The sequence below is a fragment of the Lissotriton vulgaris genome, chromosome 7 (assembly GCF_964263255.1).
Source record: "Lissotriton vulgaris chromosome 7, aLisVul1.2, whole genome shotgun sequence".
NCBI classification, from domain to species: Eukaryota; Metazoa; Chordata; class Amphibia; order Caudata; family Salamandridae; genus Lissotriton; species Lissotriton vulgaris.
In genome coordinates this window covers 1301657419-1301945776 of record NC_141695.1, presented here as the reverse complement: position 1 = coordinate 1301945776, position 288358 = coordinate 1301657419, and the positions used below count along the sequence as shown (strand labels likewise).

General features: G+C 44.0%; 1 protein-coding gene across 1 annotated transcript; it reads left to right on the top strand.

Moving 5' to 3' along the window:
- The first annotated feature begins 101697 nt into the window (after window positions 1-101697).
- LOC147703542 (vomeronasal type-2 receptor 26-like) lies at window positions 101698-237433 on the top strand. The gene is made up of 3 exons (XM_086928929.1): window positions 101698-101826; window positions 162516-162639; window positions 236134-237433. Exons 1-3 carry the CDS (start codon window positions 101707-101709, stop codon window positions 237051-237053), a joined length of 1164 nt encoding a protein of 387 aa, XP_086785055.1. The 5' UTR covers window positions 101698-101706; the 3' UTR covers window positions 237054-237433.
- The last annotated feature ends 50925 nt before the right edge of the window (window positions 237434-288358 follow it).

Here is a 288358-nt window from a genome sequence, read left to right as displayed (position 1 = left end):
TTTCATAAAATATCAGTTAAGCGTGGCTATATACTTATTTTTTGTGCTACAGTTTGTGAAAAGTGTTGCCCCACATTCTTGTTGATGTAAGAGGGCATCAGTTACTTTTAGATAAAGTAGAATAGAAGTGCTACAACAAACACTCCCACACTACATTATCTCAGATCAAGAGAACAAGCAAAACAGTTAAATATAAATTATTTCATATTACATAGAAATGCATGCATTATTATTTTTCAAATTTGTATTCTGTACAATTCAGAAACATGCTGTCGTAGTGTTTACAGGTTGCAGACTGTTCCGCTAATAAATCACGTACTCACAAACGAATACATAGAATGGTACTCTTATAATATATAGTACAGGTCCTATATATTCTTTAGGGAGAAGGTGAATAGGAATCGTAAATAAGAATAGAAATTAGAAAATAACATTCAGAAATGTAGGGTTTATTAAATATTTAAAGAAACAAAGTATGCATGATAGCTATATTTTAAAATATATAAAAATATCTGATCAAGTACTTCTTAATATTCGATAATTATATTACAGATGGCGCTAAAAAATCTCCCATTCCTCTTCTGTAGCAATAGGACAATCTATTATAATATAACGATTGATACCACTGTTACAGTAAAAAGAAAAGGAAAATAAAGTTATGTATTTAACAGAACATCCATAATGAAATACTGTTGAGCGGTAATTATTTACTGAACCTCTTTTCTCCGGGAGGTGAAAAAGTTTGATCTTCGTGGCGATGGGTCATAAACTCCTCTGAGATCATGACGGTGAGAATAATAATATGTATATATCCTCACAGCATATGATCACCAGGGAAAAATAGACTGAAAGCCGCAAGCCGATAACGTTGCTTACTTATCGTTACTGTTTGTGATGACGGATTGTGAATTCCACTAAGATCACCAAGACTGTTAATGTTATAATATACATATTAACAGTATGTGATCTCTAGGGGAAAACACAATAACAAGTGTAAGATTGTGACGTTGATTGTAAATGTTTAGGGTTTGCATCAACGTGTCAGCAACACCTCTCGAGCGAAGTACAGTATCGATATTATAATATAAAAAGTCACTATATATAAGGTGAAAGGAGCCAGAAAAGGAGCAATATTTGTAATAATCTATCTGTTTCTAAAAACAAGCTGCTGACGTTACAGAGAAAAAGCAAAAAACACGCAATAAATTTTTTTTCTACATATAAATGTTTAAATATTGACCAATAGCCACAAATTATGACTAAGTACTATGCCTATGCCATATTGAAACAAGTTACAACTCCGGAATATGTTTGTTGATGCCAAAAGAGAATCCGATGCTAGAAAACGGAACCTGCAAGAGATTGGCGATTCAGAACTAACTTGCGAAAACGAAACTAATTGCATAGTGGTTGTGGTTTGTATAGTTTTTGGTTGTTTAGTAGTCTATGGAAGGAAGATGTGGCTCCGCCTATTTGGATGGCACGTTTTGCAGTTTACACGTGCGCACGTTTTAACTGTTTTTCTTCTGCACGTGTTCGGAAAAGTTACAAACTGTGAAGCTGTAAAGGTTTCGATTTCAATAGTAACACGTATAAGGTATTATTATCTACATACGTTGGAGAGTTTAAAAAGTGTTAGTCGGTAAACTGTGTTCTTTGGATTTTCATGTTTAAAAGCATCTAAATAGAAGACACATAAAAAAATATTGTTATCATTAGAAGAAAAACAAAAGGATTAATATTTATTATTTTTATGGTTCTTAATTTAAAAAATGCTAGCATTTGTAAATCGTAATCCTAGCCCCGGAAAGGTGTGCTGACGCTTGGGGCTTTGGGGAAGGTTATTAAATAATAAATGCCCTTTTCTATGCACCTGCAAACTTGGCTTTTAAACTTTTAATTGCCCAGTCTGTATCTTTACACTTCCTCCAAACATTTTGGTACTGCTATTTTAGTATTGTAGTGAGCCATTCAGCAGTATGTGTTTATGTATACACTGTTCTAAAAGTGAAACTGCTATACATTCTGCCAGACACTCTCCTTTCAGAATTGTAATAATTCTGCCAGTACCCAAGTAGTCACGGTGCAAAGTGGGCCTTAGGGCATTGACTGCTTCAAACTCCTATACACTATGCATGCACTTTTCTATGCACGGGAAAACTTGTCTTTTATAGCTTTTATTATCCAGTCTATAATCTTACACTTCCAGCAAACTCTTTGTGATTGCTGATTCAGTATTGTTGTGAGCTATTCAGCAGAATGTCCTTATGTATGCACTGTGCTAAAAATGAAGCTCTTTTAAATTCAGACAGACACTCTCCTTGCAGAACTGTAATTATACAGTCAGTACTCAAGTAATCATGGTGCAAAGTAGGCCTTAGGCCATGTACTGCTTTAAACCTGTATAGACTATGCATGCAGTCTTCTATGTAGCTGCACATTTGTTTTTTATACATTCAATTCCCTAGTCTGTATCATTAGACTTTCACAATCACTCTCACTCTACTGTTTCAATATAGTAGTGAGCCATGCAGCAGTATTTCCTTATATATGTACTGTGGTAAAACTGAAGCTGTTATAAAATCAGTCAGGCACTTTCTTTGCAGAACTGTAATCATCCACTCACTATGTCAGTCAGTCAGATTAGCTTTATTCGATTTTTCAGTATAAAAATCATAAAAGCAACAACAATACATAAATATACACCAATACATTTCATTTCATAATAAATAACATCTGTTAAAATGGGATTAAATCAATAGAATAAATCAGCTAATCATTGAAGAACGATTGCTTAAAACATTTTTTAAAAACCAATCATAACCATGACGCATGTAGTATTACCTAGTTGCTGCAAACTAAGGTACGCAGGTCTACATTGCCGCCAGGCACCTTGCCTCAAATACTGTCAAATCCATCTTTTCGGTTCTTTCACGTAGAATTTACAAAACAGCACTACGTGAAAGGTGGATTGCGACGTGATATTGTCACATGGGCAACAAACAAGCGTTCTAGACCAGTCATTTTTAATCGGATATGTGACCAGCTGGTGAAATAGGTTAAACCTAAATCTGGTCAGAATGAACCGGTCAAAGCCCAGGTTACACACAGTTAAATATGGCTGTATTTTCAAAGTGCTCAATGACAGTTGATGTTTGATTACCGTTTTCTTGGTAATTTCCCCTGAGCATCTAAGTAGATTAAAATGGGCCATACATAAATTCTTAAGTTCTTTTTTCGAGACAGTCCTGATTGAGATAAGGTTTGTAAAAAGAACAAGGCGTTGTAGGTCATTTAGGGTTTTCCTAACATATTCTAGCCATACGATACGCTTGGCTTTATCTAAACCCATGACGTCCTTTATTATGTCCTGGTTTAAACCCAGAGCTTCTGAGACCCACACTCTTCCCCAGAGCAATATCGGCTGCAGTTTAATCAGGTCTGCAATATGGTCCATCCCTAGTTCCTCATGGCAATTAAAGACTGAGGTACCCTTCGGAAGTGCTAAAAGGTATCTAAAAAATGTATTTTCTTCAATTTGTAATTCTATAGTGTCCTGATATCCCCATAGCCCTGCCCCGTAGAGTGCAATGCTCCGGCATTTGGCTACATAGATCTTTAACATAATTTCCGGGCGTCGTTTGCCCAACTTGGAGGAGACATTTTTCAGCGCTCCAATAGAGCGTGTGAAAGATAGGGTCCTATTCTTAACTTCAGGACCCCAGGAGCCAGAGCCATCAATTAAGACCCCCAGGTATGGGAAAGTTTTAGTATGTTCAATTTCTAGGCCGGGAACTTTAAGAGTTTTACACGTACCCCGGCCTTTACCACACTGCATCACATATTATTTCTTGGCATTGATGCTAAGGCCCCTAACTTTCATAAAATCAAGATATTTAGTTAGGGCCTTCTTAGCTCCCAACTTCGTTCTTGCCATCAATACCACGTCATTCGCGTACAGTAGTGAAACTATTTGCTTATTACCATACCTCGGGGAGTCGATTTTACTGGCCCCCAATTCTGCCTCAAGGTTGTTTGTATAGAGGGAAAAAAGAAAGAGGGCCAACACGCAACCCTGTCTTACGCCTTTTTCTAGACTAAAGGATCCAGTACACTCTCCCCTCAGCCCGTATCCTACTTTGGCCGTAGCCCCAGAATAGAGTTGCCTTAAAAATAAGATAATGGCAGGCTCGACTTTCATCGCCTCTAGAACTTGCCATAATTTAGAATGTATTACAGAATCAAAGGCGGCAGATACATCGACGAAGATTGCATAAAAATAGCCTTCTTTAGCCCTGGTGTATTTAGCTTGGAGTAGGACGAAATTCAGCACCTGCTTAACGGTGCCCATCCCTTCCCTGAAGCCATACTGAACATGACTTAAGATGCCATGTTCCTCCGCCCATAATTGCATTTTATTTAAGACCACTCTCCCTACCATTTTCATGACGGAGTCTAGGAATGATATGGGTCTATTATTGGATGGACTCTCCCTATCCCCCTTTTTATATATCGGTATAATAACCGATTCTGCCCATGTACCAATAAAGCCTTTTGCACAACATGCCCGAAGGATGCATGTGCAAATTGTTGCCCATAGGTCAGTGTTTAGTTTATAGATGTCATTGGGGATCCCATCCGGCCCCGGAGCTTTATTATTTTTGCTAGCCTGCAAAGCTACATATACTTCTTCCAAAGTAATATCCATTTTTATTTGCTGATGGTCACCCCTTCTTTGTAAGAGACCAGTTTCACCATCCTCAAGCGCAGGAACCTCTTGCGAATTACTGTATACCTTTGAGCAGAAGTCGAACCAGGTTTTATAATCTTTTGCTATTTCTAGCCTTGCTGCTTCCCTTTTGCAGAAAAAGGTACATTGACTGCTTGCCAAAAAGACCTGGAGTCTCTGCACTGGAATGCACTCAGCAGGTTCTGCCATGCTAATTCCTTTATATCCTTTTTCCTTTGGTTCCTGGCCAGGGTGTACTCCTTCCTGCACTTTTTTATTACCTCATGATCCCTTGGTTTGTTGCCTAGGGCAGCCTTAAGGGCTGTGTATGCCTTTGTACACCGTGTATTAAACCAACCCCCCCCCCCTGGTTTGACTTATTTTGCTGGACCCTTGATAACTTATTTTGAATAATATTGGTGATTTTACTATATGCCTCCAGAATTTTTTCATCAGAAGAGTTCTCGCCCAGACATACCATAATATACGTAAGAGCAGTAGTTACGATATCTTTAGACTTTTTCAATGGGTCTACTATGCTCCATTTTAAAGCCAATCCGTTTGGTGTGTTATGGCAATATTCTGTGTCCAGGTCAGGCACTCAATAGTAGAAGCGCTAGTACACTCAGTGGTACTTATATTCAAACTAAGTGGGAGGTGGTCACTTAATACAATATTGGATATCTCGAAATCTCGATGCAATAGGAATATCTATTTGGTATAATAACAAAGTCTATAACAGAATGGAGCCCCCTAGCTAAAAAGGTAGCACTAAATTCAATCTTTGGTGAGCAAAGCAGATTAGCAAAGCCAAGATCGAAATCGGCCATCATGCTATTTATTATATCTCCTCTTTCAGATTGTGTGAAATGACGCCTATCCACATTCTCTCCCCATCCATTATCCTCGAACCCACACGTTACTCGGTCACAAATAGTCATGTTAAAGTCCCCTAACCATATCAGGATTTTATTTCCCCCCTTTAGTGAGTTATACCCATCTAATTCAACTTGCAATTTGGCTAGGACCTCCTTGAAATCCTCCTTCTTTATATTATTGTAAAAGTTAACAATTAGTAATTCCACCTGGTGTTTTAAAGTAACGGAGACCATTTGAAAGTAGAGCGTGCAATTTCTGATGGTAATCTTGACAACTTTTAACAGATTGGACACATATATGCATAACCCTCCTTTGTGCCAACAAACATAGAGCGCACTACCAGGACATGGTAAGCTTTAAAACCATCAAGAGGTTTCTCTTTGATAAGCCAAATTTCCTATATGCACAAAATGTCAATGTTCTGCACAAACTCCCCCCAAATTATATTCTGTAGTTTGCTCTCTAACCCACACACATTCCAGGTAGTAACCCTCACTTGGCCACCCCGCTGCCTGGAAGAGTTTCGGTTTGTACATAAGTTCTCCTTGACCGCGATCATCTGCGGTAAGTTGGTCGTTAACACAGGCCCCATAACAACTTGGTCATCATTATATTCGTTGTTCCCAGCCATCATGGACGCCATGCCCTTACCATCCCCTCCAGTGGGTGTGCCCGTGATTACTTTATTATTTAAAGGGTTTACAGTATTAATGTCTTTTTCCTTTCTGATAGTATAAGGCTGTGAGTGCAAGACCCCTGTTACTTCATTACACTCGGTTTCATGCTCACAGGGGGAAAGTTAGATAGGATGCTTCCCCATCTGCACTACATTAGTGGGTACCTGAGTTTCTATATCTTCTTTATCACCCAGTCAGTCGCAGTCATTTAGACCAGAGAGGACTGCAAACCGGTTCGGTCCTTCAAGGTTTCACTCAAAACCCAGACATCCCCGGTGTGTCCAATGTGGGTAACCTTGGTAACTTCTTCTTGGATATTCCCATCCCTGACTTGCTTGTGGGTGCAGTATCCTATTGTGCCCCCATCCTTTACCTCTATTAGAATTTACTCTATTCAAATCTCTATAGAAGTACTCAAGAGGGAGAATTTCAATGCCCTGCCTCCGGGGCCCTATTTGGGAATTTACATCACCAAGGATTCTCTTTACTGGTTCTGGGGTATTAAAATTGACTATCACACAATCCCCATTTCTGTTCTTTCTTGTCTTACCCACCCATGACACCCTTCGTACCATTATAATGGAGTGCCATGTATTGCTACCTGCTGTGGTGTTATTAGCAATCCAATGGGCCACCCTATTTTTGAGTTGACCATGGTTCTCCCTCAATCCTTGTTTAATGCTGGTACATTCCCCAAAACTAGTACTAAGGATGAAGACTCAGGGGGTAGATTAATTACTGGCAGAGGATCCCGATCTTCCTGTCGAGCAGTTCCAACATCAGCCCCCCATCTTTAATTACGTTATCTAGAATTTTCGAAAGCGTGCCAGCATTATTTTGCTTTGTTGTTACAGATTTGCTAGTTGGGCAAGTAGGTAACTTTGGTTTAATTGTTGCCATATTGCTACCCTCGGGCACACGATCCTTACTAGGTATCGGGGGAACTAAGGTGTCCAGCCTGCGTGTGTTTTCAATGGTTACCTCGCACAAAGCATCCAATTTTCCATTAATCACTATGAGTCTTTCAATCAAGGGAATGGTAAAGGATCTTAGGAGATGTGTCATATTGGAGAAGGACATTTATAGCTCCTTTTCTTTCACCAGTGCACATTTTTGTTCTGGGCCCAGGGTAACTGGAGTAGTCAAGCTTTTTGATGGTAAGTTATGCTTCTTGGGTCTGCCAGTGGCTTTTCTAGTAGTGGTTTTGCATACTTTAGTTACCAATTTAGCAATTTTTGGTTTCCTGCCCATTTGGCGCCTCCTCCCCTCTTTCTTTTACCTACTTGCTTAGGACAGGGGGGTTCAATGACTTGTAAATCAGTAGCCTGTATGCTTTTCCTAGCTACTATCGGGTGGAAACCCTTTGAGGAAAGACTACTACATGAAGAAACATCCAGAGTTAGTGAATCAGCGTCCATATCGCTCTCACCAGGGTTTACCACTACTAAACTACGCGGTTCGTCATGGACCGGTGTCACTGCATTTTTAAGGTCACCTAGCGTGGAGCGTTTAGCAAAAATGAGTTCCTGTGAGAGGCGTTTTTCTGTCAAGGCAATCTCTCTTTCAACTACTCCAGTAGCTCTTATAAAAAAGTCATCCAGCGTTTCGTTAAGACTTCCCTTAGGTACAGAAGCAGTACGTTTCCTCCCTCTTGCTGGGGTTTGAGCCATATTTAGTCACTTCCCACAATACAATAACCAGATAGAAATACAAGTCTTACCCCAGTTTGTCAGAAGGTGGGGATGTCAGAGCCGTGGCTCAGCCCGGCCTTAGCCGACCTTGAACGGCCGTAAACGGCCCGCCCTTTTCCCGGGCTTCGCCCGGGGTCCCGCTCGCGTCCCGCGCAGCGGTATTCTCTGTCCTAAATGTAGAGCGCGTAGGGCAGGGGGCGGGGCTCGCTCCAAATGCCGGACCAGGTGTTGTCAATCGGTCGGTGCAGGGACTCTTGGGAGATTGAGTCCCTACCGCATTTGTGCCTCCCCCACAACACTCCAAGGCAATGCTGCAATGTCCTCAGTAAAGTCACCACCTCCCGATCAGGTGTGACAATTTCCCCGCTGAGTACACACACGCAGCGGCACCTGCGAAGCGGGTGCGGCAAGTCGCTGCCGGAAGGCTCAGGCTGCTGGAAGGCTCAGGGAGGCTCAATACCAGGAAGGCTCAATACCACAAGGCTCCTCTTTCCTCGTGGCCACAGTATAACACAAAAACGGTACCTCACTATGTAAAAACTCATGCATTTAAATAGGGATTAGGTCATAGACTGCTTCAAACTCCTCTAGACTTTGTATGGAGTCTTTTATGCATCGGTAAACTTAGCTTTTATACCTTCAAATCCCCAGTCTATATCCTTACACTTCCAGCAAACACTATCACACTACTGTTTCAGTATTATATTGAGCCATACAGGACTAAGTGCTTATCTATACACTGTTCCAAAAGTGAAGCTGCTATACATTCAGCCAGACAGTTTCCTTGCAGAATTGTAATCATTCAGCCAGTACTGAAGTACTCATGGGGTAAAGTGGGCCTTAGAACATGGATTGCTTAAATCTCCTTTTGACTATGCATGCACTGTTCTATGCACCTGCAAACTTGTGTTGTATACCTTCAAGGCCCCAATCTCTATCCATACACTTCCAGCAAACACTATGTGATTACTGATTCAGTATTGTACTGAGGTATTCAGCAGAATGTCCTTATCTATGCAGTGTGCTAAAAATGAAGCTCTTATAAATTCAGTCATGCACTCTCCTTGCAGAACTGTAATCATGCAGTCAGTACCCAAGTAATTATGGAGCAAAGTAGGCCTTAGTATATGGCCTGCTTCAAACTCCTATGTACTATGCATGTACTGTTCTATGCACCTGCAAATTTACCTTTTATATTTTGAATTCATCAGTCTTTATCTTTACACTTCCACCAAGCACTCTGTCATTCCTGTTATAGTTTTGTAGTGACTCATTGATCAGTGTGTAGTAATCCATTCACTACATTCAAACAGTAATCAGGAGATGTATAGTAAGTGGTACATCCCCAGAGATATGCCAGTTTTTGTGCACTGTGAGATCACCACAATGGATGCACCGTATTTACAATGTGATGTATTATGGAGCAAAATCGGCACAGATATGTGATGTATTTGTGTTGTGAAGGTGGTGCATTGCTTGACTTGTGTTCCAAGCGCAACGCAGCTCCAGCAATGCTCTTGGGGTTCTATGCTCACAATGCTGTGTCAATCCTTACTCCTGTTTCAAGCAGGTGCAGGGTTTTGACGTAGCATAGGCCTAAAAGTGACTGAATGAAAAATTATAGATTTCACTCAGTCACTTTTAGGAGATGTTCCTATGCCAGAACACCTCCACTCCCCCCTTCTGCGCAGGAAAGCCTCTTTCTGGAACAGGGCTTTAGAATGTGATGCACCTTCCATATGCATCACATTGTAAATATCAGACACCATAGCACATCTTTTGAACCACCGCTGCATCACAAAAGCGACGGAAAAGATGTGTAAAAGAGGCACAAGGGGGTTGTAAATCCGCTCCTAACACATACAAATTCATCCAGGCAGTTTCACTAGCAGTGCAAATTGAAGCATAGACTTGTGACATTTATATGGATATGTTACATTGAAGTGCTTAGGAGGTACTACAAAATACTATAGGTAAACACCTGTACACCTTATACATTTATATATATATAGTTCTATCTTAAGCCAGTGGAGGTAGTTCTGAAAAGAACAGTTTTTTTTTCTTTTTAGTTTTCTATTTTTTTGTATTTTGTCAACAAGTTTTTAGTTTTTTTTTAACCCAAAAAATTAAACTGAAAACAAAAAAACTGTGGAACAGGAACAAAAAAGAAAAAAAAATATTATTGTTTTGGGCAACGGTGCTCTTCTTTCCTCTTCACAATGAGGTCAATAGACTGCTCACCGTAACAAGGAGTTCTCTGCAAAATGTACAATGAATTGTAAGATCCGCAAACTGAGGCACAATAATAGGATGCGGACTGCTCGGAGGAGGTGGTGGTGCAGTTGAGGTAGAAGGAACTGCAGGTGGAGGGTTCTCCTGGAACCTTTGTGTTGCCATCCTTGCATAATTATTTGGATGCAAATTTTTGACATTGCGAACCATTGAGGCTGTCCCGAAAGAGTACTTTTTAGTGGGGTCACCCCTGGAAAGTGTAACCTCACAGATCTTGCACGTTACTTTCAGCGCATTCACCTTTTTCTGTCCCTCCGGATATGAAAAAAACTTCCAAATGAAAGCTTCTTTTCTCTTTTTCTGAGGTGGCTCAGCAACAAAATCTTCCTCAGAGGAATGTACTGATGAAGTCTCAAAAAGAGCAGCCATTGTAGAGTTTGGTTCTAAAAGACTACAGCTCCACAGAATAGATGTTTCTCCGGGGAAATTCCAAATAGGATGATCAAAATGAGAGGGGTCTTTTGACAGTTGGAATAGGAAGTATTATGAACCAATCAAAACTCTCCTTTTGTGGTCACATGACTTTTCGTATGCTTACTGCACTCTTACGGTGCTCTTACGGTTCTCTTAAGATGCGAGTACGTACGACGTACCTCTGCAATTTGCGTAATTGCTTTTAAAAGTAATAATCGCTTATTAAAAGTTTTAAAAAACTATTTTCATGATTGTCCCAGATAATGTCTTCCCTTAATATGTACATTAAATACATTAAGGGTGGGCGTATTTCGCGAAGTAGCGCTACGCGAAGCTACGCGAAGTGCACTTCGCACTACGCGAACTTCACATAGCACTACGCGAGCTGCGTAGTAGCATGTTCGCACTGTGCAAGATGTGTTTTCAATGATTGCACAGTGTGGACAAGCATCCGGCACTGTGCAATAATTGAAAACGGCATCTTGCACAGTGCGAGCTGTAGTTTTCTGCTGCTCGAGTAGATTATTACTCGAGCTGCAGCTTTCTCAACGCGAACTGGTAGTTTCTCATTGAGAGCGGTCGCGAGCATTCGCAACCACTCACAATGAGAAACCTTACCTCCCCGCATTGAGAATCTCGCCGGGATGTCATTTTGCTTGCTCACGGTCGTGAACATGATGTTCAGGACCGCAAACAAGCAAAAAATGACTGCTGCACTACGCTACGCTGCACTACGCGTGTTCGCACTGTGCTACGTGCAGCTCGCGTAGTGCGAAGTTGCACAAACTTCGCAAACTCCGCGAGCATAGCGTAGTGCTTCACCAAGGGTTAAAATACATAAATATATGTTTTTGAACAATTAGAAACTTTCGCGCCGTACGTATATGGGGCACCGTACATGACGTCACGCAGAAGCATTGATGCGACGCGCAAGTCAAAGCATATCCGTAATGAGTGCGCGGCTATGCGCAGAGGACGATTTACCGTACAAAGTGTGGTGCGATCAACGTACGGTGCAATTACCCAAAAAAATAAAAAGGAGTTATACGGAAGTTAACTGTAATATATTGAAAAAAAAAAAAATTATGACAAAATACATTGGATTTAATTTTGTTAATATTTTACATTAAGAATATAAAATATAATTAAAAAAATAAAATAAATATAAATATTTATAATAAAAATGTAAGAAATTATTATAAAAAGAAAAAAATATAATAATTTATACATTTAAAAATTAGCATTTAAAAAACCTTAGAAATTCACTGAAAAAAACATAGGTTTCACACATGTTATAGTTAGATGGACATTTCACTCATACAAAACCATTGAAATTCCCCCAGTATAGTTAGTTCAGCTAACTATAACTCGCGCGCCTGCAATGCACTGCTGATGACGTCACATACTACATCACTCATGACATGGTCAGTGACATCACTCATGACACCTCAAATGACATCACTGATGACATCCCTGATTACATCATTCTTGTGAAAGAGTGGCAGACCTCCTCTTACCCTAATATAACCTTTGATTTACACATTCAAAAATAGAAAGTACAATTTTCAAAACAATGGAGATACCAATACTAGTTCGAAAAACCTATTCAGTAATTCCAAAATCTAAATACATATCCACGCATTCACCAACAGTTCTAAATAGTGACTCATACATGTACTCACTCATCATATGTACTCATACATCTATACATCCTGTTACACACCTACACTCATACATAGAGTTATTCAAACACATACTCACACATGCAAATAAACTTTCAAATATCCATTTGCTTACATATATAGCTATACACACACCACTACATTTATTTGTACAGAAATGTACACAAACTTACTCCCTTAAACAATCACTTATAGAGGCACATAGTTAGTTATACAGGAACTCTTCCAATCTATCACTCTCATATAAACTCACTTATATACACTAATACTCACATATAGTAGTTTAAAACATATGGACTTAGTCATAAAGACAGTATTGAGACAGTCATTTACTCACTAACACACCTATACACACACTCCTCCCCCATACAGTCCTGCACACATGCTGTCTTTGAAACACATACATTCAGTGAGTCACTCATTCATGCATCTATGCGCTAAGTAATATCCCCCATCGAACCATATATACACTCAGACACTTATACTGGTACTCGAAAAAACAACTAATAACCTATATAGACACTCATGTAGCTACTCAGCAACTCATGCAGCCACTTATTCAAAAAATGTGTGAGACTAATACAGATATTTACATATTTAAACATTACTCGCTAACCCATGTATTCACTAAGATACAATTAATCAGTCAGGTATACAATTAATTTTACAAATAAATCATCCATTTAGACACTTATATACCCATTTATTCTTCCATCAACCTTGAGATATACATATATAAAACATATTTAAATTTCAGAAAAACACACATTCACTGGATGATGTAAACAGGGATGTCATCAGTGATGTCATTTGAGATGACATCAGTGATGTCATGAGTGATGTCACTGACCATGTCATGAGTGATGAAGTATGTGACATCATCAGCAGTGCATTGCGGGCCCGCAAGTTATAGTTAGCTGAACTAACTATAACGGGGGAATTTCAATGGTTTTGTATGAGTGAAATGTCCAGCTAACTATAAGATGTGTGAAACCGATGTTTTTTTCAGTGAATTTCTAAGGTTTTTTAACCCCTCCCATGCTGGTGACGAACCCCAGCCGTCACGCCCCGCGGTGGGCGTGTTCTGATGACGGCTGGGGTTCGTCACGGCCCAACCCTGTTCTTTTGTTTACCGCACAACAGTAAAATCGCGGCCGCAGCGAAAGCGTTAAATGCTAATTCCTAACTATGACGTAGCTGAAACCTACGTTTTTTTCAGTGAAAATATATATATATATATATTATTTTTTTTGTTACAAATTGCACCGCACACAGGAACTTCGTTTTTCTCAGTTTATTTGTACAGATACAAGTATATCACACCAATGCGTTTTGGCCTTGCGGCCTTTCTCGTGGTAGGTGGCACTACTTTAACATCTGTATTTAAAAGAGTCACATGACATTACAAAGTCAAAGTCAAGTCAAAAAGTTTTATTTGCTTTGGTACTCAGCTGAGGACCACAAATTTAAAACAGTTTACAAAATATATGCATATTCAATACAATTTTAAAAAGGATTTTAAAAATTTATAGAAAATATAGCAAACCCATTCGTCAGTCGGTCGTTTACATAATGCTAGTAAATTATTAACTGTTGTAATATTGCATTTCTGGTATATCGGCTTAAGATATCTTGCGCGTGCTTGAACTACGGTTGCATGAGGACAAACAAATAAAATATGCACAATATCTTGATCACCGCCAAAACAGAGTTTACAGATGGGGGAATCTCCCGGAGACCATTTAGATGTAACAGTGGAGACTGGGAGAATGCCTAGGCGCAACATAGTTATGGACCTTCTTGCTCCATGTGAAAGGGAGAGCCCCAGGTATGGCCGTAATTGCTTATATTCCAACGACTCTATGTAAGTTTTGTACGTGGATAACTTACTACAGTGCGTGAGGTCAAGATCATAACTTAGTCTTGGAATAGAGCATTTCAAGAAGAGCTTTAATTGGAGTTTTGTCCATGATGACAGAATATTTTCAGTCAGGTTCGCTATTTTAAATGCTTCAGACATGTTTTTAGAGAAGATCAGTTGCCGAGAATCTGTTTTAAATATCTCAGTCTTTAACAAAAATCTTAGCGTTCCTTCCTTAGCGTGCAGAATGTTGTACGCCCATCGAATAACGTTTGCCATAGCTGTTGCATATGAGCTTGTCAAAGAAAATTCCAATCTCAGAGCCTGTACAGATGTAGATGTAGAAACCTTTAGTAGTCTTTTCAAGATCTTTCCTTCAGTAATGTCCATAAAGGACCATTGTTTTGTAGGTAAATGTTCAGTTGCATAAGACAGGACCGAGGGTATTTTTACTTTATACACCTTGAGTAGTGAGGAGAAGTGCCTACTTCCTGTGGCAGTATACATTCTAGAGAGTGCCCCGGCATGGATTTCAGATTTTTTCTTTAAATTGTTTATGTGTTTAAAATTTTGTAAGTTCTTAGTGAAGATCCTGCCAAGGTAAGTGTACTCATCTACTTCCTCTACTCTTTTCCCGTCAAGGTTCCAGTGATATTTAGCGCTTTTTTTCCGGCCAGAAAACGCCACTACTTTTGTTTTTGTTAGGTTAGGGATTAAAAAATGATCCTTCGAATAAATATTTAAAGAATCCAGTAAATTTTGGAGACCAAAAGGAGTGAGGTCTAACAGAACTATGTCGTCTGCATAGAGTAGCGCGTGTATGCTCTGAAGGGCAATCTTTGGTGGCAGGCTCGAGCATTTTTGTAAATATGATGGTAGGTCGCTCAGATACAGTGAGAAAAGAATTGGTGCAAGAAGACATCCTTGTTTAAGACCATTCGACGTATTAATTGATTGCGTCAGACCTTTTTCACTTCCCATTTGTACCTGGGACCAGGTATTCGTGTGTAATTGGATTATGATTTGCAACAAATTTTCAGAGATCCCCAGTCTTCTCAGTTTTTTCCACAGCGTTGGTCTATCCACGCGATCAAACGCTGTGGAATAATCTATAAAGGCAGCATACACTGATTGTGATTTATTCCCAACGTATTTATCGAGGATAGTCTGAAGTACGGAGATGTTGTCTGTTACCGAGTGATTAGGACGAAAGCCAGCCTGATACTTCGGTATTATTTCATTCGAGAAGCACCAGGCTTTTAATCTGTCCAGTACCTCTGCTGCAAATATTTTACCTGCCGCATCCATTAATGCGATCTGGCGATAATTACTGCAACATTTCGATTCCCTTTTTTGTATATAGGGATTATTGTACTTCCTTGCCACGATTTAGGAATTCTCCTAGTACAAAAGATAAGGTTAAAAAGTGATGTTAACATCTGACTCCATTCCTTAGGATTAGACTGCAGAACTTTAATCGGTATCAGGTCAGGGCCTGACGCTGAAGTGCTCCTGGCATTTCTGATATGAATTTCAATAGAATGTGCTGTACTTTTTTCTATTAAGTTGCTTTCCAGATAAGTTTCAGCAACATTACTGTCGGTCTCAGTTGGGTTCGCTTTATAAAGATCAGTTAAATAGTCTTTCCACTCTTGGGGTGGTACTGGAATGGCAGATAGTTTCTTTTTACTTCCAGTTATTTTGGCTATCAAAGACCAGTATTTTCTTTGATTGTACTGTTTCGCCGCCTCTTGAATGTCCACCCAATTTTTGTCTTGTTGCATTCTTTTTTTGCTTATTTTCTCCCTTCTGAGTTGATTTTTTAACTTGTTTATCTCTTGCTGTATAACAGGTGAGTAATCTAGAAATTGCCCTCGTATAAGTTTATTTAATTTCCTCCTGTGTATATTCTCATTAGAGTTATTATAGACTTTGTTTTTGCGTGGTTTCTCCCCATTAAGAAGAAGTCTTTTAAGGATTGTCATAATACATTCGAAGTTTATTATTTGATCTTCAGAGTGTATTTTAGTTAGAATGTTATTTTGTAGAATCTTTCCATTTATGTAGTCTAGTTTCCCTGAGTTCCAAAAGATTCGTCTCTGCTTTTTATCAATTTCAATTTTTCCCTTAAGGTACATAATTGGGTTAGACGGAGCTGCTTTTAGTGACCAACCAGTGTTTAGGCATAAGAGCGCATGGTCGCTTTCTTCTGTAAAATTTACTTTCAGGCAATGGAATGTGTCCGATATCTCTATGCTACATATTAGGTAGTCGATGATAGAAGAGGATCCATTTCCCCGCCTTGTGTCAGATGCTGGTCTGTCGCCTTCTACGTTACCATTCAGGATTAATCCGTTTATATTTGGGAGTGAAGCTAATAACATTTTCCCTCTTTTATCGGCAACTTTTCCTGACATTACATTCTCCAATAGAATTCTGGGAGTTGTAGTTTTCCAATTAACAACATACAGAGCACCTTTGTGATAGATATTTTGTTGTGTCCATCTTGGGTTTTACATAACTGAGATGCCATTAGTAAGATACATTGTATTGCATGCTGTCAGATGTATATAACAGTTAATTATATAGTATATATCATTATTAAATATTGTGCAACCAGATTTCCATTTTGCTTTTTGGAATTTTTTTCTCGGTTTCTGAAAGTCCAGGGTATAGTACCCGAGTATATTAACCTAACAGTTTACACAATCATGTTTACACACACCAATGTATCGTCTTTACTACCTAGAGGCAAAATGATTCTTGATTTTTGTTACCAGATTTGGTAGGCAATGTCAGTTTCTATAGTTAGTTCCTTTCAATCACCTTTCTCTTGTTCATAGCTGGACATAACGTTCCTCATCCAGATTGATCCCTTTCGGGTGTTTTGTCCTCATGCGGATGATGTATTTGGATTCTAGTTGCCGCAATTTCTTTTTGCGATCTATCATTCTTTCATTTGGTTCAACAGTATCGATGGTAAAGAAACTCATTTTACGCCAGTCACCACTTTGACAGTTTAGGATGTGTTTTGCTGTTACGTATGATAGGTCTTTGTTTTTTACTGCTCTTATATGCTCTAAAATGCGCTTTTTTAGCATACAGATGGGGCTGCCTATATACATCATCTTGCAGTTGCATTGTATCACATATACCACAAACTGGGTGGTGCAGGTTATTTTTGAGTTGATTTCAATCATCCTTCCTTCCGGATCTCTTATGCATTGTTTGTTCACCCGGATTTTACAAGCTTTACAGCTGTCACATTTGTTAAAGCCCGCTTTTTGTTTTTCGAGCCAATTTGTTGTTTTTTTCTTTTTTGATTGAAAATGACTCTTGACTAGTGAGTCTTTGATTGATGGTACTTTCCTAAACGTGATTTTTAGTTCTGGACTGATTATGTTCCTTAAGTCATGATCCTGTTGTAATAGCGGCCAGTATTTTTGTACACTTTGTTTGATTTTGGGGGCTTCTTTACTGTAAGATAGTATTAATCTTGGTGCATGTGGATTTATCTCATTTTGACTTGTAACTTCGAGCTTCTTTACCAAGATTTCCTGTCTGGTTTTGTTCTAAATTTTTCCATGCTTGCCTTCAAATCTCTTTCTATGTATCCTTTTCTCCTCAATCTGTCCGCACTTTTGAGGATTTCTTTAGTTGCCTCTTCTTCCTTGGAGCAGTTTCTTTTCATTCTGGTGAATTCTCCAAAGGGGATACTCCTTATTAGTGACGGGATGAAAGCTTTCGGCATGTAAAATGCTGTTGGTGGCTGTATTTTTTCTGTATAGTGAAGTTTGAATTTGTCCGTCGTTAATATATACTGAGATATCTAAGAAGCCTATTTTTGGTGACTCATAGTACAGGTAAAAGACAAGCCAATCTCATTATTGTTGAGCATACTGAAGTACTCCATGAACTCCTGTTTGGTGCCATTCCAAATCAGGAACAGATCATTGATGTATCTCGACCATAAGATTATTTTCTCCAATGCCATGCTGTTTTGTGGTCCCCACGCTATCTCCTTCTGGGTGATAGTCCACCAGGATGATGGAGGTAATGACACACTGGCAGACAAAGGACTGCATGCCAGACTGCAAAACAGGGTCTTGATTTTTATTGCCTTCACTATCAATGTGAAGTTTGGGGAAAATTGTTTGTTCAAATAATGCCTTCTCTGGCATACTTGCATGTATATAACTGCTGACTACACTCTGTATATATATGAGATAGGCTTGAAGTATAACCCACTGGAGGGTGACACAATTGTATAGAAAATGAGGAACTACATAGACCATAAAACCTTGCGACGGAGCGTGACACCCATTGGGGGCGAGCAGCTGATAAATCAACAAAAATGTGCAGTTCCTTTCATGCCTAACTGGATGATAGCGGCGCAACCCTTTGAAAAAGTTCAGGACAATCGAACGAAACATGTTAGGATAGCCGATTACCTCCAAATAAAGAAATGCAAACTCCGTTGTGGTGTAAGGCTACGACTTTCCTTTTCCAAGGAGGGTGTTTGAGGAATATATATATACGAAATGAGAACTTTATTGCTCATCGCTGTCACTTTAATTGAGTTGTATTATGTTATAATTTGTTAGCAACCTTTTTGAAAAGTCAATGGTGCCATTAATTGATAAGCCTATACTTAAATGTCATGGATGGCTGCAAGCATTGGGGACGTAGGGCACTCAGCCCTCTATTGTCAGATGGAGTGTCTCCATGTTAGTTACGCATTAATAAATCAACTCTCAGATAAATAGAGAGTAGATTTAACACGCGCGTGTGTTCACGTGCGACAAAAAGCGACATTGCCCTAGTTAACTGAGGGCCCGCTTTTAGATGCAGTAACGCTAAACTTGCCCCAATGCAGCAAAAACCCATGACATGCACTTAAAAGTGACGGCCAAAAAATTGTGATAACTACATGTCCCAGCATGCCTCACAAACAGGGGCGTGCTTAACAGGCCTAATTGTATTGAAATAATGAAGGGACTACACACTCTAGCTACCGTGAACACGAACTACGGTTCGAAACGCGTAGGTGTTTTGTCACGTTTTGAAAAATAAAGAAACTGCAACAGAACCAAGGCGAGTGCGGCGAGTTTTTGGTATTTTATGCAAATTGGGACACTGCCCTGGTCCCGTCGCTGGCACCGGCTGAGAAGCGCTCCCGCTGCGACAGGACAACTCGTATGCGGTATTCACATACAGCGGAGAGCCCGCCTTCCTTCTTACCGCGGATCAAGCAACAAGCGGCAAGCTCTGCCCTGAGACTGAATCCGGCAGACCAAACAACACCGTGCACTACCAGGTTGAGCGCCGAACGCGCCGAGTCGGAGGACCCAGTGCGATCCGGGAGTCTCCCAGGTAAGAGACACGTAATTGACATACTTTGGTTTGGAAGACGCAGCGATACGAGTCACATGTCAAAGGTTATGAAAGCTCAACAAGACCAAATTGATACCTTTTACTAGCACATTGACTCCGTCCCTTGGCTGCAATACTCGACAGTGACAAGGGGTATACTACAATTTACCCACCTTCTTGAAAAACGAACATTAAGCTGGCAGTGAAACGATCCCGCAAACGCCTGTACTAACAGTTACAACTCACCACAGTGTGATAGTGAAAACGAGCACAAATATGGAGGAGAGGAGAGTCCAAGGCAGAGAGCATTTTCCAAACAGATGCAGCTCGTAAAAATAAAGATGAAACAGTTACAGCACCACAATCGATTCCAACTAATTGTAAAGTGCTATTCACCCAACTAGAAAAATTAATGAGAAAAGAAATCTCAAGAGAATGGGAAATTTTAACTTTAGAGAAATATGTGGAACTCAAGATGGTACCTAGGGGTCTTCGTATCTTCACTTTGCCAAACCACCCAGACACCAAGCCCGAAATGCTTGAAGAATGGGGCAATAACAACATGGGGTGCTCCAACAATATGATGCTCATAATCATAAAATATGCGAGAATTGAAGTCGAAGAATTACACAAAAAAATTGCAGATATTGAGTCTAAAATAACAGCTCTAAATGAAGAAACTGGCACAATCAAAAAACTTAGAAGCGAAATGGAAAAAAACTTAGATAACCACGAAGAGGATGTACAAAACCGCAAACAACGCAAATTTTGTAGAGACCAAGATGACTACAAATATGGTACAATTTTAACGTTTGCCAGAAAATACGACATCTATAAACAACAATGGGCAACGGGAACATTGACACCCGGCGATCAAACCAGCGGTTCGGAATCTGATTTCAGCGAAGGTGAACAAAGACGCCCGGGTCTGCGCAAAATGTCTTTTTTAGACGAAATTCAGCTGCTCTACCACGTGCAGCAAACTCCGCAAAGCAACAGCAGGGGCAGAGGGCAATATCGCAACCGATCCAGAGGGAGAAGAACACAAGCTCCAGGAAACGCAAGCGCAAAACAAGACGCGGCAAACGCGGATGGAAGCAGATACAACCTCAGAGCCCGCACGAACAAGAGGAAGTAGGACCACAATCAAACAACACCCCCAACTTAGTAATAAATCTTTCGAAATACAATCTAACAGTAACAGAAACCAAATTACTAAACAAGGGGCTTTCCTATTGTCCTGAAACTCATCACGACCCAACGGAAACAAAAATAGACCTGTACAAATACACAAGAAAGCTGAAATTGAAAAAATTCTTCGCTAAACGAACAGACAACAAAACCAATGTGCCGCAAGACAACATTCTGAGTGAGACAAACGCTGAATATCGAACTTCGGAAGTTCCACAACTAAGAGTGGCCTATGAATTGGCTAATGAAATAGAACAAACAGAAATCACAGACACCCAAGTACTAGAAGAAATGAACATCCAATCCAATAAAAGACAACCAACGGATTTCAAACCTAAATCCAAATTTTGCCCGATCCTATATCCCGGCAATAAAATCGACATCTTTTACGAACTTGTGACAAATGAGATTGAAGAAATGCCCAAAAACTTCAACAAAAAAAGAAAAGAGAACCTAACCATCGGAGAACGTCAAGCAATCTCAAGTCTCAAAAACAATGTCCAAATAGAAATAAAACCTGCGGACAAAGGCGGGAATATAGTGATCATGGATAAAGAACACTATGTAGAGGAAGCATTGCGACAGTTGAACAACATCCAAAACTATACAGTACTTAAGCAAAATCCAACTGAAGATATGAAACATGAACTACAACTGAAGTTGAATGGCTGGTCTTCAAGTGGTCTCATTCCAGACACAGAAAGGAAATATCTAATGGTTGAGAATCCAATCCTCCCAACCATCTACTTTTTGCCAAAAGTACACAAGACTCTTAATAAGCCCCCTGGGAGGCCCATAATATCCAGCTGCGGAGGTCTGTATGAGAACTTATCCAGCTATGTAGATTATTTCATAGTCCCATTGGTACCAACTCTCAGTTCCTACATAAAAGATACGGGCGATTTTCTTCGCATACTAATGGAAACGGAATGGCAACCAGACTATCAACTAGTGGCGATCGACGTGGTGTCACTGTACACGTCAATAGACCATGACATCGGTCTAACAGCAATAAAATACTTCTTGGATCAACAACCCATAACCCGAAGAGAACATTCAAAGATGATCATGGAAATGATAGCGCTGTGCCTATACAATAATATCTTTTTATTCAACAAAATCATCTACAAACAATGCTGTGGAACAGCTATGGGAGTTTCTTTCTCTCCAAGCTACGCGAATCTCACCATGGGATGGTGGGAGAAGAGCGTGGCTTGGGGAGAGGAAAATGATCATCATATGGCCAAAGTAGCCCTTTGGCTACGATTTATAGACGATTTGTTCCTCCTGTGGAAAGGTACTGAAAATGAATTTCTTGTATTCTTTAACATCCTCAATCAGAATTCAGTGGGACTGAAGTTCACATACACTATTAACCCCAAAGAAATCGTGTTTCTAGACACCAAAGTGTATATAGCAGATGGCAAAATTCAAACAACTGTCCATAGAAAAGAAACAGCGACAAACAGCATTCTGCACGGACTGAGCTTCCACCCACAGAAATTGGTGAAAAGTATTCCGTATGGAGAGCTCCTACAGATGAAAAGAAACTGTTCTGAGGAAAAAGAGATGGAACTTAAGTTTAAAGAAACAAAAGAATGTTTCAAACAGAGAGGATACAAACAAGCTGATCTGCGTATCTGCGAAACAAGGACAAGACGTAAAACAAGAGCAGAGACCCTGATCAGCAAGAAAAATCCCACTTCCACGCAACAAGTTGAAGACAAAACATCCAACCAACCCAGGATGATAATGACTTTCAGTAAGGAAAGCTATAAAATTCAAAAAGCAATGAAGAAGTACTGGCATGTACTACGCAAAGACCCAGACATTGGAACATTGATAGGAGACTATCCTCTCGTCTCCTACAGAAGGGCACGCAACCTAGCGGATGAACTAACTCAAAGTCATTTTGAATATAAGAAAACAGCATCCTGGCTGGACATTAGAAAACAAGGATTCAACAAATGCGCCATCTGCAAAGCGTGCAAAATAGGACGCAATATGAAAAGTCTAAAAGATGCAGGTGGAAAAAACTTCATAATCAACAGCAATATCAACTGCGACTCATCCTTTGTAGTGTACATGATTCAATGTTACTGTGGAAAATCCTATATCGGCAGTACCACATGTTCCTTAAAAACACGGATTCTCCAACACATTCGAGCCATGCAGAATCATGACAACTCGTATGCCATTGCGAAACATCTTGCCAACCATGAAAACAAAACGTGGCAGGACGTGAGATACTTTGGACTTGCCATGATCCCACAACATGAAAGAGGTGGCAACCGAATTCAAAGACTAAGAAGACTTGAATCTAAATTAATTATGAGGTTTAAGACCAAACAACCCGCTGGCCTCAATGGCGATGAGGAACTTTATGTACACTTATGAGGGAAACTGCTTGAACTAAACTGATACCCAGCATAGCATTGTCGTCTTAAAATTCTCCTTTGACCAAGAAAAACCATTAAGTATCACTCTTATGATGCACGAAATGAGAACTTTATTGCTCATCGCTGTCACTTTAATTGAGTTGTATTATGTTATAATTTGTTACCAACCTTTTTGAAAAGTCAATGGTGCCATTAATTGATAAGCCTATACTTAAATGTCATGGATGGCTGCAAGCATTGGGGACGTAGGGCACTCAGCCCTCTATTGTCAGATGGAGTGTCCCCATGTTAGTTACGCATTAATAAATCAACTCTCAGGTAAATAGAGAGTAGATTTAACACGCGCGTGTGTTCACGTGCGTCAAAAAGCGACATTGCCCTAGTTAACTGAGGGCCCGCTTTTAGATGCAGTAACGCTAAACTTGCCCCAATGCAGCAAAAACCCATGACATGCACTTAAAAGTGACGGCCAAAAAATTGTGATAACTACATGTCCCAGCATGCCTCACAAACAGGGGCGTGCTTAACAGGCCTAATTGTATTGAAATAATGAAGGGACTACACACTCTAGCTACTGTGAACACGAACTACGGTTCGAAACGCGTAGGTGTTTTGTCACGTTTTGAAAAATAAAGAAACTGCAACAGAACCAAGGCGAGTGCGGCGAGTTTTTGGTATTTTATGCAAATTGGGACACTGCCCTGGTCCCGTCGCTGGCACCGGCTGAGAAGCGCTCCCGCTGCGACAGGACAACTCTTATGCGATATATATATATATATATATATATATATTCACTGAAAAAAACATAGGTTATAGACCATATATAGTTAGGAATTAGCATTTACAAAACCTTGACAATTCACTGAAAAAACCATAGGTTATAGACCATATATAGTTAGGAATTCGCATTTAAAAAACCTTATTTTACTCACACAAAACCATTGAAATTCCATATATAGTTAGTTGCACTAACTATATATCGCGCACCCGCAATCCACTGCTGATGATGTCACATATTACATCATTCATGACATGGTCAGTGACATCACTGATGACATCACTGATGACATCTCAAATGACATCACTGACGACATCTCAAATGACATCACTGATGACATCACTGATGACATCTCATTTGACATTACTGATCACATCACTGATGATATCATTCATGTGATAATACGATGAACCTCTTCAGACTCTAATATAACCTTAGATACAATCAGTGTAAACAGACACTCACAGACTGTCACTCATCCATGGAGTTACTCACACAACTAGTCAGTCATGCAAAGAATCAATCATACCTCCATTTCCTCAACTATACAGTTATACAAACTTTACTTATTCAAACATATACTAACACATATTTACTCTCCTATACAATCCCTGATACAAGTTCACAATGATCCATACAGCCACTCACACATTCACTGGCTCTTATGCACAGTTATTTATATATGTCAACTCTCACATGTACTGTGTTTTACATATGTACTTACTTTGACATGTAGCACTGAGATATCCATTCACTCACCAATACACTCATGCACACAGTCAACCGCCCATACAGCTGTTTCCACATGCACTTTTGAAACCATACATCTAGTGAATCAACTGCTCACACATCTATGCACAGAGTCATACACCTCCCAGCCACCCACACACACACTCAGTCTCCCATACAAATACTTGGGCAACCAATCAATAACCCATATAGTTACTCATATAGCTACTTATCAACACATGCAACAGTTTACAGAACAACAGACATAATGATGCACAAATTAAGACAGTTTAGTCACTAACCCATGCACTCAGTGAGACACATTTAATCACTCACTCATACAGTCAGTCATGCACCTACTAAATCCTTCATCCAGACACTTATACATCCACTCATTCTTCAATATGTAAGACATATTTTAACTTTACAGAAACATACAGTCACTGGATGTTGTCATCAGTGATGTCATCAGTGATGTCATTTGAGATGTCATCAGTGATGTCATCAGTGATGTCACTGACCATGTCATGAATGATGTAATATGTGACATCATCAGCAGTGGATTGCGGGTGCGCGATATATAGTTAGTGCAACTAACTATATATGGAATTTCAATGGTTTTGTGTGAGTAAAATAAGGTTTTATAAATGCGAATTCCTAACTATATATGGTCTATAACCTATGGTTTTTTCAGTGAATTGTCAAGGTTTTGTAAATGCTAATTCCTAACTGTATATGGTCTATAACCTATGTTTTTTTCAGTGAATTTTCAAGGTTTTGTAAATGCTAATTCCTAACTATATATGGTCTATAACCTATGGTTTTTTCAGTGAATATATATATATACATACATATATAAACATATATCATCTGTATATCTATATAAATACAAACATAAATGCATGCATACATATACTTATATGCATACAGATGCATGTTATTTACATGAAAGTTGAAAAAACACTAATAAAAGCAAAGCTAAAAAGCCACCTCATTACAAACAGAATGGCTTTAACTTAAACGAGGGCGAGATCTATTGCATTTTCAATGCTTGTTTACTTTGGTTCCATCAAGAAGGCATTCAGATGTGTCACACATTTGCCATAAATTCTGAATGTTAGCACTCTAGTTGCACATTAGATCACTGTAGTAAAGCTACTGCTCACCAGGGACGTCTGCTGCTGGTATTCAAAGTGCATGTTTCAGTCTGCATGTCAGAATTTTTTTAATGAAATAGAAGAGGATTTGAGAAGTCACTCAAAATGATCCCTAATTTTTCTTTCTGAAGCACTAATCATACTTTCTATGGCAAAATTAACCCCCTCATGTTGTTCCTTTTTAAATTGAGTGTTTTCAGACTTACCACTTCATTCCAATCAAGATGGCTTCTTGTGTGCCATACTTTTGTCATAATTAAGACTGTTAGCGCTCTAGTTGTTCTTTAGAACACTCTGGGACATTCTGTCATTGGGCTATACTTGGGGTACATCTGGGTGATATTTGGGCTACATTTTGGCTCTTTTGTCTCTGGTGGCCATCTTGGGAGACTGTATGTCAGAATTTTTTAATGAAATTGAAGAGGGTTTGAGAAGTCACTCAAAATGTGCCCTAATTTTTCTTTCTGCAGCACTAATCATAATTCATATGGCAAAATATACCCCCTCATTTTGTACCTTTTTAAATTAAATGTTTTAAGAGTTACCACTTTATTCCAATCAAGATGGCTTCAGGTGTGCCATACCTTTGTAATAAGTAGGACTGTTAGCGCTCTAGTTGTTCTTTAGAACACTCTGGGACATTCTGTTATTGGGCTATACTTGGGCTACATCTGGGTGATATTTGGGCTACATTTGGGCTCTTTTGTCTCTGGTGGCCATTTTGGGAGGCTGCATGTCAGAATGTTTTAATGAAATAGAAGAGGATTTGAAAAGTCACTCAAAATGTGCCCTAATTTTTCTTTCTGCAGCACTAATAATACCTTCTATTGCATAATATACCCCCTCATTTTGTTCCTTTTTAAATTAAATGTTTTAAGAGTTACCACTTTATTCCCATCACGATGGCTCCAGGTGTGCTATACCTTTGTAATAAGTAGGACTGTTAGCGCTCTAGTTGTTCTTTAGAACACTCTGGGACATTCTGTCATTGGGCTATACTTGGGCTACATCTGGGTGATATTTGAGCTACATTTGGGCTCTTTTGTCTCTGGTGGCCATTTTGGGAGACTGCATGTCATAATGTTTTAATGAAATAGAAAAGGATTTGAGAAGTCACTCAAAATGTGCCCTAATTTTTCATTCTGCAGCACTAATCATACTTTCTATGGCAAAATATACCCCCTCATGTTGTTTCTTTTTAAATTAAATGTTTTAAGAGTTACCACTTTATTCCAATCAAGATGGCTTCAGGTGTGCCATACCTTTGTAATAAGTAGGACTGTTAGCGCTCTAGTTGTCCTTTAGAACACTCTAGGAGGCTGCAGTAGAACACAAAGGAATCAACTGACAGTCTCTGTCCTTGTTGGATGTACATGTTTTACTGAGAATGTCAGACTTCATTTTCCCATGACTGAGAAAGATAATGTGAATTTACAGAAAATATGCTTTCAGTTTAGCTTATAGATCCCCTTCCAAACCACTGTGGGAAAATCATGAGATATTAGTTTTCTTTCAAACAATATTCATGATATCACAGCAGAAGGTTTTTTCACATGGTAAAATCACCTTAGAACCCACCACAATTCCTAAAACGAGTATGGTACCATCAACAAATGATTTATAATGTAACTAAAGTCCTAAAACCCTCTATTAACTACAATGCTTTTTAATGAGGTGCTATCATGTATATTGGTCCCAAGATGGCTGCCAACACTTCTTGGATGAAGTGCTGACAGCCAATCAGATCAGATGTGTGGTTAGGCTCCGCCCAGATATATATCTTTTTTTGAACCTAAATTACTCAAAATCCACTGGAGCACATATATTGAGACCTAGCAAAGGCACATCGGGCTAACAGTCCCTACAATTTTGCCAAGTTTCGTGCAAATCCATTCAGCCGTTCGAGCTAAAAGTGAGGCCAACCGCCCTATGGAAATTAACATGGGAATAACGCGTTTTGGGACCCCCCTTTTTTCTCGGCCCCCCCTTGATGAAACCCCCTCAAATTGTCAGGGGCTGCTCAGAAACAAAATGTTCCATTTTCCTGAAAATTTCAGCCAATTCCGTCCACAAACGCCAAAGTTATTAGACATAGAATTTTCAAAAATCCCATAGAGAAAAAATCCTAACTATATATACCTACTGGCGACCGCCAGTAGGTAATATATATATATATATATATATATATATATATATATATATATATATATATATATATATATATATATATATATATATATATATCAAACACACGAGTTTGTCCCTGACTCGAAGGAGCCCACAAGCAGGTAGGTATAAATTACGTTTTAATAGGCAGATGACATCGTCAACAGGGAAAGCAGAGTCCTGAAAAGATTTATAACTGCAGCCTGACGCGTTTCATGCTCTCCTGAGCATTTCTTCAGAGGCTAATGAAAACTCTGTATGGAGCATAGGTCGCTTTTAATGAATTGCACCTGCCCCAATGGGCGTTGGCTCCACGGAGCCTGCTGGTACTTGGAGTTCTGTTTGGCGCTAGTGCGCTGCTCCCAGAGTTGATTAAAAGTCATTTTAAATGAACACCCCAGTGGGTCCAGAAATTCACTTCCTTAATGTTCACGAAGCCATTATTCATCTGCACAACGCCCCATCTGCTTATTTCGCACTGTGTGCCCTCTGGCTCCAGCACACTCCACGCATTCCGTGGCAGGACTCCTCCCCGACCGGGACCGGCCGGCAAAACATTAAACACACGAGTTTGTCCCTGACTCGAAGGAGCCCACAAGCAGGTAGGTATAAATTCCGTTTTAATAAGCAGATGACATCGTCAACAGGGAAAGCAGAGTCCTGAAAAGATTTATAACTGCAGCCTGACGCGTTTCATGCTCTCCTGAGCATTTCTTCAGAGGCTAATGAAAACTCTGTATGGAGCATAGGTCGCTTTTAATGAATTGCAGGAGAGCATGAAACGCGTCAGGCTGCAGTTATAAATCTTTTCAGGACTCTGCTTTCCCTGTTGACGATGTCATCTGCCTATTAAAACGGAATTTATACCTACCTGCTTGTGGGCTCCTTCGAGTCAGGGACAAACTCGTGTGTTTGATGTTTTGCCGGCCGGTCCCGGTCGGGGAGGAGTCCTGCCACGGAATGCGTGGAGTGTGCTGGAGCCAGAGGGCACACAGTGCGAAATAAGCAGATGGGGCGTTGTGCAGATGAATAATGGCTTCGTGAACATTAAGGAAGTGAATTTCTAGACCCACTGGGGTGTTCATTTAAAATGACTTTTAATCAACTCTGGGAGCAGCGCACTAGCGCCAAACAGAACTCCAAGTACCAGCAGGCTCCGTGGAGCCAACGCCCATTGGGGCAGGTGCAATTCATTAAAAGCGATCTATGCTCCATACAGAGTTTTCATTAGCCTCTGAAGAAATGCTCAGGAGAGCATGAAACGCGTCAGGCTGCAGTTATAAATCTTTTCAGGACTCTGCTTTCCCTGTTGACGATGTCATCTGCCTATTAAAACGGAATTTATACCTACCTGCTTGTGGGCTCCTTCGAGTCAGGGACAAACTCGTGTGTTTGATGTTTTGCCGGCCGGTCCCGGTCGGGGAGGAGTCCTGCCACGGAATGCGTGGAGTGTGCTGGAGCCAGAGGGCACACAGTGCGAAATAAGCAGATGGGGCGTTGTGCAGATGAATAATGGCTTCGTGAACATTAAGGAAGTGAATTTCTGGACCCACTGGGGTGTTCATTTAAAATGACTTTTAATCAACTCTGGGAGCAGCGCACTAGCGCCAAACAGAACTCCAAGTACCAGCAGGCTCCGTGGAGCCAACGCCCATTGGGGCAGGTGCAATTCATTAAAAGCGACCTATGCTCCATACAGAGTTTTCATTAGCCTCTGAAGAAATGCTCAGGAGAGCATGAAACGCGTCAGGCTGCAGTTATAAATCTTTTCAGGACTCTGCTTTCCCTGTTGACGATGTCATCTGCCTATTAAAACGGAATTTATACCTACCTGCTTGTGAGCTCCTTCGAGTCAGGGACAAACTCGTGTGTTTGATATATATATATATATATATATATATATATATATATATATATATATATATATATATCACCTACTGGCCGTTGCCAGTAGGTAGTTATAGTTAGGAACTATTTTTCATAGGAAATCCGGAAAATTCTGTTCCCAATAACTTTGGCGACGGTTGACAAATCTTCACAAAATTTTCAAAACCTTTGGCCAGCTCCAGTCCGCTCCTATCCTGGAAGTCTTGGGGTGATTCGTCAAGTGGGGGCTGAGAAAAAAGGGGGTTACAAAATGTGTTTTCCCCATGCAATTTTCTATAGGAACCTTTAGTCGCAGCTACAGCCCAAACTGCTGAACGGAATTACACCGAACTTGGCAAAGAGGTAGTCCTTGATTCAGACTCGTGCCTTTTTGTGAAATGGCGTAAGTCTGATCAGTAGTTTTTTAGATATTGAAGGAATAAAACTATATATATCTGGGCGGAGCCTAACCACACATCTCATTGTGAGATCTGATTGGCGGTCAGCACTTAATCCAAGAAGTGTTGGTAGCCATCTTGGGACCAATATACATGATAGCACCTCATTCAAAAGCACTGCAGTTAATAGAAGGTTTTAAGACTTTCATTTGTTGATGGTACCATAATCATTTTAGGAATTGTGGTATGTTCTAAAGTGATTTTATCATGTGAAAAAGCCTTTTGCTAGGATAGCATGAATCATGTTTGAGAGAAAAATATGTTCTCATGCTTTTCCCACAGAGGTTTAGAAGGTGATCAATAAGCTAAACTGAGAGCATATTTTCTGTAAATTCACATTATCGGTCTCAGGCATTTGAGAATGAAGTCTGACATTTTCAGTAAAACACGTACATCCAACAAGGGCAGAGACTGTCAGTTGATTCCTTTGTGTTCTACTGCAGCTTCCCAGAGTGTTCTAAAGAACAACTAGAGTGCTAACAGCCTTACTTATGACAAACGTATAGTACACCTGAAGCCATTGTGACTGGAATAAAGTGGTAACTCTTAAAACAGTTAATTTGCCTAAAGGAACACAATGGGGGCTTCATTTTGCCGTAGAAATTATGATTAGTGCTGCAGAAAGAAAAATTAGGGCACATTTTGACTTCTCAAATCCTCTTCTATTTCATTAAAAAAATTCTAAGATGCAGACTGAAACATGCACTTTGAATACCAGCAGCAGACTTCCCTGGTGAGCACTAGATTTACTACAGTGATCTAATTAGCAACTAGAGTGCTAACATTCAGAATTCATGGCAAATGTGTGACACATCTGAATGCCTTCTTGATGGAAACAAAGTAAAAAACTGAAAGCATTTCCTACTGAGGAGACTGTAGTAAATGAGGAAAGTAGGAAACTTCATAACAAACAAGTCTCCTAGGATGGCCGCCAGAGACAAAATAGCCCAAATGTAGCACAAACATCCCCCAGATGTAGCCCAAGTATAGCCCAATGACAGAATGTCCCAGGGAGCAAATATATTTTACTGAGGTATTTGCTGCAGAGGTCCTTGAGCGGTTTAGGAAGCATTCTGAGGAATTAGAGCCCATTGATGTAGCAAATGACTGTAAGCAAATGCGTGAAGGTCTTTTTGTCTTTTCTCAGGTGGCTGACTCAATCAGACGTTTGGTTAAACTGCGTGCTGATTGAAGCAGTCCGTTTGCGAGATTAGAAAAATGCAGCAGAGGCAGCTGCACAAACATCTCAGACCAGCGTGACACAGGCTTCTGCTTCTGGAACAGATAAGATTATGATTTATATGATTTATACTCCTTGGAATAAAGCGGATGTCATGACTCCTAAAGCTGCATTACCTGATCCGAGGAAAATTCCAGCTGCCTTTTATGAGGAAGTTGAGGGTGCCATTAGCTCTTGTACTATGACTCTGCCCGATATAGACATGTTTTTTGGATTGATATAACCCCCTGATATGTGGGGGACTATTTGTGAAGTTGATGATCATGCGACTTTTGGGTCGCTATGGAAGGATATTGAATTAGAGTACACAGAAAGGGAACCCGCACAAAAGCTATGTCGACTAATTTTAGATCTCCCCGCAGCTATATTAGTTAAGTTAAAGACGATTATCCCCCAAAAAAGATAGAGTGGACTGTCTTAGCGTCTTGCAAGCAAAAAGTAGATGAATCGGTTTCTGACTTCTTTACATGCTTTGAGGAGGTATTCCATGATTTTAGTGGCCAGTCATTGACAGATGACATGGACAGGCATCTGTTTGTCGATTAATATGTTGCAAACCTGTTGCCAGGAATAGCTAAAGGCCAGTGAGAGTTCATGGACTTTCTCTTCTCCGGTTTCTCTTATAACTATGGCTCAGTATCACGAGCAACAGGAATTAGAAGCAAAGGGCAATGAGGATAAGAAGACTAAAGAGTTAAAACCGAAGGTTATGTTTGCTCAGGCTTATGGTCCGCCTACTAGAGGCAATGATAGATGTGGACGTGGGTCTTATGGTTCGTCTTTTCCTTCTTACACTCGTTCAAATTTGTCTGTTGACCAGTGTGCGTACTGCAGGAAACTAGCACATTGGATTTCTGACTGTCCGACATTGCGTGCTCAGCAGTATCCAGGTGGACGGGGACAAATGAGAAATCGTTCAGGATATTCAGGGCCTAGAGGAAGCATTGATGATCGTGCTAGGTTTGATGCTAATACACGTGGACAGGATTGGTTTAACACTTTTGATAGACGGAACCAATATCAAATGTCTGATTATTTGCCAACTGATTTGAAAGATTCTGCTTATGCATAGGATTGCCTAGGATGGGGTAAGGAATCAGTTGAAGTTCCAGTAGATCAGAAGGCTCCCTATGTTACAGCATATGTTTTGGGTTCTACTGATTGGTTTCTGGTTGATACAGGAGCTACTCATAGTGTCTTGTCTAAACAATTGGTTCCAAGGGCTCCCCTGTCTGGCTTAACCATTACATCGATAGGTTTTGATGGAACACCTTCCGTTAGCCCACTGTCACAACCACTTGCATTCCATGTTGACAAATTTACTAATCCATGTCCATTTTTGCTTTCTCTGAGCACACCGGACAATATTGTGGGTCTCGATATGCTCAAATATTTTAGGGCTATGATTTGATGTTCTCCGGAACGAGTACGTGTTATTTTGAATGACAACTGCCCCGTGATTGAGAGATCTTGTCTTGTTAAAGAGGACATTGCATTGGCTTCACTCCCTAGCACTTTGTGGGTGACTTCAGACACGGATGTAGGGCAAATGGTTATTCCACCAGTACATATTAGTGTCAAGGAGGGTGTTTCATTGCCACGCTTGCCTCAATACAGAATTTCTCAAGAAGGCGAAGAAGCACTTGTATGCATTGTCCATGTTTTAATTGATGTGGGGGTTGTGGAAGAGGTTCCCTATAACATTTGTAACAGTCCTATTCTTCCCATTTTGAAAAAAGACACTTACACTAGGATTTACAGATTTATCATTGATCTGCGAGAAGTTAACAAGATTGTAGTACCACAATACCCCATGGTTTCTGACATAACGACATTGCTTACCTTAGTTCCTCCAACAGCAACTACATTCACCGTCATAGACCTGAAGAATGCTTTCTTCTCGATTCCTATTCATCCAGATAGCCGATATTTGTTTGGTTTCACATTGAATGATCGATCGTATGACAAGCGCGGAGAATCACGACGCGCGCACTTAGGACCCGGCCTCTCCAGACCCCGCCCACTCCTGGTCTCTGGTGGTTGGTCGGGCGGACGGCCCAATCCGCATCCGGCCGACACATTTCCGGTCCGGCGATATCGCGTGACCCGAGGGTCAGCGGGTGGAGACTCTGGGCCTATTTAGGGTCAACTCCCTGTGACTGAGGTCTCTGTTCCCGCTATCACTCCTGGATACCTGACTGCTCACGCCGGCACCTGGCCATTTTCGTGATCCGGGCCGGCTTTCCGAAACTCCCACCCACCCGTCCCTTAGATAAATGGTTTGAGGGGCGTTCTGCGGAGAAGAGACCTGCGATCAGTAAATAGTGGCTAAACAAGATGGATGGGAGCCCGCTTGCCGGGCTCCATAGGCAAGCTCTGAGGGGGGATATGGCAAGCTCTCCACTGGGAGGAAGTGACCACCAGCTGGGGAGGCTAGCACGACAGATTTCGAGCCTCCCGGGCAACCCTGGGCATCCTGGTGGTCGAGAGGTGGGCCCCAGTAATGGCGGACAAGGATAGAAGGGCGGGACCCACCACTCTAAGGGGCAGGTGCACGGCACTTGGCGTAGGATACCCAGTTGCGAGATGCGAACCAGATGGTATTCCTCCCTTAGGGTTGGGAAGGTGATGGAGCATGATATGCTCATAAATGTAGTTATGTTATAACATGTGGTTTTAGATATGCATGTTATTGCTTGTCATGTTTATACAATGTGGTGAATAAACATGGCCTTTTTAACCCCACCTGAATCTCTGATGATTTCAAATGTGGGGATCTTGCATGTCTAGGGTAGTTGGGCGGCAGGGGCATATCTGGAGGGTACGGGTCCTATAGATTTTGTAGAATTCCTCAAGGGTACACTGAGAGTCCTAGCATTTACAGTCAAGCATTAAAAAGACAACTTAATTCTTTAACTTTGCCTGAAGGTGTGGCTCTCATTCCATATGTCGATGATATCTTGTTGGCAGCCGATACGCCTGAACAGTGTGAAAAATGTACTCTGTCTTTACCTTCCTTCCTTGCTTCACATCACCATAAAGTGTCACGGAAGAAATTGCAATATTGTAGACCGAAGTAACCTATTTAGGTCACCTTCTGTCTAAGGAGGGTCGTGCACTTACACCAGATCTCATTCAAGCAATTTTAAACACACCAGTACCTTCTACTCAGAAAGATGTCTGTGCATTCATTGGTCTGGCTTCGTTTTGTAAGCAATTGATATTAGGTTTTTCACACATTGTTAAACCGTTGTTAGCGTTTCTGAAAAAAGACACTCCAATGCCCCTTACATGGACGACTGAATGCCAGAAGGCTTTTCGTCAGTTACAACAAGCTCTTTGTTCTGCACCAGTGTTAGGCACTCCAGATTAAACGAAGGGTTTTACACTCAATGTACATGAGAAAGATGGGTGTTCATTGTCAATTTTAGTGCAGCCACACGGTGACAAACAGCGTCCCCGTGCATAGTTTTCCGCGGTCCATGATCCGATTGATCATGCATTGCCTGGGTGCTTCCGATCAGTTGCAGCAGCAGCTGTGTCGATACGTCAAAGTGAAGGGATAGTTTTGTCACATAAATTGTTGGTGCTAGTCCCCATGCAGTTGATGCCCTTTTGAATCAGACTAAGGCACACCACCTAACTAGTGCTCATTTGACAGGATGCAAATTGACACTGTTAGCTCCTCACATTACCCTGAAGAGGTGTGCGATTTTGAACCCAGCTACTTTGTTACCATATCCAGCGACTCAGACTCAGTCACAGGAGTCTCATGATTGTATATTCCTTACTGAGGAACAGACAAAGGGTCACAACGACTTGCAAGATACACCCCTTTCAGATGTAGATGGGGAATTGTGGGTTGATGGGTCTTGTTTGAAGTTACCAGATGGCAAGACATCAGCTGCATATGCAATTATGACACTTCAGACAGTAGTGAAGACAGATCGTATACCACAGAATTAGGCTCAAGCAGCTGAGCTAATAGCGTTGACACGAGCGTGTGAACTTAGCACTGGTTTGTGTGTTAACATTTATACATATAGCCGGTATGCTTTTGGAGTGGCCCATGATTTTGGGCTACTTTTGAAGGAAAGAGGCTTTCTTACGTCCCACGGGATGCAGATAATGCACGGAGAACTAGTGCATAATCTTCTGACTGCACTGACATACCCAAAGAAGATAGCTATTGTGAAGTGTAGCCCACACAAGAAAGTGACTGATAAGACAGGACAAGGCAATGCTTTTGCAGATCTTGTAGATCATGAGACGGCAATGCAATGGAACACTACATCTATGTACGTTGTGAAGTCACAAGCTGAGCATTGGCATGATGCTAATCAGAGGTGTTAGACATACAGAGATCTGCTTCTGTGGAAGAACTTGAGCAGTGGTCCAACGAGGGAATGTTAGTCGATGAGGGCTGTTGGCGCAATAAAGAGATGTATAAGTGGAAATTGCCTACTGCTTATTTACAGCCTATGGTTCAAATGGCACATGGGCCGGCACATGTTGGAGCTCTAGCGATTAGGAAATTGCTTACGCAAGTTGGGGAGTATCCAGAGATTGCTGGTACAGCTAAAAGGATAGTGCAGTCCTGTTTGATCTGTTGGCAGTACAATCCTGGAAAAGTGACACAGACTCCTACATGAGGGTTTGCTACACCAACTGCACATTTTGAAGTTTTGCAAATGGATTAAATACAACTTGAACGTTGCAATAACTTAAAGTATGTCCTAGTGGTGGTATGTGCCTTCATTAAATGGATAGAAGAGTACCCTACAAAGAATAATACAGCTCTAACTACCGCTAAGGTGCTTTTAAAGGAGTTCTTCCCTAGTTTTGGTGTTTGAAAACTTTTGTGGCGTGTCAACGGACCTCATTTTATTGGGCAAGTTGTTGAGCATGTCCTGAAAGGATTATGGATCAAACAGAAGTTTCATGCGGTCTTCCACCCACAATCGGCAGGATTAGTGGAGAAGTTTAATGCTACTTTGAAATTGAAATGAGCAAAAATACTGGCTTCCACATGTTTGATAGGCCTAATGCGCTACCTTTGGCATTGTTGTCCATAAGATCGGTGCCACATTCATGATCTGGGCTTACACAATATGAGGTGGTATTTGGGAGACCAATGAACATTCGGGGAGTTCCTAAGCCACGCCCCATGCATGATGTACCTTGTGTTCTGATGAGCGACTACTTAGCACAGTTAACTGATAGTTTGATCCATATTCATCAACAGGTTCGAGAAGCACTTCCTGACAGATCTACGGGTGAGGCCCACGAACTCCGGCCTGGTGACCACGTGATGGTTAAAGCTTTCGAGAGGTCAAGCAGTTTGGAGCCAAGGTAGGGCGGTCCAGAGCAAGTACTCCTAGCGACGAGGACAGCAGTTTAAGTGACGAACAGGAAGAACTGGGTCCATAGCACTCACTGTGAGCGAGTGTCGTCTACCTTGGTGGAACCTGCTGTGCTGACTGACTTTCGAGAGATTCTGGAAACGAAGAAGGGCCGCGCTATCTCACCTGACGAATCTAAAGGAGTCTTCCCGGACCACACGATTCCTGGAGCCTCCCGGTACCAGCTGAGACCGAGGAAAGAATCTGCAGTTTTGAGAAAGACTGGTGGAGCAACCGCCCTGGGTTGGTGAAATGGAGTGCCGATGTGGCAAGAGGGGGGATCAGTCCTGCGAAGTGACACCTATCTTGACCCTCGGTGAAGAAATCAACGGCTAGACAGGGGTAAGAGCTCCAATGATTGTTTCAACAAGGAAGAGACCATGTCTGCAAGAAGATCAACTGTTGCTAAGATCATTTGTGCTGTAGGATTTGTTGTTGCTATGGTGGCTATAGCATTAATCCTGGTTTGTTGAGAAAGTGGCTCCTGCTCAACAGCTTTTGATTGCCACTACTCAAGAACCAGTTGAGCATCATTACTTTACGCTTCCCTACCATGAGCAAAAGCAGTGACATTCCTACCTGAATAATACGTGCATTCAGATGTTGCATCATACTCATAATGCCACAAATACTAGTCAAGTCAGAAGATTTATATAGCGCGCTACATACCCGGAGGGTCTCAAGGCGCTTGAAGAAGGGTGGGGAATTATTTGTCGAATATCCAAGTTTTAAGTTGCTTTCTGAATGCTAGATGGTTCTGAGTGAGACGAAGGTGAGTGGGGAGTGAGTTCCAGGTTTTAGCTGCGAGGTAGGAAAAGGATCTCCCTCCCATGGTGGTTTTATTGATGCGGGGTACGGTAGCAAGGGCTTGGTTGGAGGATCGTAGCTGACGGGAGGGGGTGTAGAAGGAAAGACGTGTGTTGAGGCATTCGGGTCCAATTTCATAAAGTGCTTTGTGTGCGTGGGTTAGGAGTCGGAAAGTAATCCTCTTATTGACGGGGAGCCAGTGGAGGTTTTTCAGGTGGCTAGAGATGTGGTCTTTACGTGGGATGTCTAGTATGAGTCTGGCTGATGCGTTCTGGATGCGTTGGAGTTTATTCTGGAGTTTTGCGGTGATACCGGCGTATAGGGTGTTTCCGTAGTCCAGGCGGCTTGTAACCAGTGCATGGGTGACCGTTTTTCTGGTTTCGGTGGGGATCCAGCGAAATGTTTTTTTGAGCATGCGAAGAATATTGAAGCAAGATGATGAAACAGCGTTTACTTGTCTGTTCATAGAAAGTGAGGAGTCCAGGATGACGCCCAGGTTCCGTGCGTGGTCCGTCGGGATGGGTGCTTTTCCAAGGGCCTCTGGCCACCAAGAGTCGTCCCAGGCGGAGGGGGAGGTACCTAAGATAAGGACTTCTGTTTTGTCTGAGTTCAGTTTCAGACGGCTGTGTTTCATCCACTCGGCTACTTCTTTCAATCCTTCGTGTAGGTTAGTTTTGGCGGTGCTAGGGTCTTTGGTGAGTGATAGGATCAGTTGAGTGTCATCCGCGTAGGAGATGATGTTGAGGTTGTGTTGGCGTGCGATGGCTGCGAGGGGGCTCATGTATACGTTGAAGAGGGTGGGACTGAGTGAGGACCCTTGAGGTACGCCGCAGATGACTTCAGTGGCCTCTGAGTTGAATGGTGGGAGGCGGACTCTCTGGGTTCTTCCAGAAAGGAACGAGGTGATCCATTCCAGTGCTTTTCCTTGTATTCCGATGTTTCTGAGGCGCTGTAGAAGGGTGCTATGGCAGACTGTGTCGAAGGCTGCTGAGAGGTCAAGGAGGATGAGGGCGACTGTGTCTCCATTGTCCAGGAGAGTTCGAATGTCGTCTGTTGCTGCGATGAGGGCGGTTTCCGTGCTGTGTTTGTCTCGGAAGCCGGACTGTGAGGAGTCGAGGGATTTGTTTGTTTCGAGGAAGGCAGCAAGCTGATTGTTGACAGCTTTCTCGATGACTTTGGCTGGGAATGGAAGGAGCAAGATGGGGCGGTAGTTTTTGAGTTCGGTGGGGTCCGCTGTGGGTTTTTTCAGAAGGGCGCTAAGTTCTGCGTGTTTCCAGCTTTCCGGGAAGGTGGCGGAGTTGAGGGAGCAGTTGATGACGTGTCGAAGGTGTGGTGCTATGATGGAGTCTGCTTTGTTGAAGATGTGGTGAGGGCAGGGGTCTGTGGGGGATCCTGAGTGGATGGAGTTCATCAGACGATGGTGTCTTCAGTGGAAATTGGGTTCCAGTCATTAAGGATGTTCAAGGGGGGGTGAAGGTCCTGCGGAAGGTTGGGTGGGTTGGTCTCCGGGTCGGTTGTCGAAGCTGTTGTGGATGTCTGTGATTTTGTTGTGGAAGAACGAAGCTAGGGAGTCGCAGAGGGCTTGAGAGGGGGTGATGTTGTTGGAGTTGGCTGAGGGGTTGGTAAATTCTTTGACGATGTTGAATAATTCCTTGCTGTTGTGGGCGTTGTTGTCTAGTCGGTCTTTGAATGCGGCTTTCTTGGCAGATCGGATTAGTTGGTGGTGTATGCGGGTGGCGTTTTTGAAGGCGTCCCTAGTGCTGGTGTTTGGGTCATTTTTTCAGGCCTTCTCGAGGGAGCGACAGAGTTTCTTGGATTTCTTAAGATCATCGTTGAACCAGGATGCGTTTTTGCTGCCTAGTTTGATTTGACGTTTTTTCAGCGGTGCTAGGAAGTTGGCGCTGTTGGATAGCCATTGGGAGAGGAAATAAGGAACTCCTTTTATTCCTCTTCCTTTTTCTCATAATGGATCTTGTCAAGCTTGGTTTGTGCTTATATCTGCTTCTGGAGAGACGACATTAGGACGGATTAATTATCATCTTAATAAAGTGTGTTATCCAGATGAAGATGGTAATCCACATGCTGAAAGAACTAAATGGGAATGGGAGGAGTACTGACCTGTGAACATTTCTATGCCACATGTTTTCCCAAATATGAGAACTATTAAGAACAATGGACTATTTATGATTTCTGTGACCAGAGCTAAAGCAGACTTATGTATAGGAAATGTTGGGCGAAATCCAGTGGGAAAAAGTGAGTGTACTGTGGTTTTGACTATTGAAGGTGCCACCAATCTTAGTTTTATATAATCACATAATACATATGTTGTGTGTGGTAATAAGAGATATTACCAACTACCTGTTGGATGGCCGGGAATATGTTTTGTATCCATTTTGCTGCCCCCTGTGTTTCTGGCACCTGCATCGTATCACTGAGACTTCAACCTATATAATACTATCTTTAGGAGCAGATATAAGAGGACGATAAGTACTGATGAGGTAGACCAGACTGATACCACCTTGAAACAATAAATTGATTTCAATTTGGGCTTGTTTTTCTTTGTGGGTGCAGCATTAAACAGTAGATATGATATTAGCTGATCGAGATGGTGCGTGTCGCGTCATCGGCAGCAGCTGTTGTGTCTATATTCCGGACCACTCACCTTCAGTATTTGATGCCATCTCAAAACTGATAAGATTGCTGCAGAATTTCATCCAGAGACTGGTACATGGACTTTTTCAAGTAGGACGTGGACACTCTTTGTCACTTGGGGCTGGAAGCTGTTGACCATCCTTTGTTTAATAATATTGATATTATTTACATGCTGTATATGTATACAATGTGATCCAATGCTCTGCTCTGTCTGTATTTCTGCCTACACACCTGCCAAACGGAATGTTGCAGAAATGAAAGCACAACGTTTGTTGAATAAAGAGGTTACTGAAATCATGAATATCCGTATACAAGATGTGAACCTAGATTACCCCAAATGAATTTATGTCCTCAGCTAATGCTAAAAGGGTCATCTTTTGTAAATTGGCAGCGATCGGGGTTAGCATTTAGCTGAAGCCATCTTGGATTCTGCAGCCATCTTGTCTGCCATGTGCTCACCATGTGCTCTGTCCTACCTTGCTGTCATTTGCTCTTGTATTCTCCTTAGAGACAGACTCTATTTAGGCTCTGCTACTCTGCACAGGCGCAGAGGAGACTGTGACTTTCCATACACCTGTCTGTAGTCTGTAACTGTCAGAGTATTTCTGTCGGAACCAGCAAACTGTTAGCTACTCTCAATTGTTGACTGTGCATTTCTGTATGAACTTTTATGTATGTAAACCTTCTCTTCTGTACTTGTACCACCCTCTTTTGAGCCCCTGTGTGGTTATAAAAGGAGCATGTTCCTTCTGTTCAGTGTGCTATTTCATGCACTACTGAAGGGTGTTGTGTGAATGTAGTTCTACCTCTTGAGGTTAATAAAGCGCTCTGATTTTTATTGCAGTTTCCATGCCAACTTCTTTCCTATTGGTCTGAGGACTTGTGCAGAGAAGGGCGAACCCTTAGCACAGGTAAGCCTGGCTGAGGTCCACCACAACACTCTCACAATTTGCTGGTGGAGGGACAATGAACTCAGTGGTTTCCAGGCTTATGACGGCAGGAGTGAGAGAACACCTGTAAAGAATGAGGTGCTTGTCAACCAGCTGAACTATCTAGATGGTGAGGTAACTGGCAATTGAATAATTGCCCATGAGAGACAGTCACTTACTCATGAAATTGTGATGGGTTTGGTCCAGGTGAATCATAGATCCAAAGGTTGTACAGAATGAATCCTTATTGATAAATGTGTTAGGTGTCCCCCGCACTCCCCATATCTGTCCTGAGGAAGACCTCGCCTGTAAGGGTCTGAATAACCTACACACACACAGGGGTCGAAACGTCAACACTTCATTACTGCCTGTTTGTACATATTAAAAATGTGAAAAATATATTTTTGTTTCTTGTGCGTATAAATAGTATATGCCTTAATGATTGATTGTGATATTTTTATCACTACCTATTTTTCCTACCTCACTACCTCACTCAAAACACTTTATTTCCCTTTTCTCTCCCTTTTGGGCGCTGTAATGATAATGTTCTTTACAAAAGTGTATGTCATGTAATACGTGTTTGACAATATGCTAACCTGTTTCAGTGTGAATAAATAACACTGGAGCAACTGATTCGGTCCTGCTTTTACTTTGTGTTTCAAATATTATTGTATGTTTTCCCTTCCTTCAGACAATTCTGATGTTATAATACTGGGACCACCGTAATATATACTGCCTTGCACCCAGGTTCCAGTGATTTTGGGTTTACCCTTTATTTGTAACCTTTAATGAGCAGGCGCACACCTGCGAGGTAATGTTCTGTGATATTTCACAATTTTCTTCCAAAATGGTCGAGAGTGAGACTCTGTCATACAGAGAGGAGTACATCAACCAACTGCTTGAGGACCCAGCAAACCAATTCCTTACCCCAGACACACCTAACATCAACTTTACCCTCAAGGATGAAGTCGTCAAACTTGAACGTCTTGAGAAAAAACTCATACGCAACCGCCTTCACAGGCACATGCTCACCAAATATTTGCAGGCCAATATAATTCCCATTGGATACAGATCAAAAATGAACCATCCATCTTCATTGACATACCAAAATTTAAAGAAGGGTTCAGCTTTGTGGCTAATAACGCCTCCCGACACTGAATGGTACTTGGCGTCGAGACAGCGGCTGAACAAGTCCAAACACTATCGCGTGAGATTGTTGCACTCAAGCAGGAGATTGCAGGAGACACTACCCTGACCAACACTAAAGAGGCCCTTGAAAACCTGGGGAATGCTTTAAAAGATTTTGAAACAACCACCCAGAATAAGAAACTTGACAAACTGTCAAAGGACATCCGTTTCAATGAGAAAAAGAATACGTACCCTTACCTGAACGAGGACAACTACAAGCAAGACAACCAGGGACAATTCACGGGAAGGGGCAGAGGAGGCTATAAAGGGAGAAGAAATGACACCACGTTCTCGGATTTATCAGTGAGTACGGACAGCGATAGTGAGCAACCAGGAACAAGCACTGGCTACGGATATCGGGATAATTGGTACCCACCTCAGAGCTCCCCCCTTTTTTTAGGCAAGGGCCAATGGAAACCCCCGAGAGGATGGGCGAACTGGCCCAGGGGCCCGCAGAGAGGCCAGCAACCCAGCAACACCGGATGGGAGAGGGGCCGCAGAGCAGTATCCAAACAAGTCCGCTTCCAACCCGAGAACCACAGTGAAGTTTCCACTCGCCGGAAGGTCTACAGACAGTAGCTACAGACGGCAACCCAGTGGTGAATATTTCCTTGTACAGATTGAAGGAGGATGAAAAGAGAATCCTATCAAAAGGTCTTTCTTTTGTACCGACTGCCCACCCGAATATTTTCAACATAAAAACTGAATTAAACAGATTTTTTCACAAGATTTGCTTGAGGTATTTCTTCAAGAACTCTGCAACAACACCAGTAAGATCACAAACAGCGTTAAGGGTCCCTTCAATGTTCTTCCCTCCAACAAGTGCCATGACTAACAGAATTCTGGCATATTAAACAATGGTACAGAAAGATGTATCCAGACTACTGACTACATAGTAGCACACCGCACATAATACCACCAAGTCTGAAAAGGCAGCCTTTGTGAGTTTGAAAAACAATAAGGATATTGTGATCAAATCAACAGACAAGGGCGGGGCGATTGTAGTGCAAGACACAACAGCATACAAATAGAGATCATGAAACAACTGCAGGATGGAGTCAGCTACGCCCAACTGAGAATGGATCCCACCAAGGACCTGGCTACTGAAATTCTGGATCTGACCTCAGAATCAATGGAGAAGGGATTTGACTATCTGAATCAAAAATTCCCATCTATATACACCTTGCTGAAGATTCATAACGACATCTCCAACCCACCTGGCCACCCAATAGTGTTGGGCAGTGGATCACTATTTGAACCCCTGTGTAAGTACATTGACTTCTTTCCTAAACCTATCACTGAAAAGACTCAAGCATACCTAAGGGATACTATGCAGACGATAACACTAATCGACAAACAGCCTTTCAATCCAGATGATCAACTGCTAGCAACATGAGACGTTGTATCGTTACGCATGAGTATACCTCAAGATCCATCATTGGAGGTGATGAAAAACGCCCTGAACCAACGACCAGCCCCTGTGACTGTTCCGACTGAGTTTATAATCAGCCTACTGAAGATAACGATGAAGAAAAATTTATTTTTCTTTAAAGCCACCACTACGTACAGACTAAATGTGTGGCGATGGGGGCAGCCTTTGGCCCAGATCTGGTGATCATCTACATGGACAACTTTGAGCAATCATAAATCTTGAACAATAACCCCTTCCAACATAGGATTAATTTGTGGAAACGGTATATAGACAACATTTTGCTGATATGGACTGGAGACAAGACGGAGTTGGGTCACTTCTACAACTGGCTGAATAAATGTGACAATGACATCAAATTCACACTACAATTGGATGCAAACGAAATAGCATTAATTGACATCAAAATATGCTGTCAAAATATGGAGCTCTACACTACATTGTACTGTAAGCCATCAGAACGCAACTCACTCCTGAGGTATAATAGTCACCACCCACGGGCATTGCGAGACAATCTGCCCGTAGGCCAATTTTTGCGGATCAGGAGAAACTGCACCAAAAAGGCCGACTACATGAAAGAATCTGACGACCTAAGCACAAGACTACTATCAGGGGGCTATCCAAAACGAATGGTAAAACGGGCGCAGAAAAGGGCCTGATTCAGGCCACAAGAAGACCTGCTGATACCTAAGGACAAGAATGATATATCACTACAGAGGCTAATATGTGTGACAACTTTTTCGATGAGGAGCAATGCTATAAAGAAGATTATCAACAAGCACTGGAACCTGGTCTCGGAGGACATTTAACAGGCAACGCCTCCAATGCATGCTTTCAGAAAACCGAAGAGCATCAAGGATCATGTGGTCCATTCTTTCCTGGCAACAGAAACCAAACCTACACTTCAATCAATGTGGAACTTACCACCGTTCAAGGGACACCATAAATGTGGCCAGTGCAAAGCCTGTCAAACTACGATTCAGACCAAGAACTTTACCTACAAACAGCAGAAGATTGTCCTACAATCCTTCACTAACTGTAACTCTATGAACATTATTTATGTAATTGTCTGTCCCTGTGGTCTACTCTATGTGGGCCAGACACAGCAGATAATCAAGGCCAGAATACTACAGCATCAAAGTAGGATACGATGTTCGGTCAATGGGGCCCCACAATCCTTCACTAACTGTAACTCTATGAACGTTATTTATGTCATTGTCCGCCCCTGTGGTCTACTCTATGTGGGCCAGACAGTGCAGAAAATCAAGGCCAGAATACTACAACATCAAAGTAGGATACCATGTTCAGTCCACGGGGCCCCACTCGTGGAACACTTCTCTGCAAAAGGACACAATCCTGACCAGGTTCAGTGGCTGGTTTTAGGGAAAGCCGCTCTGGGACCAAGGAGAGGGTCCATTGAGTCAATACTCAACACATGTGAAGCAAAATGGATGATACTTCTGGACACCATTAACAATGGACTCAACGAACTAGAAACAAGTAATGCCCAACTAGCCTGCCTAACCATAGAATGAATAAGTCAAGTTTAACATTGTCATTTTAACCATGATCTACGGTCCTTCAGAGGACCTCAATTAATGCACTTTTTGAGTATTACGTCCTGACATTGATACACACCACGAACAATACCGGACATGAGGTTATTAACTCTGCTCGAACATTGACTAACAAAGCCATTTGACATGTGAATACATGAACTTCTTTCTGATAACCAATGTGGCTGTGCCACCTTTGCCCTTATGTCTTTATGGGCTAAGAACTTGACGTTGGATAAGTGTACATATTGGATGCTCTTTTGTTTATCTGTTGTAAGCAATTGATGTCACAATTAGTTGCATGTCTTCTACAGATTTCTTCTCAGTAGAAATTAAGTGGTCTTTAATATGTTGCATTAAATGGGACAATACTCGGTAGGAATTAAGTGGTCTTTAATATGTTGCATGTTGATATACTCATGTTTGCCTTACACATTATATGTCCCAATGCGGCCGTGCCGACTGTTGGACAAGTGTATATGAATGCAGATGTCTTTTACATGATGTAGTGTCAAGTATTTAATTTTAGACACCTGTGTTAGGGCCATTTCCTATTCAGACACTATGTCGGTGTCACAGTGCCACTATAGAGACAGTTTGTGACCATTTTGGCGTTAATAACGTCATACATCACCCACTCACGCACTGCTGCCTTGATAGGTCAGTCTGTTTTCAGGCTCCTCTCCAATGTGCATGTAGCTGCTGCATGATTCCGAGCATCATGTAGCTGCTGCATGATTCCGAGCATCACCGAGCGGCTTGAGCGTTGATACACCCTTCGCGTAACGCCCGGATCACATAGGAGGCAGGATTTTTTGAGCCAGTTGATCTTATTCGAAGAACAACGAAGAAGAATATGGTGATTGTTGCCACCCCACCTTTTGAACTTAGCGATCCATATGGGAACACAGTGTGACCGGCGTCTGTCCCCGTAACCAGTTACAGATAGGATTTTTGTCTCCGCCTTTCACCCTGTTTTTCTTAAAGCATGCACGGCTACCCTCACAATGCCACCTCTTTTGACTATTGCTATACGACATCCCAAATGCATGTTCACAGTATAATTGATGATTCGGTTAACATTTACCCTTTGAATTCCTCCGCCCAGCTTTGTTTCCCATGTTGTTTACCGCACATTTAATGCATGCCACTACCCGTTTCCTGAGTTGTAAGGGTGAGCCGTGTTTGGTGTTAACAAACTGTAAGTATTTCCACCTGGCAAGTCTTCAATGTATGCTTTTGTTTAAAAACATGTTAACACAGTAATGAACACCCACAAGGCACCTTTTTAACCGAGCCCCCGCATGTATAATTAACCGCACTGTCTGTTTGCAATACCGCACACATATTCAAGGCAAGTCTTTACCCCTTTTTCAATAGTCAGAAAAATGGGCCGATTTCTGATTTTCCAAGTTGTGATCATAACCACACGGCATATTTAATTTATTTGATTGTGTAATCGCACACATGTTACCAAAGCAATATATAATCACAAGTCACCTTTTTAACCAAACGTCTGCATGAATCCTCACTCAGATGTCGTGCCTGATCTTTCCATGTTGCTCCACTCTGTAAACACGATGCAGAGTTAACTTTTCCCGTGCACCACCACTATTGATGTAACGAGGCCAATGATACTCTTGATTAAGAGAGCATGCACACCTTCTCAGCTTCATACCAAGCTCCAGAATCACCAGGGTCATTGCATGTTTGACCCTCTCGTGCTATTTCAACTTACCCACCGGGTCTTGATTATCCTCCTTTTCTATCCTCTGTTAGATTTGATCTTCAGACTCCCTTGATTAAATCTGGATCTCAGAGACATTGATCAATAAGGATTCATTCCACACAACCTTTGGATCTATGCTTCACCTGGAGCAACCCCACCACAATTTCACGAGTAAGTGACTGTCTCTCATGGGCAATTATTCAATTGCCAGTTACCTCTCCATCTAGATCATTCAGCTGGTTCACAAGCACCTCATCCTTTACAGGTGTTCTCTCATTCCTGCCGTCATAAGCCTGGGAACCACTGAGTCCATTGTCCCTTCACCAGCAAATTGTGAGAGGCCCCTATCCATTCACAGTAATTATATGGATCAGTACCGCGTTGGTCACTGGCTTTACCTTCTTTTTAATTTTTTAATCATGGTCCTGATACATCACCCCTTTTGTCCTGGTTAGGTGTCCCCCACACTCCCCATGACCGTCCTGAGGAAGACCCCGCCTGTAAGGGTCTGAAGAACCTACACACACACAGGGGTTGAATCGTCAACAATTAATTACTGCCAGTTTCTCTCAACAGTACTTACATTACTGTGGACTTGTATGCTACATGGCTAAATATGTACATATTAAAAATGTGAAAAAGATATTTTTGTTTATTGTGCGTATAAATAGTATATGCCTTAATGATTGATTGTGATATTTTTATCACTGCCTATTTTTCCTACCTCACTCAAAGCACTTTACTTCCCTTTTCTACCCGTTTTGGGCACGTAAAGATAATGTTTCTCTGCAAAAGAGTATGTCATGTAATACGTGTTTGACGATATGCTAACCAGTTTCAGTGTGATTAAATAATACTGGAACAACTGATTCGGTACTGCTTTAACTTTGTGTTTCGAATAGTATTGTATGTTTCCCCTTTCTTCACACTATTCTGATGTTCTAATAATGGGACAACTGTAATATATACTGCCATTGCAAATAGCAGTGTCCCGGGGGTGGGCACCCCGGGACACTGCAGGAGCCGGCCTTGGGGGGTGGCGGTCCCCAGGGTCCATCAAGCACTTCAGGAGGGGGACCGAGTGATCAAGGGCACAGAATGCTCGAAACGCGTGGCAGAGGGAAAGAACAATTAAGATTTTCTGGCCTGAGCCGTTTGGGTCTCTTTAGACTCGTCTCACACCACTGGAATTCCGTTTTCCAAAGAGACAAGGCGAACCCAATATCATGCTGAATTTTTAGTGATTTTTCTCGCCCAGCACCGCCACCATGATGCGTTTCGGTCCCAACTCGGACCTTGATCACATGACATATAAATAAATAAAACTAATTTCGTTGCATGCACTGCATCATCAAATACGATGCAGTGGGCGCAACAAAATTTGTTTTATTCATTTATATGTTTACTTACCTGTTAAACTCCGTAATCCAAACATTACTACCCCCCTACCATGCCCCTCCCCCTCCCCACGTCACCACCCTGCAGGAACTCCTACTAATGACCGCGGTGGCAGTACGCCTACCGTCCAAGGACGAAATTTTTTGGAACTGACCTGACTTATTTTGCGGATTTACTCCTGCTTGTGAATCTATGGTTTGAACGACTTATGACTCCTTGAGAGAAAATAAACAATTGAATAACGGGACCACCATTAAATCCATTGAAAATTGAGTATGCAGAGACTAAGAGCCTGATACATCATGAGAACATAGTTTCACATCTACGTTCCGTGCACAAGGAATTGTTCATTAATCGTGAGACAAAGAGTGAAGATTTTCCACTTGGTCCGCCACCACTATAGGGGCCGACACTACTACTCTTCTGGTTGCCCAATGTATTAGTCCTGATGAAGACTCGCATGGACACGGTCCAACTTACCTTTAGGCCCTAAGACGAGTCGAAACATCGACGCTCCTTTCTTTTAATACCTGGATTGTGAAACACATTTTCTGGTGCAACAGAATTTTGGAAGCAATGTCTCCATTTAATGAAAATTGTGTATAGAATTTATATCGCAGGCCAGGTTACTGTAAGACGGTAAATTGTGTCAACCGATCGATTGTGTATATAACATTGTAAATATTTCTATGCCTGCCTTTACTGCCCTTTTTCTACTAAGCACCTGACATTTCTTTATCTTATGCAAGCTCTCTTTGGGCAACTTAAAATCCTCTTACATAGAGATAGTTATAAATGCAATGAATTAAAATTGCCCCTGAATTTGTAATTATGACTGTTGCACTTTTGTTCTTCTTTTTGTAAATGTTGTAACACATTGAATGTATAGCGTTGATCTGTGAGACATATCCCATAACTGAGTGGAAATATTGAATATGTATTGATCAATTCAATTTAAGTGAAAGTAATGGTTGAAGACCATTGTATTTCAATAGTATCGTCCAAGGACAGTACACGTACCATTAAGAGCACGAGCTGCATGCTAATTGGTTAAAAACTGTCTGTCAACACTGCAAACCAGGAAGTGTTGGTGAACTGGAAGTTCCTGGTGGGCTAGTTGGCCCCCAGGGACCCCCAGTATTCAAGGGGAATTAGTTCCCCCTCTGCAAACGCGCCAGGGAGCTGCCTTGCAGAGAAGTGTAAAGAGGCCACTCCCCTTTTTACACCTATCTGCAACGCAGCCCCCTGGCGCATACTGGAGGTTCCAGGTGGGCTAGTTGGCCCCAGCGACTCCAGTATGCAAGGGGAATTATTCCCCCTCTGCAAACGCACCAGGGGGCTGCATTGCAGAGCGGTGTAATGAAGCCTCACCCATTTGTACACCTCTCTGCAACGCAGCCCCTTGGCGCATACTGGAGGTTCCTGGTGGGCCAGTTGGCCCCCAGGGACCCCCAGTATTCAAGGGGAATTAGTTCCCCTTCTGCAAACGTGCCTTGGGGCTGCATTGCAGAGAGGTGTAATGAGGCCACGCCCCTTTTTACACCTCTCTGCAACGCTGCCCCCTCCGCATATTGGAGGTTCCTGGTGGGCTAGTTGGCCCCCAGGGACCCCCAGTATTTAAGGGGAATTAGTTCCCCCTCTGCAAACGCGCAAGGGGGCTGCCTTGCAGAGACGTGTAGAGGCCACGCCCCTTTTTACACCTCTCAGCAATGCAGCCCCCTGGCGCATACTTGAGGTTCTTGGTGGGCTAGTTGGCCCCCAGGGACCCCCAGTATTTAAGGGGAATTAGTTCCCCCTCCGCAAACGCGCCAGGGAGCTGCCTTGAAGAGACGTGTAAAGAGGCCACTCCCCTTTTTACACCTCTCTGCAACGCAGCCCCCTGGCGCATACTGGAGGTTCCTGGTCGGCTAGTTGGCCCCAGGGACCCCCAGTATTCAAGGGGAATTAGTTCCCCCTCTGCAAACACGCCAGGGGGCTGCATTGCAGAGAGGTGTAATGAAGCCACGCCCATTTTACACCTCTCTGCAACGCAGCCCCCTGGCGTGTACTGGAGGTTCCGGGTTGGCTAGTTGGCCCCCAGGGGCCCCCAATATGCAAGGGGATTTAGTTCCCCCTCTGCAAACGTGCCAGGGGGCTACCTTGCAGAGAGGTGTGAAAAGGGGTGTGGTCTCATTACACCTCTCTGCAACGCAGCCCCCTGGTGCATACTGGAGGTTCCTGGTTTGCTAGTTGGCCCCCAGGGACCACCAGTATGCAAGGGGAATTAGTTCCCCCTCTGCAAACGCGCCAGGGGGATGCGTTGCAGAGAGGTGTAAAAAGGAGCGTGCCCTAATTACACCTCTCTGCAACACAGCCCCCTGGCGCATACTGGAGGTTCCTGGTGGGCTATTTTGCACCCAGGGACTCCCAGTGTGCAAGGGGAAGTAGTTTTCCCTCTGCAAACGCACCAGGGGGCTGCGTTGCAGAGGTGTAAAAAGGGGCATGGCCTCATTACACCTCTCTGCAGCTTAGCCCCCTGGCGCATACTAGAGCTTCCTGGTGGGGTAACTGGTCCCCAGGGACCCCCAGTATTCAAGGGGAATTAGTTCCCCCTCTGCAAAGCCCCAGGGGTCTGCATTGCAGAGAGGTGTAAAAAGAGGCGTGGCCTCATTACACCTCTCTGCAATGCAGCCCCCTGGTGCATACTGAAGATTCCTGGTGGGCTTGTTGGCCCCCAGGGACCCCCAGGGACCCCCATTTCCTCTAAAATCAGCCGAATTACGAATTCTTATGTACTCACCTGCTATCAAGAGAGACCTCAGTGCTGCTTCTTTCAGCCCACTACTGTTATGTTATGTTATGTTATGTTATGTTATTTATTTTTTTGTATAGCGCAACGGTTACTCAAAAAGAGAATCCCGGCGCTTTAGGTAAGGTGAACAGGTTTCAAAATAACACAACACAGATAAAAACAGTACAAAAGTCCACAAAAGAAACGGGGCTACAGGCAAACCTATTGAGAAAACAGCCAGGTTTTGAGGCCTTTCCTAAAATCAAGAAGAGTAGTCGCCCCCCGCAAAGGGAGCGGTAAGGAATTCCACATCTGTGGGGCCAGCAGACTGAAGGAGCGGCCACCTAGGCGAGCCCTCTTCACACGCGGAACAGCCGCAAGAAGTAAAGATTCCAACCTCAACGCGCGAGTAGGATGGTAAAAAGTGAGTCTCTTTTGAAGATGTTTAGCTCCCACCGCATGGAGAGCTTTATAGGCCAAGGTCCTGTCCGTCCTGTTCTTCACAGCACCGCGCGGAGATACACCTTCGGGTGTGATGCCGGCGCATTACAAGCCCATAAATAATAATAATAATAATAATAAGGTCAGAGCCTTAAAGGCAATCCGTTTGCGGATGGGTAAAAAGTAATTTTAACCGTACTTACCAGTAACTTGAATTTCCTTCCATAGGATATCATTGCCTGCTATATAAAATATATATAAATTTAAAAAAATATATTACAATTTCAATATTATTAAAAAAAAGAATTTTCAATTTATATTAAAAAGTATGTAATGTAATTTAAAAAATAAAATATCTAACAATAAATACTTTAAAACAATGTAGTAAATCAGTATAAAAAAATATAACAAATAATGTGTTTAAAAATTATCATTTAAAAAACCTTAGAAATTCACTGAAAAAACCATAGGTTTCAGCCACGTTAGAGTTTGGAATTAGCATTTAAAAAAACCTTAGAAATTCGGCAAGATGGCCGCGGGTCAGACACAGGAGTAGGTCGCTCCTGCCTCCCTCTCCCGTTGCAAGAGGAAAAAGAACAAACACATCAGGAGAAAATGAAAAATAAAGAATGACGAGCAAAAGATGGCTTAAGAACACCCCACGAAGTGTGCTACCGTTGATGCGGACGAAGACACTCAGCAATATTCTTCATATTATGCTTGTTGAGTTTAAGGACAGTGTGATACGCCCAATAGCTGAGACCCTGAGACTGAATTGGAGCTTCAGGATGCTACCACGAGTAAAAACTAAAGACTCCAAAGACTGGGCAAGTGAGGTGGACACCAGTATCCCGTCGGATACTCGCACCATTACGAGAATGCAGGCAGCACAAATGAGCAGTGTCAACTCTGATACAAGCTAATAAAGCGAAAGAAAAGGAGAAAACAAAAGACAAAGCTCGAGACGCTGAGATGAAAGCGGAACTAAGAGCTGAAAGGGCTGAGAGAAAAGCGGCTGCCGCCATGAAAGGAAAACAGCTGAAAGCAACCCCAAAGGTTATAAGAAATAAAACTCCAAAAGTGGGTAACATGCGACAACATACCCTACAGGAAGCCTTCACAGGATCTACGGCACCTGCAGCGGGTAATGGAATGGGAGTCGGAACCGGGGCCGGAGATCTCGTGGTCCATGGCGGCGAGGCTGAGAGGCTGCACACCAATGAGTCATCTCTACCTGTATCTCTCCCCGCAGCAGAGATGCGCGCGCAGGGAGTACCACGCAGGTCCCTCACGGACGTGCCGACCTCAGAGCAAGACGAGCAGGACACAGGGAAACTATCGATTCCTGGAAACGGGGGAGAAGCAGTAAATGTGGCCGGAGTGCCGGGAGAGCTAGAAGATGCAGAGCCACTAGAGCCACCAGAGGTAAGCTGCACAAAGGACATGACGCAAATAATGGAGATTCCAAGAACATCGCTAGATGCACAAAGTAAACATTTGGCTGAAACCCTGTTGGAAGGGGATAGTGATGATGTAATTGCAGTTAGCGGTGCTCTCAATATAGACTCACCAGGGCCCCCCTGATTAGGGATACCGAGGAAGGAGCTCAAGCTGACCCGGTAATGCATACTGTGCCAGCAAATGCAGAGGGGGGACAGCAGATCCCAGGGTCCCCAAAAGAGGACTGTTTTTTCTCAGTAAATGATGAGACAGGCACCTCAGAAACCTCAGAAGGGGCTATAACTGGAAGCGAGTCAGGGAGTGAGTCTGCTGAAAGCTCTGAAGTAAGCCAATCTATAAGAAAAGACACAGAATTGGAGTCATCGGGCTCAGGGTCGGAGGAATCAATCCTGCAGATTTCCATAAGGCAAAAAAAGAAATAGCAGCAGAGGAGTCGACAACGCCATAAGAGACAGGTGCCCGTTATCCCAACACAAACACAAACTGAGGTGACAAAGAAGCTAGTATGGGATTACTCGGCTACCTCAAGTCTATATCAGGAAGATGATCCAGCCCAGGGGAGCTCTATAGACCAGCATAGTAATCAGCACAGCGACACCCCCACATTGAACTTGTAATACTCTACCCTAAAGCAGATGCAGGGAGAAGCGAGGGCAGAAAGTAGGAGGACATAGCAAGTGAACAAGAAAATTCAAAGCTCGCTCAGTAAAATGAACAAACTATATGCTGAGATGGCAGGCAGGGTCACAGAGGTGGAGAAAAAAAGCGGGAAATTGGAGGATGAGGTTTCTAGCTGGCAGGAGTTCAAGGAGGCACAAGTAAAGGCTACTGAGGATATGAACTGTAAATTTGAGGACTTTGAAAACAGACAGAGGAGAAACACCATCAGACTTTTGGGAATTCCAGAGGGGGCAGAAAAGCAAGATCCTATGTAGTTATGCTTCTCAAGGGAGCATTTCCCGAGGTGGATAGATGGAACTGGAATATAGAGGTGCAGAGGGCTCACAGGTTCCCTTTAACACAAAGGAAAACATATAGCGGCTCTCAGAAAGACAAACCAAGAGCCATGCTGGTGTTCATAGGGAATTTCCTGGCTAGGCAAGAAGTTATGGATAGAGTTAAACCTCAGGATTGCTGTACATTTAACGGAATAACCTTTTTCGCACAACCAGACTTCTGTCATGTCACTGTCGAAAGGAGATGGCAGTTACGCCAGTTGATTAACCCATTTCAGAAACTAGGATGTGAGGCATATCTGCTATTTCCAGCAAGACTCAAAATAATAGTAGATGGGCAGACAAGGATGCTCTTCTTTGAGATTAAGGCACAGGCCTTTCTGGATGAATTGAAGGAGAAAAAGAGACGCAGAGATCCCTGAACTCGGATAATAAGTTGGACATAAGGGGACACAAACTGTGTTTGATCAGATGGGGTGAGGGTGGTTCTTTTTGTTGATTTTGTTGATTTTGGGATTGATGTGAGGGTAGGAAGGACACACTTTAAAAATGCGGTAAGGGTTTGTAAACGGGAGGGGGGAGGGATGTGACACTCTGAGGGTCTAGGAAGCAGCCATGCATAGGTCAGGACCGATCTATTTGCCTGTAAGGGGGGGAGGGTTGGGGACAGGGGAGCCCAGGACGAGGGACACTGGTAGGTTTAATCAGGGGCAAGCGGATGCATTTGATTGCATGTGGAACTCCAATAGAGTTGTTAAGGGTGCACCAGGAGCAGGAAGGAAAGGTATGACCGGTGTGATTATATCTAGCTGGAATGTGCACTAATACTAACGCTAATGTCAATATTAAGATATTGACACTCAAGGTGTGTGGCCTTAATGATAAGGGCAAGAGGCAGAAAGTCGCACTGATGCTTAAGGAGACGCAGATTAAATTTTTTTTGCAGGAGACTCATATAGAGGGGAATAAGCCTTTTCTGCTCGAATAATTAGGGTTCCGTGTGTTAGCCTACTCCAAGCAGGGCGCAAAGAATAGGGTGTTGGCCTTTTTAACTAAGAGGTTTGACACACTGATAAGGAAAAAGCTAGAAGACCAATGGGGGAGATGGGCTCTGATAGAATGCTGGATTGGGGAGGAGTGGGTTACACTAGGTTCAGTATACGGCTCTACACAGGATGATCCAGAAGTAATAGACTTTTTGGACACAGAGTTAGCAACTTGGGCGCCACAAATAATTTTAGCCGGTGACTTTAACATACATGGAGCTATGGGGCAAGGACTGGATATGAACGGACAGTACATAGGCAGGAAAAAAATAGTTTGCCGGGCAATTCAGAGGATGGCTAGTTATAACTCCTTAAGTGATGTATGGGGGAAGTTAAAGCCAGCGGAACCTGTATATACCTATTACTCTGCGCCACATAAGATCTGTGTTAGGTTAGATTACTATTTCACATCTGGTTTCTCTTTTTCTAAACTGCACATAGAGAGACTTCCACGTATAGTATCGGACCACAACCCACTCATCCTCACAGTTATAGGAGAAGGCTTAAAGAGACTAGAAAGGGCCTGGACATTTGAAAAGGAGCTCTTGGTAGATCCAAGTTATGTAAATCACATGAACGAATGGATAAAAGAATTCTGGGACAATAATAGGGGTAGTACCACGTCAGGAAATGCTTGGGACGCTTTCAAGACAGGGGTCCGCGGCGAGACGCTGAGCTATAGCCTGGCTAAGCAGAAAAAGGAAAGGGTTTTATCAGAAAAGTTAAAGAGAGCAGTGGTAGAGGCAGAGCGGGAGCTCGAGTGGGCTACTATGGATAGATTAGACATGGAGCAACAGGTCCTAAGGGTTATGGTAGTAAAGATGGTGGCAGAAGAAAGAATAGCAAAAAAGGCAGCTAAAATCTTTGATACGAGACGGGAGAACTGCTATGAATATAATGAAAAGGTAGGCTATACTCTCGCAGTAAGAACTAGACAGAGAGTAGCTAGGTGAGTAATTAGGGAAATATGAGATACAGGAGGCAATATTGTTTCGGATGAGCAGGAGATTTTGGAGGTCTTTAGACAGTTTTATCATAAATTATATACAGCGGACCAGGACATACTACCGGAGGGAACAAACAGATATCTTCAGGATATATTAATCAAAGAAATAGCGGAGGAAGATAGGGATGAGTTGAGGCCATCGCTGAGCGAAGATGAAGTTCAGGAGGCCATGCTGAGTCTGCCTTCGGGTAAAGCTTCTGGGCCAGATATGATACCAGGAGAATTCTACAAAGTGTTCTTTAAGACAATGAAATCTGATTTAATTAATACAATACATGAGGCACAGAAAGGAGCATCAATCCCAGCAAGTTGGGCGGGGGCTGATATAATAGTAATCCTTAAGAAGGGTAAGCCACCGACTGATCCGGGCTCATATCGACCAATCACCCTAATATACTCGGATGTTAAAATATCCTCTAAATCCTTAGCAACTAGACTTTCTGGGGTAATTGAAGGATTGGTCAGTAAGAACCAGCATGGGTTTATTCCAAATAGGAGTACTACACAACATATCAGAAAAGTAATTACTCTATTTGATGCCCAGGGGATGGCACAGGGGGGGCAGGAAGTCAAGTCAAGTCAAAAACCACTTTATTCGATTTAGTTAAAAATCATAAAAGCATACTACATTCATATAGAGGTGACAGTATTACAACTTGAGAAAATACTAATTCATTGAGTCAGTACTATTTACAGATTCACACTATTAAAAAGTTAAAAAGCATCAATTAAAAACATATGAATCACACTTAAAAATACAGCTAAAAATAGGAGTACATATTACGCTTTTAGCAGATTACAAATACACAAAACATTATCCAATTTTGCCTTCCATGCAAAAACCCAGGTATTAAATTTTAAGTCTTTTCCTCCTGATCCTAACTGCAGCAACAAGGTAATTGGCCACGCTAAACATAGCCAAAGCAGAATCCAAAAGTTGAAGATACAGGAGGGCTGGTTTAGCCTGTTGGAAGGCTTTATCCTTCAATAATGGAACCAGGTATTTCTGCCTGGGCACAGTAAAAAAAGGACAAAACAACATAAAGTGCATATTGTCTTGCACTGAAAAGTTATCACAGTTACAGACAGGGGCGTCCTCCTCCCTATACCAGCATTGACTATCACAGAGCACCATATAAATCTGATTAAACCGAAGTTTAACCAGAAGCCACCTGTGAAAGGGTATGTTAACAGTGGTAAGGTATGGTTGTATAGAGAGGGAAGTGATGGTCAGATAATGAGCTCTGACCGTGGTTTTGGTCAGTTGTCGTTCCTCCCTCTCCATATTTTTAATTTTAATAAAGTTGAGCTTAACCCAATCCAAATCAGATTTCCTTAGGTCTTGGGGGGCCGTAAAAATATCGGGACGTCCAAGAACCAAAGAACATTTCTGAATATAAGAAAGCCAAACTATTTTATTAAAATTATCCAGTTTTAGAGAGTCCACCAAAATTTTATGGTTCAGGCCTAGATTGGTGTTAGTCCAGGTCCTTATCCATAACAAAATTGGGGCCATAAGAAGGGTGTCAGAAATGTACCCTAGACCAAGTTCCTGGTGGACTGAAAACGTGGCTGTGGACTGAGGTAACCCTAATATTGATCGAAGGAACTTATTTTCTTCCCTCTGGATCGACTCACCATTCACATACCCCCACAAACCTGAACCATACCTGGCTATTGCCACAGATTTCGCCCTGTAGATGTTTAATAAAGCACCAGTTGGTTTCCCGCCCAGTCTCCTGGAAAAGCTTAAAATGGCATTAGCCGAACTCCTAACTGCTTTAGTTTTAGCTGTAATTTGGGGAACCCAGCTTCCTCTGGAGTCAAAAATCACACCCAAATAAGTAAAAGTTTTGACGTTAGTGATCACGTCACCATTGCAATAGAACTGTTTAGAGTTATTTTTAACAGTCCCGAAAGTCATGACGTGCGATTTAGAGTTATTTATCACTAAGTCCAGTGAAGACATAAAATCATTAAAACCATTTAAAAGTCTTTGTAAACCAATGGGCGTACGCGCTATCAAGGCTGCGTCGTCCGCGTACAGTAGAACGGGAATTTTAGTCTCCCCTGCACGCGGAATGTCCAAGGTGGCATTTAAAAGAGTTTCCTCAAGTGAATTTATATAGAGGGTGAACAGCATGGGAGCAAGAATGCAGCCCTGCCGCACCCCCCTGCTCGATTTGAACCAGGCTGTACAATTCCCCTCTTGGTCCATCCTAATAGATGCTTTTAGATCCTTATGTAGTTCAGCCAGAAAATATACAAGGGGTGGATCCAGACCCAGTTTTAATAACATGGTCCACAGCCGAGCTCTATTAACTAAATCAAAAGCTGTGGACAGGTCCATAAACGCAACAAAAATTGAACCCTTCTTAGCAATAGTATATTTCGAGATTATCAGATGAAGATTGAGGCATTGATCCTCTGTCCCTCTGCCTGCACGAAACCCATACTGGGTTTCTGCTAGTATGTCATTCTCTAGGGACCAGGTATTAATTCTTGCTAACAGGACCTTGCCCAATATCTTCATCGAAGAATCCAATAAAGAAATTGGACGAAAACACTTGGGGTCACTTCTTTGGCCCTTTTTAAAAATGGGTACTATAGTTGAACATGCCCAAGTTTTTGGGAAGCCCCCCTCATGTACACAATTGAAAACATTAGCCAGGATCTCCGCCCACAGCTCAGGTTTGCATTTGTAGAGGTCCAGTGGTACCCCATCCGGTCCCGGAGCCTTGTTGGCAGCAGAGCCCAGAATTGCCAACTCTACTTCTGATTTACTAAAAGTTAGCTTGGTGGGGTAGGATAAGGAGTATGGTATTGCAAAAACCTCCACTGTATCATTTGAGCCATATATATGGGAGAAATGGTTTATCCAGACTGCTTCCGGGATATTTATATCAAGGTCCGAGTTATTGGTGTTAGCAAACAAGGGATTATTAATTATGGCCCAGAATTTGGAGCTTTGATTGAGAGTTGTGGAATCCATTAAAGAATCCCAGGCTTCATCTTTAATGGCTTTTTTCCGTAATTTAACCGCCATAGCATATTCTCTTCTCAGCTGTGCCACCAGAGACCTATTTCTGGGCGATTGTTTGAGTGCCCTCAGCAGAGCCGAGTGAGCCTTTGAACAAGTGTGGTCAAACCACCTAAACACTGGGGCAGGGCCCCTCCTAGGTTTTTCTGTAAGCTCTTTATCTATTCTTGTACAGATAGCTTCAAAGGCACCAACAACATCCCCCCCCCTACTCACTCCATCCCGACATTTCTCGATTTCTACTGCCATATGTTGTTCAATTTGGCCATGAAAGTCCTCCGGACATACCTTGCACCATTTCAGGCGCCTTCCCTGGTCACTACTCCTTACGTCCCTTGCAGAGCTAGTCATTTGTTCCCCTTTACATAAACCAGAGAGAGTATCCAAAACCAGCAGCACCGGATTATGGTCACTGTACCCACTTACAAAAGCATTGTAAAACAAAACATAACGTAAGAGCCCCGGGGACATAAAGAAATAATCAATGATTGTTTCGCTACCCCTCGCGTTATACGTGGGTACTCGAGTTGTATGGTCTTCGAACCCTGGCTCATATAAATCGTTGGATGATAACAGAGTTTCCATTGCCATGCCCTTGGGGCTATGTTCAAAGTGAGGCAATGATGTGTGGTCTGGGCCGGTATCATCTACAATGTGGCAATGAAACTTACATAAGTGTACATTAAAATCACCCATCATAATTAGCTGAACAAAAGTGGTTTGATTTGACATATAGTGCGTTAAAAAGGCCGATAGGCCATCTAAAACAGCATTGGGGGCCCCCCCTTGGGTTGAGTTATAACAATTTATGAACAAAATCTTGTTCTTGTCTAACAAACAAATTTCCACCAACTGGAAGGAAGGAGATGAACTGGGAATTTCTCTGACCTTCCCTGCCAATTTAATTGAGACAAGCAATAACAGGCCCCCTCTGTCCCTTCCCGCCATGGAGCTCTGGGCATCAACAAAAAAAGAGATATAACCATCTAGCCAGAACCCCTTATCTTGTGACCAAGTTTCTTGCAAGGCAACTATGTCATTTTCCTTCAATTGTTGTATCCAGATAGGATCATCCTGCTTTGCCCGTAGGCCCGCAATATTCCAAGATAATAACCTGATGTGCCCTTCGCCCACTAATAGTGGGGCATCTGTAACAGTTTTGGCCATGGCCTCTGGTGTGTTGGCCTCTGCAGAACCTAAACATGGGGCAGTCGGGTTTTCATGTGCGGGCACTAGTCATTCAGTATCCATTCTATCAGTGAGGGCCGCAAACCTATTTGACAACAATAAATCGTTTGTGGGAAAGCTCCTCTCAGCATTAAGTAACCCAATCCCCTTAGTTGGCTTAGTGACCCAATCATTAGTTACCACTGATGAAATAAGTTTGTCCTCCGCCCAGGATTTTTCAATAGGGTATGTCGTATTGTTCTCTACACCTCTCAAACTATGAGCTCGGGGATAAAAAAAGCCAAGAGGCATAGCCCGGACACCTTTGCTTACAGGGTCCAAAGGGGAATCATCCCAAAAGAGTCGACAAGCGACGTTTCTGGATTTGAAATTAACAATGACACAGTCTCCCAATGCCTTTTTCTTACTTGTGCCCACCCAGTTAACCCTTCTGCTTGTCAGAATATTGTCAGCAATATTGCTTTCACCTGTGCAATTAGCATTACACCATTATTTTACATGCCTAAGAAGGGTATCATGTTGTTCCACCTCCCCCTCTTTGAGTTTTGGCACGTTAACTAGAATTGCGACAAAGGGTGTTGCCTCTGGCGGTAAATTTACTGGGGGTACCCTTTTTACCACAGCCTCCTGCTGGCTTCTTGGGTTTGCGGGGGTAATTACTTGGAGGGCAGCCTCCGTTGAGGGAATGTATATTCCATTATCCACTATCCCTTTTTTGTGAACAGGGTTATCAATGTTGACTATAGGGGGGCTAGCCAACCTAGTTGTGGGTTGACCCCCACCCTTAGGGGCAGACACCTGCACAACTACTGGGAGAGATGGTGTGGATGTACAAGGGGGTGGAGCCCGGGAAATGAGAGCATCGTTAATACGATCACATTTAGCCATAAGATTCTTAACACAGTCCTTCAAAGTCTCGTTAATGTCAGAGGCAATCTGGACCAAGGCAGATTCCAGTCTTTCTGTGAACAGTTTTTCTAGTAGGGCCGAGATACAATCCTCAGTTACATAAGTTGGCTGTTGAAGACCAGACTGACTAACTGCCGGCCTTTCAACACCCCCCGTGCTCAATGGAAATGTTGGTATCACAGTTTCGGGCAAAGCCGGGAACGGAAGAACTGTGGCAGATTGAGGCAAAGTAGGTCTACATGACTCAATAATGACCCGTGGCTCCAACGGGATACAGTTTAATGTAGAGGCAGATACATTAGATGAATTGGCAGCCCCAGGGCTGGAAACAAGCCCCAGCTCACGCTCTGACTCAGCGATCTGCGTAGACAATTCTCCCACCTTAGATGTTAGATAAGTGATAATGCTGGTGGTGTATTTAGGTACCTTCGCATTACCCTCGCCTGCCGCCGCTGTAGCCATTTTCCGCTTACCCATGATGAAAGAGACGTGGCCCGTCCCGTCCCTGGTCGTCCTTGGACGGCCTTAGACGGCCCGCCCTCTGCCCGGGCTCCGCCCGGCGCCGCCCGCGCGCGTCCGCGAAGCGGAGGTAGCTGCCGCCTTTAGTAGCGCCTCCTGGCGCTTGTGCAGGAAGTGGGCGGAGTATGCTGCAGGGCTCGCTGGGAGTTGTGGTCCGCTCCGCTCCGCTCCGCGGCCGTGCGATGGCGCTGCACAGCGGCGGGGGCGACCACAACGTCAGGGACCCAGCGGCGCTGTGTGGCAAAGGCGGTGTGAGCAACGATGTCTGCTGCGTCTCCGCGACCCCTCCTGGAGCCGGTAAGTTTTCTGTCAGACCCCCGCTCCTCTCCGGGAGCTGCCGCCTTTAGTAGCGCCTCCTGGCGCTTGTGCAGGAAGTGGGCGGAGTATGCTGCAGGGCTCGCTGGGAGTTGTGGTCCGCTCCGCGGCCGTGCGATGGCGCTGCACAGCGGCGGGGGCGACCACAACGTCAGGGACCCAGCGGCGCTGTGTGGCAAAGGCGGTGTGAGCAACGATGTCTGCTGCGTCTCCGCGACCCCTCCTGGAGCCGGTAAGTTTTCTGTCAGGGGGGGCAGGAGGTCCCATGGCAGTTCTCCTTTTAGACGCCGAGAAGGCTTTCAACCGCGTGGCTTGGGAGTTCTTATGGGCAGTAATGAGAAAATCAGGGTGCAGGGAAAATTTTGTGAAAGCAGTACAATCACTATACAGGGCTCCAACGGCATGCATAAGGGTGTATGCGGGACGCTCAAGCCCAATTGAAATCTCGCGTGGCACAAGGCAGGGCTGTCTGTGTTCACCCTTATTGTTTGCAATGTATATAGATCCGCTAATCTCTAAACTAGAACAAAATGAGTGCATACGGCCAATAATCACAAAGATGGGCCTGTGCAAAGTCTTAGCGTACGCTGATGACGTGGCAGTTAATTCATCCACACCCACTGAGGCTATAAGAGATAGAAATAGAAGCAGACCAATTTGGTCAGGTGGCAGGGTACGCTCTGAATAAAGCTAAAACACAAATCATACACAATGCACATACAGAATGCACAGATCCACGGGTGGTGGCAGAGGGGGTATATCTGGGAGTCTCTATCACTGCAGACCTGGATAAACTGGTGGAACTGAATATAAACCCGATAATAAGCAAGTCTAAACGAGACTTAGACAGGGTACATAATATCCATATGTCTATAGTGGTACGAGTGAATTTTGTGAAAATGAATCTTCTTCCAAAGTTTTTATATTTATTTAGATCAATCCCCTTATTTTTTAATGCTGGCTGGTTTAACATAATAGAACAAATATTTAATCGTTTTATCTGGTCCCACGGGCAAAACAAGAAGAGCTCTTAGATTCATGTCACTACCACGGGATTGGGGGGGCTGGGCCATGCCTGATTTAAAACTATATTAATGGGCAGCAGCGTTACAACAAATGTCAGGCCTTTTGGGGGGGGGGGGCAGAAATGGAGGAAGAACACCACACGGGTTCCACGGAAATCTATGGACTGGTTTTAGGAGTGGAGGCGGAGAATGTGCTTTTGAAACACACTGAACCAAGCTTCTTTAATAAAACCAAATCTAAAACAGTTGAGGCAGCCTACAAGATCTGGAGGGCCTTCAAGAAGAGTTTTGGCTTGGGTAGATTTAATGCTCACACCAGATTGCCTAATAACCCTACAATACCGCAGGATATCTTCGGGGATGCAATTTTTGGGGAGTGGGAAAGATTGGGGGTTAAGAAGGTGGGGGATCTCATAGGTCCAGAGGGTATACACCAATTCTCTGTAATTCAAGAGGTATTTGGAATTAATTCAAGAAGCTTTTTTAAATATTTACAGGCAAGAAGTTTCTTGTCGGGCAAAATAGGGGGTGCATGTGGATTTGAAATTAACACAATATTGCAGGTCATTGAAGAGGGGCAAGGTTGCACAATCAGAAGGTTGTATGCAGAGCTAATTAAGAACAGAGAAGATGATCTGGAAAAGATTGAATTTAAATGGATGAACAGAATAGGGATACCACGGGGGAAATTCAGGAGGTCACTACAGCTGGGGCATGAAATCCTCTGCTCATCAGCTCTGCAAGCACAACATTTTAAAACCTTGTATACATTGTATTATACACCTGCTAAAATAGCTCAATGGGGGGGAACACAGGGGATATCATGCCCTAGATGTGACAGCACGGAGGGTGATACAACCCATATGTTTGCTACTTGCCCAGCTTTACGGCCCCTTCTACAAGCCATGGAGGTATTTATGGACATGTCTTTAAATGTGAAAGTTAGGCTAACAACAGAACTGATTATGCTGGGGGTCTTAAGTGAGAATTCTTTCTGCAATCAGGAATACTTTCTATTTGTAGCGATGGCAGTATTTCGTCTGTGTATTGCTACGGACTGGAAGGATAGAACACCCCCTACGTTGCAACAATGGTTAGCCAGGCTGTTACACAGCTGTAATTTAGAAAACTCGATTTATGCTAGGAGGGGGAAAAAGGGTAGAGTAAAGGGGCAGCAAATCTGGTCTCCAATAAATAAATGGAGGGAAGAGGTGGGGTAGTGTCTGCAATACATATATGTTTTATCTTTACTTGGCACTCTCTTTCCGGCTCATTAACGACATAAACGTCTATCTTCTTTTGCTCTTTTCCCTACTATTTCTGGATATCTTACATTTATTTTTATAGAAATTTACTTTGCAAAATGCATTGGGAATGTAATGAAATGCAATGAAATGTTTTTTGCTTGCTCCTGGCCTGAGGTTTAATGGATTTGTCCTGTGGGGGAGGGGGGTGGGGAGGTTAAAAAATTGCTGTAAAAACTTCAATAAAAAGATTTAATTTTTTTTTTAAAACCTTAGAAATTCAGTGAAAAAAATATACTTTTCACACATGTTATAGTTAGCTGGACATTTCACTCGTACAAAACCATTGAAATTACCCCATTATAGTTAGTTCAGCTAACTATAACTTGCGCGCCCGCAATGTACTGCTGATGACGTCACATATTACATCACTCATGACATCGTCAGGGACATCACTCATGACATCACTGATGACATCTCAAATGACATCAATGATGACATCACTGATGACATCATCCTTGTGAAAGAGTGGCAGACCTCCTATCAGCGTAATATAACCTTTGATACACACATTCAAAAATAGAAACTAAGGGGCACATGCATCAAAGGAAATTGCATTTGCAAATGGTGCGAATCGCAAAATTTGGCCGTTTGCGAATGCAATTCCTATTTTTGGGATGCATTAACATTTTTGTAATTTTCGCAATTTAAGAAATCGCAAAATTGTGATTTCTTAAATTGTGATTGCATTCAAGGCATCTCAAATTGAGATGCCTTAAATGCAATGCATCAAACTTTAAAAATTTGCGAATTCGCAAATAAGGGGAGCAAATTATCATGACGTTGACCTTCATGGTAATTTGCTAAAACTTTGAAAAAATGCACTAAAGTGCATTTTTCAAAGTTCTATTTTACACACACACATGCCCTTGGGGCATGTGAGTGTGCAAAATGTACTTCTAAGCAGATTTCAGGGGTGCAACAGGGTGTCCTTTGGACACCCCTGTACCCTTGAAATTGCATTCTTAATTTGCGAATTTCTAATGGTGAATTGCAAATTAGAAATGTCTTTCCATGAGGAGGTATTCCTTAATTGCGATTCTCAATTAGAGAATCGCAATTAAGAAATTTTAAGAAATCGCTATTTTTATAGCGATTTCTTGATGCATTGCAGTTTGCAATTCCTTACTTGCGATTCCTTATTTTTCGCAATTAAGGAATCGCAAAATGTAATATTGATGCATGTGCCCCTTAAATCTTCAAAAAAATGGAGATACCAATACAAGTTACAACAACCTATTCAGTAATTCCAACATCTACATACACATACACTCATTCACCAACAGTTCTATATAGTCACTCATATATGTTCTCACTCACCATATGTACTCATATTGTAATTTAGCAGCAATTAGGTTAAGCATTAGCAGAAGACATCCTGTATTTAGAGACTATCTTGTCTGTTTTATGGAATCCATTTTGTATTTCTGGCAGTCATTTTGTTTGCCATGTGCTCTGTCCTACCATCCTGTTAACTGCTCTTGAAATCTGCCTAGAGACGAGATATATTTATCCTCCTCTGCTTTGCACATGCCCAGTAAAGCTTACAGCTGTCCCTAACTTGTAACTGTCAGGATGTGTCCACCAGAATTAGCTTACTGTCAGCCCTTCCCACTTGTTGCTAGCACACTCTCTGTATGACCTTGTATGTATTTGAAACCAGCATTCTATACCTTGTACCGCCTTCTTTTGAGCCCCTGTGTGGGTATAAAAGGACCAAGCTCCTTCCAGTCAGTGTGCTACCTCATACACTACCGAAGGGTGTTGTGTGAATGTAGTTCCACCTCATGAGGTTTAATAAACTTTGTCTTTTCTATTCCAGTTTCTGTGCCAACTTCTTCCTATTGGTCTAACGACTCTGTGCTGAGAAGGCCGAATCCCGTGCACTGGTATTCCTTGCTGAGGCTCAGCACCACACTCATCCCCTATACTTACTGTTACACACCAACACTCATCCATAGAGTTACTCACACATATACTCACACATGCAAACAAACTATCAAACATCCATTTATTTGTATTTACAGCTATACACACACCACTACACTTACTTTTACGGAAACATACACATACTTACTCTCTTAAACAATCCCTTATAGAAACACATACTTATTTATACAGGAACTCTTCCAATCTCTCACTCACACATATAATCACTTACATACATCAATACTCACATATACTAGATTAAAACATATGTAGTTACTCATAAAGATACTATTGAAACAGTCATTCACTCACTAACACGCACTTATCCACCATACAGTCCTGCACACATACTGTCTTCAAAACACATACAAACAGTGAGTCACTCATTCATGCATCTATGCGCTAAGTAATACTCCCCACCGAACCATACAGACACTCATACTGATACTCAAAAACCCAACTAATAATCCATATAGACACTCATGTGGCTACTCAACAACCCATGCAGCCACTTATAGACAAAGACACTGATACAGTTATTTACATATTTAAAAATTATTCGCTAATAAATGTATTCACTAAGATGCACTTAATATGTCAGGGATGTCATTTGAGATGTCATCAGTGATGTCATGAGTGATGTCACTGACCATGTCAGGAGTGATGTAATATGTGACGTCATCAGCAGTGCATTGCGGGCGCGCAAGTTATAGTTAGCTGAACTTACTATAACAAAGGAATTTCATAGGTTTTGTAGGAGTAAAATGACCAGCTAACTATAACATGTGTGAAACCTATGGTTCTTTCAGTGAATTTCAAAGGTTTCTAAAATGCTAATTCCTAACTATAACGTGTGTGAAACCTATGGTTTTTTCAGTGAATTTGCAAGGTTTTTTAAATGCTAATTCCTAACTATAACGTTGCTGTAACCTATGGTTTTTTAAGTGAATATATATATATATATATATATATATATATATATATATATATATTCACTGAAAAAACCATAGGTTTCACACCAGTTATAGTTACCTGGAAATTTTACTGACATAAAACCATTGAAATTCCCACGTTATAGTTAGTTGGACTCACTATAACTTGCGTGTGTAATGCACTGCTGATGACATCACATATTACATCTCTCATGACATGGTCAGTGACATCACTCATGACATCACTGATGACACCATCCAGTGAATGTGTGTCTTTCTGAAAAATAAATATGTTTTATATATGTATATGTAAAGGTCGATGGAAGAATAAATGTTTAAATAAGTGTCTAAAAGGATGTTTTTTTAAATAAAAATTGATTGGTTAACTGGCTTATTAAGTGTATCTTAGTGAATACATATATTAGCGAGTAATGTTTAAATATTTAAGTATATGTATCAGTGTTTCACTTTGTTTATAAGTGGCTGCATGGGTTGGTAAGTAGCTACATGTGTGTGTATATGGGTTATTAGATGTTTTTTTAGTAACAGTATGAGTGTCTGTATGGTTTGGTGGGGGTATTACTTAGCACATAGATGCATCAATGACTGACTCACTGTTTGTATGTGTTTTGAAGACAGCATATGTGCAAGACTGTATGGGTGGATGAGTGTGTATATGTGTGTGCTAGTGAGTGAATTACACTAGTGTATTTATCAGTAACGACATATGTTTTAATCTAGTATATCTGAGTATTGATGTATATAAGTGAGTATATGTGAGAGTGAGAGATTGTAAGAGTTCCTGTTTAAATAAGTATGTGTTTCTATAAGTGATTGTTTAAGAGAGTAAGTATGTGTAAGTTTCCTTAGAAGTAAGGTGGTAGTGTGTGTATAGCTGTATATGCAAATAAATGGATGTTCAATAGTTTATTTGCATGTGTGAGTATGTGTGTGAGCAACTTTTGGAAGACTGTCGGTGTGTTAACGGATGTATAGGTGTCTCACTACATATGATGAGTGAGTATATGTATGAGTGACTATATAGAAGTGTTGGTGAGTGAGTGGATGTGTATATAAATGGTGGACTTACTAAATTGGTTGTTGTAACTGGTATAGGTATGTCCACTTTTTTTAAATGCTAGTTTTTATCTTTCAAAATGTGTTTCAAGGGTTACTTTACAGTGAAAGTAGGTCAGTTTCTCTGTCACAAGGATGGTGTCATCAGTGAAATCATGAGTGATGTCACTGACCATGTCATGAGTGATGTAATATGTGATGTCATCAGCAGTGCATTACACGCGCAAGTTATAGTGAGTCCAACTAACTATAACGTGGGAATTTCAATGGTTTTATGTCAGTAAAATTTCCAGGTAACTATAACTGGTGTGAAACCTATGTTTTTTTCAGTGAATTTAATAGGTTTTTTAAATGCTTATTCCTAACTATAACTGGTGTGAAACCGATGGTTTTTTCAGTGAATTTCAAAGGTTTTTTAACTGCTAATTCCTAACTATAACTGGTGTGAAACCTTTGTTTTTTTCTGTGAATTTCATAGGTTTTTTAACTGCTAATTATTAACTTTTTATAGGACTTCATACTTATGTACTTTTTAGTGAATTTCTAAGGTTTTTTTTCCGCAAATGTCTATAGCTGAGAAAGGTATGTTTTTATAAAAATGAACCTTATATTGTATATTAATATAATTTTTTTTTTTAAGTATATTCATTTTTTTTAAAAATTTCACTTTGGTGCGCTTCCGGTGCGTGTACCGGTGAGCGCCCCGGTTCACGTACCTGGGCGCGTTCCGTCAGCGCACTTTTTAAAAAAAAAGAAAAAAATAATGAGAAAAGGAAAATGAATAAGGGAGCAAAAGAAGAGAAGAAAGAGGAAGACTAAAGTTGAAGTTCTGGGAGAATGTGAATGGGTGACCAAAGTAAAAGGAAGGAGAGTAAAGGATGGGGAATGACAGATAGTGACAGAACTAGAGAAAAGGAACAGCGGTGACAGAGGGAAACAAAATAGCAGTGAATGTAAGTAAAGAGGAGTGAAAGAGGGTGGATAAAAGTGAATAAGGGTAAGACATGGGGAGTGATAGAGAGAAAGAACAGAGAGAGTAAAGGAAGGAGTGTCAGAAAGGGACTAAGTGAATCAGAAAAAAAGGTAAGTGAAGGAGTTCAAATGAGCAGGGACACTAAAAGAAGTTGAATGTGGTAGGAAAGTAAGGAAAAGAGAAGTAAACATGGAGGATAAGAATAAGTGAGGGAAGCACAGTAAGGAATTAGGAGTGAAATTGGGTGAGAGAAAAGTAGTGAAGTTAAAGCAAAGGGTGACGATAAACTACTTTTTTTAATCACACTTACCATATAATTATTGAAAACTTTACTCCATGTTAAAACTACACTTTGTATCTGTGAAAGACAAAAGAAAAAATCAGTTATAATTAATAAAAAATATATTTTAAAATAGAAGAAACAGGTCAAGAGGAAAAAAAACAAAAAAAGTATACTAAGAAATAAAGCAAGAGTGAAGGATACAGAAACCGAAATAAAGTAATGTAGAAAGACAAAAAAAGGAAAAAGAAATAGAAGGAGAACAAATTACTGAAGATAAGTAAAATACTAAAAGAATGTGAGATATCAAAACGAAATCAGGAAAGAGAAGTAAGTAAAAGGAAAATGAGGGAAAGGGAAAGGAGTCTAAATAATGATCCATTAATAAGAAACAGGAATGGAAGGTGACTGAGAGTGAGTGAAGGGGAGTCACAGAGTGAAGGGATGAAAGGATTGAGGTTAATATAGAACGATAGAGGAAAAAGGAGTGAGGAAGTAAGTACACAGAAAGACAAAGAGAAGGACTGAGTGAACTGCAGTACAATGAGTGAAGATTGCAAAAAGAGTAAAGGAGCAAAAGAAGGAAATAGAGGGGAAGAGAACTAAAGCAGTGGTACTGAGAGAATGTGAGAAAGATGAAAAGTGGTGGAAGGGAGAGAGGAAATGCAGACAGTTGAAATTGGATTGAGGAGTTGTGAATGAAGTGGAGTAAAGGAACAGTGATGAAACAAAGTGAAAGAAAGGCAGTGTAAGTGAGTAAAGAGAGCTAAATAAGGGTGGAAAAAGGAAAATGAGTGTGAGACAATGGGAATACAATATAAATTACACAATGCATACACAATGCAAACTATAGAATAACTTATACAACATATTACATAGTTTTTTTTTGCTGTTCTCAGAATATATTGAATTTCACTTAAATTAGTGAGTTCAAACTCTTCATCATATAACAGTGGGAAAAAAAACACAATCTAAAAGATTGTGTTTAAAAAAAACATAAAAACTTATAACTCATATAAGTACACTAATCTTTAATTCACTTACTTTTCCGTGAGGCCAAATAGAAGATAGTGATGGTCCTTTTGGTGGAAAAAAAGTCTGCTGTTCTCAATAACTTCCATTTCATCGACTTCCTATGAAAGAAAATCTAAGAACATCATACCTTACACTTTCCTTACGGCCTAATTGTGTCTGATATATGAGTATTTTTTACTTTGAGATCCACTTACAGTACCTATATGAGATAAATAATTTAAAACATTAGATTAACTAACTAACTAACTAACTTTTATTATCTATTCCCGTCTTCAAAGGCCTATTTCCTTAACTAAAACTTTGATTTTAAAAACACTAGGTAAGAATTTGTAGAGTCATAAGGCAAACGTTGTTTATAAGTCAAATGAGAATCATTGCAGTAACTCCATCCTTTTTCACATTTTAAATAGCATGTATAATGTCCTGAAGTTGTCGAAGGACCGCCATGATAAATAATAGCTTCAGTTGTAAAGGTTCTTCCTGAAATTGGTAACTGAGAAGCCACAAAATTTTTGATAGAAGTTGTCAATTTAGTTCCATCAGGTCTACATCATTGGAAAACTAAAATGATGTACTGACCATAACTTTGTATAAATAATGTGGATAGCATTGGATAGTTACATTGGGTACGCACCATATTATGATCTGCTGCTTTCACTAGATTTTTAAATGACACTGATTTACAGTCTGGTAAAGTCAAATATATAAATCTTTCAGTGTCTATTCCAGTATTACTTGATGAACTACAATTGTGGCAGTCATGCTGCCATTGATAAGAAAGGCTGAAAATATTATCTACATCTACACATTCATCTTCCAAAACACCAAACATATACATTAAAAATTCCTGACAATCCTGCTGAATGTTCTGTGAAAATCTATCTTGACCAGAACACATATCTAAAATATTTCGAATTTCTGTTACACTTTCTATTTTTGCTCTATCTCTGCTACATTTCTCAAACACAGAATTCAATAAACCACACATTCTTTGATCCCGATTTTCAACAATCTGTTCTTGTAAAGTTTGAAGAAAAAAAACAACATTAACCACTACATTAGCATTGCAGTTGACACCAGAACTATTTTCAAACTGAAATCCAACAACATTTTCATCACAATCCTTTTTCTTTCTGTTTTAAATTACAGTTTCATCTACTTTTTGTCTTTTTGCTACTACCTCACTGCAATTATCCTCATTTCTTCTTTTTTGGCCTACCACAGGTTTTTCAAACAGAGGATATTGAGGCAAATGTGGAGCATACTCTCTTCTTAACCTATTGTATTCTTTAACACAATCTAAATCTGCACACATTTTTGTCTCATCACACTCAATCAAGTACAATCCTGATAAAGTTCTGACTCGGGATAATGCCACATATGCCATACCCTCTTTAAACACAGATCTTCCAATGTTCACTAAAGCATTATCTACACTTAAACCTTGAGATTTATGAATTGTTACTGCATATGCCAAACAAACAGAAAACTGTTTTCGGCGAACATATAAGTCTTTTACAAGTAAAAATCTAGCAGAACAACGACTGATTTGTTGTACTTGCTGAATACCATCAAATTTTATTTTTAAAAATTCAATTCCATCTCTATTTCTATAATTCACAAAATCAACAACATAACCCATTGCTCCATTTACCAGACCTCTTTCAACATTTAAATTCCTTCTCAAAATGATACGACAATTTAAACACACATTCAGAGTCTTTTCAAAACCAGCTGTTTTAGAAATACTTTTCTTTAATGAATCCAATTTGGTTTTCAAATTTTCGAACAAAACAATTGTTGCACCCATATGCTCTATTTTATCTATTGCTTCCAGTTTCACAATCTCTTCATTTTCTAACTCTAACATTTTGTTGTTGAAGATGGAACATTCTTGCAGAGTTGGCATCAAACATATCCCAGATTTCTTCTCAGTCATTTTTTTAAAAATATTCTCTGGAAGAATATTTTCATTTAGATACAAATTTGAAATTAATCGAGAATGTAAAGCTTCTTTCCCAAGCTCACTTACTTTTCCAATTCTTACATCTTGTAGAATATTTTTATAATCTTCATCCTTTGCCTGTCGCATATTTTGAAGCAGTTCAGCATATTTAAAATTTAACCATATATTAACATTTCCAATGCTTCCAAGGGACTTCCTGGTATCTTCATGCGTGAGCATTTTAAACACTGGTTGTCCTTTTACTGGAGTCAACTGCAATAGATCTCCAAAAACAATAATGTGTTTTCCTCCAAATAACACATCATACTCTGTTCTAAGAATTTCTTGCATTCTCAAATGCACAAAAGCAAGCATTAGATTTGAGACCATGCTTACTTCATCAATGATAAGAAGTTTCATTTTCTTCAAGACTCTTGAAACTTCAGAGCACGCATCTCCAGATAACTTGTTGTAATGCAATTTATTATCATGCTCAACTGGCAGCATCAATAAACGATGTAGAGTAATCCCTTTAATGTTATGTGCTGCCAGACCAGTTGGAGCAGTTACAACACAAGACAGCGGTGAATCAGTTCTTTTCTGCAGATAACTTGAAATGCCTTTAATCAGAAAACTTTTTCCTGTCCCCGCTTCTCCACTTACGTACAGTCGGATAGGCTCAAATGATGTACATGAGCACTCTTTTTTCTCATGTCTGAATCCATGTTCAATCTGTTCTGTGACTTCATCATATATCTTTTTCTGCTCAACGTTTAGTTGCTTTACCAAATCTTCTAAGTTAACTCCATCCTCTTGAGCTTGTTCCATAGCTCTTTCCACCTCATCCATGGCAGTTGCAGCTTCATTTTGGATAATTGGTCCTCCTAGTGGATCCTGGCTCAATGAAGTAGAACTCTGACTGTCTTGAGAACTGTCTCTAGCAATCTCTACAGCAATTGTGGTTTCTTGCTCTATGTCTTCGTTCAACATTTGCAGATAATTTGGAAAAACAGGACATTCTATGGTATCCTTAGTTGCATTAAAAGAGTCTTCATAACACAGAAAAAATCTCCAAGTAGTTCCTCTTCTGTACGCCATGGCTTAAAGAGTTGCAAAAGAGCTAAATAGTAAAATTCTCTTTTGTCTGGAGCTTCGCAACTCAATTTTCGATGATTAATGAAATGGCCTTTTCTCTGCTTCACTAGACATCCTTCATACCCAATGACAGCATATTTTCCATTATTGATATCTTCTGTGATGTTCATCTTATAACTGTAGTTTTGAAGAACTTCATATAAACAAGTGTTCTCAAGGTGAGTACTTCTATTTGGATAGTATGTATCCAACATATTTGTCTTCAAAATATCTGTACTGTTTGGTTCTTTCTCCGCCAAATATTCAATTTCTTGTACAGATTTCAAAACTCAGTTTCGTGTTGCAGCAAGACCTAGACTCACCCAAATGATTGTTCTTGATTTGGCATAGAGACTTGCTGATGATAACCGATCAGAACATTCATATGCTCCAATTTCTCGATGCGACAATATCTTCAGACTGAAACTGTATAATTTCTTGCTTAGACTCTTTTCATGTGAAATGTCCTCCCACATTTCCTTCAGTTCTGTCTTTTCTTTTTTTGTGATGTAAGATGTCACATATCGAGCCACAGCAATAGAGTTGTCAGCAACGAACTGAATATCCATGTTAGCATTCCACATGGACAAAACCACTGGGTTGTAGTCGTTGATGTACTTGAACTCTTCGTTTCTTTTTAAATTATATGTATTTTTGGGAGATTTCCTCGTCACAGTATGTCGTAGAAATGACATCAAATTATTTACTCTTCCCTTAGAAATCACTGGTCGTGGAAACGCAAAACGACATTTTGTGTAGTACTTATCCTTGTTTTTAAATTTTCGACGACATTACTTTCCACAACGATGAGATTGAAAACGTAAAACTTGTTGCCTTAAACTGTTTTCTTCAGTAGTTTTTGGAACAGCACATGTTGAATACTGTTCAATGAAACTCATCACTGTTTCATCCGAATCTAATCTAAATTTGGGTGCATATTTAATCCATAACAGCATATGCATATGAGGAGCCCCTCTCGCTTGATATTCCTTCCTCCAAAAGAAATCCAAAACCTCTCCAAGGGGAGGATTTTTTTTGTTGGTAATAAAAGACATCATAGCTTCAAATCTATGATTAAAATATCTGCAAACATTCACTGGATCCAAAGAACACAGTTCTCCAGGTGTTTTCAATTCTATATTTTGTATGTTTCCATTTGCCTCTCGTAGAAATTGAAATAAGTCGTCCCATGCATACTCAGCACAGCTAAGAGTAAGGAACCATGTAGGAGTTCCTAAGTTTCTTAGCATACATTTCAATTCCCCATGACGACGGAACCAATACTCATTTGTTCCACGCTGACATGCCATGAGATTGATTAGCTGAGATTCCAAAATACTGTCTTGCACATTGACTTTCTCCATAAAGTCCCTTGCTGAAACATTTTGCAGATGAGCTCCACTTTTCATTATATGATTAACTGCATAAGAAAGCCCAGACAAATCACTTTCATAGAGTAGATGAAACAAATACGGAATGCATTGCCGAAACCTTGGATCTTCAGCATATAATCTTAAAGTCCGGTATTCAGCTGCAGGAATTTGAACTGGTCGATCGTCATATCGTCCACCACGACCTGTTGGAAATAACTGTGGAAAACAACGAGCTTTCAAACTTTCTTCCCATACACTAATGGGACTTCCTTTTGCTGCTTTCATTTGAAACAAGTCAATTGCATTCCCCATTACTTCTTTGGAATGCAAAGGATGAACAGTATAATGTTCATATATTTCTTCACTTCTAGACACATCAACTTTTTCAATTTGGCTAACTGAACAATCACTGTCTTCTTCTGTAGCTGTTTCCTCTGCTCCAACACTTACATCTTTATAGTACTCATTGTTTTTGACCAAATACAACGTTGCCTTTTTGACTTTCCTAACATCCACTAAATCTTGCCAGATTTTCTTACTCTTTGTCGGAACCCCATAAACTAGAATAACCAGAGGATCCTCTTCTACTCTTTCTACACCAATTGTATCAATATTTTTCTTGATATCTAGAGGCAAATAAACAACTCTTCCCTTTAATCCTCTTTGTAAATCTGTAGGAGGTAATTTCCCTATCTTAGGCTCCATGCGAACAATAGCTTGAAAAGGATGGACACATTGAATCAAAATTGATTCATAAGTATTTAAATCCATCAATTCAGAAGGAATATCTATCAACTTAAGATTATTATGAGCAGCTCTAGCAGGCATTCTATTTTCATTTAATTTTTTCAAACAATAATTACAAATAAACTGATCAAAACTCAAATCAAAAGAATTCTCCACCAACAAATAACTTAAAAAATCCTGCCATTCACTATTATTTTCCCATTCACATTTTGCATATAAATCAACTAACCTAGTCTGAATCTTATAATGAGTCCGTCGACAACACACACAAGTTAAATTAGGCCTTTCACTTGATTTCACCTTAAACTTTGTACTTTCCTCGTCAAACTTTTCTGTACTTGAAATCTGTACATTGTCTTCCACATTACCATCCATTACTATATCCATTTCTACACTGTCCTCTTTGTTCCGAAAATAACAAAACTCAATTTCTTCACAAATAGTCTTCACATCCACTTCAGATCCATGCAAAAGAGCACTGTTTAACTGTTTAAGCTTAAGTGCTGGACTTTTTGCATGATACAACCTTCTCACTAATTTCCTCACTTTATTATGATGCACTGCTAACATCCTAAAATGATGAAAAACACTTTTCTAGAAAGACAAGCCAGTGAATGCCCATGCAAACCTGTGCTTTCTCTCACTCTGCAAGGATCTAACTCTTGCAAGATCTTCATTTTTTGTTTTAGACTTTTCTTACTATATGTACGTAAGAAATTTCGAAGCAAATCGTTTGAATCCTGTCGCACACTACAAATACTACTGCATTTCCATGTGTACACTGGACGCTTAGTACTTCTCCCTAAAACTTCATCACCTAACACCTCTTCTGCATCTCTAGACATAAGTTTCTCTTTTTCCATCGGAAAACCGTCTTTCACCTCATATGCTCGACCACTGGTGTCAACTGCATGCACCAAATCATTTTCCTGAAAGTAACTCTCCTCATTAATAAATGGCTCAGAACTTGAACTATGCATCCATTCTCCAGAAAATACTTCACAAAAATTAGTCCGATTAATAATTCTTTTCCATCTACTGTTCGAGTTGAAAACATCAATTGCCTTATTAAGTATTCTAATTCTATTGATTACTAAAATAAATAATTTTTTCTTAACTTCAAAAGCCTGATCAACAATCTTCTTTACACTTTTCCTTTTCTTGTAAAAAGCAGCTCTCTGTTTACCTTTCTTTTCATTTTTTAGCAAATTTAAAACTACCCTATTGCGAAACATTTGTCTACAAATGTCCCTAAATTGATTTAACCTTCTTTTTCTATCCATAGTCTTACCTCCTGATCCGATAGAGACATTTTTTGAGGGCCTCTCCTTCCTTTTTAAATTTGTTGTCTGCTTCTTGATCTTCTTATGACCATTAACATTACTTTTTGATCTACATAAATTGTGAAGAAAAGACTTAATTGTCTTACCAGGAGCTTTTCTGGTGTTTTTTGAAGTACTTGTTGTAGAAGATTCTTGTATTTCCTTTGATGATTTTGATTTTTTACGTATGGTGTATTTTCTATTCCTTTGCCTTGATGGCATTTTTGCTTGCTTTTAAAATGTTGATTTCAATCTGTGGTTCTGAAAAAAATAACACATAAAAAACCACTATTAGCAAACAACAAAGTAATGACAAAAAAAAACAATATAAACACTAATTTGCAACATATTAAAGTTTATACCACAGCAACTCAGGGCCTTATTTATGAAGGCCTTGCGTCACCAGTACATCCCATGTTAAAAGAGACGCACCGGTGCCACAAGGCAGTCATAAATAAGGACCAAATGTAAATACCATTGATTTTCCCAAAAATAACATTTAAGAAACACTGCGCAGAACCTATGTACAACCACTCAACATCACTTTGGGAACCTCACTGCTTCCCAAAATACAAATCCTTTATCTTGCAAATGTTGATAGCAAGTATTATCAAAAAGCAAAAAACAAACCAACAGGAAACAAACTCAGGGCCTTATTTATGAAGGCCTTGCGCCACAAGAGCGTCACTTATTTCCCATGTTTAAAGTGATGCACCGGCTGCACAAGGCAATCATAAATAAAGGCCAAATGAAAATGCGATTGATTTGCACCCAAAATCGTTTTTTGAATAACATTTTAGAAACACAGCAAAGATCCTATATACAAGCACTCAATTTCACTACTGAACCCTCACTATTTCACAAAATAGAAATCCTCTATCTTGCAAATGTTCATAATAAGTATTATCAAAAAGCAAAAAACAAATCAACAGCCAACAAACTCAGGGCCTTATTTATGAAGGCCTTGCGCCACAAGAGCGCCACTTATTTCCCATGTTTAAAGTGATGCACCGGATGCACAAGGCAATCATAAATAAAGGACAAATGAACATACCATTGATTTGCACCCAAAATCGTTATTTGAATAACATTTTAGAAACACTGCGCAGAACCTATGTACAACCACTCAATATCACTTTTGAAACCTCACTGTTTCCCAAAATACAAATCCACTATCTTGCAAATGTTCATAATAAGTATTATCAAAAAGCAAAAAACAAATCAACAGCCAACAAACTCAGGGCCTTATTTATGAAGGCCTTGCGCCACAAGAGCGCCACTTATTTCCCATGTTTAAAGTGATGCACCGGCTGCACAAGGCAATCATAAATAAGGGCCAAATGAAAATACCATTCATTTGCACCCAAAATCGTTTTTTGAATAACATTTTAGAAAAACTGCGCAGAACCCATGTACAACCACTGATTATCACTTTTGAAACCTCACTGTTTCCCAAAATACAAATCCTCTATTTTGCAAATGTTCATAGCAAGTATTATTAAAAATCAAGACACAAACCAACAACAAAAAAAATCATGGCCTTATTTATGAAGGCCTGGCGCCACAAGAGCCTCACTTATTTCCCATGTTTAAAGTGATGCACCGGCTGCACAAGGCGATCATAAATAAGGGCCAAATGAAAATACCATATGGGCCGGGATGCCCGCCACCCCTCCCAACACCAATTCCCCATGAGAGGAGACAGACACAGGTTTAAACTTTTGGAAGGTGGGGGGGCCTCACTACCCCCCCCGGCCATATTTATTAAAATATGAAACAAAATTTAAAACTTTATATTAAAACGTTTCATGAATCATGTACAAATTCAACTTCAATTACATTTTGATGAAGACAGGTTTTTTAGGCTAACCTTAACAAATCTCTAATACAAAGGTTTCCTAGCCGAGTCTAGCATCCTGAAAATGCATTACATTTTAGAATTTGTACAACCTAGCATTAAGGGCCAACGGCAAGGTCTTAACCGGTGTCAGATCCCTATCACCAACTTCCCGCCTTCACGGTGTGAGTGGCGCATGAGCAGAGGACTTTTCCCTCGCAGCCAACTGTAACTTCCCTTGTCGTGGGGGCCCCCTTTCACTCGACGCCATCTTAAGGTCGTCCGAGTTCCCGTGCGAGGTATCCGTAAGAAGGACATCATGGACTCCCCCCCTTCCCAACACTCTCTTCCGCCGGAGCGGATATCTGGCCCCCTGGAAATTCGTGGGAGGGGCATATAGCCATCTCCGCCTGGGAGGGGCCTATGGCCGTCTCCCCCTGGGCGACCCATCTGTAGTGGGTGCCACCCCCCCATGGGAGGGGCCAATGGCCGCCTCCCCCCGGGCGCTCCCATCCATAATGGGTGGCGCCCCCCCTAGGGACCTTGAAATCACTGCTCACCGATCATGACCTTACCGCCACAGGCCGGATAGTTGACCGACTATCCGGCCCCCCCACACCTCCTAAAGGTCATGCCTCCTCAAGCCCAGTAGCCAAGCTATGAAGTCTCCTATGAGTAAGTCATTCCCAGCCCTGGACAGATGCACCCCATCATTCAAATAATAGTGATCCCCCCTAATACACCCATGGGAAATGCTTTGGAGATGAACGGAGCGAAACAGTTTCTCAATCTTGTTGTTGACCCTCTTTACCAAGTGATTCAACGCTGACATAGACAAACCCCCCCCGCCACATTCTCCTGGGGATCCTGTGGGACCAGGCGATCGTACACCCAGGGAGCCTCTTGGCCAACCAGCTAACTGCAGACAATATGTGCTCAACTAACACCCGTCTTCCCAGTCTCACCAAGTCATTGCCTCCCACATGCACTATGATTACAGATGGCGGTGAACTGTGCCGCCCTAAGAGTTCCTCCACAAAAATCTTGCAATTGGTCAATACAGAGGCCTCTCTTCCCATGGAAGGTCACTCTGAACCCACATTCCTCAGATGCGTGGATCGCGTCACCTGCTTTGAATATGTCCCCGGCATGCCTCACGTATGAGTGGCCCACGACCCAGACCACTTGATCTCCATTCGGTGATCGCTTCCCGCTGGTCAGCTGGTGGTGGGTCGATCCCAATTTCTGCCCTGCGTAACAGGCTTGCGAAACTGTAATCCAAACAAAAGACAACAAGCGTGAGTGCATTTCATCAGTCTTTTACAACATGTGCAGGCGCACATACCTCTTGAAACAATTCGAGGACCAACGGCCTAACTGTTTCACCTCCTCTGTCTGCAGACCCCGAGCCGTAGCTTCTGTAGCGGCCCCTGTTCTGAATGAGTGGGTCCCAAAATCACACGGGTTCAAGCCAGCCGCTGCAATCGTAATTGCCAGCACCCTCCGAAATTGAAATCTTGTTAACGGGGTGCCGTCCTTGTGTCTAAGCAGGGCCCCCCCCCATGTTGTCATCCTCTGTTTCATGTAGGCCTCCACATGCTCTACTGGACAACCGGGGTTCCCCCAAGCGTGCTGCAACACCACACTACTCCCCAACGCCTCCTGGTCTGTTTTTGACCTGGCTATCGAGATCAGCAGAGAATCGCCCCTTACTTGGACGTGATCCCTGCGTGGACCCCCCTCCACATCCTTCTTATTCCCTGCCACTAGCTCACTTACCCGCATGGCTTCATAAAATGCCAATGCTAAAGCTGCTCGGAACAGTAGTACCTCACTGGGCGAGGAGCATGACTCATACAGTTTCGCTAGTAATGTGGACAATCTATCCAACCCAATCGGATGCCTGTTATCCTGTCTGCGACCCTCCAGGCGCTGCCAGCCGCGGAGAGCCTTCCTGACTAAGAAAGAGTTTGTCGGGTCCCGTATCCCATGGAGCTGTGCCATAAATGATATGGCGGCCCTATACCTGTTGGCCGTCGCCGCCGACCGGCCTTCCTTATGAGGTGCCACCAGAAATTGGAGCAAGGACTCTTCCCGCCCCCATCTATGCTCCCCCACCAGCCCCAGAAAGGCGCAGTATGAACGGAACGCCCCTTCATAGGCTTTCCTCGTCCTGGGCGCTAAACTGGCTGCCACGAGGTCTTGTAGTCTGGGGCACCGATCTGCCATAGTGCTTCGGGGAAAGGTGCCGCCACTAGTTCCGCTGTGGGTAGATAACCCCTGAAAGCCTGCATGTTTGAACGAGAGAGTGCATCAGCTGCATTATTCAGTACACCCAGCACATGCCTTGCCCTGAACTGTACATTCAATCTCATGCATCGCAATACAATTACTTTCAACAGTCGTAAGATCCATTTGCAGCGTGCAGCCTGGTGATTAATGCACTCGACCACTGTCATGTTATCTGACCAAAACACTACTGAGCGGTCCTTAAAGTCTTCTGTCATGCTTTCAGAGCCACCCAGATGGGGAATAGCTCCAAGAAACCAATGTTACCTGTTAGGCCGCTTGTGTGCCACCACGCCGGCCATGTTTGTGCCGACCATCGGTTTCCAAAGATTGCGCCAAACCCTACGCTCCCCGCCGAGTCGGTCCACAATCCTAGTTCCCCCGACGAGGCTAGGGGTTTGTTCCACACCACTCGACCGTTGAAATCCTCCAGAAATGCCAAACAAATGAGCATGTCCTGGCGAACCTCTGCCGACAGTCTAGTGCGGTGGTGTCCCTCTTTAAGGCCCACCATAGCCTGTGCTATGGAACGAGAGAAAGGGCGAGCCATCGGCATCACTCTTAAGGCAAAGTTAAGCTGACCCACTGTCTGTTGCAACTGGTGTAGGGTCACCTTCTCTTTTCGGAGACATTGTACCAGGGAAGCCCTAAACTTGGCCACCTTCTCAACCGGCAGACGGAAACACCCCTCCTCCGAGTCTAGTTCTATACCCAGAAACTCGAGTGAGGTAGATGGCCCCACTGTCTTACCTGGCGCCAATGGGACCCCAAAACCCCGCATGAGCATGCAGAAGTCCTGCAATGCCTGCGCACAGTCCTGAGTGCCCGCTGGGCCCAGAAAGAGGAAATCATCCAAATAGTGCATCACCTGTCTATGCCCTGTGGCCTCTGTGAACACCCATTCCAAAAAGGAGCTAAACATCTCAAAATAGGCACATGGAATCGAACAACCCATGGGCATGCATTTATCCATGTAGAATTTCCCCTGAAACGTGAATCCCAGCAGGCGCTGGTCCTGAGGGTGTACCGGGAGTAACCTGAATGCAGATTCAATGTCTGATTTCGCTAACAATGCACCGGGGCCCAGGCCATTCAACAATACGACTACGTCATCGAACGATGCATACCTCACTGAACATACCTTGGGGTCAATAGCTTCATTTACTGAGGCCCCCCTAGGGGCCGATAGATTGTGGATGAGTCTATACTCCTCCGGGTCTTTCTTCGGAACCACTCCTAAAGGGGAACACACAAATTCCGCCACTGGTGGGCCGCCAAATGGTCCTGCCATTTGCCCCAAGCTAACTTCTTTCGCTATCTTTTTGGCGGCCACCGCTGGGTTGTGTTGAATAGACAGCTGGTTTTTACAGGAAGGGCTCCCCCGAAAATTGCCCGCCGGGATCCTGAAGCCATATAAAAAGCCATCCCTCAAAGTCCCGGCGGACGCATGATCAGGGTATCGGTTCAGCCAAGGGGTCAAAGCCAAGATTTCTACGGGCGAAGATGTTTGCTTCCGAGGCACCGCATCAATCCTGCTTGGATCCCCCCTTTCCTCCCGCGCCATTGGCTTTAGATCGGCAACTGTTTTCCGGGTGTGAGGAATTCCCACAGCCCGAGCATGCGTGCCGGAACCTACACGTTCCCTGGGGCCTGTTACAAGTTCCTTTGTTAAATCCCCAACAAACCCCTCGCTTGCCTCCATTCCCGCTAGACCTGGGCTGGGAATCCCCCCCGGCGCTCGCCCGAAAGGGCTGTGATGGCTTCGGATGGAATCCCCCAGAGCCACTCGTGCTTGGCACCGAAGTACCCGCCGGTCCAGGCAAGAGCTGAGCATGCCATGACACTGTATCCAAACAATCCCATGTCAAGGCCTGGTTAAACTCCTTTGCTTTTCTGAAGGCAACATCATAACCCTTCCATTCATTTCCCCCATACATCGCATGGAAATTCATGATCCTTTTCTGATAACATGCCAGGTCAGTCAACACTTCAGGTTTACGCTCTCCGATAATTGCCGTGAAGATCGAAAAGGCCCTGACCCAGTTCACCATGGTCTCATCGACCCTGAACTCCGTCATCTTGGCCCGCCATACACTGGGGTGCCAGAGATCTTTCTGGGTCTTTGCATATTCTAACTCACGTTGGTCGGTCAAAAGTGAAAACATGTTAATATACTTGTCTCCCCACACCATCTCTTTTGTAATCATGGGAATATGTTGAGATAAACTTTCCCGCCTTGAGGGTACCGGGCCCTCCCCCACCAATGGCAACGCTCTCTTACCGGCTTCAGCCGAACTCCCAGCTGTGTCCGTTGTCTTCTCCCGACCATCAGCCGTGACCCCCGTCGCCATCTGCGGGAAAATAGAAGGTACATTCGCTGTCCCGGCATCCCTTGACTGCCGCAACTGCTCAATAATTAATCTGGCTTCCTCGGCCGGGTCTCCCGCAGCCGCTGATCCCCCTGCTCCCTTCTTTAGCCAGGGTAATACCGCTGCTAGCTGAAGTGCTAATTCTGGGGGCATCTGGTCATCCCCCAGTGGCGTGATGACCACGGGAATTGGCAATCCCCCATACGGTCCTGGTACCGGGCCGGCCGCCGGCACCATGGGAATGTCCGCGACGGGACTCGGTGGAGTTACTACTGGGACTGGGGCCTCGCTGGGACCTGCCCTCCCCTTCCTTTTCTTACCCTCATCCCCTGGGGTGATGTTAAGCAATGCCGGTCCTATGACCTTTTTAGGCCGTCCCGAGGGGGCATTCTGGGCCTCCACCTGTTTCCTGATGGCCGCTAGGCCACGACCGAGCTGGTCAACTTTACCCAACTTTCGGCCCATCACCGCCACTTGGTTCACCAACGTGCGCAGCATTCTTTCCATCTCGGAGCTCTTTCCGGATTTCTTGCCAGGCATGTCTTCGATCACTCCGTCCGACTTGACTCGCAAAGGTGACTCGATCTCCCACACGCCTTGGCACTGAAAGAGAAAGACAAGGATTACAAGTTCTCAAAAAAGTGCAGCTTGTTCCCTTGAGGGCTTACGAGCGACGAGTGGTGCAGCCTTCAGAGCACAGGAACAAGAGGAAGCTTCGTTGGATTCCCGCGCTATTTATCCATCTGCGGGAGGGCGGGGGCCCGCCTCAGGTACGCCCATCCGTGCACGGACTTCCGGGCGGGTGTCTAGGCCAACCTCTTCTGGGCGGTAGGGGCGTGCTCCGGCTACGCCGCTTCGGGCATACCAGCCGGAACACGCCCCCCGCCCACAATGGTTTCCCGGGGGATCGGGGCACCCATCCATAAGTTCGGGGGGACCGAGTGGTCTCCCCTTTCCATTCATTTGCACCCAAAATCGTTTTTGAATAACATTTTAGAAAAACTGCGCAGAACCTATGTACAACCACTGATTATCACTTTTGAAACCTCACTGTTTCCCAAAATACAAATTCTCTATTTTTCAAATGTTCATAGCAAGTATTATCAAAAAGCAAGACACAAACCAACAACAAAAAAAATCAGGGCCTTATTTATGAAGGCCTTGCGCCACAAGAGCAACACTTATTTCCCATATTTCAAGTGATGCACCGGCTGCACAAGGCAATCATAAATAAGGGCCAAATGAAAATACCATTCTTTTGCACCCAAAATCGTTTTTTGAATAACATTTTAGAAACACAACACAGGACCTATGTACAAGCATACAATTTCACTACTGAAACATAAATATCTGCTTCCAAATATTCTCCATAGAGCAAACAAGTCTCTATCTAAATTAAATAAATCGTTACTTACCTTTACAAATGCTTTGGGAGATTAAGAACAGTGTCAGACACACACACCAATTTTTCTTTAGCAGAGCAAACTGTGTGCACTCAATACACTGAAACCAAGACTGGCATAGAAAATCTCTAACTTTACACTCATATGCCTTATTTCAACCAATCAAAAGTCTTCCCTCACTATTTTCAAACCAACACCCTTCCCTCTCTCAGACCTTTCTATCTGTTACCATAGCAACTCCCTCCTAACTGAACTCTCAGGTTCAAAAGTTTATTCTACAATGTTGCAAATTAAGTCAGCAAGGATGTTTGACCTCTCCTTGATTTATCAAATGTGGAAATTAAGTGGATTGGCCAGAGAGGATTGAGATGTCATCAATTGATAGAATTGGTGAAAACCTTTTTACATCTGCCAAACCCTGACCTCTTAATAGTGCACTGTGGTGGAAATGATTTGGGCACTATGACTGGGGTTGGTCTGGAAATGCTTTTAAAGGACACCTTTGATCAATTGATGACACTTTTTCCACAAACTGCCTTGGTATATTCCAAAATATGCCAAAGACAGAAATGGAACTGGTCCAACCAATTTTGCCCACAATTTGAGAAAGCACGGAAACATGTGAATAAATCTGTTTCTGCTTACATGAGAGACTGTGGAATGGGTTCAATATACAATAATAACTTGCGTTACAACATGCAAGACATCTAGAGAGGAGATGGTGTGCACTTCTCAGATGAGGGGAATAGAATATTCCTCCTGAATTTAAGACTGTGCATTGGAACCTACTTGTAGGTACCTAAATCAGCCACAGAACCCAAAAGCTCTTTTCAGAGCTACCCTTCCTCAGATCTTTCAAAACGTTTATCTTTTTCTAACTTTTTTCACTATTTTTCACCAAAGTACGCTCCCCGGTACGCTTACCGGTGCGCCTACCGGGCGCTCCCCCGCGAAATTTTTCAATTTTTTTTATTTTTGCCTAAATGAGCGTCCTAAGCCCCCCTCAGAAAACCTAGAGGATCAAAAAGTGTCTACCGTGCCCCCTTCTACCCATTCCCAACGTTGTTTGTCCTCCATCTTCTGTCTCGATTGTAGCGAAACACAAAATGGAGGACTCCCGTAACGCTGCCGGTGCGCGTACCGGAGCGCGCACCGGTAAGCGCTCCATAAAAAAAGGTGGGAAAGTAATTTACAGAAAAACCACTGGAGACACTTTCATCAAATATAGAATAGGCCCTACTACATAGCAGTCCCTACCATTTGCCCAAATTTGGTGAAATTCCATTGAGACATTTAGGCTGCAGACCTGTCTAAATATCCTGAGGTAAATTACAAAAACACATATGAAGTGTTAGAATTGACAACCAATTAAAAAGTTTCTTACATTTTCTACGATTATTTCCTGACATTTGATTGGTTATGTACATGAATATATTTAAACAAAGAGAAGGAAACACAGCCATTTTGACTACTACTTCCTGAGGTACATTTGAAAAGAAATTACACTGACAACTTCCACTGCTTTCTTAAAGGTAAGTTGTTATTTGGAAAAGTGAAGTATGTTGTGAACTTACATTTAATTTGAGAAAAAATATTCTGTTACTTATATACTATCCCACTGTAATAGAAATAGATTGAGATAGACTTCTCTGTTATAGTTATGGATTGAGTTAGGCTTTCCTTATATTATTATAAATTTACTTAGGCTTTATCACATACACTTTTATATATTTCTAATTCCAGCCTAATACCATACACTACCCAAAGATAGCTTCACTACTAAAAAATCCAAACTGCCTGTCTGAACTAAAACACAACAGTGCCCTAACTCTACTGATATATATTTTTTAATGCAATTTACAGCAACAAAATGGAAGGAGAACAGGATATTTCTTTTGAAATTGTTTTGGACAACAACACAGAAGAAACAATTGCTGAAAATGATGACTTTGATTTTCTGGATGAGTCTCTGGACCATGAATTAGTTCAGTGTGTGGAATCAATGGAATCACAGAATACAAATGAGGACATTCCAGACAATATATTATTAGGAGTTTTATTAAATTATGAAAAAGAATCAGAAGAATAAATTTATATTTAATAATCAAAAATTGTTCGAGCCATTATTCATTTTTATATGTAATTCATCAAGTAGATCAAAAATGTTTAAAATATAAAGTGAGACTTATAGTATACTGTGCAACTTTTTTGTGTTACATAGTACGTTTGCTCATAATTACTTCCTTTCTCCCACTATATTATCTCCAATGTGTATTTAAGATCTCTTTATCATCTCCTGCCTCCATGTTGTTTCTGCTTTCCTGACAGACTATGCTATGAATTCCATATACCACAATAACTTCTGTAACAACATGCAAGATATCTACAAAGGAAACGGTGTATATTAAATTATAGACTCTGCATTGGTACCAACATGTTGGTACTTAAATAAAAAAAAACAACAAAAAGAGCAATTAATAAACATACAATTTTTTAAAGTCTGTCATTATTTTTTTCCCATAGTACGCTTTCCGGACCGCTCTCCGGTGCGCGTACCAGGCGCTTCCCCCGCAAAAATCGAAAAAAAATAAAAAAAATTTGGACCCCAAGGGACACTTTTAAAGCCCCCACATCAAACCTAAGGGGTCAGGGAGGGTCTACTCTGCCCCTTATGATAATTTCCCCCTTTGCTTTGGCCACCTCTCATGTCTCGATCCTACCGAGACACAAGATGGCGGCCGCTTCAGACTGTTTAGAATGTTTACAGACACCCGAGAGCCAATCAGCTTTCCGTGCGTAAGTCGCGTGGCGCGTCCGGTGCGCTTACAGATATATATATTTTTTTGAACCTAAATTACTCAAAATCCACTGGAGCACATATCTTGAGACATAGCAATGGCACATCGGGCAACCAGTCCCTACAATTTTGCCAAGTTTGGTGGAAATCCATTCAGCCGTTCGGGCTAAAAGTGAGGTCGACCGCCCTATGGAAATTAACATGGGGAAAACGTGTTTTGGGACCCCCCTTTTATCTCGGGCCCCGCTTGACGAATCCCCCCCACACTTTCAGGGAAGAACCGGAGCTCGAAGAGGCCATTTTGAGGAAATTTTCAGGCAGATTAATCAACTGGCGCCAAAGTTATTCCAAATAGAATTTTGAGATTTAACATTGAAAAAAATCCTAACTATAACTACCTACTGGCGTCCGCCAGTAGGTAATATATATATATATATATAAATATATATATATATATATATATATATATATATATATATGTATATGTATGTATCAGCCGTGAAGTCGACACACCGCCCTGAAAAGAAGGGACCCTGGTTTCGTATTGTGCCGGGTTGATGAGGGCAAAATAGGTATTGAAGGTTGATGAAAGCAGGACTTTCAGCCCCAAACCCACTGGAGGGCTGCTCCCCTCCCCTCTTTGAATTTATGAAGTTGAATATAAACCCACTGAAGGGTAAAAAACACTAAAAACCCCAAGTACCGCAAAGCCTTGCACGATATTGGGGCTTAATTAATTAATGAAAGGAAGCCGTGCATGAGCGCACAGGATTCTTGATTAACGATCAGAGCATGAAAGCGCACTGTGGCGAGAAATGTTTGGGACTTCCTTTGCACACCTTTGAAAAAGGAGATTGGTATCTTTGAAAGGCATCAGGCAGTTTAAAGGGAGAGCTCGGAGTAAAATGCTCGCTTCACCTGAAAATAAAATTTGTTGTGCAACTTACCTGTTTTGGAGTGCGGTCTTGTTTGCAGGACAAAGTTTGGATAATATATATATATATATATATTACCTACTGGCGGTCGCCAGTAGGTAGTTATAGTTAGGACCTACTTTCCATAGGAAATCCGCAACATTCTATTTGGAATAATTTTGGTGCCAGTGGACGAATCTTTGCGAATTTCTCCAAGAAAATGTCCTGCTCCGCTCCACTCCTTCCCCATGCAATTTTCCATAGGACCTTTAGCCAGGGCTACAGCCCATACGGCTGAACGGAATCACACAAATTTGGTAAAAAGGTAGAGTTCGGTTCGCAGATCACGCTTTTTGTTAAATGGTGTAAATCCGTTCAGTAGTTCCTGAGAAAAAATTAAGTAAAATCATAAGTATATCTATAGGAGCTTACCGTAAGCTTACTGTACTCTCTACCTTCCCGAGCTTAATGCTAATTGGCTGTCAACACTCCAAAGCAGGAAGTGTTGGCAGCCATCTTGTGCCTCGGTAGAACCGAGGCACAAGAAAGCAGAGAAACAAATGTAGAAAACGCAAAGAAAGGGCAGGGTAGAAATACCCTGACCCCCTAGGCCTGCTCACGGGGTCCCACAAGGACCCCCAAGTCCCCAAAACGTGTTTGTTTTTTTAAATTGCGGGGTCCGCGTACGCACGCAAACTCTGTGAAAATAAAACAAAAAACCCTGGTCTGCTTTTTTTAAAATTAGCCCCCGGGGGAACCAAATCCCGGGGGCAAAATGAGTAAAAATGTGTGGGGGGTCCCAATCCCCCCACACTGCCCTGGGGACTGCCACCTCCCGAGGCAAAGTAATTGTGATAGCGGGGGCATAGAGCCACCCCGCAGCCCCGGGGACCACCACCTGGGGCTTTAATATTAGTGATAGGGGGCCTCTAAGGCTCCCCGAGCCCCAGGGACCGCCACCCCTGGGGCTTTCTTTCTAAGTATGCAGGGGGGCTCACACACCCCGCAGCCCCGGAGATCACCACCCCCGGGGCTTCGTTTTATTTAATTTAAAAAAAACTGTTTGGGGGGCTCAACCCCCCCACATGCCCCGGGGACTTATGTGTATAATAGGGGGTTCTGTGATGGACCGCCCAGCCCCAGGGACCACCACCCCCGGGGCTTTGTTGATGTTGGGAGGGGGGCAGCGCAGCACCACTCCTGGAGCCCTCGATGGCCCTGGGGACAGCCACCCCCCAGGGCCGGCTACTGCAGTGTCCCCGGGTGCCCACACCCGGGACACTGCTGTTTGCTGTGGTAGGGCGGGAGCCTCGTAGCTCCCGCCCTACCACAGCAAACTGCTTTGATTTTTGAAAGTAACCTGCTCTCTCTTTCAAAAATCAAAGCTGATTGCTTTTCTGTTTGGGGAGCAGCATGTTAGCTACTCCCCATACAGAAAAGCAATGCCGGCTCTGCAGGATCAATCAATCAATCAATCAGAGCATTTGTATAGCGCGCTACTCACCGGAGGGTCTCAAGGCACTTGGGGAGGGGGGGGGGTCCGCTACTGCTCGAACAGCCAGGTCTTGAGCTGCTTCCTGAAGGCGAGGTGGTCCTGGGTCATGCGGAGGTGGGTCGGGAGGGAGTTCCAGGTCTTGGCGGCGAGGTAGGAGAAGGACCTTCCCCCAGTGGTGGCTCTTCGGATGCGGGGGACGGCAGCGAGGGCGTGGCCGGTCGATCGAAGCTGGCGTTTGGGAGCGTAGAAGTTGAGGCTGCTGTTGAGGTTTCCTGGGCCTTGGTTGTGCAGGGCTTTGTGTGCGTGTGTGAGGAGACGGAAGGTTATTCTCTTGTTGACTGGGAGCCAGTGCAGGTCTCTCAGGTGTCCGGAGATGTGGTTGCGGCGGGGGATGTCCAGGATGAGTCGTGCTGAGGCGTTCTGGATCTGTTGGAGTCTCTTCTGGAGTTTGGCGGTTGTCCAGTCGGCTGGTGACGAGGGCCTGGGTGACCGTCTTCCTGGTCTCGGTGGGGATCCACCGGAAGATCTTGCGTAGCATGCGTAAGATGTTGAAGCATGACGAGGAGACGGCGTTGACTTGTCTGGTCATGGAGAGGGAGGAGTCCAGGATGAAGCCCAGGTTGCGTGCGTGGTCTGTTGGTTTGGGTGTGCTGCCTAGTGCGGGGGGCCACCAGGAGTCGTCCCAGGCGGAAGGTGAGGATCCCAGGATGAGGACTTCCGTCTTGTCCGAGTTCAGTTTCAGGCGGCTGTTCTTCATCCATTCGGCTACCTCTTTCATCCCTTCGTGTAGGTTGGCTCTGGCGGTGGCGGGGTCGTTGGTGAGGGAGAGGATCAGCTGGGTGTCGTTGGCGTAGGAGATGATGTTGAGGTTGTGCTGGCGTGCGATGGCTGCGAGGGGGCTCATGTAGACGTTGAAGAGGGTGGGCTGAGTGAGGAGCCTTGAGGAACGCCGCAGATGATTTCGGTGGCTTCTGATCTGAACGGGGGGAGGCGGACTCTCTGTGTCCTTCCGGCGAGGAAGGAGATGGTCCACTCCAGAGCCTTCTCCTGGATTCCGACGTCGCTGAGGCGCTGTACTAGGGTGCGGTGGCAGACAGTGTCGAAGGCCGCGGAGAGGTCTAGGAGGATGAGGGCCGCTGTTTCTCCGTTGTCGAGCAGAGCTCGGATGTCATCGGTGGCTGCGATCAGGGCGATCTCGGTGCTGTGGTCGGCCCGGAATCCAGACTGTGAGAGGTCGAGGGATTTGTTCGTCTCGAGGAAGGCGGCCAGCTGCTTGTTGACGGTCTTCTCGATGACTTTTGCAGGAAACGGAAGCAGCGAGATGGGGCGGTAGTTCTTGAGGTCGGTGGGGTCGGCTGATGGCTTCTTTAGTAGAGCGCTGAGTTCGGCGTGCTTCCAGCTCTCCGGGAAGGTGGCGGCGTTGAAGGAGGCGTTGATGATGTCCCGCAGGTGGGGTGCGATGACAGCGTCGGCCTTGTTGAAGACGTGGTGTGGGCAAGGGTCGGTCGGAGATCCGGAGTGGATGGAGTTCATCGTGCGGACGGTGTCTTTGGTGCTGATCGGGGTCCAGGCGCGGAGGATGGTGGTGGGGGGCGGTGGTTCCGTTGTGGTGTGCGTCGGTTGAGGGCTGAAGCTGTTGTGTATGTCCGCAATCTTGTTGTGGAAGTAGGAGGCGAGGGAGTTGCAGAGGTCTTGCGATGGGGTGATGTCGTTGTTTCCGGCGTTGGGGTTGGAGAGCTCTTTAACGATGTTGAAGAGTTCCTTGCTGTTGTGTGCGTTGTTGTTCAGTCGTTCCTTGAATGCAGTTTTCTTGGTGGTGTGGATCAGTTGGTGGTGTTTTCGGGTGGCGAGCTTGAGGGCAGTCATGTTGTCCGGTGTTGGGTCTTTGCTCCAGGCTTTCTCAAGGGCTCTACAGTTCTTCTTCGAGTTCTTGAGTTCGTCGGTAAACCATGGGGCTTTCTTGCTGCCGGGTCTGTTAGGCGGGGTCCTCAGGGGGGCGAGGTCGTCTGCGCAGTCGCTGATCCACTTCGTGAGGTTGGTGGCCGCTTGGCTGGTGTTCGTAGTGCTGGTTGGTGGGTTCTTGTTCAGGGAGGATGCGAGCTGGTCGGCTGTGATCTTGTTCCAGCTTCTGCGTGCTACCTGTTGCTGTTGGTGGTGGATCGTGGTCCTTTTGAAGCTGAAGTGGACACAGCTGTGGTCCGTCCAGTGGAGTCCGGTGGCGTGGCTGAAGGCGATGTCCTTGCTGGAGGAGAAGACGGGGTCGAGTGTGTGTCCGGCGTAGTGGGTGGAGGTGGTCACCAGTTGCTTGAGTCCGAGGTTAGCGAGGTTGTCCAGCAGGGTGGTGGTGTTGCAGTCGTTGTTGTTCTCCAGGTGGAAGTTGAGGTCCCCGAGGAGGATGTAGTCAGCGGAGGGGAGGGCATGCGGGCTGACGAAGTCGGCGATGTCTTCGCTGAATTGTGTGCGTGGTCCCGGGGGTCTGTAGATGAGCGTGCCTCTGAGGGTGGTCTTGGGGTTGATGTGGATCTGGAAGTGCAGGTGCTCGGCGGGTGCGAGGGTGTCGTCGGTGTTGGTTGTGATGCGGATGGAGTTCCTGTGGATGATGGCGATGCCTCCTCCTGTCTGGTTGACGCGGTCGTGGGGAGCCGGCAGGGACCGTTGAGGGGCACGTGGCCCCCCTCCCAAAAAAAAATAATATAAATAAAAGGCCGGCCCGGGAGATGGGGTCCCCGGGGCCTTATGGTAGGCACAGGAGGGGAGCTATGCAGCCCTCCTCCACAAAAATTTAAAAAATAAAGTTGGCCATGCCCTGGGGGATGGGGTCCCCAGGGCCTGAATTGGCCACGGGAGGGGGGCCACGCAGCCCCCTTCGCGATTTAAAAATAAAATAGAATTGGGGGCAGGCCCTGGGGTCCCCAGGGCCAAAAAAAAGAAAAAGAAGGGGGCTACACAGCCCCCCTTCTTAAAAGTTTTTTTTTTTAAATGGGATCAGGAGGAGGCCATGCCCCCTCCCTGCACCTCTCTGCAAACGCGCCCCCTGTCGCGTTTGCAGAGGTGGAAGTACTTCCACTTGCATACTGGTGGTCCCTGGGGGCCAACTAGCCCACCAGGAGCCTCCAGTATGGGCCAGGGGGCTCCCTTGCCGAGAGGTGTCATGAGGCCACGCCCCTTTTTACACCACTCTGCAACGCAGCCCCCTGGTGCACACTGGAGGTTCCTGGTGGGCTAGTTGGCCCCCAGGGACCCCCAGTTTGCAAGGGGAATTAGTCCCCCCTCTGAAAAAGCGCCAGGGGGCTGCGTTGCAAAGAGGTATAAAAAGGGGGTGGCCTCTTTACACCTCTCTGCAACGCAGTCCCCTGGCGCACACTGGAGGTTCCTGGTGGGATAGTTGGCCCCCTGGGACCACTAGTATGCAAGGGGAATTAGTTACCCCTCTGAAAAAGTGCCAGGGGGCTGCGTTGCAGAGAGGTGTGAAAAGGGGCGTGGCCTTTTTAAACCTCTCTGCAACGCAGCCCCCTGGTGCACACTGGAGGTTCCTGGTGGGCTAGTTGGCCCCCAGGGACCCCAGTATGCAAGGGGAATTAGTTCCCCCTCTGCAAACGCACCAGTGGGCTGCATTGCAGAGAGGTGTAATGAGGCCATGCCCCTTTTTACACCTCTCTGCAACGCAGCCTCCTGGTGCATGCTGGACGTTCCTGGTGTGCTAGTTGGCCCCCAGTATGCTAGGGGACTTAATGTCCCAACTTAGAACGCGTTATGGGGCATGTTTGCACAGTGGTGAAGGTAGGGGGCAGGGCTTGAGGTGAATTGTGTGCAAACACGCCCTGTGGCGCGTTTTAGCTTGGGGAATATATTCCTCTTCAATCCAGAGGTCCCCTAGGGGCCAAGTAGTCCAATAGGTACCTCTAGTAAGTGCCACGGAGCTGCGTTGCAGAGTGTTGTAAAAAGGGGGCGTGCCCTCTGAACACTTCTCTGCAACGCAGCTGCCTTGCGCAAACTTTAGGTACCTGATGGGCTAGTTGGCTCACAGGTGACCTCAGGATTGAAGAGGAATATATTCCCCAACCTAAAACGCGCCTCCTCAGGCCCCGCCCCCTTCCTTCACTATTGAGCGAAATATTCCTCTAAAATCAGCCGAAGTACGAATTCCGATTTACTCACCTGTTATCACGAGAGACGTCAGTGCTGCACCTTTCAGCCCAGGACCGACCCTGACAAGTAAATGTAACCATACTTACAGTAACTTGAATTTCATTCTATAGGCTAACATTGACATGTTTTACTTGGAAATTCTGCTAGGCGTGAAGTTTTGGAACTTTAAAAAATTCCTCTAAAATCAGTCGAACTACGAATTGCGATTTACTCACCTGTTTTCAGGAGAGACCTCAGTGCTGCATCTTTCAGCCCACTATTGATCCTGAAAAAAGATTCTTATCGTAGTTACAGAAACTTGAATTTCCTTCCATAGGCTAATATTGAGTGGTTTCACTTGGAAATTTTCCTAAGTGTGGAGTTTTGGAACTTTAAAAAATTCCTCAAAAATCATCCGAACTACGAATTCTGATTTACTCACCTGTTATCAGGAGACACCTCAGTGCTGCATCTTTCAGCCCACTACTGAACTTGAAAAGTAATTGTAATCGTAGTTACAGTAACTTGAATTTCGTTCCTTACGCTAACATTGACTGGTTTCTCTTGGAAATTTTTCTAAGTGTGGAGTTTTGGAAATTTTAAAAATTCCTCAAAAATCAGCAGAATTACGAATTCGGATTTACTCACCTGTTATCATGAGAGAAGTCAGTGCTGCATCTTTGAGCCCAGGGCGGACCCTGAAAAGTAAATGTAACCATACTTACAGTAACTTGAATCTCCTTCCATAGGCTAACATTGATATGTTTTACTTGGAAATTCTTCTAAGTGTGGAGTTTTGGAACTTTAAAAAATTCCTCTAAAATCAGCCGAGCTACGAATCCTGATTTACTCACCTGTTATCAAGAGAGACCTCAGTGCTGCATCTTTCAGCCCACTAGTGATCCTGAAAATTAATTCTAATTGTAGTTACAGTCACTTGAATTTCCTTACATAGGCTAACATTGACTGGTTTCACTTGGAAATTCTTCTAAGTGTGGAGTTTTGGAACTTTAAAAAATTCCTCTAAAATCAGCCGAACTACGAATTCCTATTTACTCACCTGTTATCAAGAGAGACCTCAGTGCTGCATCTTTCAGCCCACTAGTGATCCTGAAAAGTAATTCTAATTGTAGTTACAGTAACTTGAATTTCCTTACATAGGCTAACATTGACTGATTTCACTTGGAAATTCTTCTAAGTGTGGAGTTTTGAAACTTTAAAAAATTCCTCAAAAATCAGCCGAACTAGAAATTCTGATTTACTCACCTGTTATCAGGAGAGACCTCAGTTCTGCATCTTTCAGCCCACTAGTGATCCTGAAATGTAATTCTATTCGTAGTTAGTGACTTGAATTTCTTTCCATAGGATATCATTGCCTGCGATATAAAATATATATAAATAAAAAAAATATAAAAAATATATATTACAATTTCAATATTTTTAAAAACATTTATTTTTTATTTATATAAAAAATATGTAATGTAATTTAAAAAAGTAAAATATCTAAAAATAAATAATTTAAAAATAGTAGTGAATCTGTATAACATTTTTTCAAAATTAATACATTTAAAAATTATCATTTACAAAACCTTTAAAATTCACTGAAAAAACCATAGGTTTCAACCACGTTACAGTTAGGAATTAGTATTTTAAAAACCTTAGAAATTCACTGAAAAAAACATAGGTTTCAGCCACGTTATAGTTAGGAATTAGCATTTAAAAAAAAATTAGAAATTGACTGAAAAAAACATAGGTTTCACACACGTTATAGTTAGGAATTAGCATTTAAAAAACCTTGCAAATTCACTGAAAAAAACATAGGTTTCACACGTTATAGTTAGCTGGACATTTCACTCATACAAAACCATTGAATTTCCCCCGTTATAGTTAGTTCAGCTAACTATAACTTGCGCGTCCGCAATGCACTGCTGATGACGTCACATATTACATCACTCATGACGTGGTCAGTGACATCACTCATGACATCCCTGTTGTCATGAGTGATGTCACTGTGATGTTAGAAGGCTAACAAAACGGTCTGTCACTTTAGAAACACCGGGCTGTACCATGTTTACAAGAATATTGTGCCTGTGCAGCATTTCCCCCTGTGCTGGCGCTACATTTAGCTGCCTAGTGCCAACGCAGGCACGCTTACATCATAGTGCAAGGGTGCCTGCGTTGAGGGGTGTGCTTGTTTACATACAGGAAGGTGTTCGTTTCTGCACATAAACAATCTTTAAATGGCGTTTTGTAACCTCTATGTATGCAGCAGATATAGAGGTCGCAAAACGTAATAAAAAAAATTATTGTTTATGTGGAGAAGGGGACACCTTCCTGCACATAAACTGTCATAAACTGTCATTGGAATTTTGCTGTTTCCATGTGTGCTGCACAATGCAGCACACATGGGACCTGCAAAAACGAGGAGAAATTAAACATTTTCCTTTCGATGCACCAGGGTAAGACCAGGTTTTCCCTGGTCTTAATATTGGCGCTGCCTCCTTTTTGCGCCACCTTTGTATATAAGGGGGCAGTGTCAAAATCATTTGGTGTTGCGGTGGAAAGCTCGCCACAACACCGATTGCCCTCCCCTTTCACGCTAAGTATAGCATGAAAGGGTGCCTTATTTACAAGACAGAGTTAGGCCACATTCAGTGGCTTACCACTGCCTTGTAAATAAGGCAGTGCCCATATCACCACCACAACGTCGAGGAAAGTCAAGATGGGATGGCAATAGAGGCTTGTAAATGTGCCCCTCTGTTTCCAAATCATTATTAGGTGTATTGATTTAAAGTAAGGAAACTAGTTTATAACCCCAGACTGCACTGCTTAGTTGAATTAAAGCTGAGTCCTACACTAATAGTGCCAGACATACACAGAGCCAGCAAGCAACATGTTCATATAATTACATATTTCTTCTTGCAAAGAAAAGTAATGTCCTGTTAAAGTTAGTGTCTTTTCATTTCACAATGAAATGAACAAAGCAAATGCTATACCACTGCGATAAACTTGCATTTTTTGAGGCCTTAGTTTCACGTTTTCCTTTAAGACACAGTGCTTGGCTACCAGCACTTCTAGCTTCCTTCCTGAGAATTGCTTCCATGCAACCAGTCACTGTAAGGGAGCAATGGGTGTGACACAGAGAGCCCTTGTTTGAAAAAAGGATGTTACCAGCGTCTATTGCCATTTGATTTTTCCTCCCCTATATTGCTCTCTCTGCCTCTCTTTACTCATATTTACTTTTGTCTCCTGATTCCTCTTTGTTAACCAGCTTTAACAGAGTGAAACATGCACAAACAGAGACAGAGAGACCCATTACCTAGTGCACATTGTACTTTGTTTTTAGCAACACTAGCAAGTAATCAGAGAAACCAACATGTAGTGCTTTTGAATGTAAGAAAACTTAATTTAATTCCTGACAAAAGCAGACCTCCAATAGCAGAGGTGCTCAGCATGACTCTTAATTTGAAGGGAGTAGGACAAGACGCACTTACTTGCTATTTCCACTGACGGCTGAGCTCGTTCTCCATTGCCTTTGCCCTTCTGTGCTCCAACAAGCCCTGTGTGACCCTGATGTGATCATCAGCAAAGAACCCCCAGTGGATTTATAAACCAGTGTCACCGTTATGGCGGTGGCGGAGGAGTGTTGACTCACTGCTGGATCCAGCAAATGAAAACATGTACAATAAAATGATTATATAACGAATTAATAAACGTTTTTTTAATCATTTTATTTTACATGACGGAGCCAAGTGTTGAGGGTGGGGCCATGCTCTGACAGCAGCAGGAGGAGTGGTGAGCACAGGGCACTGCAAATGCTCATGTCGATTTGGCCGGCTGTCTTAACACGGCCAAACTGACATGCACACTTGAGTGTCTCTAGACCAGGGGTCTCCAACCTTTTCTGTAGTGAGAGCTACTTCTGATCAATGAAAATCGTCGTGAGCTACTAAAGCCGAAGCATCACGCACATTTTTTCGCTGAGCCCCTCCGCACACCAAGTTTCATGGACTTTAAGTCTAATTTTTTTGGAGCCCATACTGTGGTTTGAACAAAATACTTAAAAAGTTTCCGAGAATATACTCTCATGTTTCTAATTTTACTCTAGGACACATTAAACGCTTAAAAAGGTCTGCTTTATTTCAATGATTCCATAGTACTCATCCCATCTCTGATTACTAACACATCACAAGTCACCCTCATATTCAAGCTGTACATGCCATTATGATACTGTCTCTGAAGAGCACTCTCTAGTTGAGCTACAAAGCAGAGAGTGTTGTAAGGGAAAGGAAAACACCTGAATGCTGTTATAAATGAACATAAGCTACTCCCTGACTAGACTGGGCAGGTGAGTATGGGGTTCTGATCCCTGGCAATTGGAAGATGGAGACTGGTACTGAAGGTGTCTCAGTATTCCCACATTGAGTTTAATGTGCTCTCAAAACAATACCTTGGAGCACAGCACTTATTCAACAGCAGGAAAAACAGGGTTTTCCATGTACCTCACATACACAGCCTCATGCATGCCTCTCCGCTGTGCACATGTACCTCTGTACCTGCACCTCACATTTACTGTCATGTAAAGTTGTTCCCTGCACCTCACATGCAGTGTTATATTTGCTTGTTTTTTACACCTCGCATGCACATCTTCATGTGTGCAAGCCCCTCAGGTAGAGCTTCTTGGGTGAACCCCTCCCTGTGCCCTACATTCGCAGTATCAGTAGGTTCCCTACACCTCACATATCCTAATGTTTATCTGTCCCTTCACCTCACACACGTGCACACTTTCACTCAATATTTCACACATGACTCAACATGCCACACAAGTGTTGAATATTTCACACATGACTCAACATGTCACACAAGTGCAGCACGCACACCCTCACTCAATATTTCACACATGAATCAACATGTCACACAAGTGCAGCACACACGGTTACTCAATAGTTCACTTCCCTGGCTTGCCCTTACTTCTCCTGGCCCTGTCCTCTCTACCTCTGTCCTAAAGGTGTGATGGAGGGAGTGAGAGGAGCAGATACAGTGCAGTTTAATTAAAATACTCTGCACTCCTTGTGCCCCCCTCAGTTCTACAGCATCAGCTACAATTAGGACATTATTGAAGGGTAGAAGGGTTAAGGGCTGGACCAGGCCGAAGTTCACCCTGCGAAGTCATCAACACTCAAAAAGTTGCCTAATGTGTTTCCTCTCCCAGGGATTATGTTAAGTCGACATCCATACTTACACCTTTAAGAATAAACTGTACCGAGTATGTTTACTCTTAGTGTGTTTTTGTCCATTTAATTTTTATCTCATCCGACCTTCCACGTTCTCCTCAAATGCAGTGAGGCCCGTGTCCCGGAGGCGCCTCGAAGCTCTCCTGTGAAAAAGCGCCTTCTTGCAGCCTGTGTTTTCAGTCGGCCATCACCACGGGCCCTCGGGCAGCTCAACCCTCTCCTTTGAGGCCTGATTCTCGCCCACCTGGCTGCTCCTATTTTTTAGAAACAAACCCTCCAGTCTGCTGCTAGAGCCCAACTATTTGCATTTTGTGATGTGTGACCTAATCAAAAGAGGAAGCAGCTCCGTTTCACCCAGCCCACCTGTACGCATCTAAATAAAATCACGAGTGCATTATTGATCTCTTTTCCCCCTCCTCACGGCACTCTTGACTGTGGCTCTGGGCAAGAATATTTTTGGCGCCTAGGGCTTAGAAAGACGAAGGATAGGCCAGGGGCTAACAATTACTCGACAATTAATTCAGTGGCCAGGGCGCAGCAACTAGTTCAGGTCAGGACTTACCTAGTGAAAGACTCCCAGTCGGACTGGAAAAGGCAAGTGGCGCGGGCACTGATAGGGCGGTAGGAGTTCAATACTGCCTGTTCCACGCCACTTTCACACCAACAAGCTTTTCGGGCCCTGCTGCTCTGCACCTGCAGTACACACGTCACGCAGGATGTCAGTAAGCGCTGTGCAGGGCTCCTGAAGGCAGTCGGAGCAGCTCCATTTCAGTAGTGCACACATTGCGCACGGTGAGAGCGTGGTGCCAGGCTCTTGAGGGTAGGGGGGGGGTGCAGATGGGTGATGCTACGACGATGCAAATGACGTCAACCTCTTCAGCCCGCCCCGGCTAAGCTTAGGCCTATCAGAGCACCTGGTTAAGGTATGGGCGGCCAACGGCTCTTAAAAAAAGGCCCAAAAAATGATAAAGACTATGAAGGGCTAAACAATTAAAATGCGATCGCGAGCTACTCAAGGGGCCTCGGCGAGCTACCGGTAGCTCGCGATCGACCTGTTGGAGACCCCTGCTCTAGACTATTGCATAGGGGGACAGCAGGCACAGGCTCCCAGGCCCTTTTGGAGCTGAGAAACAGCCCACTCCAACCAATCCTGGTGCCTCTCTCATGCTGGGTGATACCAGCATGAAAGCAGCATCTGGACTGGCACAGGGAAGTCTGGGACCCTGTGCATCAGTAGCTGAAGAGAACCGAGGGGGCTAAGCGGCGGGTGGCAGGCACGTTTTCTTTTCTTTGTTTTAAATTGTTTATTATTGTCCTCCATTGTGCCCACCATTTTTTCATGCTAGCAGCTGCCACTGTCAGACTCATCTTTGTCTCACCAGCTATTTCGGTAGGTTAAACAACATTGCCAGCGTACTGTGAGGCAGGATACGTCCATGTACTGCTCCTCAACCAAAACAGTATCACGTCAATGCCAAAACTCTTAATAAGAATTAAAACTACTGTTACTTACTGTGATTTGCCAGTAGCCCATAGAGTGGGAGACAAGTATTTCCAGGAATTCACGTATAAAGTTAAAGATAGCGGTGTTTGTTGCTCATTCATGCACGGTTTTTATAGAAGTTCAGTTTTTAAAGATGTTTTTCTTGCTGCTACCATTGAGAAAATAAAATAAATCAGAACAATCTCTCATTGATTCTTAACTTACAGTAAGGAAACTCTTGCCTTTTCAGCTTCTGTACTACCTGAAGAAAGTCCGGTCAAGTAATGCAGTCGGCGAAGAGATATATTTTGATAAAAATGGAGATGCTCCATTAATGCTTGATTTGATTCAATGGCAGATGACCTCGAAGGACACAAGTAGGTTTTTGAAACTGGGCACCTATGATGCTAAACTCCCAAAAGGTCAAACGCTCAACATCAACACCAGTGCCATAGAATGGGGTGGAGCGGCTAATAAGGTAAGTGAACAAGAGCTTCCAAAATGCAGTTTTCGCTCAATGCCAGTGGTTCTAAACATTCCGACCTCACCACCTAATCACCAATGAAAGACAGGGACGCCAGAAAAAGCATTAGAGAAGAAAGACAGAGAAAACCTATTGATTCATTCACAAAAAATATACAAATAAAATTCCAGATTTCAAATTTGACGGGAAGTTTAGAGCTTTTTCAAATGTGGTTTTGTTTCTGAAAGACAACGCCAATTTACTAGACTCTGGACTCTTTGCCTTTTTTTCCTCCAAGTGCATGTTCTCTTTTTGTCAGCACAAACCAGTTCTTAAGTTGATGCTACCAACTATCTATTCTAGATTCTGATGTACTTTCACTGATTCCACGATTCAAGCAAAGGATACCACTTTAAGGTCTGATTTAGAGGTTGGCAGATGGGTACTCCATCACAAATGGGATGGATATCCTATTTGCCTTATAACAAGTGCCATAGGATATAATGCACTTGTAATAAGAAGGACAGGGCAGCTTTCACTTTTATGTCTGAGCAATCTGTCAAGGATTCTCTTAATCAGCCCCTTCATTTTCAGGCCCCAATTCGTCCTCGCCTTTGAAGAGTGTTCCGTTGATATACTTTATTAATCTGCTAATGATATTTCACTTTCTCAACAATCATGGACTGTCAGAGTAGCCATTGTGGCCCAGCGGGGTTCTGCATATCCCAGGTTAAGAACAACTGCTCTAAATCACCAATAATTTCGAGCACTGTGAAACTACATTTAAATGGTGGCAATAAACAATTACACTCATGGTCAATATGGCAAATTTTACATCATGAAGTGAGAGTGAAATGTCTAAATATTTATTGTTAACACGGTATATCTCTAAAGGTATTACACAGTTTTCACTGCCACAGTTTTGTTTACATTGACCATTCCCTACCTATTGGCCTATTCACCATGTGTGGCCAAAGACAGTAGCATCTCACCCCTTTATAGAACGACTCACAGCCCTTATGTAACAACATTGAAGAGAAGGACTGAGCAACAACCGAACAACACATCACCTGAGACAGGTATTAAACATATCCACTGTCACAGAATACAATGTGCACCTTACAATTGGGGATAGGCACACGCAAATCACACATTCATATCCTGGATCTTATCACATCGAATCTGTGCCTCATTTTTCTGAGCCCCTTTTAATCTATCATAGATATTCTGGTACCCCAAAGATAGAATCAGGTCTCATCAGATAACAGAGAAAAAAGCATCAGAGAAAGATTACCTTTTAAGTGTCATAACTCTTTACTATGGAAAAATAAAAGAACATATCTATTGTTCTTTCACAACTGTAAAAGTTGAAGGGATTATTTCATTTGATGAATCCATTGAGAGCATCAGCTACTGTCGTGGATTATTGTTGGGATGGGACGCCCCCTGCGTGGTATACAGGACATTACACATGCTGTGAGGGACCCAACTGCCTGCGAAACTGTTAGCCTGAGCTTTTGTTAGCCCAGCTATTAGGCTTATCTAGTGTGCGTACCGAGGCCTGTATGTCCATGGTAAAATCAAGGCCCAGAACCTGTTCTGTCAATTGAAGAGGCACAACAAGTTTGCTTTCTGCTCCATTATTGTCCAAGTCCTAGTTTGATCACTAAAAGCAGTGGTGGCAGAGTACATTATTATGAGAAGGAAACAATGGGTGAAAAATAAACTAAGCAAAAAAGCATATGCGAGATATTACATTTTGTCATTAAGAAAATGAGGATGTAGCCTTATGGCTTGAGCTGTCGACCTCAAAAGCTGGGGAAAAGAGTACCAGTCGAGTTCGAGTTTTAGCGCCTAGACGCCTTAAGGCATTTGTGCGCTTTACAATGTTTTTAATCAAATCAAATCAGTCTCGGAAACAGCGCTCAAAATCCTGTGATTCTGGGAAATAACCTAATCTCCCCATGCCTCAAAAACTGAATGTGTCCATCTGTAATGAATCTGGTACTCATGTAAAGCTCTCTGATACCTGATATCCTCGGGTCTAACTCAAATCATTGATGTCCTGCCGAAACATTAGCATAAAAAAGCAATTTTTTTCTCTTATTCTTTAAAATGAATCGGACTGCTCTAGACCTTTGTCATGAAAAACTTAACCACCCTGTCAGCACTCCATGTCATGAACATTTTGAGGCATATTTACAAGCCCCTATCGCCACCACGTCACTTTTAGTGACGTTGTGGTGGCATAGGAGCTTTGCCTTATTTACAAGGCAGCGTTATGCCACTTAACGTGGCTTAACGCTGCCTTGTAAATAAGGCCCCCTTTCACGCTACAATTAGCGTGAAGTGGTGAGGGTTACACTGCAACACCCATTGATGTTGACGCTGCTCATTTTTTGCAAGAGCAGCATAAATATGAGGCAGCGCCAAAATTAAGACGAAGGAAAACCTGATCTTAAACAAACGAAATGAGTAGAAATGCTTTATTTCTCCTCTTTTTTGCTGTTTCCATGTGTGCTGCAACGTGCAGCACGCATAGAAACTGCAAAACGCCCATGACTGTTTTTGTGCAGGAAGCTCCCCCTACCTGCACGTAAACAATAATTTAAAAAAAAAACACAGTTTTGCAATTCTGTGTGTGCTGCATGGCTTGGTAGTTCGGCTGGACTGTTCCCATGAGGCACAGGGTCAGTCTGATTTGCGTATGGCCATGTCTGAACTGGGGTGGCTGAGTGAGCTAAAGAATGGTGATGAATTAAACCCAGATCAGTTGACTGGGGGTGAGTGTTTGATTTGCTAAAACGCTCCGTCCATCATCCCCTTTTGTTTCGCTTTGTTATGCTTTCAGGCATCACATACCTTTTTTTTTTGTCCTCATTTGCCGATACCCTAGTGCAACAAAAGCCTCCGACCACCACTATATGTCCCAATGTCCAGCCCCTAGATCTAATAGCGTGGCTCGAACATAGGCACAAGAGACTTAAATGGCGGAAGAAGAAGATCTAAGCACTACAAGGAGACCTGCATCTCTCCATCTAGGCGTATTATCACCTGTTGGACCAAGACAAAACTGAGAAGGCCCTTGTTATAAGTCCATGGAGCAGGAAAAGGCATAATCATAGAACCCGAAAAAAAAAAAAGAAAACCCCAGAAATCCTACCTCCAATTTAATAGAAAATCCCAGAAAGCAAGCCTTTTCCTAATACAGGATCTGGCCAAGTCAACTCTATAAACTTCATATAGTGACAACAGCCATCCCTCATAGGTCGGTGGAGCTGCATCCACCCAGAACCTACACATTTGCCTCCTAGCCAAGAGAATTGCATAAAACAAGAAGGATCTGGCATGCCCGGAAATGTTGTCAACTACTCCAAAGATGATCAATGAATGAATGAATGAACGAATGAATGAATGAATGAATGAATGAATAACTTTATTGTTTGGTTACTCAAAACCATTACATTAAAAACAAAATACAAAGTTACAAAAGTTAAAACCATATGTGTTTCAGCAGGCAGGTCTGTATAGTAGTTCCCAGGACACTGGTAGGCACAAGAAATACGGTTCATAATGGCCCAGTGTGCATCTGTAAAGTCTCTATTCATATGTGCCCTGGATAGCCGTCAGCTTGGACCGTGTCTGTTGGATGAACTTTTCAAATGAGGCCATCAGTTTTACTGTGGTCAGTGTGTATAGTTGGTAGATTGCCCCCTTTGCGGTGCGTGACTCCACTTGTCTTAAAATAGACCCAAGGTAAAGGCTGCGTGCCACACGCAGGGCCGGGCAGCATAGTAAAAGATGGGCCAGTGACTCGCGTTTGTACTTACAGAGCCTGCATTCCCGAGCTCCCGGTCCAGCCTGTTCAAAGGCATACAGTTCTTTAAGGGGCAGGGGGTGTAGTCTGTAGGCTAAAATCTTGTGAAGAGCTGAGCAGCCCACGGCCTGCGTAAGATGATGTTTAGGATTGTACACAGTATGCGGCAAGCATAGAGACTCATGAAAATATCTTTTTGCCAGTGACTCCAAGTTCAGTTCCGGGGAGCGGGCGCATACTTGTTTTTCAATCGTGTTTTTGATTGCTGTGTAGTTGACAAGTTTGGGGTCCCAAGACTCAGTGGCAAAGTTGAGACGGTCCTTTGCCGCGTTGAGAGTGGCTGGCCAAGGATTCCCAGGTTCCGTAAAGATGTGTGTTCAGAACTGCCTTGAGTGTGTTGTCATGAGCAGCTGCTGTGAGATAGTAATATTTACTTTGGGCAGCCATCTCTTCCAGGTTTTGTTGATTGAGCGAGAATTCTAGGCAGACAAGGGTATTTCTGGTGCACTTTGGTAGGTGGAACAGTCTCTTGTAAGCTCCGCAGTGGATTTTTTCTAGATCCTTATTGAGTTTGCCCGGGAACGCTTGTTGAGCGTAATTGAGGGCCGGCATTAGCTTGGCCTTGAGTACTCTTTGGATAGCCGTAGTAGATGGACTATATAAGGAGGCTTGTAACTTACAGAGGGCCTAGGGGATGGTTTTCCATTTGCCTTGGATTTTCTTTAAGTGAGCGCCAGAAAGCCCTGACTCATGGAAACAAACACCCAGGTAGGTGTATCGCTGTGTGCTTTCCAAGAAGAGATGACCAAGCCTCCATTTTGCTGATTTTTTTTTGGGTAGTGCCCAAAGATGACTATTTTTGACTTGGAAGGGTTTGCCACCAACCTGTTTTTATTGTTGTATGTTGCCAGGGCGATCAGTGCCTTTTGTAGCCCTATTTTAGTGTGGTCCAAGAGTACCAGATCATCGGCATATTGCATGAATTGGATTTTGGTCCCCCAATCTTTGGGTTTGCTAAGGCTGCCCCAGACAGGGCTATCTCCATGTCTGCTGTATATAGGTTGAACAGCAGTGGTGCTAAAATGCACCCTTGTTTAAGGCCTCGATCCGTGTCAATCTTCTCAGTTGCAGAGTCCTTCGAGAGTTTGATTCTCACCCACTTTTTTTGGTACAATGACTAAATCGCTCTTAGCAGGGTGGGGTCGATGTTCCATTGTGCCAGCTTTCTCCATAGGATGGCACGATCTATCCCATCGAACGCTGCCGAATAGTCGATAAAGCAAGCAAATAGGGGGTGGTTTTTGCGCGATCGTGCTTGGTGGGCCAAATAAGAGAGTGCGGTGATGTTATCAACGGTGGCAGACCCAGGTCTAAATCAGGTTTGGCAAAATGGCAGGAGGCCTTCTTCGCTCGCCCAATCTGTAAGGTCCGTCAGGATTGTGCTGGCATAGGCTTTTCCCTCGATGTCCAGGAGGGCAATCATGCAGTAGTTTGATGGGTCTGATTTGGGCCCTTTCTTGTGGATTGGGTGTAAGAGCGATCCTCTCCAGGAGTCTGGCACGTCCTCCAAGAGCCAGCATTCGGCGTACAGGTGAGTCAGGTTTTCGGACCAGAATTCTATGTTCGCTTTAAACAGAAAACCCAAAAGGCCGTTGGGACCCAGTGCGCCGTTTTGCCTGATGTTTTTTAGAATTTTGGACACTAACAATTTTCCGGGAGGGGCCTTCTTATCGGTGATGGAATCTGGATCATCTCTTGCTATGTATGCATCATTTAGCTGGATAGCGGGTCGGTCTTCTTTATATAGAGCTTTTACATGGGCGACCCAGATGGAGGCCACAAGGGAGTTTTCTCTGTGGTTTATACCTCGTCCGAGATTGCTTAGGTAGCTCCAGAACTCTTGCGATTTCCCGGGGCTCAGCAGGTCAAAGATTTTTAGCCATTGTGCTTCGCAATGGTCACGTTTTGTAGCCCACACCTTCTTGGAATTACTTTTTGCGGCGTCTTGTAATTGTTTTTTATTTGAGGTTGTGCCGTTTTTGCGGAAAGCTTTTCTTTTCGTGTTCAGATGTTTGGCACTTTTTTTGATTGCTTCATTAAATCCGAGTGCGGTTGGTGGGTGCCAGTGGGTTTTCCTGTCTGTGTCCCCTCGAAGTTTCGCCGCTAGGGTCCCGGTAATTCCGTCCCATGTTGCTATTGCGCCCTTCTGTAGTGTAGTTCCTATTTTCCCAATAGGCCCTGCGCATTTGATTAACATAAACAGTAGTATGGTTTTAGAAGTGCGGATCTTCCAGGTCTCAACTGACTATGCTAAACTTAATTGGGTTTGTTACCAACTAGCTCAGAGGTCACTGGAAACTTTCTTGACTGAATAGGAAGTGATCAGCTTCCCTGGTACAGACAAGAAGGGATTCAGTTTTCCAACAACCGCATAAACATGACAACTTTGCTCCTTAGAATAAGAGTCAATCTCTAGAGTCGTGTGAAACAATAGACAGTTATTTTACTCAGTCAGTTTTGTGCAGATTACTTTCACCAATATGCAGAGAATAGAGAGACGGGCGTTTTCAATAAAAGGTATTATTTATTGAACAGTCTTTCTTCTCATGCAAGAGAAATGAATTGCCACAATTGCAAGACTAGTTATTATAAAAAGTGCGTACAGTAAAATGAGGATTGCGAAATAATACTTTAAAAGCATTGATATGGTTTCTTAGTCATACAATGGTTAAAATGCATAAAACATATATACATTCATATATACATTAGGCTAACGTACTCAACTGGTGTTTCTAACTACGCCTACCCCAGTGTACCTGACCTAAGCCTAATACGTGGGAGGGAGTAAGTAGCAGTTTTAGTTAAGTTGGTTTTGCCAAGGTTTGCTTCAAGAATTCTCTCTAAGGGTTTAGTCAACACCATACCTCTGGAGTAGAATGTTGGAGGTCTTGTATCTCCTTCCAGCACTCGATATCCCAGTAGGCTGGAAACGCCGGAGCTGGATTTTCTCGGCAGGAGAAAAGACAGCGTCTCTCTCAGCGCATCGAGGAGGAGGAGGGGCAGCGTCCGTGGGCAGCTTGCATTTGCTGGACTCTGCAAGGGACAGCTGTTCTGCTCCTGTGTTCACCACACCATCGTTCGCCGATGTCGTTGAGGCAGCGGTAGCATCAGCATCAGCGAGGCAGCGTTTGCTTAAGGCAACGTTGGTAATATTTATACCTGAAAGGTGCCTTGTACGACGTAGGTTTTTGGACATAATACGTCAATAAAGATGTCACTAGGGGGGAGGAGCTTTGCGCGGATTCAAGATGGACGCGTGAGCACAGGGCTCCCGAGACCCTCTTCGCCTCCCGCATCTATCCTGCCACAAATCCTGATTTGAACGATGGGTACTTGTCGACTATGAACTGCTGATTCTAAAGACTTTTTCGGAATTTAAATCGGACGCCGACAACTGGACTTGCTGCATCCTGAAGTTTGCAGCCTACATCGTAGACCATCCCCGGACTTGAGTCCCGAGGTACCCAGGTGGCAACTCAACAACAACGGCCAGTTGGGCACGCCCACATCCCCTGTGGTACTTTCGGTTTCGCTTTGGGCCATTGTTGACGACGATCTACGGCTGCCCCATTTTATTTCTCGTCCCAGGTACGGATCCTAAGTTTGCTCTGGTTCTTCGCCCTCTTGCCTTTGAGGTCCATTGAGAGCGGGATCATTCTGACCAGATCGCAACGACTCCGTGGGAGTTCAAAGCCCACTATGGCGGGCAAGGCGGATGCCGAGAAGCGGAACACCAAGGGCACGCATCGTGGGGGTCTTATTCAAACTCAGACCATTGAGCACTACACTCGCCCGAAAGGATCCCCATGTGGAGCGACCGAGGCTCTTGAAGGGACTGGAGATGGTGCTCCTTTATCGGAGGAGCCGACACTAAAGGACATCATGGGCGCCATTACTAGTGTTCGGATGGATATGGGCCAACAATATGAAACTCTCGCCGCAAAGATCGACACAGTGGCGATCGAGATTAACCTCATTAGGGCGGACCTGGGTAAGACGAATGAACGGGTCAAGTCTCTGGATATTAAAACTGCGAGCTTGACCACTGATGTCTCGGACCTTCAGGCTGAGGTTCGCGCCCTCCATACCTCCAACGACCAGTTTGCCCGCCGGCTGGAGGATTTTGAGAGCCGGGCCAGGCGCAACAACATCCGTATCGTGGGGGTTCCGGAGAACTCCGCGGACGTCCCCATGGACCTTCTGGTGGAGGATCTGGTCCTTAAACATCTTGCACCTAAGCGCCTCAGCAACTTTTTTACAGTGGAGCGAGCACATAGTCCCTGGTGGGAAGCCCAAACTGGGTGCCACGCCAAGACCTATCATTGCCAGGATTTTAAATTTCCGGGACCGGGACGCTATCCTGCAAGCTTCACGAACCACGGGTCCCACCAAATTTTACAATGCCTCGGTCAGTTTCTATCCAGATTTCTCCCAGGCGGTGCAGAAACAACGCATGGGTTTCACTGGGGTGATATGGGCCTGAAATATGCCATGCTTTTTCCTCCCCGACTGAGGATCGAATATGAGGAGCGGGCGTTTTTCTTCGATCGCCCCGATGTGGCCAGTGACTAGTTGGACACATTGCCATCAAATCGTACGAGCGTCGAGAGCCCGAGAGGTGCCGAGGGAGCCCTGCCTGAACAGGTGTAGTGAGTCTGCAGCGGCGAACTGGTTACTTTGGACTACTAGCAGTGGCTTTTTAATAGACTTGCTAGATGATGTGGATACCCGGGGGTGGGGGGAATCGGGCCTCCTCTTCCTCCTCTGGGGGCTTTCTCTCTCTTCTTGTAGGTTAGTTTAATGGGGCGACAGGCACACTGCAAGTTGGGGTGGCTTTCTGGTCTAATGCAAGGTGCAGGGTGGGGGGGTGTGTTTTTCAGGGTTCTATGGGGGTGGTGGGGGGGTCTTTTCCTTTTTGTTTTGCTCGAGGCTGCTCTCTATCCTGTTGTTTGTTCTGTGTGCTTCTTCCCGGGCGAGGGGGGCTGGGTGCTCAGTGCCGGGATGGGGGAGGGGGAGCTTAGGGTGCTGAGTTGTAACGTTAACGGTCTTGGAGATAGAATAAAGCGGGGTATTGTTTTGCAATATTTGAAACGTTGTACCCCAGATGTGATTTAGCTCCAGGAGACGCACTTGGTTGGAAATGCTGATTTGGGTGATGTGGTCCTTGGGCTTCCTGACGGCATACTGGTGGTGGGTGGCGATTTTAATTCTGTAGTTAGTGGGGATGAGGATCGTAGCCCCCCAGGGCTCTGCCTGCGGCACAGCTCTGGCTCGGAAAGCTCCTGGATACGTTCGGGCTAGTTGACTGTTGGAGGCATCTACACCCTGGTCAGCTCCAATATACTTTCTACTCAGGTGCACACGGGAGTCTATCGAGGTTAGATTATATTCTTGTGCCAGCAGTGCAGATGGTCTCTGTGCGGGAGGTTAGACATTTGGCCAGGGGGATCTCTGATCACTCTCCGCTTTGGCTTACAGTCGACATGCAATTGGGTACCGAGGGCCGTATCGCTCCGATCAACCCCTGGCACCTTTGTAACCCTAAGATCAGGTCTGAGGTGGTGAAATGTATGGACTACTATTTCGCTGAAAATGAGGGATCGGTATCCTCCCTGGCTATATTGTGGGAGGCCTATAAACCAGTGATTCGTGGTCAAGTCCTGTCCCTCATTGCCAGCGAAAGACGGCCTAAGAATGCCGCAGTGGTGGATCTGGAAAATGAGATCACTGACTTGGAGGGGCAAATGGAGTCCGGGGTCACTCCGGATGTGCTGCATTCTCTGGCCATGAAATAATCTGATTATAAGGCGCTGGTCACTGATGCGGCCAAGGCGATGCACCGTGAGCAACAGGGACGTCTGTATGATGTTGGTGATAAGGCGGGAAAGTTGATAGCATGGCTGGACAAAAAGGATCGCTTGAACCGAGTGGTGCCTGTTGTTGAACGTATGGATGGTGTGCGTGTCGTGGACCCGATTGATATAGTCCAAGCATTTGCCCTTCATTTTCAGGCGGTTTATGCGCCGGTCTCTGATAGGCCGGAAGAATATTCGCATCTTTTGCTTCGAGATATCGCCCTCCCTAGCCTGTCGGACTCGGACAGGGAGCTTATGGAGGCAGATTTTTCCACCGATGAAGTAGCGCTCGCTATCCGTTCCCTTCGTTCCAGGAAGGCCTCGGGTCCAAATGGTATACCGGTGGAACTGTATAAACTATGCCCCGACAAAATGGCGCCGTATCTTCGTCGGATGTTCCTGTCATCGCGAGATCTCGGCTTTCTTCCTCGAGATCAGAGATTGGCATCCATTGTTGTCATCCATAAAGATGGCAAGCCCCGTGATCATTGCTCATCGTATCGACCGATTTCGCTCTTGAATGTTGAGCCCAAAATTCTTGCTAAACTTCTTGCAAATCGGCTGGTTACGGTAATTGCAGACTTGATCCACCCAGACCAATCTGGATTTATACCCCACCGGAATACCGCGCTCAATCTACGTCGCCTCCATGGCGCTTTAGCTAGGGCGGGGTCTCTCCGAGAGCCGGCCATTTTGGTTTCTCTCGATGCCTCGATGGCCTTCGACACGGTTGAATGGCCATATTTGTGGGCTGCTCTTGCTAAGTTTGGTTTTGGCCCTAAATTCATTGGGTGGAATAGGCTTTTGTATGAGCAGCCGCTGGCACAGGTGGTGGTTAATGGTAGGGCTTCAGAGCCCTTCACCCTCGGACAGGGAACGAGACAGGGGTGCCCCTTGTCGCCGCTCCTCTTTGCGCTTTCCCGGGAGCCCCTGGCTGCATGGTTGCGGTGGGAACCATCGCTTAAGGGCATCCGATGGTCGCCTGACTTCGAGGACTGGATATCACTCTATGCTGATGATATATTGCTGTATCTTACCTCTCCTCGTAAGTCGTTGGGCGTCCTGTTTGATGTGTTACGCTCCTTCGGGAGGAATTCCGGTCTGGTCATTAACTGGGCCAAGTCCTGTATTTATCCACTTACGGATGATGAGCCTCTTCTTCCCCGCAACTGTCCGATACCGGTTTCTAGGGATGGCTTTAAATACTTGGGGATCTATATTTCACTCGACCCCAAGACCCGCTATGAGCGGAATTTGTTGCCTCCGCTCTCCCGGCTTCGGTCGGATGTTGCGGCGTGGTGCGGCTTCCCACTCTCTCCCTTTGGAAGGGCGGCCCTGTTCAAAATGATGTCTCTCCCCCGCTTCTTGTATGCCATTCAAAACACCCTTGATTTGGTACCTGCCAGCTATTTCCCAGAGATCAAGGGCTTGCAGAGGCGGTTGGTATGGGGTGGGCGACCACGTATCGCACTGGCGAAATTGTCCTTGCCCTGGTACGATGGAGGTATCGTGTTGCCCGACATCAAGCGCTACTACTGGGCTTCCCAGTTGAGTGCTGTGAACCACGCTATGTATGGCCCTGTCCCGAACCCCGCGTTTGCGATGGACAGATGGCAACTCCCCGGGGGGGATTACAATCGAGCGCTCTATTCTAGAGCCGACCGGAAGCATCTCACAGGCCCTACTGCAGTGGCGGTGCGAGTTTGGGGAAGCGCTAACGCCGCCACGGGATGGACGGATAAATTGACAAAGTCGACCCCATTATACGCTGCGGAAGCACTAGGTGGCCTGTGGTCGTCTAAGGGTTTTGATAGATGGGACCTCATCGGCATTAGCAGGGTGGGCGACCTCTGGGCCAAGGGCAAAGTCAAGACCTTTGAGGCACTCCAGCGGGAATATCAACTGAGCGATAGGGAATATTACCGGTACCTCCAAATCAGTCATGCGATTAACTCGGTTTTCCCGGCTGATATTTCTACCCCGGAGTCCTCCCCCCCTTGAGGATAGAGTGCTTGATGGATACGTCCCCGACAGCACTATATCTCTCATTTATGAGAAACTGATCAACGATCGTTCGGATCTCCTTCTCCAACTGCGAAATGCTTGGACCAGTGATGGGTTAGAACTGGACGATGAAGACTAGCAGGCGGCGATATCTTCCCCTAAGGAGGTTGCGATTCCGGCATGACTTAGATTGGTGCAACTCAAAATACTGCATCGGGTGTATGTCACGGGTCCACAACTTATACATATGGGCTTTTCTGTGGATGGAGTGTGTAGGCGCGGATGTGGCATGCTGGCTACCTTTTTGCATATCCTCTGGGAATGTCCGGAGGTGGCGACGTTTTGGCGCCGAGTGCATGCGGTTATGGGTGAAGTGACTGGGGTAGTGTTGATGCCTGAGGCCAGAAGTTGTCTGTTGAATGTCTGGGAACCAAATGACTGTACTGTTGCTCAAACTCAATGGGTTACATTGGGTAATATGGTCGCTAAACGGGACATAGCCCAGTTATGGGGTTCCCCAGGGGCGCCGACGCTCCTAACGTGGAAAGAAAATATGGACTGGTCCATGTTCAGAGAGAAAACAGTATATATTTCCCGCGGCAGACCCAAGAAATGGGGCAGGATCTGGGGGCAATGGAACGCATACCGGGGAGAGATTTGCACCCCCCCATTCACCGACTTTCCGGATCCACTTCTTCTCCCTTGACCGTGCCGTTCCCTGTACATAGTTTTCGTTAACTACACTGTATGATTATGCTCCCGGGTCCCCCCTCCCTACCCTCCCCGATATTTCTCCTCTCTTATACTGTAATATGTCTTTCACCCGCCTCCCATTGCCATGAGGGACAGCCAGTTTTTACACAGTAATGCCTCGATCTTGTTTGTGTTTCGTTTGTGATTTTATTTATATAAAAGATAAAATGTGAAACCTTTCACTTATCCTAGTTATACCACCTGCTCTACATGACCACAAACTATCGCTGCCGGACCCCCGGGTTGTCGGCTGAATAGCTGTGTATTTTGATGTTGATGTTGTTGTGTTTGACTGGCCAGCCTCCGTGGTTGTAGGTCTGTAACTGTCTCCTTTTTTACATATTAAGGGTTAAAAAAAAAAAAAAAAGATGTCACTAGGAAGTGATCGTCTCTCAGTGCTCATTAGAATTCTATTACTAATCAAAACATAGCAAGCGGGGATTTCCTAGGTTGCTGAGTTTTATCTTGTTGAAGAACTCGGAGTGTAATCTAGGAATCTTAGATAGTGGCTTCTGCTGTGTCATTTGCTCTAATGAGCTGCAGAGGAAGCTGCAGAGGAAGAGATTCTGAAATGTGGCTCTGATCGTGTTAGGCCAGAGACGAGTTTCTGAAATATCACTCTTGATCGTTTATGCCATTATAGGGGTACAAGTGGATTATAGCCGTATAGGGGCATAAGGTCACAGTATTGATAGGGGTCCTAGATTAGAACGCGACACCCACTCCACGAATTTATGTCCATCAATTTACTAAAAACTATAGCAAAAGAGGCATGTGTAACATTACCCACCCCAAAATACATATATGCATTTGAAATGGCGTATTTGAAATACATGGTAATATTTGTACTGTACGTCTTTAAGCATAGAAATCATTCAAAATTATAGCATATGTAATCAATGAACGATTTTGCGAAAAAATTACACATGAAATATCTCTTAATACAGAAAAGAAGGGTCAGATAATTTCATCACATATAAATGCATTGCTGTAAAATGTGCTAGAGGCTGATGTAAAGTTATCATGTCTCTAGATTTACCTAAAAATAGAAGGTCTGTTCTTTATGAATAGGTCTACTTTAAGCAAAGAATTTCGTGCCAGAAAAAGATAAATATTTTTTTAAAGTGTTCAATTCAAAAAAATTCTTGTTGAACGGGGGAATAGAGTTCCAACGCTTTTCAGCAGTTTTTGTTGATCAAAACTGAAGGCCGAATTCAGAGTTCACGGGAACGCTGTGTGTCGGAATGTTTTTCAAAAGTTATTGTTTCTGTTCAGGGGAGAACATCATATCAGACAGGCTCTCAAAAAATTGGTCTACAAAATCAGGTGACAGTTCGACCAAGTTCGATAACGCTGTAACTTGGCAGGTGTGAGAATGATTGCTATCATCAAAGTCTGGATCAGCAATGCTCACAGAAGGTCGTACCTGGGTGATGTTGCTTTTGTTTCTCGCTCCACTGTCACCACCTAGTCTTAGCACAGGAGTCTCAACGAATGCCGTCATCAGGATTGGTAGCCGCAGGGGACAACACAATGCGTGAGCCGTTATCGGACTTAGCAAAGTATCGATATCCATTGGTACTGCTGATGGAAGTGCAAGACAGATGTCCAACACGCACTCATCTCCGCATAGCATACATCGAAGCACAGGTAAGATGCAGGTCTGCCATATAGGTCTGAATGAAAGGAACCAGGTCATGTTTAGATCTCTCAGCCTGGCCAATCCAAGGACTCTAGTTATTCTTTCCCGGTAGCGCACTGCTAGGATTGTTTCTTCCATTCCTGCCGGAGTCATGTCTGTGTTTTGGCTTGCCATATCGGAGCAGGAGGGTCAACAATAAAATGCCTGCTACAAGTCCCAAAATCAGGGGTATGCCGCCAAAGACTGAATGGTATACTCAGACATGAGTCCTTTGCTCACTGCACCATCAGGATTCAAGCAAGCCGGGCCGACAACGGCTGAAATGCCAGAAACCGGTCCCCGGAAGCTTGTCTCCTTTCTGGTGAAGAATTGGCTTGGTAGTTTAGTCTGCCCTGTTCCCATGATGCACTGGGCCAGGGACAGACTGATTTGCATATAGCCAGGTTCTGAACTGGGATGGTGCAGTGAGCTAAATAATGGTGATGGATCAAGCCCTGATCTTTGGACTGGGTAAGAGTGGTCTGCTTAATTCAGACACTCTGTTCATCTCCACCCCCTTTTCTGAATCGTTTTTGGCCACTATAGGTATGGCAGGGTATACTCAGACATGAGTCCCTTGCTCACTGCACCATCAGGATTCAAGCAAGCCGGGCCGATGACGGCTGAAATGCCAGAAACCGGTCCACGGAAGCGTGTCTCCTTTCTGGTGAAGAATTGGCTTGGTAGTTTAGTCTGCCCTGCTCCCATGATGCACTGGGCCAGGGACAGACTGATTTGCATATAGCCAGGTTCTGAGCTGTGATGGTGCAGTGAGCTAAATAACGGTGATGGATCAAGCCCTGATCTTTGGACTGGGTAAGAGTGGTCTGCTTAATTCAGACACTCTGATCATCACCACCCCCTTTTCTGAATCGCCAAAGACTGAATAGACAAAATTGGGAATGATTCCCAGAATTGCTCTGACTGGTGTTAATAGACCTGTAAAAATGGTCTTAAATACGCCTGGGATGCCTATGGCTTTAGACATGTTAAGAATTTGGCTAAGCATTTCTGTGAAATGCACGGGGCAATTTGTTGATAAAAGGTCATGTATCTCCGTAGCCGTCCTTGCAACTCAATCAATCAATCAATCAGTGACACTTATAAAGCGCGCTACATACCCGTAGGGTCTCAAGGCGCTGGGGGGGGGGGTGCCGCTACTGCTCGAACAGCCAGGTCTTCAGCTTCTTCCTGAAGGAGAGGTGGTCTTGGGTCAGGCGCAGGTCGGACGGGAGGGAGTTCCAGGTCTTGGCGGCCAGGTAGGAGAAGGACCTTCCTCCTGTGGTTGCTCTTCGGATGCGGGGGACGGCGGCGAGGGCGTGGTTGGCTGATCGGAGGTGGCGTAGAAGTTGACTCGGCTGTTGAGGTAGCTCGGGCCTTGGTCGTGTAGGGCTTTGTGTGCGTGGGTGAGGAGGCGGAAGGTGATTCTCTTGTTGATGGGGAGCCAGTGAAGGTCTCTCAGATGTCCGGAGATGTGGCTGGATCGTGGGATGTCGAGGATGAGTCTGGCTGAGGCGTTTTGGATCCGCTGGAGTCTCTTCTGGAGCTTGGCGGTGGTCCCGGCGTAGAGGGCGTTGCCGTAGTCCAGTCGGCTGGTGACGAGGGCCTGGGTGACGGTCTTCCTGGTCTCTGTGGGGATCCACCAGAAGATCTTCCGTAGCATGCGTAGGATGTTGAAGCACGCCGAGGAGACGCTGTTGACTTGCCTGGTCATGGAGAGGGAGGAGTCCAGGATGAAGCCCAGGTTACGTGCATGGTCTGTCGGTTCGGGTGCGGTGCCCAGGGCGGGAGGCCACCAGGAGTCGTCCCAGGCGGAGGGAGAGGAGCCCAGGATGAGGACCTCCGTCTTGTCCGAGTTCAGTTTCAGGCGGCTGGTCGTCATCCACTCGGCTACCTCTTTCATCCCTTCGTGTAGGTTGGCTCTGGCGGCGGCGGGGTTGTTGGTCAGGGAGAGGATCAGCTGGGTGTCGTCGGCGTAGGAGATGATGCTGAGGTGGTGTTTGCGTACGATGGCCGCGAGGGGGCTCATGTAGACGTTGAAGAGGGTGGGGCTCAGGGATGATCCTTGGGGGACGCCGCAGATGACTTCGGAGGCCTCTGACTTGTACGGTGGTAGGCGGACTCGCTGTGTTCTTCCGTCGAGGAAGGAGATGATCCATTCCAGCGCCTTGTCCTGGATTCCGATGTTGCTGAGGCGCCGTATTAGGGTGCGGTGGCAGACCGTGTCGAATGCCGCGGAGAGGTCTAGGAGATCATACGTCTCTTTTGATGACGTGATGGGCACTGTTGTCTGCAAAAGCACAGACTTCATTCTGCTTAAAGTATCAATTCGTATAGAAGAGAAATTCAAACGAGGCCATATGGGAGTCTCGAAGTCTCCAGGGCCTTTTGGAAACAATGCTTGCATACAGCATTTGACCATGGAAGTTACGCTTACGAGATAGGCTTTCCCTGGCAAAAGGCCACAACAGCTGTGATCCGTTATTAGAATGTAACTCCCATTTGCGAGTTGTCTAAAGAAAGGCTCTATCTGCGTTGCAGGTGTGACATGTTGGTGGCATGAAAGGTTGTTAGAATTTCCCTCACAGGCTCCGTGTAAATTAATACCCTGGCACAAAAGTATACGCTTAGTGAATGTTTACAGTTTTCACCACTAAGAAATACATTTTTGTTGCTGTCACTGTAGCATGTGTGTGTGTATGGTAATTTCCATGCTGATTTAATGTACCCTTTACCTAATCGTTCATACTGGCCAGTAGGTATGTATTCAAGGCAATTTTTAAATCGGAAAGTTTTATCGGAATTGTGATAATCCCGGGTATTATCCATTCAATGACAGGACTTTCTGACATTGTCAATGGTAATCTCACAAGTTTTTTGATGCTCAGGATTGTATAGTCTGCTCCTTTCTGTGCCAAGCTGATTTGTTTATCAGTAAGGTTAAATATGGAAAACAATGACGTTGTGTTGATTAAACGCCATGGCACATAGACTGAATGAAGATTTTGCAGCGTCCAGCCTAACTATACAATAGAACGCAATTGTGACTTTCCATGCTGTAACATTAGCAAGTCTTTGTCTATTATATCTATGGCAGATGATACAATATTGTCCAGCGAATATATTCTGGAGGACAGAGTCATTAACCCATTGTCCACAACAGAAAGTGATTTCCAAATTAATACGATCAATTTCTCGTATTTTTTCAGCTGTTTCAATTTGTGTTATTTTCCAAGCCTCGTTGTAAGCCGCATATATACTGGTTGCTATGAAACGTTTTTGACGCTGTTTGCGTGGTCCCAGAATAAAATCGCGCAAATCAGCACCATCTTTAAGTAAAGATAAGTGTTGCTTAATTTCAGCCAGTGTGGATGATTCTAGCCATTCAAGGCACAGCTTCCCTACACTGTATGTCATTACTATCCCTGGATGTTGTCTCTGGGAATATCTAGGGTCTTGTCTGGTCATTGTTAACCCCTGTGCTTTGTTCAGGAATCTATCTTGACAGTTGTTTGTGTCAGTAGGCCAGATTAACCACTTTTTCCAATCAGGATGTGTTCTGTTTAGATGTAAAATTTTAGATACGTCTATTTCAATACCTGTTGTTGCATTATCAGGTACTGGCTTTGGAATAGACGGTTTGTTAAGGTCTTTAATCTTAGCTAGGCCAAGACAGGTTGCATGATGAATTGTTTCATTTAAGAACATTATTTGCTCTGGGATCATGCAGGCTCGAAATAATGCTTCTAGGCCTTGTACCTGCCAATCTTTTGTACCCCAGATGGTTTTTGTTTCAATGTTATTTTTCCAATAATCAAAACCAAATGTCATCATTTTTTCATAAAATGCTTCTGAATATATCAATTTAGTATTTGTCAGCATTGTTTTCAATCCTGTTTTATCTAACAGTTTATAATAAAACGTTTCTGCATCACTGGTGTTAAACCCTGAGAAGTACTTGAATTTCTCATAGAATGTTTTAGAACTGCTTTTCGGTGGGGTAGCACAATGTTCCCATTGGTTATACTTAAAAACATTTCTAGGTTGTGCAGATTTATGCAAGTAATGATCACCATAATGTGTGTAGCAGAACATCTGTTCATAACTAGACGAACCTTGTAAAGAATCATGATCTGTAAATCTAGCTGACATTACTAAATCAGACATCATATTATTAATACTTTCAAAATCCCAATCATCAGAGAATGTACTTGGTTTTACAAAGTCACTCAATGAAACCTTGAACTTGTGAGGATACTTCAGGATCTCGACCGGACCATATACTTCATAGTCAGTTTTGTCCCATACTACCCCGCCGGGTATTGGAATGGCTGTGACGTTTACTGTTGACAGTTCTATTTTCTTCACGTGGGATGATCTGTGTAGTTTGAGGACTAAGTTGATGTTCTGACTTGCTGTGTCCATTGAACTGTAATAAACCTTCCTAAAATTAAAACTAAAATTAGGCATAGTAGGAGTATAAATACCCCTGAAATAATCCAATGCTCAATCAATGGTGCATCCAGATATACTTCTTTGATTTGATGAAAGAGTTCTGTTGCTTTATCTTTAAAAGTCTTATTTGTTTCTGGCATTACTTCAGGGTCGTTTTGATCTTCAGAAAAGTTATCGAAATTGATGAAGTAGCCAGAGGCAGTTCTGTCAATTGTTGGAATTGTTTTCTCAATTTGTCTTTCGGTAGCACATTCTGATGCCACATCATTGTAGACTGGTGTTTCTTGACGAACTGATTCAATCTGTGTTTCAAGAGGCACGAGTTCCATGGCATTATTGCATAGTCCCTCTCTGTGCACTGCAGGCTTCTCGAATGTGATTAGTCTTTCAGTTTGAACCTCTTGAATTGTTGCAAATTTGGGTATTCTGTGGTTTCTTGGGAGTCCACTGGGCCTACTGTTGATGCTTGTGGTTTTACCAGGTCGATTGATACAACTCTGTTCTCCTTTTTAACCAGCAAGGGGCGGTAGTACTACTGATCTTGTTCCGTTGATTGCCAAGACAGGTACTGCTTTTCTGTAAGAAGGCCCAAATTCCTTCTTCACCGCTATTTTTTCTCTGACTAGATCCCCAATCGTTGGAATCCAGACAGGCCTTGCTGGGGCTGGTGGTGCCTCGTCAGTGGTAGCTGGCTGTTGCTTTAACTTTATGTTGCTTAAGGATTTTCTTGTTTCATTCAAGTCCTGTAAAACAGCCAAACGATCTTTGGTGTCAAAGTCTGTTTTCTTATCTTCTACCACTGATACCTGACTATCTAAGTCCTGAATCTGCATTCTAGTTCCGAACAATAGTTTGTATGGGCTGAAACCTTTTAGAGAATTTCTTGGCAAGTTGTTAAGACTTAACTGGACACTTATTAAATGTTTGTCCCACCCAGCACCCGAACCTAGTACTTTCGCTGTTATAGATTGCTTTATGTCCCGGTTTTTTCTTTCTACCACACTGTTCCCTTCGGGGTGTGACGGACAAGAATACCGCAACCCAACGCCCATGCTGGCCATGGCCTCCTTATAAGCTCGAGATCTAAAAGCAGGACCCTGGTCAGAATGGAACATGGCAATTGCGTATGTGCCGATAAAGACTCGCAGATCTTTTATAACCGTTCTGGCGTCAGCCGAGCGCTGGGGCCACATTTTTAAAGTGGATTCTGTCTTAATGATATACAATGAGACGCGTTTCTCTTGTTTGATTGCGCGGATAGATCGCCTTATGCTTTCTATTAGGGTTCCTGACACTACACTGGCCAGTTCTCCACTGCGATCTCTGTTGCAGTCTTCACAATTTTTTGCAAAATCATGAATTCCTTCACTCATTTCCGGCCACCAGTACTCTGATTGCAATTCTCTCAGAGAGTCCCTGATTGTTTGGTGTCTCAGACCAAACCCCATATTTGCTTCCTGTGTAAGGAAACCTCTCCGGTTCATGTTTGGAATTACTCTATCCCCCACTCCAGGGATTCGAGCAAAAGGAACGGAGTTTGCATCGATTACGTATGCATAATTGAGTGGATAGTTCACGGGTAGTGCTGCACTGTTGCCTATTACGGATGTTTTTACTGCCAGCATGGTTTCCCCGTCAATGTATTTTACTGAACGCTTTTTTGTGGCTACGGAAGCCGGTTTAGTTGCTTCCGCTGTGGCTGTAATAGCCAATGAATTCCCTGCAACGTGAACGCCATCACGTTGATGACTCAGAGTGTGTATCACGTGAGTCTTTTGTAGTTCTTTCTGTAAAAGAACTACTTGTTTCCAAAGCATTTTATGCTTGAATGTGGCACCTGTGTCATCTATGTAACCATTTTCAATCCAGCTCTGCAACTTATTATTATAAGAGTTGAGGCAAACGAATCGCACACGATTAGTGTCGGGAATTCATGTTCTGCATTTTCGAGAGCCATCTTTAAAGATCTGATTTCAGCTCTCTGAGCCGAACAGTTTCTTACTGATTCAGTTTTTGTTATTTTCGGTCTGAATTTACCGCACAGCCAGCGACCTTTTACAATCGCGTAGGCTGCATCGAAGGATTTGTTCTCTACGTTGAAATGCTGTAAAAATCTATCTGTATAGATTGTACAGGCGTACTGTGGGTGAGGCAGAAGTTCAATTGGCAGAGGATATTCTTCTTCATAAGTCAATTCATTCAGTTCTTCGAATTGCGGGGCGAAATAGTATTTCACATCTTCCGCTCCAAGAGAATCTATACACTGTATCCATTTCGGATCCAGTGACACTGTAGGCAGGTTTACTGGGCTGAATAGCGCCTCGAAGGCGGCTTCCGCTGTGAGGACATTGATCCTTTTGCCATGTGCTAATTCTCGTTCATTTGCTATTGCAGTTTGCACTGCTTTGACAGTATTTTCTATGAGACTGAATGTTTTTTCTGCTTGTGTGTACAAGTGAGATTTAATAGAAATTGGTACCTTTTCTCCCTCATTAGAGGTCAGGTACGTGAATCCGTATCTTCCTGGGATGACTCGGATAACAAGATTGCGTGTGTTATCACGTGTATCTAATTTTGTTTTTGCTAACTTGTCTGTTTGCAGTGATCTCAAAATTTCTGTGTGTTTTTGAGTCCAGTTGATTGGTTTAAAATCAGGTTTAATTAGTTTGTAGAGAGGTTTAACCCTCTCTGCGTAATTAAGAATGTAAGTTCTACCGAAATTCAGGAAGAATAGAATCGATTGTAAGTTCTTCAGCGTTTTCGGTGCTTGGAGTACAGCGCACTTCTCTAAGAAGTTGTCCGCTAGGCTTTTTCCTTCACTTGATAATTCGTATCCTAAAAATAATACTGTCAGATGGGCAATTCGAGACTTTTTAAAGTTGAATTTGTAACCCTCTGCTGCGAACCCAAGTATAATGGTGTTCACTCTTTTCAAGTGAGTATCCAAGTCGTCGTCTGTGAGATAGATATCATCTACGTAAGATAATGCCTCATCATCATATATTTGTAGTAACTCTGTTACTCTAGCTGAGAATAGTCCTGGGCTGTTCTTGAATCCCTGTGGGAGCCTACAGAAATTTTTCTGAGACCCCATTACTGAGAAAGCGGTCAAGTATCTGCTTTCTGGTGCAATGTTTTGACAAAAGAAACCATTTGACATGTCTAATGTCGTTTTATACTTTTTCCTAACTATATTATTCATTAGTGCAGCACTATGCGAATTTTGTACTGCAAATGTTTTGCAACATGCATTAAGGTGTCTGTAGTCTAAAACTAGACGATATGAATTGTCTGGTTTGGAGACAGGAAACAAAGGATTGTTCATTTGAGAAGTGCATGTTTCAATCACCCCCTGATATTCAAGTTGATCTAAAATCTCCCTGACTTGTTTTTTAGCTTCTTGCTTAATGGGATACTGCCTTTGTGCAGTCGGTTGACTTTTCAATTGGATTTTGTGAGGAGGAGAGACCTCATCCCATCCTACATGATTTGTATATAATGCAGGTGCCTGGGCCACTGCCCATTTCCTTGCATAAGTATATTTTTTGTGAATCGGAATGTGATTCGAGAAGGCAGGCATAATCATTTCTTTGCCACGAGGGCACTCCCTGACAAATTCTGGTGGCCAATCTTTTTCAGCTAACAGAATTTCATAGCCTTTTGAGAGTTTATCCCAAAATAGACCCCTTATTTTCCTAGTCTTATCACCCTCTATACGCAGTGTTATTTCATATATCTTATGGGGTTCGCTAACTCTGGTGTCGGCAGTTTCTACCTGAATATATTCATTTGTGTCCACTGTCTCCAGATGACTCATCAGGATTTTGCGAGCTATGCTGATTTCTGCTGCACTGTCTAACATTGTCTGAGCCCACTCCCCATTTTTCAACTGTGTCCTCAGTATTCTCGGCATGTTCGGTTACTCTAATACTGGCTACCTTCTTTCTTGGAAATTGTAACTTTTTACTTTGAGCAGGTTCCTTGTCTTTGGACTTGGTGTGCTCTCCTGGGTCTGACCGTCCTCTTCTTTCGGATTTCTGCGAAAAAGATCGAGAGGGACGTGTATCAATAATTTGATATCTATCAGGCTTCTTCAAATTATCCCTATTTCTAAGGTTGTATCTTTTTTCAGAGGGCTCCCTATGGGGAGACTGGTGTTCTCGAGTCGGAGTTCTTTCCCTCCCTCGAGGAGACCTTCCTCTGGACTGGAAAACTTTTTCTTTGGGAGTGGATTGTTTATTTCCATCCCAGCTCTTTTTAGGAGTGTTTGAATTATTTTTAATAAATAATTTTTCAGGATTTTCGAGCAGTTGGGGCTTTACTGGTTTCCCACCCAAGCTGTCTCTACCTAATTCTTCATAGCATTTTTCTATGATTCTGGCAAGCTCAATTGGTTGATCTGTTATATCTGTTTCCTTCAACTTCTGGCGGATTGTTTTATCCTCCATTGTCAATTGAACTAACTCTCTATATGCCTTTGTTAATTCTCTTATTTTAACTAAGAGTTCTTCACTTGACATTTTATCAATGTCTGGATGTGGTGTGTAGCTGGCTAGAACCGGCCACGTTGCTCCTGGTCTACCTAGTGGACCGAGCCTGGTAATATGATCATTATGTTTTAGGGCGCCTTTAAACCAGAGCAAATGCTCTTGGTATTTTAAAGGGATTTCAATCTCCTCGAAAGGAGCGTACTCATCCGGTGGATCCCCTACTAAATAGTAGTGGAACTCGTTTGTTGCGGCGTTTGCCGCTGGAAATTTTATCCAAGAATAGAATACCTCTGTCTGCCGATATTCGTGTGCCTCTATCACGAAGGCGACTGTGCCACCCTGTGTCGTCAGTCCATTTTCTTTAAGTTTTGACGTTATAGATTTTCTTAAATGTACCGGGATGATTATCGCACCAGGTTCAGTAGTCCCTGTACTATCAGGACCCTGCTGAGTCGCATTTACTGCGGTATCATCGTCTGACATTTTATTGTCAGGAAGGTTTTGCAGAGCAGGTCTCCAAGGAGACAAAGATTAGGTGCACAATATTTTGGAACACTGTATCCTTCAACGTTGAATAAACCAGAGCTTTACATAGGAATCTCTCCCTACTAAGTTCAGGCGGCTTTTAACCTTTCACCCACTCCAGACGTCTATTGGAGTATTTACGGGAGAAAGGGTCTGTGTGAAAAATGCACGACTGAGTTACTCTAACGTCTTGCGTTAGTTTTATCGCCTTACCAAACGTTGGGCGCCATGTAGTGTAGTTCCTATTTTCCCAATAGGCCCTGCGCATTGGAATAACATAAACAGTAGTATGGACGTAGAAGTGCGGATCTCCCAGGTCTCTACTGACTATGCTAAACTTAATTGGGTTTGTTACCAACTAGCTCAGAGGTCACTGAAAACTTTCTTGACTGAATAGGAAGTGATCAGCTTCCCTGGTACAGACAAGAAGGGATTCAGTTTTCCAACAACCGCATAAACATGACAACTTTGCTCCTTAGAATAAGAGTCAATCTCTAGAGTTGTGTGAAACAATAGACAGTTATTTTACTCAGTCAGTTTTGTGCAGATTACTTTCACCAATATGCAGAGAATAGAGAGACGGGCGTTTTCAATAAAAGGTATTATTTATTGAACAGTCTTTCTTCTCATGCAATAGAAATGAATTGCAACAATTGCAAGACTAGTTATTATAAAAACTGCGTACAGTAAAATGAGGATTGCGAAATAATACTGTAAAAGCATTGATATGGTTTCTTAGCCATACAATGGTGAAAATGCATAAAACATATAAACATTCATATATACATTAGGCTAACGTACTCAACTGGTGTTTCTAACTACGCCTACCCCAGTGTACCTGACCTAAGCCTAATACGTGGGAGGGAGTAAGTAGCAGTTTTAGTTAAGTTGGTTTTGCCAAGGTTTGCTTCAAGAATTCTCTCTAAGGGTTTAGTCAACACCATACCTCTGGAGTAGAATGTTGGAGGTCTTGTATCTCCTTCCAGGACTCGATATCCCAGTCACTCGCAAGAGTAGGCTGGAAACGCCGGAGCTGGATTTTCTCGGCAGGAGAAAAGACAGCGTCTCTCTCAGCGCATCGAGGAGGAGGAGGGGCAGCGTCCGTGGGCAGCTTGCATTTGCTGGGCTCTGCAAGGGACAGCTGTTCTGCTCCTGTGGTCACCACACCATCGTTCGCCGATGTCGTTGAGGCAGCGGTAGCATCAGCATCAGCGAGGCAGCGTTTGCTTAAGGCAACGTTGGTAATATTTATACCTGAAAGGTGCCTTGTTTGACGTAAGTTTTTGGACATAAGACGTCAATAAAGATGTCACTAGGAAGTGATCGTCTCTCAGTGCTCATTAGAGTTCTATTACTAATCAAAACATAGCAAGCGGGGATTTCCCAGGTTGCTGAGTTTTATCTTGTTGAAGAACTCAGAGTGTAATCTAGGAATCTTAGATAGTGGCTTCTGCTGTGTCATTTGCTCTAATGAGCTGCAGAGGAAGCTGCAGAGGAAGAGATTCTGAATTGTGGCTCTGATTGTGTTAGGCCAGAGACGAGTTTCTGAAATATCCCTCTTGATCGTTTTTGCCATTATAGGGGTACAAGTGGATTATAGCCGTATAGGGGCATAAGGTCACAGTATTGATCGGGGTCCTAGATTAGAACGCGACACCCAGTCCACAAATTTATGTCCATCAATTTACTAAAAACTATAGCAAAAGATGCATGTGTAACATTACCCACCCCAAAATACATATATGCATTTGAAATGGCGTATTTGAAATACATGGTAATATTTGTACTGTACGTCTTTAAGCATAGAAATCATTCAAAACTATAGCATATGTAATCAATGAACGATTTTGCGAAAAAATTACACATGAAATATCTCTTAATACAGAAAAGAAGGGCGAGATAATTTCATCACATATAAATGCATTGCTGTAAAATGTGCTAGAGGCTGATGTAAAGTTATCATGTCTCTAGATTTACCTAAAAATAGAAGGTCTGTTCTTTATGAATAGGTCTACTTTAAGCAAAGAATTTCGTGCCAGAAAAAGGTAAATATTTTTTTAAAGTGTTCAATTCAAAAAAATTCTTGTTGAACGGGGGAATAGAGTTCCAACGCTTTTCAGCAGTTTTTGTTGATCAAAACTGAAGGCCGTATTCAGAGTTCACAAGAACGCTGTGTGTCGGAATGTTTTTCAAAAGTTATTGTTTCTGTTCAGGGGAGAACATCATATCAGACAGGCTCTCAAAAAATTGGTCTACAAAATCAGGTGACAGTTCGACCAAGTTCGATAACGCTGTAACTTGGCAGGTGTGAGAATGATTGCTATCATCAAAGTCTGGATCAGCAATGCTCACAGAAGGTCGTACCTGGGTGATGTTGCTTTTGTTTCTCGCTCCACTGTCACCACCTAGTCGTAGCACAGGAGTCTCAACAAATGCCGTCATCAGGATTGGTAGCCGCTGGGGACAACACAATACGTGAGTCGTTATCGGACTTAGCAAAGTATCGATATCCATTGGTAGTGCTGATGGAAGTGCAAGACAGATGTCCAACACGCACTCATCTCCGCATAGCATACATCGAAGCACAGGTAAGATGCAGGTCTGCCATATAGGTCTGAATGAAAGGAACCAGGTCATGTTTAGATCTCTTAGCCTGGCCAATCCAAGGACTCTAGTTATTCTGTCCCGGTAGCGCACTGCTAGGATATTTTCTTCCATTCCTGCCGGAGTCATGTCTGTGTTTTGGCTTGCCATATGGGAGCAGGAGGGTCAACAATAAAATGCCTGCTACAAGTTCCAAAATCAGGGGTATGCCGCCAAAGACTGAATGGACAAAATTGGGAATGATTCCCAGAATTGCTCTGAATGGTGTTAATAGACCCGTAAAAATGGTCTTAAATACGCCTGGGATGCCTATGGCACTAGACATGTTAAGAATTTGGCTAAGCATTTCTGTGAAATGCACGGGGCAATTTGTTGATAAAAGGTCATGTATCTCCGTAGCCGTCCTTGCAATTAGGAGATCATACGTCTCTTTTGATGACGTGATAGGCACTGTTGTCTGCAAAAGCACAGACTTCATTCTGCTTAAAGTATCAATTCGTATAGAAGAGAAATTCAAACGAGGCCATATGGGAGTTTCGGAGTCTCCAGGGCCGTTTGGAAACAATGCTTGCATACAGCATTTGACCATGGAAGTTACGCTTACAAGATAGGCTTTCCCTGGCAAAAGGCCACAACAGCTGTGATCCGTTATTAGAATGTAACTCCCATTTGCGAGTTGTCTAAAGAAAGGCTCTATCTGCGTTGCAGGTGTGACATGTTGGTGGCATGAAAGGTTGTTAGAATTTCCCTCACAGGCTCCGTGTAAATGAATGCCCTGGCACAAAAGTATACCGCTTAGTGAATGTTTACAGTTTTCACCACTATGAAATACATTTTGTTGCTGTCACTGTAGCATATGTGTGTGTATGGTAATTTCCATGCTGATTTAATGTACCCTTTACCTAATCGTTCATACTGGCCAGTAGGTATGTATTCAAGGCAATTTTTAAATCGGAAAGTTGTTATCGGAATTGTGATAATCCTGTGTATTATCCATTCAATGACAGGACTTTCTGACATTGTCAATGGTAATCTCTGTTCACTCGGTGGCCAGCCTGCCCACGAATTTGCCCAGTTGTTGAATGTGGTGGTTGCTGCCTGGCCCCATTTAATTCTTCTGGGTAGCTTTATCAATTCTTCACCGTCAGCTGCCCCAATACATTCTAGACTGTGGCGAGTTTTCACTGTTAGGTTCAGAGTGATTGTTGAGGTGGCATGATCACTGTCACTACGTGGATGAACTGTGTAGTCTGACATTAGGGGTTGCAGTGTGTTGCTTAAGATGATATAGTCGATCGTCGCTTGATTGTTATACGTTGGACCAACAAAGGCCCCTGGGCTGTTCTTTAGGTGGACTGAGTGTGCTGTCGCCAATTTATAGGATTTTAATAGATCCTTCAATGCATTGGTAGCCCCAGACTTGTGGCTTTGTGTGGTTGAGACCCCTATGTTGTGAATATTAAGATTGTAGGAAGGTGGATATCTGACTATGGTTACCCCCAAACTCTTTGCCTGGTGTTTAGCTGGTTTTTGACTTAGTTGGCCTGGGATCCTGCTATTCAGGGCCCCAGGCCGATTGCTCTCTCCTTAAAATGGACTCCATGTACCTTAGGTGCATAAAACAATTGGAATTGGTTCACCTTATAGGCCCCTGTAACAGTGTACCATAGGTACCCGGGGCATAGGTGTAGCCAGGGCCTACCAGGGGCTGCAGCATGTATTATGCCACCCCTGGCCTGGCCTCCATATTTGACACAACTGGCTGATCACTCAGCTGGGGTAAGTTGGTGTAATCACCTCTTACTTAGGTACAGTATGTCTGTGCCTAACCCTAAACTGGACACCTATGTTCCTATCAGCCACTCCTATGGAAGGCCTCATCAATCCTGGAGGCAGAGTGCTTGGAAATATGTGAGATGGTGCTCTAGCATGAGCTGAGCCTGTCTGCAGCTGTCGGGAACCACTCCCTAAGCTGTTCCGGGATATTGCCATACCATATACTCTTAAGTGCATTATAATCCTCGCGGTTATTTGCTATCTTTGGTTTGGCTTTATCAAAACATGTCGAGTAAGGTGTCATACGAATTGGAATACTATCCCCTCGCCAATTCTGGCGACGGGGATAGCATTCCACCCTTCTAGAGGGACACGACATGTGTGTAGCCTTAACCCCGGTTAAAGTTAACCAGAGCCTCAGCATCACAAAATGGATGCTGCCACCACAGACACATGTCTGACCTCCTGCTGCTGGGAGTCCTTCCAGCGAGGAGGGCCTGGACAAAGGGTTTCCTGCCTGGGGAGGTGCGAGCACCACCCCAGACAGGGTTTTGTGTATTGGGTAGGACAGGGCTGAAAAGATTGAGACATGCCTGGGGCACACAAGGTGTCCCTGTGCATAAGCCAGCCCAAACCGGTTCTGGGGCTTTCCAGCCCCAGTCCTGGCGAGGAGCTGGACAAAGGAAAGGGGGTGTAACCACCCCCCTTCCTGGTCCCACCCATAGGGGAGGAACCTAGCAGGAGATCCACCCCTCAGATTGGAATAAGAGTGGGAGCAGTGCCATTGCACAGCAGATCATCCTGAAATCAACTTTAAACAAAGAAGAAGACTGGACTTCGACATTCTGCTGCACAGAAGACTGAAGAGAATCTCCCTATTGTGGCCTAGGAGGGGCCACCCTGTGAACACAGGCATCACCCAGCACCTCGACGTCTGCTTTGCCGCCGCCTCCCGCCGGAGCCCGAGTGCAGAGCCTGACAAGATTCAACTTCCCAGACTTCTCCCAGCCCGATTCACAGTCCTTGCAAAGAAGGGACCCGTGGAGGCACCGAGAGACGTGGGAGCAGCCATCTTGAAAGACCCCCGAGACGCTGACTGCGCAGCACCCGAGGCACCCTCAACTTTGTGCTTTGGGGTTTGAGAAGCCTCACAACCGCGCAGCATTTACACCAAAGAACAGCCCTCCAGCATCTTCACAATCTGCGTGGGGCCCTTTTGCTTTTTGCCACTTGACTCGCCATCCCGGCCGCTTGTCACGTGATCAGCGGCCATCTTGGCGAAGAAACCTACAATTTACACTGTGGGTCTGGTTGCTCCAGACCTGCCCTCGCTCCTGTAGAAAAGAGTACCCGCTCTGATCTTGCTGGTCTGAGTAATAAGCCTTTTTCACTTTCCCTGTGGCTTGCATTAGCCAAGGCTTGTTTGCTTCAATCGAGTTGCCGACACCGCCATCAGCTAGAACATTTGAGGGACAGCTCGTGATCGACTCCTGGACGTCCTTGACCTCTTCGTGTCCACGTGGCTGCAGAGAGAAGCAACACCTCATCACCTGTTTGCACCCAACTTTGCCTGGTTCCAATCTGGTTCCACGGTGGTCACTGGTCAGTGACTTTGAACATTGTCCCCTCTGCTTTCAGGTCTTCACCACTTCAGATCCACCCTTGGATCCACCGGACACTTCTCCTTCACATCGCCTGCAGCATCTTCAGCTTCAAGCGCCAAGAACCTGCGTGTCAAAACCCGACGCCACTTCGACCCTGTGCACCCACTTCCTGTGGGTGAGGTAACATTGCAACGCCGGTGTCCCTACACTGGTACACACCTCTAGGGTCTGTGTCTTAAGTTTTGTTCCTCTAGGTTCAGCGGAAGTGCCTTTAAACTAACTTTGTGTACTTTTTACGCACCATAGACTTTACATTGGAAAGTGCGTGCACTTTGAACACTGCACCCGAGTCCCGTGGGCCTCTCCCGACTTAGTCATTGCTAGTCTCGAATAGCTCCAGCGATTCCCAAGGCCCTAGGCCTGTTCCCTTTCCTATTGGTATCTCTTATACCACTTTCTTAGTATATGGTTTAGGTGGCCCCTAGGGCTCATCCATATTGTGCAATTTTTGTGTATTTTAAACTGTCTTGTGATTTAACGCTTGTGCTTCTGTGCTCATAAAGAGTCCAGGGGATTTTATAGTTAATAAATCAATATATATTTTCAATATATATCTGTGTGGTGTCCCTTTCATTTGGTATTCAAGGGGGTTGTGTATGGTATAACAGCTGGCTTCACATGCCTTTCAGAGTTTAGCCTAAGACTGCTTTGTCCACGTTACCACTAGGATAACTGGTCTACAAGGTTGAATTACAACCATCATCATAAGGGTTGCTTGGCATGGTACAAAGTGATCACTAAGAATTAGTGAGCATTATATACCAGGCCAACTTCTCACAAAGATCACCAAGAATGATGCAGTCTAGTGACGGAAATCGAAGTAATAGGGACTCTAGGTGGTTTGTTAGCATGGGAGAGTTGACTGTAGGCCCATGCAGGTTATGGTAAATGTTGATTACTAAAATTGAAAAAGTTCCGTTGATCAAGTGGGGGCCTTTCAGGATGCCCGCTTGGAGGGTGTCTGGTAGATTGTTTATTTCCATGAATTCTAGTTTCAATGAATGCTTTATGTAGACACATGTCCCCCCTGATGGTCTTCCAAATATGTTGGTCTTTTTCACTGGTCTACCGTATTCTGCATATCCTCTTAGTGAGAGTGGGTTGATCAACCAAGATTCTTGTATACAGATTATGTCCGCCTCCTCCAGGAATTTCACTGCGGCTTGATTTTGGAACAGCTTTTTGAGTCCTGCCACGTTCCAATTCATAATTTTCAAGCTCTCGGTGGTCCGGGTATTATTTAAAGGTTTCGCTTGCTCGTTTGTCGGGCATTGATAGGATTGACCTGTGTCTTCTGGACAGTGCCTGTTAGGAGCTGGGGTTTAATGCTAACGGCAGCCATGAACAATCTTTGCTCGCTCGCCCCTTGTTACACACGAGCGTATACCTTGACTCAGGTTGGTTGTTATCTTGATTGGGGTTGCAATGATTAAGCCTGTGTTTGTGCTGCCTTTGGACCCCAGAAGAATGGACGCCACATTTGGAGCGTGGTTAAAGGGGGCGTTCGGACATGAGTGCCCCCCAGTGGGCTGTTCCCGGTTTTCCGGCTTGGAGTGCGGGAAATACGTTTTTAAGATTAGGGGGTATTTTTGTACGGGCTTGGGCTTTATTTTTATGACCCAGCTTTCCAGTAGCGTTTGTTGGCTCTTCAGAGCCTCAACCATATTTGAGCTGGTGACGGTTAGCTCCGTAGTTTCGTTTTTCTCCTCCGGGTCCGGCAGCAGGAAAGAAATAGTCTCAATGTTGTGGTTTTTGTCCCTTCCAGCCCTGGGATGTTTGCGCAGAGTGTTAGGAGGTTGCTGCGGTTGAGGATGTCCCACTTTCCCTGTGAACTGTATTCAGGGTACAGCATTATTTTCCGGTCCTGGGATTTTGTTTGATTTAGATGTCAGGCAGAATCCGCGTCCTTCCACTTTTTTGCCTTAATGCCAGTTAGTGGTGGCTGTGCTGCGCTGGGCGGATGGACGTTTGCATGGTTTGTTGACCCTGTTGTATGTTGGAGAGCCACCATAAGCGGTGAGCTAGGCGGGCTGTTGTTTAAAGGCCTATTCTTGGCGTACTCGGGTTGAGGGCAGAAGTGCCTTGAAGTGCGCCCAAAGAGTTTTCCGTCATTGCGTTGGTCGCTGTTAGTTTGCTGACGTCGGGTGGCACTTGAATAGCTCTGCTCATTAAGATCTTTATTTGAGCGGAGAGCTGAGAGATTGTTGGACAAAGATCATGATAACTTAGGGGGGCTTGGTTTACTTCCCCATTACTTTGTCCTTGCGAGTCATTTACTTGGTTTTGTGATGTCAATGCTGGAGTAGGCTGAGGGGCTGCAGGGAGTACCAGCATCCTCGGATCTATTGCTGGATTGATTGTGTATGAGACTTCCGCGGTTGACTCGTTTTTTTCTGCCGTTTTGGAGGTGACTGCTGGTTGAGTCATTTTCTGAGTCTCAATGTGACCAGGCATCTGGTTGTCTGGCCGTTGCCATTGCCGAATTGATCTGGAAGCGTATGATTTGTTTTTATTCTCCTTATTGAGTTTTCGTAGTTTTTTCTTGTTTTTCCTAGATAGATTTTGAAATTCTGGCCTGGTCAGTTTGGGAGTGTGCTGAGGGTCTTGATTTTTGGTCTGAGTCGTGATGGCGTTTATTCTGCTCGCATTCATCGGGACTGAAAGCGCCGCGCAGGCGGTATTTTTCTCCTTTATGAGTATCTGTGCTGCAACTTTGAAAGTTTGTTGGGCCTTGTGTTTTTGGAGTTGCCTGGGCGGAGTCCTGTGCGGATAAGTTCTGATTCTTGCTTGCTTCGATCTTAAGATCCTCTATTAATGTGGTCATGATGTTTGGTAATTTTTCTAGGCTGTGCAGAATTGGGCTACAGCTGCATGACTCTGGCTTTGAGTGTGTGCTGTCCTGTGCTCTACGAATCAGAGAGTTCAGGTTGTCCAATTTGGAGTCTATCCCGGAAATCAGATTTGCAACAATATGTAATATGTTAATTTGGGTGTCGAGCTTGTCTGCATGCATTATTGCTGCGCCTGTCATTGAGATGAGTGCCTCATTAATCAGCTGCTCACAGACGTTGGTGACTGGCCATTTTGTCGTGTTCCGGGTTACTATTGAATCTCAACAGGTTCAATAGCTGATTTTGGGGGATGCCAGATGATTTTGGGGTTCCTCCTTCGTTGACTACATGGATGCTGTTAGGCACGTCGGGCATAATCGCTCCGTCTGCCAAGGTTCTTCCTTCGTTGTCAGCATGTGTGCCGTTAGGTGCGTCGAGCGTGGGTATTCCGTATGGAGTGGGACTCAGCTGAGAGTCCACTAATTGTTCGTAGGTCGGGACTGTGGTGCTTGTGTAAATAGGCCTGGACACAAACATATCCGGTGTTGCAAGTTTGGGGGATATTCCACCCCGGTGCGTAGTTATTTTTGGTGAAAAAGGGATGCCAGATGCCCGGGGGGCTGTAGGGCTTAGGGTCTGCCCGTTCTCCGTTACCTTATTTGTAGGTAAGCTGTTTGAAGTCCTGAGGGGTTCAGCTGGGGTGGTTGCTTTGGGGCACAGAAAGCTTCTTATGTCTCTATTTCCTGTAGTCCCGTTAGGGATTTCTTTCACGCTAAACCGAGACTTGTGGACAGATGGCTTAAGCGGACTATGGGTCTTCCCCGGTGGAGCTGCTGGAGTCGGCTCTGGTAGCTCCGGCTGACCTTGGATGTTCCCCGTCCCAGAGCCCTGGCCCTGGGTGGGAGCCCCCTTCTCCTGGGGGGTAGAATAACTTTGCCTTCCGTCTCCTGGCTGATCTGTGGGGGCGGGGCATCTCCTGTGATTGTATTAGGGTCAAATTTCTGTTTCTCATTGTTTGCCCTGTTTAGTTGTCTTACCCAGTTCAACCAGGGAAGGGCGCCCACAGTTTGAATGGAGGCGGGGTCTGCGGGTTCTCCTGTCCTGCGGGGGGGATGATCGACAGCCTCGGCGTGACTAGTGAGGCTGTCCCTGTCCCTGCCCTCGCTGCTGCTGCTTTTGGTGCTGCTGTTGTTCACTCTGGGGGGAGGTGAAGAGTAATGGTTCCAGTGATTGCAGTGATTGCAGTCGGCAGCTCCCTGACACCAATTCGTGGGGCGCCTTGACCTGGCGTGGATGGTGGATGGGGGATGGAGGCCTCTCCCTCGTGAGTTCTCTTTTTGCACTCTTTAGGCTTTAGTCTTGTGCTCCCACTGTGGCTACTTCCGCAACCTCTGCGGCTCTCACTCCACTTCAACTGGGTGCAGCTGGGCTGAGACGGTCCCACGGAGTTTCCAGGGCCACTTCCAAACAGCGAAAGCAGTCTGCCCCCAAGCCGCGGGCAACCTCTGCCACGGGACTGCCTCTGCCACCAGGTACGCCGCGCTTCGCTGATGCGGGACCCGCAGGACCCGCGGGGGTGGCTGATGCTTGCTGATGCTCTCGCTACTCCCGTTCTCCTCCTGCCGTGCCTGCCTCCACTGCCGCACTGCAGCGCTGTCAGAGCCCCCAGAAGCTCCGCAGAACAAGCCCCTAGCCCGTACCCACCGGACCAGTTGGGCACGGAGTCGATTGCAGCCCAGGTGCAGCCCAGGTGAAAATGGTCAGACAGTTTCACCTGGGCAAAGATAATCAGAGGAAGAGAAATGTGTAGTGTGGTGTTTAGAATAGAAGTCAGGGCATCCATCACCTTCTCCCAGAAATCACTGATGGCGGGGCAGTCTTTAAACATATGGAGATCCGAGGCCTCAGGCAGATCGCATTTGTTGCATTTTTTCCCAGGCTGATATTTGGCTAACTTCTGTGGGGAGAGGTATGCTCGATGTAGCGTGAACAGGTGGTTTCGTCTCAGCCATGTTGGTTTCAAAATGTTATATAAAAGACTAAATGAAGTCAGCCACATCTGCTCACACTGATCTTCCGCCTCTCTTCCCCATAGTAACTCAGCGAGTTTGAAGTCACCATCTATTTCTTCTAAGATCGCCCAGTACCAACAAGAGACCTCCTTGCCCCCCCTGGCCTAGTAACCAGCAGATTTTCCAGGTTGTTATGTTTACCCAGGGGGACCCCCTTCCTAAACAATGCCTGAGCCCAGCTAGTCAACTGTAGGTATTTAAATCTAGAGAGACACGGCCCAAGTCTCTCCCGCAGCTCCTCCCAGGGTATCAATGAGCCACCAGCCAACAAATCTCCCCAGGTAAGAAATCCAGAGTCCCTTATCGGACACGCCAGTCTATCTGTAAGACATGATGGGGTACCTGGCGAGTCCCACAATGGTGCTGTGTTGGAAACATAACTAAGCCCTAATCGTTTCCTGATTATAGACCAACTTCTGGACAGTGATTGGAGAGTTTTTAATTTTACTTTTTTGAATAATTTCTGGTTTCCAAACTTGAAGAGAAAGCCGGCAGGAGGAAGACCAGTGCCCTCCAGCATGGCTCGAAACATCCTTCCCCTGGCACTATCTAGAGGTGTTTTTAGTAGCATTCTAGAGTAGGCTAGTTCAAACGCCCAGGCATAATACTGCAAATCTGGTAACGGTAGCCCTCCTTTTTGCCTCCTCCTCCTCAGCTTTTTCCAAGCCAGACGTGTAGCTCCATACCTCCAGATGAATTCATTAATATCTTGTTGACATTTGGCTATCTGCTTACTGACAAAGGCCATCGGGATGGAGTTGAACAGGAAGGTATATTTAGGCAGGATAGACATTTTGACTAAATTTGTCCTTCCAAAGATAGATAGAGGGAGGTGGTCTCATGCCTTAATTTTGAGCAGCGATCTTACTAACATTTTGGATGATTTTAATGCCTAAATATCTCATGGAAGACACAGTCTCCACGAGGGAACTAGTGGTATTCCATGCCATGATTTCCGTTTTATCTGAGTTTATCTCGTATCCGGATATCTTGCCGAACTCCTCTGCCCTCTTTATCCCTGTGGGAAGAGCTAGATCTAGATTAGATGTCATAATGAGGATATCATCTGCATATAATGCTACCCGCTTTTCCCATCCCCGAAGCCAAATGATGGTATATTAGCCTCATCTCTGAGAATCTGAGCGAAGGGCTCGATATAGAGATTAAAGAGGAGGGGGGAAAGCGGGCAGCCCTGTCTTGTACCTCTTGAGCTACTAAAGGGTTCAGTCAAATTTTTTTTTACAGAAAGCCTGGCCGTCGGTGCTTTGTATATAAAAGATATCATGCGGCAAAAATTTGGAGGTAGGTTGAATTTCCTCATAACTGCAGCCAAAAGTCCCAATTGACCCTATCAAAGGCCTTAGTCGCATCCAGCGTGAAGGCGGCCAAAGGAAGAGAGAAGGTGGTGGCGATGTCAATTACCCCAACTAGATCTTGCGTGAGGACTGCTAAATGTCTACCCTTGACAAAGCCCTTTTGGTCTTCATGTATAATTGAGCTTGCCACCGCCCCCAGCCTAGCCGCCATGATAGCGGTAAAGATTTTATAATTGCTGCTGAGAAGTGAAATGGGACGATATGACCCACATTACTAGAGGTACTGCCCTGAGCTGGGTGGAATCATTTCTGTCTGACCGAACTCAAGCAGTGAGACTGGGCACCTTCACAGCCCCTAGAATTAAGAACGACTGTGGTGTCCCTCAGGGCTCCTCCCTGTCTCCCCTTTTATTTAATTTATACTTGCGTCCTCTCTTGTACTCCTTGAGGAAATTCAAAGTGTGGATCTTTAACTACGCAGATGATCTGCAATTGATTTTCCCCCTGGGGTCGCCGGATGCTGTCACTGAGTTTAGGAAGGTCATGGCTCATATCCAGAGATGGATGGGCCTTAACCACCTAAAACTTAACCCAGGCAAGACTGAATTGATCTTGCCTGGGAAGAGCGAACTCAGCTGGGGACCTCAATTTTGGCCTCCGGAGATGGGAAATCCCCCCTCCAAATCCCGCACGGTCAAGAGCCTTGGAGTCACCTTTAGTGAAGACCTCTCCTTGAAAAGTCAGGTAGGGTCAGTTGTTTCCGCATGCTTCTTTCAGCTGCGCAAGATTAGAAAGATTGCCCATTTCCTAACCCATTCTGCCCTGATACAGGTGACCATCGCCCTTGTGCTGTCTAGGCTGGACTACTCAAACAGTTTATATTTGGGCCTTCCAGCCGGGCAGCTCAAGAGGCTGCAGCTGGTTCAAAATCAGGCAGCCAGGCTGATCTATGGGCTTCCTAAATGGCAGTCCATCAGGCCAGGACTGGCAGATCTGCATTGGCTGCCGGTAGCCCAGAGGGCGGCTTTTAAAACCGGCTGCATTATCTTTAGGGCATTACAAGGCAAGGGCCCCAAATTTATCATCAACCTGCTTGCCAGATACATTCCCTCCCGCAACCTCCGTTCTGGTCACAAAAACTTGCTCACGGTGCCGGTTGTTAGGAAACAACGTCAGGGCGGCAGCTCCTTTCATTTTCTTGCTGCCTCCCTCTGGAACTCCTTGCCAGCTTCTTTAAGGTCACACGAGGATATTCTAGCCTTTAGACTAGCTTTTAAGACCTGGCTTTTTAGGGAAGCCTATCCTTAGATGTTCTAAGTTGTCCTACTGTTGTTGTGTTGTGCTTCTGAAAACTTCCTACAGCGCCATGAAGCCTACGGGCGTACGTGCGCTTTATAAGCTAAATTTAACATAACATAACATAACATTCTCTCAATTCTTTGCCTGGTTTAGGGATTAAAACCACTGTTGCTTCATTCCAGGACTTTGGAGGATCAAAGCCCCCCAGGAGAATGCTGTTAAAAACAGAAGCCAGAACCGGGACAATCACCCCGCTAAGGGCCTTGTAAAGTTCCCTTGGTAGCCCATCCGGGCCTGCCGCCTTGCCACGTCTCACCTGCTCCAATACGCTAACAATCTCTTCAACAGAGATCTCTCTCTCCAGAGTCTTACTCTGCTCCATTGCCAGCTTTGGGGTAGGAATAGAGTACAACCAGGCCTCCCTTTCTACAATATCTTCACAAATATCCTCTTTATATATGGCTTGAAAGAAGTCCTGGAAGGCACCCCCAATTTCTAATTTAGTAAGCCGTGGGACTGCTTCCCCCTCAACCAGAATCTCCCTGATGTAGTTTTGTGCTTGGTTGGCCTTGATTTTCCAGGCGAGAATTTTACCGGCCGCCTCTCCAAACTCAAAGTGGGAGTTCTTACTCGCCTACCACCATCTGGCCACCCTAATCTGTAATAGGCTTTTTAATTGAGATTTTAATGAGCCTAATCTTTCACGATCCGCATCTGTGTCCATATGGGCACCCAATTTATTTTCAATGCCCTTCCTTTCTGCTTCCAGGTTCTCAATACTTTCTTTGTATTTCTTACTTCTATCCGAAGATCTACTCGTAATACCCCCCCTACAAAAGGCTTTCAGTACATCCCACATAATGGGGATAACAGCTGTACCTAAGTTGACCTCCAAAAAGTGTTGGGTTTCTGTCCTAAGAAAGACAACCTCCTCATCTTCTAGTAGTATGGTACAGTCTAATGACCAAGAGGCGTGAGATTTTTGATGGCCTATCTTTAGAGTAAATAAAATGGCCGATCGGTCAGAATGGTGAGAGGGAAGGTAAGAAATGTCAATCGAGAAATCTTTAAGACTAAAGCTGAAAAGAGCATAATCTATTCTTGAAAGATGTTTATATTTGAGGTTTTGAAAAGAAACCCCCAGCTTTAGCCCTGCCCTTTTCCTCCATATGTCCGCTAAGCCTAACTGTGACATGATTGTTAGGAGCTCTTGCCTGGATTTAAAAAAAGCTTAAGCTCTGGAATTTGCAGATTTATCTAGTTTTGGGTCCAAAACAATATTAAAGGTACCTACCCATATTATCGGGTCATTTAAGGCAACTAAACGGTCACGTATACTATTTAAAAAGGAAGGGTTGTCCTGATTAGGGCCATAATAGCCGACCAGGGTGTAAGGATGGCCATCCAGCACAACTCTTAACACAAGCCACCAACCACTTTTATCTTCCCAATGCTCCACTATCTGAGCTTTGGCCTGCTTTTTAAAGATAAAAAGTACTCCCCTTATGTTAGCTGATTGGTTGGTACTCAAAAAGGTGTCAATCCATTTTTCTATTTTCAGAAACTCAACTGTTTCAGCTTTGAGAAGATGTGACTCCTGAATGACAATGACCTGTGCCGGGAAATCTCTCAAGTATTGAAAAAAAAATTCTCTCCTACCCCTCGTGCGCAGGCCATTGACATTCCAGGATAAAAATTGCAGCTTTGTCATTATGTCGAGCTGTCACATCCTCTCGTTACCTTCACTGAACGCCCTATCTCGGTTTTATTGTGTCCCCCCACATTACTCTTAGAGCTAAAAATTACAGATATTAATTGGTGATCAGAGCTAAATTGATTAAGAAAAAGCACGGGCTTGGCCCCATGAGGATTTTTAACAATTTTATTCCTGCCACCCAGTGTGACCCTTTACGAGAGGCCCCAATTGCTTTGCAGGGCTCCCCCCTTTTTTTTAAAGATTCATTCATTTATTTATTTATTTATTTATTTTTCTTTTTTGTAGCTTTGATATAAGCTATTTACTTTTGCTTACTTTATATTTTATTTGTTTTCCAACTAAGTTACCACTGCTCAATCAGGGAACTAGGGGCCGTCTAAGCTAGCTATAAAAGCTATACTAAATACCATTTTGATCGGCTCCTACCCCCTAAAGGTTTCCAGTCTCTCCCCGTATAAGATCTCTTAGTGACTCCAGCATCTCGTCGGCCTCGTGAGGGGATCTAAGGTTATTCATCTTATTATTGAACATTACTCTCAAGAAGGCAGGGAACCTCATCTGTACTGTCGTACCCAAGGCCCGGAATTTTTCCATCCTCTGTCCCAGCTCCCACTGTCGGTCCAAAGTGGTTTCCGATAGATCTGAGCGGATTTCAAACAAAAAGTCTGAGCCTTTAAGGGTCTTGTCTTTTAGGGCCAGGTTTAGAATTTTTTCCTTGAGTGAGTAATTTAAAAAGTTCACCAAAATTTTTCTGGGCTTCACCCTACCAGGCTTTAAGCGGAAGGGATCCCTATGTATCCTTTGGAGGTCCCTTTCCAGGGTATCCGGCATCTCCTCCAGCTTCAATGTGTCCTTAAGTAATTTTATTACATAAGACCTAATGTCACTTCCCTCTTTGCCCTCGGGGATTTTCAGAAGTTGGAGATTGTTTCTTCTGGAATAATTCTCCAAGGATTCAACCCTCTCCCGAATCATATCACCTTCTCTTTGCAAGTTTTGAATTTTTACTTGGGCCGAGCCCAGATTAGCCTTTAACACTTCCACAGAACCTTCGAGGGACTCAGTTCTTTCACTCAACCGATCTACCTTCCGCTCCTAAACCTCACAAGCAGCCCGGATCTCCGCTTTGTTATCTGTTGAGACCTTAAACCCCTCCTTTATATCAGCTTTGAGGGAGTTCAGCAGTGACTCAATCGAGGACCCCCCGGACAAGCCCGTATTCATTGTTGAAAGCATTAGATCTTCATCTGACTCATGTGGGACAGCCCGGACTGAAGAATGAAATGCGACCACATCCAAGGGTACTATGGTAGGGGCCTCGATGATTGGGCTAGCTTGCCTATCTTGTCCCTGCTCGGCTGTCTCAACCATCATGGCTGCCTCCGCCATGTGTGCTACACTCTCTGCTTTTTCCACTTTATCTACTTCAAGGGCTAAGCTGCTATTAATTTGAGCCGAATGGCCACTGTGCTGGATTTGCTGAGGTGTCTGGATATTTAGAACCTGAGGCAGCGCCTTAAAGTATGAGCGCAAAGAGGGGGTAACGCGAAGGGGTTTAGTATCACCTAGCCCTTTCTTAGCGGAGGCTCTTGTAAGCCTATTTGATCTTGCTGAGCCTTCTTTATGCTGAGTCGGCAGTATCACTTCGCTTACTGTTATTGTAGCAACCCCTGAGGAGCTTCTACGAGTTTCACAGCCGCTTTCCCGCTCAATACGCGAAACCTGGAGACACTGCTTGCCCTTAGATCCTCTGCCTCTTTTAGGCTTACTTTTGGCAGCTTTGTTGCTTTTTTTGGTTGCATTAGAGCCCTTGGATTCAATAACAGAATGCTCAGTCCACTCAGACACGTCCTTACTCACCACACCACCAGCCTCTCCTGACCCTCCAACTAGCTCCTTACTGCAGCACATACCACTATCGATGGCAAACTCTCCTGCCGCTGGAACCACCAGAGGAGCTAGCAAAGCTGGAAACACTGCAGCAGCCAGTGAAGCCGGTGAAGTTGGTGAAACCACGGCAGCCGTGGCTGCTCGCACTGGAAAAAAGGCGCTGACTCCCGCCGCCTTATCGTAATCCTTGCCGCAATCCTTGCCACTTGCACCGGTACTACCGTCCTCCCCACGAAGGAGACCGCGAGCCGCTGCCCTGCGGCCGCGCCTTAACTCCACGGCTGCAGCTTCTCACCGCCGAGTCAATGGAAGACCGTGAGTGGATGCGGAAATGGGAGACCTGTCCGCTCTTCCTGCATTCATCCTAGGCCACGTTGCTACAAAAAACCATATGTCACCAGTTTCTTCGTACATCACCCATTCCCGACAATATTAAATGAGGAGGGGGCGCGAAGGGTAGAGAGCACTAACAAGGGCGCGCGCTGCCGCTCAGCATGCGGGCGCCATGTTTTCCTCCACGATTAGAGCTTGTTGTCAGGCATCACATATCTTGTTACTGTAGGTCCAGGATTACTTGCTGTATGCAAGTATTGTTTCCACCGAACGACACAGACAGGAATGCACCGTTATGGCCTTCATTGAATGTTTCTTTCATACGGTTTGAAACTCTGAGCCAGATAAAAGCCATGCTTCTACAGAAAACTGTGCCGTTAACTTCCGCCCGAGAGACTTTTTATCTCCAGATCGCAAGGTCCTCAGCTGAGATACAGGCACTTATATGAACAACCTGCCCTTTCCATTTCACAGAAATGGTACAACGTATCTTTAACAAGTCTGATACAAAGGTTATAGTACACCTATTTAAGAAAATAGGTTCTGGATTGTAAAGCACCTTTCAGACAGTCTTCAGAGTGATTCCAGTCTTCAAACACTCCGTATTCGGAAGTATTTTTGAGAGGACTTCCGCTGACCTTGTTTTTATTTGAAAGAATCCTGATTGTAATTTTCTGCTATGCAATGGATGTCCCAGTCTCCAAAGAGATGGGAAAAAAGCTCCTGGAGCTCAAATACCGTTATCGCATGATACTCCATCTGGGCACACCTCGCCTTCGGGAACTGAGTGAGTCTTGGTTCCGATCATTCTAACCAGTCTGGATTGACTGTGTTCTGCAAGAATGCATGTTGGATCTCTGTCTACCACTTCCATCGATTTTACCACCGAACGTGGATGCTTTACTGGACCTGTTAAAGGCCTATGTCCTGCTGTAAATATTCCAATGTTGATGTCAGCATTCTTAGAGCCACCACGGGATGTTTCAGCTCCTTTTGGAACAAGGTTCGGCTCTTCTGCATGCACTCAAGTCACGGATACGATACAGGCTTCTCAAATTTTGGCTGTGGGCACTGCAGAAGATCATTTGTGCTCAATTGACCTGATCTGTGAGGTGTTGCAGGGATCATCATCTGCATTGGCAAGCAGCAGTGATGTTGCATCTCCTGCACAGAACACATAAACAATTTGGCTCATTGTGTGCTGGGAAAAATCTGGTCTTTTTCTAAACAACCAAAACTTGGAAATTTGAAACACTTAGTATCTTCCCTTGCTAAATAGCATGGCTTTCAAGAAGTCATAGTGGTTCGGACCATAAAAGTTCAAAAATACTTTTTTCGGATAGGCCCATATCCATAAAATCACAACCACATACAATAGATTAAAACACAAATTCATGTTCACAATAAAACATTTCAGTGACATTGATCACAAGTGAAAAATATATAAAAACACATACAGCAGGTTTCTGACAGAACCCTCTGGGCACTCTTCTTGGAATACACCTCATTTCGTGAGCCTGTACATCGGTTACTCAAAAAAATGCCAACACGGAAAACTAGCTCATCATCTCCCAGTTTAAGTATACTCCTGTGTGTATCTACTAAATGGATGGGCAATGTTTTGTTATTAAAAACAGGATTAAGAACCATTTCGCATATTTATATAATAATTGCAGGAGAAAAAAAGTATAAAGTTGTTTGGCCACTCTAACCATCTCACGGGCAAGCAAAGAGTCAAGATTTGCATTTTACCCAAGAGGGAAAGAGCAAGAATTTTCCAGTGCCAGCTCTTATGCGGAAAAGAAGTCCCTCTCTCCCAATGACATATAGGTGTTCTGAGATAACTAGGTGGGAGGGTGTGTGGTGTGCTGGATGGTCATCAAATTGTTGACAGTTGATTTCTTAGATTCCCTCTCCAGTCTTTCCTTGCTATAAGTGTGCATGTTGCTGTCCTGAGGAATTTTTTATGTACAATCTCAGAATCATGTGGACTTGAGAAGAGCCTGCCATAATTAGGGCTACTTACACTCTTACTCACCACGGCAAGCCACGGAATATCCATCCCCTTCTCAAAATTAATGCAATCACTTATTATCTCACTTGTGAGGGACCCTGCTGGATTTCTTTAGGTGGCGAGCCAGAATAAATCGGGCGGGCCCTTATGAAATCCTCAATGTATCTTAATTTCAGTTCACTATGGGAAACATATTGAGAGGTAGAGATCGGTGTGCCCAATACTTTCTGACAAAATTTGGTTTCCTCCCGTTGGAAGGTGTATTTTTTTGCGAAGCCCCAAACCTCTGCATCATAAGTAGCTGCGGGTATGTTCTGGGATTGCATTTTTTTTAAAATCGCTAAAATAGTCCCTGTCCTTTTCAGACAGGGGAGGCTAAGAATGGAATTGGTGGCCTTTGAGAACTTGTTCTTGCAAAACACCATGTGTTCAGACCAGGTGCCATTCGCTGCAAAGACCAATCCTAGGTAAAGAAAAGTGTTGGTGCCTTTTAATTTTTGATCGCCCACAGATATAGAAATTAGGGAATGTTTTCTCCGGCCACAAGACATTATAAAGGATTTTTTTTAATTAGTGCACAGGTCTAACCTGGCCATAAAATAAACAAATCCTTGCACTAGAGTGTGTAGTGCGTTGGGTGTCCGGCCAATTAAAACTGCGTCATCAGCATATAATAACACAGGAGTATTTTGCCATTAATTCTAGGGACATCGTTAGTGAATGTGATCAATGATTTATATAAATTATTAATGTACATATTAAAAAGAAGAGGGGCCAAGAGACATCACTGTCTGACCTCACTGTGTACTTTAATGTTGTTAGAAACCTCACCCCTGCAAGTAATCCAGACCCGGGCCTTCAGGTCTTGATTGTTAGAAATGGGGGTCTCTAGTTGGCAGAGGTATGTACCTTTGACAAAATTGCGACCCTTGCTTCTAGTCAGGGTAAGAGGGAAACACACTGTAGATAACCCCTGCTCACCTCTTGGTAGCTTGGCATGAGCAGACAGGCTTATGCCCAAGGCAATGTGTAAAGTATTTGCATCAACACCAACAGTAAAACATCACAAATGGACACCACAGAGATTCTTATAAAAATATAGATATCTTTATCTAAATTAGGCAATACCAAAATGACAAAAATTCCACATTCACAATTAGCTCTTCTTTAGAAATGGCTTTGATAAGGTTCTTTATAAGAAAAAGAAAATAAACTTGTAGATTCTGTATTCCTTTAAAACGATGCAAAAACTGTTCCAGAAGTATAGAAGGTTACTTTGAAAAAGCCTGTTTGCTTTAAAAAGAGCTGTTCTGAATATTAGGCACTTATCCCTGGTGTGCGGGCCCCTCTTACCCTTTGATCGGTTTAAGGCAAATTACTGACTCTGAGGTCAATTGTGGTGAAAGGGTTCCCCCAACTTCGTTGTTGCTAAGCACTGCTGACTCTGTCGTCAGATTTGGTAAAAGTATGCTACCACTGCGTTTACGAGAGAAACGCTGACTCTGTCATCAGATTTGGTAAAAGTATGTCCCCACTGCATTTACAACAGCAATGCTCACTCCGACGTCAGCTACTATGTGAGAATGACCCCGGCTGCCCTCTGAGCCCACAGGAATGAGAGAAAGCAGGCCCTCCGGTATGGAGCAGTTCTCTTCGACCCCCGCAACCCCGCCCCAGGCTGCGCCACTGGCAGCCATTCAGATTACACTCTGAACGTTACCTGGGGGGTTGGTTCCTTCCTCTCTCGTCCTCACTGATGACATAAGGCTGGAGAGTCCTGGTTGCTAGGCAACGCCTCTCACCGGTGTGGATCCCAGTGCAGCTTCTCCTCTGATGCCAGAGGACTTGGGCCGGTGGCGGTGAAAGCCCACAGCACTTCTAAGGTCCCGGGTCGGGTAATGGACCAAATGCAGATCAGTCTATTCAGCCTAGTGCTGACTCACCCAGACTCCTGGAACTACCACAGCCCCTGTCACTCTCAAGCCAGACAGCCAATCCGCAAATAGCAGAGGCACACAGAAAGGTGGAACAAGAAAATAGCCATTTTCTATCTCACTCCTATGGAAGATATGCAGGTAAACATGTTATACAGCATTCCTCATTCTGTCCTATGGGCAAGATAGCCTTTCAATAGTGAAAAACAAATTTGGTAGTATTTCAGTATCAGGACATGATACACATACCAGTACATGTCCTACCTTTTACATACACTACACCATGCCCAGGAGGGTACCTTGGGACTACCTTAGGGGTGTCCTATGTGTACGAGAAGGGAAGGGTAAAGCCTGGCCAGTGGGTACACTGGCCAGGTAAAAATGTCAGTTAGTAAACTGTGCGCAGGCACTGCAGTGGCAGGCCTGAGACATCTCTTTGGGGCTGGTCATGTAGGTGGCACAATCAGTGCTTCAGGCCCACTAGTGCAAAAATCACAGTTGATGGACAGAATGCAGAACAATGTCATACATTCACCCCAGTACAGAGATCTGGGTCTAAATCCATCAAGTTTTTGCACTCCACACCAACCCAGTTCAGACATGGCCATATGCAAATCAGCCTTGACCCTGTGCCTCATGGGAACAGTCCAGCCCGAACTGCCAAGCCATGTCTTTCCTGGACCGGAATCAAGCATCCTAGGACCGCTTACTGGCTATCAGCCGTCTTCAGCCAGGATAGCTTGACTCCAGGGGTGTGGAAAACATGGGACTCACGTCTGAGCATACCCATTCCACTCGGGGTGACAAATGCAAAAATAACAGTTGATGGACAGAATGCAGAACAATGTCATACATTCACCCCAGTACAGAGATTTGGGCCTAAATCCATCGTTTTTTTGCAATCCACACCACCCCAGTTCAGACATGGCCATATGCAAATCAGCCTTGACCCTGTGCCTCATGGGAACAGTCCAGCCCGAACTGCCAAGCCATGTCTTCCCTTCTCTTCTGTTGTATCTTTTAGTTGCTCTGTAAATGGAGGATCCTCAATTATTGCAGGGGGGATGGGAGGCGGTAGGAGAGCGTCCATACCTTTCTTTCCATCACTTAGACGGACCATTCAGTCCCTTAGCCTCATAGAGGTGGGTTTGTTGGGTGGTGGTGGTGGGGGGGAGTAAGGGGTTTTCTGGGTTGGTGGGGTGGGTTGGGGTTCGAGGGGCAAGGAACAGCAGCTGCAGAGTTTGTGTAGTCTGTGGGGTTTGGTTAGTAGCTAAGGATTTGAGAATGCAAATGGGACGTTGCAACAATAAAATGTCATTAGTCTTCTTTTTTCTCTTCTTTTTTTAATAATGGCTAAGTTTCTCATATGTTCTTGGAATGTCTGTGGGCTTAATAATAGGAAAAAAAGGGTGGTCATGGCATTGATCTTAAAGAAGATGGCTGTTCAGCTTCTATGTGTCCAGGAAACAAATATTGTGTGGAATAACAGAGACTATCTGAAGGATTTAGGGCTTGAAGTTTTGGTGTGTACAAAGCAGGGCTCAACAACTAGAGGGGTCGCGATTTTGGGAAAATGTGGTTGGGGGATTGTAAACGGGCAAAAGCAGACCCTTATGGAAGATGGGCTATCATTGAACTGCGGGTCAACACTTCTGTTTATACTGTTTGTTCAATATACTCTTCTAATTTAGATGACCCGGAAATGCTCAATGAGATCCGTATCGAGCTTGCTTTATGGCCCGCCCCTCTTGTGATTTGCGGAGATTTTAATCTCCATTTACCGTCAGATTTTGATATCCGCCACAATAGTGTCTATTCTGGCAGAAAGCATTAGGTCTTTAAAGCTACTAGGGGGATTGTTAAGGAGTTTGGTTTAGAAGGTTTTTGGTGGCTGAAAAATTCCAGCGTGCCTGGCTATACGTTTTATTCAGCCAAAAGCATGTCCGTATTGATTATTTTTTGCCCCCTCAGAACTATTAACCAATGCTAAAATTGACATCTATCCCAAATTTCAGACCACAATCCGGTCATTCTTGAATTCGTAAGTGACACTGTGCCATACTCCGATAGGAGTTCATGGACTAATGATTGTCAGCTATTGGTGGACCACACGTATGTACAGCACATGGTTAAATGGATACCAAACTTCTTTGAGTTCAACTTAAGATCAGCTCTGATTTGCATTGTGTGGGATGCTTTCAAAGCCGGTGTGCGGGGGTAAATGTTAAATTTCTCCATAAATAAACAATGCAGCATTAGTAATAAACAAGCCACAGAATTATTTAAATTAGGTTCTTTAGAATTGGCTTTGGCGCATACCATTAACTCAAATCCACTATATGAACAAAAATTGAAGGAGTTGGCAATTCAAAGAATTAAAATTTATGAAGTCTTCGCTGAGAAACTAGTGGCGCAAATAGCAATCCATCGCTCTGACATATACGAGGTTGGTGAAAACTCAGGACGTCCATTAGCCAAGCGGCTAAGACAGAAAGTAGTGGCCAGGAAGGTGGAGGCTATATAGGATTCTAATGGTGGAATACATACCAAACCGGGAATTTTTTTTGAAATATTTAGAGAATTTTAAAGCAATTTATACTTAAATGAAGACTCTCTATATACTGCTGAGGAGGTACCCGAATTTATTTGTGACCAAGAATTCCCGAAACTTACTAATATCCAGAAGGAAGTGTTAGAGGGGGAGTTTACAGCACAGGAGCTTGAAGTGGTGATCTCTTCTTTGGCCGTGGGGAAAGCAGTAGGTCCTGATGGGATCCACTTGGAATTTTTTCGTACATTTTTCTCATTATTGAAGGACCATATGCTCGAAGTTTTTGTTAAGGCACAAAGAGGCACAGTTCCTGCTTCTTGACAGAAATCTACAATCACAATTTTTTTAAAGAAAGATACGCCTCCCTTGCTCCCATCCTCATATAGACCAAGATCTTTAATTAACGCTGATAGTAAGCTATATTAAAAAATCATAGCCACTCGACTCTCTGGTTTGATTTCCTCTTTAGTATCCCATCTACAACACAGGTTTATCCAAGGCCGTAACACGACAGACCATGTGCGTCGTGTTATTGCCCTAATAGACTGGGCAGAGGTGACTAAAACAGCTATCGGTTTGACCCTGTTGGATGCCAAGAAGGCATTTAACAGGGTCGCCTGGCCCTATCTTTGGGAAGTTCTTTGCCTGAGGGGCTTCGGGCCACGATTCCTTCAGGCAGTCCATATTATGTATTCGGGGCCTATGGCATCTATACACCGAGCTGGAAATGAGTCACCCTTTTTTCTGATTCTACTGGGTACCAGGCAAGGTTGTCCGTCTTCCCCGTTATTATTTGCCCTATATATTGATTTTTTGGGGTTAAATTAACTGAATGTAGAGATATCAATCCTATCACTATCGCCGAGATGGATTATAGAGCATTAGCGTAAGCTGATGATATTGTGGTGATAACCACTGATTTACAGCGTGCATTATCAACCGTGGAAGCCCTGGCAAGGCAATTTGGCCACTTTTTGGGTTATAAGTTTAATATAAATAAGACCCAAATTCTGTATGTGGGGGATAATGCACCGGCGGGTATACTCTCCGTAAGAGAGGATACATATATCGGTATTAAAATCTCCTCCCCAGTTTGCAACATTCCAGAAATCAATTTTAACCCACTTTTAGATAAAGTCCACTCCATTCTAGAGCCCCTCAACCATTTGCACTTATCACTACATGGAAGATCAAATGTGTTGAAAAGGATGGTACTACCTACATTTCTTTATTTATTTAGATCTAGCCCATTAGAGTTCCCCACTGGCTGTTTCAAAAGACTTGAAAATATCTCTTCAAGATTATTGTGGCGCTTTAAAAGGAATAGAAGGGCCTACAAAAAAATGGTACTTCCCAGATCCACTGGAGGATGGGGTATCCCATACTTGTTGTTCTATTATTGGGCATCAGCTTTGCAATTTATTTTCCCTTTAGTTGTTGGCAAAAAACGTAAGCATTTACCGTGTCATTACCCCTCTATATATAAGTTTGCTATAGGAGAAGAGGCTAATGGGTGCTTTTTGAAAATACTGGAACCCAGCTATTATAATAAAAACAAGTTTAAATTTCTTCTTGCGGCGTTCTTAATTTGGAAGCAAATTAAGAGGTTTTTAGGTTTACCAAAAATAAATCGATATTCTCCTTTTGAGGCAGCGGGAATTCTTCCTATTATTTTTTTAAGTTCTTACAAATTCATAGTTATTATGGACAATTGGGTCAATATGATGTACGGTTTAAGGTATTTCCTTTGATAGAGGGGCTGGGAAAGGGGTTTTCAATTGTTTTTTTTATTCTCAATTAATTTCTCTACTCCCAGACGACTTAGAGCAACTTCAAGAAAAATGGAAAACTAAACTCAATGTTCAGATAATTGAACTGCAGTCATCGATTTCGCTAGCTAATGATGTACTTATCTCGGGTGGGATGAGGGCTCAACATTATATGGTTCTCTATGATATGTACTATACCCCGAGGAAAGTGTCTAAATGGAGTACTGGCACTGGCACTAGCTGTAGTAGATGTGGCTGTTATGCTGCAGATACGCAACATATGTTCTTTTCATGTCCTAAGTTGGTTGGTTTATTAACGTCTATTCGTGAGTTTCTGAAAGAAATACTTGATCCCTCAATTGTCATTTCAGTGGAGCTGGTTTTGTTTGGCATGGACTCCAAAGTTTTGTCTAGATCGAAGGAACATTCTGCCTTTTTATTTATATGTATGGCATTGCTCCATGCTTGTATTTCTAAAGAATGGATATCTCCTGATCCTCCGCTATGTCCTACTTGGAGGGCACAGCTGTTATCTATGTATAACCTTGAAGTTGCTATATTTAAAACAAAGACTATTCGTAAAAGGAGTACAGGGTTAAAAATCTGGGTTTAAGCAATGAAATCTTGCTGCCTTGTTTCTCTCTTTCTTTTGCAGAGTATTATTTATTGCTTGTTGTGTCTATATTGTCTTCTTTGTCTCTCCATCGTTCTTGATTATATTTGACTGCATTATATATATGCTCTGTTTATTGGCTATTTATTGTTTTTTTTTCTCTTCTCTGTTTCTTGCTTGTTCCTTATATAAAATTAATAAATGCAAAAAAAAAATAACAAGCATCCTAGGACCGGTTTCTGGCTATCAGCCGTCTTCAGCCAGGATTGCATGACTCCAGTGGTGTAGAGAGCATGGGACTCACGCTTTTGCATTTACCATGAGTGGGACGGGTATGCTCAGACGTGAGTCCCGTGCTCGCCACACCTCTGGAGTCAAGCTATCCTGGCTGATGACAGCTGATAGCCAAAAACCCGGTCCTAGGATGCTTGATTCCGGTCCAGGGAAGACATGGCTTGGCAGTTCGGACTGGACTGTTCCCATGAGGCACAGGGTCAAGGCTGATTTGCATATGGCCATGTCTGAACTAGAGTGGTGTGGAGTGCACTAAAACGATGGACTTAGGCCTAGATCTCTGTACTGGGGTGAAGGTATGACATTGTTCTGCATTCTGTCCATCAACTGTTGTTTTTGCATTTGTCACCCCGAGTGGGACGGGTATGCTCAGACGTGAGTCCCGTGCTCTCCACGCCACTGGAGTCAAGCTATCCTGGCTGATGAAGGCTGATAGCCAGAAACCGGTCCTAGGATGCTTGATTCCAGTCCAGGGAAGACATGGCTTGGCAGTTCCGGCTGGACTGTTCCCATGAGGCACAGTGTCAAGGCTGATTTGCATATGGCCATGTCTGAACTGGGGTGGTGTGGAGTGCAAAAAAAAACGATGGATTTAGGCCCAGATCTCTGTACTGGTGTGACTGTATGACATGTTTTTTGCATTCTGTCCATCAACTGTTGTTTTTGCGCAGCCCCACTAGTAGCATTTGATTCACCAACCATGGGACATGCAGTGCTCTTTACTAGGGACCTACTGGTAAACAAATATGCCAATCAGGGAGAACAAATCACAATAATAATTTATACAGGGAGCACTTGCACTTTGGCACTGATCAGCATCTAAACCAGAAAAAAATTAAATCCAGCATATCATAAAAAAAAACAGACGGTAGAGGCAAAATGTCAGGGAAAACCACACCAAGGATGCCAGGTCTAATATTTATGTAAGTAGCCCAGAAAGTACACCAATGCCTTGTCTAAAGCATACTCTAAAAGAATGGACAATAGACGTGACCTATTACCAAAATCAAAAGCAGACGCCATGAATTAACCGGATTTCTTTTTGAAAATGGGCTATGGATGGCCCAATATATCAATAATTATCTCCATAGTGTCAGGCCCAACATTTTGGATTCAGTGCCTCCCTATACTATAAAGGGTGACTCATATGTCAAAAATTACTGTTAGTATGCCAAGGACAGCATTTTAGCATGACTGCCACCACCCGTACATCACGGTTGTTGTCCCTATGCCGAAAATTGCAGCCAATGAGCCATCACCAGCATTTTCAGTCATGTGTCCTCCTACATAGAATTTCCTCCAGAATGCCAGTGGCAGTTTTCTCCACACTTACCAGAATGCAAGGCTGTTTCTCCTGTATGCCAGTGACAGCATTTTGCCATGGATGTCCCATATTAGCCCTGATATGCCATGCCCCCTATCTTGTCATAGGAGGATGTTATACGAAGACCTACTTTGAGAATGCCAGGGCCAAAGGCCCTCTCACAAGCATAATCCACATTTATTCTCAGTACTTTGCATTTGCTAACTTATTAATCCTCACTCTCTAGCACTCACTCTTTCACTCATGTGATGTCACTCATTTACACTCACTCACTCTTACTCTCACTTACTCATACTGTGCCTTAATTCACACTCACCTGCTATCACTCTTTTTCTCACTCACTCATTCTTTCTGGCTCACTTGTTCTCACTCACTCAGACTCACTCATTCTCTCTCATTTACTCGCAGTCACTCTCTTCCACTTGTATTCACTCTCACTTATACTCTCTCACTCACTCACCCTCAGTTGCACTCATTCTTACTCTCACTCCTTTCGACTTATTTTCAATCACTCTAACTCACTTATTCTCATTCATAGCTACATAGTTACACTCATTGTTACACTTACTGTCACTTATTTTAACTAAATCACAATCATTCCCATTAACACTCCCTCACACTCTCTAACACTCCCTCACTCAAACGATGTCATCATTCTCTTTTTTTTTTTTATTGAGCATGATCTGTAGTATTCAAAAAAGACACATTCTTTACAAAAAAGAATAAATTCTTAATAAAACAATAATACATCCGTAAAATTATTAAGAACAAGATACATACAGAAGACAAAAAGAAAAAAGTAACAAAGAAGAAGAAGAAAAGGAAAGAAATAAGAAAAGAAATAAGGGAAAAAGGACAATTATAATTTATACATTTTTCCTCTTCTTAGCATGTCAGCCCATGTCGGCCCTTCTCGTATCAGGGGGAGGATCTTATGTTGGAGTACCAATTAGAAATTGGGGCCCAGATCTGAGTGCCCCGGACTCTGGTTTTCCTACCCCTTGTACGATATATAGCTATCTCCTGCTTATAAGTGGCAAGAAATCGACAAAGCCACATCTGAAAGGTGGGTACATTGGGATCTTTCCAGCATGCCGCCAGAATAATACGAAAGACGGCAGTACCCAAAAAGACAATCCTCTGTTCCTCTAAACTGTGACCTAAGGATTCATCGTGACCTAGAAGATATAGGGTGGCGGAAGATCTGAGATTCCGCCCGAAAACTTGAGTCCAAAATCCTCCAATCATTGTCTGTAGGTTGTTTAGTTTCGGATATTCTGCAAACATATGGATCAAATTTGCTTGTCCCTGTCTACATCTGGGGCAGCTGTCGTCTACTCGCATACCCCAGGTGAAAAGTTTGGCCGGATTAAAATAAAGGTTGTAGATGGTTTTAAAGTATTGTGCTTTAAGGTTAGGTGCTAAAAATAATGTTGTGTAAAGAGTTTTAGAATAATTAATATCTACATCTGGGTTACCAAGTTTTTGTGCCCAGGATCTCTCAACACTATCTAAATCATCATTAAAGGATTGAGAAAATAAATCATATAGAGTACCTATTCTAGTAGCTCGTTTCCCTATAATAGAAAAAAAATAAAAGCTATCTAAATTAATAGTAGATTTAATGTTACGAATGTTGGTATAAACTTGAAGATATTTTAAATAATCTGTGGTTGGTATATCAAATCTCTGTTGTAGTCCCTCAAAAGATGGAGCAACGTTCTGCCCGAAAAAATGACCAATTGTATATATACCTGAATTTTCCCATCTCCTAAAGACAGTGTCTATTAGAGATGATGATATGATCTTGCTATGCCAGAGATAGATATACCTTGTTATTTTCGGTATGTCTAGTTGTTTGGAGGCAAGTTTCCAAACTTTCCATACATCTTCGATTACCTTGAACTTAGTTTTCTTGTAGTAAGATGCTTCGAGCTGTTTCAACAATAGCCCTCTGCATTTATCTCCTAGTCCAAGTTCAAAAATAGAGGGGATGTAAGAATCCATGATAGGTAGGTTGGAAGGTTTCACTTTAAAGAGCAGGCCCATTTGTTGGAGTAGTGTCGCCCAGAGATAGAATGTCAAATTTGGGATACCTAGGCCGCCTCTATGTAGGGGAAGAGTTAAAGCTGGTAATGCTCTCCTTATTTTACCATAATTCCAAATAAATTTAGAAATTGTTGAGTCAAGGATTTTAACAGTGGTAACGTCAGCCATCAATGGAATAGCCCGGAATAGATAGAGTATTCTAGGAAATATACTCATTTTAATATAATTTGCTCTCCCTATTATTGAAAGGTGTAAGTTATCTACCCTCTTCAGATCTGTTTTTATTGAATTGATCAGAGGATCATAATTAAGCCGGTTAATTTCTTTTATCTCAGGAGAGATATTTACACCTAGATATATTGCATTTTTAACTTTATAGGGACTATCATATGTGATATTATTTGTACATAAAACCATGGTTTTATCTCTGTTGAGTGAATAGCCAGAGTGGAGTCCGAAATTTTGAGTTATTTGTTCTATTTCAGCTACTGCGTCTGCTGGTTTGGTTGTGAGCACCGCAATATCGTCGGCGTATGCCAGTATTTTAGTAGAGTACGGACCCACCTTAACCGGTTGAATTTGAGGGGAATTAAGAAGCTTTAAAATTAAAGGATTATTTACTAGGGCAAATAAAATCGGGGAACAAGGACAGCCCTGCCTAGTACCTCTTTGTACCTCTACAAACTCTGACTCAAAACCTTCAATCGATAATTTAGCCCTAGGGTTGATATATAGAGCTTTCAGGGCTTTAATAAAGCCGGGGCCGAAGTTGTTAAATTTCATAATTTCCCATAAAAACCGCCAAGACACTCTATCAAATGCCTTTTCGGCGTTGAGTAGGACCATCGACATCTCTCCCCCCGTGGCACCCATGATGTCGAATAGGGCAATGACTCTGCGAGTATGATCAGTCGATCCCCTCCCTGGGATAAAGCCGTGTTGCCACGGGGATACGAGGTGTTCGATGACCCCCCTTAGACGGTTTGCGAGTATCTTCGAGTAAAGCTTTGAGTCAGAGTTTATGAGTGATATGGGTCTGTATGAAGAGGGAAGATGGGGGGGTTTTCCTTTTTTAGGAAATATCGCTATGTTTGTGTGTTTTCATGACTCTGGTGTAGCTGAGTGAGTTTGTACCCCTAAATACAGATCGAATAAGTAGGGTAGTATCTGTTTACCCAACAATTTATATAGCTCTAATGGAATCTTGTCGGGCCCAGCCGCCTTCCCGTTAGCTAGATCTGATAGTGCGTTTTCTAATTCTTCCATTGTGATTTCTTTCTCCAGTTCTTCTCTATCAACTCGATCAAGTATTCTAGACATCCCTGGTTCCGGTAGCCACTCTCTAAGAAAGATTTTCATATCTCTTGTAGATAGATGTTCATTCTCATTTTGATATAATTTTTGATAATATTTCCGAAACACTTCTACAATGTCTTGAGGGGTAGTATATTGTTGACCATCATATTCGATATTCTTTATCCTAATATATGTTTGGTTTTGTCTAGTTTTGAGAGCTAATTGCTTCCCTACTTTTTCCCCTGCTTCATAGATTCTAGCTCTGTTCGCTTGATATATTTCTGCTGCTTTTTGAGTTAGTGAGCTATTAATTTCTGTTTTTAAAATCAGTATTTTTTGTAGTGTATCGGAAGTTAATATTCCTTGCTGGATTTGTTTGGCATGTACTATTTCCAAATTGGTGAGTTCTATGTTTAGTTGTTTATTAATACGATCTTGAGTTTTCTTGTGGTTTGCTACAAATGCTATCGTTTCTCCCCTGATTGCTGCCTTAAAACAGTCCCACACACTGAATCTGGGTGCGCTGTATTGATTATTATCAAAAAAGGATTGAGCGTATAGTGTAATATGATTAATATAGTCTGGGTTAGTAAGAAGCTTTCGGTCAAATGACCATTGGATATTAGGTCTATTAAAACTGTCCAGTTCAAAAGTTAGTGTTAGTGCGTTGTGGTCAGAGATGGTTTTGGGAGATTTGATTATGTTTATTAGGGCTGTCTTGTGTAACGATGTTATAATGTAATCTAACCTAACATATTTGTTGTGGGGATAAGAATAATAGGTAAAGCCATTTGCGTTATGCTTCAACATATCCCAAACATCAAATAGATCGTGACTGTCCATCAGATGGGATACTGCCTTATAAACTTGCGGTTTAGGGCCACTATAATTCGGCCACTATAATTCTGCGGGATATTTATATTTATATTAAAATTCCCACACAGAATTAGTGGGCCGACCCAGGAGGCCAATTCTAGTTCTAATTCAGTAAAGAGTTGTGGGTCGTCCAAATTAGAACCATAAAGTGAGCAAATGGTTATATCTGATTCCAATTGAACCACAACCCACCTGCCATGTTTATCAACAAGTTGGCGTCTAGGACTCCCTAATCCTGGTCTAGCTAGGATTGCGACCCCCCGTGTTTTAGACGTTTGTGATGTTGCTGCTAACAAATTAAACCTGGGAATTTTTAACAGATTTTTATCACAGCCAGCTATGTGGGTTTCCTGAATACAAAGGATGTCTACAGGGTCTTGACGTAGCAGTTGAAAGAGTTGGGCCCTTTTTCTCCCATCATTAAGACCTGCTATATTCCAACATCGCAATTTTACTCTCCCCATTCGAAATTATTTCCAATTGAACCAGTACCATCTCTATAATATATTTTAAACCACCACCATCCTACTTTGAGTTCATCATATAGATTGACATTCCTCTCCCAGTTTAGGTTAATCAAAATACAAGGTGAAGTACTCCGGTTATTTACAAAAATTAGAATAGCCAAAAATCCTTTGCGGTTTCTTATACTACAGATCACACTACAGATCACACTCATTTTTACAGTTTTTTCTCCCCCCCTTTTACCCTCCCCCTCCAGACCCCTGCAACCCACCCCCCGCCCTCCCCCACCCGCAATGTGAGGCAATTAGACTCTATGAGAGTCTTTAGTGATGGAGAGACACTCCCAAGCCAGGCCCAGACTGAAAATAAACACAATAAAAAAAGGGAGAAAGAAGGAGAGATGGGAATGAAAGAAAAAAGAAATAAGAGGAACATTTAGATAAATATAGAGAGAGATATAGAGGCGAATTAATCTAGTATATCCATATAGAGTTTCGGTACAGTCCAATACGCTCTCTATATTCCTCTAGATTAACTGAAGGCCAACATCAGAATCCTCTGTTTTCTCTTTATCTCACTCAATGGCTACTCCAAAAAATCATCAATTCTAGTTTTATCGCTAGTGAGTCATTAAGTGAGACTATCTAGAAATTCTTTGGCTTTGATTTCAGAGGTAAAACATTTAGTCTGGCCATTATATATAACTTTCAGTTTAGCTGGGTTATTTAAGTAGACTTGTGCTTTCTTCTCCATAAAGGGTTTAATAAGTTGCCGCAAACGCCACCTCCTTTCCACCGTCGTGTGGCAGAAATCAGGTCTTACAAAATAGGAAATGGTATCCCTGGTCCTGCATGCTTCTGGCCTGGCTTTTTCCGAGATGACTTGCCGGAGAAGAAAGTTTCTGAAAAGGACTGCTCGTGGATAACTCCCCTGCTTGCTAGTGGGTTTCAAGGTGATTGGAGTTCTATGCACTCGTTGCACTTCAAGCTCCCAATTCCATGAAGAGAGTTCTGGAAAAGTGTCTTTAAAGAGTTGGATGATGAAAGCTCGAATATCGGAACCTTCAATATTTTCTGGTATTCCAAGGACGCGCAGGTTGTTACGCCGTAGACGATTTTCCATGTCCTCGAGCTTCCATCTGACATCGCTTAGTTCTGCTTCATGAGATTCTACTTTTTCCTGTGTGGCTGTGGCCTCCGCCTCATTAATGACTATTCGTTCTTCCATCTCTGTCATTCTAGTGTTGAAGGCATTAACTGATCTTGACAATTTACGCACTACACCCTGAACCTTATGTAGCGCTGATTGTGCTTTGCGTCCATCCCTTGATGTCTCTTCTCGATGTGAGGCGATAGCCTGGAGGACTGTATCCATTACCGTGGAAAGCGTGGCATCCGGTTGGTGTGTAGAGCTCCGTTGAGTTGGACGAGGACCGGTGGCATGTTCTTGAGACCCCAATGCGATCGAAGGGGAGTAATCCCATGTCAGCCCCTGGGCTCTTTTCTTCCGTAAAATAGTCCTTTTATTTTCCCTGGATTCTGCCGTTCTCGTCTCTTGGTCACTCTCCGTCTCGGAGCCAGTGTTAGTTTCGATTTCCAGTTCAGAGTCCTCTGACCATCTTGCATCTTTTATCCCTTCTGATAGTGAATAAAAGTCTGACGGATCCCTATCAGTATCAGTAGGGTCTGGAGTTATCGCATCTCTGTCACTCCTCTCGTTACCATCATTGATCTCCAGCAAGCCCCCCAGATTTTTTGTGATATCTCTAAAGTCTGATGTCCCAAAATCACTCTCAAGGGCATTGCTTGGTGATTGATTTTGCAATATTTCCTGCACAATTACAGTCTTTACGGCTTCCCGGACTATTGGTGCCGTTTCTAGTCCTGTTTCTGTTAGTGGCGCTGATGCTGTTACGCCTGTTGGACTGGTCTGTGCCACTGAAGTCAAAGAGGTTAATGTGATAGAAGAAGAAACAGGAGTTTCACACAAGGAAAGATTCTCCATACCTTGTACTCCTGCATCTGAATCCGCCCCAGCCTTAGGGTCTAATATTCCTGCCTCCACGACTGTAGGTTCCATACTTTTCACTGAGGAATCCTCTCCTGAAGTTAATGGAGTATTTACACTAATATTCCTATTCTGTTTTTCTTTGGTTATGCCATTTTCTTTTTGCCCACTAGATGTCACTGTAGACCTTGAAGTGCCTCTCAGGATAGCATCGGTTACCGGCAGGGCTGCTGGGTTTTGTGGTGTAGGAGCCAGGATCATGACCGGAGCAGGGGTTGGAGCGGGGGTTTTCCGGAGCAGATCAATCACAGAAGGACCAGTCATGGGTGTACTCGGCTGTTGTCTCGAAGCTTTTGTTGATTTGCCAGCTCCTGCACCCGTATCGAGGTCAGCAACGTCACCGCTGCTCTCCAGGTGTATGCCACCTCGTTTTGCACCTAGGTCCTTTTCTCGAAGAAGAGCCTGCTTTGCTGCCCTTGTCTTGGCTGCAGCAGCGGCTACAGCAGCGGCGTTTTTCGGCGCCATTCCGCAAGAGATGCCGGAGAAATTCGTTAGACTCGTTAGAGGTGGGGCTATGAGCGTATGCCGAGCCGGCTGTTTTGACTCCGGGGGTCCGTCCCGTCTCACTAGCGCAGCTCCCCCACTGGTTTGCAGGCAGGCTATGAACCGCAAAACAATCACGCCGATCAGTGAAGTGCAGAACGAAAAACGCTGCTGTAATACAGTCGGGTCCAGCTCATCGTCTTCAACTCTGACCTCAGACATCACGCCAGGTTCGCCAGGTTCGCCATCTGGGCATAAAACACCCTCAACAGCAGCAAGAAAAGGGGGGTAAGTACCTCACTTCCAGTTGTTACTTATTTTAGCGGGGCATTTTTCAATTCTCCTTCTCTATGCTGTTCCTTTCATGTGCTGGCTTGGGAGCTGCCTCACAGCGGTCTAACAAGCCGCCGCTATCTTATTGGGGTGGAAACACCAGCCGATGTCATCATTCTCATTCACTCTTTTGTTCCTAATATACTTATTGGTATATAGGTATATCACATAAGCAAGGTATAACATGAGGAATCCTTTTTTAAATGTCACTCACCCCTCCTGCCCTGGTCCGTATATATAGATGATCCAAATTCCAGTACTGGTTCAAAACTCCCAGAATTGTCTGAGTAAGAGCAAAGGGAATGACAAAGAGTCATACATTTTTTTTAAAGGTAGGACTAAAGCACACAATGATATTCAATAAGGTGTGTATCTTCCCTCAACCATGGCTTAGCTATACAGGAGGAAATACTGTATACATCATCTTCTTTAACAAACATGTCAATATATAACTATTTCAAATTCCCCCCATAACCTGCATTTGTGTTAGGTTTGCACAATAAAGAAAGGTAGCAGAGCATTTTAAATGATTCTTGATTCCCCTCAGATTTTTAGCGATCAGACACTGTTAGTGGTTCCCCCATTGACACACCCTGGGTGAGGGGTATTAACTTCAAGTTAAAACTCTTACTCAGTTGAATCCACTTTATCTCTCACTCTCTCATTCTCACTTTCTCTCACTCACTCATTCTCACTTTCTGCCTCTCAATTACAGTCATCCTCACTCTCATTCTCCCGCATTTGCACTCTTCTTTACCTTGCACTCACTCTCATTCACTTTCTCTCTTACACACACACAAACACACGCACACACAGATGTGTTCACCCATACAATCAGGCCCAGACAGATATGCACACACTCTCACAAAAATGCTATTACCCATTGACACACAAACAGCATATATCTAAAAGGGTTTTTTTTTTTTTTTTTATTTCAAATCATTTTTATTGAGTTAAGAAAACAAAAGCAAAAGACATTACAATAAATCTTCCAGCAAAAAGTGAGTTGTTACAGATGCCAGTGAAGGTCCAGTTCCAGCTCCTGCTTCATTTGTTTTAATAAACTAACATTGAATGACACACTATCTAATACAATAATTAAAATTGACAGAAAACAAAGAGGGTGAAGTCCTGATGCACATAGCAGGTCAAGGTTCACCTGTGTTTTTAGATATTGATTCTTCCACTTCTGAGACCAAGGGTCTCAAAAGCAGTGGCAGGGTTTGTAAGCAGTAAGCCACTGGTCACAGCTGTGATTTGAGTTTATATAATGCCTTAAATTAGTGAGTTGGCGAGTATAAGGAAATATTTGCTGATGTATACAAAGCTGCATTTTCTGCTGAAACCTATTTAAAGCATATAGATATAAGAACATTATACTTCTATAATTTTTGCTTGGTCAAGATTCTGTTGCTTTTGCATTACAGATCTGTATCGATTTGGCGGATGCATTATATTGCTACTTTCACACCTACCCATTTCCTTCATCTTCAGGTACCTGTCTCCATTTGCAGTGAGCCTTGCCGTCCTGGTTATAGAAAAGCAGCAATTGAAGGGAAGCCTATATGTTGCTTTGAATGTATCTTATGTTCAGAGGGGAGCATTACCAACCAAACAGGTGGGTCGCTTTAAGATCTCTAATATATTTTATACCATGTGAAAATCTACATGCACACCGTCCATATTTCTGGTCTATCTTTTTAGTCAGCTTCAGCTGTCTCGAATATTGCTTTTTCAAAAAAAGCATTCATAATATGCACACAGAGCTGTTGGTAGAGGGCTATGCTCATTTGTCTGTTAAATTATCATTCAGAGTCAGAGCTGGCTCAATCACATTTGGCGCCCTTATGTCCCATGACCGCCTCCTCGGATTCTCTCACTACTACCTGCAAAAGTGCCCCTCATCTCTCCTATCATAAAATATTGCTAAGGACAGAGCCCCCCTGAGGTCACAGCACTCCCATCCATAGGTCGTGCCCAGTGTGTGCTGCAACAGTCACACGGCCCAAAACGCCGGCCCTGTTAATAGTTTGCTTCTGTCCATCAAAGCATGCTAGGTCACCCCTCTATATTCATTGGTCCCGCACACTTTCAGTGACTGCGTAAATCCTGTGCACATTATTCACATTAGTGTAAAAATTGTTCCTTTCTCTTGATTCACAAATCTGGTTTAAAGTGTGATTTATTTTATTTATTATCACGTTTCATATTAACTTTAAATAATGCAAGTTCATTTTGCCTACACTTTGGATACCCAGTTAAATATTGATTTATTTTTCATCTCCGTTGAAATGCTGTTAATATAAAGTACTTACATGGCAGTGTAGCATCGTAGCTCCCTGCAATTTGAGTGATTGGGTAGGTGGTAATGTATTCTTATTGCATTCACAAAAAATATGAATAAAATAAATGGCAAAAATGAAAGGCTTATTGTTTAATGAACATCACAAGTAAAATGGCCGCATCAGTGATTTTTTTTATAAGTAATAAAAAGCTTATGGTAACGATATGGTGCTACTCTTAGGGGCATATTCACAAGGAGCTATCGCAGAATAAACAGCACTTTAACGCAGTCAAAGTCGTCATAAATATACCTCCACATCCACAAGCTGGTGTTAACAGCCCACAGCACCAGTTTACCTGCGATAGCAGCCGCAAAAAACATCGCCACAGATGACCCCCGCAACTATGGCTAATGAGATGCATAGTAGGCCTTCCCGTGCAAAAAGCCGCGACAGCACAACACGTCAACATTCACAACGATTAGCCAGATCGACGATAAGAGCACAAAACACGCGTTAAGGCGCGTTAGCGGCAGGAAATTAACACCTGTTCTGACCTGGTGTAAAGTCGGACGACAGCCTGCACCACAAAAGGGAGCACAGCCCAGAGCCACACCTGAAGACAAACAGATGCCATAGAGCCACTGAACATGTGGGCCAGACATTCAAGAGGGTCACAACACCCACCATCACCACACCCAGGACCACCAATCCCTGGCACCTCCGACCAAAGACATGCCACATCAGCTACACCTAAACCTGATGTCGCACAATCACAACTGGTGACATGCATGTGTCGTCACAGAAATGAGCATCACACGCTCACTTTCGAAGCAACCAATGAAACTTTATTGAAGGGAATGCTGAAATGCAATGAAGACACATGGCGGCTGCCCTCGGGACAATCAGTTAGTCACAACCTGCAAGACAAAAACCATGAAGAGAAGGTGTGTCCTGCGCACATCAAAAGACAGAGAGAGAGCGAAGGGGAGAGAGAGAAGAAGAGAGGGGGAGGGAGAGAGAAAGAGAAGAAGAGAGAGAGAGAAGAAGAGACGGTAGAGAGAGAGAAAGGGAAAGAGAAGAAGAGAAGGGAGAGAGAGAGAGATAGAGATAGAGAAGAAGAGAGGGGAAGAGAGATAGAGAAGACTTGAGGGGGAGAGAGAGAGAGAGAGAGAGAGAGAGAGAGAAGAAGAGAGGGGGGATACAGAGGGAAGAAGAGAGGGGGAGAGAGAAGAAGAGAGGGGGAGAGAGAGAGAGAAGAAGAGAGGGGAAGAGAGAGAGAAGAGAGCGAGAGAGTTCTGCCCCTGCGCACCCAGGGCACACTGCTCACCTGCTGCCACCAGTGTGTCTCCAACAACTTGCCGGTATGTATAGCAGTACACCAGGTCACACATCAGAGTCAGAGGCATCATCTAAAACAAAATCCAGATACATGACTGGCACAGTACACACACTTGTGCAAAACATCGCCCGCCCACCCATGCACAGGCAGAGGCACCCCAGCCCCTCCCGCCGCCCATCGGAGCATGCCCGCCCATGCACTCCCGGGCCTCACTGCTCACATTCTGCCACCGGAGTGTAGACAGGAGGTTACACCACATGCAGCTGTAAGCCACAAGCCCAGGGCCTGCGGACATGCCACCCCCCACACCATGCAGCCACACTGCGCAGGCCACCAGGTCACACGTCTGGTGCTGGGACTTGATTTATCGATAGCATAGGACAAACCAGGGCACTATGTACCATTGCAGCCTGCACACCTGCTCAGCCCAATGGATGCCACTAACTTTATGATCCTGGAAGCTGGACCACATGGCGGTAGGCCCGGGCTGCCCGCTGGCTCTGGCATACACTGCGGTCCAGCAGGGCACACAAATCCTGTCTGGACCACAGGGATGGGGCATCATTGCAGGCTACACACCCACTCAGCAGCTTAAGTACCAATGACTCAGTGCACCCAAAGTCACCATCCCGGGTGGGGTGCCTGTGCTGGCCACAATGCTCCCTGTGCCACTAACCCTGTTCAACCCCAGTCAGCTTCCCGTGGCAGGGTGCCTGTGCCAGCCGCAATGCACCGTGTGCCACAAACCCTGTTCAACCCCAGTAAGCGCCACATGGTAGCAGGCCTGTGCCGGCCACAATGCACCATGTGCCACAAACCCTGTGCACAGCAAATCATGGGCCCTTTATGATTGAGCACCGTGGAGCATCCATCATCCAGTCACCACCGGCAGAGGGGAATGTGACGTTGCAGTCCTGTTATATTTGCAGTGTCACATGGCCTGAGAAGCCTGTGCCAGATGGGTGTGGTGTGCGGCAAACCTACACTCAGGGAGTGGCTGTGGCATTCTGACAACTTAACCAGTACCTGCTCACATCCAGCAAGTACAACTGTAATGGGTAGCAATGAGGCCCCTCCTCAGAGCGTTAGAGGAGTGGTCTGATCTTCCATATATCGGAACAGCGCAGGGCTTGCAAAAATGACTTGTGGGCACTGCGCGTGGTTCAGTCCATGTCCGGACAAGGAAGTGGCTGATACGTGTGTCCCTGTAGTGGTGTCCACAGGACTAGGCCTGGGTGCAGCACTACGCTACGCTCGCGTAGTTTGCGAAGTTTGTGCTACTTCACACTACAGGAAATGCACGTAGCACAGTGCAAACACGCATAGCGTAGCGTAGTGCAGTGACCATTTTCTGCTTACTCCCGGTCCTCAACATCAAGTTGCGACCGCAAGCAAGCAAAATGACATCCCGGCGGGACTTTTTTCTCATTCACGATCAGCAACATCAAGTTGCTGATCGCGAGCATGGAAAATAAACCTCCTGGCGAGAATCTCAACGTGGGGAGGTCAGGTTTCTCATTGCGAGTGGTTGTGTATGCTCACAACCGCCCACTGTGCAAGATGGTGTTTCAATGATTGCAAAGTTCCGGATGCTTGTCCGCACTATGCAATCATTGAAAACAGCATCTTCCACAGTGCAAACAGGCTACTACGCAGTTTGCGTAGTGCTACGCGTAGCTCACGTAGTGCGAAGTGCTCTTTGCGTAGCTTTCCGATGCGCTACTTCGCAAGCTATGCCCACCCTTACACGGCACCCACTACACAAATTGCTACGTAGTACTCTCTGACTAGCATCCCACAGGATGAGCATCATTGACGCAAGGGAAATCACTATCGCTACATTCATCCACACAAACATAAATGAATGATGAAAGATATGGCACAGCAGTGCATCACTGGATGTTTATTGCACATCCAGTGCACTTCTGCAGCTGGAGCGGTACAGGGCAATGCTGAGCACTCTACACAATATGGGCCCGTGGAGGGCCAGCCAGAGTCCATCCAGAGATCACAGGTACTGCGGAAGAGGAAGGGTATAGTCCGCCGTCTGGTCACCGTGTCATTGGTCATCAAACAGGATGTGGCATTCCATGTCGTTGTCCAAGGTGAGTGCATCTAAGTAAATCAGGGGTCAGTGGAAGGTCATGAGGCCATGTGTGGGACCAAGCAGAAACAGGGCAGGTGGCAGAAATGAATGCTACTGAGTCCTCTGATCACAGGCACATCCACATTCTCATCCATGGAAGAGTACTCTGCCCCAACTGTGGGTGTTGCTAAAGCATCTGCGGCACTGTGTGCCACTGACACAACAGGGGCTGGAGGACGATTGTCGGCCGCACCATGTCCCACTGACACATCAGGTGCCAGAGTGGTTAGGCCTGCCACACTGGGAGGAAGACACACCAGGGACGGAGATGTGGATGGTGTGGGGGCAGCAGCATTCATCATTGCCACGCCTTGTGGCAACAATGCCATGATGAAGATCTGCAGGGCATGGTAGATCCCAGCTACTTCCCGCTGATATGCAGAGGTGGCTGCCATTATTTCTGCCTCCATCCGCACCATGTTCTCCATGAGCCTCCGCATGTGTGCCAGCTCACGGCTGGTATCGCTGGAGCCACTCTGAGTGGACAAGTGTTCTTCTCTCTACGCCATGACTCCAGCGATGTCAGTCAGCACTCATTGGAGACCATGGAGAGGGCCTACACACCTAAGGATGGCGTCAAGTTTTTGTTGCCATGATGCCAAAGCCCAACCGCACCTGCTCTGCCGTCTCCCTATGGCACTCCAGCATACGGCATTGGAAGGCCATGTGTTGTTCTTGGGGGAGTGCCGGGGCTGTGGGTGCCTCCTGCTGGGTGCTTTGGGTAGTGGGTGAGGTCTCCTCAATGTAGCTGGGATGCCCAGATCCTGGAGGTAAGTGGTGGATGAGGTCAATGATGTATTGGAGGGTTTGGGTGCCGATGCTGGTGTTGTCCTCGTCTTCTGTGAAGAGTGGCTGGGACTGCTCTGCAGGAGGTGTTTACAGTACCCCTGCAATTTGACGGGGAGATGGTATATTGCAATGTGCCCACATGTGTGTAGCTGCATGGTACATGTTAACATTCAGACAGTGACAGTCTGTAGATCTGAGCGCGGACCCAGAGTTGTGTAGGTGTGCGCTGTGCTCTGCTTGATTATGCATGTGTTCCTGTACCCATCTCCACCCACCCCCCCAGTACCTGGTGGTCCCTCACCCTGTTGTGATTCTGTTCTGTACTGTTGACCAGTGTCCAATCCCCCGACTCCGGCCGCAGTCTCCCCACTGATGACTGTCAACACCAGCTCCTCCATGTCATCCAGTTCGAGCTGTGGTGCTGGGCCCCCACCTCCAGTCTGCATTGCTGCCTTCTGGTTGGCGGAGAGTTTCTCCTTGGTTTTCTGCTTGATGTCATTCCATCGCCTCTTGATCTTGTCCATTGTCCTCTTGTGCTCTCCAATGACATTCACCTTGTCCACAATGTCCTGCCATATTCCATTTTCAGTGCCCAATGACATGTTGGAGGTGGTGAACAGTTATTGATGGTGTTTAATCCCCTCCGTGACTATGATCCTGTTTGTCTGCCGACTAAACTTCGTCTTCCTCTTCTTCTTGTCCTTGCCCTTCCATGTTTCCGAGTTCCCAAGCTGGTCATCCATGGGGCTTGTGGGGTTGCGCTCGTCCTCTGCGCCTGCTCTGGCTGCCTTCATGGTGCTTGTGTGTTGGTCAGTTTGTGTTTGGGTGTTTTTTCTACTTTTATGGTGATTTTTCCCGCTTGCCAGGTGTGTGTTGCAGGCATGTTGCTGCTTATTGCTCATAGTGGAGGGGGTCTTCTTTAGTAAAGCTCCTGACGTCTATCTTGACATCTCTTAATTAAGGCAACACGGTTTTTCTTTTTATGATTTAAACTTAATCTGTGAATACCTTGGTTATCTTGATCAGACAAGTGCATTTCTTTGGATGACAATTGGAACTTTATCTGAATCCAGTCATCTTGGACCTTGCAGTGCTAGAAAGGAAGCAGTATTAGGATTTCAGTTTTTTCTCGAGTAAGTTTGTGTGAGGACAATCTTTGTGGAAGCAAGTCTAGTTTTTGGAATTTAATTTAGGGCCATAACTAGAGACTGCCAAAATTATGACTGCTACATTTTGAGGTCGCTGCTAGCCCAGCAGTGATAGATGTATCTTAGCAGTAAACACCATCCTGGAGATTCCTTTCATGGTATACAACATTTGGTGTACAGGAACCATCAGTTTTGAGGGCTGTCTACTAAACTTTAACAAGCATTAGTTTTTCAAAAACACACTCCCAATCTAGAATTTGTTATTGAAAAACAAAGAGCTAACAAACCCCACACACAAGGAGTTTTGTGCTTGGCTGTGTGGTCAATATTTGCATTTTCATTGTACACGGTAGTGACGGACAGAAAATAAAAGTTATCACACAGTCCACCACAAATACAGCAGTCGATGTAATGCCTATCCTCATATGGTCCTGCTCCATCAGGCTTTCTGAGGAAGCCACATGTTGACAGAGCCATCAGGGACCGCATAGAAAGAAAACTAATGGTCCTGCTAAACCTATATAGGACTTGTGGAATGTTATTTTGGCATACAAAATACTTCAACTCATTTTTATGAAGTACCTGGTCCGCCAAACTATAACTTACCCTTTAATTCTTAACTTCCTCCAACCCTATAGACCTTTTCATGCTCATAAAATTATTAGTGGTTAACATTCCTCTATATTTAGTAAAGAAAACATCTACTAACAATCCGTTACAGTCCTTAAGTTCGAGTTCCACTTCACTTATGAATGGGAACAATAATTGCATTATTGAAATTAAGTAGCAGGCCTACTGCAAGAATTTAGTGGGAATGGGGGGATGATGGTACCCTGGAATATCGCGGGGTTGAGTTCTAGATTATAATCTCCTGAAAGACTTACTTTTATAAATAGCTTTGATATTTGTCTCTTTCAAGAGACTTGGGCATGTGATCCCCAGTTTCTCCAGGGCTTCCTAAATTTTTTTGTACCAGCAACTAAGGGTCCCAAAGGTCAGCCGAAAGGGGGGGTTAACCATTTGGATACGTCAAAAACTCTTTGATAGGGTCATAGAGCTACCTACTAAGAATAGGGATATTCAGCTGATTAGGCTATCATTGGGTTCCTTGGGTACCTTGGACATCTATAATCTTTATGTTAGAGGGTCGGGGGGGGGGAAATCTCAGGTTTTGGCTGCCTTGGATTCCCTGATTGGGCTACAGCCGAGCGAGAATCACATGATTGTTGCTGGCGACTTAAATATGACCTTTGAGCCACTTACAATATGTGATTGGCGCTCAGGAGAAGAGGAGGATTCCCAGTGGGGGATTCCTAAACTGGAGTTAAAACCGATAGATAGATGGACAGATAATATAATCAACATTAATGCGATATGCTGTGAAAAGAGGACTCAGAGCATTGAACGGTAGAACTATGAGTGACGGACAAGGTGAACATACTTTTGATAATGGTCGCTCAAAAACAGGATTGATTATGTTATCTGTAATCTGGCAATTTGGCACCTTATGAAGGATATAAAGGTAGTGGCTAGGCATAAGAGCGACCATACTCCCTTATGTATAATACACCGTTTGTGGGGGAGGGAACAAGGGGGGTTGAATAGGGTTGAGCAGGCTTTATTTGAGATCGTTCCAACTAATGAAATGAGGCAGATAAGGGGGGACAAATTATGATGCAAGATAGGGTGCTGGAAAATATCAATGAAGAATTGGAAAAAACCTTTTCTGCCATGGCCACCGTTGTTGGGGTAGAGAATGATTTGCAGCAAATTACCAACCTTCATTATAGTTTCTTCAAAAGCGTAAGGAGGCACTTCATCAAGGTAGTAACAAAGTCTGCAGGCAAAAAATTATGGCCAAAAAGAGTGTGGTGCTATAACAACGCTTGTAGATCTGCAAGAACATCCTTAGGAGTGGTCCTTAAAAGAAGAGATCCTAGGGCCTTATTTATGAAGGCCTTGCGCCGCCGGTGCGTCACTTTTAACATGGGAAAAAGTGACGCACCGGTGGCGCAAGGCCTTCATAAATAAGGCCCCTAATGCTGTCAGAATAGCTAGACAGAATTACAAGAAAGCTGTATACATGGCAAAGAAACTATGGGATGAACAACATTGGCAGGACCTTAAAACAGCTAGCACAGCAAAAGACTCAAAACTCTTTTGAAGTATTGTTAAGTGGGGGAAAGGAGGTCTCCCTGAACCACCCGTAAATTATGTAACCCAGAGAAGCTGGATAGATCATTTTGGTCCCCAATATGCATGCTGCCCAGAGGATAGGTTCAGGGAACTTATAAACAATACCCATTGTTTAGAACCACCTTTTAACATTAGAGATGTAACAGTGGCACTTAAAGCTGTCTCAAGGGGAAAAGCACCAGGACCAGATGGGGTCCCAGCGGATGTTTTTATCCAGGATAAAATGCACTGGGACCTGAATATTATGAACTTGGCCAATGCTGTAGCATTAGGAGCTCCAGTACCAAAGTCATGGCAAGGGGCCATAATAATCCCTATATATAAGAAAGGCGACAAAACACAGGCTGGGAACTGTAGGCCTATCAGCCTGATTGATACAATACAAAAGGTGATTGGGAAAATGATTTCAGGTAAAATATTAGATTGGGTAGAAGGAGAAAATATCTTGTCCCCTTTTCAGGCTGGTTTTCACAAATTAACCAGCACTACTGATCAGATCTTCCGCTTTACTTTATCACACTGGTAGAGTGTATTATTAGGCAAAGGTATAATTTACGCCGCATTTATTGACGTACGAGCCGCTTTTGATTTGGTGCCACGATCTAAACTATGGAACGTGTTAAACAAGTTAGGCATGCCACCTGAAATCTTAACGCTAGTGATGAGGCTGCATGAGTCAAATTACGCAAAAATTCAATGGGGGGGGGGCATGGGCAAGTTACATCTGAATTCCCGGTAGAGCATGGGGTGCGCCAGGGCTGTGCAATGGCCCCCACGCTCTTTTCATTATATATCAACGGGGTAGTTGAATGCATGTTGTCAGGATGTGTAGATGCCCCCACTTTGGCTGGAATGAAAACCCTTATTTTATTATCCGCGGATGACACTCTTATTATATCAAAAACCCCTAGTGGCCTTCAGCGAGCCTTGAAGATTTTTGAGGATTTCTGTACTGACCAAGGGTTGGACATCAATGTAGCAAAAACAAAACTTATGGCATTCAACCCATACCGCAGTTTTAAAGGGAATTCTTTTATGAATGGGCAAAATGTGGAAATGGTGTCGGACTTTGTTTACTTGGGTATCCATGTGGCAAAGGGTATTAAGTGGGGGAAACACGTAGAAATGGCGGCTTTAAAACTCCGCCAAAATGCGGGAGCAATAATTTCAGAGCATAAGAAATCCCTGACGAAACCAATACAGCCAGCTCTCTAAGTGTATGAGGGGAAAGCCCTAAGCTCTGCACTTTATGGTGCCAAGATATGTGGCTATGATAAACTAACACCACTAACACTCGCAGAGAATACATTTTTGCGCAGCCTTGTTAGTCTACCCAAGAGCTCACCGATGAAACCACTGCGATAGGATCTAGGCAGGAAGGCCTTGGTAGATATCGCTAGACTGTGCCCCATATTATATTGGCGACAGATTTGGGTAACCCCTGAACTTGCCCATTATGCCCAGGGATTTTTGGACGTAATTAGAAATTATGATTTCCACAAAATAACCTGGTTAAATGAACTTTGTAAAACTCTGGTGGGAATGGGTATGAAGGGGCTGTGGAGAACCCCGAGGTGGCTTCATTCCCATCTAAGGTTATCTTAAAAGAAAAATATTGGGAATTGGTTGCGTACCGGAACTGGAACAGTGCTGATCCCTGTACTATGGAGGGTCGTTTCCTGGAATATAAATCTTTTCCCAGTTTAGAGCCATATTGGGATGGTATTACAAAACCGGGAGATAGGAAGCTCTATTTTCAGCTTAGAGCAGGGTCTCTCCCTATAAGATCATTAACTGGAAGATGGACTCTAGGTAGTTCCAAAATGAGCCCGGTCTGTAAAAATGATAAAGAGACCATTGCCCATCTTCTCTTTGTATGTACAGCCTAAAATACCCCCAGACGAGTTTGGATAAAAGCTGTGTGCAGACTGTTAGGTACAAGGGACAGCGCGGTGGCGCTATGATTAATTTGCACTAGCAATTTACCTGTTATTTCAGTTGCAGTCGCAAAATACCTGGGCTGGGACTGGGCCATTAGGAAATTTTTTTTTTGAGTAATTTGATTTTCCATAGTATACACAAGATATTAGAAATTTTAAAATGTATTGAATTCATGCCCAAAGTATATGATAGAGACTATAGGAACATTTGGAATATATGAACTTTGTGATTGTTTTAAATAGTAATGATGTCAAATTGTTTTTAATTGTATTTTTACATGTGTTAAATATTTTTACCTGAAATGAATTTATATTAACAAATGGAGGTTTTAATAATTGTGCTTTTATGAGTTTTTTATCTAGAAAATAAGGAAATTTGACCTGACTTGAAATTAAGTAACAAATAAAATGTATTAAATGCCAATCAATCTGATAATTCAGTTACTAAAATTACTTTAGCTGCTGTTCATACTAATAGAGACACCAAGATTCCTGATAGTTCAATCTTGCTATTGAGACAAACCAGTGTATCCTCTTTAGCCATGTTATGTTAATTTATTTTATAATGTGCTGTGATTACCTGGAGGTGTCTTGGCGCTAGCTCGCTTACAGATCTACTAACTGTATCAGCCTCCTCAGAACCCTTTATATAAAATTAAAAAGCCAGGTTTTTAAGTCTTTCCTAAAGACCAAGAGCCCTTGAATTGTTTTTAATTGTATAAGCAGGTCATTCCAGGAGTTTGAAGCACTGTATATGAAATTTCATCCTCCCCACATGGTGCGCTTATATTTGGGAATCAGGATAATGTATGCTGTGGAGGACCTCCGGGTTCTTGATGGCTTACAGCACTATTCTTCAAATAGTTGAGGCCCATTCCATGCAGTGCTTTAAACACAATGCAGACCAACTTAAAAACCACTGTATCTTTTTTAAGAGCATCTACTAAGGATTTGAATTTAGGAAATCCTAATTACAGTCCAATGGCTGCGTTTTGCAAGGTCTAAGTTAGTTAATATGTTACTGTTTCTGTTGCATGTTAGAATAAAAGACATGACAGTAGTCAAGTTTTGAAAGCACCATCAGAGTGACTACTGTTTTTTGCAAAGAGGGAGTCAGAAAAGGAAGAACATTTGTTATAGTTTTAACGGTGTAAGAAACTGAGGAAGAGACCACATTTACCTATACCATGTAGGTGATCCTCTTGTCAATAATCACTCCCAGACAACAAGTTGATTTTACTGGAATAGGGGATATGTTGAGCTCAGAGGAGCTCTTGAACAATTAGGAGCTCAGGGGGAATAAAGAGGTTGGAACAGGTCGCCCCCCACTCAATATCTATTCAACAGCTCAAGACCTGTCCCTGTGTTATGTAGAAACAAATGTTTCCCATCAATTTTAACAGACCCCCTTCTTAGGGTGTTAGTAAGCCGAGGGTGAATCTCACTCTACTGCTTAACTATGCCCTTATGGTCATGAGTTTCTACTGAGTCTAAAACTGCGAGTGGCACTAAGGACAACTACAGACCCTCACCACACCTTCAAAAGAAAAGAATTTCAGAAAAAAGGGGGAGGGGGAGTTGGCAGTGCCTCACGGGAGCAACACCGGCGGAGGAATAAACAGACTGGTACTTGTCTGTGTCCTCACGTTATCATCATCAGCGACTGCCAACTATAACAAAGAAAAGGGATAACAGACAGTGCAGACTACATTAACCAAAAATGTGCTCTGTGTCAGTGACCCAATGAGATGCGGTCACTCTGATTTCAAAGTATGACACCAACACTGTTTAATAAGAGCAGAACTCCACTAGCTAAATTACTTTTAATCAGTGCTGTGTGCCCACTCTATTAAAACCAAACCAACATGTTTCATTGCCGTGATAGATTTGTCGGCGATTTCATCTGGGTTTTGGGTCTTCGCGTTCTCTGCACGTCAATTCTTCATTTATTGTACCTGTAGTTGTACAAGAAAGGAAAAAATATAATGATAATAAGGTAATGTTATTATCATTTTATTTTGTTCTCCTGCTGCAACTGCTTTGCATGATGGGTGGGGCTGCAAAGCAGGGGAGGAATGAAAGAACCCCCCTTAGTGGGCAATTACAGTTTGGCCAGCCCTCTCGGGCCTCCCAAAATGGTCATGCAAACTTTCCCCGTAATACAGACTGTGCTTCTTGGAGTTCGAGACGGAGGAGAGAAGGAGCAGAGACGGGGGATCCGGTGGCAAGGTAAGTGTATTTCTTTTTTTATTTACATTGTCATCCATGCCCCCCACCACCCCCGAGTCATGCCGGCCACCAGCATCATAATCCCAACAGCAGAAATGGCATCAATTGGAATTACGAGCCTGTCTCCGACTGGCTGATGGGCTCCTTGAACCCGTCGGAATCCAGGTGGAATAACCTGCCAGTATACATTTCGACCGCCTATATTGTAATTAGGCGGTCAGAATTGAAACTAACAATCTCGGTCAGAAAGCCTCCAAGCTTAGGTCGGAGGCTTTCTGACCGAGATCGTATTAGGCCCCTATGTGTTTTCTCACACCCAGGAGGTGGGAGTAAAATCACCCTGCCCGAAAAGCAGTAAATTAATCAAGACTAAAAGTGAACCCTGATTAAAAAGCCGAAAACACAAGAAGGTTCCACACCTATGAATTCTTCACACATTCAAACTCATGCATTGGTAATCATTGATGGTGCGTTGACCCCCATTAACTCAAGGGCATGAAGCAACTTCACTAAAACCTTGTACATAAGACATAAACACACCACCACCGGTGATGATGATTTTTTCAAAAACTAAGATGAGCAACATAAAGTGTACTTCAAATAGTACTATTATTCATTGGCCCAGCCTCGCTGCGCTATTGCAAATGAAAGGTGCCAGTCCAAACAGGAACACACACGTAAGCCTCCATGAGACCCAACCGCCGATGTAGACTGGTGAAACAAACAATTTGTCCAAATTATCTCCTTCCATCAGAGTCAGACCACAGCTGTCGGTCAGGAATGCAACACTACTAGGGAAGCAAACCGCAGAGCTTCCACAACAGTAGGGATCTAGAATTACAGCTGTGCACCCCACATTTCTGGGTTGTTTTACTACTAGACCAATTACCTCCTTATTTCACACACATGCCCTTCCTTTGTTCAACAACAGCAGCTTCAATTTTGGAACAAAATATTTTTATATAACACCCCATGACCTCCTTTGTTGAATGTGACATTTTCCACACAACTGCGGCTTCCAGTTACCTGTTCTGGGGGCGGAATGGTATAAGCGCAGCTGATCGTGACAATTTCTGGCAGAAATTGACAAAGTGCACTGCCTAAACATAGATACACTCAGCTGAAAACACCCAAGTCAACTATTGCTTGATGAAAGTTCTAAAGAAAATTGAGGAAATTTTTCACAACTGCAAGCACTACAATTCACTTATAAAGCATCTTTCCCTGATCAAGATCAATTTAGCTTCAGCAATATCTTGTAATCATATGAGTACATAAAAGTAACCATGAGCGATATCTGTTTTTAAAGTCATTGCTTTGTAGGAACTATTGGCTTCACTTTTTATATAATGTTAGGGCATTCTCTAAATGTGACTGCCACTATTAAAGGGCTTAGTTAAAATTGAATTGTGCTTAATTTGGAGGAATTGTGGAGTCTGTTGCAGCATGGATGGGATATGCACTATGCAGATTGTTGGTGCAAACTAATGTAGGGGTGCACATAAGTGAATAAACCTTTAGTACCTGGCTGAGGTTTAACCTCAACAAATCAGCAATGCATCAATGACAGTGGAACACATTAAGCCTCACAATGATAACAGAGAGTAGTAGATGTGCAATTCATCAGCATATTAGCAAAGTTACAAACTCAATTCATCAAAATGAATCATGAATCAAAGATCATCATTTACGCACCTTTTGCCAAAGTCAGTCAAGAAGTTTTAGGATAGCAAACACAAAAACAGGCTGTTTAAAGTTGTCATAAACAAATCTTGAAATGTAGCTCTCCTGAGTGGAAATTCCCTACTATTCCTATGAAAGGCAGAGTCAAATAAAGACTCAGTCAGTCAAATGAGGATAGATTTACTCAGGAGTCTAACTCTTTGAGCATTCATTGATTGAATCATAAATAAATCTTGAAATGTAGCTCTGGAAATTCCCATCTATTTCAAACTAACAAACTGGAAAAATGGGCTATGTGGAGCAGGAGGTGTCAGGAACTAATGCCTATGAAAGGCAGAGTCAAATGAGGATAGATTTGCTCAGGAGTCTAACTCTTTGAGCATTCATAGAAAGATTGTCCCCTCTATGGAGGCTGGAATGGTCAAGTGAATCTCTAGCAAATGGAAAGGCATATGAATCTAACTAGCTCTGCAATGAACCATTGGAACTAATACTCCCCATGATTCTGAGGGAGAGGTAACAAATCAGAACCGCACATTTACAATAACATTTTAGAAGGCTTCTTCCCAGGCATGGCACAATGGAAAGTTTCAGATGTTTGAACTTCAGGAAATATATCTTAACAGAATCATACATTGCAGTTAGCCTCTCCCAGGAACAGGTACAGCAAGATACTTTATTCACTGTCTATGAAACCTGTGCTGATAATCTACCCTCATAGAAACTAATCATTGAAACATTTAAATTATACAAACTACTGTAACTTAGCTCCTGAAACAAGAGGAAATCGAGAAAGAAACACAGCAGCCATAAGAGCACTCTGTTTTAACCCAATGTGTGCTACAATTTACTATGGCTAACCTAAAGTGAACACACTTTTATTAGGTCAACTATAACTAGGTTACTATGTTTTAGGTTTAAACCTATAATAACTGATAAACCCCACCAAAAGGTAAATAGGCCTCATCAGTTAACTTATAAACACTGAATAAAACACCAGTAGAACAACAAACTAAATGCCATTCAAAGAAAGGAAAAGGAGAGTGGAAGAGTAGGTTTTATTTATTCCTGAAAGGGACAGTTCAATGTAACTTTTTTTATACAAGGTAACAGCAAAAAGGCTTGGCTTAAATTATTATTTTTTTTTTATTATTTTTTTTTTAAAACCTTTATTTACAAATGCACAATACACAGCGTCTGCCTACAACCCCGCGGGGCCGGCCGCTATGACAAAGAACAGGCTGAGCGAGAAATGCGATATGAGGCAGCACGTTGCTGGAGCAATCTCTAAAATCAACATTATCGGCAAGAGCGTAACATCAGACAAATAGGATAAGAAAGGTTTAATTTTATGTTTTTGTCGAAGTGAACACTAACAAACAAACACATGGTATCATAGTGGCATGGGTTGCTGGAGGTGGGGGGGGGGAATGAGTATAGGAGAAAAGACGATGTCGAGGGGGGGGTGGCGCGCGCAAGAGAGGCATGTGGTAAGAATAGGAAAGGAACGTGAATCACGGAGAGGAGGGAAGAGGGACCTCGTAGTCAAGTGGGGGAGAACAGATATCCCCACGATAAGCATTCCAGGGAGCCCAAACTCTGGACCACTTCCCCGGACGCCCCCGGGCCTCATATACCGTCTTCTCGCGGTACATGGACCAGTCCATGTTCTCCTTCCAGGCACTTAGTACTGGCGGTCTAGGGGAGCCCCAAAGCTGCGCAATATCCCTCTTCGCGATCATATTGCCAAGGGTGACCCAAAGTGTCTGGGCAGCAGTGCAGTCAGACGGTTCCCATACATTCAAGAGACAACGACGCGCCTCGGGAATCAATGGGACCCCCGTGACACGGCTCATCACATCATGCACCCTGGACCAGTACGTTACAATCACCGGACATTCCCAGAGAACGTGAAGAAAGGTACCATCCATCCCACACCCACGCTTGCATCGTCCATCCGAAATCAGACCCATTCGCACCAGACGCATTCCAGTAAGATACACGTGATGGAGGATTTTCAATTGGACAAAGCGAAGTCTTGCAGGAATAGCCACCTCCTTAGGGGAGGACACGGCAGACTGCCAGTCCTCGTCGTCCAATTCAAGTCCGTCGGCCGTCCATGCAGCCCGGAGCTTCTCGAGCTGGTCAGTTCTATTATTAATGAGCTTCTTGTATATTAAGGAGATGGTACTGTCCGGGACGTGGCCATCTAGAACCCGATCCTCCAAAGGGGAGGACTGCGGAATGTCCGTACCGGGGGGAAAGACAGAAGACAAGGCATGCCTCACCTGCATGTATCGGAAGTGCTCCCTATCATCGAGCCGGTATTCTAGCTTCAGCGATTCAAAGGACTTAACCGTGCCACGTGCCCACAGGTCCCCCACAGTGCTAATCCCAATCATGTCCCATTTCTCAAATCCTTTCGTCTTCCACAGGTTGCCCAGACGTTCCGAATCATACAGTGGCGTCATACGTGTCAGTCTACCGCCCCAGCCCGTGGCCACCGTAGCGTCTCGCCATGCCCGCACCGCACATTTCGTTGGGCCCGTAAGAAGTCGGAAGGGGGCCTTAGAGTATAGCGCCCTATTAAAGTTGCCACCGGGCAACAGCAATTTATCCAAAGCAAAGGCAGGAGCGGGCTCCGGAGCGTACGTCGCATGGTTGATGGCACTCAGGTGTGAGGCCCAGTAGTATCGTCTAATGTCCGGCAGCGCAATACCGCCGTCGTACCAGGAGAGCGTTAGCTTGGACAAGGCAATGCGGGCACGGCCATCCCAAATAAGTTGCCGCTGTAAACTCTCGACTTCATGGAAGTAACGAGCCGGAACAGGGTCGAAGAAATTTTGCAGGGCGTAGAGGAATCGAGGGAGCGACATCATTTTAAAGAGCGCCGCCCGGCCCAATGGGGATAAAGGCAGATCGCGCCAACGCCGAACATCCTGCTTTAGTCTGCGGAGTGGGGCATACAAGTTACGCTCATAGCGGACCGAAGAAATCATGGATACATGGATCCCAAGATACTTAAAACCGTCCGTTACTACCAGGATGGGAAATCTGCGGGGGAGAGGCGGCAGAGTACCAGCTATGGCGTAGACACAGGACTTGGTCCAGTTAATGACAAGTCCCGAGTTTTTACCGAAGGATGTGAGGACGTCGAAAAGAACATTGAGCGACTTCTGTGGGGAAGTGAGATAGAGGAGGATGTCGTCCGCGTACAAGGAGACACGATCCTCAAGGTCAGGGGACCATCGGATCCCTTTGATCGAGGGTTCCCACCGGAGCCACGCGGCCAGAGGTTTGAGTGCCAAAGCAAACAAAAGCGGAGAAAGAGGACAGCCTTGACGTGTGCCACGGCCCAAGGGGAAGGGGCCCAAGCACCGACCATTAACCGCAACCTGAGCTAGCGGCTGCTCATAGAGAAGCTTGACCCAAGCGATAAAATTGGGGCCAAAACCAAATTTAGCGAGGGCTGCCCATAGGTAGGGCCATTCAATAGTGTCGAATGCCATCGTGGCATCAAGAGAAGCGACTACAGCTGGCTCGGCGAGAATAGAAGCTCTCGCGAGGACACTATGGAGCCTACGCAAATTAAGAGCAGTGTTTCTGTGGGGAATGAAGCCGGATTGATCCGGGTGGATCAGGTCACAAATCACAGCAAGCATCCGATTGGCCAGCACCTTGGCAAGGATTTTGGGTTCCGCATTAAGGAGGGAAATGGGGCGGTACGAGGCACACCGGTCACGAGGTTTGCCATCCTTATAAATGACCACTATAGTAGCGAGGCGCTGCTCAGGGGGGAGGCATCCAGCCTCAACCGCCTCGAGGAACATGTGACGCAGGTGGGCGGCCATCTTGTCGGGGCAAAGCTTGTAGAGTTCAATGGGGAGACCATTAGGACCCATTGCCTTACCCGAGCGAAGGGAACGTATTGCAAGGGCAATCTCATCGACAGTAAAGGGGGCCTCAAGAGCAAGGCAGTCTGCATCAGACACAGTCGGCAGAGCAATGTCACGTAGGAGTAGCCTGGAGTCGGCCTCATCTCGGTCACTAACAGGCGTATAAACCGTACGGAAGTGGTCAACAAAGCACTCAACAATCTCATCCGGATCAGAGACAGTCACACCAGAATCACGAACAATGGAGGGAACAACACGACTCGCACGCTCAGTCTTATCCAACCACGCAAGAAGCTTGCTAGCTTTGTCACCCACATCATACAGTCGACCAAGTTGATTAGACCGCATCAATTTAGCAGCATCCGTGACACAGGCTTTATAGTCTGCTTGCTTCAATTCCAATTCATGCAACAGTGCAGGCGTGTCAGTCCCACCCAGCTCGCTCTCAAGCGCAGTGATTTCAGTTTCAAGAGCCACAACAGCCTCCCTCTTGACCCTACGTTCAGTGGCAATGAGTGACAGGGCGGAACCCCGAATAACCGTCTTAAAAGCCTCCCAGAGAACAGTGGGGGAAGAGACAGAGCCCATATTCTCAGAAAAATAGCAATCTATTGCCTTAAGCAAGTCTGAGCGGAGCCGGGGGTTTCGAAAGTGCCAAGGAGGAATCGGGGGAACTCTGTTACCAGGAAGACCGCCCACAGAAATCGTAGTTAGTAGGGGGGAGTGGTCCGAGATACCCCGGGGGAGATGTCGAATCTCACGGACAGTGGACAAGGTGGAGGCTAACATAAAAAAATAGTCAATGCGGGAGAGGCTGCCGTGCGCACCAGAGTGAAAAGTGTATTGGTGGAGTGTGGGGTGTAGTGAGCGCCAGACATCAACCAGACCAAAAGTGTCAGCCATTTCACTGAGCCACATCTGGGACTGTGGCAATACTCTAGGGGGTAGCCTGTCGCAATCGCCGGACATGACAGAATTGAAGTCCCCACCCAGGACCAGCAAGCCGTCTGGAAGCCCAAGGAGAGTCCTGCCTAAATCAGCATAAGTGGTAGCCTGCAGTCCCGGGGGGATATAGACAACAACAAACACGACCTGCTTACCCTCCCACCTCCCCGAAACAGCAGCATACCGCCCACGTTCATCAAGGATAACATCGTCGATAGCAAGAGCAAGGGAAGACCTCACCATAATACCCACACCCCGGGAACCCGAAGTGAACCCCGCATGTGCAACAAGTCGATATCCCCGGCGGTCTAAGGCCTTGCAAGCATTGCCAATCAAGTGGGTCTCCTGAAGAAACACAACATCAGGGGCGTGGCGCCTCAAGAATTGCAGTACAATGCCCCGCTTAATCCGGTCACCCAAACCATTCACGTTCCAAGAAAGAATCCGCATTTCACCCCCCCCCATTGCAACGAAAACATTCCACACCCACCCCCCAGCAGAGCCCACTATGAAAAGATATTGCAAGATGTGAAGTACCATGAAACACAGAACAAAACAAATGAAACAAAACAAAACCAAGTCCCCAAACACCAACCCCAGGACCCAAACCCGTTACAACACCCCCCTCCCTGCACCCCTGCTGACTAAGAAGCCACCCCCAACTGCAGTGTGCCTGTCGCCCCATACTTCTACACAAAGAACCCCCCGAGGAGGAAGGGAGAAATCACCCGTTGCCGCACCGCCACGGGCAGAGTCAATAGGGAATAAGTCAATGTACACAAAAACGTTTCATAGTCTCAATCGGAACCTCTGGGGCATCTGTTACTCCTGGGCCGCTGCACCACCTTCTGCACCACCAGGGCCTCCGCTCCCAAAGTCATCTGCCGGCAACGAGTCCAGCCAGTCGGCTACACGTTCAGGTTGATCAAAGAAATAGGCACGCTCCCGATATTCGATCCGGAGCCTGGCCGGAAACAGCATGGCATATTTCAGTCCCCGGTCCCGTAGACGGCGCTTCACTCCAAGGAAACCAGATCTTTGTCGCTGCACTTGAGGAGTGAAGTCGGGATAGATGGAGACAGAGTTATTGTCATACTTCAGGGGACCATGTTTACGGGCGGCCTGGAGGATAGCATCCCTGTCCCGGTAGTGAAAAAGCCTGGCGATGATAGGCCTCGGCGGGTTCCCCGGCTTCACTCGACCTCCAGGAAAACGATAAGCGCGCTCCACGGCAAAGAACTTACCAAGTCCCGCCGGAGCCAATTGGGCAACTATAAGTTCCTCGACCAAGAGATCGGTCGCTACAGCACCATCACCTTCCGGCACTCCGACAAGGCGTATGTTGTTCCGCCTGGCCCTGTTATCATAGTCCTCCATCCGCTTGAGCAGTAAGTCGTGCGATGCACGCAGATTGCCAATTTCGGACTGCGCCTCGGCCATGTCGGTCACCAGGCTAGATGTCTTGAGATCCAGTGCCTTCACCCGCTCGTTTGTTTTGGCCAAATCGGCCCGAATCAGGGTCACATCCACCGCCACCGTGTCTATTTTGGTCACCACGGCTTCAAATTGTTGACCCATGTCGACCTTGAGTCCAGTAATGGCAGCCATTAGGTCTTGGAGCGACACTTCCGAAGTGGACGATGTGTCTGTTGGAAGTCCTTCAGCACCCATACATACGGTCCCGGGGGAGCCCCTCGGCTGGGTGTAGCGTTCGATCATGTTTGACTGGATCGATCACCCCCGGGTTGCCGCCTTTCGGCGTTTTTCGGCCTCCACTTTCGTCGCCATCTCGCATTCAGTGTCGGTCAAATAGCCAGGGGAGGTGACGAGAAGGTAGAAAAGTCTCGGAACTCCGATGCGCCACTGAGACAGAGGTGTCGCAGCCTCCTTGCCAGTCCAACGGAGGATAGTGCAGGCTGAGAGGGCCGCAGGCAAGGCAGAGTAGGAGGAGACAGGAACAAAGAAAAGGAAACCGAAAGTGAAAGCAATGCACCTCCGGCGGGCCAGATGCCGGGCAGCCGTTGTTGTTCAATTACAGGTCGGCCAAAATGGGCAGCCGAGTCCCCGGTCGCGCCCGCGGGCAGGCCAGAAAGTTGCAAAGTCCAGAAAAATGGTCCCCAGGGTCCGATTTTGACCAGAGAAGGATCAGTAGCATCAGCGATGATGGCGCTGCAAAAGCCCGTCAAAATGACCAGGATAGGTGAAGGATAGACAAGGAAGGACGGTGCGGGTCTCGGGAGCTCTCTGCTCACGCGACCATCTTGGATGCCCGCGTAGCTCCTCCTTCTTGGCTTAAATTATTATGCTTGAAATTTGCTTTTTAGGGAGGTCACATTTGCTTTTTTCAGTTTTGTGGTCTTTGTTCTAAAGTTGCAGGGTTTACAAGCATGTTTTAGGTCATATTTGATTATTTTGTAAACTGCAGAGAATCATCAAGAAATATCAAAATTATATTTGATATTTTGGCTATGTTTGATTCTTTCACTAATAGGTAAAATGGCTGGTTTCATAAGAATATGCCCAATATGTACTATCACATTTACCCAGAGACAGACAATGGCTAAAACCATTTGATACATCAGCCCCCTTTTCTAGAAAGCTTTATACATTTAATGCAAGGTGCAGTGGCAGGTATTTGTGAAAAGAGTGCCCTCGCCAATCATCTGAGATAGTGATGAATACATGGCACCAGACTTTTGGGAAACATGGAACACAATGTCACTTGGAATGCTACAAAAAAAAATTCTACTAAATTCAACAAAGATTGGAGTGATATTGTTTGTATTTCAGTGATTCAGTTATGTATATGAAAAAGTTGTGTGATGACCTGTCAAAATCTATACCTGAGCTGAGGTGTTTCCATGTAAGATATCCTTGCCACTTGCTATATGGTACGCTGAAAGCTTATTTACAATCTTCAAAGTTAATGAAGAATGCTAATGACTTTGTAGTCCATTCTGGTGCAGTGCTTCGTTATGCAGGGGAACGAAAATGATAATATTTATCATGTGTGCTTTACTTGGCATCAAAGAAAGTTTCATCCCAACTGTGTCATTTAGCCAGTGGTTCTCAGTCTTAGAGTCTGTGAATGCTATTTTATCCATGTGGCAACCATTTACAGAATTGTTTTTTTCTTAGTGATGATGCCAAAGGCAAGAAATGCGAGGATCTTTGGTTGCATATTGATAGTAATGTGAACAAAGTACACTGTACTGTATTCTTACATTTTTACGGGAAACAGGACTGCTGAACTGGACATAATCAAAAATTAGAGTATAAAAAAACACGCTTGTCTACCAAGTGTTTAGTGTAAGTTGTGTAAATGTGAAACATTTCCTTGAGAGTAGGCTGAATGACACGTTTAGTGACTTTGGCACTGCAACATATTCCATGTTAGAATGCTTGCCATTTGGTAAGCAAAGCAATGTTGAGGAGCAATTCAGGAAATGTTATTTTACAATGCATGAGAAATGCGTTGTAAAATAATCAGCCCTCTCAAAGGTTTTGACCTCCCTATTTAAAACATACAATTCTCATCAAGGAAGTCTCTAGCAAATGGAAGGGCATAGGAATCTAACTAGCTCTGCAATGAACCATTAAAACATACAATTCTCATCAAGGAACTAACACTCCCCATGATTCTGAGGGAGAGGTAACAAATCAGAACTGCACATTTACGGTAACATTTTAGCAGCCTTCTTCCCAGGCATTGCACAATGGGAAGTTTCAGATGTTTGAACTTCAGGAAATATATTTTAACAGAATGATAGATTGCAGTTAGCCTCTCCCAGGCACAGGTACAGCAAGATACTTTATTTACTGACTATTTAACCTGTGCTGATAATCTACTCTCTTAGAAACTAATCATTGAAATATTTCAATTATACAAACTACTGTACCTTGGCTCCTAAAACAAGAGGAGATAGAGAAAGAACGACAGCAGCATACCCGGCTGTAACACCGTGCTTAATATAAGGATCATTATTAATTGGAGTTGATTATAACTGTGAAGTGTGCTCCACATTGGATCATCTCCATCCCCATTGAAAGACTCCCCCACAATTAAAGTGGCCAGAATGATTACTCACTACTGAATGGGGACTTAGTAACTCCTGGTGGTTACTTCACCCTTAAGAATGGGATTATTATTTTCTCTTATTTTGCATGTGTCAGTCATTGCCTGACTTACACATGCAAACTGCTGCTTTTCTTTGTACCCCAGAGGTACACAACTCAGCACGCAGTGTCAAATATATTTCTAGAACTATGTTAGAGCATAACCTGATGTTATTCACCATGGGGTAGGGGAGAATTTTATCCACTATATTGATGTGGTAACTAAGACCAGGGTCCCTGGAATATCAGACCTTTTGGACCTCAGTGGGGTAAGGCATCCAACAATACTTTGCAGAAATTACTAGCACAGCTTCGTCCCCACAGGCGGAGTGGGATGCCTTTCATGTAGTGATTAGAGTGAAGTGCATTTTGTCCTCTATTGGGGTACAATACATGTTGTTGACGGAAGTAGTGTCGACTGAGGGTGCGCTAAGACATGTTGAACGGCCCAAACTGGACCATCCAGAGGTCTAAATAGGCCTTCTGAAAGCCAAGTAAGCAGTCACTGCACAAACAAAAAAGTTTTGAAGCTTTGATTATGATCACAATATTTGAAAGAGATTTTAAATCAATCACTAAAACCCACAGCAACTTACAGAGGTATGATGACCTGCATGAACTGCTCAAATTGCAATAATGTCATCACCGGTAGAGTCGTTTCGTTTCATAAACTTTATTCGATTGTTTTAAAACATCATAAAAGTATACAGATTAAAACATTACACATATAAAGTTACAGCACCAGGGGAGGTACTTATCATACAATTAAACTAATAAGTATGGCATGAACTGTAATAATTATTATACAAAATTTAGGGGAAAACCATACTTTTTCTTATTGTAATAGATTTTAAGATAAAGGTTGCAGTAAAAAAACATAAATCCGGGCTCGCAAGTGAGAATAATAGCTTCATAGCATTTCCTGTAGTATACATAGAATATTTCATAAATATAGGTTTAAGATAAAAGATACGCAGAGCTTTGTACAATGGACAGAGTAGGAGAAAGTGCAAGGTGCTTTGTTTGGTTAAACCGTCACACGGACAGGGGGTAACAGAATGGCATTTCATCGTAGGAAATGCCACCAAATTATGTACAATGCCAAGTCTTAGTCTTGAAAGGACAAATTGATGGGATCGTCTTCTAATAGCATTGAGGTACATAGGTATACCCGAAACATCATCTTTAAAAGAATAATAAAAAACATGAGTTGAATACTTTCTTGTTTCAGTTTTCCGCAAATCGGTTTTAACCCTCAGAAATTCACCTTTAACCTCCTGTTTGGACAGAGAATTAATACATACAGGGTCTTTACTTACATCCATATCAAACAGATCCTTAAAGGTTGAAATCACATATTTTAACCAGGAAATGTTAGAAACTTTTTCCAAGAGTAAACAGTCCTTAATGATATCTTTGGTAAAGGCAGTTTCAGTCTTGGTAAAAATGGATTTCCAAACCAATAATGGTCTCAGTCCAATTAGGTCAGCTAAATACTCCAAACCTAATTCTATGTGTGTTAGGACAGTGGATGCCGAGGGTGGGAGGCAGAATAATCGTTTAAGGAACATATTTTCCGTAATATGCAGGTCCCTTACATTACAATGTCCCCAAACCCCAGAACCATACAATGCTATTGATGCACATCTATGTTTATAGATATTCAGCATATCTATAATACGGCGACTTCCTAATTTTGAGGCAAAACAGAAAACGCTTAAGGAGGCCTTCCCCATTCTAGCTTTAACATTTGTTTGCTCTGGGACCCAAGAACCTCCATTATTGAAGGTAACTCCCAGATAACAGAAATTTTCGACAACCTCAATACGGTTTTCCTTGAAATAAAAAGGTTTAAGATGTTTTACCTTTTTGCCACACACCAAAATAAAAGTTTTAGAATTATTAATTTTGAGTTTCTTCCCCTGGATAAAATCGTAAAAACAGTTCATCAATTTTTGAAGGCCTATTGGAGTTCTAGAAAGTAAAATGGTATCATCGGCATAGAATAATACCGGTATAGGTAAACCTCCTGTTTGTGGGGCATCAGCTTGGATTTTCTTTAATTCCTGCTCGACTGAATTAATAAAAAGCGAGAAAAGCAACGGGGCCAAGACACATCCCTGTTGGATGCCAGATCTAACCTTGATCTTTCTTGTGCACTCCCCCGCTGGTCCATAACGGATTTGGGCAGATAAGTTGGAATAGAGTCTTGCTAAGAAGTGGATAATAGCAGAGGGGGCACACATACCCAATAAGGTTGACCACAACAAAGCATGGTCGACCAGATCGAAGGCGCTAGAAAGATCCGCAAAACAAAGGAACAGGGAGCCCGGTTTGGCCTTGGTGTATTTTCCTATTAGGAGATTTAGGTTAATACATTGTTCTATAGTACCAAGGCTCTCTCTAAAGCCATATTGGGATGGTGCAAGAATATTATTGTCTACGGCCCATTCTTCCAACCGCATCAATAAGACCCTGCTCATGATTTTTAATGAGGAATCCAGAAGGGAGATCGGGCGGTAGTTCTTAGCCTCTCCTCTATCTCCCTTCTTGTAGATTGGAATAATAATGGATTCACTCCAGGTTGAGGGGGTGTTATTGTTGACAGCGGCATTAAAAGCTAGGGTCAATAATGGACTCCACAGGGCCAGATCGTATTTGTAAAGGTCAATTGGTACCCTGTCTGGCCCTGGTGCCTTCCCTCCTTTGCTACCGATGATTGCCATGTCGACTTCATGGACCGTAATTCCCAGAGGTTCGACTGGAGTAATGGGGTTATTACAGATGTTATCATGAAACTCCCTAATTGGGTCAAAAATCCCTGTGAAATGTAAGACCCAACTATCTTCACTTACTTGGGCAGTAAGGACTGGGAATTCTTCCTTCTGAGGAATGGGCTATTAATAGTACTCCAGAACAGCTTACTGTCCCGGAGGGCTGCAGCTTTATTCAGGTCATCCCAGGCTTGTTCTCTTAGCTCTTGTTTTCTGTGTTTCAGTTCAATGTTATAATTGGCCCTCAAGTGTTTAACCACTTCCCTATCTCTAGGTAGGTTGGAGAGCGCATGCTTGAGGGCTTTTACGCCCTGGTGCACGCCTGATTGAACCAACCTAATGTTTCCCGTTTGATTGGGGCCTTGTTAGTAGTAAGGGTTTTCTTGATTATGGTGCCAAGTTCCTCGAAGTTGTTTATAATGCATTCAGATGGAGCATCGATTTCGAGGCAACAAAATATCGTTTTTAAACCAGCTTTCACAACACTGCGATGTAGATTCTCGGATTTTTCCCCACACCATTCAATCCGTATCCCGTTTTGCCTACATGGAATGACATTATCTACAACCCTGCCGGTAAAAACCTTTCTAGGGTTCTCGGTAAAGATGGACATAGTTAAAACGTTGTGATCACTCAGTCCAAGGTCCAGAATAAGCGGGACTGTAAAAAACGGGACAATCCGGGTCGAAATAAGCAGGTAGTCAATAACAGAGACGGTATTCCTCCCCGTAAAAGTAGGGGCCATATTACCCTCATTATCAGGGGCATGTTAATGGATGGTCATATCATACTTTAGCAGAAGGTTGTTAAGGGAAATACCATAGGGGGACTGTAGAAAATGGACTGAGCACTCCCCATTGTCCCCATCGAACCCACAAGCAGTTGTATAAGAATGAGGGCAGGTTCTGATATTGAAATCTCCCCCCCAAATAATATCATAGGATATGGTTGATTTATAGCAGATTGAATCCAATACTGCTTCAAGTTCATCCACAACAGAAGTGCTGGTAGAATCAAAGGTGTTATTATAATGGTTAATCAACAGAATATTTCTACCCCTATTAACTACTATTTCCAATATCTGAGAATGAAACCCCACTTGATGGCTTTTTCTTACAAATACAGGGAGGTGCACAGATAGTAAAATCAATAAACCGCCTTTAGCCCTCCCCATAACAGATTCTTCAGCATGACAATTGTAAGAGACGAAGCCCTCGTAATGAATATCTTCAACAGACCATGTTTCTTGCAAACACAAAATGTCAAAGTCCATGATGTGTTCTCTCCATCCCAAGGCTGATACTCTTAGCCGCCACCCTGCAATATTCCAGCTCGCCATTGAGTATCCTGTTGGCTTGGGGACCTGCACCAGTTCCGTGAGGGTAACTATGGAGGCTGATTTTGCACAACCCATATCTGTAGGACCCAGGACATGGGGTGCGTTAGAGTCATACACCATCCCAGGTCAGTAAAACCCATTTGTCTGAAATTTAACGCTACATGCAATAGTCACCATCTAGTATACTTAATTAAATGCCCCTGCGACTTATTTTACTTTGGGAAAATCGAGAGGGCACTGCGCACTCGCATAACAGGACATAAAAGTCGCATTAGAACTAATACTGTTAGCTCCCCCATTGCTCAACACTGGCGTACAATGAGACATAACATCACCCAACTTAAATGCGGGGTACTTGAGGTTATTTTTTTTTTGTCCTCATACATGCCACCAGAGGAAGGAACTCTAGATGGGAACCCCTTATGCCTTTCACATTGTCAATCGTGCGGCCGTCCAGGACTCAATGTGCAGCAAACAGGGGTCTCCCAGAGGTAGGCTGTTTCCTTGTCCAACTCCCATACCCTCTGATGGAATACCTCAAACCCAGGGAGGACAGGACCGACAAAACCTCTGGCATAATCATTGGACCGTTACCTCTTCGATTAGGCCACCAATGCGGACCATACGTTATCAGAGCTCTCTTCTCGACAGGCCATATCTAGCTTACTTACTGCCATGATATTTCGTAAACAGTCAGAGAACTTGGGTGGGGCGACCGATTTCCATTCTCTACATATCTATCTCCTAGCTATAACCACAACATAAAATATAAATTGTGATGAAAAATTATTAACCTTATATCCAGATGGTAAACCAAAACCTGACTAGCCTAGGAGAGCATATAACAGTAATCGATAAAACCTTTTCCAGGAAATCCACAATCGCCTTCCAGTACTCAAGAATCTCTGGGCATTCTAGAAACATATGTCTGTCATCAGCTTTCGGGAGTTTACAGCGGGGGCAACAATAATTGGCTAGAGTGACCTTGGATAGTTTAGCCGGTGTCCAGTACACCCGGTAGGCAGCGAACAAGTGATTTCTCCTACGATTAGCTGGTTTTATTAAACTCTGAGACATGGAGAAGGAATCAGTCTAAACCTTCTGGGTTTCCTCCGGGTTATCTGATATCACATTACCCCATAGGCTCGCCAATTCACAATTTAACACTCCTGTTACCCATGCTAATGCCCCATACCAAAACGAGACCACCTGTTTCCACCCTCCTTGCCTACAGACAGAATCAAGAACCCCCGTGTCCCCTCCCAAATCCAAAGCCTGCCTTGCCCACCAGGCAGAGAGTTGATAAAACTTAAATCTTGTTAAAGACCCATTTGTTAAGAATACTAGCGTGTCCCAATCCATAAGACAAGAGTTGACCCAAAGGTCCCCCCATCTCGTCAGCCCTGCGGCTTTTAACGGCAGGGACAGTTGGTCCTGAAGGCACTCCGGAGTGCCCGGGGAGTCCCAAATTGGGGCGTGAGAATTATAATATGCAATTCCCAGGGCTCTCCGGACAAATGCCCAGTTTCTGAGTGCCGTCTGCAAAATCTTAAGTCGGACCTTTTTAAAAAATGTCTTGTCTCCAAATTTGAATAAGAAAAACTCCTGGCCCAGTGGTTGGTCATGCAATAGTGCCTAGAATAAATGGCCCTGTGAGGCAGCGTCCAATTTATTAGCCAATAACCTAAATTTTTTTTAAATGAAAGGCATGACAATAAATGAGTAGATCCGGAAGAGCCAAACCGCCTATTTTTAGCCCCCTCCTTAATTTTTTCCAAGCTATTCTAGGGGATTTACAAGCCCAGATGAAGGAACCAATCTTGCCTTGAAGGCTCATAATCTCTTTTAGGGGAAAAGTCAATGGAATAGCATTATAGAGGAACATTAATTTGGGGAGTATTGACATTTTAATAAGATTAACACGTCCATATATGTTTAGTGGCAGATTACCCCATCTTGATAGTGTTTTAATGATTTCTTTCGCAACTATCTGCCAACTAGTTTTCGGGATGCCTTTAAGTCTTGAGTCAAATGTATTCCCAAGTACCTCATTCTATGTTTAGCGCCCTGAATGGGGGTAACATTATTCCACCCCATTATTTTGGTCTTTTCCTTATTAATTTGATACCCCGAGAGCCTTCCAAATTCCTCGGCTAAATAAAATAGCCTCGGTATAGCTTTCACATGATTGGACGTGTAAAGGAGAAGGTCATCTGCGTACAACGCTGTCTTAAGCTCAAGGTTTGCTATTTTAAAAGAATGGATTACATGATCAGCCCTAATAGCACAAACAAAAGGTTCAATATATAATATAAATATAAAACAACAGGGGAGACAGGGGACAACCCTGCCTAGTGCCGCGGGAGATATTGAACTAGTCAGACAGACCACCATTAACCAGCACTTTTGCCCGTGGATTCTGGTATAATGACTTAATACCCTCTATAAAGACTAAAGGGAACCCGAACCCGGCCATAGCGGCCCACAGATATTGCCAATTTATCTGGTCAAAAGCTTTGGCTGCATCTATCGCAATTAAGACTAACGGCAGCCCTCTGGCCTCAGCAATATCAATTGCTCCAATCGCCTGGAAGGTTAACTCGTTCAGCTGCCTCCCAGGAATAAACCCTCTTTGATCAAAATGGATAATAGATTTTATAATTTTAGCAAGTCGAGTTGCCAAGATCCCCGAATACAGCTTTAGGTCCGAATTTAGAAGAGAGATAGGCCTATAGGATTCAATTTTTTTGGGGTCTTTATTAGGCTTCGCTATAAGAGTGATCGTGGCTTCAAACCATGTAGGGGGGATCCTGTGGCCCTGAATCAATAGGTGGTTAAATAATGTAGTGAGGACCGGTATCAAAAACTCAGAGTGATCCATATAGACCTCAATTGGTAACCCATCTGGGCCAGCAGCCTTACCCCGGCTCATTTTCTTGAGTTGATCCATTACCTCCCCTTCCGTAATATCACTCTCTAGATACTTCCAATAGGATTCTGATAATTGGGGTAGATTTCTCTGAGCCAACCAGATCTGGGCCTCCTCTGGCTCAAAGCTCATATCCTCCATATATAAGCCTTGCATGAACCCCCTGGCTTCCTCCCTAATCGCTCCATCCATGATTAAAGTACCCGTCTCCCTCTGTATTAAAACTTTAACATTGTTCCTAGATCTTTCTTCCCTAGATTTCCAAGCCAAGAGGGCCCCACACTTCTCTCCATACTCAAAATTTTTCAATTTACTAATATCCCACCTTTCCTTAATAATCTTTTCATCGCTCGCTTTAAGTGAGAGTAGTAAATCTAAAAGCTTTTTCTCCAACTCCGGGATCCTCCCTCTGTCTGAAATGATTAGCAACTGCAGTTCGGAGTCTTTATCTATTATTGCCTTCAGATCTTCTAACTTTTTATGTGTAATAGATTTCCTCTTGTGAATCAATAAGGAACTCAACAAACCGCGTAAGAAAGCCTTATAAGATTCCCACACAATCTGCACAGTGGAGGACCCGATATTCATAAGGAAGAATTCTATGACTCTTTCTTTCACCTCTACTTTTGCTCTCTCATCCAAAAGCAAGGTCCTTTCTAGTGTCCATCTAATATCCAAGGGTTTGGAGCTCAACGAAAAGACTAATTCTACAACAGAATGGTCCAAAATCCCCACCGGAATATGGGAGATGGAGGTGATGTCTGTAAGCATATGCTGATGAACCAGAAAGTAATCTATTCTCGAATAATACTTATACTTTTTGCTGTAAAAGGAGTACCCTCTGTTAAAACCATACTTAGATCTCCAGACCTCCAACAGGTTGAAATCTTTCATCATAGATCCCAGGGCAGAAATAGATTTAGTAGGAGCATTATATTTCGCCTTAGAGGTCCTGTCCATTACATAATCAAAAAACAAATTAAAATCACCCCCCAGGATCACTGGAGCCGAGGTCTCAAGTAGAACTGCCCCCAACTTCAAAAGAGGGCCTGGGTTGTCCTCATTAGGGCTGTAGTATACGGCGTAAGTGAAGCAAATACTATAGATTGAGAGGACTGCCACAAGCCATCTGCCTGTCTGATCCATGTCGCTCCTTAACAACCTTATCCCCCGATTTGCCTTGATGATTATCGCAACCCCCCTAGTTGCACCATTGTGTCTGGAACACACTATTTCCTGTACCCATCTCAGTCTACCAAAAAGTGATTTGCAGGCATTCGACTCAAGGTGAGTTTCTTGTAATAGCATAATATGGGCACCTGAATCTCTTAAATACTTGCAGACCCTCGATTGTTTTCTCCCTTCACCCATTCCATTCACGTTCCAGGAGAGGGTTTTAATACTTATTGACCTACTCATATCTAGACTGTAACTCCCCACCCATCCAGAGCATAAGTGTACAAAATCTTTTTTCTGCGTATGAGGGCATTTTTCCTTTTTCCCCCACCACCCAAGACCCCACCCCCAACCCACCCCTGAGGAACCCCCCCAACATACCTGGCGATGAAACCCGCCTTTAGGGCCCCAAGAGAACTGACTGTGACTGAATTAACATCCTCAACATTCTTCAATGGGATACTAACATGGCTCCCAATGTGTGTGAGAGTAGTGCATTAGTGAGAGAATAGTGCATTTAGTGAAAAGATTCTACATGTTTTCCTTTTTTTCATATTTACACATCATACCCTCCCCCTCCCCACTTTTTTTTTCTTTTTCCCATTTTCCCAATACCATCACATACCGCCCAAGTGCCAATAACCTATTCTACCTCCAATATTTCACACCACCCCCCCTCTACATACCACCAAATCATGTCATTTCTGTCTCATCTGAACAAGGAGGTCGTCCACATCTTCAAGCTGACTACAATTGTACATCTTGTTCCTCCACATGATTTTTAGTAGAGCAGGGAACTTCATTTGCACTTGGGCTCCCAATGATCTTAGCTCTGGCATTCTAGAGCCCAGCTCCCACTGCCTCTGGGCTGCTCTCCCCCCTATATCCGATCTGATAAGGTATGGGATTGCCCGATGGTGGAGGACAGACTTAGACACCGCCTCAAGATTAACTCCTTGATACTAAAAGACTGAAAGTTCACAAGGATCTTCCTAGGTGCTTTCCTGTCTGCGTGTAATTTGAAAGGGTCGCTGTGCACTCTTTGTATTTCTACCTCCAAGTTAATGTCAGGACGGTCTTTCAGGACCCCATCCCTTAAAAGCTTACACACAAACCCCTTGATATCGTCTAGCTCCTCCCCCTCAGGTATCTTTAGAATTCTCAAATTATTCCTTCTGGCCTGGGTTTCCAACCTCTCCAGGTCCATAGCCAAAGATCAGCTCTGTTGTTTCAAGGTTTCAATATCCTTCGAGTTCACTTGGACCAATTCAGATAAAGCTGCAAAATCAACTTCCAAGTTCCCAGTCCGAGTAATGACATCATCCAATTTGGACTCCAATAAGTCAAACCTGCCTTTTGATTAGTCTCTGAGATCTCAAATTTGGTAATCAGGTCCCCCTTAAGGACTGAAATAGGGAGCCCAACCTATCCCCGTCTAAACACCCTGACTCTATCCGACCTCCCTGCGCCTGACCCAAATAGGTTTCTGGAGTTAGAGCCATGTCACATGGCGGGGGATGGCTGGTTTCAACGGGGCCTGGGATCCCTGTGGATCAGAGACTTCCAAGGTGCAAGAATTATGGGAAGGAGAGGGAGAGTGGGGAGAGTGGGAAGGAGAAGAGATTGCAAGTTCTGTCTGCTCTGCTTGGGGCTCAAAAGCTGAACCCCCCATCTCAACCTCAGCCTCGACCAAATCAGACTGTGCTCTGCTCCCAGCGTCTGGCAGACCCAGTAAGGGACCCAGCAAGGGTGCAAAGCGGTTCTCCAGGGGGAGCATCGGGGCCCCAGCTCCCAAAGCAGAGGGGACAGTCTCTGACTGTACTTTGCCGACAGCCTGCTCCATTATTTTTAAATAAGTTTTAAGGGAAGGAGTATTTTTGGGGGGCAATAATACTGCTTTTGGACCCTTAGCTCTTTTTATACTGCCTGCCTTCTTTCTCCCCTTACAGGGAGTCAGTGGTATAGGGCGCTCCCTTTCTGGCAAATCTGAGACCCCTCCTGTATTTAGCTCCTGTTGGGATCTGAGCTGGCATCTATTCCGGCGTCTCCTGGGAGGGGAGAGTGATGTAGCATGCAGTTGTACCAATTTCTGGGATGAAATTAACTTAGGGCAGACTCGGGGCAAAACAGTCTTCTCAGCCGACCTCTGCTTCGTTATGGCCAACTCTCGGCGCTGCTCTATCTCACCCCCACCTAAGGGTTTCCCTGGGGCAGCAACCACTGAATCAAGCTCCATATACACGTACTTCCGTGCTGTCCCCGCTTCCCTCCACCTTACCGCCGAAGAAAGCTCTGATAGCCTACCAAGAAGTGGGGGATGACAAGCACCCTTACAGACCGACCCCCGAAGCTGCAGCTGCGCCAGAACCAGCCAAGTCGGAACCCACAGGCTCCTCCGACACTCGTCCGGGCGTCCCTCCTCCGGCTCCCCTTTGCAGATCATGCGTGGCTCCAAACCAGGTCCTAGCGCCGCCGCCTCTGCAACTGCAGTAACTGAAGTGCCTCAGAAAGACAAAGCGAGACGGGAGGCAAATTAAATCAACTAAACCCCTCCATCCTTCGCATCGTCTCCCACTAACTCTTACCGCATATCAAAGCCAAATCCTGCAGCTTAACGACCCGTTGTACTCTCCCAAATTTGCAGTCATCAAGCGGTCTCCTGGAGCCTCAGCGACCGGCGTTCAACCTGCCCCCATGTTCCTCGTGGCTCCCGGGTACTTGAGGTTATTGAGCATCGTCCCCACCGGGACACAAGTAAATTCCTGTCTCAGCGAGAAACACATTGGATTTGCTTCATGCTATCACTGACCTCACTAGGGCTTAATGATAAATTCGAACTAGCATGTTTTTTATGATACTGTACATTTATTTCTGGTCTTGTTCTTATTAAATTTAGGGTTACTGAATGTTATGATTGTGTTACCACTAGCTTCCTTCATCTGTCTGTCTGAATATTCAAAACCATTTTTCTGATTGTCTTTACCTGCCTGTATCTAACATTTTGCTTACCAGCTATACCTTGCCTGTTTTGTACTGTTGCATATTTAATGATCTTCGTTTGTATTCATCAGTCTGTATTTAACATTGTGCTTACTAGCTGCATTTCTGCTGATTTACACTGCTGGATTACCCCTGATGTGCCATTAGCATTACGTTTATCATCAGATAACTGTCTTTTGCTTCTTCTGTTCACATTCACCATTCTAAGATGGCCGTCTTTTCACATTTCACTTTACTTCAGCGTTGTCCGTCTTCTTTGTTCACTCTGATAACTTTCACTCGTTGGCCCACGTCTTGTTTCCTCCATCGCGACTCGCCCAATGGCTACCGACATTCCTTGTGTATCCCCAGCACTTTGGCTAGTGCTTCACTTTTAGCGTTTCACTGTTGGTGAGTGGTTTCTACTTATCGTTCTGTCGTTTGAGGACTCCATTATTATTTTGTACAGCAATATAGAATTTGACGTTTTTATTTCAGGATGCCATTGCTCTAACTTCCCACCTTGTGTTCTGCTAATTCACTTTAGCGTTTGGTAAGTCCTTAGCTTTACGGCATGTGCTGTACCTGTCGCCACCTTAATTTATTGACTGCAATGTTTAATTCCTTTTTTGCAGTCTACGCACCAACTTTACCAGATACACGCCACAGGCTGCAGATCTCACTGTAATTTTCTGGTCTACTGAGTTCACCACTCGAACTGGTAAGATCGACTACATCTTTTGACATTCTTTTTTAACCAATTCTTTACACCAATTTCGACATTTGCCTGCCCACGATGCACCTGCTAGTCACACTCGAGTTTCTCCCCGTCACTCCCGCACCCTAGTCACCTCTCAGTTCTTTTCTTTCAATGGTGACAAGGAATCTTCTACTTATTTGACTTCATCCTTCCTTTTTTCGCTTAAACCTTCTTTGCTCTAAGCTTTTGACAGTGTCTTTCACTAGCTTCTCCTCACCCAACTGTAAGATTACATTTGTTCTCGCTGCATCAGAGATTGGTTTCCAAATTGTTTACTATTGTTTTCTCATAGATTCCCCTGACGAAGGGCAAATGTTACTGCCCAAAATGCATTGGGACTTTTAATTTCTTAAACACCTGACGCTTGTATGGAATATCTATAACGTGGATTTTGTGAAACTTTAACAATCTCCACAAACTTTCTAATTTACTAATAAAACACTCAACCAAAGCCTGAAGATTTCACGTCATCTACTTCATTGGATTGTTTAACATTTCTTATCATGTATTTCAAATGCATACTATTTATGTCAAATTGACCATTGTTTAATTATGTACACTCTTTGAGTGACTTGAGCAGTACATCAGGTCAACCAGACGACCATCTGGCGATTTCCTTATCGATTATAAAGCCAACATGAACAGGACACACGCAGAGTAAGGTCACTGGGGATCACTGTTGGCTTGGCTCAAGAATGGCACTAAACAGGGCTCAGTGGTGGTGGAGGTTGAGATTGACCAAGGTCCTAAGGTTTATCGGTAAGGGGATATTAATCACAAGTTCTATATCTATCACTTGGGATCTCTATAGAAGCACTATAAATGGACCCACCAATGAAACTGGTGTTTTCTAGTTGTCATTAACACTTCCAACCTTATCCAGTGAGGTACCAGTGGAGTTTGGGGGAAAGATCACACTACAGGAAGTCTGGGCAGTCATTACGGGGCTGAGTGAAAAACACCAGGAACCAAAGGCTTCCCAGTAGAGTTCTATGTCACAATTGTTGATGACCTAGCCCCTAAATTGGTCGACCTGTATGACACGGAAGGGGAGTTGGGACTGTTACCCCCATCCACCCACAAAGTCCCAATAGTGCCACTGTTTAAACCGGATATACCTGCCCACAGTAAAAAAAGCTTATCAACTGCTTTCAATGTTAAAAATAGATTATTATACCCTTAGTCAGATTCTGACCACTACCCTACTCCCACACATGCCATATCTCATACACTGAGATGAAGCAGGATTCATACACAGCTGTAACACAGTGCTTAATATAAGGAGGCTGCTCACTATTCTAGAGGGAGACATTTATGACCGAGAAGAGGTAGCAGATGTTGCTGTATACCTAGAGAAGGCATTTGATGGCCTATAGTGGGAGTTCTTTTACACTGTTAGGCAGCGCTTAAGAATGAGGTAGAGATCTGTGATTTTGACTGAGCTAATATATATAGACCCAACGGCCTAGGTCCGCAAGGGGGGGTCACCATATCTGATGGCAATCAGGTGTACAGAGGAGCTTGGCAGGGGTGCCCATTATCACCCCTGCTGTTCGCTTTGGCAATAGAGCCACTGGCATAACAAGCACAAACTGGGAATGTTTACGAGGGGATAGAGATCATTGGCCACCTTTATTACATGGCCCTACATGAATACAAGTTCTGGATCTTTTTTGATATTTTTAAGGAACATATCCATAGCGCTTCTGAGAGAACACTCTCAGGGTTGCAAGTAAACCAACAGAAGTTGCATTTGTTTCTCACACTTGCACACCAAGACCGCCCAAGGCTTGGCTCTATTACAATGGGAACCCTGTTACTTACATTACATTGGGTACAGATATTCCAATACCCACTGGACCCGCTGGACCTACTTGAGGCTAATGTGGTGAAGTCGATCCGTATTATCAAGACAACTATGGAATTCTGTTTCAGTGGCAGCCCTGATGGCGTGGTTAAAATGGTCTCACTCCCCTGATGTTTATATTTCTTCACCATGTTGCCAGTCTGGATTTCTCAAGCACTATTTTTAGAACTTGATTCCCTTATTTTTGGATTATTTTGTGGAACAAGCCATAGAAGAGTAGCCTTGACCACACTGCAGTAAAAGGTAGAAGATGGAGATCTTGCAGCTCCTGACTTTGAAGCGTATTAGTTTGCAGCATCTGTGCAGTGGCTGACCCAATGGTTTGCAGGCAGGCTAAGACCAGGGAAACTGATGGGCCCTTTTGTCACTAAACTTGAGCTTTTCCTGACAATCCTTGTACAGCTCATATGCCCCAATGAGGATGAATCTGTGGAATTTAGAGTACTGGGCTGCTGCTGTAACCAATACCTGTGGAAAATACATGTGAAAGCACCATATTTGCCTGATTTCTCCGTACCATAATTGGCGGTCCTTCCTCATGGAGGGGACTGCCAAGGATTAGTAGAGTGGAAAATAGTAGGAGTGACTAAGTTGCAAGACCTGTTTGCGACTGAAGCACTCTTCCCATTTGAGGGAATCCTATTGAGATATGACCTACACCAAGGCCACTTTATGCTGCATGTGGCCGTCACAGAGGTGGTGCATAAACAATGGAGGGAAACACATATCTGAACTTCCCAAACATGAAAGATGTTACCACATTCTAATGTCTTTAGGCACTTTCATGGTAGTCACTTGTCTATATCGGATGATCAGATAGGACAAAGTGCACCCACTCGCCACCCTCCGAAGTCGCTGGATAAAAATCTTGGGAATCTGATTCCCAAGGACTGGGCGAACGTATAGAGGGCAGTCAATATATAATGTGTATTTTCATTCATGTTTTTTGTAGAGTATCAGGGTCAGAAATTAAGTGAAATTTGACTTCCTCGTAACTTTACAATGTTGGTTTAGGACTTGTAGAGAGATGCTCATTGGGCATTTGATAAATTCAGATTTTGAATTGGAAAATGCACAATGTAATACCACCTTCATTTGTTTTAGCCTGCCCGGAGAACCCCCATTAAAATAGTCTAAATGGAATATGGTATTTTTAAATTATGGAAGGGTATTTGGAACAAACTTGGGTGCAGAGCGAAAATACTCTCTGTTATTACAGAGCTTGGGGGCACAGGGGTAAGAAGTGATTTGTGCTCACAGGATTAAAGGGGTTTGAATGAATTTGAAATTTGTCTGAAGAATTTAGATATTCATTATTTACTTCACATAAGTATCATTATGGAAAGGTATTTTTTTGGTAAAAGAAAGCAAGAACAAGTCTGTGGAAGACTGCATAAGAGCTTTAGGATATTGGCAAACACTTACAAATTTGAGGCCATGTGTGAAGAACATATTAGGAATCAATTTTTTATCAGCTCTAATACTAAATTAACATGTGTAGAGTTGTTGTTAAAGGATGAGATTCCAAACAAATGCAGGATGTTACCAAAAGAAATTCCTATTTGATGGTCTAAGGTTTTGACATGAAAAGACTGGTCGGATGGTTAGTTATAGGTTATATTTGACTATTAAAGTTTTGTGCAACATCTGTGGACGAAAGGAGCATGGTGCTGCATTATGCAAGAGCAGTTGTAATGTGACAAAAAAAGTTAAGGATGTATGTTGCAGAACTTGTGCTTCAACTAGTATTTATAGGCAATGATAATCCATATGACTTTGTTTGTGTCAACAATGTATGGTTGAAGATGATGTTTGATTCATGTTCCAGAATTGGGTTTGTATCTGAAAAAGTGGTTGTGGAACATTTTGCAAACACTATAAAGCTAAAAACAAAATAAAATACTTTGAGGTTGTTAAGGAGATCAGTAAATTAATATGTTGAAATAATTTTAGACAGTTTTTGGAAAGGGGCGACCACTCGGTCCCCCCGAACGTATGGCAGAGTACCACGATCCCCCCGGGAAGCCATCTTGGGCGGGAGGCGAGTCTCGGCTGGTATGCCCGAAGCGGCATAGCCGGGGCGCGCCTTTTCCCGCCCTAGAGTGGGTTGGCCTAGACACTGACGCAGCTGGCCACGCCCTAGGGGCAGGCAGGGGCGGGTTTACGCCCGCCCTGAAGACGGATAAAAGGAGAAGCAAGATCCGAAGGCATCCTCTTGTTCCTGTGCTCTGAAGCTGCACCTCCTCGCTGCACGTGAGCTCGAGACGGAACGAAGAGCCAATTTTGAACGTTGTAATCGTTCTTGTTTGTTTTACAGATACTCTGTTGGAGAATGCCGAAGAAGGCGGGAAAGCGCATGACTACCGAACAGATGCTGCGTGTTCTCATGAAGGAGATGACCGAACTAAAGAGGCGAGTGGATAAGAACGAGGAAGGGGGACCAAAACCTCCTTTGGCGGGAGCAGCCCCGGGAGGGAAAAACAAGAGGCCCAGGAGGGGAGCAGCGGGAGAAGACATCCCGGGTCCCAGTGCCCCGCTCGAGGCACCAACTCCCGTGCTGAAGGAAGGGAATCCGATTCCCGTTGTGGTCACCCCCGTGTCCGAGGAAGATATGCCGCCCGAGCTGGCAGCACAATTGGCAGCGTGGTTGGGAAAAGGTAAAGAGGGCGCCACGGCCGTCGACGCACAGGAGCTAATGAAGCAACTGCGTGAGTCACGGGAAGCAGCGAAGGTGTCCACGCCGGCTGCAGCAGTAGAGAAGCCGCAGGGGACGGGTTCAGTAGCAGAGACAACGTCCGGTGCAGGTAAGCGGCCATTGCCGATTGCGAGGGATGAGTCGGCACCCTCTCGTAGGGAAAAATTGGGTCAGCATGTTCCTTTGGCTATTAAGGAAAAGATATGGGCAGGGGAGTATGTAAACATATTCTCGTTGCTTACTGATCACTATGAGATGGAGCATGTCAAGGGCCAGAAGGAGCTCATGCATCCGAGTGTTTGGCGCGCAAAAATGGCCGCCTTTAAGGTAAATGAAAATATTGGCAATTGGGGCCAAGCGTGGGGGTTTTTTACATCGATCTTGGGGGAGCGAAGGCCTGATCTGTTACCCGAATTGCCGATTTATCAATGACGAATCATGGGGTACTCGGTATCACACGAGGGTAATCATTGGTTCTGCTATGATAACCTGTTTAGAAAAGCTAAAGAACACGATAAAAATTTAACATGGGATTGTTATGATTCTGTGTCATGGTCCAAAATGAAGGAGACTGGTATGTTAAAATTGCCATTAGTGGGGAGTGTCGTCGGCGAGTCTTCCCGCCAGTATGCGGGGACGCCCTTTCGGTCAGGTGCGGGTACAGACAATTACTCGAAGCCTGCCGGTAACACAGGAAAAAGGGGGGTTTGTTGGAACTTCAACAGGGGTAAATGTACTAGGCCCCAGGGATCATGCAAATTTAGACATGAACGTAGTGGGTGTGGGCAATCATCCCATCCTGAGTCCACGTGCAGAGCCAAAACGGGTGATAACGGGGGTAGAGGAGGCGCCAAACAGGTCTGACATAGTCCGAGGGGCGCCTTTACCTACCCCGATTGATACCGTGGCAATGATTCCTTGGCTCAGTGAATACCCGGATCGTGCTTCTGCTGGGGTGTTGCGGAACGGGTTTTCTTATGGTTTCCGCATCCCAGTGGGGGACTTTCAGGGTGCATCGAAATGTAAAAATCAGCTATCGGTCTTTCAGTATACGACTGTGGTACAGAATAAGATCAGGAAGGAGGTGGCTCGAGGTCGAGTCGCCGGTCCGTTTAGTGTACCACCGGTTCCTAATTTTGTTTGTTCCCCGTTAGGTGTGGTCCCAAAGAAGGACCCGGGTGAGTTTCGGCTGATACATAATTTATCAGCCCCACGTGGTCTCTCCGTCAATGAAGCGATAGACCCGGAAGTGTGTTCGGTGCGGTACGCATCATTCGATGAGGCCGTAGCCATTTTGAATCGCCTGGGGCCCGGGGCGCTGATGGCTAAATCTGATATCGAGTCAGCGTTCCGGTTGCTCCCGGTACATCCAGACGATCAGCGTCTCTTAGGTTTCATGTTTCAGGGTCATTATTACATGGATAGGTGTATGCCGATGGGGTGCTCTATATCTTGTGCCTATTTCGAAAAATTCAGTAGTTTTCTACAATGGGTCTTCACAAGGAAGACAGGTTTCCGAAATGTGATGCATCACCTGGATGATTTTTTGTTCTTGGGGGCAGCCGGGGACCCGGAATGTGGGCAGGCTTTAGCACAGTTTTGTGACTTGATGAATCGGTTTGGCGTGCCATTGGCACCAGGTAAGACTGTGGGGCCTTCCACGTGCCTCGAGTTTCTGGGGATCGAGTTAGACTCCGCAGAAGGTTGTTTTCGTTTACCAGCTGACAAAGTGTCAAAGTTCAGGACATCCCTGCAGATGTGTATAAGGGGACCTAAGGTTAGGCTGCATCAATTACAGCAGTTAGTTGGCCAGTTGAATTTTGCCCTGAGGGTTATACCAATGGCCCGCCCCTTTTCCCGTTCGATCGCTCAAGCCATGGTCGGCCTGAAGGAGGGCCATCATCGCACAAGGCTCTCGGCAGAGGTCCGCCAGGACATGCGCATTTGGTTGGCATTTCTGGCAGATTTCAATGGTCGAGTCGTCTGGAACAAATCAGCCGTGTCCTCTGAGGAGCTGGGGTTGTGGACAGATTCGGCGGGGAGCATAGGTTTCGGTGCCATATTCGGCACGAGATGGTCTGCACAAAAGTGGCCGACATGGTGGCATGACAGTGGACTGACAGGTAACATTGCTTTCCTGGAACTTTTCCCCATTTTAGTGGCCCTGAGAACTTGGCCCGAAGGGTTCAGAGATCACTCGGTGGTATTTTGGTCTGACAATATGACCGTGGTCGAGTGTATCAATAGCCAGGCAGCACGATGCAAGTGGATTTTGAGACTGCTCAAAGAAATTGTTTTACTTTGTATGCAATTGAATGTGTTATTCAGAGCAAGACATGTCCCAGGGGTAATGAACCAGGCGGCTGATGCACTGTCTCGTTTTCGTATACAGGCTTTCTGGGGTTTCCTTCCCACAGCGGACCCGGAGCCGGCACCCTTTCCCGAAGCTCTCTGGTCTCTCGGTGCCCCGAACTTCGTAACCTCGTGGGAGAGAGTTTAGCTCCCAGGACAAGGAAGGCATATGAAGGGGCGTTCCGGTCCTATTTGGCCTTTTTGGGTACTGATAGGGAGGAGCTTTGGGGCCAGGAAGAGTGGGTGGTGTATTTTCTGATGTCCTTACATCGGGTCGGGAAATCGGTGGCCACGGCTCAGAGACATCGGGCTGCCATTTCCTTTGTTGCCAGGGCTCAGGGGATCCAGGATCCGACAGCGTCTTTCGTTGTACAGAAAGCGCTACGGGGGTGGCAACGCCTTGAGGGTCGCAGAGTAGATGAGAGGCGCCCGATAGGTTTGGATAGGCTGGCCCAGTTATTGTCCAGTCTCCCTGCTACGTGTTCGTCTCAGTTTGAGACGGTGTTATTCCGAGCCGCTTTTACGCTGGCATTCCATGGGGCTATGCGGGTAAGCGAATTAGTGGCGAGGAACAAGCAGGATGTGACAGGAGGATTGTGCCAGGAGCACGTCCAGATCAGAGGGGAGACGATGACGGTCTCGTTTGTCAGGTCTAAGACCGATCAAAGTGGGATGGGTGACTGCGTAATCATACGCAGGATTCCCGGGTCCTCCATGTGCCCGGTAAGGTGTCTAGAAGATTATTTAGCACGAAGGGTGGCATCATGGGGGGGGACCTTGTTGAGACACGCTGACGCCACCCCACTGACAAAGTTTCAGTTTCAGCGGGTGCTTGCGATGTCGATTGCCGCTGCGGGCTTGAACCCGGGCGAGTTTGGGACCCATTCCTTTCGGATAGGGGCTGCTACAGAAGCAACAGCCAGGGGTCTGGATGTTGAACAAGTTAAACGGGTGGGGCGTTGGTCCTCCAATTGTTATAAGAGGTATGTGCGGTTGCACATGTTGTGAAGCTGTAGCAATGTACTCACGCTTCTTGTTTTTGTTTGGTTTTCAGTTGCGCAAGCCTACGAGGCGGGGCGGACTTTGCAGTCGACCCTACACCGGGCCAGCGGTCAGACATCACCGGCTGTGAGAAAGGAGGTGTGGGTTGTGGGCCACTCATACGTGAGGCGTGCCGCAGACGTATTCAAGGCAGGTGATATGATTCACGTAGCTGGGGAATACGGGTACAGTGTGTCCTTCTACGGAAGAGGCGGGCTCTGTATTGACCAGTTTCAATCATTTTTTGAGGGTTTGCTAGGGCGGACGAGGTCACCGCCGTCTGTAGTGATAGTACATCTTGGGGGTAATGATTTGGTCACCACTGGTAGACGACTTCTTCTTGAGGCGATGCTTTCCACTGTAAGTTGGTTAGCGAGGAGAGTTCCAGGGTGCACAATTGCATGGTCCCATATGATCCCACGAAAAGTGTGGCGGGGGGCTATTTCGGTTCCTGCTCTAAATCACTCTGTTAGGAAGCTTAATAACAAAGTGAGTAGGTTGTTCCGTTCCAAGACACTGCATGCTATTTCCCATGGGTGTATTAATGATGACAGTATGTATTTGGGGGATGGAGTGCATTTGTCTCGGGTGGGGAATGAGTTACTCATAGGAGACTTCTTGGCATGGCTAAAAACGTTACACCATGACCTTTAGGTAGGAGTGTTGTGGGGGGTCCGGATAGCCGGTCAACTATCCGGCCTGTGGCGGTAAGGTCATGATCGGTGAGCACTAATTGGAAGATCCCTATGAGTGGGCGTCACCCAGCACGGATGGGAGCGCTCGGGGGAGGTGGCCATTGGCCCCTCAACGGGGAGGCGGTCCCTTCTAAGGATGGGTCGCCGAAAGAAGAGGAAAGGCGGTCAAGGCCCCTTCCTGGGTAGGAGGGGTTACAGCCCCCTCCTGGGGAATTTCCCGGGGCCAGGACGTCTGCGACGGCAGATATGGTAAGTTGTGTGGGGTTTGGGGGGAGGTCTACGCTACCTTCTAGATACCTCACACGAGTCCTCGTACGACCTCTAAGTGGCGACGAGTTTTATTGGGGCCCCCGTCAAGTCAAGGGAAATTGGTAATTGCACTTGAGGTACGCCTCTGGGCCGCCCCTCACAAGTGAGGGCGATATTTCTGGGTTAGGGATCTTGACACCGGTTACGACCTTGCCGTTGGCCCTTAAACGTTAGGATGTACAATTTCAAAATTTCAAGTAATTGTTTTGCAGGATGTTAGTTCGGCTAGGAGAACCTTTGTATTAGAGACTCTGTTAAGGTTAGCCAAACATCGCAATGTGGTAATGAAATTGTACATAATATGAAACTGTTTATTTAATGTTTTAATTTTGTTTCATATTTTAATAAATACGGCCGGGGGGGTTACTCCCTCCCGTCTTCCAAAGACTTCAGAACTGTTTCCGGTTTCCCATCCTTGGGGATTGTGTTGAGAGGGGGTGGCGGGTATCTCAGCCATAGGAGTTTAAAGTTACAAAACTCTAGGGAAAATATTGTTCTCAGTCAAATATAATATAATTGGCTGGTCTCACCAAAATGGTTTAGGTATCATGTTGTACTGGAACTCTCACCCACACATTCTGATAAAAGTCTTCTCTAGCCTGTGCAGAGATTCAAAATAGAACACAATATAAGTGACCTGACCCTTCTATGCCGAACAGATTACTTTCGACCTCATGTATGTCTGTAGTCACCAAACCTTTGCGTACTACACAGGCAATTGTTTATATCCCAATATGCCACCACGGTTCCCTGTTCCCTTATAAGATATGTTCCCCCACATGTACTCATCCTGGCGTGCAGTGCAACACTAATCCTTATATAATGCTGTGCGGAAAAATCAAAAAACATAGAAAACATAAAAAAAGTGTGCAAAGGTATGGAGTGCCTCACGGAAGTAACCCCATGGGAGTTCACTGGTAGGTTCTCACCAGTGGGCTCTGGTTCTCATCATTAGCACTTCCATACCAAACAAAAAAGTATGTAAACACAAAATATGTAAACAAAGTGGGCAGGTGTAGTGAGCAAATAAAAACCCAGTCAAAGAGTTATTGATGACCGGTAATGTAAGCACTAGGACGTGTCTCCCTATTACTTAAATTCCTGACCCAAAATAAAGTAGAAGCTGCTACCAATAGGACCACCTTATTATTTTAAAAACTAGCTAAACCAACACTGGCTGTTGTCCTTTATTCTGTGCCGTGGGTTTGCTCACTTAAAAGACACTCAGTTGCCTTCTAGCAATATAGAGGGCCAACATGTTTCATTGCCTTGAGTTGTTTCCGGCAATTTCTTCAGGGCAAGGGTCAGTTCTACCCTCTCTGCTTTAATTTCATCTGCCAATGAGTACCTGGACAACACATATTTTTTTTAAAAAACACAGAAATCACATAGTTAGCACATCACCCCGGGATGGTAAATCCCTTTCACGTACCATGGATCACACGATAAGCCACTGTATAATTACCGCTATGGTGTCCTGCCTGGGCATACCGATGACCCTCTTTCAGTGATCTCTGCCGTGGTCTTTATCACGTTCTACCTTTGGTTAGTCTGTTGAGACAGTATTCTTGTTACTAAAATCAGCCCGTAGTCCTGCTCGATGTTAACTGATCCTAACATCATCACCATTTGGTGTGACCCCGTTCCCAGTATCGTCATAAATACAGGGAAGCAATGCAATGGTGTCCCATGACCTAGCCCTCACAACTGCTATGTCCACATCGTTACATTGCGGGTTCTACCTGTTTGACCCTTTATTAACTGTGGTGCCAATGTTCTTACTTGTCTGTGTACTTGTATTACGGACTGTTTACATGTAAAAAGATAGCGAGAACTGTGCCTCTAGCATGCTGCCTGTAAGTCTCTCAAGAAATGTGTCCAGCTACAGAGCCCCCTCCCTCTACTCCATACCGGGTGAGTTTGAATACAGCATATTTCATCGTCAGCATACCAGTGTAGCGGGCTGATGTCGGTTAAAAAGGCAACAATGACGCTGGCCGTCATGTCCCGCCCCTTCATTCAGCCAGAGACGTTGGATACGCAATGTCCGGTGTGTGTATGCCGGTCCCGGCATACTAACGTGGGCGCCATCTTGGTGCCCCCTTGATAACAGTGTATTTGTCCCTATTTAAATGTAGATGTAGTGCTATTCTTCGTGGCTTCATGCACTATATCGCCACAATGTGATCATGCCTGTTAAATATTATAGCAGCGATAATGTGGCATTTTCACTAGCTGACCATTGATGTTGTTCATGTGAAACTAAACACCCTGCTGCACCCCTGTAAATTACATGTGTGTGCATATGGCGCACATACATGCCCAATGGGCATGTATGTGCGTCATATGCCACCCTCACAAATGCACAATTGTGCATATTTACAAGAAATCGCAAATTACCACCAACTACAAGTTGGTGGTAATTTGCGATTTCTAAACCTGAAATCACATTTCTTAAAAGCTTCATACATATCATTTAAGGAATCCCAAAATTGCAATTCCTTAAATGCTATGGCAAATTAGGGAGTCACAAGAATTTGCGATTCCTTAAAATGCGATTGTTTCATACATCTCAAATCATGCAAAGTAGCCTTTTGCGATTCACAAAGGCCGAAATTCGGTGAATTTCGGCCTTTAGGATTCACAAAAGGCTTGATACATATGGCCCCAAGTCAATTCCAAAGACTGATGTTTTTTCATACCTAGGGGTAGTGTTCGATGATGCCCTGAGCTGGTGCCCTTTGACAAGCCGAAAGAAAGGAGGTTTGCCTAGGGCAATGGCCACTCTGTTTACTTTTGCATCCAGACTGGGAGGTAGACTGATCAGGACACTCTTGCAGATCTATAGAGCTAAATGTATTTCGGAGGTTACCTACGGGAGTGAGATCCGGGGCTATATTGGGCAGGATGTCCTGCAAATTGTCGAAAATACTTTTCTGCGATGGGCACCCTGCTTACCGCAGAGCGTAACTTCTTTTGTAGTCCATGAAGAATTAGGGATGGGCTTTCTCTCAGAAGTGTTGGCTTTTCATCTATTAGCGTTGTGGAATGAGAAGGAAAATGCCCTCAGTGAGGACATTTTCAGGGCTCTTGCATTCCCTTGACCATGTTAACCATGTTTGTTGGTTTAAGTAAGTTAGAAAATGCTTTTAAGGTCTGGGAAGGGCAGATCTATTTGAGAAACCGAAAGCTATTTGTAGTAGGTATTTAACTTGGATAAAGGAGTGTTTTTTTTTAAAACCACACCTGGGCCAGAGAAGAGGTTGAATTGAGGAAGTCCAGTGTACGTGGGTATTTCTTACTGAAATCTGTGTCATAAACGGAACCCTATCTTTTATGGTTTAAAAGTAACCCTGATCTTTCTTTACTAACCAGATTTTGACTGGACCTCTTTCATTATGTTTTAGCCCATATGTGTAGTATATATAGTGGGAAGGTCTTCCCACCCTGTGGCTGCGAGGTTAAGTTTCCACAGGAGATGAAGCTCCTTTTATTGTTTTGTAGCTTTTATGGGGCTCCCTATACTTTAAAAAAGCATGTTTGAAGCAGGTGAGACCTGATTTATCTTTTTACAACTTCTTTCAAGCCATTCAGTATTGTATGTTCCTAGCTTTTTAAGGGCTGCTATTAGGCTTATGTCCAGTTGAGATTAATGTTGATGGAAATTTTGTGGTTACTGTATCACAATGAATAATTGTTTTTTTATGGGGCTGTTTGGGCTGGTTTTATCGCCCTTGATATGGCCCTCATCACTAATCTTGTATCTCATGGTTCTTTGAAGATGTTATCTCTCATTTTGGACCCCTTTATCTTGATATGCTGCTTGTTCTTTTAACTTTGTAATTATGGGCCATGATGGTCATCCTGGATTTTCAGATAGAGCTTTTTATCTATTTATGTTTGACTTTTATGGTTTTGTTTGTAAAATCCAAATAAAGTCTAATGATGATGATGACCACTAGAAGTACAGGTATGTAGTTAATTTTTTTCACCCTCCTGGTTATATCGAGGATATACTCCTGAGGCAGTATAAAGCTGCGGGTGGCACTGGAGCAGCGGGGCAGGGGGAGAGGGCACTCATGGAGGAATCAACCTGCTGTCATTTTTTCCCCTCTCTACACATAAGTTCTGTTCATAAAACAGGTTTTATTTAAAATTGGTACTATGTAATGTTGTGTCTTCTCAGCATGGTTTGTTTGTAGACAAGTGTTCGTATACATTGCTGATCTATCTTTCTCCCCAGGCTGATTCTGTATGTACTACATTGTATAAAGAAATACTTCTAAAAAAAAACACTACAGATCTACTTGTACCTACTGAGAGGGCAGTAATTAAAATGTTGTGTCATGATGGAATGAGTATTGTGTGCATATGCAAAATGATTGCCAGCTTTGTATTCATTTAAGAGAAGTATTAATGTTTCTTTAACATATCCATGTCCATTTATTTGATCTTATTGGAAGAAGGTCATTGCATACATTATTTTTTACTAATTATTGTATTGTTTTATAATGTAAAATATAATCTAAAACTTATGATTCTCCAATAATAACTTAACTAGTATGTTTGATGAAGATTTAAAGATAAGCAGGAATTGTGCACAATCCTTTCCCAGACACTAGTACTTGATTATATTTGATACATTTGGGATTAAGTGGATAAGGTGAATATTCATCTCTTGGTGGTAGATTCAGGGATGTTGTCCTCAACTTTGCAAGATGAATGACCTCTCTGAAGCTGCATGTGTGTCAACAAGAGTGGGGTGGGGGAGTGACTTGTGGCTCAATGTGTACAAGTTTCTGCATTCCATGCAGCTGCCAGCTATTAATGTTTCAGTGACAGGGCTAGCAGCAGATGGTACTTGATCACATAAAGAGTTTGTTAATTAAGAAACTACTGCAGACAATCTTCTAAAGCCATCTTGCTCCTCCCATAAGGTACAGTGTGAACACTCTAGTGACATTTTAAGAGATCATTTTGGGACCTTAGTAACTCATAATGGACTCTAGTGAGATTGTTTGGGGCCTTTAGAAGTTCATTTATCTAGTCCAGCTTATCACATAGTTGAGCTAATCAGGTCTTCATTCATGATATTTGAATTGGTGACTGCACTCTGAAACTTGTTTCTTACAGCATGTCCTACCCCAGCCCTTTCTGAACAACCCTGCAGCATTGAGTGAGTTGCCACAGGTGCTATGACTGTGGATGTCAGAGGAGCTTTCAAAGTTGTGGCTACAGATGTTGAGGGTGTGGGGCCACAGAGGGCTTGTGGGGGCAATGGTGTCTGTAATGAGGCAGCACTGTGCTGGATTTAGTAGATCTTGTCTCCTTAAGGAGGGGGGGGGAGCACTGACAACACAAAACAGAAGGCCAGATTGTGCTTGAAGATCACACTCCCAAGCTGTAGTTTTGCTCTCACCGAAGACTTGAATTCATATTTTTGTAAACACTCTTTATTATTTTTTTTAAGTATTTTTTAATTAAATTTTATCATGCAGTTCAAGTGTGACAGCATCATAAACATAGTAGACCCTGGGTTCGTGTTTTCACATCATTGTGTCTTATATCACATGTCAGTATGTATATACAGAATTAATTTTACAGGTATAATCTAAATTTAATAAAACATTTGGAGTGGGGAAAGCATACTACTAATGTGTGCTAATTTGACTACCAATATTTGTTATTGGTGCCTTTGAATCAAATACAGGTGTTCGCCACTTTAATGTGCACATTGTATGAGACCATTAGAGGGGAAGGGCACAGAAACAATGCGCTCAATTTCCAGCTCAAGCTATAAAGGCCATCAAGAACACCCATATTTTATTCCATTTAATCATTCTTTGACTGGCAGTCCACTACTCAAACACTGTGATCAACATCCCGATAAGATAACATTACCACCTCCATGCCTTTACCACACTGTGCTGACACAAACATATTATTGTCTTCCCCTTTGAGCATTGTGCATTTGAATTCATTCCAGGTATTAAGTTCTCCGATCTAGAGATCAGAGTCCCCAAAAATCTACCAGTTCCTGTATAATTAGTCAGTATAAATGCCACTTCTATGAATTTACTGGTCACAGTGTTGGCTTTAGTTCTGCAACAATTACCCAACAAGCGTTCCGTCAGCACATTGGGGACCATGCTCCAGAAATTGCTTATTTGCAGACAGTCTGGATCGTGTGAAAGAAGTCCACTTTTTCGTCATTACATCTGGACTTCCAGCATGATAATGGGGAGACATGTAATTTACCCTCTTAGCATTTAGGCTGACTCAAAGTAAGTTATATTATCAAATAAATGTGTGCTTTATGGCGCTATTTTCACTAAATTCTTCTAAAATGTATAACTCTGGATCTGCTGGTTGGATTGCCATCATTTCTGTGTCAAATAATTATGAAAAACCTTTTTTTCTAACTTGATTTGGTATTTGTCTTGTGTGGTGGTTTTATTTTATGACAGGTTTGTGTGCTCCATAAATACTTTACACATTGCCTCTAAGTTAAACCTGACTGCCTTTCGTGCCAAGCTACTCAGGTTTAATCATAGGTTAATTTAATGAGTTTTGTGGTCTACCGTGCAAATAATTATGGCTGTTGCTGGCCCAGGGTGCACACCTGTTTCAAAAAACAACCCAGTTTCTCACAACATTCATTATAACCAATAATATCTCTTTGAAGTTTGTGTCTTTACTTTTGCGTTCCTCATTTAAGAAGCTTGCAGGAGTCTTGCTGGATCGCAAAAACCATGAAAATCACAACATATTTGTCAATGTTATCATGTCAACTCATGTATGCCACTTTGTAGGTAACCTATATTGTCATTGCATCTACAAAATTGATATTACGTTGTATTACCAACTTTATTAGCAACACCCTGTCTCACAAGTGTTCTGCAACATCAAAACATGATGTTCCTTCCCCTTGGTGTGCACATGGGGAATTGTTAGACTCACTCTTGTGAGTCTCTTGTGGGAGTCATATATTGCCTTAAAATGAAAATAGGTTTAATATAGACATCTACATAAAACCTTTATTCAAAAAGTTAGTTTTTACTAAAAACTTTGAGAATTCAAAACTCTGGATCTACTGATTGGATTTTTGTTGTGTTGATGTCACATTATGTATTAAAATGTTTGCTATCATTCTAATTTCGTGTGGGTTTTCTCTGTTGTTGTGTTTTCACTTTATTACTGTTTGTGTGCTGCATATATACTTTAGTTATTGTTTCTAAGTTGACTCTAAGTTAAGCCTGACTGATTTTTTGTTTTAAGCTACCCAGGGTTAAGCACATGTTAAATTATTGACTTCTGTGGATTACCCTGTAAGAGATTGTAGCTGTTGCTTACACCTTAGTCAACCAACAACCCAGTTTCTAACATATATATATACTTACATTTATAGTCCCAATCCAATCAGCAGGTGCCAGCAGGTACCTGGTCCTCAGTGGCACTTGGAAATTACCTCAACTGCATTTCACACCTGAAATGTCTTCCTTCCTATCCTCTTTGTAATAAAAAGAGATCAGCACTCAATTCAATTCAATGATAACTTTATTCGGTAGTTTAAAAAAACACCATAAAAGTTCACATTAAGCAAATTACAAAGTTTACAAAGATTAAAACCAGTTAAAAATACAATTGTTAATAACAGTTAAAAAAAGGTGTCTCAGTTTATATATATTTTTTCAGTCATATCATACAGTTTTCCATTTATCTAGCAATCTTTCATTATATATATTATTATATTATAGATAATACATAATCAAAGGTTTGCACGATGACGGATACAAAATTTAAGAAAACATGCAATCGCTTTGGCATAATTTTCGTTTTCAAGATACTGAAGTGCTAGATATGCTGGACGACACTGTCGAAGCCCCCAGATTTTCAAAATGGGCAATATCCAGCGTTTGCGTGGTTCAATAAAGAATTTACAAAATAACGTTATATGTACAGTTGTTTGTGGGGACACCGAATCACACGGACACATGGACGGTGTAGATGACTAAACATTTTGTATTGGGAATGCGACCAATAGATGAAATATATCAAATCTGAAACGGGTAAGCAGCATTTTTTCATATTGCGTTAAGCTAAACATCATATAGGGTTCAACGGAAAACACAGTCTGCGCTAATAAAGAGTGTTGAACAGATGGTTTATGAATCTCTGAAAGTAAGCGGAGCTGGCGCAAGTGTACGAGACACTCCTTTTTTAGATCGTTCTTGGAGATTTCTTTTATCGTTGACGGATGGTCAAAAAAAATCCTATAACCCAAGTCTGTTAGTAGCGCTTTGACATAAGATAGCCATTTGATTTTCCTACACCGATCGAGTGTCAAAATGTCTTGAATGATCGCTCTAGTTAGTGTGACATTGTTCGGTGACCCATATTCGTCGCCACAACATTACTGGTTGTAATTTTATAATATCTGCTATGTAATTAATACCCAGTTCTGCGTGACAGGCATACGTGGAACAGCTTTTAGGTACCGCAAGCAGGTATCTCAAAAGGGAATTCTCAACTTTTTGTATTAAGTCCACATTCGCAAAACCCCATATCCCCGCCCCATATGTGGCCGTGCTTACACATTTGCGCGTTATATATTTTTAACAATTCTGTTGGTGGACGCTGCCCCAGTCTTTGTGAGAACATTTTTAATGATACCGTCTCTCGCAAAAAAGAAAGTTTCCTTGCATTAATAGCTGAGTTCCATTTAAATTTTTCATCTATAACAATCCCTAAATAGGGGTAGGTTGTAGTCCTGTCCAGTGGTTCACCTTGTACAAACAATCTCCGATTTTTTACTTTTGTTTTCCCCGCATGCATAGTATATGTTTTCTTTGCATTTAATTTCAGATTTAAACTTGCCATAAAGGTGCTGTATCTGTCTAATGCCAGCTGGAGTTCAATCGGTGTTCTTGCTAAAATAACAGCGTCGTCGGCATATAAAAGTGCTGGTATCTGCCGACGTGCAATTAGAGGAAGGTCTTTACTGCCTTGAAGCATGGCGGTCTCTAAGCCATTAGTATACAGGGTGAATAAAAAGGGGGCCAGTACACATCCCTGTCTGACCTCTTTTTCCACCCTGAAAGTATCCGTGAGCTCACCTTTCACCCCAAATCTTACCCTGCCTGTAGTGCCGGTATACAGTTCTCTGAGGAATTCCACAATTGGGGGAGCAACCCCCATTTTCAAAATAATGCTCCATAGCGTTGAGTGTGCCACACAATCAAACGCTGCGGAGAGGTCAACGTACACCATGTGGAGCGTGGACCCCTTAGCCTCCACATATTTACCCGCCAATAGGGACAGATTTACAGCTTGGTCCACTGTTCCTAGCCCCTCACGAAAACCATATTGTATATCTGAGATGATGCTATGGTCAGTGGCCCACTCCTAGAGTCGATCGGGAAGTATCCACCCTGCCATCTTCCCGAGCGAATCCAGGAGGGAGATAGGCCTATAGCAAGATGGGCTATTTTGGTCCCCTTTTTTAAAGATGGGGACCAACGTCGATGTTCTCCAGGAATCTAGTAAGCCTACTTCAGTGGTGGCATTCAAGACATTGGTCAACAGGGGAGACCAAAGGTCCGGTTGGTATTTGAAGATGTCAACAGGGACGCCATCCGGGCCGGGAGCTTTGGCTGTTTTTGAAAATTTTAAAGCTTTTTGGACCTCTTCATGGGAAAACTGCAGGTTTATTGGATAAATGACCTGTATCAAGGGGTCTGGTTGATCCATATCTACTGAGGCGTCTTTACTAAAAACTTTTGTAAAATGACTCACCCACTCCCGTTCGCCTATGGCGACGTCAATAGAGGGAGAGTCATCTTTATCTGCCATTGAACGTGGGCAGGAAAGGTACTGATGGGATCCTTATTTCGTTAGCGAAGCTTACCTCTAATTCTGCCATTACCTCGCTCATTTTCTCTCCTCCATTAGAATGTATGAAGTGTGCTACATTATTATCATCCTCGTCACTAATACCACACTTATCATTATTATTATTCCTACATAGGTGGAGATTGAAATCTCCCCCCAAAATTATTGTACACGACTTTTTAATATATTTTAGACTTTGTTCTTGAAGTACTGCAGAAATCTCTGAGAGAAGGGTGATCAAGTCAGCCTGACACAGATTATTATAAAAATTTACTACTATATATACATTTTGTTTAGTACTCTTTAAGACAATGATCTGAAAATTCTCTTCTAGTCTTAGAGGAAATATGTCATCAACAGGTAGAGTGTTTATAATATAAGTGACTAGGCCACCACTATTTCTACCAGAGATTGATTTCTTTGCAGGTGACCAGAATGTCTTCAATCCCACTATATGTGTTGGCCTGATGGCCCAGGTCTCCTGAAGGCAGATAAGACCGCTCATGTTAATCTGACTCAGGAAGCTGGGATTTGTCTTTTTTGCAGCAAACCTGCAATATTCCAAAATGTAAAGTGTACTTGTAGGGTATTCGAAGTAAGTTCTACAGCGATGGCTGGTTCGACTATATAATCTACTGCTCCCGAATTAGTTGGAGCAGGTGATACAATCATCAAATCGTCTGTCTCATGGTATTTTATTATGGGATGGTTACATTTACCAAGGGTAGGTATAGGCTGGTTTACCAAGTTATCAGAAGTTGTGATTGTTGAAGTCTCCCCTATTTTAAAAGGTTGTGAGGTTTCCCAATTAGTTTGAGGACTGGTAAGTCAGTCATTAAGATCCAGCCCAGAAAAAACATTAAATCGATTATAGGTAGGAATACTATAGGGGCTAGCTGGACCCGGAGCAGCTTGTCTCCATCGATTATCCCTATTCTCTTGATATGGAGTTACAGAGAGATAGGGATGAATAGATGGAGGTATGTGTGTTTGGCTCTGATGCCATTGCACCGAGTCTGTTGGATAGACAAACTTGGGATTTTGATGGAAAAAAGTAGTATGCGTTTCAAAAGGAAATTGCCTTTCTTGAAATACATTCATGATATTGGGTGGCATATTTGAATTTGTTGTTAGCAAATGCCTATAAAAGTAACCCAGTGGGAGAAGAGTTGTGTTGAATTCCCATGTAGAGGGTGGAGGGGCCTTAGCTAATGTCTTTTCGGCCCATTGTGGGTTCCTTAAATTAATTGTCACACAATCCCCCTCAAACTTTTTCCGTAAGGGGCCTATCCAGCCTACTCTTTGAGTATGAATAATTTCCCCTGCGCATTCCATTGGAAAATTACAGTGCAGGGTCAACCAATGTAAGATCTTATTTTTTAAAGAGGAAGTGGTTTCACTCTGCTCTTGTTTAAGTGTCGGTACATTTACTAATACAAGTACATAAGCTCCACATTCAGGGGGAAGAGTAATGCGCGAAGGGATCTGTCTTGCCCTGTATGGGTGTTCATACAGAATCTTGGGCTGCTGCATTGTGGAAGCCAAATGGTTAGGTTGGCTAAGTATTTGTGATCCATGTTGAGGTGCTGTATGGGTCTTCCCTGACTGGTTATTATCAAATTGGGTGTTTGTGTTGGTAGTGGGGGTGGAACTAGTAGATGGGGTAGGTTTATTCACAGCAGGTGGATTATTGGTAGTGCTCTTCTGTTTCATCGTGGGTACTGAACCAGGGATAGCTTTTGGTTGGGGGATAGTTCTTTTACTAATATTTGCTTTTGGATTTGGAACTACAGCACTATTTTGGGGAACAATAGGTGGTTTTCTTTTATTTAGGGATAGTAGTTCTTCAATTTGTTTCTCTAGTCGAGCAAGTCTAGATTCGACTGGTGACAGATAGATGCTTAGAAGATCCCCAATTCGTTCAATCAGGTGATCACTGTCTAGAATAGTCTCATGCTTGTCCCTGTTTTCCTCCCCCATGTTTGTGTCCAAAGCCCCCAAGGATTGATGTATTTCGCTGGCTATCTCTTTACTTTTTTGTCCTCTCGCAAGTTTACATTTCTTAGAAACCCGAGACGCCGATGGAATCGGTTGCTAGGTTTGTTTGGAATTGCACCCCCTCGTGTGTTAGCGACATCTTTCTCATGGATGTCATCCACAAGCTCAGGTGTTAGCCCCACATTAAGAGCTTGAGATCTTTCTAGGTCACCACTCAGATCAAAATTAGTACTGGAGTCCGACACTGATAGATCGACCTCGTATGTTAAAATATGAAGGTCGCCTTGGGTGTCATGAATGGTAGTAGGATGTGAATTACTAGAATTACCTGGGGTTCTGGCTAGCTTAATGCTGCCTAGGGAAGAGCGTTTGGCAATGTCCACGTCACGCGATACTCTTCGTTGCAGTAATGAGATACTGAGATCGATAGCATCATTTGTTCTTGTGATAAAGCTATCTATTGGCCCAAGAACTGAAGCTGCTCCCGCGGCAGTCTTGCTTCTACTTCCTCTCGTGGACATTTTGCGATTGTTGATGTTGTATCAGTGAGATTATATGAGTTCTTAATGTAAATAATCCACTGCGGATGTATATGGCTAGACCTTTAAAACACAATAGTACAATAATACAGGGCAACAGTGTCCTACTTGTTCAGCAGGCAGGGATGTTAGGGGGGTACCCCCGACCCGACCTCTTCGTCCTCGGACGGCCACAGACGACCCTCCCTTTGCCTGGGCTTCGCCCGGCATCCCGCTCGCGTCCTGCGAGGTGGGGCTGATGCTGCTTTTCAGCGCCTCCTGGCGCTCCCCAGTGACGCTGGACTCAGCAAGGGCTTGTGGATCCTGTAGTTGCCCCTCGCCGGTCTCCGCTCAGCGGCCCCCGCTCTTGGTGGAATTACAAGCGGCAGGGCAGTCAGAGACTGGCGGGCGGGTCCAGGTGGGAAACGCCGGATCGGGAACAATAAATTGGCCAAAGTTAAAGCACACAGCAAGTAAGGCAACGCTGTACAAAGAGAGGAGTGCCCCGCTCAGTGGGGCTGATGCTGCTTTTCAGCGCCTCCTGGCGCTCCCCAGTGACGCTGGACTCGGCAAGGGCTTGTGGATCCTGTAGTTGCCCCTCGCCGGTCTCCGCTCGGCGGCCCCTGCTCTTGGTGGAATTACAAGCGGCTGGGCAGTGGTAGACTGGCGGGCGGGTCCAGGCGGGAAACGCGGGATCGGGAACAATAAATTGGCCAAAGTTAAAGCACACAGCAAGTAAGGCAACGATGTACAGAGAGAGGAGTTCCCTGCTCAGTGGGGCTGATGCTGTTTTTCAGCGCCTCCTGGCGCTCCCCAGTGACGCTGGACTCCGCAAGGGCTTGTGGATCCTGTAGTTGCCCCTCGCCAGTTTCCGCTCGGCGGCCCCTGCTCTTGGTGGAATTACAAGCGGCTGGGCAGCGGGAGACTGGCGGGCGGGTCCAGGCGGGAAACGCGGGATTGGGAACAATAAATTGGCCAAAGTTAAAGCACACAGCAAGTAAGGCAACGCTGTACAAAGAGAGGAGTGAGGAGTGAGGAGATCAGCACTCAAGAAATCATGTATCACTTGTTTATTATATAATGCCTAGAAGCATCAACAGGTTACAGATCAAAAAGCCTTATTCTCGATGCCAGGAGTCATTTTATATACAAAGTATAAATAAATATGTGTGATAGCCATAAACAAAATACAACCAGACAATCAAGATACAAAAAGAACATTTTGTGTCACTAATGTGCTTGCACCTACTTCAACACATGGTGGACTCCACTATCAAATATTTCTGGTCAGGGCCTGGCTTGCGCCGAACGTGATGGCCGCAACCTAGAAGAGCTCCGGCAAGCACAGAGAAATCCCTGTGAAATCCGCTCATTAATCCGGACAAAATCAGACCCCAAAGTCATAATTCAGGAACTGGAACACCGAGGCACTCTCCGACCGTACTCCGAACCTGCACTGAAAGTCTTGTGCACTCTGAGAGGCGAAGAAACAGAATGGCCTGCAGCCGCAAACGCAGCAGAGGCCTTGTGTGAAACGGCGGCCCGGAAAAGGAGTGCCCAAATCGACGCGGCCTATAAACAACGGCGGTAAACGAACTGTGCTCGGCGAACCTGCGAGAAACCATCCTGCCATCCTCACCCTACATGCACACTAGGCGTCTAACAGAGAAGTGAGGCCTCTTTGCACCCAAAGATCATACATGCAGGGGCCACTGCAACCCAAGAAGAGAGATACCGGTAACAACAGGGGAGAAGTGCCTTCTATATTAAGCATGTGCAAAGCACTACGCTACGCTTGTATAGTTTGCGAACTTTGTGCTACTTCACACTACGCGAATTGCACGTAGCACAGTTCAAACATGCGTAGCATAGCGTAGTGCAGCAGTCATTTTTTGCTTGCTCGCAGTCCTCAACATCAAGTTGGCAATCACGAGCAAGCAAAATGACATCCCGGCGAGACTTTTTCCTTGTTCGTGATCAGCAACATCAAGTTGCCGATGGCAAGCGTGGAAAATAAACCTCCTGGTGAGCTTCTCAACGAGGGGAGGTCAGCTTTCTCATTACGAGTGCCCGCGACTAAGGCTCTGGATAGATGGGGCTTCAAGATGGTGGCTCACTCCAAATTCACATCGGGATCCAGGGGGGTGGGAATATTGGTTCAAAAAAGTTGCCCACTGGTGAGACAAGTAACTCAGACAGATGATCAAGGATGCTTTGCAGCGCTCTCCTGTCAGTGGGAAGGGTGAGCATACAACCCAGTCTCAGTATATATTCCCCCTGCACTTCACAATTTGGTCTTCCCGGCCCTTGGTAGATTCCTGCTTTCAGTCCCTCAAGGGGAATTGATCATGGGTTGTGACTTTAATGCCACGCTAGATGCTGTATGGGACAGACACCCACCGAGAGACCAGGGGACATCTTCACCAAGCCTACAAGAATTCATAGACGTGTTGCGGCTGGCGGATGTTTGGGGCACACGCTACCACATGATGCGCCAGTACACATACTACTCCGGCACACACAATAGCATGTCTAGGATAGAACACACCCTACATCCCCAGCAAGCCTAGAGAGAGTCATGGAGATCACATACCTCCCCAGAGGAATATCTGATCATTCCCCTACATCAGAAAATACACATTACATTACACTGGGAGGAGGCGCACTTACCCCATTACCCGGGTTACCTGATAGTCCCAACCATAAGGAAAGGTCTGCACAAAGCCTCAGGGCACTACTTTCAAGAAAACGTACACTCCATAACCTCTTGCGTCACCCTATGGGAAGCTTATAAGACAGTCCTGCATGGACAGGCTATTTCATTATTCATTTCACACAAACAAGACAAGGCACATCAGATACGGGAGCTTGAACAGGCGGTGAACCTGGCGGAAAGCAAGAACGCAGGAGACCCAAACGCTAAAACGACCCACACATAGGACCTCGCTAAACAAGCATACAGGGACCACATGTGGGAAGACGCGAAGGCAAGAGCTATGAAAACACAACACAATATCTATGAAGTGGGAGACAAAGCAGGCAAGCTCCTTGCTTGGCTAGATAAAAAGGAATGAGCCAGTCATTGGGTAGCACAACTACAATTACCCAATGGGAAGGTAATGACAGACCCACAGGGCATAGTCACAGCCTTTGCGCAATACAGTTTACACACCCAATGCAAAAGCAACAGTAGAGGAGAATCTGGCCTTTCTTAGAGATATACTTCTGCCCACGCTGGCGCCTCAGGAGGTACAAACACTAGAGGCAACTCTCATGGTTGATGAAAATACAGTAGCTATTAGAGGACTCCAACCAGGCAAAGCAATTTGTCCTAACGGTATTCCTGTGGAGCTCTCTAAAAATGAAGCAGATATACTGGTGCCACACTTGTTGAAGATGTATGAGACCAGCCTGGAAGCAGGAATGCTCCCTAGAGACCAGAGGGTAGCAAAACTTGTGGTGATCCCAAAACTGGATAAATCCTCGCAGGAATGTGCCTCCTACAGCCCAAATTCTCTCCTCAATGCAGAAGCGAAAATATTAGCGAAAGCACTGGCAACCAGGCTCCAGCCATACTTAACGACCCTTATACACCCCGACCAATCCGGTTTAATGCGGGGACAAAAGACGGCGATGAACTTAAGATGGCTTCACAGGGTGATGGCTCGCATACCAACTATCCAGGAGGAGGTGATCATCCTCTCATTAGATGCCAGTATGGCCTTTGATCAGTTGGAATGGCCCTTTCTATTTTCAGTGCTGCAACGTTTTGGTTTTGGCCCCAAATTCTGCGCTTGGGTTCAGCTTCTGTATACACAGCCAAAGGCACAAGTAGTAGTTAATGGGCGAGTGTCTGATGACTTCCCCCTGGGGTGCAGGACCAGACAGGACTGACATTTGTCCCCACTCTTGTTTGCTCTGGTGCTTGACCCGCTAGCAGCATGGATAAGGGGGGATGCCGTAGTACGTGGACTGCGATTGTCTGAGGGGTGGGAGGACCGCATTTCCCTGTATACAGAAGGCATCTTGTTACACATGACGTCCCCCAGACGGTCGATCAATTGCTTGTTAGACATTTGTGAGTCTTACGACAGGGTTTCTGGATACATGGTTAACTGGGCGAAGTCAGTCTTATACATTCTTAATGGTCCCCCCCACACCTGCCCAGAGGTGTCAGGATACAAATCGCGGAAGATGGGTTCAAATATCTGCGCATCCATATCACGCCAGATCCTACTTGATTTTACAAGCATAACCTTATCCCACCCCTTAGGAGACTACAGAATGACGTGAAACATTGGCACTCCCTGCCCCTGAAGCGCTTGGGCCGAGTGGTCCTTTTCAAAATGATGGCTCTTCCAAGGTTTTTGTACCATCTGCAAAACACACCAACCCCAGTTTCCCACTCCTCTTTCACATCAATTGAGGCAGAGGTAGGCCATCTCCTCTGGTAGGGAAAGCCCCCCGCATAGCAATGTGCAAGCTTCCAAGGAGCTGGTACGATGGCAGAATTGCCCTGCCCAACATTCAACTATACTATATATATTTCTCCTTCTGGGGGATTTTAACATTCATGTAGACCTCCCTAATCTCCCTGAGATGCTGTCTTTGCTCTCAGATCTTTCCCTTTTAGAGCTTGAAATACACAATAAAGGTCCTACTCATATAGGAGGCCACACTCTAGATTTAATTTTTTCTAACTGTGCTAAGATATTGTGTCGACCCTCGACCCGAGTAAGCTGCTCCGACCACTTTCTGTTGGAATTCTTTCTCCTTGACCAGGACAAACCTAATAAACAGTCGGATCTTCCGCCCCAGTGGCGTAGACAATGGCATAAGGTGACATTGGGTGCCGCAGCGCTGGTGCTGGCTGTGGCGTTGTCCTGTGGTGTGATTTCATCTCTTGTCCGCGGAGAACACTATTGTGCCTTGGGGAGAAAATCTGTTATTCTATAGCGCCCTGAGTGAGAGCGGCGAGGCTTGAATTTTTATTGCTGACACCGGGGGACTGCAAGTCCAAAGACTCCCTCTGCTTGACACACCTGGCCCGGACCATCGGCACGCCCCCAGCCTTAGGCGCACTGATAACAGCTCGCCGCACCCGCTATCGCGGGTGCCGCAGCGCTGGTGCTGGTTGTGGCGTTGTCCTGCGGTGTGATTTCATCTCTTGTCCTCGGAGAACACTATTGTGCCTTGGGGAGACAATCTGTTATTCCATAGCGCCCTGAGTGAGAGCGGCGAGGCTTGGGTTTTTATTGCTGACACCGGGGGACTGCAAGTCCCAAGACACCCTCTGCTTGACACACCTGGCCCGGACCATCGGCACGCCCCCAGCCTCAGGCGCACTGATAACAGCTCGCCGCACCCGCTATCGCGGGTGCCGCAGCGCTGGTGCTGGTTGTGGCATTGTCCTGCGGTGTGATTTCATCTCTTGTCCTCGGAGAACACTATTGTGCCTTGGGGAGAAAATCTGTTATTCCATAGCGCCCTGAGTGAGAGCGGCGAGGCTTGAATTTTTATTGCTGACACCGGGGGACTTCAAGTACCAAGACCCCCTCTGTTTGACACACCTGGCCCGGACCATCGGCACGCCCCCAGCGTAAGCCGTGATTTAACTTGACCATCTTTCCCGTAGCGCGGGAGCACGCGGGAACGTCCGGGAGAAGCACGGGCCAAGGGCTTGACCGTCTGTGGCTGTCCGAGGCCGACTGAGGACGGGATGGGCCACCCCCCTAAGCCCTGGAACATTGACCTCTACTGTCACTGCAACCTAAGGTGATCAAGACATTGTAAGAACCCTTTGAGGACTGAGAGGGTTTTAAGCTTTAAGTTTTCTATTCTCCCCTGTTTTTCTTCATCTCTGGTTACTTAGCCTGTGCCTCTACCTTACACCTAGGCATGCCCACAAAATCAGCCAAAGGGGGGAACCTACATTTGAAAGCTAACGGGGGGAGTATTGTAGGAACTATAGATAACGTTATTGTTAGGGCAGCTGCAGCCCTTGAAAAAGAGATCGATCTCACTGTTAAAAGGCTCTCAACTGGATTGCTTAGCTTAAAAAGATCCTCTTTGGGCGCCATACAGAGTTGCAACACCCCCGAAAATAGAACCAGCCAGTGCCTCATTGACCTAGGACTACCAGAGAGTAGTATAGAATCAGGCAGACAAAGTACCATCTCCATCGGAAATTACATTCAGGATAGCATTGATACTCACGAGGAAAGTGACAATCCTGACCCAAAGCCTGCTATTAATAACTCCACAGCTAAAAGGGCAGCCCCTAGCACAAAATGTATTGAGAAACGGAAGCGGCGTAGGGGAGGGAAAAATGGGAGGCGGTCAAAGACGCCCAAATTTGTGAGCAATACCATACACCCCGCGGGTACCCCCAGCAATTTTCAACCCCTAAACCCGGTCATGGTAAAAAGGGTGCAATCCCCTCCAATGAAGGGTCATCAGTCAGCTACAACCTTAGTGCCTGAACAGGGAATGGGTGGGCTAATAGCTCAGATAGAACAGATTGTTAAGTCACTAGTGTTGCCCCTTGTCGAGAGACTTAAATTAATTAATGACAATTTAGGCAGGTTACAACAGGCCACATCAGATAATACTCTCTTGCTTAATTCCCTAGTAGATAGTAAGCGCACAGGGGATCAAGTTATCCAGCAATGCAAACAGACTGTCCCTGAGCATCCCCCGGTCCTAACGGCTGGACAAATTGGCACAGTAAAGGAGAGAGGGCCGCGAACAACTGTAGATACCAGATTAGTACTGATGAGGGTTACACCCGAGGAAATGGAGGGATGTCACGAGCAACCAGGGACCTCAGTATTAACTCAGAAAGAGGGGAATCAAGTAAGTCCAAAAGCTGATAGACTTAATCAGACCAATCACCGGACACAAGGTGAGGGCAGTCGCTCTTTCTTACATCTACCACCACAGAGCACCCCTTTAGTAATAGTCTAAGGAAACGTCCCACCCCTTCTTCCAGGAGTGGTGGAGGACTTCACGCAGATCAAAAACAAGGTCTTACACTGGTTATCTAAAAACACAGAGGCAAGTCAAACGGTTGGGCACAACATAATCATGGCCAGGAGAGTAGCCTGGCTGGGTCGCTCCAGGAAAACTTTAACTGGAGACTGCATAGTAATAAATGTTAACAGTCCAGTCCCGGTAGAAAGAATCCTCAGGGAGGTGGCGGTGGATACTTCACGAAGGGGACAGGGCATAGAGATATTACCACTTGGGTTCTTCTACAAACCTGGACAGTGGGGTGTCACCGACCATAGCACATACAGAAATAGGCTACCTCATCCTATGAGAACTTTTGGGTGGGATTCTATTCCAGCGAGACATACTAGAGCCCCTATAAGGGATGGCCCCGGTTATCTCGGGCACCTGGATGTCACTAACAGATTTAATGCTCTATCGGGTCTCAACGATTGCGACTGACTGCACGATTACTCACATAGTCCATCGCCATCATTTGGACCCTGGCATGTGTCGATATGCTCCCCAGAGAAGATGAGTGTGGAGAAAGCTTCCTTTAACCAGGCGTTGAATCCAGGACTTAAGGCCAGAACGGTAAAAGAAGGCTCGAGGGAGGGTTACCAGTTGGGAACATCATCCCCTGTTTCCAATGTAGAGAGAGCTCCCATAGGTACCGTTGTAAACTCAGATTTTAATGTTTTATCTTGGAACATTGCGGGACTAATGGGAAAGGTCTCTGACCCTCTATGGATTCAGTTTATCAGTCCCTATTCCATTATCTGTCTCCAGGAGACATGGGCAACTAATTGTAACTTTACATTAAATGGATATAGATCCTACTGGGTTCCGGCTATTAGTTCTAAAAGCGGTCGAGCTTCAGGAAGCCATTTTTACCTCCCTTGCTCTGAAATGTAGCATAAGGGACTTTCCTTCACGTAGCAGTAATCATCAGGCCATTGTCTTAGGGAATAAGGAAAATAGCCTGTGTGTGATTAATTATTATAATGACACCCACTGTAAGGGATGTGGCATCTCTGACCTGCATAATTTTATTACTCAGTGTCGTGGTTCTATAAGAAGGAACCTGCTACTCGCAGGGGACTTCAATGTCCATCTCTGTGGTGATCCCATGTGAAAACACCCTAACGACCATGGGATGCCCGCTGATAAAGGGCTTACATTTCGAATACACATCTGAGGGTAACGCCTAAACCTCATGTTAGATGAGCTTGACCCAATGTTTGCCCTGAGTGTGGCTCCACCGCTATCCAAACAAAAAGAACCCACCTTCAAGGGCAGAAACCGTGGAACCTTCATAGATTTCATCCTGGTTACTAGAAATATCATGCCCCTGCTCCTGGGTTTCTGCATAACTTCGAGTGCATACAGCGACCATAATCCAGTCTGTGTGCTGTTTGGAGGGAACCTTATGAACAAAAATGATAAATCAGTGGGAAAAAACGAGTTATTACCTGTTAATGGTGGACGGCGTATTAAATGGAACCAGGTCTTACCATCAGCCTTTCTTGATAAACTAAAACTGAATTGTGCCACCGAACTCTCACTGTGCCTAAGCGAGGACTCAACGGGTGAGGGAGTCCTCAAAGCTTTTGAGAGTTTGGCTTCTACGGTGGGAAATATGCTACAGGCCCCAGGGGGTAAGACCACACATGGGGAGCACAAATGGTTCTGCTCTAACTGTTCTAAAGCTGCCAGAAACCTGAAGAGGGCTCTTAAACTATCTCCCCAGAATAGACCTCTTATTCGCTCACTGCAAACTATCTATAAGAAAGCAGTGGCGAAAAGGAAAAAGGAGCTGAAAGAAGAGCTCTGGAGGGAACTATTAGACCCGGAAACCCTAGCCAGCAGCTCCAGATTTTGGGCTACTATCAACCGTTCCCCCTTAACAGCATCAGGGGGTCAGGAAGCGGGTTCTAACATTACGGAGGATGAGTGGGTGGCCCACTTCTCTGGAATTTTTAAGGGCACAGATAAATCCTCTGTTACACCTGAAGAAAGATTGAGTTTAGACGCTATGGTGTTCTCAGAAATAGAAATGGTCGAGGGAATTAACAAACGTACCAATAAAAAGGCGCCTGGCCCAGACGGCATCCCTCCCGATTTATTTCAATCCAGCCCGCCATTTTGGGCCCCAATTTTGACCGCAGTGGGTAATGCTGCGGCCGAAAAGGGTTGCCTAACCTCTTGGGGAGTATCAACTATAGTCCCCGTCTTCAAGAAGGGTGACCGCAGTTGTACCTTAAACTATAGGCCCACCTCCCTAATCGATTCCATTGTCAAAGTTTTAGGGGGGGTAATATTGAAGAGGCTGACGACCTGGGCTGAGGCCAACGAGATTATCTCTGATACCCAATACGGATTTCAGTCAGGACACTCAACCACGGCCCAATGCCTTAACCTCTATATGATCCTGAGTAAGTATACACTTTCACGCCCGGGGACCATCTATATGGCCTTCATTGATCTTTCCTCGGCATTCGACTGTGTCAACCGGGGAAAGTTGTGGCAGTCCATGGAGGCCATAGGGGTGGATCAACATCTGTGAACTTTCATAAGGATCTCCACGGAGATACAAAGGCAAATGTTAGATATTCTATGGACCTCAAGGTTACAAGTAACTTTAATACTAGACGGGGGGTCAGGCAAGGGTGCATCCTGGCCCCCTTTCGATTTAACCTATATATCAATGGCCTTGAAAGTCACTTGGTAGGGACAGGGACCGACTATCCGTATGTGGGCCAGCGTGGACTGCCCGTCCTGCTGTATGCAGACGATGCAGTCCTCCTGGCCCGCACCCCGAAAGGGCTTCAGACTCTTCTGCTAAACGCCTTCCACGAGTTCATGATCAGCTGAGACCTGCACATATATAACACAAAATCGTATGTAATGCAGATGGGGAAAAGAGCAAAATAACTCCACCCCTTCTTGGTAAATGAGAATAGGGTACGCACTTGCACCTCCTTCTAATACTTAGGTGTTCTTTTCGATAACCAGCTAAATTGGAACACCTTGCTGGCCGAAAAAAAGGGAGAAGTTACCAGGGCCAATGCAGCATTATTTGACCTTGCCTCAAGAAGGGGTAACAGACCAGTGGCTGCTATGCTGAAAGTATACCGTGCCAAGAGCATTGCAATAGCCAGCTATGGTAGCGAGCTATGGGGCACTGTAATATAGAGGTTCTTCAAGTGGCCGAAAATACAATTTTAAAACAGCTTCTGTGTGTCCCACAGGGGACCCCAAATATGGCGGTGGACGAAGAAACTGGCACACCATTCGCCATTGACTCACTGACTTCACGGCCGCTCCTATTTTGGCTGCAATGCTGGCTCAACAAACAGCTTGGTCTAACCCATAGTCTTCTTAGAGAGGTATTGAGCCTGGATTATATGATCAAAAACCCCTGGATGAAATATCTTAAGACCAGTTTTAGCAAGGAGGGACGCCCGGATTTTTTCTCAAACCCGGCAGGAATCACCAGGAAGGACATTGTGTACATTAAACAGTCCTTCACCACACGAAAAAGACTGGAAAGGGAGGAAAATGAACTGTGTAAGCCCAATGCACGCCTTCAGATAATGCTTAAAATTATGCCTGGTGTAGAACCTTATCTGCTTTGGCCATTAACCTCATACGAGCGCTATTTATTAACCAGGTTCTGGTTGAACCATTTCCACCTACTTTTAGCAGTCCCGAGGGGATGTCACAAAGGGACAGTGTTAGCAACCTGTGGCTGCGACAATTTGTCTCCGCAGGATCTGCTGCACTTTGTATTTTTTTGCAAATTTTACGAATTCCCCAGGGCTTTTTATCTTAAATCCCTTTTAAAAAGGCTAAACTTTGTTCAAGTCCGTCCCGCCTGATTTTATTTACAATTGTTAAAACCTGACTGTATACCTCTTGTGATTGGATTTTTAAAGTGTTCAATGAAATATAGGAAATGCCTGGACCCTCAGCCTGTATAAAATTAATCCCTTGAATAAGGTTCATGTAAAGTGTAATAATAGTTATATGACAATTGATGACAATATTTGTTTTGTTTTAGCTGACGTGTAATGTGGGTTTTTAAATCGCAAACTCTTAATGTTTTAATTATGAACTTTGATGGTTTTGTATCAAAAAACCGAATAAAGTTATTTGAATTTGAATTGAAATTGACACTGGATGACCTACAGAAAGTGTGGGTAGAACACATGGTCCTAGCTACGGACAATGTGGACTCTGCTTTATCTAAGTTTAATACCTCTCTTTTAGAGGCGGTTGACGTGTTGGCCCCTATGAAATTACATAAACAGCTTCCCATATCTAAACAAGAGATATGGTATACTGAACAACTTAGGATAGAGAAACAGGGATGTAGGAAATTGGAAAAAGTATGGCGAAAGAACCACACAGAGGAAAGCAGGAGAGAATTTGCTTATGCCCTGTCTTTATACCACAAAAATAGCAGGCTAGCCAGGAGGAGCTGTCTCACTTCACAGTTGATAGAGGCAGGCAATTCCTCCAAAGAACTCTACAGGATTCTACAGACATTTGTGAAACCTGTAGCCTGTGAGAGTCCTGATGATTTCTCTCAGCCCCTGTGTGATGACATTTCCCTATTCTTTGAAAATAAAATAGAGCCAATTTATGATTTTTTTTAAAGTAATTAATTGTAACGGTAACGCCGTCAGTACCTCTCCACCATTAAGTCTACATAATAGTGATACACCTACACCTACACTCACTGTCTTCCCCTAGATTAGTTTAGATGACATCAATTCATTGACAAGTCATATTAAAACAGGGTCTCCTCTGGATCTCCTGCCTGCCAAAATGGCTGCGTCTTTATGCAACCTACTTGGCCCTATGATTCAATCAATAATAAACCTTTCTCTTAGGGAGGGTCGGTTACCCAAGAATGGAAAAGAGCGGTAGTTAACCCTATTCGTAAGAACTTGGCCTCACCATGGACAGATCTATCCAACCTCCGCTTCATTTCCCTTCTGCCATATTTAACACCTTGGCTGCTAGGGGTTTTCCCGCTGGGTGCTGGATCCTTTGTAATCCCATTGTTTGTGACAAAGCCAGCTCGTCATAAGCACAGGGCAGGTAAAGCCCAGGACGAGCTGGCTTTGTCATCAGCACTGAAGGGGTTAAGCAAGCTGACCGAGAAACATGTGAATACCCAGTTGTCCCAATTTATCAAGACATCAGGAGGGCTCGATTATACTCAATCAGGTTTCAGACGCAACTACATCACCGAATCAGCGCTCCTCTCTGTGCCAGATAACATCAGAATGGCACAGGATAGAGGGGGCTCTATGATTCTGGTGCTGTTGGATCTGTCTGCATCCTTCGACAAGGTATTGCATGATACTCTTCTTGGCCGCTTGCAGAAGGTGGGGATTGGAGGTTTGGCCCTGTCCTGGTTTGAGAGTTTTCTCTCAGGCTGCTCACAAAGTGTCAGCTTGGGCTCCTACTGTTCCACTTCTAGGGAGCTCACTACGGGGGTTCCACAGGGGTTATGCCTAAGTCCCACATTATTCAATCTGTATGTGGCCCCCTTAGCTGACATTGTGAGAAGACATGGATTCACACCAGTGTCGTATGCTGACGACACTCAGCTTCTGTTTCCATTCCAGACCCTCACTCCCGCAATCAAAAATTCTTTTGCGGAGGGAATGAGAGCAGTGTCTGACTGGATGGCCTCTAACTGCCTAAAATGTAATGTGGGCAAGACAGAGGTCATGCTTTTTGGGAAACCTCCTCTCCATTGGTCTCCAGATTGGTGGCCACCCGATCTGGGACCTGTTCCCTGCCCTAAACAGACAGTGAAGAATCTAGGTGTACGGTTGGACCAGGGATTACTGTTAAAAGAGCATGCAAACCAGGTGACGAGGTCCTGTTTTCGGATGATAGGACTTCTGAGGCGTGTATTTCCATACTTGTCGGACATTTTTAGAAAGACCCTTGTCCAGGCCCTTGTAATCAGCCGGCTAGATTACTGTAATGGCCTCTTCTTGTCTGCTAATGAAGAGGTACTCAACAGACTGCAAGTGGCTCAGAACACCGCGGCTAGATTGGTCTTAAATGTCCCCCCTAGAACGCCTTCTCGCCCCCTCCTTGAAAGACTCCTTTGGCTGCCCATTCGTCAACGGGTTAAGTTTAAGATCTGCTGTGTCATACACAAAAGTTTGTTTGGCTCAGGCCCTCAATATCTGACTGAAAAATGTAACATCTATAACCCGGAACGTCTTCTTCGTTCCAGCGGCCAACTATTGCTACAGATCCCGCTGGTTAAAAAGGTACGGCAGGGTGGGCGAGGCCTATCTTATATGGGCCCTACCCTTTGGAATAAACTTCCCCCTGGACTGAGACAAACTACTGATTATCTTAAATTTAGGAGAACACTCAAGACACACCTGTTCTTGACAGCATAGTTTCTTATGTCTTCCTAAAGCTCTGTTTTGATGCACATCTGGCGAAGCAAGCGCGGAGATACCACTTCGGGGGTCGATTCCTGCGCTATACAAGCACTTAAATAAATAAATAAATAAAAAATACTACTGGGCCTCCCAGCTCATAGTGGTTAACCACTGGCTCCACGCCCCACAGGAGGAACTGGCCCTACGCCTGGATAGGCACACCCTTGGCACAGACGGAATCTGGGGCACATGACATAATAAGGCCCGGAAAAACACACTGATCGGCCCCACAGCACACACAGTGCACATCTGGTTCACAGCGTTACGAGCGCTTGGCTGGGACGGAGTGCTTACACAACACACAGCACTTTGGGACACACTGAAACTGAGTACACTTCACAACAGTAAAGAATTTACTTGATGGGATCCTATTGGTATTTCTAGGATTGGAGACCTATGGAAGAAGGTGGAGATGGTTACGTTTGCCCAGTTACGAGCAACCTACCAGATAGACGATACAGAGCAATTCCGATACCTACAAATCAAACATGCACTTACTCATGGGTCCCACGCTGCAACTCTGGGCAATAGCTTGCTTAGTCTCCACAACGGCCCCCACAGCGCCGGGGATGCCTGGTTTCACCTAGGGGGTGCCCAGGAGTGGACACTTCACACGGAAAACCAGGAAGGGTTCCCTTGCGGTATTCGTGCAAGCGCCGGGAGACCCACTGCGGGTAGCTGTGCGCTATACAAGTACAAAGACATTTACTTACAAAAGCCATACCACAGGGTACTGATCTCCCTGAGTCCTCGCCGCTCAAATACCGTCTACTGACAGACTGCATTACCAAAAAAGCAATCTCTCTTACATACCGCAAACTGATAAATAATTAGAAAGATCCCACACACAATCTGAGAGAAAAGTGGCAGGCCGAGCTCAGAGATATGGAAGACCAGGACTGGCAGGAGGCACTAGCATCCCCGCATGAATTGGCAATCCCATCTAGACTCCAACTGGTGCAATTGAAAATACAGCACATAACATATATACCAGAACTACACTTCATAAAATAAGACGGACGGACACACCTCTATGTCTATGGGGTTGTGGGCTGGCAGGCACTTTTTACCGCACGCTGTGGGACTGTCCCAAAATCACACATTACTGGGGGGCTATCATGGTCACGATCACACAGATATTCAGCTTAGAGGTCCCTCCAGAACCACAGAGGTGCCTTCTCAACATATGGGAACCAACCAACTTTAATCACACATCACAGGCCTGGGCGACCCTAGGGATCACAATAGCTAAACGGAATCTCGCCAACATTGGGGAGCACCAACCGTCCCCCTACAGCAGCATTGGTGTTGTGACTTAGACAGAACAATGGTGGCAGAAAAAGCGGTATTTATTCACAGAGGGTGTCCCCGAAAATGGGTGCGGTGTGGGGGAAATGGAACTCCTTCTGAGGAAACATATGCACCCCTCCACCTGAAGAATCTGACTCAAACTTAAGTGACTAATGCACATACATTATCATGGCGCCACATGGACAAACTATTATCAGCGATTGAGAAAGTGCACATCGAGAAATTTGAAAAGATGGACATGTTTACGCTTTGCTCCCTCCAATGCACTACCTTGTACAATGTATGACCCGAAAATTACAAGTGTTGTTTGTAATCAGCAATGTTGTAAGCAATAACAATAACATTTTCACAAAAAAACCAATAATTCTGATCATTCATCCTTGAGCTAATTGATTTATTAAACCGCTTCCTCTAAATACCAAAAATAATGTATCTAAATTACTTCTGCAATACATTCAATGCATCTGATCAACCCTAATTCGACTTTAATTGCATATTTCTTGAAATGTAAGACCCCTACAAAACACCTCCTTGTTGTACATCTTGTTCCAGAATATTGTAATGCCATCATGATACCTAAATTTCCCCATTGTTACTGTGCACTGATGTACTGTGGTGGCCATATTGTGAATATCAAATATTTAATCACCAATTACTATTTCGGTTGATACTTATATTCGCAATCGGATGACATTAGTCAAAACAAACTCTTCATCAAATTTCTTCATTAAAATCTCTGGACAACATTGCTCTTTAGTTATGCCCCAGTGGGATTGCAAGTATTTTCAACCACTTTTTCCACAATTCAATTATTTAATTTCATCCCCTGTTAGCTTTGTCATAGAAAAACCTTGCATAAAACACCATGGCAAGAATTGAAAAGCAATACAATTTTATGGGATGGATATGGTGATGAAAAATGAATGAGGCAGTGACGGAACAAAGCAACTACATCAGTTGAATCTAGATATATCATCTGAGTAAGAAGAAAGATGCCATTTCTGTCAACAATGACGAAGAACTATAGGTGCACCTATAGAGATAAAGACACGATAACTCCATTCATCCTCTCGTTAGATGGCATTGCAATAAACTTGAGTGGGGTAAGAAGTGCCATAATCACTCAAGATATATGAGACATTGAGTAGAGGTGGGCAAAACTGGCATAATTCTTGTTAGTGTAATTACTCCTAACTACTGCAAAATTACTTGTAATTATGTATAATTATGTGAGAAGACTAATCCAGCATTTAGTTGCCCAAGCATGCATTTTTGTGAAGAGAATAGCACTAAATGCTACATGAAACAAACAGAAGTAGCCAGTAGTCACTAATTTTCCCTTTACTCATTGTTCCTGTATTCCTCCAGTAGGATGTTAGCAACAAATTACTCTCAATTACTCAATCTGAATTAATCACATCATTTTGGTAGTTTCACATTTACAAGAAAAATGCATAATTGCTGGAATAAACTCTGATTTCTCTGGCATAATTAAACATTTGCCCAGGCTTAACAACGAGTTTAACCCAGACACAATTGTCATTTATGGATATTCCACTAAGATTACAATGTTACAACATTGTGGTGATGAATTACCTGGTCATCAATTTCAAGAGACACGATCATCATAAACAGACATGCCACTAAGGTAACAATACAATGGTGATGAATGGCTGCTTCACTAGCAATTGGTCTGAATATGGTATTGAATAAAATACTTCTTGGGCCGACTATTGAATATAATGCGCACTTGAAGTACTACATTGAGAATAGCACTAGTACTCTCGCCTAACTAGTATGGCTGTCTTATTATTTGTTAAAGCGTTCCTGTGAAATATTGGTTGCTTGTGGAATATGCTGGTTAGGAACTACTAATTTCAGAATGCCTCATAGGAGGCAGGATGGACAGACTTTGTTTAAGATGAAACTGAAAATGGATTCACCAACTGCGAAAGACTGGGAGGGTCGAAATGCTTCAGTGTTGCAGGAATGTTTCCTGAATAAACAATATTTCTTCTTCTAATTTCACTGAAAGGAGCTAAATATTTTTTGTGATATATATATATGTATATTAAAATAAAAATAACATATATATATATATATATATATATATATATATATATATATATATATATATATATATATATATATATATATGTTATTTTTATTTAAATATCTAGAGGTGGTCAATGCCATGCATGTATTTTTGCCTGTCATTATGATCTACAAAATACAGTTCTCGTTTTCAATAATTGATGCTTGTGTAATCTAAGGTTCTAATGTCTTCCTAGATTCTACGGATTGCATGAAGTGCCCTGATGATCATTGGACCAGTGACTTAAGAGACAAATGTGTAGCAAAATCAATTGACTTTCTGTCCTTCGAGGAGCCTCTGGGTTCAATATTAGTGTTTATATCCATTTTCTTCTTCCTAAATTGTTCTTGTGTCTTTGGGGTCTTTTTTTGGTACCGGGACACTCCAGTGGTGAAAGCTAACAATCGCGGGATCAGTTACCTGCTGCTTGTATCTCTCATGCTTTGTTTCCTCTGTGCCTTGATTTTCATTGGCCGTCCCACGAAATGGACCTGCATGCTGCGACAAATCATCTTTGGAGTCATCTTCTCCCTGTGTATTTCTTGTGTGCTTGCTAAAACCATCACAGTTGTCATTATCTTCAGAGCCACAAAGCCCAACAGCAATCTCAAGAAGTTCTTAGGTCCAAGGGTAGCTTACAACCTCATTCTGACCTGCACTTTAATTCAAGTGACCATTGGGGTTGCTTGGCTGGCAACATCCCCCTCATTCCCAGAACACAGCACTAGCCCTGCCATTAAAGAGATAATCCTTGGATGCAACGAGGGTTCTAACATCTGGTTCTACAGCCTGTTGGCCTTCATGGGACTCTTGGCCAGTGTGAGCTTCATTGTTTCCTTCCTAGCCAGGAACTTACCTGACAGCTTCAACGAGACCAAGTTCATCACTTTCAGCATGCTTGTGTTTGTCAGTGTCTGGTTGACTTTTATTCCTGCGTATCTGAGCACAAAGGGAAAGTATTTGGTTGCTGTTGAAATATTTGCTATTTTGTCCTCAAGTGCTGGTCTCCTCTTTTGTATATTTGCACCCAAAGTATATATAATATTTTGGAGGCCAGAGAGGAACTCACGAGAATATTTAACTTCACGAACAAAGGCAACTACGAAAATTAACTAAAATGTTTGCAATTGTGCATCTGCACCTGTTTGTTCTCTATTGTTGTGTAGTATCGACAACACTTGGTGAATATGCAATATGTTTGGTATGGCAGCACTACTGTGCATCATTATTATCAACTTATGGGAGCTATAGTTCCAATAGTTTTTGAGTGTGCTGAGAAATATTACATTTAGGACATTCCTGCTACATAATCATAGTAGATATAACGACAAGAAAACTGCTGTTGTACTGACACCGAGGATGGATGTTTGTGCAAAGAGACAAGGCTGATTTTCGTCTTCCTCCTTAGAGTCTGTTATTACGAGTCAAGTGCATTCATTGCAAAGAAACATTGACACACAAATGAGTGACTTAAAATACTTGCCACTAAACGTTTTAACAATTATTATAACTTGTATACAAACGGACATCAGTGACTAGAAAGGCAAAATGATTGGTTAGAAGCATCAATGGCCCCAAATGTCAAAGACTGCAATGTACAGTACAAGTAAAACGAATACAGAAGATGGTCATTTCAGACCAACCAAGAGAGCTGCAACAAGGTGAAAGAGTCTACAAATCAGATGTCAATGCCGTGCTCAGTTTACTCGTTGATACCCAAGCCAGGGTAATCAAGACAGCCTCATCGGCTTGGGCACATTTGAGCATGCTGTTAGCATTTAAAAGTGCATTTAGATGGAACCACAAATCCACTCTTGTTTTCATGTGTTTATTGATGTGGGTAGGATTCGTAGCATGTTCCGTAGAATATTACCTTCTTGAGCTATCATACATAGTTAACAACAGTGAATTACTGTCTTTTTAAGTTTGGTGTAGAAATCATTCAAAAGACCAGTGTCTTTGTTCTACAAAGTTCATTGCAGATCAACTAGCATTTTTACTGGTGCAGAACATATCAAACAGCTCCTTCCTGGAGTACATGAGCCCAATATCAAATCAATTTTGGCAGAGGACAATAGACTTCTTTTTGGTTCTATGCACTGAATTTGATGTGGAAATTAACTCTTAGTTTAGAGTTTGATTGAGAGGGTAAGCCTACGCAACAGCAATGGAATAATAAACTTTCCGCCATACTGAAGGTCCGTCCACCTGATTTACAGGCGGGCAGACCTTAAGTATATCAGCGCTGTAGACTACTGTGTCTTCATTGCTGACATACTCTACTGATGGGCTGATGGTGTAAGGGCCACTGGAGGTTTAGCGATTATACCAACTACCCGATTTACAGTGGGCAGTTTCCACTGCCCCCTACAGACAGGTGGACCCTAAAAATTGCACAATGAGCCCTACCTCATGGAAGGCAACTCTCATAGAGTGGAGGATCATGTATTTCATTCAACAAAATACTGTGATGGCATTATGTTCCAATATTAGAAGATGTCTTCCTTCATTCTCTAAGCTGTGCACACTGAAGCAAGGTAAAAACATCTCAACAAGCTATATGGGAAGTCTGAGAGTAAAGCGGGCAGACTCATTGGCATCTGAGGTTAGGATGAAGACCAGGGACTTACACCAATACAGGACACATATGAGGAACACGAATAGTCTTGCAGAGTACTTTGGTGCAGGCTAAAAACACAGATACGAGGGCCCTCTGTGAGAGTTTCTGTAGTATATAAACTTGAGATGGCAGGTTTTCTCCTTGGAAGCATCCAGTGTACACATCAATGTAGTGTCTTGCTAATGTTTATGATGGAACCCTTTTGGATTCCTCCCAGACTCTCTAGAGCTGTGATTTACGTGTTATACAGGAATGTAATGAAACCTTGGTTTAGAATGTTTAAGTTGCAGAAATACGCAGAAGAATAAAGATGTGTAATACTAAGTTCCCTGTGTTGTGTAGTTATTGGTGGGTACCCAGGCTGGGGTGGACACTACAATACGTAAGACCTGTGGTTAAACATACACATGAGCCAGGGGGGACGGAGACTTGGGAGACTTCAACTCTGACAGCATCTCAAACATGGGGATGCATCAGTACTACTTTGAGCTGCTGAGGGAAACTGAAGAAACCCAGACAGAATGGATAATCTGAGGGGAATCAAGGGGATCCTACTGTTTAACCTCATTTGCAGGATAAAGGATAATATATTACAGATGGCTGGCAGATTTGATCATTTTGAGGGCTCATTTGCATTGGAGATATAAATGTATGAGGATGCGACACAGGGCTGACCCACTAAAAATTAGGCAAGGATTGTTGCAAGGGAATAACTGCATGAGGTATAGAGATAAAGAGGTGATGCAATCCATGGCATCATAGAGGGACTGTACTAGTTAATGTTTGTGCAAAAAGAGGGTATTATCACTGGAGGTGTGGGGGAGTTAACCATTGTTATGTCCTAGAGAACAACACCTTTGACAAATTATACATAAAGTGAGCAATGGGTGGCTGTGGAAGAGCATAAAAATATATTCAAACAGCTGCCAATAGGACAGAGGCAGCAAGAGCTGCAGGAGAAACAGGCTTTACAGCAAGGTGTTTACCACATTGTGCCTTTACCACTAAGCATGGGCGGAAAATCCTTTCCGCTCGCGGATTTTGCGGATTTTTGGTAAATTCGCAATCCGTGAGATTCGCGAATTTCCCGCAAAATCCGCGAATCCGCGAGCAGCGGATTTTATGGCTTGCTCGCACTGTTCGCGTGAGTTCGCGGCTTCCCAGTTCAACTTCGCGCCCAGCGAATAAGCGCTAAATTGCAGAAATACGATCTTAGCAAAACTGAAACTACTTACCAGGTTCAAAAGTTCAAGCTCATCATTAGTAGCCATTTCCTGTAGTGCTTCCTGAGGGGCCCCTCCAGAGTTCAGTTGCCTACTTGCAACTATTATGTGACCCTGCTCTGACCCTCAGAATAGTTACACATATGCCACAAAGGTCCTGAATTACAGCTAAGGGAGACAAGCAGGAGCCAGGCTGGAAGTTCAAATCCAGTGACACATTAATCAGCCCCTAATTCATTATTGTCAGTTGGGGCAGGGCAGGTGTTGTAACTAATTTTGCAACAATGAAAGCACTTAGCAAGTGCAAAAGATCACTAATCAGGAAGCACTAAGAAAGCAGGTGCCAGCTAAAAAAATATTCTGTGACACTTTAATCAGCCCCAAATTAATCCAGGTCACTTGAGGCAGGGAAGGTGTGCTTTGCTTTGCCACAATAATGTACACTGGACAACCAGAGGGTGCTGTGATGAAACAGAGGGTGGCATGGGTGGGCCAGAGGGTGGCATGAGTAGTCAGAGAGTGGCAGTGGTGACAGAGAGTGGCAGTGATGAAGAAGAGTGTCCCAAACTGGCTGGACACGTAGAAACAACAAGTTTGCAAAACTTGCGACCCGACAGGTAAGTTCGCGTTTGCGAAATTGTACAAAACCCTCGCGAACTGCCAGAAACCCGCGAGAACACACAAAAAAAAAATTCGCGAGAATTCGCGGATTTTGCGGATTGCGAGTTTCTCAAATCCGCAAAATTCGCGAACGCGAGATTCACAAAATTCGCCCATGCTTATTTACCACACATTTTTTACCATGTATGTTTTTATCACATAGATGCCTTTGCAATGCATGCCTTTACCACACATTTAAGCTAAGTTGGGGATACCGACTGTGGAGGGAGTGGATGTGTGAGTACTGGTATGGGTCTCTGAATGGGTAGGTGCCTTGTTGAGTGAGAGAGGAAGTTGGTATTTGAGAGGTCTTATGAGGGTATGAATGGGTGAGTGAGTGGTTCTGTAGATGATGACATCAGTGATGTCATTTGAGATGTCATCAATGATGTCACTGACCATGTCATGAGTGATGTAATATGTAATGTCATAAGCAGTGCATTGCGGGGCGTAAGTTAAATTTATACCTCAGGTAATAATTACTGCAGAATTTCACTGGTTTTGTATGAGTGAAATCTGAACCTAACAATATGTCTCTGTAAAGTTTGTTTTTGTTTAGTGAAAATATATATACACACACACACACACACATATATATAGAGAGATACGTACATACACATATACATACATATTTAAACATGTGTGGTAATGGCCTGCATTGCAAAAACTCACACATACTAAAAAAACTAAGGTTAAAAAATATGTTGTTTATTTATTTATAGAGTTTTATATAGCACGAAGGTGACCCAAGGGTATCAAAGCGCTACACAGTTACTTGAGGTAAATACTTTAGAAAATAGTAGGTATAGCAGCATTAGTATATAATGATTCCTGTACATGTCTTTCTCAACATTTTCAACAATAACATGTTTAGATCAGCTTAATGTACCAAAGGTATAACAGTGGTTCCGCTGTGTACCTTTTGAATGTTTAACATTACTACTACAAAGCTCCATTAATTGTAGAACTGTACAGTCTAAGAAGTCTTTGCAGCTAACTAATGAGTTTCCAAATTTAATGGAAAGGGGCGACCACTCGGTCCCCCCGAACGTATGGTGGAGTACCCCGATCCCCCCGGGAGGCCATCTTGGGCGGGGGGCGAGTCCCGGCTGGTATGCCCGAAGCGGCGTAGCCGGGGCGCGCCTTTTCCCGCCCTGGAGTGGGTTGTCCTAGACGCTGACGCCGCCGGCCACGCCCCCGGGGGGCAGGCGGAGGCGGGTTTACGCCCGCCCGAAGACGGATAAAAGGAGCAACAAGCCAAGAAAGCATCCTCTTGTTCCTGTGCTCTGAAGCTGCACCTCCCCGCTGCACGTGAGCTCGAGACGGAACGAAGAGCCAATTTTGAGCGTTGTAATCTTTCTCTTTGTTTTACAGATATCTTCACTTGAGAATGCCGGGCAAGAAGGTCGGAAAGTGGGTCGGGACCGATCAGATGCTCCGCATGCTCATAAAGGAGGTAGACGATTTGAAGAAGCAGGTGGCGGCTAAGAACGGGGAGGGAGGACCGAAGCGAGTCATCGGACCAGCTTTGCCAGGAGTAGTTCCTGGCGGGAGAGGCAAGAGGTCCAAACGGGGGGCACGTGGGGGGGAAACCCCGGTTCCCGATACTCCACTTGAAGAGCCAACCTCGGTTCCGAAGGAGGGGCATCCGATCCCCGTGGTGGTCACCCCCGTGAACGGGGAAGATATGCCTCCCGAATTGGCGGCGCAATTAGCAGCGTGGTTGGGAAAAGACAGTGAGGGCGCCACGGCTGACGACGCCCGGGCAGTAATGAAACAACTGCGGGAATCTAGAGAGGCTGCAAAGGCACCATCTTCTGTTCCCCCACAGGTTCCGGCGGCGGAAAGTGCAGCAGGCCCAGGTTCGGCGGCAAGTGCAGCTCCTAGTTCAGGTAAGCGGCCATTGCCGATTGCGGGGGAGGGGTCTGTACCTTCACGAAGGGAAAAAGTTGCACAGCATGTTCCACTGGAAATTAAGGAAAAGATTTGGGCGGATAAGTATGTGAACATGTTTTCTTTGCTTACCGACCATTACGAGATAGAGCATGTGAAGATCCAAAAGGAGCTCATGCATCCGAGTGTTTGGCGCGCAAAAATGGCCGCTTTTAAGGTTGACGAAAACATAGGTACTTGGGGCAGAGCGTGGGGCATTTTTACCTCCATCATGGGTGAGCGCAGGCCCGAGTTGTTGACCGAGTTGCCTATTTATCAGTCACGTATCATGGAGTATTCTCTGGCGTATGGGGGCAATCAGTGGTTCTGTTATGACAATATTTTTAGAAAGGCTAAAGAGCACGACCCAGTTCTAACATGGGATTGTTTCGACTCCGTCTCGTGGCATAAAATGGAGAGTTCAGGAATGTTAAAAGTGCCATTATCAGGGAGTAACGGGGGTGAATCTTCCCGCCAATCCTCTGGGACACCCTTTCGGACGGGTACAGGTAACGAGCACCACTCGAAGTCAAGTGGCAACGCAGGTAAAAGGGGGATTTGTTGGAATTTTAACAGGGGAAAATGTACGAGGCCCCAAGGGTCTTGCAAGTTCAGACATGAATGTGGAGGGTGTGGGCAGCCATCCCATCCTGAGTCCATGTGCAGAGCCAAGACGGGTGATAACGGTGGTAGGGGAAGCGCCAAACAGGTCTGAAGTAGTCCGAGGGGCGCCTTTACCTACTCCGATTGATACCATGGCAATGATTCCTTGGCTCAACGAATACCCGGATCATGCTTCCGCTGGGGTGTTGCGGGACGGGTTTTCATATGGTTTCCGCATCCCAGTGGGGGATTTCCAGGGTGTAGCAAACTGTAAGAACCAACTGTCGGTCTTGCAGCATACGGCGGTGGTACAGGTAAAGATTGGGAAGGAGGTGACTCGAGGTCGTGTCGCCGGTCCATTTGATTTGCCACCGGTTGCTAACTTTGTTTGTTCCCCTCTAGGGGTGGTCCCCAAGAAGGACCCGGGTGAGTTTCGGCTAATACATAACTTGTCAGCCCCACGTGGTCTTTCCGTGAATGATGCGATAGATCCGGAAGTGTGTTCGGTGCGGTACGCATCTTTCGATGAGGCCGTCGCCATGTTGAATCGCCTGGGGCCCAGGGCGCTGATGACAAAATCAGACATCGAGTCAGCGTTCCGGTTGCTCCCGGTACACCCAGACGATCAGCGTCTCCTTGGTTTCATGTTTCAGGGTCGCTATTACATGGATAGATGTATGCCAATGGGATGCTCGATATCTTGTGCCTATTTTGAAAAGTTTAGTTGTTTTCTGCAATGGGTCTTCACAAAGAAGACGGGTTTTCAACGTGTTATGCATTATCTCGATGCCTTTCTGTTCCTGGGGGCAGCCGGGGATCCAGAATGTGGACAGGCTTTAAATGAATTTTGTGTCTTAATGAACCAATTTGGTGTGCCATTGGCGCCAGGTAAGACTGTGGGTCCCTCGACTTCCCTCGAGTTTCTGGGGATCGAGCTTGACTCGGAAGAAGGTTGTTTTAGATTACCCAAGGAAAAGGTGTTAAAATTCAGGACATCCCTTGAAACATGTATTCGTGCGACGAAAGTAAACCTGCATCAATTGCAACAAGTGGTGGGCCAGTTGAATTTTGCCCTGAGAGTAATGCCAATGGCCCGCCCCTTTTCCCGCTCGATTGCACAAGCCATGGTCGGCCTGAAGGAAGGACATCACCGCACGAGGCTCTCGGCAGAGGTTCGCCAGGACATGCGCATTTGGTTGGCGTTTCTGGCGGATTTCAATGGTCGAATTGTTGGAACAAACCGGCGGTGTCCTCCGAGGAGCTGGGGCTTTGGACAGATGCGGCGGGGAGTATAGGTTTTGGTGCCATATTTGGTACACAATGGTCGGCTCAAAAATGGCCGTCATGGTGGCACGAGTGCGGGCTGACGAGTAACATTGCTTTTTTTGAACTCTTCCCTATTTTGGTGGCCTTGAAAACATGGCCGGAGGGGTTTCGGGATCACTCTGTGGTGTTCTGGTCTGATAACATGACTGTGGTTGAGTGTATCAATAGTCAGGCAGCACGTTGCAAATGGGTTCTGAGACTGCTCAAGGACATTGTGTTATTGTGTATGCAGTTGAATGTGCTCTTTAGGGCAAGACATGTCCCGGGGGTACTGAACCAAGCGGCTGATGCGCTTTCTCGTTTCCGTATGCAGGCCTTCTGGGGTTTTCTGCCCACAGCGGACCCGGTGGCGGCACCCTTTCCCGAAGCTCTCTGGTCTCTCGGTGCCCCGAACTACAAAACCTCGTGGGAGAGAGTTTAGCACCCAGGACAAGGAAGGCATATGAAGGGGAGTTCCGTTCCTATTGGTCCTTTTTGGGTCCTGCTGGGGGGGAGCTTTGGGGACAGGAAGAGCTTGTCGTAAAAATTTTTGCTGTCTTTACATCAGGCAGGCAAATCAGTAGCTACGGCCCAGAGGCATCGGGCCGCCATTTCCTTTATGGCAAAGGCTCATGGGATCCAGGACCCGACAGCGTCTTTCGTGGTGCAGAAAGCGCTACGTGGGTGGCAACGCCTTGAGGGTCGCAGAGTAGATGAGAGGCACCCGATCGGTCTGGATAGGTTGGCCCTGTTATTGTCCGTACTCCCTGCAACGTGTTCATCCCAGTATGAAACAGTGTTATTCCGAGCCGCATTTACGCTAGCATTCCATGGGGCTATGCGGGTAAGCGAACTAGTGGCGAAGAACAAGTAGGATACGATGGGGGGACTGTGCCGTGAGCACATTCAGGTCAAGGTGGAGATGATGACTGTCTCATTTGTCAGGTCCAAAACCGATCAGGGCGCGATTGGGGACTGCATAATCATTCAGAGGATTCCCGGGTCTTCCATGTGCCCTGTTGTTTGCGTAGAGGAATATTTAGCGCAGAGGGTGGCATCATGGGGGGGGACCTTGTTGAGACACGCTGACGCCACCCCACTGACGAGGTTTCAGTTCCAGCGGGTGCTTGCGATGTCAATTTCGGCCGCGGGCTTGAACCCCGGCGAGTTCGGGACCCATTCCTTTCGGATAGGGGCTGCTACTGAGGCTACAGCCAGGGGTCTGAGTGTTGAAAAAGTAAAACGTTTGGGGCGTTGGTCCTCGAACTGTTACAAAAGGTATGTGCGGTTGCACATGTTGTGAAGCTGTAATGATGTACTCACGCTTCTTGTTTTTGTTTGGTTTTCAGTTGCGCAAGCTTACGAGGCGGGGCGGACTGTGCAGTCGACCCGGCACCTGGGGACCAGCGGTCACACATCACCGGCTGCGAAAAAGGAGGTTTGGGTCGTGGGCCACTCATACGTGAGGCGTGCCGCGGACGTATTCAAAGCAGGTGACATGATTCACAAGGCTGGGGAATACGGGTACAGGGTGACCTTCTACGGAAGGGGCGGGCTCTGTATTGACCAGTTTCAATCCTTTTTCGAGGGTTTGTTAGGGCGGACAAGGTCACCGCCGTCTATAATCATAGTCCATCTTCGGGGCAACGATTTGGTGGCCACTGGTAGACGACTTCTTCTTGAGGCAATGCTCTCCACAGTAAGTTGGTTGGCAAGAAGAGTTCCAGGGTGCACAATTGCATGGTCCCATATGATTCCACGGAAAGTGTGGCGGGGGGCTATTTCGGTTTCTGCTCTGAATCACTCAGTAAAGAAGGTAAATAACAAATTGGGTAGATTGTTTCGTTCGAGTACACTGCATTCTGTTCCGCATGGTTGTATCAAGGGGGACAGTATGTATTTGGGGGATGGGGTCCATTTGTCCCGGGTGGGCAATGAGTTACTCATAGGTGACCTCATAGCTTGGCTAAAGAGTTTGAACCATGACCTTTAGGCAGGAGTTGTTGTGGGGGGTCCGGATAGCCGGTCAACTATCCGGCCTGTGGCCGTAAGGTCATGATCGGTGAGCAGTAATTGGAAGATCCCTATCGGGGGGCGTCACCCATTACGGATGGGAGCGCTCGGGGGAGGTGGCCATTGGCCCCTCAACGGGGAGGCGGTCCCTTATAAGGATGGGCCGCCGGAAGGAAAGGAAAGGCGGTCAAGGCCCCTTCCTGGATAGGTGGGGCTACGGGCCTTCCTGGGGAATTTCCCGGGCCAGGACATCTGCGACGGCAGATGGGGTAAGTTGTGTGGGGTTTGGGAGGGGGTTTACGCTACCTTTTACACACCTCACACGAGTCCTCGGACGACCGTTAAATGGCGTCGAGTTCATTGGGGCCCCCGTCAAGTCAAAGGGAAATTGGTAGATGCACTTGAGGTACGCCTCTGTGCGGTTGCCCCCCTCACAAGTGAGGGGGGTATTTCTGGTTTAGGGATCTGACACCGGTTACGACCTTGCCGTTGGCCCTTAACGTTAGGATGTACAATTTCAAGTCAAATGTTTTGTAGGATGTTAGTTCGGCTAGGAGAACCTTTGTATTAGAGATCTGTTAAGGTTAGCCAAACATCGTAATGTGGAAATGAAATTGTACATAATATGAAACTGTTATTTTAATGTTTTAATTTTGTTTCATATTTTAATAAATACGGCCGGGAGGGTCACTCCCTCCCGCCTTCCAAAAGTTCAGAACAGTTTCCAGTTTCCCATCCTTGGGGATTGCGTCGAGAGGGGGTGGCGGGTATCTCAGCCATATGGAAAGGGGCGACCACTCGGTCCCCCCGAACGTATGGTGGAGTACCCCGATCCCCCCGGGAGGCCATCTTGGGCGGGGGGCGAGTCCCGGCTGGTATGCCCGAAGCGGCGTAGCCGGGGCGCGCCTTTTCCCGCCCTGGAGTGGGTTGTCATAGACGCTGACGCCGCCGGCCACGCCCCCGGGGGGCAGGCGGAGGCGGGTTTACGCCCGCCCGAAGACGGATAAAAGGAGCAACAAGCCAAGAAAGCATCCTCTTGTTCCTGTGCTCTGAAGCTGCACCTCCCCGCTGCACGTGAGCTTGAGACGGAACGAAGAGCCAATTTTGACCGACCCACCAGCCCCTGAGGACAGCCAGTTGTTTTAAATAAAGTTTTGATGGGGTAACTCTATTTCTTGCAGGTTGTGATGATTGTCGTGTTATTTTGAGTATGCAATAAAAAATGGTCATTTACAGTATGTTTTTTCAAATAAAGTAATTCTGCACTAGTGTTGATCAGTAATCATACGTGAAATAGTTATGGTTGTTTTGTAATTTAGTGATTTTAGTTAAATTGTCGTATTTATTTTGGTCGGGCGGTAAGGTCATGATCGGTGAGCAGTAATTGGAAGATCCCTATCGGGGGGCGTCACCCATTACGGATGGGAGCGCTCGGGGGAGGTGGCCATTGGCCCCTCAATGGGGAGGCGGTCCCTTCTAAGGATGGGCCGCCGGAAGGAAAGGAAAGGCGGTCAAGGCCCCTTCCTGGATAGGAGGGGCTACGGGCCCTCCTGGGGAATTTCCCGGGGCCAGGACATCTGCGACGGCAGATGGGGTAAGTTGTGTGGGGTTTGGGAGGGGGTTTACGCTACCTTTTACACACCTCACACGAGTCCTCGGACGACCGTTAAATGGCGTTGAGTTCATTGGGGCCCCCGTCAAGTCAAAGGGAAATTGGTAGATGCACTTGAGGTACGCCTCTGTGCGGTCGCCCCCCTCACAAGTGAGGGGGGTATTTCTGGTTTAGGGATCTGACACCGGTTACGACCTTGCCGTTGGCCCTTAACGTTAGGATGTACAATTTCAAGTCAAATGTTTTGTAGGATGTTAGTTCGGCTAGGAGAACCTTTGTATTAGAGATCTGTTAAGGTTAGCCAAACATCGTAATGTGGAAATGAAATTGTACATAATATGAAACTGTTATTTTAATGTTTTAATTTTGTTTCATATTTTAATAAATACGGCCGGGAGGGTCACTCCCTCCCGCCTTCCAAAAGTTCAGAACAGTTTCCAGTTTCCCATCCTTGGGGATTGCGTCGAGAGGGGGTGGCGGGTATCTCAGCCATATGGAAAGGGGCGACCACTCGGTCCCCCCGAACGTATGGTGGAGTACCCCGATCCCCCCGGGAGGCCATCTTGGGCGGGGGGCGAGTCCCGGCTGGTATGCCCGAAGCGGCGTAGCCGGGGCGCGCCTTTTCCCGCCCTGGAGTGGGTTGTCCTAGACGCTGACGCCGCCGGCCACGCCCCCGGGGGGCAGGCGGAGGCGGGTTTACGCCCGCCCGAAGACGGATAAAAGGAGCAACAAGCCAAGAAAGCATCCTCTTGTTCCTGTGCTCTGAAGCTGCACCTCCCCGCTGCACGTGAGCTTGAGACGGAACGAAGAGCCAATTTTGACCGACCCACCAGCCCCTGAGGACAGCCAGTTGTTTTAAATAAAGTTTTGATGGGGTAACTCTATTTCTTGCAGGTTGTGATGATTGTCGTGTTATTTTGAGTATGCAATAAAAAATGGTCATTTACAGTATGTTTTTTCAAATAAAGTAATTCTGCACTAGTGTTGATCAGTAATCATACGTGAAATAGTTATGGTTGTTTTGTAATTTAGTGATTTTAGTTAAATTGTCGTATTTATTTTGGTCGGGCGGTAAGGTCATGATCGGTGAGCAGTAATTGGAAGATCCCTATCGGGGGGCGTCACCCATTACGGATGGGAGCGCTCGGGGGAGGTGGCCATTGGCCCCTCAATGGGGAGGCGGTCCCTTCTAAGGATGGGCCGCCGGAAGGAAAGGAAAGGCGGTCAAGGCCCCTTCCTGGATAGGAGGGGCTACGGGCCCTCCTGGGGAATTTCCCGGGGCCAGGACATCTGCGACGGCAGATGGGGTAAGTTGTGTGGGGTTTGGGAGGGGGTTTACGCTACCTTTTACACACCTCACACGAGTCCTCGGACGACCGTTAAATGGCGTCGAGTTCATTGGGGCCCCCGTCAAGTCAAAGGGAAATTGGTAGATGCACTTGAGGTACGCCTCAGTGTGGTCGCCCCCCTCACAAGTGAGGGGGGTATTTCTGGTTTAGGGATCTGACACCGGTTACGACCTTGCCGTTGGCCCTTAACGTTAGGATGTACAATTTCAAGTCAAATGTTTTGTAGGATGTTAGTTCGGCTAGGAGAACCTTTGTATTAGAGATCTGTTAAGGTTAGCCAAACATCGTAATGTGGAAATTAAATTGTACATAATATGAAACTGTTATTTTAATGTTTTAATTTTGTTTCATATTTTAATAAATACGGCCGGGAGGGTCACTCCCTCCCGCCTTCCAAAAGTTCAGAACAGTTTCCAGTTTCCCATCCTTGGGGATTGCGTCGAGAGGGGGTGGCGGGTATCTCAGCCATATTAAGATTCCCCGAGCATATTGTATATCTCTATATTATACAATAAAGTTTCCAATCATGAATTCAAAAAAAGGAGTTAAATGGTATTCAATATGAGTCAGTGGTTTTTAATTATTTTCTTATTTCTGTGATTTTCCACGAAGACTTGTTAAGCATTTCCTCCACTTCCAGATAATGCAATCAATACAGCCTTCCAGATAATGTAATCAATACAGCCAAAAAGCGTGTTTCGTCTATGGAAAATTGTTTAAAAGACTTAATCGGGGCTGCAATACATAAATATATACAATCAATTACCATCTACCAATTCTCTCAGTTGGAAGCTAAGCCTAACCTCCACCGAGTGAGAGGAGTAAAAAATGGAACAGAATCTGAGAAAAAGGAGAAAAGAAAAAGAAAAAACAACACTCAATTTGTGTGCCATATAGTAAGCCAATCACCAATACGGGCCTTTGAATGCCACAATAGCACAAATCTCATGCCACTAAAGGCTCACAATTACTGAACCACCTTCATGCAGTGCAGCATGAATCTACAAATAAGGGTTCTTAGGTTCAGTATATAAACTTTAGTAAATTATAATCACTGGTACTGATGGTAGTGTTTATCTCCTTTGTTTTTGTATATATCCAGTTTCTCTGATAACGGTGAACATTAAAGAGAAGGTCATGAGAAATTAGTTGCCATAGGTGAGTAGGTCAGCAATATATATTTTTGTATTGCAGCCCTGAAGAAGTCTTTTGGACAATTTTCCATAGACGAAACACGTGTGTTGGCTGTATTGATTACATTATCTGGAAGGCTGTATTGATTGCATTATCTGGAAGTGGAGGAAATGCTTAACAAGTCTTCGTGGAAATTCACAGAAATAAGAAAATAATAAAAAGCCACAGACTCATATTAAATGCTATTTAACTCCTTTTTTTAAATTCATGATTGAAAACTTTATTGTATAATATAGAGATATACCATATGCTCAGGGAATCTTAATTAATTTTTTTTAAATGTTTTTATTGGTATTTACAGGTAACATGTAAGAGATATAACAGACATTTTTGATTGTTATTCGCTGACTTTTGTATAAAAATAAAGAAAAGAGACATACACACATAAAACAAGAAACATAAACCCAGAGTGGAGGCGGTTTGTTGGGCAGGAATGTGGCCGTTGTCTGTCGGGGGTCGGTGGGCCTGCGTTTGTGGGAGAGGTGTGACTATGGTGGTTTGGAGGTGTCCATGTGTTTGTCCAGTTTGGTCCACACTGGTGATTTTCTGAGGGTGGTGGTGTCTGCGCCCCTTAGGAAGATCACCTAGTTAAGCCATCCTTTGAAGGTGGCTTTGGCTGTATCTTTCCAGTTTGTGAGTATGGTTTTTGTTGCTGTGTTGAGAAGAAAATCAAGGAGGTTCCTGTCTTCCTGCGTATTGACTTCTTGTGAGATCTGTGCTGTGGCTAGTGAGGCGAATGTGAGCTTAATGTTGCTGCCTAGTGTGTCGTTTTTGAAGGCTAAAACCCGTGCCCAGAAGTTTTTGACTTTAGTGCAGTTGAGGATGATGTGCTCTAGGTCTCCCTTTTCTATGTCACAGTTCCATCATCTGTCATTGTCTAGTAGTCCTATTGATGCTAGTCTTGATGGTGTCCAGTAGGCCTGGTGTAACAGCCAGAATTTTGCCTGCGCCAGTACTGGGGATATCATACTCTTAGAGGGGGAAGCCCACAGGATGTGAAGCTCTTGTTGTGACAGTTTTGTCCTGGTCCTGGTTTCCCAATAGGCCATTTTTTTGTCATTTAGTTTGGAAGTGCCCGGTCGGAGCAGTTTGTATAGGAGCGAGACTCGGTGGCCTGTCTTATTTATGTTCTCCATTAGCTGGAAGATAGAGGGGGTCTGTCTATGAATCTTTGCCTTCGTTAGGGCTGTTTTGATGGCTAGGAAGTTGTAGAGTTCTACATCAGGCAAGTTGTGTTCTTCTTTCAGGTGGTTGAAGGTGTAAGGTGCTCCATCGGGTTCTAATTGTTTTGGGAAGTGGATATCTGCGCTTTTCCAAGCCTTAGTGTCTAGGGTTTTACCTCTGTATTTAATCTTCTGGTTCCCCCAGAGTGATCCCATCCTGAGTGTCTGATGCAGACCTCTAGTTTCCGGTCTATTGTCAGTAGTGCTTTTTTTGTGAGCCTTAGGATGGGGTTGTTGAGTGCGTGTTTGTTTGCTGTTAGTATAGTGAGTGGGGCATAGTTGTTTAGGATCGCTCTCTCTATGGTTAGCCACGTGGGTGTGTATTTTTGGGTGGGAAGCAACCAGTGCATTCCTTGTCTAGCTATGAATGCTAGTTGGAACATTTTTGCGTCCGCTATGTTTAGCCCTCCTAGTTTTTTTGTTAGTCTGAGCTTGCGTAGGCCTATTCTCGCTTTCTTGCCCTGCCAAATAAATTTATTGATCATTAAGTCTAATTTTTTTTTTAAGTCTTCTGTAAGGGACAGTGGGAGCATGTCTGCGAGATAGTTAATTATTAGCGTAACCATCATTTTGATTGTTTCTATGCGGCCCCACCAGGTGATAAACTTGAGTGACCAGGATTCCAGCAGGGTTTTAACTTTGGTCAGCGTCACTCTCTCATTTAGTTCTAGAGTACTTCGTAGTTTGTTTTTGAATTGGATGCCCAGGTATTTGATGGCTTTTGGTTGCCACGCCAGTCCTATATTGTCTATTACTTCTATGGTAGTATGGACGTTGAGTGGCATGCAATCGGATTTATCCTTGTTCAGTTTATAGCCTGAGTGTTTGGCATATATTTCTATTGTGTGCATGAGTGCTGGTATGGAATTGGGGTCGTTAGTCAAGATTAAAAGGTCATCTGCGTAGGCAGCTATTTTGGCTGTTGAGTTGTTTATTGATATTCCTGCGATTAGTCTGTTCGCTAGGATATCCGTGATCAGGGGTTCCATCGCTAGTAGGAAAAGTAGCGGGGATAGAGGGCAACCCTGTCTCGTTCCTCTCTCAAGTACAAAAGGTGCGGAGGATCCTCCGTTTATGGCAATCTTTGCTATGGGTTTAGTGTATAGTGCCATCACTTTCTTAGTTTACTCAGTTCCTACGTCGTATTGATGTAGGCATTTCTCGAGGAAGTGCCAGGAGACTCTGACCAACGCTTTTTCTGCGTCTAGTGTGATAGCTACGGCTGGCTGTGTCGAGTTTGAGGCGTGTTCCATCATGTGGCATAGCAGTCTGGTGTTATCATGTGACATACGTGATTTCATGTACCCTACTTTCGTGTTCCCGATTAGTTGCGGTAGGAATTTGTTGAGTCTAGTGGCTAGTATTTTTTAAGCATGGGCGAATTTTGCGAATCTCGCGTTCGCGAATTTTGCGGATTTGCGAACTCGCAATCCGCAAAATCCGCGAATTCTCGCAAATTTGCGGATTTTTTTTTTGTGTGTTTGCGCGGGTTTCTGCCAGTTCGCGAGGGTTTTGTACAATGTCGCAAATTGCGAACTTACCTGTCGGGTCGCAAGTTTCGCGAACTTGTTGTTTCTACGTGTCCAGCCTGTTTGGGACACTCTTCTTCATCACTGCCACTCTCTGTCACCACTGCCACTTTCTGACTACTCATGCCACCCTCTGGCCCACCCATGCCACCCTCTGTTTCATCACAGCACCCTCTGGTTGTCCAGTCAGTGTACATTATTGTGGCAACGCAAGCACACCTTCCCTGCCTCAAGTGACCTGAATTAATTTGGGGCTGATTAATGTGTCACAGAATATTTTTTTAGCTGGCACCTGCTTCCTTAGTGCTTCCTGATTAGTGATCTTTTGAACTTGCTAAGTGCTTCCATTGTTGCAAAATTAGTTACAACACCTGCCCTGCCCCAACTGACAATAATGAATTAGGGGCTGATTAATGGATTTGAACCTCCAGCCTGGCTCCTGCTTGTCTCCCTTAGCTGTAATTCAGGACCTTTGTGGCATATGTGTAACTATTCTGAGGTTCAGAGCAGGGTCACATAATAGTTGCAACTGGCAACTGAACTCTGGAGGGGCCCCTCAGGAAGCACTACAGGAAATGGCTACTAATGATGAGCCTGAACTTTTGAACCTGGTAAGTAGTTTCAGTTTTGCTAAGATCGTATTTCTGCAATTTTGCACTTATTCGCGGGGCGCAAAGTTGTACTGGGAAGCCGCGAACTCACGCGAACAGTGCGAGCAAAATCCGCTGCTCGCGGATTTGCGGATTTTGCGGGAGATTCGCGAATCTCGCGAATTGCGAATTTACCGAAAATCCGCGAGCAAAACGGATTTTCCGCCCATGCTTAGTATTTTTGCGTATAACTTGCAATCTAAGTTGATGAGAGAAATGGGGTGGTAGTTTTTGGGCCATTGTGTGTCCTTGCCTCCTTTGGGGATGAATATGATGTCAGCTTGTGACATTGTTTCTGTTGTTGTGCCCTCTTTTGCGCATTGATTGAATGTTTTTGTCAGGACTGGTGCGAGAAGTTTTTGTAGAAGGGTGCTGTGTAGCCGTCTGGCCCTGGTGCCTTGTTGTCTTTCAGTGAGTGTATGACTGTAGCTATTTTGGATTGCTTGAAATCCTGGCCTAATGCTCTAGCTTCCTCATCCAGTAGTTTGGGCAGGTTGAGTTAGTTTAGGTAGTCTGTGGTGCTGTGTTCGTCTATACTGTTGTCTTTGGTGTAAAGCTCTTTGTAGAACTCTCTGAAGGTCTGTAAGATACTGGTATGGCTTGTGTTTGTTGTGTTTTTTTTGTCCGTAATGTTTGGGATGGAGTGTTGTCTTTGTTTGCGTTTGAGGTATGAAGCAAGAATCTTCCCTGTTTTGTTGGCTTTGCATAAGTTGATCTGTTTGTATTTTCTGATCCACAGACCTGCCCTCTCACTTAGGATTCTGTTGTATTCATATTTCTTAGCTGTGAGGGTGAGGAGGAGATCTGAGTTCATCAGACCATCTATGTGTTTTGCTTCTAGTTGCTAGATGTCATTGTCTAGCTTATTTAGTTCCGCTTTTCCCTCTCTATCTCTCCTGGCTTTAATTTCTATAAGGTTGCCTCTTATAGTCGCTTTAAGGGCTTCCCATAGACATTTTGGGTTGGTGCCCTCAATATCGTTTTCTTTGATGTGGTTTTTGATCGCTATTTCCTTGTCTTCTTGTCTAGCTATGGTTATGTTGTTGAATCTCCACTTCCTGGCGATGTGGTTGTTGTGTCTGCCTGTTAGGTGTAGACTTATGCACGAGTGATCTGAGATTGTCCTAGTTGCTATCTCTGTATGTTCGATCAGGTGCGTGTGTGATTTAGAGATGAGGATGTAGTCAATTCTGCTGTAGGTATTGTGCGGGTTGGAGTAGAACCTATAGTCTCGAGAGTCTGGGTGCTGTAATCTCCACAGGTCTTGTAGCTGGAATATATTGCAGATATTTTTTAAGATGTTTTGGGAGGCTGCCGGTGTCGTCTTGGCGTGTGATTGTCTGCCTAGGGTGTGGTCTAGGACTAGGTTGAAGTCGCCAGCTACGATGTTTAGGTCGTTCGTGTGGTGTCTACCTAATACCTTGTTTACTTTATCCCAGAATGATGTGTTCTCAGTGTTGAGTGTGTATATTGTAGTGTAGTTCCTATATTCCCAATAGGCTCTGCGCATTGGATTAACATAAACAGCAGTGTGGACGTAGGACTGAGGTCATCTAAGTCTCTACTGACTATGTTAGACTTAATTAGTTTTGCCAGCTAGCTCAGAGGTCACTAGAAACTTTCTTGAATGTTCAGGAAAGGGTTAACTGTCCTGATTTAGACAAGAAGGGATTAGTTTCTGACAACCGCATAAACATTACAACTTTGCTCTTTCAGAAAAAAGAGTGTATCTCTAGAGTCGTGTGAAAACAATAGACAGCTGTTTCACTCAGTTAATCGTGCATGCTTAATTTCACCAGAGTGCAGAGAAATAGAGAGACGGGCGTTTTCAATAATAGGTGTTATTTTATTGAGCAGTCTTCTTTCTCATGCAAGAGAAATGAATTGCCACAATTGCAATACTTATCATAAAGTAAAGTGCGTACAGTAAAAGTAGTATTATGAAATAATACTGTAAAAGCATTGATATGGTTTCTTAGCCATATGATACTTTAAAATGGATAAAATATATACATACATAAAAACATTGACAAACGAACTCAACTGGTGCTTCTAAGATACGCCTACCCCGGTGTACCTGACCTAAGCCTAATACGTGGGAAGGAGTAAGTAATTTGCAGTCTTAAGTTAAGTTAGGTTTTTGCCAAGTATCGGAATCAAGAATTCTCTCTATGGTTTTAATCAGCTCCGTACCTTGGTTATAGAATGAAGGAGGTCTTGTATCTTGCTTCTCAGGACTCGATCTCCCAGCAACGCGCGAGGGTGACTTGGGAACACCGGAGCTGGATTTCTCGGCGTGAGAAAAGGCAGCTTCTCCTTCGGCTCTCGCATCAGCTGGGCTTCGGATAAGTAGATAGCCGCTCTGCTACACACCACCGTGTGTTTGCTTAAGGCAACATTGGTATATTTATACCTGAACGGTGCCGGGTTTGACGTAAGGTTGGACATAAGACGTCACTAAGAACTAACAGTTCTTTCTGGACTCCAGGAATTCTTGTGCAAATCAAAACAAAAGCAGGGGGAATTCCCAGGCTGCTGGAGGCTTAGTTTGTTTAAAGAACGCGTTGTGCTTTCTAGGAGTCTATGGAAGTAGCCGTGCTTTGGACTGCATGGGCTATTACTAAATATGGATATGATTCTTATGCCTTTATAAGGATACTATTTATTATAACCACATAAGGGCATTAATCGGAATATCGAATTAGGGTCCTAGATAGAAATACAACACCCACTCCATGTATTAATGTCCATCATTACTAAAAATAAGCAATATTAAACATATGATGCATGTGAGTTTTCCAACCCACCCCAAAATACATAATTGCATTTTAAATGGTTTATACACAGAAATGAGTATTGGTACTGTACGTTTTTTCAAGCAAGGTTATCATTCAGTTAAATGCATATATATCAGCTGAATGAATTGCGAAAATTACACATGAAATGGCTCTGTATACAGAAAAGAATGTCGAGACCATTCCATCACATATTTATACGATACTGTACATGTGCTAGAGGCTGAGGTAAAATATTGTCTCTAATGTCTCTAAAAATAGAAGCTCTGTTTTCTAACAATAGCTCTACTTTAAGCAAAGTACCATGTGCCGGAAAAAATTGTAAATATCTTTGATTTGAAAGAAAAATGTTTTCGCTTTCAGGGGAAAAAATAGTTCCAAATGTTTTCAGTTGCTTTGTTTAACCGGACTGAAGGCCAAATTCAGAGTTCAGGGAACGCTGTGTGCTTGTTGTTTTTAAAAGTTATTCTCGTTGTTCAGGGGAGAACATCATATCAGACAGGCTTGCAAAAAATTGGTATACAACATCAGGTGAAAGTTCAACCAAGTTTGAAAATACTGAAACTGTGCAGGTCTGTGCGTGATTGCTATCATCAATGTTAGGATCAACAATGCTCACAGAAGTTTGTACCTGTTTGGTGCTGCTTTCCTCTCGTACTTCACCGCCACCTACTCGTAGTGGTGAAGTCTCAATGAATGCCGTCATCAGAATAGGTAGCCGCTGGGGACAACACGTTGCATGAGTCGTTACCGGACAAAGCAAAGTATCGATACCCATTGGTACTGCTGATGGTAGTGTAAGACAGACGTCCAACACGCATTCTTCTCCGCATAGCAGACATCGAAGCACAGGTAAGATGCAATCCTGCCAGATTGGTCTGAATGAAAGAAACCAAGTTGTACTCAGATCTCTTAGCCGGGCTAATCCGAGGACCTTAGTGATACGGTCTCGGTAGCGTATTGCTAGGATGGTCTCTTCCATCGTTGCTGGAGTCTTGTGTGTGGCTTGGCTTGCCATATCGGAGCAGCAGGAACAAAAATAAGATTCCTGCTACGAGTCCCAAAATTAAAGGTAGGCCGCCAAAGACAGAATGGACAAAATTCGAGAAGGTGCCCAGAACTGTTTCAAATGGTGTTAAAAGTCCCAAAAAAATTGTCTTAAATACATGTGCGATGCCACTGGTATCAGACATGTTTAAAATTTGACTTAACATTTCTACGAAATGCATGGGGCAATTTGTCGATAAAAGGGTACGTATCTCTGATGTTGTCCTTGCAACTTGCAAATCATACGTTTCTTTGGACGAGGTCAGCGGCACAGTTGTCTGTAAAAGAATGAACTTCATTCTGCTTAAAGTATCAATTCGAATAGAAGAGATATTCACATAAGGCCATATTACTGCCTCCATGTCTGGATTGCTGTTTGGATACAATACTTGCATACAGCAAACGACCCTGGAAGTAACGGTTACGAGATAGCATTCTCCTGGCACCATTCCACAACAGCTGTGGTCAGTTATTATCATGTAGCTACCGTTGGAGAGTTGTCTGAAGAATGGTTCTATCTGTATTGCAGGAGTGCCTTGCAGGTGACATGAAAGGTTATTTGAAGACCCTTCGCAGACTCCATGCAAGTTAATACCTTGACACAGAAGTGTACCGCCTAGTGATTTTTTACAATTATTACCACTAAGGAATACCTCCTTTTTCCCTTCACTATAACATTTGTGTGTGTAAGGTAAATCCAAGGTTGATTTGATGTATCATTTACCCAACCTTTCATACTGGCCTGCTGGTATATATTCTTGGCAATATTTAAACTGGAAAGTTGTTATCGGAATTGTAATTGTTCCGTGTATTATCCATTCAATGATAGGTCTCTCTGACATTGTCAATGGTAATCTCTCAAGTTTTTCAAAGCTCAGAATCGTATAGGCTGCTCCTTTTTGTGCCAAACTGATTTGTTTATCAGTAAGGTTAAAGATAGAAAATAATGACGTTATGATGATTAGACACCATGGGTCATAGCCAGAACGTAGGTTTTGCAACGTCCAGCCTAGCTGTACAATAGAACGCAATTGGGACTGACCATGTTGTAACATTAGCAAGTCTTGCTCTATTATATCAAAGGCAGATGATACAATACTGTCCAGTGAACATATTCTGGAAGACAGTCGTTAACCAGTTTTCCACTACAGAAAGTGATTTTTCCAAATTTATACGGTCAATTTCTCGTATTTTTTCTGCTGTTTCAATTTGCATTCGTTTGCAAGCTTCGTTGTATGCAGCGTTTATACCGGCCGCTATGAAACGTTTTTGACGCTGTTTACGAGGTCCCAGTATGAAATCTCGCAAGTCAGCACCTTTTTTAAGTAAAGTCAAGTGTTGCTTAATTTCAGCCAGTGTGGATTTCTGTAGCCACTCAAGGCATATTTTCCCTACACTGTATGTTGTAACTATCCCTGGATGTTGTCTCTGGGAATATCTTGGGTCTGGCCTGGTCAGTTTGAATCCCTGTCTTTTGTTCAGGAATCTATCTTGACAGTTATTTGTGTCTGTGGGCCAGATCAACCATTTTTTCTAATCAGGATTTGTTTTGTTTTGGTGAAAACTCTGGGATACGTCTACCTCCACATCCGTAGTACTATTACTATCAGGTATGGGTTTCTAAAGTCTTTTATCTTAGCTAAACCAAGACAAGTAGTTTGTTGAATGGTATCATTCAGGAAAAATATTTGTTCCGGGATCATGCAGGCTCTAAATAATGATTCTAGACCTTGTACCTGCCAGTCTTTTGTTCCCCAGATGGTTTTTGTTTCAATTTTATTTTTCCAAAATTCAAAACCAAATGTAGACATTTGTTCATAACATTTTTCAGAATAAATCAATTTAGTATTTGTCAACATTGTTTTCATTCCTGTCTTATTTAACATTTTAAAATAAAACGTTTCTGGATCACTGTTGTTAAACCCTGAGAAGTATGGAAATTTCTCAAAAAATGTTTTCGAACTTCCTTTTGGTGGAGATGGACAATGTTCCCATTGATTATAAGTAAAACATTTCTAGGTTGTGCAGATTTATGCAAATAGTGATGACCATAGTGATTGTAACAGTATAATTCTTCAAAATTTGATGAACCCTGTAAATAATCATGTTCTGTAAAGTTAGCTGACTTCACTAATTCTGACATCATATTATTATTATTTTCAAAGTCCCAATCATCAGAAAAAGAACTCGGTATCACAAAATCACTTAAGGAAACCTTAAACTGGTGTGGATACTTCAAGAGCTCAATCGGGCCATACATTTCATAGTCAGTTCTGTCCCATTCTATACCCCCAGGTATTGGATTGGCTGTGATGCTCACTGATGATAGTTCTCTTCTCTTGATGTGAGAGGATCTGTGAGACTTTAGGACCAAGTTGATGCTCTGACTTGCTGTGTCCCTTGTACTATATTTTCCATCAATGAATTTACTCAAGTATAAAACCATGATGAGCCAAAGCAGGAGGAAAAGTACACCTAACACAGTCCAAAATTCAATCCATGGTGAAATTAGATATGTTTCTTTTAGGCGGTGAAAAAGCTCGGTTATTTTTTCTTTGAAAGTTTTTGTTGCTGGCTTGTCTCCATGTTCACTTGGATCATCGGAAAAGTAATCAAAGTTGATAAAATAGCCAGATGCAGTTCTGTCAATTGGTGGGATTGTTTTGTATTTCCATTGATCTTTGCATTTTCTTTTGTTACATTTGTACAGTCTGAGGCTACATCATTGTAGATTGGTGTATCATCAGGAATTGTTGCAATTTGGGTTCCAAGAAACACTAGTTCCATGGCTTTGTTGCATAGTACTTTTTTATTTACTGCAGGTTTATCGAATGTGATTATTCTCTTAGTTTGAACCTCTTGGATTGTAGCAAAGTTTGGTCTTCTGCTATTTCTTGGAAGTCCACTGGGCCTACTACTTATTATCGGCCACATGATTGTGGTTTCACAAGGTCGATGGAAACAATTCTGTTTTCTTTTTTACCAGCAAGTGGCGGTAGTACTACTGATCTTGTTCCGCTGACAGCTAAGACAGGTACTTATTTTCTGTAAGAAGGCCCAAATTCCTTCTTCACCGCGATCTTTTCTCTAACCAGATCCCCAATCTTTGGAATCCAGACAGGTATTGCTGGGACAGGTGGTTCTTCAGTGGTTGTTGGCTTAATCTTTATGTTACTTAGACTTTTTCTTGTTTCATTCAAGTCCTGTAAAACAGCCAAACGATCTTTGATATCAAAAGTTTTTTCTTCTACCACTGAAGTTTGATGATCCGGATCCTGGATAATCATTCTAGTACCAAACAAAAGTTCGTACGGACTGATACCTCCTAGAGAATTTCTTGGCATGTTATTAAGACTATGTTGGACACTTATTAAATGTTTGACCCACCCATCACCCGAACCTAATACCCTCGCTGTTATAGATTGCTTTATGTCACAGTTTTTTCTTTCCACTACCGCATTTCCCACAGGATGGAAGGGAGAAGAGTACTGCAATGCAATGCCCATGCAGGTCATGGCCTCTTTGTAAGCTTGAGAGCTAAACGCAGGACCCGGTTCAGAATGTAGCATGCCAATTGTGTATGTGCCGATAAAGACTCGCAAAGCTTTTATAACAGTTCTGGCTTCAGCCGAGCGCTGGGACAACATCCAAATGAATCTCGTGCAGGAATCCACTGCGACCATGATATATTTATAGTTGCCATCCCTTTGTAAGGGACCACAGTGGTCCAGGTAAAGATACGCTAATGGTTTGTGATACTAGAACAGGGGTACAGGGTAAGACACTTGACTGCACTCTATCCAATATATCTTGGTCTAGTTATATCTGTGGGTGCCAAAAACCTGAGGCCACATACCCCTAGGCCTCCAAAGTCAATGCCAAAGGCACTGTGTACAATTCAACACAAATGGTTCAGCACTCCATACAATATATAGTGACAGTATTAATGAGGTTAAATAATATCAATAAGCCATGGAGTTTTCTTTTCTTGTTTTATTCCAAATCTTCACATACAAGTAGCCAACGCGTTTTGTCTGAAGGACGTCTTCAGGGCGAATAGTAATCAAAATACTGTCTTGTATTCTGGGCTTTATCAGTGAGAACCAGTCTCCAGCTACTTTGATGGAACCAGTCTCCAGGAACTTGGATGGAAAAGATCCTTCATTGGGATGGACTAGTCAAATTTCTGTGATAGATGTATTACAGTGGAAACGAAAATGGGGATGTCCAAATACACATCCGTGGGTGGTGATATCAATATTCACCTTCGACAAGCAGCATATCTCCGTTCTTCTCGGTCGTCGTCTCGAAAAAGTAGTTCTACTCTACCAATGAAGGATCTTTTCCATTCAAGTTCCTGGAGACTGGTTCCATCAAAGTAGCTGGAGACTGGTTCTCACTGATAAAGCCCAGAATACAAGACAGTATTTTGATTACTATTCGCCCTGAAGAAGTCCTTCGGACGAAACGCGTTGGCTACTTGTATGTGAAGATTTGGAATAAAACAAGAAAAGAAAACTCCATGGCTTATTTATATTATTTAACCTCATTAATACGCTAATGGTTTGTCTGAGATTAGAAGGGGTGTCTGCACTTGTCGTTTTACCATTGATACTTTCATTCTTTGGCATATTTCACATTCTAGAACATAGTTCTTAGTTTGTTTTCTCATGCGTGGCCACCAATATCTCTGTTTTAATAATGCTGTTGTGGCGGAAATACCAGCATGTGCAGAAGCTAGCCCTTTGTGTGCCGCTAAAATAAGTCCTAATCTGTGTACCATGTTTGGAATTGCCCTATCCCCCACTCCAGGGATTCGAGCAAATTGAACATTATTTGCATCTGTTATGTATGAATATTTTACTGGAAAGCCTTTCGGGAGTGTTTTTTTATCATCTTTTACTGAAGCACTGACAGCTTGCATTATATCGCTGTCTATTTTTGTTTTTGGCCGGGTGATAGCAGCTACGGAAGCCGTTTGCATAGCTGCCTTCGCGGCTTCATCAGCTAATGAATTCCCTGCAACGTGAACGCCATCACGTTGATGACTCAGTGTATGTATCACGTGAGTCTTTTGTAGTTCGTTTTCTAAAAGAACTACTTGTTCCCAAAGCATTTTATGCTTGATTGTGCTACCCTTTGCATCTTTGAAGCCATTTTTAACCCAGTTCTGCAAATATTCATTATAAGATTGAACGCAGTAATATGAATCACACACTATAAGTGTGGGGAATTCGTGATCAGTATTTTCAAGCGCCATCTTAAATGCCAGAAGTTCAGCTCGCTGAGCTGTACAATCTCCTAGAGATTGGGTTTTAGTGACCAGTGGTCTAAATTTCCCTTTGTGTCAACGACCTTTACCGATTGTGCACGCAGCACTATAAGCATGTTTACCCCCAACTGCGGGTTGTGCTGATCAGTCTGTATATATTATACAGCCCAAATGCTCCAGAGGCAGGATTTTCATCGGCAGAGGACATTCGTATTCATATTGGAGAAATTCTTGTGTTTTTAAATTAGGATCGAATTTGTATACCATGTCTGTGGCAGCAAGAGAATTAACCCATTGTATCCATCTTGGATGTAGATCTTTAGCATTCAGAATGCTTGCCCTTGTTACTGCTTCTAGGGCAGGTATTGGTGTAACGATTATTATTCGTTTACCTTGTGCCAGGGCTCTTTCTTTTGCCACATCAGTCTGAACCGCTGTTAGAATTTTTTCTGTAGAGCTGATTTTCTTTTCAGCTTGAGTGTACAAATGTGATTTGTAAGCTATAGGTACCATTTCTCCCTCATTAGAGGTCAGGTACGTGAATCCGCATCTTCCTGGGTTGACTTGGATTACAAGGTTGCGTACGTTTTCGCGAGTTTGCAGTTTTGTTTTAGTTAACATGTCTGTCTGTCATGATCTCAAAATTTCTGTGTGTTTTTGAGTCCAATGTATTGGTTTGAAATCGGGTTTTATTAATTCATAGAGAGGTTTACACTCTCTGCATAATTTAGAATGTATGTTCTACCAAAATTCAGGAAGCCTAGTATTGATTGTAAATTTTTCAGCGTTTTTGGTGCCTGGAGTACTGCACACTTCTCTAAGAAGTTGTCTGCCAGGCTTTTGCCTTCACTTGATAATTCATATCCTAAGAATAGGACTGTTAGATGGGCAATTCTTGACTTTTTAAAGTTGAATTTGTAACCCTCTGATGCGAACCCAAGAATTATGGTGTTCACTCTTTTTAAGTGAGTCTCCAGGTCAGCGTCTGTAAGATAGATGTCATCGACATATGATAATGCCTCATCATCATATATTTGTAGTAATTCTGTTACCCTTGCTGAGAATAATCCTGGGCTATTCTTGAATCCCTGTGGGAGTCGGCAAAATTGTTTTTGTGACCCATTATTGAGAAAGCGGTCAAATACCTGCTTTCAGGTGCAATGTTTTGACAGAAGAATCCAATAGAGATATCTAATGTTGTTTTATATTTTTTGCGCACAATGTTGTTCATTAGTGCTGCACTGTGTGAGTTTTGTACTGCAAAAGTTTTGCAGCAGGAGTTTAAATGTCTGTAGTCCAAAACTAGAAGATATGAATCGTCTGGCTTGGAGACAGGAAACAAAGGATTGTTCATTTGTGAGGTGCATGTTTCAATCACCCCTTGATATTCAAGTTGATCTAAGATCTCCCTGACTTGCATTTTAGCTTCTTGTTTAACTGGGTACTACAGTGGGTTGATTTTTTAACTGGATTTTGTGGTGAGAAGAGTCCTCATCCCATCCTACATGATTTTTGTGTAATGCAGGGGCTTGGGCCACTGCCCAGTTTTTTGTGAATGTGTATTTTATATTAATTTGAATATGATTTGAGAAGGCAGGCATAATCATTTCTTCGCCATGAGGGCACTCCTCTTTTTCAGCTAACAGGATGTCATAGCCTTTAGAAAGATTCTCCCAAAAGAGACCTTTTATTTTCCTAGTTTTATCTTCCTCTATACGTAATGTTATTTCATATAGTTTATGGGACACGCTAACTCGCGTGTCTGCAGTTTCCACCTAAATGTATTAATTTGTGTCCACTGTCTCCAGAAGATTCTTCAGGATCTTGCGAGCTATAGTCACTTCTGCTGCGCTGTCTAGCATTGTCTGGGCCCACTCTCCGTTTTTCAGTTGTGTCTTCAGAATCCTCGACATGTTTAATTTTAATACTTGCTACCTTCTTTCTGGGAAATTGTGATTTTTTACTTTGATGAGCAGGTTCTTTGTCTTTGGACTTGACGTGCTCTTCCTTGTGTTCTGACCGTCCTCTTCTTTCCGATTTCTGTGAGGAAGATCGAGAGGGACATGTATCAATGTCTTGATATCTATCAGGTTTTCTCAATTTATCTCTATCTTTAAGATTATATCTTTTCTCAGAGGGTTCCCTTTGGGGAGACTTGCCTCCTTGGCCAGGAGATCTTTCTCTCCGTTGAGGAGACCTTCCTCTGGACTGGAATCGTTTTTCTCTGGGAGTGGTTTATTTATTACCATTCCAACTCATTTTTGGAGTATTTAGATTATTTTTAATAAATGTTTTTTCAGGATTTTCAGTTAGTTGGGGTTTTATTGGTTTCCCACCCAAACTATCTCTTCCTTGTTCTTCATAGGATTTTTCTATGATTCTGGCAAGTTCAAATGGTTGGTCTGTTATATCTGTCTCCTTTAATTTCAGGAGGTACTTTAAATCGCCCCTTGCCAATTGACCTAATTCTCTATATGCCTTTGTTAATGCTTTTAGTTTAACCAGAAGTTCTTCGCTCGACATTGTTTCAATGTCTGGGTGTGGTGTGTAGCTAGCTAGAACCGGCCAAGTGGCTCCTGGTCTACCTAGTGGACCGTGCCTGGTGATGTGATTTTGATGTTTTAGGGTGCCTTTAAACCAGAGCAGGTGCTCTTGGTAAGTTAGTGGGATTTCAACGTCCTCGAAAGGAGTGTATGTATCCGGAGATTCCTCTATTTTGTAATAGTGGAAATCTTTTGTCACAGCGTGTGCTGCTGGAAAATGTATCCATTAATAGAATACCTCTGTCTGCCGATACTCATGTGCCTTTATCACAAATATGACTGTACCACCTCTTGGTAATAGTCCATTTTCTATAAGTTTAAGAGTTATAGTTTTTCTTATATTGACGGGAATGATTATAGCATTCGGGTCACCTTGCTGGAGACTTGTGTCTTCTTCTAAGAGTCGAGTTGCTAAGGCTTCTCTTTCTCGTTCTTCTTCACTATCCGTCATTTTAATTAAAGAGAGTTTTTTGTTGCAGATCAAGTTTCAAGGAAGCAAAGATTAGGTGCACAATAATTTGGAACAGTGTATCCTTCAACGTTGACTAAACCAAAAACTAATACATAGGATTCTCATCCTACTAGGTTTCAGCGGATATTAACCTTTCACCCACTCCAGACGTCTATTGGAGTTTTTACGGGAGAAAAGGGTCTGTGTGAAAGCCATGACTGAGTTACTCTAGCGTCTTGCGTTAGATTATCGCCTTACCAAACGTTGGGCACCATGTAGTGTAGTTCCTATATTCCCAATAGGCTCTGCGCATTGGAATAACATAAACAGAAGTGTAGACGTAGGACCGAGGTCATCTAGGTTTCTACTGACTATGTTAGACTTAATTAGTTTTGCCAGCTAGCTCAGAGGTCACTAGAAACTTTCTCGACTGTTCAGGAAAGGGTTAACCGTCCTGATTTAGACAAGAAGGGATTAGTTTCTGACAACCGCATAAACATGACAACTTTGCTCCCTCAGAATAAAGAGTGTATCTCTAGAGTCGTGTGAAAACAATAGACAGCTGTTTCACTCAGTCAATCGTGCATGCTTAGATTCACCAGAGTGCAGAGAAATAGAGAGATGGGCGTTTTCAATAAAAGGTGTTATTTTATTGAGCAGTCTTCTTTCTCATGCAAGGGAACTGAACTGCCACAATTGCAATACTTATCATAAAGTAAAGTGCGTACAGTAAAAGTAGTATTATGAAATAATACTGTAAAAGTATTGATATGGTTTCTTAGGCTATTCTAGGCTGATACTTTAAAATGGATAAAATATATACATACATAAAAACATTGACTAACAAACTTAACTGGTGCTTCTAAGATACGCCTACCCCGGTGTACCTGACCTAAGCCTAATACGTGGGAAGGAGTAAGTAAGTTGCAGTCTTAAGTTAAGTTAGGTTTTTGCCAAGTATCGGAATCAAGAATTCTCTCTAAGGTTTTAATCAGCTCCGCACCTTGGTTATAGAATGAAGGAGGTCTTGTATCTCGCTTTTCAGGACTCGATCTCCCAGCAACCCGCGAGGGTGACTTGGGAACACCGGAGCTGGATTTATCGGCGTGAGAAAAGGCAGTTTCTCCAGCACGTTAAAGGGGAGGGTCGGCTTCCTTCAGCTCTGGCATCAGCTGGGCTGCTGATAAGTAGATAGCCGCTCTGCTCCACACCACCGTGTGTTTGCTTAAGGCAACGTTGGTATATTTATACCTGAAAGGTGCCGGGTTTGACGTAAGGTTGGACCTAAGACGTCACTAAGAACTAACAGTTCTTTCTGGACTCCAGGAGTTCTTTTGCAAATCAAAACAAAAGCAGGGGGAATTCCCGGGCTGCTGGAGGCTTGGTTTGTTTAAAGAACGCGTTGTGCTTTCTAGGAGTCTATGGGAGGAGCCTTGCCGTGCTTTGGACTGCATGGGCTATTACTAAATATGGATATGATTCTTATGCCTTTATAAGGATACTATTTATTATACCCACATAAGGGCATGAATCGGGAATATCGAATTAGGGTTCTAGATAGAAATACAACAATATGTTTGTTACCGTTATTGTCTCCTCTCCTCTTCTGAGTTGTGTGTGCAGAATTCTGCCCTCCTCATCGTGTTCTACACTTTCGATTGTTATTTTGGACTTGGAGCTCACCATTGTGACCACTCCTCTCTTTTTCCCTACTGCTGGGGCGCATGCTATGTGGCCTATCCATCGCGCTTTGAGCTTATTCGCATCTTCTGCCGATAGTTTAGTTTCCTGCAGTAGGATGATATCTCCCTTAGTTTTTGCAAGATAGTCTAGTATCTTTTTTCTTTTGACCAGGTGGTTCAACCCCTTAACGTTTAACAATACCACCTTGAGATCCGATTGTAGTGTGTCCCTCTTACTCATTGTTTATTGGTTCTGGTCGCTCTAACTTGGTCACTGAGTGTCTGGGATACGTATTTTGCGGTCTCTCTTGTCGGGTGTCAAGGTGCTCTTGGTGCGTAGGATATTGGGCCTGACTCCTGTCCGGTGATGTGTGTTGGGTATGGTTTTGACTAACAATACTAACATGACCAATACTGCAAAACAAAAATGACAAATACAGGTGCTCCCCCCTCTCCCCCTCTGCCTCTCCCTCCCTTCCCTCCCCCCTCCCTACTTTGTCGTTCTGGAAGCGTACAACAGCAATGTCCTCCACTCCCCCGCTTCCCCGGGACTCTATTAGGGTTGGCTATCTTGTTGTGAATGGTCTTTTCTGCGCCCTCCTATTTCTTTTGGTTTTAGTGTTATTGTCTTGGTCTGAAGCATTGATCTAGTCTGTACATTAAAAAGGATATGTATCGCTTTACTCTTATAGTTGTTCTTGGCTTCTAGGTATTCTGCTTGGGCTTCTCGTGTTGTCCAGTCGTTGGAGGTGTGCATGTTAACTTTGTTGAGGTAGATACGTTGCTTGGCTTGTCCAGTGCTTGTTCAGTGCTAATGTTTAGGACATTGTTTGAAAGAGGTAGATATGGTTGGTTGATAGTGTGTTAGGTAGATACGGTTGTTGTGGATGCGCGCGGGGTGCTTATTCTGCGTCCTCTTGTGATGCTCTTCTTTTCGCCAACGTATTTGCTGTTCCATAGCTTGTGGTGTCGTTCCTCTTAGGTGCCGTGCTAGTTCATTTGGGTCATCAAAAATTAGTGTTGTGCCGTTGTTGGTTATTCTGAATTTTGTGGGACCGACAAAGGAATATGTTATGTTTTTCCTCCTTAAATTTTCTCTCTGTGCGAGGAATCCCTTTTGGATGTCTACTGTTGGTTTGGAGAAGTCCTGCGTGAGTATGATCTTGTTGCCTCCCCATTGAAGGTTTGCATTTTTTCTTGCCACTCCGAATATCGATTCTGTATGGTGTGAGCATATGGTTTTGCTTTTTATTGGTCTTGGGGTTTGTCTGTTGCCCTGTTTTTGCGCCGGGATCCTGTATGCCTTATCTCGTTCGAAGGGGTTATCGAACTTCAGATTTGTCAGTTTCGGGATGAGGTCTTGTAACAGGGGCATGCACGGACCCGCTTTGTGTTCTTCCCCTTCTGGGATGCCCAGGATTCTTATGTTTCCTTTTCTCTGCCGGTCTTCGAAATCAGCTGACTGTTTGTGTATCTTCCGTTGTCACTTTGGCGATGTGACCCATGGTTTTGTTTGACAATTGTGACTTTTCCTCGATGTCGCTGACTCTTTGCTCGACAGAGTTGATTCTGTTATTGGCAGTGTGGATGTCCGCTCCGCATGCTGCGAGTTCAAGTTTGATGGCATCTGTGTCTTTTTTCGTCGCTTTCCCTAGTTCATGGACTTTGGCCAATTTTTTGAGGATGACATCCAATGTGGCATTGATGTCAGATCTCTGTTTGAGTGGAGATTCTGGTGTGGCGTCTGCTTTCAGTTTCTTTTGTTGTTGGGAGAGCTTCCCATCGCTACCCGCCATGTTGCTCAGCCCTCTTTTGTACTGTAGGATCGCAAATCCCTTTTCGTCTCCCGCTGTTGGTTCCTTGTCTTGTCCTTTTTGTCTTGTTGGTTTTCCAGCGGGGACTGGTTTGATTTTGGGTGAGTGTCTTTTTCCGCACCTCTGTTTTTGGGCTTTGCTATTGTTTTTGGTTGTGTTGGTGCCACTTTCTCTTTTGTTCTCGCCCTCTCCGGCAGCGCGCTCTTTGTGTACGCTTTTCTTGTTTTTGGCGTTTGGGCAGTTGAGCTTGGTATTGCTCGGATAATTGCTTGTTTCTTCTCTCAGGATGGCCGCTGTTTTGCGGTTTGGAATGGTCACTTCTCTCAATATGGCTGCTACGTTGTGACTTGCTCCCCCCTCCTGCCTGTGGAGCGCTTTCTTGTACGATTTTGCGTACTGTTTGCGCGGCGGCTGGGTTGTCACTGCAAGTTTGGTCGGTGGCGATGGCAGTCTCCCTCTAGATGTGTTTGCCTGGTATTTCGCGGCTCGATGCTCGCTTCCTCACTCAAGATGGCCACCTGTTCGAGTTTGCCCTGTTCGTCAATTCGCTCGTTAGCACTCGAGTGCTTTGCCTGTTTGTTTGCGGCTGCCTGTTCGAGTGGGCCCTGCTCGCCAGTTAGCTCGGTGGTGCTGGAGATGGAGTATCTGATTGTTCGCGACTCGCGCTCGCCTCCTCCCCCAAGATGGCTGCCTTTTCGTGTGAGCCCTGCTCGCTTTCTTATACGATTTTGCGTACTGTTTTGGTTGTGGCGATGGCAGTCCCCCTATAGAGGTGCTTTGCCTGGTTGTTCGCGGCTTGATGCTCGCTTCCTCCCCCAAGATGGCCCCTATTCGATGCTCACTTCCACATCCAAAATGGCTGCCTGTTCTTGTGAGCTCTGCTCGCAAATTAGCTCGGTGGCGCTCTAGTGGGCGTATCTTTCCCCAAGACATTTGCTGGCATTTGCTGATTGTTCGCGATTCGGTGCTCACCTCCTCACCCAAGATGGCCACCTGTTCGTGTGATTTTGCGTACTGTTTTGGGTGGTGGCCGGGTTGTCTCAGCACGTTCTGGTGGTGATTATGGCAGTCCCCCTCTATAAGTGCTTTGCCTGGTTGTTCGCTGCTCGGTGATCGCTTCCTCCCCCAAGTTGGCCGCTTGTTCGATGCTCGCTTCCTCACCCAAAATGGCCGCCTGTTCGTGTGAGCCCTGCTCACCAATTAGCTCGGTAGCGCTCTAGTGGGCATTTCTTTCCCCAAGGCGGTTGTGTGGTTTCATCAATTCAGCCTGGTGCACTTATACCTTGCTCGTTGACTGTAGTGCTTTTTCTGTGCTGGCCTGGAGCTGGAGTATCTGAGTTTGAGTTCTCTAAGGTGGCCGCCCCCGGTGGCAGTGTTGGTTTCGCTTTCGTTTATGCTTGCGTCTTGTACACTGTTCTGTTCATAACCTCGGTAAAAAGTTGTGTGACGGTGCTCTGGGGCTATTTATTGTAGTAGTAGCGCTGCGCTAACCTTGTGGCCTTGGTCTGTTATATTCCGCTCAGCTCTGCTCACACGATCGCTACTTTCTTATTTTTTTGGGTGATGGGTCCTTTGCAAGTCTCCGTTTTTCTTGCTGTGATGTGCCGAACCGGTTCCGATTGATGATTCTCTGCTTGGATATTGGTTGTTCGCTAGATTTGCACTGAATCTTCTTTTTCTGGTCCCGGGGTGCAGTGGAGCTCCGGACTTACTCGTCTCCTCTCATTGCCGTCCAAGCCATGCCCCTTAATTAAATTTGTATTGATGCAATTGCTAGCAATTGCGATTTGACAGTCAGGGGTAGTGGCCGTTTAGATTTCCTTTTGATGCAAACCATAAAATGAAAGAACCAGAGATACGCAATCCGTCAGAACTTGCACAGTATAGACCTCACTACCCATTTGTAAAAATCAAAAACTAATGAGTTTATGTTTACATTTGTCTTTGGTTAGTTTTGGTGTCTTTTGTGGTCTTTATGTGCAGGATGCATCCTATGTGACAGGACTGTGTTACGACTGCCTATTTGCTATGATGCAGATGATGATCCGTCTTGTCTAGGGAAGGAACTTGCTCATTAGGAAGATCTTCGTTTCACTCTTGAAAGTTGCCATGTTGGAAATTTTTCTAATGTTTAGAGCTAGTGAGTTCCAGATTCTGGGGCCACTCCGGAGAAAGCTCTGTCATACTTTTTCTTCCTCTTAAAAATGTGCGGTTTCAGCAACAGGTCTCCGGCACTCCCGGAAGGTCTGCTTCCCCCTGATAGCTTAATTTTCTGCGCTAAGTACATTGTTGTTTTGTTGTGGAGCACTTTGTGGATAATACATGCCAGTTTAAGTTGAATTCTGGCTTTGTATGGTAGTCAGTTTAATGCTTTCAGGGGTGGGGAAATGTGGTCGTATTTTCTAGAACCTGTAATGAGCGCTGCAGCCGCATTGAGACAAGCTTTTAGTGGTGATGTAGAGACTTTAGGTAGACCTGTTAGTGTTGTACATCCATTTTCAATCCTTGATATAACTAAGGACTGAACTGCCAGTTTGAGGTCTGCCGTAGTAATGAGTGGTTTAATTTTCCTTATATGGTACAGGTGAAACCATGCACTTTTTGCCATTGATTTAATGTGGGCTTTCATGTCTAGGTTCTTATCAAGCTTGATTCCTAGTGATTTGGTCAAGTCAACCTGGGTAGGGGCGCAGTTTAGCGCTGTGATCAGTTTAGTTCATTCTTTCACACTTGCAAGGTTTTTTGGCGGTGATATTATTAGGATTTCTGATTTTTGTGTATTTTATTTCAGATGATTGCAAGTTAACCATTGTAATGAGATTTTTAGGGCCTAATTCATTGTCTTGATCTCTTCCAACGATGCAATATTTGTTTAGATCTGCGTGTCATCAGCATACATATGATAGGATATGTTTCTGTGTCGGAGGATTTCTGTAAGGGGTTCAACATATAGATTGAATAGTGATGAAGATAATGTCGATCCTTGCGGAACTCCAATCGAATTAGGGCATGATGGGGATATCTTTGTGTTCTGTTCTGAAGGAAGGATTCAAACCATTTCAGAACATTTCCAGATAATCCCATCCTGCCTTCAAGCCGGGCTAGTCATTTTTCATGATTTACGGTGTCCAAAGCAGAAGAAAGGTCAAGAAGAACTAGTAGACATGTTTGATTGTGATCCGGGGCCTGTAGAGCATCATCCACTATATGTAAGATTGCTGTTTCCGTACTGTGGCCTGGTGTGAAACCAGATTGGCAGTCGTCCATTAGATTGAAGTTAGTGATGTGATTGCTCAATTGATTTTGCACACATTTTCCAATTAGATTGGCAAGCAATGGAATATTGGTTACTGGGTGAAAGTTGTTAGGGTCTGGTGTAGGTTTGTTTTGATGATGGGGAGGACTTGCCCTGTTTTTACGTACTACTGTAGTACCCCTTGAGATAGTCAGGCAGTGATTATTTTTGTCCATATTGGGATGACGACGTGGTTGATTCTTTTTAGCCATTTAGAGGGGAGGGGATCATTGTAGTGGTTATTAGGTTTGATATCCAAGAGTGTTTTGACAATGGTATTCTGGCCATATAGCTTTAAAGGTCCACTATTGTGCTTTGTTTTTCGTCAAAGCCTGACTGTTTTTCATGATAGCATCATTCTGTGATGATAGTTGCCTAGATAGGTTTTGGCTGCCATCCTGAGTTCTCTTCCGAGTGTGTTGACCTTGTCTAAGAAGAATGTTGAGAATACCTCGCTGCTCAGTTGAGTTTTAGTTGCTTCTTAGGTAGATGTGGCCAACTTATTGGAGTGTTGTTTTAACATCTCCAAACGTTTCATGGTCTGTTTTTGCGTTATCCAATTCCAATCTAAAGAATTCCTTTTGTTGTATTCATTTCTAGTTTTTCTGAGAGTTTTTAGCTGGGCGGATGTTGGGTGCTGTCTCCATTTTCTTTCTGGTAGTCTCAGCTTTCGCCTCTCTTCATTCAGTGTTCCATTAAACCATGGATTTTTATCTTTCTCTGAAACTCTTTTTAGTTTTAGCGGCATGGTGGAGTTGACTATATTTGTCATTAATGTGGTGTAGTGATCAGTGAGTTTGTTAACGTTCAGCCAGTTGTTAGGCAGATTTAGATCCTTCTTACAACTTGCTACTAATTGCTCCATATTAGGGTCTCTGGTGTCCCGTGTCCACTTTCCCCATTAGCTTGTTTCCTTCCCAGTATAAGAATTGGCTTGGTAGTTTGGTCTGCCCTGTTCCCATGATGCACTGGGCCAGGGTCAGACTAATTTGCATATAGCCAAGTTCTGAGCTGGGATGGTGCAGTGAGCTAAAAAACGGTGATGGATCAAGCCCTGATCTTTGGACTGGGTAAGAGTGGTCTGCTTTATTCAGACACTCTGTTCATCACCACCCCCTTTTCTGAATCATTTTTGTCCACCATAAGCGTGGAAGGGTATACTCAGATGTGAGTCCCTAGCTCATTGCACCATCAGGATTCAAGCAAGCCGGGCCGAAGACGGCTGAAATGCCAGAAACCGGTCCCCGGTAGCTTGTTTCCTTCCCAGTATAAGAATTGGCTTGGTAGTTTGGTCTGCCCTGTTCCCATGATGCACTGGGCCAGGGTCAGACTAATTTGCATATAGCCAAGTTCTGAACTGGGATGGTGCAGTGAGCTAAAAAACGGTGATGGATCAAGCCCTGATCTTTGGACTGGGTAAGAGTGGTCTGCTTAATTCAGACACTCTGTTCATCACCACCCCCTTTTCTGAATCATTTTTGTCCACCATAAGCGTGGAAGGGTATACTCAGATGTGAGTCCCTAGCTTATTGCACCATCAGGATTCAAGCAAGCCGGGCCGAAGACGGCTGAAATGCCAGAAACCGGTCACCGGTAGCTTGTTTCCTTCCCAGTATAAGAATTGGCTTGGTAGTTTGGTCTGCCCTGTTCCCATGATGCACTGGGCCAGGGTCAGACTAATTTGCATATAGCCAAGTTCTGAGCTGGGATGGTGCAGTGAGCTAAAAAACGGCGATGGATCAAGCTCTGATCTTTGGACTGGGTAAGAGTGGTCTGCTTAATTCAGACACTCTGTTCATCACCACCCCCTTTTCTGAATCACTTTTTGAGTTTGACAGGTTGCGTGGTCTTGTTCTTTTTTATGGTGGATATATGTAAGGTTATGGCATGGTGATCCGACCAATCACAAGGAGCAATTGAGTGGATTGTAGTATCCTTGACTCTTGAGATTACCCAGTCTAGGGTTGCCCCTTCCGAGTGTGTTGGCAGTGTGCAGGCTTGAGTAAGGTTTAGGTCTGCTAAGAAGTCTTTAAATATGTTGACCTATTTGTCATTATTGTCTTCGCAGTGTAAATTAAAGTTGCCTAGGAATATATTGTTAGTGTGACTATTAGAGTTAGCCGTGATGATCTCCATTAACTGGTCTATGAAAAGGGCATTATTGCCTGGTGGAGGTAGAGCGCATGCAAGTTGCACCCTTGTTTATCTGCTGTTCTTATAATGAGACCAAGGTATTCACTGGATACAAGATAGTCGGATTGTATTTGGCTGACCTTGATATCAGATCGGTGTATGTAGGCTATACTACCTCCTGTTTTTTTTAGTCTGCCTAATCTCACATTGTTATAATGAGGAGGTACCAGAAGATCCATGAACGGGGAAGAAGATTCTGTGAGCCATGTTTCTGTTAAGAATATCACATCAACTTCTTGATAAATGATGAGGGCAGTGATGTCTGAGGCATCTTTTTCTGTGGAACAACAGTTGAGCAGTAGGCAAAGCAGTGGTTTCCCTGAGATATTATAGTTCATCTCTTGAGTGTTGGCGGTTAGCTGGACTTGTTTTAGGTTCTCAAGGTTGGGTTTTCTGTTCTTAGGCCAGGATGTTCTATTTGCATCAATCGAGACTGATCTAATTTACTCACCTCTGCTATTGGCTGTAGACTCATATGAAAGGAGTAGTGTTTGAGTTTCATCATCCAAAAGATATTTAAGGTTTTTGCATGGTCGATTATGCCTATTTGACATTGGCATGATCGTCCTTATATTCTTTCCAAGTAGATCCTGCACTGATTTTGGAATGAGCTCAACTTTGTAGTGAGTGCTTACAGTGATTTCAATGATTTTTTCCATAACTTGTAGTGCATTTAGCATGTCCTACGACATATTGCCCGCTGGAGTTTTGATTTCTCTCTGAGTGTGCGGTGAAATACTAGAAGTGAGCATTTGCCTTTTTCGTGTTTTGTTTGTGTTCTGGTGCTTTAGATCCGGGACTTTTTCAGTATTCCTTTTTCTGTCATTAGTTCAGTAGTCTACGTCTCCTCTATATATGATGTGAGATGCATTCTCCTTGTCTTGTGTACTGAATATCAGACTAGGGGGATATGAGTTTCAAATCTATGCAGATGCTATTTGTACTGTTGAAGGGGGTGTATTGAAGGGGTGTTAGCTTACCTACTCTTTAATGCTTGAAGTGGGTTCCCATTAAGTGGTCTATGTGTGGGAGTAATCATATCTTGGGGGAGAGGCACTGATTTTTTGTGATATACGGGCATAGGAGAGATACTAGTATCTAGTAGAAGTTCATCTCTAGAAGTTGTAAAGTCATGCAAAGTATTTCCCTGCATTGTTCCATCATACAACCCAGCTGCAGGACTCACTGGACTGAGAAATAACTTGGGGGATCTCCGTATTTTTTCAACTGTAAGTGCTCTGGGCATAACTCTCCCATCTTTTACATCGACCACAGCTTCCATCCTGCTATTGTCTTTTCTGATTATATCCCCCCTGAATAACTTGAATTTCCTCCCCGTCTTGAATTTAACTATGCACTAAATCAAGCTGCTGCTATCCAGCAGTCTGCTTGTACTCTGTTTTAATCAATCCCTTCCTCCTCTCTCCACCTCATCCAGCCAATTATCTTTAGCTTGCACTTCTAGCCTTAAAGTATGGAAATTCATGATTATATGGCATAACTGTCTATAAACAACCTTCTTATGTAGGGAAATAGAAATTACTAGTGTGCTGAAATGCCTTCTATTCCATTTCAAATAGGAGGGCTGCAACGATGCACAACAAGTTTTACAATATCTTCCTAACATTCTGACTCTTATTTGTTTTTCAGTTGCACTCTACGAGCGAGTTCATCAGACAATGAAGGTTTGTTGCCTTAATGGAATTGTTACTTTGGGATTTATTCCCAGGCTCACGACGCGGTCATACATATATTTGACACTCGTCTACACTTCCAGGCCACGCTGACCTTGACCCACGCTGTGCAGGCACAGACTGCTTGCACATCTCTCAAACATAATCGCGCATGCATAGATCACCACAGTTTCGAAGTCTCGCAAACATCCTTTTTCTAGTAGGCCGCATGGGCCATTATGGGAACTATTATAGAAATAAATACAATTAAACATTAGTTTTTGAAGTATAGCCTTTCTGTACACCTCCCCCATTCTAGAGTAACCTTGTTAGTTATTACCTACCAATATAGTGACATTTTTGTGTTGTTTTCTTACCATTCTCCATCATTTCTGCCACAATAAAACATATAGAAAGCATACATACACGAGTTTTCGTTAGATTATGATATTTGCATACCAGATTAGTATAACGATTTCACTTAATTAGTATATTATGATTCGCAACATAAGCAAATTAGTATCCCTCATGTATTTGTGTGTGTGCATTCTATTCTGTTTAATTTCAAAACCACACCATTAATTAAATATTACTGTTATGAGGAAAAGACTTTGAGAGGGGTATACAAACATTTTTGTTGTCACCCTCGCTCCATCAACTCCCCCCTTTGGTGATTTATCACCAAATAACACAATCAACATTTGTAAATTTTATCACACCATGTTTCAAATTTTTTTAATTAGTATGAGTCATACTCTAGTTTCTTCCAGCTTCTTTCTATCTTGATAAAGTTTTTCTTTGAACTCTTCCATTTCGATGTCAACCTTTTCACGTTCCCTTTCTTGTCTTACTTCAAATTCCTTCTTTATAGACTTTTTAAGATTTCTTCTTTTTCTAAGTTTACAACTTAATCTTATAATCAAAAATACTACTAATATTAGGGTTACTGGATTTAATGCCTTCCCTATTATGGATCTACCTATTTCATGAAACCAATTTCTAACTGTTGAAAAACTTGTACCAAGTTTCTCAAGAACACCATTACCTCCAGTGGTTCAATCTCCTTATGCAACTCCGTAAGATTTGTAACATATCTTTCAATGTTTTGACTTTTATCAGGTATGTATGTACAACAATGTTGTGCCTTTAAAATTCCACAGACTCCTCCTTCTTTCGCCAAAAGTATGTCAAGAGCAAGTCGATTTTGCATCACCATAGCTCTCATAGCAACAATTTCAGTATTTACCATTAAAAATCCTCCTGCCGTATTTGTTGATAAACGATCTACTATCGTTGACAGTTTCTGAATTATGTTTGCATTAAAGGATATACCCACTGCTGATATCAACGCTCCAAATCTTCACCTATTATTTCTATTACACTTTCCCTCTTGCTACAACTTAAAGGTTTACCTATCTCATGAATTCCATTAGTTCCTCTATCTACATGAAAAAAATTAGGAAAGACCAGGCCTACATTACAGGACCCATACCAGTGATCAGGCAATTTATAATAAGCTTTGTTCCCACACAAAAAGTAAATCCCAGGAAAAACTGAATCATTATCTCCTTTAAATCCCCAACCCCCTTTTATAATATATGTATCCTCACATTGACTTGCTCCCACAAAATAATTATCATACACAGTGTTATCTCTTCGAATGCATAATTTCACTAATAATGGTGTATCTATATTTATAGCCACATTCACATTATGTCCTTCTATATTATCATCTTCAAATGTCCACATTGTAGATTTAGGTTGTTTTGCTTTGTCCCTTCTTTTTTATTGATTCCTTCTTTCTTCCACCATATTCAACAAGGCTTTTACCTCATTTCTCATTTTACAAGTCATATTACGTTTGAACGCATAATCATGGGTCAATACTTGTGTTTCTAAAAAATATTCTCCAAACACCTTTGCATGTTTGATATGATTCAATTCAGCTACAATTTTCAATTTTGCAAAAACATCATCAGCATTAGAATAATAATACTCCAATTTTCCTGTTCTATAAAACAAACTAGCTAATACACTACATGTAACCCCATATGTTAATGGAAGGTGATGGTACGTCACACCTTCTGATACAGATGCTGGTACATAGACATAACAATCATTCACATCCATCGTTTTCACATATTCAGACAATAACTTTGAAAACATATTTTGAGAGAAATCACTAATTGAGTTATCTTGATGTACTTCAGGTCTATACACATGCAACTTTTCACCCTTTGACTCATAGGCTTTTTCTTTCATACTCTCATTTGCCTTTGTTTTTTCAAAATCTGGCCTGAAAGGAAGTATAATAGCTGAAATCGACCATACCACGTTAATATTCCGGTACATATTAACCACACTCTACACCATTTTCTAAATATTGTGCATTTCGATTTTGTTACATCATTAGAAGGCATTTTTTTTATACAGCGCTTTCCACAATCTTTTATGTCCTTATATTGTCTCATTTAAATCTCCTTTAGCACATAGTGTCCTTACCACCAATAAATTTGAACAATTTTTGTTCATTCATCTTTTCTCTTTTACAGTTTCCCAGTTTAAATACTTCTTTTCTTTCTTTTGAGTTACAGTTTACAGTTTAATCACTTTCTTTTTCTTCCCTTTGGCAGCTCAAATTTTCTTGACTGCTATTCACTTCACTTATTGGAGGCAAAATCCTATAAGTCCACTCAGGTGCCTGGTATTTCTGATTTGGTCTTCTCGCTCTTTTTGGCCTTTGCACAATTTCTATCCTTTTACCCAATGACTCCTTTTGACTGGTTATTTCATTTACTTGATCCTCTTGTATTTTTGCTTTATTAACCAGTTTAAGTTTCAGTTAATCATTTTCTTTAGACCAGTTATCTCTTTTACGAGGTGTCTTGGTTTCAGGTCGAACAGTGTAACGTTCCACTCTCCGAGCTCTTTTTCTTGAACTTCTCCTTAGTTGAGTTTCATTTTCACTGTCATCAGACTCAGTTTCAGATTTCTCATTAGTTTCATTTATGGTGAACTTTATAATGTCCATTTCTTTCACTGAGCTTATTTTTTTTTGGTCTTCTTTCACTCTGTTAGGAACTTCTCCATAGCTGGTACTTGGAAGCTCATCTTCATCGTGAGTTATTTCCTTTTCACCAGTTTCGAGATTCTGGTTCCTGCTTTCAGAACTTTCTGACTGTCCTTCAGTGGTTTCCGAACTACCAGTTTTATCTTCACTTTGTTCAGTGTCCTTACTGGTATCAGTTTATGCCAAATATCGACTTTCAGGTCGATCTTCAGAATTTGGTACTTCAACAACTTCACTTTCTCCTTTAGACACAGAACAAGCATCTGATATTTCCAGATGTTGACGAACAGGTCGAGCTTCAGTATCTGGATCTCTCTCTTGTTCAACTTCAGAATCTGAGTCAGTTGTACTTTCTGCTTCGTCCTGTGGGTTTTCAGGTTCAGGCACACAGATGGTGTGACTTGCATGTACCTATCTTGTTACTCCAGCACATTTTACTGCAGTTGTAGGGGGGTGGCCAAGCCAGAGACCGAGATTGGTCGCTCGGCTTTGAGGCTCCGTACAACGACGTGGCCACTTACAAAGTCCCTGCCTCCTACAGCGTCCCTTGCCCCGGAACCGGTACTAAACTACAGCGGAATGGTCCAGGAATCTGGTGGGACCCCTGCTGCAATGAAAATCAGGTGCTGTGTGGCTGGATGAGGAGCTGCGCCATGGAGTGGACAGAACCCAAGATGGCAGCCCCGTTGGAGTAGGCGGCATCGGGAGACCTGGCGGCGACCTGGAGTCACTACTGGGGATGAGGTGAGTCTGTGTGTGACTGGCGGCGGTGGAGCATGACCCAACCATCCCTGGTGTGGCCCTTGCATGCCTGGGAGGTCCGTTTGGCCTCTCAGTCTCCTGCATGCTATCATTACACAGAGGGGGGCTACGGTGTAGCATGGGGACAGGGCCTCCTCTCCTACAGTGACTTTGCTGGGCGTGATCCCACCACGGCACCCGACAGGCCCCCCCTCACACTTTCTGGTCATGCCCTGACTTTTCTGCAGCCCGCGCGGCTCCCCCCTCCTCCTCTGGTGGTGCGTGGCCTTGTCTCCCAGGCCGCTACTTAGCTGCTGACGTGGTGGATCTTCCTCTTGCACGAGGAAGATAACTTTGAACACACCAAGGGTTTCCTCGCCTATGGACACGGTCACTGAGGCTAACGTGGCTATAGTAATGGCACTTACAGGAGGAGTTGGCTTTATTCATCACATACCCACGCCTCACTACTGTGCATGTGGTCCGTGTCCTTCACCACCTGGTGCCCACGCTACTGATGCTGCATAACAGGCACCACTAAGTCCTTACAGCCTGGCTGCACAGCTGACGGTTTCCTGGCTTGCACGCCAGCAGTCGTTGAGGCGCGCAGGGAATGGTCGCATTTTGAGCATACTGAGCAGGGGGAGGTGTTAGGCACAGTCATAGACTACATATTCGGGTCAGAGAGAATACTACCAAGAGTTTTAACATATAAGGTGGGGTCTTTCTCCTTTAGTGACCATAATCCTGTGATTTTAGAAGTGGCACCGGGGCCCCACCTAAGTTTCTCCGAATCAGCGATTGTGGCTACTGGGTGGGAGGTGACATTAACGGACCAGGGTAGAAGATTAAAATGGACAAAAGTAGTTCCCGAAACCTTTATGGGGAAAGTCCTGACCAAGGTTGAGAATTAGTTTGCTATTTGCCTGGATAACGCTGCTTCGAGTTCAATGATAGTGGGGTTTCTGATGTTATTTGTAAACAAATGAAAGCAAATTTGATGGTAAAGAGTCACCCTATAATTAACAACGGCAAAAAGTGGTTTGATAGCAATTGCTCAAGAGCACATTCAGCTCTAATAAAAGCCTTGAAAGGAAACCCCAGAAATAGGGAGCTTGTGCAGAAGTTAAGGAAGGCATAAAACCAGGCCATCAGGGACAGGAAAAACCAGATAAAAAAAGAAGCTTGGAAGAAACTTCTATCCCCGGAGGTGCTGAGTGATAGTGGGAAATTCTGGTCCACCATTAATGAGCCCTTTTTCTCAGAGGACGAGAATTCTCCACTTGACTGTATCATCCCTGACGATAAATGGATTGCTCATTTTGAGAAGATTTATGGGATACAGACAGCAGAGGCTCCCAAGAGGTGCCTTTGAATTAAGAATTAGCCCCCGGAGTGTTTTTTCAGGAGACAGTAGTGGCAAGAGCTAACGAGAAGACTAGGAAAATCAAGGCGCCAGGTCCGGCTGGTGTTCCAGCGGACCTATTTAAAAGTTTCCCGAGTTTTTGGGCCACGGTTCTGACAAATGTCCTTCATGCCTCGGCTGTGAATTCTTCCCCTGTATCCTGGTCCAAATCCACCATTATTCCGGTTTTTAAAAAGGGTCAAAGAAATGACCCATCATGTTATAGGCCTATCTCCCTGATAGATTCGACAGTGAAAATTTTAGGGAGAGTTATCCTAGTGAGGTTGACAGATTGTCTTGAAGGGAGAGGGATCTTGTCTAATGCTCAGTATGGCTTTAGAAGTAAAAGGAGCACATTAAATCAATGTCTTAATCTCCAGCTCCTTGGGGTTTATGGACCTCTCAATGGCGTTCGACCTGGTAAACAGGTCAAAGCTGTGGCAAATTTTACTTAACATCTGCATTGACTATTCCTTAGTTACATTTCTGGTGGACCTTCATTGTAGCTTGTCAGCCTCTATTTGTGTCACTCAGGAAGGGAGAGGTACAAGATATTTTAATTCATAATGTGGGGTTAGGCAGGGGTGCATTTTGGCCCCCTTACTTTTTACGCTCTATATAAATGCTCTAGAACCCGCCCTGAAGGGAGCTACATTAGACATACCGCATGTAGGAGAAACCGTTATACCGGTTCTCCTCTACGCAGATGACGCCGTTTTGTTGGTGCGCACTGGTGTGGGTCTAAATAAACTGCTGAACGCCTTCGGCAAATTCATGGAGTCTTTAAAACTGAAAATAAATGCTAAAAAATCCCATGTTATGATTGTGGGGGACCACAGTAGGAAAAAACAAAGAACAATATATTTTTTCTGTGGTACTCATGAGGTCAAAGGGTCACAGTGTTCACCTATCTAGGGATCTTGTTTGATGAAAAAGGAGCCTGGGGCCCTCAAATGAAATATAAAAGGAATATATTTGCCAGATCGACTTCAGCCCTTATGGGATTTTCAAAACGTCTTGGGGCCAGACCCATTGAAGCCATTGTGAAAGTTTAAAGGGCCAGTGCCTAGCACAGGCTACATATGGCTCCGACATTTGGGGGTATAGTACACAATACCACCCAATACAAGTAGTTGAAAATACATTTTTAAGATCTCTGCTGTCGGTACCTCAGTCCACTCCCACTTTTTCCATTAATTCAGAATTAGGGCTGAGTTTTGTAACTGACTTCTTGAAAATAGCCCTGATAATATGCTGGCTTAAAACCTGGCTCAATCAGGAGATCTTCCAGAACCATATGATTTTAAAAGACTGCCTAGCTCTAGATAAGTTTACAAAAATACCATGGCTAGTATACATTGAATCCACCCTTAAAAAACTTGGTCATCATGGGCTTTTTTTTAGCACCGGACACCATTAAGAAAGAATATGTTAATCTGATTAATGATGCCATGGCAAACCAACTTTCTTCTGAAAGGGAGGAAGTAGAGCTGAAAAAACCTATGGTAAGAGCGAATTATGGTCAGGTGACCTCACAGGGAATCGAGCCTTATCTGACATTAGTGACACGCCCTTTTCATCGGCATCTTCTAACCAGATTCCGACTCAATATAATCCACCTTACACTGTGTGATTTCCCTAAATGGGGAATACCGGAGGATGCTGAACCTTGTAAGTGCGACAATTTTTCTTTACAAGATACCATGCATTTTATAATGTTCTTCCAGTATTATGCAGACATCAGGAAAAAGTATCTGGTATCAGTGTTAAGGGGAGCAGGGTTTGCACAGGTTAGTCCGGCACTCCTTTTTCTGCAGCTTCTGGGAAGTATTAGAACTACTTTTCATGTTGCAAACTTTCTAGTAGCAGCAGTATGTATTAAAGGGATGAAGAAAAGATTAGGTCTTTGGGAGCTGTAGTTTGAGTTCGATAATGAAGGAAGATGTGGTTTGTCTTTTAGTCATTTGTTTATGGTCCTGCTTGTTAATTTTATGTTTTAGTATTTCGATTAACTTTTTAATGTATTTTTAATGCTTAACCACATAGGGAAATATTTGAGTGTTAGTACTGTTTCTTGATTGTAGTCCTATGAAATGATTTTTAAACGTAATAGATTTTAAGATACTTTTTTTTAAGGTTCTGATTACAATATGGTATTAATGTGTTGAATATGTATCTGCGCCTTTTTATGATATTAAGTTATCGAATAAAGTATATGACTGACTGACTGACTGAATGGTCATACATTGTGAAGCTTACACCAACGATGAGCGTTGTGTGCTCGAGTCTCGCCTCTGACCACCCACTGCAGAGTCTTGGCTGCCAGATTGCATCATACCTACGGGGCCCTGCGGAGTGCTCTCCAAGAGGCTGCCCTATTCATGATGTCACTGCCTTGAACATTGTGCTAAGTTGCATGCCTGTCCCTGCCTGGGAGATTGATCACCGCTGGATCAGCTCACTGGTTGCCCATCTAAGTTAACTGTCAACACTGTGCTCTCCATAATTTCAACTTGCCATCTTGACCCCTCTGTGGCCTCGCCCGGGCTCATAGCTGATATTGGGCCTGCCTTGCACCCAGTGGAGGGGCTTGCAGTATGGGCCACAGGGATCCTAAACAACGGCTGCTCCCCTTTGAAAAGGTCACCGACACCCCACTGACACCATGGCAGAGGGTCGCCGGAAAACGCCGCTCTGGAGGGGGACTCCACTCAACTGGGTTTCCAGCTGCAGGAAATGAGGGATGGCTTCCGATCTTTGGATGTGCGGTTCGACGCTCTGGACAAGCGTATGGCGGAGCTGGGTACAAGTTTACAGGTCCATGATTGGAGGTTGGATGTGGTGGAATCCCGCACTTCTGACCTGGAAGACGGAGCAGCACAGTCATTAAAGAGACTTGATAGAAAGGAGCGCATACTCAAGGAAGTTGCAGTCAAGAATGAGGATTTGGAGGCGCGCAGCCACCACAATAACGTGTGCATCCTAGGAGTCCTGGAGTCTACGGCGGCTGGGCGCATGGACACATTGTTTGAAAACATCCTTATAGACTTGTTTGGGAGGGATGCCTTTACTGCCGGCTTTGTGATTGAATGCGCGCATAGAACTTTGGGGCCTTGGCCTAACCCTGGGTGTCCACCCAGACCCAAAATAGCGAGGGTCATGAACTTTAGAGACCGCGACACTGCTCTCTGGCTGGCCAGGGAGTGGGGCGAGATATTGTGGCAAGGCTCCAAGCTATCCTACTACCCAGACTTTACCATCATGGTGCAAGAGGAACAGCGTAAATTCCCCGGAGTCAAGGCGACGCTTCGGAACCTGGGACTGAAATATGGTATGCTGTATCCTGCCCGATTGCGTCTTGAGGTAAATCGATGCTATTGAGTATTTGATAACCCCAATGATGTACAGGAATTGTATCATAAGCACATGCTTAGCAACCAGCACCCTCCTGACATTGACAGATTTCCGTCCTCGCAGGCTGGTTCGGATGCCAGCATTGAACTTTTTTCGGGGGCTGGGCATGACTAACGTGTCCTATTGGCGTTGTACCATATTATGACATCTGCTTTGCAGGGACTTTGTGAATTCATTATTTTGCTCCTATACGTACACAGCTACGTCTTTCTTGGGGGCATTGCCACCACCCCTCATGTTCTACATCTTAAGATTGTTATGTGACTTCCGCAAGTATTATCCATGGTTGTTTTTTGGCATCACAGAAGAATTGTTGGTTTTTTTCTCACATTCGTTAACAATGGTTTTGCCTCTCTGGTTGGGTGGGGAGGCTGGGAGGGGGAGGGAGGTGAGGGAGAGGGGGAGGGAGGTGAGGGAATGGAGATGTTAGTTGCGCTGGGACCTTCTTTTATGTGCAGTTTTTTTATTGTGATGAGTTTGCAAGGGCAACTTTCTTTCCATATTGACCCGCAATTTCCCCATGACTCAGATAGGACATAATGCTGACCCCCTCGGAAGCCGTACTGGTCTCCTGGAATGTGCGCGGCCTGAATAACACTAGGAAAAAGAGGCAAGTAACACAGTATTTGCTGCGCCATAGGGTGGACATGGCGTTCCTACATGAAACTCACCTATCCCCACAGATCAGCCCCGATTTGCCACCAGCTGGGGTGCACATAGGTACTTTGCTAACTACAGCAGCTATGCAAGGGGCACGGCGATCCTCATTCATAAGCGACTTCCATATCATTTGGATACTGTCTTCCGTGACAGTGCTAGGAGATACGTTATTGTGCTGGGAGAGCTCCTGGGCTGTAAAATTGCCTTTGTTTGTATATATGGCCCCAATGTATACTCCCCGGATATTTATTATTCACTTCTCTCCAGGCTGGCACAGCTAGGCTCGGTCCCCATGGTGATAGGGGGGTGATTTTATCCTCGTGCAGGACCGACTGTGGGATTCCACATCGAGAGCCCCGGACCCCAAGTCGCACACGCGGAGGGCGCTGAGCTCGCTTTGCGAACACTTCTCCCTGGTTGAAATTGGTAGGAAGCTCAGCCCTCTCCACACTGACTAAACACATTACACCAGTTGCCACAATACATGGACCAGATGAGACTATTCGCTGGTTTCCCTTGATTGAATCAGCTGGTGCCGGGCGGTGAAGCCTCTCCTGCGCACGCTCTCAGATCACTCCCTAGTAATATTGACATATTGACCTGAGGGCTATGAACGACAGTGGAGGTTTCCCAGCCACGCGCTTGAGGATGATGTCTTTCGGGAGGAACTGCGGGAGGCGATAGAGGATTACTTCACCCTTAACACTGGCTCAGTGGACACTGCGGAAATGCTGTGGGAGGGATTCAAGCCCTACATGAGAGGTGTGTGCATTTTCATAAAAGCCGGTGTCCTACAAGATCTATACGCCACATTAAACAGGATTGAGAGGGAGTTGAGTGCGATGGATGCTGCACTGCTCCTTGTACCCCGGCTGGGCTTGGACGAGCGTAGGATCTCCCTTCTGGCAGATTTCAGGGATAACGCTGAGAGGGAGGTACTTCACATGGGGAAATACCACAATGCTAGGATATTTGACGAAGGTGAGAGGCCTGGCCGCTTGCTGGCTCAAATGGTCAGGCCCCCTTACAGTAAGGCTTGCATCTCTGAACTGCGGTCTCCTCTGGGGCAACGTCTAACTGACCCATTGGATATCTAAGGGGAATTCCTTTCCTATTTCAAAGCTTTATACACCACTAAGCTGGGCACTGACACCACAGAACATGAGACTTACCTGTCCAAGGATGCGCAGGTGTTCCTCAAAAAGTACATGCAGGACTTTATGGCAATCCCCATAACTGAGGACAGCATAGATGAGGTGATATCTGAGTTGAAGAGTTCCTCAGCGCTGAGGCTTGATGGCTTCACAGCAGATTTTTATAAGGCCTAAAGGACTTGCTGATTCCCCAACTCCTTGCCATGTATGCGGAGGCACTGGAACGGCAGGTGTTACCTCCTACTCAGCCCGAGACTGTTATTATTTTGCTCACCAAGCCTGGTGAGGACCCGCTATTGAGTGGCTCTTACTGTCCATTATCACTACTCATCTTGGACTACAAAATCCTGGTGAATGCCTTGGCCTGCCAGCTGTCCCTATTAATGGAGTCCATAATCTCTCCTGCCTAGTTTGGATTCATACCACACCAGTCAACGGCGTTCAATCTACCCACTTTGTTCAATACCTTGCATAGTATCGACCCTGACTTCTCAGCTGCGGCTGTCCTACTGGACACGGAGAAGGCATTTGATTCCCTTGATTTGCCTTTCATTTTGTCCATAAAGCAGCATATGGGGATGCCATTCGGCTTCATTGCCACCAACGCTCTGCTGTACAATAAGCCGACAGCTCGGCTCCGATTGAATGGTCCCCCTCATTCCCATTCTCCCGTGGTACCAGACAAGGCTGTCCACTATCTCCCTTGTTATTCATTCTAGCCATGGACCCCCTCATCCGGCACATTCAGGAAAAACACTTACACAGAGGATTGCAGTTTCGTACGGGTCCGCTGTTAGTTTCATTATACGCGGATGACACAATTTATATATCCGAGACCCGCAGATTAATTTAGACCCCCCCCCCTCTTTCGTGAGATACTGCGGTTGGGGTGTATTCTGGATTGGGAAACAACTGGAACAAATCTGTAATTTTCCCTCTCACCTCTGGCACATCCAGATGGGATCTTGAGTTTCCGTTTGAGTGGAATACTGACTCGGTCAATTATTTAGGCATTCATATCCACATTAATACCGAGCAGATCATTTGCCGCAACTATGTGACGGCTGTTGATAAGTTAGAGGCCCAGATCGAGAAATGGCTTCAACTTCCCCTGTCCATGGTAGGCGTGTTTCACTAATCAAAATGATCGTGTATACTAAATTTTTACATTTATTTCAAAACATCCCTATCCCGCTCACGAAAAAATTATTTTTGACTCTACAGTCTCATTTGATAAGACTGGTGTGTGGGGGACATCCTAGAGTTGGACAATGTTGACTATCCCTTGTGACAGAGGCG

Excerpts from the sequence above, each read along its gene's own strand:
- LOC147703542 (XM_086928929.1), top strand. The coding sequence starts at position 101,707 with ATGACCTCGAAGGACACAAGTAGGTTTTTGAAACTGGGCACCTATGAT. Across the intron at positions 101,827-162,515 it reads GGGGTGGAGCGGCTAATAAG|GTACCTGTCTCCATTTGCAG; the intron begins GTAAGTGAACAA and ends CTTCATCTTCAG. Across the intron at positions 162,640-236,133 it reads GAGCATTACCAACCAAACAG|ATTCTACGGATTGCATGAAG; the intron begins GTGGGTCGCTTT and ends ATGTCTTCCTAG.